Source organism: Indicator indicator, chromosome 12 (assembly GCF_027791375.1).
Source record: "Indicator indicator isolate 239-I01 chromosome 12, UM_Iind_1.1, whole genome shotgun sequence".
In the NCBI taxonomy this organism is placed as follows: domain Eukaryota; kingdom Metazoa; phylum Chordata; class Aves; order Piciformes; family Indicatoridae; genus Indicator; species Indicator indicator.
The window spans coordinates 19,717,562-20,005,919 of NC_072021.1; the positions used below are offsets into that span (position 1 = coordinate 19,717,562).

General features: G+C 40.5%; 2 protein-coding genes across 2 annotated transcripts; both read right to left on the minus strand.

Annotated features, from left to right (window-relative positions):
- Positions 1 to 7,888: 7,888 nt before the first annotated feature.
- On the minus strand, positions 7,889 to 8,689 carry LOC128970198 (leucine-rich repeat and IQ domain-containing protein 4-like). The gene has a single exon (XM_054385293.1). The coding sequence runs from the start codon at positions 8,687 to 8,689 to the stop codon at positions 7,889 to 7,891; it is 801 nt and encodes a 266-aa protein (XP_054241268.1).
- Positions 8,690 to 15,267: 6,578 nt separating this feature from the next.
- Positions 15,268 to 201,636, minus strand: COL22A1 (collagen type XXII alpha 1 chain). Its single transcript, XM_054385294.1, has 63 exons — positions 201,546 to 201,636; positions 197,178 to 197,744; positions 163,981 to 164,055; positions 148,109 to 148,220; positions 140,655 to 140,778; positions 138,326 to 138,601; positions 137,208 to 137,288; positions 136,490 to 136,603; positions 135,912 to 135,956; positions 131,337 to 131,390; positions 130,502 to 130,537; positions 111,283 to 111,336; positions 109,999 to 110,052; positions 105,065 to 105,118; positions 102,278 to 102,322; positions 97,721 to 97,774; positions 95,871 to 95,924; positions 94,130 to 94,165; positions 91,346 to 91,375; positions 90,447 to 90,500; positions 89,402 to 89,455; positions 81,472 to 81,525; positions 72,925 to 72,969; positions 72,511 to 72,564; positions 71,461 to 71,514; positions 69,983 to 70,036; positions 69,155 to 69,190; positions 68,084 to 68,146; positions 66,899 to 66,952; positions 65,792 to 65,833; positions 63,995 to 64,027; positions 60,134 to 60,187; positions 59,583 to 59,636; positions 58,482 to 58,535; positions 56,496 to 56,549; positions 54,811 to 54,864; positions 53,742 to 53,846; positions 53,200 to 53,244; positions 51,048 to 51,125; positions 48,179 to 48,214; positions 47,269 to 47,322; positions 40,828 to 40,872; positions 40,369 to 40,416; positions 38,765 to 38,878; positions 38,528 to 38,581; positions 36,481 to 36,534; positions 35,601 to 35,654; positions 34,045 to 34,098; positions 32,661 to 32,714; positions 31,855 to 31,908; positions 30,704 to 30,757; positions 30,128 to 30,172; positions 29,114 to 29,167; positions 28,037 to 28,090; positions 26,044 to 26,097; positions 23,413 to 23,484; positions 21,648 to 21,683; positions 21,335 to 21,379; positions 20,856 to 21,035; positions 18,518 to 18,584; positions 17,007 to 17,189; positions 16,370 to 16,447; positions 15,268 to 15,455 (listed from the first exon to the last, which is right to left on the minus strand). Exons 1-63 carry the CDS (start codon positions 201,634 to 201,636, stop codon positions 15,268 to 15,270), a joined length of 4,782 nt encoding a protein of 1,593 aa, XP_054241269.1.
- Positions 201,637 to 288,358: the final 86,722 nt, after the last annotated feature.

A 288,358-nucleotide genomic window follows, 5' to 3' on the forward strand; every position in this document is an offset into this window, starting at 1 on the left:
GCTTTACATCTGAAAAGGAAACTGCAAATAGTAACTAGACACAAAACGATGCTGATATTGCTGTGTGGATGTTTAGAAGCAGCTGAAGTGCAACAGTATTTTGTGTGTGAAAACTATGCAGAAGTGATCAGTCTAGCAGATATTGAGCCTATGCAAGCTAACTTTTTTTCCCCCTATTCTCTCTAGGAATGCACAGATCCAAGGCAAAGGGCCAGCCCCCTAAGAGACAGCAGTACTCAGAACAAAAAAGAATCTTCCTTTCATACAGATCAAAGGAAGATGTCTGGGCTGATCTGAAACACCCTTCTTACAAGTGTAAAGGTGCAGATATCCTCTGGTTGACATAGCTGCCCAGGGAACACACACAGAGACTCACTGTGAGCTACCGATGCTAATTATATATGTATATATATATATATAAAAATATATATATTATATATATATATATAATTATAATATGCAGGATCAAAACTGTCAGTTTCCTGCTGCCTTCCTAGAAATTGCATGGTGTTCAGGCCTATTCTGAATCTAAGAAATAGGATTAAGGGCATCTATTTGAAAATAGGACTCAGAAAGAAAAGTCAAGCATTCTTCCTAGCTGTAAAAGACAGGACCAGAATAGGTTAGGCACCTTGAGACTGGTGTAATTTCTCCCATCTGGTGACTGCCTTTTCCCTGGACTGTGACTGGGCTGAAGCCCTCTGCACAGCAAGAAAGGAAATAGGAGTTAATGCTTTCCCACAAGTTTCTGAGCTGCATTTCCCAGACTGCAAGAGGAGCTGCAGCTCTCTGCTACCACCATGGGACCACCCAGAGCACATTGGGACTTGCTCTGACATGGTACAGACTCTCCTGAATCCTTCCAGCCTGGATGAGCTTGTGCTCTAATGAGCTCTGCTGGAATCCTCATCCTGACCAGCTCTGAATCTTTCTGCTAAGGCTTGAAGCAGCAAGTGGCTGTTGCATTAAAGATAGCTGCTTCACACAGCACTAAGCCTGTGCAAGGCCAAAAACTCGTGGCAGCTGTAAGGATAAATATAGTCTAAGCAAAAAGATTTTTTTTTTTTTATGTCAATTATTTATTTATTGAGGGAGAGAGATGGGAAATGGTCTTTACTTGCCTTCAAGCCTTGCAAAAATCCTGGAACAAATGCACATTTCATAAGCACCTGGAAGATAAGTCACAGCAGCAGCTGTTTCATGTAGCAGCAAGGACAAGTAGCCCATATGGATTTGTCAAGAATAAATTGTGTTCAACTGACCTAATCTCTACTTGCAGCAATGTAACAGATTTTAAGAATAAAGGAAAAGTAGCTGTCACAAATCTTACCATGACTAAGGTTTTCAACATGGCTGTGTGTGACATTCTCATAAGCAAGACACAGCAGCATGGTCTAGCTGAGACAATGATCGATTGGGTGCAAAGCTGGTTTGGTAACATATCAGAAAGGTTATCAGTGGTGTTTTGTCAGACTAAAAGGATATAGAAAGTAGAGTTCAGCCAGGTCTGTTTTGGATCCAGTCCTGGCATGTGTTTGCATTAGGATTAGATGATAGAAAATGGTATGGTTACTAAATTTTTAGATGCCATAAAGCTTAGAGGCATTGTAAGCACAGGAGAACAGGATTTGAATTCAGAATAATTTTGAAGAATTGTATAACCTGTTTGGGGTGGAAGAAGAAAAGCTGAAACTCAGCAGGGACGAGTGCAAGGTTACAAACTTCAACTTATACAAATACACCAATACCAAAATTTGCCAATAGCAGCTCTGCAGCAAAGTGTGGTATCACAGCAGATGACAAGCTAGATTGCTGGTGAAAAAATGAGAAATTGCTAACATAAAATAGTGAACAAACAGGGTTCTAAACTTCAAGATGTGCAGTAGTCCCTTCCTTTGGCACTAGAAACATTTCAGATACCACACTGTGTTCAGTTTTGAATGTGACTACTAAGATGTGTAGCAATAGTCCAGAGAAGAGACTTACCAGAGAATTTATCAGAAGTGTAGAAAACACATCCAGAGAAGAAAATACAGGCTCGGTGCTTGTTTAACTGTAATAAGTCTCATATGAATCTCTCCAATGAGTTTTGTGTACACAAAAGGCTTGTTACAAACAAAAATATAATAATCTGTTTTCTAAGCTTCCAGGGAATTGAACAACAACAACAAAAGCTTGCATCACAGGAAGAAGTTTCAGTTTCAACTTTTCAGCAGCAAGACTTGCAAAGTACTGGAAAGATTTCTTTTCAGACATAACTTTGTGCTAATGGCTTGACCCCAACTGAACCAATACGTTTGATGTGAGAGTCACTGCATGCTGCTGAGTGCAAGTCCTCATAAAGTTCATGCACCAAGTAACTGCATGTGGGATTACCTGGGGAGGCTCAGCAGCCATAAGCTCCAGGCAGGCTCTGTCAGGCACGTGTCTGGCAAAACTCAGTGAGACTCAGGGTGGGCTATTTCATCTGGGTTTTGCTCATGCCATCAGTCTCTTCCTCTTCTGCTATTTTCTTGCTGCCTGAACTTTTCCAGGAAAGTTTTCTTCCATGACAGTGAGAATGGCAACACATTTTGTATTTTCCCAAAGTTGCAGAAAAGTAAAAAAGCTGCTTGCAGACCACAGATCTTTACAACCATAAGAAATCCATGGCGTGGATGTAGGATTTATTTAAGCATCATTTACTACCTGTATCTTGGTTCATGGGCAGAACACTCTGGAGAGTTAAAAACCTTTCTTTGTATGCCTTAGAGTGATCTTCATTAGATATGCTACTTAGGTTTTCATTACCATTTGATGTGCTGAACGATATGGGACTTGCTCATGATGGATTGCTTTGTTTCTCCTCTGGTACTGTCACTCAGGTGTAGAGAAACATGTTCTGTTGAATCTGGTGCCTCTGACAGTGACTGATCTTATGCAATCAATTCAAATTAAACATATTAATCCTATGGATTCATGTTAGATATGAGCCTCTTGCACTGGCTTGTTGCATCACCAGAACATTGTAATTTCTACAGTTGGACTGTCAAATCCTGAGACGAGGCTACAGAGCACAGAGGAGACAGAAAGGCAGGTGGCACTGGGGTCCATCCAGCTAGCAGGAATAGTTGTGTCTCTCAGTGATGATGGCTTTTTGGATGTATACCCTCCTGGACCAGGAAACTTGGATAAAACCTCTGCATGTTCACCAGCTCTCCTTTCAGGTATGAAATATGTTTGCATTGTATGCAGGACCTGCAGCCTCTTTTGTTTGCTGGGGATCTGAAAAGTTGTATTTCCTTTGATGTCTGCCACTATGCTAATATGTATTTCATTGAAAATATGTATTTCATTGAAAATATGTATTTCATTCATCAACCACAAGACTTTTCAAAGACTTGGAAAACTGGTTGATGTTAAACTCCACTTAAAGTGAATTTAGGACTAGTTAGCCAGAAAAGCTACTTATGACTCCAAAAGACATGAGGAAAACAGCAACTGTCACCACATTTTTGTTTTGACAAATCAGAGACTCCACCACTGAACATCAGAAGAGCCTTCTGATCAGTGCTCCAGGGCTGGTGACCTTCAGTTCTTTAAACATTGCTCATAGCCATTGAAAACTGAAAAGCTGAAGTTCATGTAGGGGTACATTAAGGATAAGTAAGTACATGCTGGGATGTAAACTTAGTAGCCATAGATTGTAGCCATACACTTTGAAGACAGAGGGAGTCTTTGTAACTTTCACTTTTCATAAAACAAGGTGGAGTGTTGTACCTTTGGGAGAGCTTCACAGATTTTAGGTGGTGGAGAATCCTCAGGTGAACTCTTCAGCATTAAAAATATGCAGCTTATCTGTAGTCAGAACTTGTCTGGCTTGAGCTACCAGCCTGTGAAGTGTTATGCATTTGTATGTTAAAATTAAAAAGCCCTCTGCCCTGATATGTATTATCCTCCTGAATTCCTACTTGGAGATTTTTTCACTCACTGCTTTTACATTTCATTACCGTTCTGCTACGACAGTTCAAAGTTTTCAAATGAAAGTCCTATGCAATTCCAGGGGACAATGCTCTTCTCCCATGCCAATCTACTTGCAGCACAAACAGAAGGGGTGAAGGGAGATGTATGCACAGCTCCCATCGATTCTGAATGTCGGCTTTAGCAATTCCCCCCTCTTCCCTCTCACTCCTCGAGTGTGGATTATATCTAGGTCTTTTCACCAGGGGCCTGTATCCTAGCAGTTTGCCATTCTCTGATACCAAGGCTTGAAGTTTTAATGAGCATAGGCAAAGGAGGGTGCTTAGCAACAATACAGATAGTACAACAAATACAGGATAAGCATTTTGAGATTAGATTTTAATGCCATCTTAATGACAACAGTTATTGCTCTGTGTCGCTATGCCACTAACACAGATGCCAGAATACTGCAGCACATATGCACCATCGTGGTTGCCACTTTGGGAACTGGGATTTTGGAAGCAATCAGGATAAAGGGAGAGGAAGAGGTGACAGACAGCATGGTGTCAGGACATAATTTCTTGTAGCTGAATAACATTCTATCTGCTTAAGCTGTTTGATGGTATGGTCAAAGTGCATTATTTTCTCATAATTTCTGTTGATCCTGAAAGGCTGGAGAATTACAGCAAGGGTATTTGCATTATTTAGCAAAGATTACATTTTCTTGCAGGCTTTAACCCCCTTTCATTTCCATTCACTCCCAAGAATGACAGGTATATTAACAGGTACAATCAGGCTTCAGAAGTTATGTTCTTGTGTTTGAGAGAGGACTAGTTAAACTAAGCCTGTGAAACCTGATGATGAAAACTAAAAGGGACAGCTGTGAGATGCTCTAAACTCCTAAGACAAGCTGAAGTCAGCTTGTCTTTTGGGAATCAGCAGCCAAGAAGCAGAAGGAAAAGGTAGCCAGAATTGGAAACGGACAGGTGAAAAAACCCTACTCTCCTATGTAGAAGAAAACCAGCAAGATAGGATCTGAAGAGTTTGACATAGGACATGAGAAATTGTCCCTCTTACCACTTGCCTAAGATGATGCTCTGGAAGCATTCTGTGTGTTAGACACAACCCTCATATAAAGATCACAGTTACTGGAACTTCATTCCCTCACATGTTCCAAAATAGGGGAATAATCTTGCCTTTGCTTGTGCCCCACTGCTAGTATTGCCTTCTTATGTTCTACTCCAGACAAGGTTTAGAAAAGCAGGATGACTGCACATACTGAATGGGTGGGAGGAGCAAGGGAATAAGAGACCTGGGTTGAGTCCAGAAAATGGATCAATGGCAGAAACAGGAAGAAGCCTCCAGCCCTTTTAACGTCTCCACCTTGACACACCCACCCTCTGTCTGACCTAGCACCAGCTTCAGTTTATTATCATGCTGCAAATCTCCTCTGAAGAACAACCAAGTGCAAAGCAGTTCATTGTCCTGCTCCTTCATCTCTGACTCTCCATACTGCCACAGAAAGAGCCAAGTGAGCAAGGCACCATAGTCCCTCTATTTATTTCTTTCCAGTGTCACACAACACGGAAATAACCAGCTGCAGGAAAACCAGACAAACTGGTGTGACATTGCATGCCTGTTATTGCCATGCATTGAATGATCAGTGTATGATACACTACTTCTATACTGAGTCTGGTTACTGCACCACCAAAAAGTGACAGTTGGTTTGGAAGCTTTACAAAGGTCAGTGTCATAGCAGTGCGAAAATCAGTTTGTGCTAAGAATAGCTGGAGTTGTGCTTTTGTCACCTAGTACAATTTCAGCATAGATTCAGATCTCCTATTTTCTTGTGATTTTTGCTATGAGGAGAAAAATGACTGAACTTAACGGTCCATGTCTTAAGTGTCTCGAACCCCTTCACCCTTTCTCTGTAAACCACAGAAGAACACGTTCAGCTCCCAGCATGTCTAACTCAACCCTTCTTTCCAGGAAAGACAAAAAGCTGCAGCTTTCTATGTGGTCCAAAGAGAAATGAGAAAGGAGACAGGGCAAAGAAAAGCATTTGTACGGGAATGAGAAAATAATGAAACATGAAGATAATGTTAGAGGGAGTATCCACAGAGAAAACACTTACAAAGACCAAAGCTAAGGAGAGGTGGGAGGAAAATTCTGATTAGAAGCTAAGGGGAAGAGAGAGCTAAATGAAACAGAATCTCAGCAAATTTCCATAATGTAACACTGATGAAGCCTTTTATGATTATAGACAGGAATTCTCAGAGATGTTCCCTTGCAAGAAGATTGCATACTCATATTTTAATATCTCTGAACATGTTCCCAGCCTTCGTAGAAGTGGAAACTTTTTTTGCTAGTGCTGCATGCTCTAAATCATAGAATCATAGAATGGTCCAGGCCAGAAGGGATCTACAAAGGTCACCTAGTCCGACCTCCCCGCAGTCAGCAGGGACATCCCCAACTAGATCAGGCTGCCCGGGGCCTCGTCAAGCCTCATCTTGATTATCTCCAGGGAAGGGCCCTCAACCACCTCCCTGGCCAACCTGTTCCAGTGTTCCACTACCCTCATAGTGAAGAACTTCTTCCTGATATCCAATCTAAATCTGCTCTTCTCCAGCTTAAAGCCATTGCCCCTCCTCATGCCAGTGCAGGCCTTTGTAAACAGTCTCCCTCCATCCTTCCTGTAGCCCCTTTCAGGTACTGGAAGACTGCTATTAGGTTTCCCTGGAGTCTCCTCTTCTCCAGGCTGAACACCCCCAGCTCCCTCAGCCTGTCCTCGTAGCAGAGGTGCTCCAACCCCCTGATCATTCTCATGGCACTCCTCTGGACCCTCTCCATCAGGTCCATGTCCTTCCTGTATTGAGGGCTCCAGACCTGTACACAGTACTCCATGTGAAGTTTCACCAGAGCAGAGTAAAGTGGCAGAATGACCTCTCTGGATCTGCTGGTAATGCTTCTTTTATGCGACCCAGGATGTGATTGGCCTTCTGGGCTGCAAGCACACACTGCCTGCTTATGTCCAGCTTCTCATCCATCAGCACCCCCAAATCCTTTTCCACAGGTTCCCAAATCCGTTTCCACACATTCTAACACCTCATCCCCCAGTCTGTATTGATAGCGAGGATTGTTCCAGCCCAGGTGCAGAATATGGACTACCCCTGTACATCATCAAGTTCCATAGATCAGTATCACTGAGATCTGCTCTGGAGTAACTGACACACCAGCTCCAGAACCATGCTGCCTCCAGAGTGTGACAGCCTGCATTGAAACTGTTCTTCAGGAGAAGCAGTGTCAGAAATATGCTATGTCCTGCCAAAGCAATGGAGACATCGCTTGCATGATACCTTGTGGGACTTGGGCACAGGTTGATTCTTATCCTGAGCCAGATGGAAGCCAGAGCTGATTCAACCTGTGTGCTGGATGTAAATCACCGTGGAAACTAACGAGAATCTGGGCTACCTGAAGCAAAGCCAAATCCACAAGTTTGTATGACCTTAAATGCTTCCAGAAATCTCAGTCTGCAACTACTTTAAGTCCAAACTCCATCACTGTCCCAGTGTACAAACAAACAGCATGGATAATTGCTATTCATGTACCACCAATTGTTTAACTGACTGTATCCTCTCAGGCTAGCTATTGCTCATTTTCTCATACAGTGTTTGACTGCAGCATTTCCTGAGACAGATCTATGCAACTATAAATAACAAAAAAGGTTATATGTGTCCTGAAAGCATTTTTGAAAGGTATACACCACCATTCAATACTAGTGGCAAAAAAGGGACTGCCAGAGAAATCACCTTGCAGCAGAAAGGAAGCTTTTGAGCTCCAGAGTCATTTTCACCAGACTTTTCCATCTGAAACACATTTTACTTATGCAGTTGCTTTTGTACAGAATGAATCCATCTCAGGCATGTTGTGAGGACTGACGCCAGTTGTATCACTCCATCTGAGTCCTATGTAATGACAAGAAATAGTCTCTGATCTCTTCAGGGCCTCTGCTGCACACATCAGGGGGAGGACTTTCCAGTGGATTCCCATCAAAGTTGCACGAACAGTAATTGCATCCCCAGTCCAGGTTCACCAGCTCTCCAAATCTTGCTGGAAGGGACTGGAGGCGGTTGTTTCCCAACCAAAGCGTGTGCAGGTTCCTTAAACGGCAGATATCCTCAGGCAAACTCTCCAGTGAGTTGAAGAGCAGTAGCAGGGTTTCCAGTTTCTCTAGATGCCGAATGCTGGAAGGGATTGTGCCTATCTTGTTGTCACTCACATCCAGAAAGAGGAGGCTCTTCAGCTGACAGAGGGGTGCAGGCAGCTCGGTGAGGCTGTTGTTGGCTAGGTGGAGGCTATGCAGCCTTTGTAGTGCCCCCATTTCTGGGGGCAGTGAGCTCAGGCTGTTGTTGCTCAGAGTAAGCCTTTCCAAGTGACTCAAAGTGCCAATTTCAGCAGGGATTTTCTTCAAGTTGTTGGAGTCCACATAGAGGCAGGTTAGGTTCCTGAGGCGGCTGATCTCTTGGGGCAGAAGGTCCATCTGGTACCTCAGGCAGCTCTCTCTTTCTGGGCTCATCTCCAGGGCCTGCAGTTGGTCCAAACCAAAGACCTGTGTGGGGAGAGATGCCAGCTCTTTGCCTGAGATTTTGAGTTTCTTCTTCCCTTCATATTTTGGATCGTGCTCTGTAAGGTACCTCCAGAGTGGGTCAGGGCCTGTGGAGGCACATCCAAAAGAGGTGGCTGCATCCATTGCCCAACAAGAACTACAGCTGGTTGAACCCAAGACGATCACTGATGACTTGTTGCATGTTCCACAGGTAACCTCTAAGGTTTTTGGTGCATCAAGTCCCTCTGTCAGCTTTCCTTTCTGCCAGACACGTTACCAACACACATGCAGACTGTTTGGGTTGCTCAGGTACATCCCTTTGAGTAAACACTTGACATTCTCACTTGACTGGGTGTTTCCTTTCTGCTCTGCAGTATATACAAAACCAAGCTCCTGAGCTCCTGTCTCTTGTAGTTACAGATAGGGAGCTGGTGGAAAATTGCTGTCAGTGTTCAGAAAGTGAAACAGCAGCACTGTGCCCATGCTTTATCAGTTTGGTTCAACTCTTTTTGCAGCTCTCTCTTTCCAGAAGCACCAAGGGTCCTGTTGACTGAGGAATTCATAATGGTCAGTCCCAAGGGATTTCACTGTAAGAAGCAAGGCTGGGCAGATAAAGCAGGTAGTAAGCAGGGCAAGATAAAGCACGTGGTAAATGGAACAAGAAGAAAGGCTCATGGCTGGTGGCTTGCAAGCTGGGAACCATGAACACCTCCTGTCTTCAGGTCAGTTTGTGCTTTTAACATTCAGCAAGCACAATAAGGAATATTTTGAAATCTGGAAGCCCTTCTCACTTCTGCTGAGTATACAAACCCTTGCACCACAAAGATTTTGTCTTTCTTGTGCTGCGCTTGCTCTGACACATTTAAAAGCAATTTTTTATCCCTTACTGGCACAGTTTTTGTAGGAGGCATGTAAAATGCCAGGCTTGTCCCAAGCCATCCAGCACAGCATGTGATATACAGAGCAGGGTATTTTCCTGGAAGGAGAAAATTGTTGGTTTGAAGCCACAGGCTGAGAAAGCCCAACTCTTTTACTTCATCCTCTAATCCTCAAGGCTTTCTGCTAAAACATGCTTAAGGCAATCGTTTCAAATGTTTTTCAGGGAATGAGGTCTCTCCATCATCTTGCAGTCTATTCAAAGTAGAAGACAATGTGTTAGAGTTATGGTCTAAAGAGGTTTACCAGGTCAGATCTAATGAAAGGGTAGCATGTCAGCTTTGCTTTCCCATCCTGCTCAGTTCTGATGTCTTCAGCCCAGGATGCTTCTGGGTTTGCTGAAGCCTGTGTCACAGAACCAGGGCAGTGCATGGCTGGGAGATCTCTATACAGATAATGCTGACAAGAAGGTTTCAGGATCATTGTTCAACCTTCTGAATTTAAGGCTCTGTTGCTTTTTAATTATCTTCATCCTGAAATGCAGATTTTTCAGAGCTGTTATGTACCAGCTCTTACCCTTGACTTGAATTTAGAGTGCAAATACCATAGCCCTATTGAAATGGAGCCCTGAATTTCCTCCAGAGTAATTTTCAGCATTTGCAAGAGAAAACTGTAACACTTGCCCATTATCCAGAAGTGGTTTATGGCTGCTTTGGCTCCTGGGATGGTGGTGGCTGGAGGTAGACCTGCTGGGCTTCCTGACAATGGCTGCTGAGTATGCAACAGCATGAGCAGATCTCAGGGGTGGTTATCCCTGTTCTTTAGAGCCACCAATGATGTCAATGAGATCCAGAGGCTGGTAATGTCAATGGGATCCAGGTTCAGTCAGAAAGGGTGGACAATTAACATGAGAAAGACTCAGAAGAACTTCAGAAAATCTATTAAATGTTCATAAGAAAGAATGGGTAACATAACTTGGAAATATATGAACATCAGAGATGAATACAGCAATAAGGGGAAAGTTGCTTACCAGAAATTACAAACCTCACAATTAACCATAAAAATAAGACTCAAAATAAGACTTGGATAAAAGCCATCCCTCATATTACCAAGGGGAAAAATGTGTTTCTAAGAACACATTGTCAAATACATCTGTCCTGTGAAATAAACTGAGTCACTGTGTCTGCTGCCTGCTGCTTAAACTTGCTTATCTCTTCCAATCAAAACCTGAGTCTTTCAGACAGCTTGTCATTCAGAGCTAAAGCTGTGGTCAGAAAAAGGGTTTTGTGATGTTGGGTATTGGTCTCTTGTGGAACTTTCTCACACCTAGAGTTTGACCCTGGTTTTAATTCTACCAAGGTGGCAGGTTCCTTTCTGCTCCATCCTGTAGGACACCCCTCTTCCTGATGGTGATAACCTGTTTAATGCCCCTCTGTCACACTGTTCTCTTATACTTTCTGCATAAGGTTCATGACCCAAAATGTAAAATAACAAGAAAATTCCCAGATTTTCAACAAATGATCCCCCTAGAGACCCAGCAGGATAGTCTCATTCTCAGTTCAAATTCCCAAAAGAATATTGCCAGCATCAATATTCTTGGGTCAAGCTATGCAGGGTATTCAGAAGTTTGCCCTTCCAGTGAAATCTGCTTTGTAAAGCAACTCTGAAAACCAGTTTCCTGTTCATCACATCTTTATGCTTTTCTAATCAGTTTTTCCCATTTCATGAGTCAAACAGCAAAAAAATGTTTTGTATCTTCCAGGTTTAACCCAGATTAATGAAGATAAGCAGACTTTCTTTTCTTAACTCCATTTCACCACTTACAAAAGGTGGTGAAAGGAAAGTCCAGATTCTGAAGGACCCTTTTTTGCCTTAAGGATCTCAGACAGGTGCTGAACCTTGGACACAGGAGGCAGCTGGGTGGTTGATGCAGAGACTGTTCCCCCAGCAGTGCTGGCTTTGCAAAAGCGGATTCCTTGTGGTCTCTGATTGATGCTTATCCCTATGAAGGGCTACTGATCAAGGCCAGAGCCTGCCTTCACCTCCAGGCTGTCTTTGTACTTCTGCTCTTCCTCCCCATGCCATGGAGCAGCAACTTTAACTTTCATCAGTACTGGACTCCAGCTCACAGAGGATGCAGACTGTGGTAGTGGATAATTTTTTTCAGTCTGTGTAGATACTGCTGAGTTAGCCCAGGCATTTTACCCCATTTGAGGAGATATAGAATATCCCCTATGGTCATTCACTGAAGATCTAGAAAGACTCATCTATGTCTCACATAATTTTTTCAAAAATTGCCTGGAATGTAAAAGATGTGCTCATCTCCCACTCAGTTTTGAGGTCAGAGCAGAGCTTGGGCCTTGCTGTGGCACTTTTATTGTTTCCCTATAAATAAACAAACAAACAAGCAAACAAATAAATAAATACGTCTGCTTTAGCCCTGAACAGTGCAGTCTTGCTTTGATTACACACCTCCAAATAAACACATAGAACCAGAGCTCAGTTTAATTATCCCATATTAACAAGAAGTGGGAAAAGGATAGCTCAGGAAATAGCAACAAAAAGCTGTACTGAGAAGAGTCACACACAAGTGGCAAAGAAAATAAATAATACATACCCTACTACAGCTTCTAAGAAGCAGCTAATTCAAAACTGTTTGGAAAACAAGTATAAATTGTTAAATAATTTAACACACAAAAATATTTTCTCTGAATGATTGTGTTGGTTTGATTTGGTTTTTAATTTATTTGATAAGTAAAACTTTTAATGGAATGATGGCCTGTTTGCTATAACTGCAATAATTCACACACTTGATTTAAAAACAAATAACACAGCCCACGGTGATGCCATCAAACCCCTGTGTCATTAGCACCTTTTTAATATGTAAATAATACATTGTCTGTCTCTCTAAATCAATTTTAACAGCATGCCCTCTCTTACCACAGCCAAAAATAATCCAACAAAAATATCTGCATATTCCCAGGTTTAAACCTCACTCAATGAACAGACTTTACGATGGTGTACCAAACACTTTGTTGCAGAGACAAGAACGCTGAGATACAAAAGCTATAGCCCTCCCTTATTCAAGAGCAGGTAGAGGAGAGATCACAAGCACTATCCACTATCTGCCACCAACAGCCTTAGTGGACACCCTGCAGGATGCTGGACAGACAATACGCATCTGCTTGTCACCTTCCAGCACGTACTGTCACCTGCTGTGGCACAGAGGCATCTGCATTTTTTTGGAGAGCAGTTTCTGACCATGGCCAGGGCTATACTTGTAGGTTTACTGTCTGCCCAGATGGCAGATCTAATTTGGAACGTAATCTCAGGTCACCTTTCTAAAGATTGCAAATATCCATAAACAGACTGAAGCAAAAACCCTTGCAGCTTTTGGTATCTGAGCTTGCAGGGCAGAAATCCTGCAAATAGACCTTCCTTTCTTATACTTTTTATTGCAGGTGATTTTTTAGGCATGTTCACACAGAGCTTGCTTCTCTAAGATGTGGCTGCTATAGAAGCCTCACTTTGATGGCTGTACCTACAGAAACTGGGTGGCTATAAACCCAGGTTTCGATCTGGGTCCGCAGCATGTGTCTCGTGCTACTCTAATGACAGATTATGCCTGGTAAATGCCATTTAACTAGCTGGAGAGAAAATGAAATTTTAGAAAAAGCAGGGAAATGGCACCTACTGAATTCAGGGCACAGTCTGGGGTGTCTCCAGGAACAGACTAAACAGACAACCACATGCCAAGGAATATGCTGGAGCAAAGGGAATCGGGTTGCATCCCCTTTTCTGGGTGGAGGAGTTGCAGAGCTGTAGCCTGTGCCTAATCCATGCAGCTCTTCTAATTGTTATTGAAGATATAGAGGTGTCCCTCATCTTCCTAACAGAGCGTCTTGACAATGGCTCCAATGCCATCACATTTATCCAAAACAATGTCTAGTGCCACGTTGAGAGATATTTCCTGAGTAGGAACCCTATTCTGCCTCATTACTGGAGGGATGAAATCTCAGTATGGGCTAGGAAAAATGATGCTATTGAATACAAAGTGAGCAACATGTTTGCTTAATACTGAAATACAGCAGGCTGACCAAAATGCAGGACATATACCACTGAGAGTTATTTAAAAGCAGTAAGCTTTTTGCTTCATGATCTTTTCACTTTGATTGGTCTTTCTATGGCAAGAGACACAGTAAAATCAAATCAAAGAGTTTATTTGCATAGGAAGTAGCAAAAATAGCACTACTGACAGCTACGCAATAAAGACTGTTTAACCTTGGCACGTGAACGTTTTTCAGTAAAGCAGAGGCAAATTTTATCTGCTACTGGGTGAGAAAAAGACTCCAAGGCTAGTAAATGGTTATTCATGTCCTGTAGCCTCAGGGTCTGCTTCTGGAGTGGTTATAGACAGCTGTGGCTTCTGCATGGCTCAGCCAGCTTGGAAACACCATGCCATATGGTGAACTTGCCAGCAGGGCAGGGTGCCTCTTTTCTGACTCCAGAAGACCTGATGAGATTTCTGAACACATTCAGCACTTGGTGCCTGTATCAGGTTCATTATTCCAATCTCTCAGTAAAAAAAATGTTTTCTGCAGAAGAGCTTTGAAAATGCAGGTTCTTTGCTGGCACCTATTGCAAAGGTCTTTTCAGACTCCATCCCCTCTTTAATTTTGTATTCTTAGGTTGATTTTGGCAATTAGCTGATAAAGAAAAAGGGCCAGTGTCTAACTTTTTTGCTTTCACCCTCAAATGCAGTTTCTTCCAGGTTTCTGAACACTTCTTTGCTCTGATTCTTGTATCAGAGATCAACTTCCTCCTAGACTAGTGTGAAACTTCTCACTTACCCTCTAACACATTACCTTGTCCAGATACTCTCATAGTGAACCATCCAAAATGGTGAAGCTGGGTCACACTTAGCTTTCTGAGATTTTGAGTATCAGGAGACCTTCTTACTGCTCTGGCTGATTTTTGGATGAAGCAGTGGTAGAGAGTTGTGTGTGCACTGACAATGAACAGGGGATTTGGCATCCCTGAGCTCACAGAGAACAGGATCAAAGGTTTTTGCATAGGCATCTCCCTGACAGAAGGAAGATAAAGTTCCATCTGGTAGAACCAAACCTTCTGAGTACTGAAATTCTTGAACAGGGAGCAGTGAGGAGGTTTAGATTATCTCTGTAGTCTCTTCAGGTCTTACTGTGATGTCAACTGGTCCCATAAAAAGTAGTTCCCATGGGATACAGATTCACTTATGGGTAGGATTTTAAATTTAATAAGGATCTTCTGGAAAATACACACTGGCCACTGGCTGTTCATGACTGTTTGTCCCTTGTGAGTTGAGTGTACTGAAGACCTCTCTTCCAGCTTTGGCATGGCTTTACTGTCTTCCCCTCCACGTGGATGGCAGATAGCACCAACAATCCTGTGACCAGCCTGTGTCACGCAGTTAATGCCTCGGACTGCAGGATTTAATTTCCATTTCAAGGGTGAGGAATAAAGCTTTGAAAAGAATTAACCAGAAAGCAGACAAAAATTTTGGCATCGGAATGGTTTTGCGTAAACAGCTACAAAATGCATTGATATTATACACTCTCCAAAAGAGGAAAAAAAACACTTATTTTTAATATTTTAATATGCCCTGATGTTAGAGAAAACAAAAACAAATTCACATATCACATCAAAGATCATAATAATAATTCATAAAAATAATCTGACCGACCGGCAGCATCTGTTGGCTTTAGAAGGCCTCCCATGAAAGAAACACAGTTGAAGACATCTGAGAGCTCTTGGCAGATGTGATGAATTCAAGTTTCAATGACAAGTCTGGGGATACTCCCTGCATGCTAGGGCCCTTTGACATTGGCAGGTCTGGCAGCCAGGCTTGCATAGTAAGCACACTGAGTGGGGTCACACTGTCCATTGACTCCTGGAGGTCCCTGTGGACCAGTGAGACCAGGCACACCAGCTTCACCTTGAGGGCCAGGTGGTCCTGGCATCCCATCTTTGGCATAGCCAGGCTCTCCTGGGAGGCCTAAAATAAAAACAAATTTCCCTCAGTGAGTGATATTCCCCAGGGTGCAGTACTCAGCTGCGTAACATCACAGGAGATGACTTTGCTGCCAAACTAGTATGCAGACATCAGCTTCCACAGATTTGCATCTAACTAGCATGTATCTACAAGGATGTGACAAGTGTGTGTCCTCTGAAAGACAGACTTCCATCCCCTATGGCATCCTTAGGCTGCACAACTCTGCTAGGTCTGTTCTTCCTCTAGCACTATTAATGAGCCAATTAATGACATATAATCCTCACAGAGGGAAGCTTGAGGCAAGAGACAGCTTTGGGAGATAACTCATTTGTACAGAGTATAGTGTGTCCATTGTTACTTTAAGGCAATGCAGGGCCAGCATGCCACATGCAGACAGTGGAGTTGTGACGGCTTTCCATAGTTTCCTTTCTCAACAAAGCAGAGAGAAGGCAAAACTGATCAATGGCTCCTAATTTCAAATTGGAAACAAAATGTATTTGCTGCTGCTTTGTCAGCAAAGGTAAAGCACAACCTGCATGCCTGTGGCACAGATGTTGGATAAGACCTTTCGTAACATCTGAAGCTGCTTGGATCTCTGGGTTCATTTTGGTCATAACAAGATTCTGGCAAGGACACAGATAGGATGTTTCACAGTGTATTTAGTAATTAAAGCTGCACTTTGGACTCGTCCCAAAGGTCAGTTAACCTAGCTGAGATGGATCATTATACCTGTCAATCAGGCTGAGAAAACAAAGGTGCCCAGATATAATGCCAGTGATATATCTCTTTCCTTTGGGACATTTTCTACAGGACTTTTCTATGCCATGTTTATGTTCTCCTGCACACTTATCTAATATGCCAGAGACCTGTGTCACTTCTGAGCGATGTGTTTCGTGTGGTGTTCTGAATACACACACCTGGAATTCCCGGAGGACCTATTTCCCCTCGCTGGCCAATGCCAGTGTCTCCTTTCTCACCCTTTGCTCCTCTTTCTCCTGTAGAAAGGGAAAGAAAAGTAATGAACCGATGAGCTTGATCTATAGAACTAAAGAAGACTCCCACAGGTCTTCCCTCTATGCTGAAACAAATATATTTGATAAAAATAGTTCTTAATTGTGGTCAGTCCTCTGAGATGCAACATCAAGTGGGAATGAAGACTCACCCCACTCCAATTCTGGCCAGAGGTAGAACAAACCAGCCATTTACTGTGAGGGTGATGGAGCACTGGAACAGGGTGCCCAGTGAGGTGTGGAGTTTCCTTCTCTGGAGACTTTCAAAACCTGCCTGGATGCATTTCTGTGCAGCTTGCCCTGGACAACTCTGATTTGGCAGGGGGGGGCTGGACTCAATCTCTGAAGGTCCTTTCCAACCCCTAACATTCTGTTATTCTGTGTATTGCTGGTCACATTCACCACGTCTGGGTCAACAGACTGTGTGCTTCTAACACATGCATTTTGAGGACCATTTAGGTGCCACTAACAGAAGAGGTGAATGCCAAAGTGTGGTAGATACATCCCTTTATAAGACTGCCTAAACACACCAAGTTTCAATTACCTTTGGGACCAATTGGTCCAGGTGGCCCTTCAGACCCAGTTTGTCCAGGCTGTCCAGGCTCCCCTGGAGGGCCAATTCTTCCTGGGAGTCCTTCTTTCCCAGGAGGACCAGGAGGACCTGGTCTTCCATGGGATGCTTTTACATGTGCAGGCTGTATCTGAGCAAGGAGATAGGCTAACTTTGCTGTGAAGAGAGGGAAATGATTTGTTAGACTACAAGGTCAGTGGTCCAGGAGATGAAGAGCTAGAACTCAGAGTGGCCCAGTAAAGTTTATGTATTGTCACAGATCAATTTTTCAGGGCACACGTTTATTCTCACACAATCCTTCCTCATAATGGTGCCTCCTTGACCCTTTCTAAATTATTTAAACCTCATTTCTCAGTATCTTTAAACTTCTCCTAAATGTCCTTCTTAATCCCAAACAGTTTTCATTCTCCTTGTCTACCAAGCATCTGAAATATTCCTTCCTTTAGCTGTGCAGCTGGCAGGTTTCTGTCTTTACTGCTCTGAAAAGAAAAGCCTATTTCTACTGCTTCTGCTACACAGAGTAGGAAGCTTTCTTTCCTTGTTCTGAGTTGTTACACATGCAGAGTTAAAGCTAATGTACCCATCTCTGGCTGTGAAGTCAGAAATTCTAACTAAGGCAGCTCCCATTCTCCCATTTCCAAGCAAGCACATTGCTTGCCACTTCCATATTAAGACCCTGAACAGCCTGGAGAGCTCTCAAGGCATACTCAGCATTACAAAAAACATCCTACAGAATAGAGGAAGAAGGGTTTTCTATCTTCTCTTCATTGATTCAAAGTCTTGAATACTTTTAGATTGGTGTGGAATTTGAAGTCTCAGAGAGTGTAAATAAAATCCTTCAAATAAATCACTCAAGCTACAATCTTTAGCATGGAGGGAAATGCCTGCAGCTATGTGTCAGCTGCTCCAAGAGTTATATGAGAAGCACTATAGCTCTACATTTCACTGTAGAAGAGGTCAGTAGCAGTCTGCAATTTATGAACTTTGGAGAGACACAGCAGCTTGCATCACTCCACTCCCTTTTCTCATACTGATGAATGTCAACTGTCACAGCCAGAAATCAGGAATATTTCTCCTCCAGTTGGGACCTCAGAAGAAAGTTTACATCCTATTCTGATTACTTTCCTTTCCAGGGCCCCAAATTAATCAGGCTGAATTTTTATCTTCTCTTGTCCCGCCATCTCAGCCCAGGAATGAGTCTGCAGCAAAGCTGTTTTGGTAGCAAAAAGCCATAAAGTGCTTAGCACAGGCAATGGCCTTGGGTTGAAGAAGGAAGAAAAACTCTGTGCTATTGCTGGGAACATCAAATTTGGGTAACTGGAAAGCCTGCTAAGCACATTTCATTTTACACATTCCTCTTTCCAGGCAGACTTGTTGCAACATATCCTCCCATAAGCAGGTTAGGTTGGGGTACTCTCACAGCTGTGAGAGTATCTTTCATACTCTCAGATAAAACTTCTGGCTTCCCACAGCTGATTACTTACCATCTAGCTGCTTGGCTAACTCCTCTTGGATGAGCCTTCTCAAAGTCTCTAGAGATGGGGGTTCCCCCTAGAGAGTGATAATCACAGCAATAACAAGACATAATAAGCACAGGCAGGAGATGTGCAAATTAAACCCTTCACAAAAGGTTTAGTGGGTTGCATTTCATTACCCACAGCATACTCAGGGCTGCAGGGACTACCTGAGAGAAGAATGTAAAGGGACTCAAAACATCTACAGTTCCCAACCTGCTGGCAAGCCAAGTAGAGAGTTTGGTCAGTGAGCATAGCTGGGACACCATTCCTGTCTCCTTCATAGAGAAAATCTCCCTTCCATACACTCATAGGAGAAGTAGTAGAAATTGAATCTGGAGATATTCTCTGCCCTACTAGATGACAGTGTAAAGCCTACCACCTTCTTCAGCACTGCAAGTTTCCTTACAAACAGAAGCATGCATGCCCCCAGGGTAGTTAAGGTGAGGATCTAGACTTGCTGTAAACATTCACACTGGTGTCATCTGACAACAATCTTTATCTGCAGAAACAGAAGCCAATTTACAGGTAAGACACTTCTTCTTCCAAAGGCATATAGGGTTCTGCCTGATTTCACACTGATGAAGGAAAACAGGAGATGTAGCTCTGCCTGCCCTTGGTCAGCCTAAGCCAGCCTCCAAGGGACAGTATCTTTCATCCCCACTCTCAGTTCTTATGTGCAACTTGCTATTGAACAGTTGTAATAGCTACCAGACTCAAAGCTTGTAAACAGCAATTCTGATGATGCAACAGAAGAATTATGAAGAAATTTCTTGTAGGTGAAGGCAGAGGTAGGTTGTGGTCTTCCAAGAAAATAAACCCCCTAGTTTTCAGGTAACCAGACTTTTGTCTCTGGATAAACTCAAAATAAAAATGGAGAATCACTAAGTCATAGAATCACTTCTGTTGGAAAAGGCCTTTAAGATCATTAAGTGCAACTATTATCCAACTCTACCAAGTCTGGTGCTAAACCATGTAGTCATATTTAAAAAAATAAACCACTTTGAATAAGCAAGATCAAATATTTGCCTTTGTAAATCATAAAGTGAGATAATTCACTTGAAAAATATTTTTGATTTTTGGGTTAAAATTATTATTTTAATTTCTGCCTGTTTTGAAAATATTTCTAGTGGGCCTAAAGACTGCATTCTTTTGTGTATATTTGCATGAAAATGTTGCTTTTCCCTCTCACCTATATTTTTAACATAGAAAGATGCAGTCTGTGTCTTTTGTGTTTATAAAAACCTCATGAGGTATTCTGCATCCAAAATTACTCTTCATTAAAAAAAATGTAGATTTTATGAAATAGCTGAGAGACATTTCAATTTTAACCAATAACATTGCTGATAAGTACAGTTAGTCTGTTTGCTACCTTCTTCCCCACACAAATTTTTCATAAGAAAAAGATGTGGTGACAGAAAAAAATTTCTCATTAAGCACTAACCATTTGTGATGGCTCTTAGTGAATATCACAGTAATTGAACATGATTGTGGAACATACATTGAAGGCTTACAAGTTATCTTTTGAAGTTATAGCTCTATTAGTTGCATTAATTCCCCAGAATCATCACTGGATTTATTCAGATCTCTGTGTTGCTGAGGCACACAAAGAAATGTTCTATTCTAAAATTTATCCAGTCTTTACATCAGAGATTATTTCAGTGCTTATTCCTCTCTAAGGTAATCTTGAATTCATCCTTAGGATGAGCATAGTAGCTTCACTAGTGGTGGTAGCTTTTCTCCTTGCACTATGTACATTCTTATTCTCAGGCACTCTCAGCAAGATTGTTTTCAGTTATAAAAAAAAAAAAATAGAGAGAGAGAGAATATTAAACAAAAATAGGATTTCATGAATTCTGATGAGCTGACTCTAGGATTTCCAGGAATAGAGCAGTGACCTTTCCACAGCTCAGCATAACAACCAGCAGCAGAGGAAGGCATAAGATCTCTGTGTGAAATGCTACTCACTGACATCCTTTTACAAAGAAGCTTTTTCCGACTCCAGACCCATGGCAATAGTCACATGACTTGATCTACTCTTTTAGGGCTATAAGATGTCAGGGACTGGTGGCCTGGCTGTGTGTCTGGGTTGCTCATCTCTCCTGAAGCTCAGACACCCTCAGAACACTTCCCTGAGATGTGCTACAGCTCTCCTTTTCGTGTGTGAAGAGATAAAAGCACTGCCTCCCCATTATAACACAGACTTGATCTGCTTCCTATCAACTTACTGTAATCTTAGGTACTTTTCTGATGACACATTGTGGCAGTAAAATTACTGTACAAAGATTGCCTTCTCTGGCAATCTTACCCTTGGTCCTGGAAATCCTGGCTGTCCTGGAGGACCAGGAGGTCCAACTTGCCCAGTGTCTCCTGGGGGTCCATGGGGACCCATGAGTCCTGGATGTCCTTTATGACCAGGTATCCCAGGATCACCTGGACGGCCCTTTTCTCCTTGAGGGCCTTTTTCACCTTTGATGCCAGGCTCTCCCTAGAAGAAAAAAATGGTATCACCATCACAAAATAAGAGGCAAACTTCTCATTTTCAAGCACAGTTAAACAAGAACAGCTGAGCTGGCAAAGTCACTGAATACAACATCTGCTGTACTACAAAAGATCCACAAATTACTGATGGAGAATGATTAAAGAGAGGGCTGGGAGGGTGGGAAGCATGGCAGACCCCTACATGCCACACTTCGCCCTCCAATGACCCCTTCCTCCAGCCCCTAACTCAAAATAGCCTCCTATCTTTCAGTTTAATGAAATAGCCAGTAATATTCTGCAACATACCCTCTCTCCTTTGGACCCAATTTCTCCTGGTTTTCCTGGTGCACCCTGCAACAAAATAAGGGTGAGCATTAAAGAGCTGTCCACAATAAAACTAAATAATAAAGCACAAAACCTTGTAATGATTCTTATGTCCTAAGGGAAATATTTTTCCCTGTCAGTCCCACAGACTCCTGAGAGCTCCCTGTTTGGTCTTAAGTATCAACAACTCAAGGAAAAAAAAAAAAAAAGTCAATTTGTTCCAACCCTTGATGTTGTTTGGGTTTTTTCCCCAAGACACCAGCCCTACTTTGGAACAACTGGGAATTTAACTTACCTCTTTTCCGGGAGGACCTTTCTCTCCTGGTTCTCCCTGAGAGATACAGAGAATGGGTTTAGAACTGTGCTGCAAGTAGTTAGAAGAAACACCCTACCTAATAAGCACGGGTCTTGCTTTGCATTTAGAGCTGATGTTTTTAGCTACACAGCAGAGGAACTGGATGATTTATCCTTACCCCACTGCTATAGGTCATTCCTGGAAAGACACATCCTACTATTCAGAGAGCACTTTTTAGTGAGGCTGCACATGGTATGAATGATTTCTAAGAAACCATCAGAGAGCAGGACAGATGTTTCATTGAAAGTCTGTTCCTGCTTTCAATACATTTTATTGGTTTTTCTTACAAAGCTTTGTACACTTTACTCAGGCCAGTTTAGCTTTAGCACTGTCAATGTTAAACCCACAGTGGTCTAAAAATGTAAGTAGAAGTACCAGCTGAAATAACGACTACAGAAACAGTGATAACCCAAGTTTGAGCCTGAAAGCTTGTCTATATGTCAGAACTATATTAAACAACCACAGTTTGAATAAGCACCCTGTTAGGACTTTTTTTTGTTGTTTGTATGCTACATGCATGATGCAATAATTTGGCAATAAAATTTAGTACACTGAAAGAAACGTCTCCACAGTTGTGAAGGGCAGTGATAAAGCAAAATAAGCATTAAAATAGGTAATGCTAAAATTCTCTCCACTTTCCCACATCATGAATGGAAAGATTCATCTTAACAATCAGTCCATTAGCAATCCACATGATCATATATCTGTAATGTGTGCATGCAGGTGATATCTTCATTATAACCTGGAAACACAAATAACATCTTCAGCGGTGCTAATTTATGTAACACAATGTGGTTAATGTTACAGTAATATAAATAATAACAGGATGTGTGAGCACATCAGCTCCAAATCAGGCAGATTCAGATTTGCTGAAGTATTCTTTAGGGCCACTTCAGTTTTAAATGGGCACTATGATTGTTAATTTAAATTTTCCAGATAAATATTTTTCCTCTTTTCACCACGAAACTTCCTTTGCAATCATTGAAAAAAATAAAATAAAAAAGAAGAAAGAAAAAAATAATCCTGTGGAAGATTCAGCTCAGCTACATTCACATGAAAACCTTTTGAACCTCATTTTAAGTCACAACTGAGCTAGAAACAAAAATATTTATCTCACATTCACCTTTTACATCCTTCCTGTGGAACACAACATATTTCACTTGCCTTGGAATGGCTAAAGACATTGGATTTCAAGGCTGTGATATTTTCATGTGTATAGGCATCATTTTAGATCACTTTGGGAGATCTATGAATGCTTTAATTGCAGTGTACCTACCTCTGTTGCTGGTAACAAAGGAGTTTTCTTTGGAACAGCATACATCAGAAATACCTGTATTACTGTAGGCACTTAAAATTTCACTCTTGAGCCCTCCTGGGGTTCAAACAGAGATATAGTCTGAGAACTTAAATATCCCATAGCCATATTAAGAAGGCAATTGAACCAGTCCAATTAATGCACACATTATCAGAGCTGACTGACAGGTACCAGCTCAGTAAATGACATTATGAAAACTGGTATTTTCACTTTCCTTGGGAAGTAAAAATATATAGCTTCTGGACCTGTCCAATCTCTTGTTTATGTTTTTTTACATAATTAAAGATGACCACCTTTAATTAAAGATGACCACCTTCAATTCCATCTTCACCAGTCTAACATTTAAATGCAGGTAATTAGTGGGTCTAATCCATCCCCAGACATACTTACAGGTGGTCCTCGGGGTCCTGTGAAGCCAGGGAGTCCTGGGCTGCCATTTTCTCCTTTATTTCCTTTAGGACCCTTAGGACAGAAACGAGACAGACACTAGCAGCCCTTTCTCCAATATCTCTTTTCCAGAGCATGCATTCATAGATACATTGGAACTGGGCAATTTCAATGTAGTAGCAGGACTCCCAAAACTGACAAGGAAAGGAAGAACGAAGTCATTTAGAAAAGCAGATTGCACACATCATGCTTGCATTATTAATAAGCTATGAGGGGTCCCTGTGCAAAGATGAAAAGGAAGTGACAATTATGGAAGTGACAGAAGGAACGTTCAGTGGCTATTCTGGTGGGGAACAGGTGTTGCAGAGTAGAAATGCTGTGATGGGCAGTGACAGGGAAACAGAGCAGGTGGTCATACTGCTCAAATACGAGAATGTGATCAACAGACAGCTACTGAATTGCTCTTTTGCCTTTACTTCCAGGTTCAATTTAAAAAGTGTCTGACTTTTACTTATCTTTTATGATGTTCTGTCAAAACATCCCTTTTTCTTACAGAGCAGGGCAGATTAAAAGGCAGTTCATGACACAGAGCCAATTCACGTACAGTCCTGATTTTTTTTTTTTTTTACTCTTACTTTAACCTTTTCTTTCACAACTTTGCCCCCTACCTTCTAATTAAGAACATAGCCCTTTATCTTCTTACAGTAAAACTTATCTTGTGTAAAGTAAGCATCGATGAACCTGACAGGCACAAAGCACATTGCTTTCCGGTATGCATCAGCCCTGGAGATTTCGGGGGTGGGCTGCAGTGCCATGTGCAGGCTTCAGCAAGAGCACTGTGACCTGGGATGGGCACTGTTGAACAGCAGAAGGATGCAAAAGGAGAAAGCTCCTGACAGGTTTTAGCTTGAGATTACAAGTCAGCAATGATGAAGGTGGAAAACCCTGATTACCATGATAATCTTTCTCATTTACTTCCCCCCCCCGCCCCAGAATAGAAATATAATATATTGGCTTGTCACACCACATTGTGAAGGTAATGTGTGCATCTCCAGAAAAGCTTGGAAATAAATGGATTTGTCCACAGCTCACGGAAATATTTCCCATAATAACCTTTATGAAAGGGAGAAGACTCGTTTTAATGATAGAGAAGGATCACAGATCACAGGGTGTGATAAGGATACTGATGAGATGACTGTCTTTTCTGCTGACCAATATTGTCTCACTGTTTCCTCTTCTTCATCCATTTGACTTTACCATTTTTTAACCTCTTATGTTATTTTTGGACTGTACATCCGCTGGAGCAGATATTGCTGCAGTTCTGTGTTTGTGCAGGAAGCTGCCTGGTGAGAACCTGGGCCATGAGCTGACTGTCTAGGTAATGTGGTAACAGGATGATGACCTAAAAAACAATGCCTGTTTAGCATTCAGAGGGCAATCCAAAACCACAGTGCCCTGATGAAGATGCAGAAAGGCAAAAAAGCAGTAACAGGAACTGGGAACAGGGGTCAGGGTGATGAAAAGAAGAAATTAAGTTTGAAAAGGCAAAAACAGGGATTCACGGGGTAAGAAGCAGTGGCAGTGGTCCCAGGAAGGTAGGAAGTTGTTTGAATGAGGAAAAAGCGGTGGCACTAATTCTTAGCTGCAGAAAGGCTGTGAGACTGCACCAGCCCTGTAATCTGTGAGTGTTCACCCTCCTGTGCAGAAAGGTGTGGCCTGATTCACTGAGACCACTTCAGATGAGACATTCCTGCAGCAAAGCAATATGTGCTTCAGGTACAAGTCTGCGGCAAGGCTAAGGCTGCTTTATGGCATTGCAAGGACCACAAAGGGGGCAGTCCTGCTGCAGTTTGTCAGATTCTCAGGCTATTCCTTTTTTCATTTGAGTCTGGCAGCCCAACAAGCTGCAATGCCTAGGTGGAAAAACAGAGGGGAGACCCCTGCATTGCCATAGATGCTGCTGAACACAAAGATACATTTGCATGGATTTGCTGAATCCTGAACAAATTTCAATAGCAGAACAGAATTAAAAAAAAAAAAAAAAAAAAAAACACCACCAAAAAAACCAAACCAGAAACAAACAACTCACTGTCCTCCTTATGGCTCTTCATTACTATATTGTTCTTCCACACAGGATGGCCCCAGGGGGCTTTCATTCTGCTTCCTGATCTTGGTTTAGTGCCCACTGTCTGTTCATTCCCCAAGTGCCTAGGGAGGATTTTTCTGCTGCTGCTATTTCTCAGCGTCAGTTTGCCAAGTCCCCGAGGCCCCCTCCTGTCTTGTGACAATTCTCTGCTGGCTGCACAGTCTCTGCTTGGCAAAATTAAGTCTACTGGTGAAGATGAGGCATGGCAATCTTTTTTTCCATACTAGGTAATAAATAATTTCTTTTTTCTGTGAACACTTAACTTCTGCTTGGAAAAATGATGATCCAGCTAGCAGCTCAATTCCAGGCACATAGCTAAACCTGCTCCAATGTTGTGACCAGCCAGTGATTTTCGTATCACTGATCTTCATAGGTGGCCACTTCAGAGACTATAAGCAGCTACACAGAATCCACTCCATCTATATTTTGCTAGCCACCTCTCCTTGACATAAATGTTTGCTGCATGAGTTTTCCTTTATGGTACTTACTGGGCTACCTGCTGGACCAGGTTCTCCTGCAGATCCAGGTAATCCATTCTTGCCCTATGTCAAAAGGAAAAACACTAGCGGAGTAATACATACCATAATTAAAAATATCTGCCTACTCCTATGCTAGCAGGGATTTCTTTAGCATTGTCCAACCTCCTCTCTTGGTAGACTACAGAGTAAGGATCTCTTATTTTCAGATGACCCCACAATTTCTGCATCCCTGGTTGCATGGCTGACCATATCTTAAGGCAAAAAGTGAGAGATGTGGACCCGAGTTCCCTGGCTTGAAGAGGATTTAAGCAACACTCATTCTCTTCCTCCATTTCTTCACCCTTATCCCCATCACATGCAGCATTTTTTTTGTATGTGTGGAGCCATTTACTATGGCAGATCCAAGTTGCTGGTGTTCAGACAACATTTTGGCACTTTTTGGCAAGTCTCTGGTTATGTAAGGTGCTCTCTGCTCAACGTAAGGTGCTGACAGAAATTTCCAGATCCCCTTCCTGTGTTAGAAAAATCCCTCTCTCCAGTGAGTGAGGTATGTCCTGAAAATTCCTGAGTACCATACTCTTCTCAGGGGAGGAATCAGGGTCCAGAGGCCAGGCATCTATTTCTTCTTTTGTGGAATGCACAGAAACACCTATTCTAAAGCCCTGACACATTTGATACCTGCTTGACACCAGGCAACTCAGACTGAGCCAAATCGTCCTTTAAAAGGACCTGTTTCTCACCATTCCTTATCAAAGTAGCTGGGCTGGCCATCTACACAGATAAAACTTCAGTGAGATGAAATTCCAGACCTTGCTTATCTCTCCCAATTTGCCCTGCAAGAGATGTTTTTCCCTGCACTGGAGTTGACCATAAAGACCAGAAGTATTCAAAATCACACCTCACACTCCTTACTAGAGAAGAAACAAAGCAGAGGAAGAACAAGAGAAACCAAAACTTTGCCCTCCAACACACAAACACCCGAGTATCTCTTCTCCAAAGAAGAACATGGCCGGGAGTTCTGATAATTTCTGTATCCTCAAGTGTTTTTATTCTTTGCTGGTGTTGGGCAGGGACATGACACATTGGTGAGTGATGCCAGCAGTAGAGGAAAAAAAGAGATAAATTACAAGGTAGATACAGGAACTTTCTGTATGTTCCTCCAGCCTAATTTAAACCCCTATCCTCCCAGCTCAGAGAGACCTGCAGTTCCAGTTCCTGGCATTGCTGCCTGAATCAGCCTTTCGCTGATTATGGAACATGTTGTAGAATCTGTTTCACTAGCAGGTCTTCCAAGGAGGGAAAGAAATCACTCATTGCAACAAATTAAAGATTTACCTAGATTCATCAACAGACACCTGCATTCAAATTTGGAAGGGATGGATTTTTAAGAGAACTGAAAAAAACACGGAATTATTAAAAGTAATTTCTCAGACATCCCAAGTGACACTTCCCTAAATGTCAACTAAATTGCCATTTCTCCATTGAAGTCGAAATAAAACTCTACAGGTGTTCAATTAAACAAACCTTTTCCTAAAATTATGTGCTTTAAAAAAAACTTAAAAAAATACAGAGAGCATGGCAAAAATGAATAGTGTCACAACTGGACCCCACTTATCTTAAACTGCGTACCACTTATCTCAAAATGGGCAGCTGCAATTAGTGTCTCCCTTTGAAAACCAATGCTATATGAGAAGTGAACGAGATGCCAGAGGCAGGATTGGAATATGAGTGTTTCTGACACTGTCACCCTGGCAGAACTCAGTTTAGCAGCTCTTCTTCCCACCAAGTCTGTAACCATCACTGCACTGCAGTACTGTTAAGTCTGTCAGTTTCAAGCAAGATCATTCTGATTTGTCTTTCTCAAAGCAGGCAAAGCGATTTAATCAAACATCACCTGAATCTTGCTTAAGACTCTTCTTCCAAACCAAAGTTCTGGACTGCAGGACATTCTCACTACACACATTGTATCTCCAGAAATGGCTTGTCAGGACAGAAAACTCACCGGCTGCCCTCGGAGTCCTTGAGGGCCCTGTGGTCCTATGGGACCAGTTTCACCCTGAAACAAAGAAAAGTATTCTGGTGTGAGGCAAAGATCTGACATAAAGGCAAGCATACAGGCATTTAAAAACATTTCTAGTAAATGCTGTTCATGAATGAGAAATTAAAGTGTGATTATCCCCATTCAGTTACGTATGAAGAAGACCACCCTTTTGAATTTTAAACATCTTTTGCTAAATGCAGCTTGATTGCAGACAAAATCATTATTATCAGGTTATCTCAGAGCTAGATTTCTATAGGACAGAGATTCTCCAGTATTTCTCAAGAACAGACTACTTCATTCTCTTTTGAGGGAGACTCAGGTCCTTCTACTTTCTTTGAGGGGCTCTGCCAGGTCAGTTTTCCATTTTACTTTGTAGGGTATCATTTACGGCACAACAGCTTTCCAGTGATATGGGGGAGTGCAAATGAGAAACCGCTCCCCAAGTCCCATGACAATGGCACATCAGCCTCTTGGTGTATTGCTCAGCAGCTGCTGCTGATCTCACGTCAGCTGCACTCTCCCAGAACTGTGTTATGTGCCTGAGTTTGTTAGTAATCATGACAGAGGATCTGTTGGTACCATATCTCTTTTCTCTGAGAAGCAGTGTGTTATTCCACAGGTCTTTCACAGATTTCAGTGGATCTATGCACAGAGCAAGGCAAAGTTTTTGCAGAAGCAGCATGACAGAACCTGTCACAGTGGAACCTGCAGAATGAAGCACTGCTTGAAGAAGGGTGGCAGAAAGCAGTTCATGGCTACACAGCACAGCCTGGGATTCAAATAATGCAGCTTTCTCTGCTTTTCCAAAGATACAACTGACATTTAAGTGTCAGCAGCTGAACAGTGACAAAGGCCCTTCAATTCTTTGTTACCTTAATGATCTTTGCACAAATCATTCCCTGTGCACTGCTGCAGTAATTCACCATTTATTGCAGTTTCTGCAGCTGTTTCAGGTCAGGGTTGCTGTGAATTAAAATCTTCATTTTAATCTCCTTCAGGGAGAAGTAGATTGGTTTCTACTCAAAATGGTACACTTACATCCTTCCCTTGTGGGCCCTCACGACCAGCAGGACCTGTCGCACCTGGCTCTCCCTGCAATTCAGCAAAATGGAAAGAGATAGCAGCACAAGGTCAAAGACAGTTCAGTGACACCACTATAAGTGGTATGGGGTTTCAACAATATTGGACTGAGCTCAGTGAAAACTTTCTTAAAGCCAGCAAGAGCCTCGTTCATCATACATGACATGCACCTTATAAAAATACCTCAGAAGCACCTTCTGTAACTGATACACAAGGTAGGGTACTGCTTCCCAGCAGAATATTTACTAATACTGCTAATGCAGTCACTGAAAACCATCAACCGCTTTATGATGCAGAAACTGCTGCAATGAGGGAGAGATGAGGAACCTCAGCATCAGGTTTTTAAGCTAAGCTCCTGCAAGCAGAGCATTTTATTTCCCTGTAAAAAGCCAGAATTAGGCAGAAAGACATTCTTTTTTCTATTCTGCTTGCTACATCAAGATGCTTTTTGTAGTGTATTGCTCAGAACAGAGAGAAGACCAACTTTTCATGAAAGATTTTGGGGTTTATTATCCACAGAAAATTAAGTCAAAAGGCTAGAGACATTTCTATTCTCGTTTCTCTAAGTTTTATTCCTGAACATATTTTGCACTTCTTCATGAGTTTTTGGAGGAGAGCTGATACTTGTCCAAGTGCAGTAGGGTTCCTCACCTTGTATGTCAGCATTTGTACCACAGGAATGTTGTATGGAGGCACCGTTCAAATTTCCTCACAAAGGTCTGTCTCAAAGGGAGCATCTGAGGACACAGCTCTACCAGCTGCCTCACCTTACATAGAATCAGAACTTCAGCAGAGGGAACGAAGGCAGATTCTGCAATTTTACGCCATGGGTGTGGGCCATGAAATTGTAGTTGAAAACAGACGTGTTAAAACACAGACCTGTCATCACTTTTACCTAGTGCTTCAGAAGGGTCAACTCCAATTCACACATTCTTTCTCCAACGGATCATGTATGAGGCACAGGTTACTTACCCGGGGACCTGGTGGACCTGTGTCTCCTCTCTGTCCTTTGAAACCCTACAAAAGAGAACAAAATCGATAATTATCCATTACCCTGATGTATAAAACACCAAGAAAACTCTACCTTCCCCAATTCTGCCTAAGATTTCTGACAACTGAGCAGCATGGAGCTGCATATCCCACAGAGTTATTAGGAAGGGTCATGTCAGAGGAAGAGATTTTCATGGCTCCTTAAACTATTAGGTCAAGAATGTAGTGCGTGTATTGCTGGTGTGATCTGACAATAGATTAACCCTGAATTTTGTTGTTTCTCTTCTTACAGAGGACATGTCAGAGAACATAAGGGCTACAGCCACGACTATGCCTTCTGGTAAAAAGGGTATTGTGAGGCTATGTGCTTTAACTTCTAGGTAAGAGACCTACTCTTCCCTAAGTGTGAAGGATTTGGAAATGCCTATGACTATTCTAAGCCAGGTCAGCTCTTCAGTTCCACGTTTCAATCACTAAAGCATCTCATCTGCCCAACAGAAAATTCTCAGCTACAGGACAGAAGGGTGACTGAATTGAACCCTTCAGAGCAGCACCTACCGGTAAGCCTCTGGGACCCTCCCGGCCTGGGAGCCCTGGTTCTCCAGGCTTTCCCTATGGGAAACAATGATGTTGATATTAGTGAGAGTCTCAGGTCCATCTCTCTGCTGTTGAAAACTTTCCACTCTTCTCCCTTAGCTGTAACAACACTGAGAACTGTGTTTCCCAGAGTTTCTCCACTAAGTTGGAGTCTGAGCTGAAGTCTGAGCATGCAAGGAGGACAATATTAACAGACATTCCTATATATACCCCTGGCTGCACTCTCATGAACCCAGCCTTTGAGTTTCAAAGGCAGCTTACATCTCTGGGCTGGTGTCCCTTTACAATGTTTTAACACAGAAGGGATAATGCACAGAACTGCACCTGTACGTAGTCAACACATACAAAATCAGCATTTGAACACAGAAACCAGGTGTTTTGATGCAAGCACACAACTATCTGCAGCTGCTGTGACAACTGCTTCATATACCAGTTGTCCTTATGACTACGAACTTGGCTCTTCCCATAACCACTAAGTAACCACTAAGTCTCATTTGACAAATCAAAGAAAGAGGCTAACAGTGCCAGATAATGGAAGCACATTCTTCATATGACAGACACAGTTGCATGGAATAGCATTCACTGCATAATTTATTAACATTTCATTTTGAGTGACAATTTCATGGCTCAGCTTTTTTCCCCTCAGCAAATGCAACTGTAGACTAAGTAGAGAAAATTAATTATAAAACCTTTAATCCTGGAAAATAAATTGCCACAGAGCAATCTAGAAAAGATACGTGCTCTTTAAAGGTACCTGCTCTAAAGTTTTTATGCTCCATAATCTTCTACCTAAAAAATGGATCACTAGGTTTAATGTTACAACACAACCTTCTTTCTTCTGCAATATTTACAGTAGCTGTAAAAGTGGAGTCACTACGTTTTAGTGTATTTATGGTAGCTGTAAAAGTTAAAGAACCCAGTTTCACTTTGAGATTGCTAGTGTGTGACTCTTATATATTGCTCATGACAATACAGTCCTTCTGCTGTTAAAAAAAAGGATGTGCAAACAGGCTCTCTGCTCCCCCTAAGGAGTCCATAGATAGGCAGCTCCAAAACCACTAAGGTGATTCAGGCTCTAACTGTCTGAGTGACACAGCGTTAAATTACATTACCGGTTCCCCAAGAGATCCTGGTTTGCCATCTTTGCCATCATTCCCAGCAACGCCCTGGAAATGAAATGCAAAACAGGGTGAAAGGGAGGAGTCAATATAGGCGATTGGTGTGGTTTTCATCAGTGTGATTTTCACAGCGACAACACTGATTCATCATAGCATATTCAATTTTACCTAACCCTTCAAAAATGACTCTGTTTCTGTAAGTCAGCCATAAACCTCTCCTTGCCACACTACTGTAACAGCACAAACTGCTTCCCTCCCCAGTGCGGCAAGTCTAAGAGGTTTCCTCCACTTGTGAGCACTTCAACAATCGTAAAACAGAATTCTGAAAACAGCTGTTAGAAATCATTACAATGTCATTATCTTCATTCAGCTAGGCTATTTTACACCAGAAATAGCTCTGGTCCTATCCCTATGATAAATTTAGAAAGATAAAAAAAAATTAAAGTTGTACTAAAACACTTTTGCAGAAGAGTCTATGCCCACGAATCACTTGACTTTGACTCAGTGCATCTGGATTCAGATAAAGACAGTATTCCAGTCTATGAATGTTTGAGCCCTTACTCTGGAGCTATTGGTTGATTTTTGTACAGATAAGGAACAGACTTGATTCAATTAACTTTAAAGTGAACAAATACAACATTCACACTGTCCTAGACCAAGGACAGAGCATTGACCTAACAGATATCATTACAGATCATGCATAGCTTTCAAAGAACAAAAAAATGTCAGCTCTTTGTTTTACACATATATGTGTTTATGAACAGTTTAACATATTGAATTAGGAGCTGAATTGCACTCACTGGAAGTCCAGGTAACCCTGGTGGGCCTTGTGGACCTGGAGGACCATCTTTGCCCTGGAAAGAAAGCAGAAACTCTGAGGGTCAAACAAGCTCCTCAAATGCTTCTGTCAGATGAAGATTAATCAAATGTAGAGTTTGACAAGGAACAACTATGAAAATGTGGTCTTGTTACTCATGTCACATAGTGCATGAGCTTTCCTTGAATTCCTTCTGGTTTAAACTGGAATGCTTTATTTTCACATAAAACTTCCAGTGTTAGTTACAAGTTATTACAGAGAAACCACTGAAATCACTGGTAATTTTTCTGAAGTTTAATTATATGTAATATTTAGTCATTAACTTTCTGCATAATGTATCCAGAGAGAAAGTAGAGGATGTGTATTTTATGCCTGACAAAAGAGTAGCTATGAGAAATGTCTTGCCGACAGTCCCAAGAAATTCCCCTACTCTACAGGAATGGACAATAGCATCCCAGGTCTTTAAGTGTTTCAACCTTAATCATGCATTTGTAAGGGAATTTCAGCCAGCTTTGTCTATGTAGTGTCTGGCTTCTCTGCTGAGAGTGTTCACTGATTTCATATCAGCCAACAGAGGAGCCACTGCTGTTCAGTTATGTCAGAATTCAGGTTGAAATGGGTCTGCAAAAGGCACCCTGCTCATTAGGAAACCCTGATCTAGAAACTAATCACAGAATTACATATCCTTAGACTGTTCCAGCTCAACAGTATGCATTATTCAGGGAAAGTTCACTTTTTCCTTTTCAAACTAAAGATACCATCAATCAGATTGCTTGTCTCTCCCAGGTTTTTCTGATGCATTACCATGGAGTAGCACCTGAACACCCTTCAGTAGTAGCAAACTTCTTCATGGACTTCTCAAAGGTTATATCTGTAGGTTTTCAGTGATGCCAGGGAATGGTCTCAGGTTTAGGCATCTGAGTAGTTTATGCTGTGACATCCTTTAAGTGTCTAGTTTCATCTTGACAATCTCCATGCACAGCTCAGGTGTTAGCCTGGGTCATGAAGCATCCTAAGAGATTTAGACATCCTGTTCTACAGACTAAGATATGTTAATAGCAAAGTACAATAGATAAGAGATACAAAAACTTCCTTAGAGCCCCTACAACAGACAAGAGGTACAAAAACCTCCTCAGAGTCGTGTGGACTGGATTATACTCTGGGTAATTTGGAATGTCATTAGGTGAGTTAATAAAACTGCACAGAATGATCTGTGGCTATCTGTGGAGATCCTACTTGCAGGTGTAGAGTTATTCAAGCTGAATATTCTGGGGAGCTTTCAAGGGACATGACAGGGATTCCAGATCAGCTATATTTCAGAGAGATAAATATAGGTGAAGCTGGTGGTGAAACGGGTTAGAGCTTACTGTATCTCCTGTGTTTCCTACTGGTCCTATTGGTCCTGGTGCCCCATCTGGTCCCTAAACAAAATAAAGCAGAGACAATATGAGTGACTAACACACTTAGTACATTTGTCCACATACCCCCTACCACAGCAGGCAGCAATTAAGATTTTTTCAGTCACTCAATTCAACATTCATTCTTTCATTTCTTTATTAATCAAAGAAAATGCAGTGCCAACCTCTGCATCCAATCAGCTTCCAAAACCAGAAATAGCCAGATATTTGACTTTGGTCCTGGCCCTTCCTTTTGAAAATAGGGGGAAAATCCAAAAAAGCCAATCTTGTGACAAAAATAACTCTGAAGAACAGAAATTATGGAAGGAGTTTGATGCACACTCCATGACCTGCAAACTTCTGGAGCTACAAGTCAATGCAGACAGAGAAAAAAAGTCAGCAAAAGTAGAAGAAAAAAAATCATCTAGGGGAACATCACATTTTGCTCTGCTTTGACAGGCTCAATTTTACTTTGCATATTTTGTTTGTGAGTCTCTTCAGGGGGTTTCACAGAATAGTGTAAAGACTTTTAATAAGGTTAGAGCAACATAAGGTTACCACAGATACAGTAAATGTGTTATTAGCTTCTCCTAAAATAATGCCAACAGGAGTGCAAATGATCCATAAAGCAGGTCCACAAGTTGTACCAGGGGCAAAGCATTCAGCATCCTTTAGGTACTGCTGCCATCCTAATGAAGAATTTTAATCTAATCCTCTTTCCTGATATCTTCTGTCATTTAGTCAGTGAAATGTAAACTCAGCTTTGAAGAGGCTGCTGATCCCCAGAGTAGACCAATGCTGCACACCCTCAGCACAGCAGAGCCAAACTGCACTGTAAGCAGCAATGTGAGTAGTGATGACTGTGAACAAAGAGAGGTGGTTTGGAAAGAAAAGTTCTTCACTCAGGAAAAATCCCAGTTCTTGAAGGGTGTAAACAATGATCTCAGAAGCTGGAGAGCCAAGTTATTTGAGCCCTGCTTCTGCACTGTCACCTTTTTTTAAATACAAAGAAGCATAATCATATTTACAGAGACAGAGCTAATGTAGAAGGGCACACACAAAATATCTTTTAATGCAAAAGTAACCCACAGGATACAAAAATTGGAGAAAATCCAGTCTCAAACCACTGTGTAAAACTGAGAAGTAAAATACTTTTAGATCTGCTGGTTCTAAACTGACAACTTATTCTACATGTGAGAAAACATTTATACAAATACTACTAAGCAGTTTCTGTAGAAGAGTTTTCTTCATCATTGTTTTGTATAAAGAGAAGAACTGAAGCTTTGCATCAGTTTATAGGGAGAGTTGAAGCAATCAGTGAAAAGTGGCCAGTGTATGAAATAGCAACTGTGTGTGTGTGGGAACATGCATGGGGAACTCTATGACACTCAGGGGCCCACTAGGAACCCACTGGAAAATGCAGATGCAATGCATAGATAGATGGGAATGATCCTTTCTTCCACAGGGAACTTGCAACAGCCTTTATAATGAAAATACAGCACCATCTTTGCCACAGAGGAACTTACAGGTGGACCGGGGTTTCCAGGAGCCCCTGAGAAGCCAGGCATTCCAGGGTGACCCTGTGGAACGAAAAGAGAGACTTTCTTTATGCATCATCCACATTTCTAGCTTTATAAAAGTTAACTGGTGATTGAATATTGTGAATTAACATGAAAATGAGACAATACACATGGAGCTGGTTATAACTCAATAAAGACACATGGCTTTTTAAAGCAAAACCTTGATTTTCAAAGCATACATTTCAGAAATAAACATAGTTAAAGTATATTTTTTCTAATGTGTGCTTCAGCCTATGATAATGGAATATGAGAAAGGATATTGTGGAACTGTATAAGGCAGGAGATCAGACAGAAAACCAGATTTCTTTAAAATATCCTACAAATCTCATTGAAAAGGTGCTGATTTGCACCTTAAACTATTGACTCAGCCCTTGGCAAAATTAACTATGACAGTTTGCTCTAATTTAGACCATTATCTTCTTTCAAGCGGCATCTCAGTCCCTCCTAAGAGGTCATCCTTGGATTCATCTTCTAGGACTAATAAAAACACTGGCTTTATCAACCCAAAGACATCTGACCTACTGAATCATATCTAGGCATTATCTGGGGAAATAAATGTGTTAGGTAATGTAGAGAACTGAATGCATCCTGTCTAGAGGTGAGGAAGTAGATCACACAGGAGGGTTTTCACTGGAGACAGGGATGGAAGCCTGTGGAGGACTGCTACAGTTCCACTTTTCAGCACAGCCCATTTAAAGTACATCAGCAATGAAGAATTTCCATCTTCCTCCTCTGCCTCTGAGAAGGGTATTCCTCTGCAGACAAAGTTGTTGATGAAGGAACAATCAGAGTGACTGCACTGTCGGAAAGCACGCTCTGTGTTTACCTGTTCACCTTTCTCTCCTACATCTCCCGTCATACCACGGTCTCCTTTAGCACCCTAATAATGAAGAAAAAAAAATAAAATTGGATGTCACATAGATTCAGTATTGTATCAGCTTTTTGACCTATTTCATAAAGCTCTTAGACATTCAACCATAAAACTCGTGAATTAAGACTGTGTTGATTGCCTTCCTCTTAAATTCTTCTCTAGACATTCACTGCCAAGCCTACAACCAGAAATACATTTGAAGAATGGCCCTTGGCAGGCTCAGCATAGACCTTTTTTTAATGTTGTAGTCTCAAGGATATGAAAAGGACTTAAGCATCCTCAGAAAGCAGGCAGGTTGATAGGAATGTCACTAAATCAGATCTTGGTAAGAGATCATGTAGCCTAACAAAGGTGTCCACACTATGAGCTAGTAATCTCTCTCTTCATCAGCAATAAAACCAACATTTCCAAGGTGCAGTCAGAAAATTCACTCAGAAAGTGCTCCTTTCTTTCTCTAATCCTGTCCTAGTGACACAAAACAGAGGCAGCTAACTCAAATGTACATGTTTTGGCTGTCAATGCTTAAAGTCAGTCTCATACAGTGAAAAATAATGACATGATGACATAAGGACAAGTGATGAACACTAATGAATTTCTGATCATGGAAAGAATATTCTGGTTTACTACATGAGAGGTAGGAGACAAGTTTTGGAGGGAGGGCTGCTATTTAATAAAGGAGGCCTAATTCATATTGCCAGAAGGCATGAAGCTGCTCATGATCAAAGATCTGCAGTTCTACTGATCTACGTCAGAATGGAACCTAATACTAGTTTGGATGTTGATTAGGACAATGTGCTACATCTTCAGAAGTGAAGATCTTTTACTTCAAGGTTCCTCCTAATGAATTTAGAAAGGAATCACAAAGAATGTGTTTGCACCTTCTTAAAAGTCTTCCAACATATTCTTAAAATATTTGCAAATTCTATGAATATGCCTTTTCACTGAATACACTTTAGACTGTTTATCAATTGATTTCATTTTATGCACATATACCATTTAAAATTGATCCTATTACTTCAGCTAAACATTCATTCCTGTTGCCCAAATCTCTGCAGATATGTCTCACATTTCTTGGCATTTTTGCCAGTTATTATCTTTATGGGTTATTAACTGATTTATGAATTTTATCCTGGATCAACCCTGCATTTACTTTTGAGACTCTACTGCCTTTGCCACCACACTTTTAAAACAGCAAGATACAAAATTAATTCATTAGCCTGTCCTACACTCTAAGTGAAAATAGCAAGATGTTAAAACTGCAGAAGGTGGTTTAGACAGTAGGTAAGTACTGCAGGGAAGTCTGAAGGAAATTGTGGTCCATTATGAAATGCCCTTATAGCTCACTCCATTGATTTCTTTTGATTTACTTCACGTTCGGCAGTTGTTAAGGTTTTGATTGTGACCAGGTACTGACATTGTGAGCACACTGATGACAGAATCCTTGATGGGAAAGGCTTGAAATACGGCATTATTGGAATCCTTCAGACATAGGAATTTTTATGTTAGTGTGTGTCCCTAGACTGCTAGGCACACAGCTGAAATGAGGAGTGATTCAGGAAACATTCAGTCTGTGGATAAACCCTAAATGGGAGATAGCATATATGGAGCCCACATTGCATCACCCTTAATTTAAGTGATTCAAACATATAGGTTTAAAGAGCAGAGGAACAGGCAGGGAGGCTACTGCTGAATCTTTCATTTCTTCCTCACCTGATTTGTATTGAAATTTAAGCTGAAGTCATTGTCATCAAGACACTAATGAATGTCGGCATTAAGAATCAGGCCTTTCATTAGTGTCTGTGTTATTTAAGGGAAACTGTGTATGTGGGGGAAGCTCCACATGTAGGGAGCATGTGGCACTTCAATGTCAGGACAAGGCTCATTCAACAGGCCAGCCTGACCCCCTTACACAGAAATGGATGCCACCAATATCCTGCTTCAGATAGTGTACTAACTAGACACAAATGAGTTTTCATTAGATAACTGAAGAAAACCAACCAACCTTTGGGCCATCTAGTCCAGGTGGGCCTGTAGGACCTCTGGGACCAGCATTCCCCTGCAATGCAGAAGCGGTAGAGGTAAACACTGGTTTAGTCCATTGACTTCACAGACATCTAGAAAAGATGCAGTAGTTTGCTGGCCAGAATAAAATAAAATAAAAATCAATTATCTAAATATGTTAGAAGAAAAACAAGATTATGCCACATCCAAGGTTATGTCACTTCCCCAGCTTTCTTACCATTTTCCCATCCTGACCATCTCTGCCTGGTGGCCCTCGAAGACCTTTATCACCTTTGAAACCTGGGATGCCTGGCAGTCCTGGTGGGCCAGGAGGACATTCACTGCACACATCCTAGATATGGTGAAATACATTAGCAATAGATTGAAGGCATTTAGCAGACCCTACAGTCACCCTTTATGAAAGCAGCAGTATAGTGCTAGTGTAGTACACAGGCCTTTGCAGTTTGAACTGGGTTACCGAATTTACAGAACTGAAATGTGGGTAGTGTGGAGCAGAGCAAAGGTCAGCAGCTGAGCTCACAAATGCTCCCATGGGGAGTTTCCCATTAGTTCTAGCTGGACAAGCCCTAACTTATCAACCAGGATGAAGAAACCAATGTAAAGCTCTTCCTAATGGGAGATTAGAGAGCCTCAAAGCAAGACTCCCAAGAACAACCTTGTTTTAAAGCTACAAGACTACAAGAACACTGTCTACACCAGTGTGAAAGAGCTGGGTTAAGGCTCAGAGAGAGGGCAGATTGCTAGGGAAAACCCTGGTGCAGCACAATGTCAGCAAGGGTGTTCTGCAAAAGAAACAGACAGGTCATCAGGCCAAGATTTATCTTACCTTGCTCCAACATCCAGATGTTGTTGATCCATTGTAAAACTGGGTTAAACTAAGTTCCTACATGCATATTTATCTACTTGTAATATAAGTGTTTGAGAAACATGCAGAACAAAGTCCTAATTTTAGCTGCGATTTCAAGGTGATGCTTTATGTATATTTGTACCAAGTGTGGAGTGAAAAAAATCAAAATGACATCCTGCACTTAACAATCAGTCTCTTGCTATTGTACTGATCAGAAATCCCAAAGAATTACATACATACTCAGCTCCAAAAGAAAGACAACTCTTCAGTGAGGGTATTTCACAGTAACAGTCTTAAAAGGGTCATTTTGTTAATGAAGTTGGTAATAAAAGCTAACCTTTTAGTTTATTTTAATCAATAAGAAAGGATTTCTTGCCATGTCCCAAAACTGCTTAAAAATCTCACAAGTCAACTCCAAGACAAATCCATAAAGATTTTGCAGTCAACACCTATTGAATACTTGACTTGTTTCCCAGAATACTCTCTACGTGGAGAGTAAAAGCTGCCTCTGGGGTTAATTACCTGCATCCTTTTAGATGCACTATGAAAACTGACTTTGCACCCACAGTTGAGAACTGCTCCAGCCACTGGTGATGGTATTAGGGAAAAATCAGACATTTTATTAAATTGATTTCCATTTTCTGGTTTAGATAATACAACTTGTCAATGTTTATTTCTCCTCAGGAATGCACATTCCAGAAAGAGCAGAAGTCTCACGTTTTCTAACAAACATATTATAAAGATCTGTGTAGGTCATTTCATTGACAGGGATGGTCAAAAGGCAATTGGATTTTGATCTCCATCATGTTTTCCAGTGGGCCCCTAACAGTGCAAGTAGAAGACCTGCAAGTTTCAACAGAGTGCTTAAAGGCACCTTTTGCACTTGTGGCTCGGACACTTTCCCGTTAGAGAGTGTTAGCCACATCTGAATCAAACATACAGATAAACTCTCACTGTCATCAAAGGCTGATTACCTTTACCAAGAGATTTATGTCCTCTGGAGAGAGCAGGGGTGGGGAACCCTGTGGAATGAAAAATCTGTTATCACAAACAAATTTAGAAAGCTTCAAGGTACAAGAAAATGCCCTGAATATGCTTATGGACTCTCATTGGTTTCCCTTGCCCTTCCTAGGACTCACTGGGCCAAAAGTACTCCCTGCCCTACATGATTCATGCACTTTATCACACTCCAGATGAGTTCTTGATAAGGGTACTGCACAGTGATGCTAGGAAAATGCCTTTTTGTATATATATGCTGGATACATACTTATTTTCATACTGTTCCAAACTCATTGCAAATGTTTTTATTACAACCCTTCAGTGGTTATTAGTGTTTTTCTAGTCACTCTGCTGGGAAGAGCAGCAGTGGAGGTGAGATACACAGGTGAAAACTGAGTTAAATAGAGGATGCAATATAGAATTTAATTACATACTGGTTTTCCAGGAGGTCCTCTTTCCCCTGGATTTCCAGGCAGGCCCTACAGATCAAGAGAAAGAAAATACAGTGAAATTATCATGCAGCAATCCCCAAGTTGCTTCCATACTTAGCTGACTGCTCTGGACTAGCACAGATTTACCTTTCTGACAGTGAGCACCACTACCCCTTGCATGTGACAAACAGCAAACTCCTTTAAATATCTCCAACTTTAACATCCTCTGAACCCCTCCTAAATGTCACTTATCTACCACGTGACCTTGTTAAATTCATTCGAGTCACACAAAGGCTGAAAGCGCATTAGCTTTTCATCTGCTCACAGGAAGCACTATGAACTGCAATAGCAAGAAGGATGAAGCTTTAAATCCCTGAAGATACCTCTAACATGCAAAATCAAGACCTTGTTTTGCACAAGCCCTTCAAACAGGTTCTTTGTCCTTGAAATAGTAATGAGCCTTTTTGTTTGTTTGCTTATGGAGGTGTATTTTTATCAGCTTTCCTGAAATGAAGGCATATAAAACACCAGTATCCTCAGAATTTAATATTCAGGAAGTCATGGTTTAGAAAAGGGATACTGCCCCTACTGCCAGGCAGCATCTCTTGCCTGTCACTAACAAATAATCATTTTATTTAAAAATCAACCAAACAAAACAAAACTCCAACCAAACAAACAAAAAAAACCCACCACCAACAGAAACAACAACAAACCCAACCCACAAGCAAAACAAAACTAATGATTATTTCTAAATCTCTGCAGAAAGTAATGTTCACATGGGAAAATGCATTTTCAGAACAGGACAGCTGGTCACTGCCCGGATGGTGACAGAAATTTGCACTGCAAGCATCCTTACAGAGGTGTTTCAAGCTGGACTGGATGAGACTTTGCCAAACCATTCTCTGATAAACTCCTGTAATCCAGCTGGGCTGTCAGCCTGTGTCATCACTCAGGCATATGCATGTTCTAACCATCTTAAGTACTTTTAAGAACATACAACATTTCTAACTATATTACCTACATACATAAATTTGCCCTACATGACCATGCTTGCATCTGCAGGAACAGTTTCTACTGACCATTTAAAAGCATCTTGTCTATTTTCAGTTTCGTTTATTCTCCAAGCAGGATCCACCTGGAGATGGTGCCAGAGTCCCCACCCAGAATGTTAATCAACACATAAGATACAAGTAGTGGCTTTCAGTTGGCCTAGGCTCAACAGAGGTTACCTAGGGGACTCTCTGAAACCACCCAATATTTCCATCTGGAAAGCTCCTTTTAAAATTGTTCAAATGCTTTGCCAAGAAGGGCATTAGGCGTTCTGTCAATCACCTTGTCTCAGGCTGGTATGTTGTCTCCAATCAGTTAATTGTATTATTTATGCAGACAACCAGATGGGAGTTAGGGGTGAATGACTTCAGTGTGCTGTGTGCACACAGGCAAAGTTGTGATATCCTGCTACACCATAGTTACAGCAAACTTGAATTTCATCCTTGTATCACACTTACAATTTAAATCTTGTACCTCTTGCTGGAGAGAAAACTAGGTAAATATACAAATCATTCTTTTCCTATGTTTACATTAAACATTTCTGGGTGAACAACCCTTCAGTTATCTTGACTTCCTAACACATGAATATTAAACACAAACTGAAATGGAGATAAAGTTGAACTGAACGAGTACTGAAGTCCAGAGATGGAAGTTTGTTTCCCAAAGAACCAAACTTTCTGCACGTGAGAAGCAAGAAAAGATAAGGTGTGAAGAAGATTCCTAGCTCATATTTCCCCACAAATGTCTTTCTGGGGAATATTAAGTAAATATTATAACCATCTGTAGTTTTGCTTCTTCCACAGAGCAGCAGTGTAAAAGTAGAAGATTGTATGATGCTCCCAAAGTCCCTTCTGTTTCACAGATGCTAATTGTAAGGTCACGCTTTTGGCATCCTTTCCCCAGTGGTTCTCAATCACTTCTGTAAGTGGGAAGAGGCTTGCCTAAATTATACAGATTTTATATTCCCAGACCTACTTTGTTCAGTCAGACTCACACAGCACTTTCTTTAAGGAGTGTGATGTAAAGCAAAGACTTGAGACATGAGAACCATTCTGGATCAAAAAGCAACACAGCAAAGACAATTCAGAATTGTCTTTCAAGCTAACTAGAAACAAACAATTTCTACCATAGGGCATGCTGACAGCGTGTTTCTTAGGGATCTGAAACAAGACATGATGCCAGTGGTGGAATCTGAACATTTAAAGATTTATTTAAAGGAGAACATAGGAAAATAATTCTTAGTTATGAGAAAAGACACACAAGAAGCAAGTGGCTAAAACTGAAGTACTAGAAAAGTTTTAAACATGGCTGTGATATTCACATTGTGTCAGACTGCCTTGAGATATAAAAGGCTAGACCTATTTTTTTTGAATGCTGTTTTTTATGTGGAGCTTGGAACCCTGTCCAAATAAACCAAGATGTGCAAATGTGCAAATAAACCAAGATAAGAAATTAAGCTATGTGCCACAGCATTCCCAGGAAAAGTCAAACAGTTGAAAGGGACAAGACTGCAAAAAAGATAATGCCCTTTGAAGAATGTCCTTCTGAGCTGAAATGAACAAACCACATGTAGGATGAAGGCATTTCAGCACATTGCATTATCAGAGGACAGGCAACTGGAAGCAGAGTTCAAAGCAGAGGAAAGTTCTCAGTGAAAGTTCTAGGCAGGGCTCTGAAAAAGGCACACATTGATTCTAATAAGTGGCTACAGATATATAAATCTTAGTCACAAACCATTGACCAAGTCTGGGACAAAGAGTGTATTTAGAACAGTTAGGCTCCTCCCTGAGAGAAAGTCTAGAAAGAAAGAGAGTCCACTCTGAAGCTCATGACTCAATGGGATGGCCTCCTTCAGCCATGTATCACATCCATACCCCTTTACATGACACTAACAGTGGAGGAAACTGGAAAAAGGAAAGCTGGAAAATAAGAAAAAAACAAAACAAACAAACCAAACAAACCACAAAACAAAACAAAAACCAGAACCATAAACCCAAAAAACTTTACAGAGTCTGCCCCAAAACTGTGTGGCACTGCAAAGAAATGCTGCTGAAGTGATGCAAGAATATTGCTACTGGTTTGCAAAATCTGACACACAGGAATGCTTTCCAGCTGGAAACTGATGGAAGCTGTGCAAAAAGATGTGCTGAAAAATGGTGTTCAGGGAAAAAAATAAAAGAAAGTGTATAAGGAAACCAGTGTATAATAAAATAAAGTCCTTGAGAAAGGCTTACCATGGGGGAGTCATTCTATAAGGCTGAAAATTAAACTTGAAATGCAGTAACTTAAATAGGCTGTAATTCCCAGGAATAAAAAGCCAATAGGAGGTTTAATAAGTGTACTCTGGTTTGGGATGTGTGTACCCTAAAATAAGTACCCTAAAATAAGCACAAAGGAACCGTCCTTTTAACTGCAAGGGAAAATCAACCCCAGAACAGCAAACTCTGCTTTTCAGATCCGGTGGCAGTAATATATGCATTGACAAAGGTTTCTAATTATGAAAATAAATTCCAGGGAAGATGAACTTCCTGGTAACGCTGGACCTTGGTTATCATGAATAATTAACATAATTAATATGTGGTTAGTTCAATATTGATGTTAATTAACATTGTCATCATAAAAATACAGAAAGAGCCTATAATGGATGCCCTCACTGCTGTTAGTAGGATAAGAGAATTTCTCATTCAGATTGTTTTCTAATCTAAGGGAACTAAATAGGTGTGTTGAACAGAAACATTTTATCTATCCCCCTAGACACACTGAGGAGAGTAGATGTTTTCAAAAAATGAGTAGTGTAAGGGTATTTGACCAGAGAGTGTCTGGTTCTGTAGTGGTATCTGGTCAAGGATCTTTTTCAAAGCAAGAAGTGAAAACAAGGAGGAAACTGTAAATAAGAACATGTGGGGGCACAAACCTGCCCAACACATAAGGAGGGCAATGATGGGAACCAAACCTGGATGGTCACACTAACTGAAGAAGGCATTGGGAGTGTGAGAAAGTTTATTTTAGCAAAGCTGTCTGATCCAGGACCTTGTCAATTTGGAAACTACAGCAGGAAGGAAACAAGAAACAAAATATACCAAGACCTAGAACTAACAAGAAGCAAACCTTGCTCACACTAATAGATGGACTATCAAGAAACCACAGGGTGCACTTCCACAAAGATCAACCTGGACTTTGCAAGTAATAGGATTGTAAACCAGGGGAACCCTGAACTGGGAGTGGTGCAAAAATTGACAGAGCAGTGGAGATGCATAAGGAGATATGCAGGGAAGCAGAGAGTAACAAACAAGGGGATAAACAGGAAAGGGTATAAAAGGGGCCAGTTGTGCATAAACCAGAATCGGTCAGTGCACTTGTCTGGCTAACCCTGGTACCTGATCACCATGGTTTGTCCAATCATCTTATATCTTATTAAACCTTTTCTTAACCATCTTTCTGCACAATATGTATGTTGTAAGTGATCCTGTATGTAAGTGCTATGGCAGCCAGCACCTTGTTTGGGGCAGTCTGTGATCAGTCATGTCAGTGCCTGCTGTGTCCATATCTATATCTCTGGGATTCATGTACAGCTTTGTTAATGTGCAAACAGGGACACAGCAGCCACATCCCTGCACCTAGACAAAAAGCAAACAATCTATTCACCTATGAGAAATAATTCTGGCCAAATCTATTGTGAAAGACTCTTACACCTTCCCACATAGAACTGTAAATAGGATTTGCTGTATCAGGGAATACAACTTATATCAGACACTTGCAAGAATACCTGATGAGCGTCCAATTGGAAAAACTAATGCAGAAAATAACCTAATGTATGTAAATGTGATTTAAAAGAATTATTCAGTCTTGGAAAAAAAAAGATCATGGAATACATTTGCAAAGGCCACAGCAAAAACCAAGTCACTGAGAATAGTTAATAAGACTACTGCCACTGAATGGCTTGGGAATTACATGGCAAATTCATTTTAGCAATTCAAACTAGAGCTCTCCTAACTACTAGACATATTGTTTAAACAATATTCTTCAAAGAATACAGGAACAGTACATGGATATAGAAGAGTGCAAAAGCAGAACAAAAAAATCCTTTGTACTAGTCCTAAATGAAAGTGGAGACCAAGAAACTGCAAATGCATGATCTTGTCAAAACAGGCATCCATGTTTTGTACCAAGAAATGTTAGAATGTGCTGTGCAGTTAACATTTACATTTCCTGAATCACAGGTGGAGTTACTTAACAGGCAGTATACAGACAGCTCCTAAAAGACATATTGAGTGCAATTAAAACAGCATAATAGAGAATGTCTTTTATAGCTACCATAAGGAATGGTTCCTCTTAAGTAATTTTGTGTGGGGAAAGAAGTACAGAGTGTAGTACTGCCTCTGCAAAGATGACCAGTCAACACTGATCTGAGTAGAGACAGAAAAACAGTCAGAAAAGCTGGCTCTGGCACTCCCTTCATAATATATTTGTAATAAAATATTGTAACTGCTGTTTAAAACCTCTTGATCAAAAATCTTAAACATCTCAGAAAAACATCCCCTTTAAGCAATTTGATATACATTAATAAAGCCACAGTAAGGTTGAAAATCTCTTGCCTTGGACTTTGTGAAGACTGGTACCCATTTCAGTCATCACAATGTCATAAAGCAGCTGTTGAGATGGAGAGTTATAGAAGGCGATTGCCCCTTTCCCCACAGAATTCCCTCAAAAGGCACAAATTCAGGCCTTTCAAAAATATTCAGAGCCTCCTTACTGATGTTCCTCCAGGACTGGTTTCCACATCACAGAGCTGGCTGACTAGCAGAGAAAAAAAACCATGCCTTTTTTTGATTAAACACTGCGACAGAGACAGGCAGTGAGAAGGGTCAGCTTTCCAGCTGGGAGTCTGCCACCTTTCTCTCTATCCCTCAGCTCCATGACTCACCCACTGAGAAGGCAAGAGTGAGGCCAATGCACCAAGAGATTAAACTGTCATCCCTTATGCTCTGCAGCAGCAGCAAAATGAATTCACAAAGAGGGTTTTTTAATAACTGTGGCCCTGTTTTCACAGAAACATTACAAGTTACTTATCTCTGCATCTTCTAAGAAGTTCCTAGACAGCGTAACAATCATCCTTTTTCAGTGTGAGATGGCTCCCCAGCCTGTGCTGCCAAAGACCCTTCTCCACTGTTGTTTTTAAAAGGTAAAGTCCATCACTTTCCTTCAGGCTGTTCTCCATATCCTAACCCTTTTTCTATCTGAAATCCTGATCAAGAAATCCACTTCTGCAATAAACTCATTTGGACCACCCTAGTAACACTCATTGACTGCAGTTGAGTATCAGCACAATTTTGGGGGAAATTGGATTTGAACATTGGCAAATTTTGTGAGCACTTACAATTTTATTTTACTTACATCCTGGCCAGGAGGCCCCTGCGGTCCAGGGATACCAGGTACACCACGAGGACCCTGGTAGAGAAAAAACAAAGCCAAATAACAGTACTTATGAAGTGCTTCTTAGATGAAGAGAAATATAACTAGCAGTTAAACAACTGTGGGAGTGTTCAAGAACAAAACTCACATAGCAGTATCCCAGTAATTTCTGTGCCTCAAGGAACTTTGTGTTCGTCACTAAAGTCAAATCTAACATACCTTAATTGGAAAGGTAATAATGACTCTTTATAGGAGGCAAGTTTATGAAAAGGGATGGGTTTATGAATATGGCTGAGCACAGGACTACAGAGGAGAAAAGAAGGCCCAGCTCCTCAGTGCCAAGCTAGCACACTGCCTAGGACTGGAGGATGTGCTGGAAATTCATAGCAGTGTATATTGAGACCATGGGACACAGTTATTTTTTTCACACCAGTGGATTGCATCCTTGTGAAACTGCGTGCTAAAGAACTATGTTTGGTGAATACTGAAATGTAGAGTTTTCTGTACGACTTAAGTGAGAAAAATGCTCAAAAACATTTGTTTAAACCTCTAAGGCCTAGGCTATAGGCATAGCACTGTGCCTTGAAACACTTTGAATGAAATGGGATAAAAGAGTGACACATTCTTTCGTAATACTTTTGAGAGGTAAGATAAAGCTGGCCCCAGGTCATGAGTCTCTACCAACTCTTTCTCACAACTCAATGCAGCAGACAAGTAGCTGGTAATGTATAAGAGAAGTCCCATTTGGAGGGTCAGCCACACCGTGACCCTACCATTCTTGGGCAAAAAAAATTGATTAAACATGCCTTCATGAAATCACTGGTAGAAACACAATTAATATGGTTATCCCCTCCCCATAAGATTTGGGTGTAGTTAGAAAGACATACTGTACCAATGACCCTTTGTCTCCTGGGGGTCCCACAGGGCCCTGCAAAGACAAAAGACACAGCAGTCAAAACACTAAATTCACATCACCTCTTGGCTCATCAGAGTGGATTCCAAAGTGCCAAGATAACAAAAACTGAAAAAAAGAAGGGTGAGGAAAAGGTACAAGTGTGACAGGCGGCTCACACAGATGTTGTTGGAGTGTGCAATACCCACAGGAGGATGTTTAGAGGAAAGATCAGTGGAAGAGTAATGAAGAAATTGAGGTGGGTCACAGAGGAAAAAGTGGAGAAATAAAGAGAGGAAAAGGCACCAGAGAGGTCAGTTGTATGCTAACATAATGTTTGTCTGATCCCAGCACTTCATCAGCACAGTCATAGGATCATAGAACATGTCTCAAGTTGGAAGAGAACCTTTCTACTGGCTGGACACAGCACCCTCACATCTGTTGGGCTGGGACAGGGAAATTTCCCCATGAAGACCACTATATTCAGCTTAACAAAAAGAAAACCATCCTGAAGATGGTGTCTGTGTGCTACTTAAATGAGGTCAAATTAGGGATTCCAGTGAGTTTGTATATGCTATTCATTTGGCAATGTAATTTAAAAAGGTGAGGCCGAGTAGAGTGAGCCACTAGAAGACATCCACAGGAAAACCACAGAAGTGCTTCAGTACCAGTAGCAAGCATAGATGAGTCAACCTGTCATTCCAAACACACCCAAAACAAGACCTGACCTCACATCTCTGGGGCTATGTTTGAACAAATCAGCTCACACTAAGACTTCCATCCCCTTTGTTCCTATTTCAGGGACATAAAGTCACTAATCCTCATACAGTCTTCCATGCAAGATGCCTTGATGCTCTGTTCAAGCAAAGGCTAAAGGCAATTCTGAACCCATATGAACAGGGCAAGGCAGAGCAAGAAAAAAACCCTTCTACTTATGCAGCACACATGTCCATCAAGGAATTTCAGCAAAAGCATGTGAGTTCACCTCATTTCTCCAAGCAGTTCCCATTTCTGCTTCTGCTTCAGCTGGGGACATGCTCTGTTAATGCTCAATTTATAGCTTAGTGGTATGTAAGTAGTAACTCAGTACTTTAGCAAAGTAAAAAACAATAAATCCTTTTACGCAGGGAGCAAAGACCAAAAGAGGTTAGAGGCACAGGAGGAAACAAGGTGAGGGCTCTCAGCTCTGAAGTTGAAAATGTTATACACAAAATTCTTTTACACAGCTAGAAAGGGTACAGGCTGACACCTTTAATTCAGTGTGCAATATGCACTGAAGCAGCTCTGCTGACTTTATTCTGTTTTTTTACTGTGGGACTCAGTCTTTGTGAAAGCCTGATGGATCCCAGAGTCTTTGAACGGGAGCTGAGGATATGATGAATTTATGGTGGAGAAAACCATCATAATAGTTGTCAAAAAGAAAAAAGTATTTAGTGAAGCAGATGAAGTAAAAACAAATAAATCAGGAATAGTGTGGTATGTAAGTGGCTGTTCATCCTGACAGTGGTCAAACAATGACACAGAAAAAAGTAATCTTCTAGTATGAAACAAGTGATGCCTACATTTGGGATCAAACGACTACATTTGTGTTCATAGATATGCAGATGCTAAACCCCAGTGAAGAATAACTTTGTCATCTGGTGTACATCAGGAGGCAAAAGTGAACTCATCTACCCTTGTACTGAATCTAAAAATCAGTAATTAAAAAACTAGCCAGGGCTTAGCGACTTTCAAACAAGCCAGATATTAATTTGCTAATTTCATTTTAATTTTAATATCAATGCCTGAACATTAAGAAATGAAAGAACATCATAATAAATAACACCCAGCAAATCTCCAATCATTGGTAATCCAGGGATGACCGTGAAGGCCATGGCAAAGTCACAGCATAAAACATGACTGACCCAGTCTGTTTGGAGTGGTAAAAGCAAATATTAATTGAGCCTATACCTCAGAAAACTAGTTTTGGCAACCTGTATTACACAGCAATATGACTTATCGTTTCAAGGTGATTTCCTGTACTAATTAGAAAACCTGTATGTAGATAACCAAACTACAAAAACAAAGACTGAATGGTACAGCATCAGGGCAAGTACAGGGGTCATGAAAGAAGGCAAGGTCTCAGATGTCATCTAGCAATTACAGCTAGGAATAAAGTTTGCTTTGCCCCAGATATATTTTACTTGAAAATCAGTGCATATTAGAAGAACTCTGAGCAAAGTACTCCCAAATTCCCCTCCTCTCAAGAGGTGTTCTACATGACAAGCACTGGAACAATTGAACTCCACTGATAAGGAACACCCAAATTTTCCACAGCAGACTCCCAGCAGCCTCCTGATAGGAGGTGAGGGCAGAGCTGTGTGAGGCTCAGCTATTTCTGGGAAATTATGGGGATGATGGCTCTCTTGGAATGCAGCAATTTAAGGAATTCGATTTTCTATTTCCCTGTCAGGGTGCTGACTGTGACACCAATGTGAGCATGTTTGTCACACACAGGATGACAGCAAGGTTATGTCTGCCTAGCAGACCAGAGCTGCTAGCTCAGCACAGACCTCAACTCACATCCACAGCCAATGTGTCAAGATGACATGGAAAAGTCAGGAGTAACAGCCGGTGATATCAATCACTCCTATAGTACTGCTATGCCTTTCTCTTTCAAGTGAAACCAAATGCATCAAGAGCCCTCCCAGCAGACAGGTAAATATCTGAGCCATGAAGAGCAGCCTTTGGTTTAGTTAGCAGTTTGCATCTTCAGAGAGTAAAATGTCCCTCAGGCTCTTGGCACAGCTGAACACAGGCAATGCATCCCCCAGAAGGCAAGCGCTAAGTTTTTGCCCTGCTACAGGTTGCAGCAGAATCTACTACTTACAGGGGGTCCAGCCAGCCCAATTCCTGGCACACCTCTGTCTCCTGGCTGTCCAGGGAGGCCAGGAGCTCCTCTCTCACCCTGAAATAAAGGAAGAAATTAAAAGCTTTGTACATTATTGAGAGAATGTGCTGAATTGCAATCAGGTTTTACAGCAGAACATAACACTGATACATGCTGACCTGATTCCACCCACAGAGAAACAGTGTCACATTGGGACAGCACGGGGACATGGCACAGTTACTGTCACATCATGCCAAGAAAATTGCCCCTTTCCTTCACAGGAGCCCCAGCCCACCTCTGTGAGCACTCACACAATGCCACTGTGTGCTACATCACATAACTGAGTGGGAACACAGCCTCTGCAAATGTTTTAATTTGGTTTAGTGCACAGCATCCAATTGTTTGCAAGGTATTAGGCGCTCTTTTTGGCTTGAGGAAACACTGAGAACCGTAATGAACTTTTCTTTCTCTGTGTTTCTCTGGCAGATGGCTAAGCTGCAAACGTTGCTAAAAAAACAGATTATTTATCGAGGGAAGACAGAATTAGGAATGTTTGGTTACATCTTGATATTCTCCTTTCCTTCATTAACACAGGCATACCTACATAAATGTACAGATAACTGTTTGTAAAAAAATATTTCTACTACCCTCTCTAGAGGACTATATTACAGGTTTCTCCTTAAGAAAACAGGATTTTCAATGGTAAAACCTGCAGAATACAGGCAACTACTTGACACTGTTTAATGGGCATTGTAGACAGAAGGTTAAGAAAAAATTCATCTGAAGTACTCAAATTTAACACCTGTTTTCTTGTTATAGGGAGAAATCAAATAAGATTTTTTTATGGATTGCATTGCAGTTGTGAGATTTGGTCTCGTGTTGGCAGTAGACTTGCAACAATGAATCTTTTTATGTTATTTATTATTACACTACATAAAATGACAGGAAAAATGTTATCTGTGGATTCTGCACATCCAAAATTCAGCCTCTTAACTGAATTCAGCAATATCCTCTATTTTCCCCTTTCTTTCTTCTTAAACTAATCTTATATGACAAAAAACCAAATCTGCAAAGACAGTGAGAAAAAAATATATTCTGATTAGCTCAAACACTCCAGCAGATCCCTTACCTGTTATTTTATTCAAGAACATAATTTCAATGCAAAAAGTCCAACAGTGTTTTCCCAAGCACAATTAAGGCTCTTACCATCCTGTGTTGATATTGAATAGAATATTTCATGAGATTTCTTTTAGTGTTTCTTTCTGACTTTTATACTAATTCTCTGTTATTACATGTGTTCTGAACAGACTACAGTACATTTATGCAGAATGCAGGAAACCAAAAAGAAAACATTTCATAGTAGTGTTATTATTTAAAAATACAGCATCTAGGTGGATCTAGTCTCAAACTGCTATATTCCTACTTATATTATTTACAGAATCTGTTTCAACATCCTGTTCTTCTTAGAATCTAGATAAGGACACAGTCATTTTGAAGAGGAGAATTTCTAACACGTCTGATTGAAGATTTAAGCACAATCCAGATGCTCCCAGAAGTAAAGGTGGTTTGCTGCTTTATTTCTACCTTTATTTGCTGTGTACTTATAAGGAAGTAAACAATACTTTCAGCTGAAGAATTTAGTGTCATTAGCCTCATCAACTAGCAGATCTTTGCCTTAACTACAATATAGGAGTGCAAACTGGAACTATCTGGCCCCATTAAAAACCAATTAACATCCTCCTTGGAGAGAGATGAAGGAACTGAATGTTATAGAGGAGTGCTCTTTGAGGGGCTGACAGGTAGTCTCAAGAGTAGATCATCCTTTAGCTATGCAATATCTCTCCAGCTGTATGCATTAAAGGTCCTCAGTCACAGTTTCCTTGAAAAAGGATGCATTTAGTCCAAAGTCTCGGCTGAATTTAAAAAAGACTGGAATAAATGTTAAATGTGGAAAGTGAACACAGCTAATTTGTCTTAATACCTACATCTACAGACATACTGGAATAATAAAGAAAGGAACCTCTTAAAAGACCATAAATGCATTTTTGAGTGACACAAACTATTTTTCAATGAAAAACAGATCATGTTTTCACTATAACTATTTTTTTTCCAGTGACTGATAGAAGCAGTCCTCAATAAAGCCCATGCTCACCTTCTGTCCAAAGGGTCCTGGCAAGCCTGGTGGGCCTCTTTGCCCCTAAAGTTAAAACCAGGAAATAGTCACGATGCAGCCAAACAGGATCCTGGCCTTTGAGATAGTCAAGGCTGCAAGCATCCCCCCCCCCCACCCTCCTTGCCTCCCACCATCCTGAAAATATTTAATTGATGACATGTAGGCAAAAAAAAAATCAAACTATAACTAAAACCCAGCTATATTTGAATGCTTTTAGGGAACTTCCATCAGGCTCATAACTTCTGTAAAAGGACAGCAGTTACTCCTTGTGAAGGTCTCCATTTTCAATGGCCACTGTGGCACATGGAAGGGGGTTTAGTGCTGAGAAACACAACTTCAGTTCTCTCTGCTTTTTTGGATGAAGCACTGTGATCTGCAGAATTTTGCACAGCCAGGCCTTTCATGTCTTCAGGTAGATAGCCTGTGAGCACTTGTGACAATGCAGCCTAACCCCACCACAGATCCACCACTCTCCTCTTACACTGAAATACTCAAGTGCAAAGCTTGCCAGCAGTACTTACCTGTTCTCCATCTTTACCCTTGCCAGGCAAGCCTGGCTGTCCAGCAGGCCCTGGCTCACCAGCTGGTCCAGGTAAACCCACTTTTCCCTCTTTTCCAGGATCACCCTGTAAAAGACAATCCAGCAAAACTCTTAGCATACTAAATTCAATTCCTGTCTCAGGTATTTCATTGCAACTGATAGATACTATTTTTTTCCTAGACTTCGCGTCCAATTTTCTCTTGGTATCATAGCAAACTCTCTTTTACAAGAAGTCCTTTCCTTCAGTGACCTCAAGGGATTTGTAATTTTCCTTAAGGAAAGTAAAAGGAGACTTCAAAAACATTTTGAGGATGAGATATATGATAGAGCCCTTGGCTTATACATGACCCTGAGATAGATCTCAGTTATCTGGAAGATTATTTGATTGAAGGGCCTGGGATTCATCCCCTTTTAAACTTCAGACAGAAGCATATATGGAGGCATGTTTCTGATTCATTGTTCCTACTCCAGCAAACGAAGATCAAGACTCCATGATGCTGGGCACTGTGCTGTGTATGGGCAAATTATAAACTCCTGACCTCACTGCCAAGCCATGAGATGGGACATAACAGTTAGGTGAGGCAGGCTAAAAGTAAGTGAAGATGCCCTGAAAACCTGAACTAATGGTCCAGTTACAGCAGCTTATCAGGAATGCAGAATTCTCAGTTTCCTAAATATGAAAGGCAGTTTTATTTCCAGCTTTGGATTTACAAGACAGGACTCCTGCACTTAAACCACCAAATCCCTCCTCTTGTCAGGTAATGAGGACAGATGATCACCATTGAAAAATGTGTAGCAGTGACTTCTCTGCATTCAATTGTATCTCAGTGGTTTTATTAAGGTGAATTGTAAAGCTCCAACAGCATGAAAACCTTTATGGCAAAAGAGGTCAGACAAGATGACCCAATGGGCCCATGTGTCTAACCACCCACCTATGAATCCATCTAACCATCAAACCTATGAAACGATTTTCCAGTTCAGAGTGCTTCTGTCCCAGGCTCCTTAAAACGTCTAAGAAGAAAAACAAATCCATGAAAGAACAAACTCACCTTTTCCCCCTTTTCTCCCGCCTTTCCTGGTAGTCCAGGGTTTCCAGGCACACCCTGGAGAGAAAAGAACTTGAAAGCTTAAAACTTTTTTTTAGCCAATATTTGATCCAAAAGCAAATGGATAGATCTGTGTGTTCAGTACAATCTGTCTCAAGGATTAGTGTCAGTTTCACATTTCACAGCACAGACAACCTGTAATCCACAGAACACCACAGAAGAGCCGTGGACCGAATGCTTAAAGGAGGAAGGGGTTTTCACTATAAAAAAAGAGCTGAGCAGCAAAAGCAGAAATTGAATTAAACCCACATTTGTGCATTCTCCTTCTACAAGTAACCAATTTTTTAATTCTATGAAATCTTCAGCAGTTGCTAATCCGTTACCAACAAATCCCCATCAGAACCTCTGTATCAGAGAAGCCAAAATTCTCAGAGTATTGCTTTTTATGGCTAATGTTCTCCAAAGCTATACACTTTACCTCTATTTTAGTTCTCAATCTTTTCATTTTACCTCTGTTTTAGTTCTCAATCTTTTTCACATCTTGGTAGATCTAAGAGGATTCCTTGTAAAAATAGAGATAATTTAGAACTCCAGAATAAAATACTGCAACTTTCTAATAATTTAGAACTCCAGATTAAAATACTGCAACTTTCTAACTCACCAAAACACATTATGGAGTGGTACTCCATTTTAAGATGTGAAATGATGTCTTGGCACCAGTAAAATTGGATTGACCTCCTCAAGGGATGAATGTGATAATTATTTTCCTTTGTACACCACTACAAATTAGTTACAACTATATTAGTTTTTAGAGTTAATATATTCATATTACTGCTACAGAAGTTTGCTTAAAGGAATATGAAATTGGAAAAGGTCTTCATTTTCAATATCATCTTTCAGTCTGATAACTGAGTCACTATATTAATACAATTAAATTTATCTTAACAATTAGTAAAAAGGCAATTTAAGATTTCTTGGATTGCCCAGGTGATAAATTCTGCCTTAAAAAGCCTTCTGTGCTAAACCACTGTGCCTGAATGCGTTAAACCATGGAGCTTAACTGCTGGTTTTCACAGACTCCAGTGTAAACCTAAAGAAACCTCATGTGATAGAAATAAAATTACAGTGGTGGAGCAGGGAGTTGAGTTGTTCCAAAGACTTTTTTTTTTTTTTTTTGCAAACATGAAAAGCTCTGTCATGCACAATTGGTGAACTTCTACTGAGGCAAGGAGAGGAGTATACCATATTGATTTTAAAGCTCTGATTGTAAGATCAAATACTTGAATGCATTCATAATAAGAATGGGAGTTTACCCTGCAATTTTTATATCAAGAAATCACATTTTCAAAATGAAATGAGAAATGAAAATGAGGCAAAGGAAACAAAACCAGAGAGGCAATAAACACCACAGTTTTTTCACATAAAGAGCTACATAAGAGCAAAAATAGCTTTTGACAATTTGGTAAGAAATGAAGCAGCTCCATGCTTCCCTCTTGATACAAATGCATAGGAGAATACGTTTTGTGGACACACCATCGCCAGGTGCCCCCAGATCATTCATTTCAGCTGGATGTAATAAAACACAACCTTTTCAACCTGATAGTAAACACTGTGGAAGGGAAAACTAAACTTATTAAATAAAGAAATCAGGCCACAGATGGGAAACAAATCCACTGGTGCATACATACCACATTTCCTGGCAAGCCTCTTGGACCTGGGGGCCCTGCTGGTCCAGTCACACCCTGTTTTAAGAAAATGAATTATGTGTGCATATGTAATTCACAACTTGTATCACCACAGGAACAAGATGTTCCAAGTGAGACTGGAGTTCATGTCAAAGTGTTGCACATGCACAAAAAAAAAAAAACCCCAAACAATACAGTTTTTGTGAACCACTTTGTAGTTTAAAGAAGAATGAAACAATACAAAACAGATGAAGACCTTAAAATTACCTTCCATTAAAATAGATCCAAAATCTAGCTGAGATATAGGAAGAAAACTTTGGGCTTAGAAACATCAAAAGAACAGAGGAAAGTATGTTGATTTATTATTAAACCAAAAATCTAGGTCAAGAAAATATGGGGGTTTTGACAATTCTTCCTTTCTCTTCTCTGGAAAATAAAACCTAAACTCACTAAATAGATGAACAGTACAAACCTTTCAGAGTGTTATAGATCTGAATAGCAGGTCTTTACTGTCTGCAAGTGAAAGCTTTTTAGGGTGAGAAAGCACACGTGTGTCCCCAAAAAGGCATAAAGGACATGAAAGGATGTATATTTGGGGATTTATGTCTTCATAGAGACGTATGTTTAGGATTACCAGGCTGTATTTAGATGTTTTCCTCTATACTTGACCACATCAGTTTGAAGCTTCTACTTCTGTACTCCCTTTTTACTTGGCACTGGCTGGGGTTCACCTGTCATCACATCTTTGCAAGGAAAAGGATTTATATTAGCATACCTAATCCATTTAGGGTAAGCCAGACAGACTATTTAAAAACATCTGCATTACCAAATGAAAATTATCTGACTTAGAGAAATCCCTGGTACTGGAAGGGTTTGGCAGACATATCTTGTAAAAGGACAATGCAAACAGCTGGGAGATGATGAAAATCTTCCACAGCACAGCTCTTCACAAACTGAATGTCTGTCTGTTCCCTTTGGCTCATTAAAAGAGAGTTAAAGGTTTTCTTATCCCTGTGTTATTTACAGTCACTGCTTCATGAGCCAATAGAAACACTTCAACAGTGGCAGTTTGTGAAAGGATGAAAAAAAAGATGCTTGCATATACTGCATGTTCTTTTTTCTTTTTTTTCTGTTTTGTGTCTTTTTTCTTCCTAAAAAGACTAAGGAACTCTTTAACCAAGAAAGAGAGCTGAAGACAGGCAGTTCAGAGTTTAGGGTCACTGCTAGAGACAACATCTAAGCACAAGCCCAAGAAGGAAAACCATGAGCACAAAGGTGGAAGAAGACATTTCAGTGCTCTAAAATGCTTGATTCGGATTTCCTGTTCCCTCCATCTCACAGACACAAACATCCGCTTTCTCAGTTGCTATTTCAAACAGTCCTTCCATCTTCCTTCTCTGCTTGCAAAGGAAGCTCATGGCCTTTTATTCATCTGCAAATGGCTTATATGGTTTCAAAATAATAAAACAGGACTTGAATCCCTTGCTATTCTTTAGTACAGTCAGACAGTAACAGCACTCCCTACAACACATGCCTCAAAAAGCAGTATGTGATGATTCCTCTGGTGATGAGCCTGTATTGAAGAAAGCAGAACTGACTAAAAAGCCTAAAACCAACCGTGATCAAAAAATAATTCAGGCTGCTGCTGAGAAGTGAGCTCCCTGCAGCAGCTGGCTGCCTGGGCTTGGTTGATATGATAGTGCAGTAACAAGCTCTGCCGGCACCTCATCCAGAAAAGAGGGCATTTTGTTAGAGAGGGAGAGACTTGGCCAACAAAAGATTCACAATTTAAAGCTGGGCTGATTGAGGCATTGATCTGTTTGGTGCAGCTGTGCTTGTTTGCCTACAAGCAGTGACTCTACCAGCTGCAGCTTGGTTGTGCCCTGTCCCCAAGCAGTCTGGGACTACACATCTATGGGGTGTTGACTTCAGTATCCCTAAATGTATGTTACTGACAGGAAAAAGGTTGCAAGGGAAGCAGTTACTCACAGTCCCTCCAGGGGCTCCAGCTTCTCCTCGGGCTCCTTTCTGCCCCTTTGTGCCCTGTGGGGAAAGAAGAGAAATACTGTCTGATTAAAGATGGGATGGGACTGCCTGCCAGACAAAAAGACTTCTCAAGGTGCCCAAACATGCACTAAGTCAAGGGTTTTTGTTAATCAGTTCACAGAGGAATTTAATGGATGAGGCTCCCACTTCTCTGTGCATTGAGAAAACGAAATACAAAAATAAAACCTTGAGGCATAACAAGAATTACTAATGACTGATCAGCTCAAAGGCTGTTTCTCAGCTGAAACTCACAGGCATTCATCTGGATGAAACTTTTTCGACCCTCAGGGCTACTAGCTACTCTATTTCCAGCTCAGCTGCAATGGTCTCCCTGCACAGAGAATGTTTCACCTGTAGTTCTCAAATACAAACTGCTGCTCTCTAGATCACAGTCCAGAGGTTTTGTCCCAGTCCTACACACCATGAAGCGCTTTCTTACAGATTCTGGCAGGACAGAGTCTGCTCAGTGACCATTTACCAGACATTAACACCAGCAGGTAAAAGCTGCATGGTGTTACTGTGTTTTCCATAATGCTAAGACTGCTCTACATGTTCAAGCTGTTATGTGCAATTAATAGCTGATATATATCTTGGGCACAATAGAGATGATGGCAGAAGATAAGTGAGACTCTAATATTAATTTCACATAAGCCATAGCGCATTCATGGTCAGATAGGCTGGGGTTAAATCTGAATGCACTGCAGCATTTTGGCAACATACTCTGGTAACTTTTCTGTGAGACCTGTGGTTTGATGACACCAATACGAGATGCCCTCTTGAAGTATCCTGAAGTTGCAAGGAGTCTCTCAGACAATACTAATCATGCTACAGAGATGTCATATTTCTGTTTTGATTTTCCTCATGTTCTACTGATGCTCAGTATAAGTAAATACCTTTGCAGAAGTCCTTGAACTTACAGAAATCAGGGAGGAGAAATTTGCCATTGGCTTATAAGGGAAGAATTATTTACAGTGATACTGTAAATAATTGAAGGCACTTCTCTCTAGCCATGTCAAAGATTTCTGCAATGCTGGGCCCTCTTACCTGTTCTCCTGCAGGTCCTGGGACACCTTGTCCACCTGGGACCCCAGGTAATCCCTGTAAAAACAGAGGGAGAGATGAAGGAGCTGAAGGAAACTGCTTCTTTCTTCTCCTGAGCAGGAGATGTGCTTTCTACAGAGGCTGTGACTGCACAGGACTCTGTCTCTCCTGGAGGCTCCATGCTGAACGAGAACAGTACAGAATACAAATGGAGTAGCCAAATGCTCAGATTAGCTAGGTCACAATCACTTCAAAAGCTGGTAATAAATACTATAGAATCTTATTGTCAACCAAGCTCTGTCTAGCAAACCCCACAGCCCTCTTTTCAGCAAATAAGGCCCAGAGCTATAAATTAGATGCTTAAATTCATGTGATCATTTAGCTTCCTCTACAGTCAGTACAAAGCTAAGCACCACTGTGGCACTTTCTGCTGAGAGGAGCATTGCAGCTATGGATGGAGCATGCTACACCCACTCCTTCCAAAACAGGCAGCTCTCATGTCCTCTCTGTGTTAAAGTTGAAAAACAAATTAAGAAACACGTGGCTGTGCTTACAGGTTCTCCGCTCGTTCCTTGATCTCCTTTCTCCCCTTTTGGTCCAGGTTCACCCTGATATAAAACAATAAGGCAAAGAGAGAGATTAAAAGCTATTTCCATGGCTGGAAGTCACAGTAGTCCTGTTTGGTAAGAGAGCTTTTTCAATCAGTTATCCATTTGTGGCATAGAGTAGCTTCTTTAAGGGACTTTGAGATCAATGAATCAAAACTGATACTACACATTAAGACTTGTCTAGACTTATTGGAATTTTATAAAATACAATAAGTACAAAAATGTTCAATTAAAAAAAAAAAAAAAAGAGTTTTCCCTCATAGAGAACCATAGTTAAAGAATTTACCATTCCAAAAGATGATCAGTTCAGCTCCAATGCACTAAAAGGCCAGATGATATGACCAACAGCAAAATCACTAGCTTCTTATAGGACCACAGACCTAATGTTATGGTACATTGGCAGAAATTATCCCACATACAGACAGTTCTCTGTTCCACCTATAAGACAGAGGCGTTCAGAGTCTAACCTTGAGCACTTCCTGAGATGAGTCCTACACAGCTTTTCACGCTCTCTAATTCTGTTAACATCTCCATACATTCATGCAGCTTCCACTCCCTCCTGCAATGTCAGTGCACTATTTCATGCCATCACTTTCTAACAGGATTAAATTATCCCTGTTCTTTCTCCTTTTGCCAAACTGAAGATGCTTTCAGACAGGAGTTCATCAGCTTTGTTCTGAATTCCAGAACAATAATCAATAAGTCCATATTTCTGCTTTTTATAAATTGAAAAGGAACAGCACACAATTATGGAACCATCTGGAATAAATAGGCACTACATGAATTCCCACATTTGTATATTTATATGAACATATGTATTCAGGCAACAGCAATCATTATTTATTCATTATTTATCATGTAAAGTGTTTCAATTATGCAATCAAGGAAGAGTAAGAATATCAGTGATTTAAGCTGCACACATACACAAGAAATAGTGATCAGACAAAATGCAGAGCCCAAGACAAATCAGTTTGAGTTTTATTCACATCAACAATTTGCCAATCATTTCTGCAACACCTGAGAATTCAAACTCCATTTGCAAATGATTCTCTAACAGACAAAATAAATGCAACTTATGTCTGTATTTATTATGCATTATGAATAAGTATTATCATCTGTGATAACAGGAGGGATTCTATTCCACATGTAGCATCCTGTTCAATCAGCTTTTAATCAGGCAGTCCCTGGTGCCATCTGGTGGCCTTGGGATTATAGAATCATAGAATCTTTTAGGCTGGAAAAGACCATTAAGACCATTGATTTCAACCCTTAACCTAGCACTGCCAAGTTCACCACTGAACCACGTCCCTAATTATCACATCTACATACTTTTTAAATACCTTCAGGGATGGTCACTCAACCACTGCCCGGGGCAGCCTGCTCCAATGCTTAATAATGTTTCTGGTGAAGAATTTTTTCCAAATATCCAATTTAAACCTCCCTTGGCACAACTTGAGGTTGTTTTCTCTTGTCCTGTCACTTATACCTTGGGACACCACCACCCACTTCACTACATCCTCTAACGTCTCCCCTGAGCCTTCTTTTCTGCAGACTAAACAATTCCTGTTCCCTCAGCCTCTCCTCACAAGCCTTGTTCTCCAGATCCTTTGCTGGCTTCCTTGTCCCTCTTTAGACACTCCATCACCTCAGTATCTTTTCTTGTAGTGAAAGGTCCAAACCAGAACACAATATTCAAGGTGTGGCCTCATCAGTGACTTCCTGCTGGGACTACCTAAAGTAGTTCAAGCAAAGCGTCCTACGCAACAAATCTGTACGGTTGTGCCTGGAAGGTGTTTTCCATATTGGCATTTCAAGCTCTGAAATCCTCTTAAGAGAACAGAGCATCAAAGCACAGACACAGGGCAGTAAATTGGTAGGCAGGAGTGGTGTTACTGAGTGGGAATAAGGGCACATTATTGCCCAGCAAAACAAGACTGCAAAGGGAAGAAGTAACTCAGTGGATAAAGGGAGGAAATTCTTCTATACTATTCACCTTCCTCCTGCTTTTTCCTTGATAATTTGCTTGCAAAGTAATGTTAAATCAGCAAAATTCCAGTGTAATGTCCTTGCACAACCACAAACATGGGTAAAGGCAGCATTTCTTAACCCAGCCTGCCAGCAAACCTGACTGTGAGTTCTTCCAAATTTGCTGAATCCACAACTATCTGCCAAGACTGTTAACACTCTCTGACTGTGCTACACGTCGTGAAGACCTCTGCCCCTGGCAGCTGGACTTAATCCACCACCATCCACTTCTTCCCTACAGCTCAGTGAACAGAAATGATGAGGTGACAGTTGACAGCTGCTACCAGCCTGGGCCAGATCCGTGCTTACAGCTTCCTTGACCTGCCCTCAGCTGTATGCTCCTATAGTCTCAATTATCATGTTAATCATTTCTGTGTCACCTAAAGGAGAGCAAATGCAGCTGTGCCCAGCTGCAGTGGGAGACAGAAAACAAAGTGAGGAGCCACCTCATTTTTTTTACTGCTTTGATCTCTTTCCAGCCATAATGCCACAACTGTGATTCTCACACACACCATCTCCAATAAACAGTTCATGATTTTTCTGCACTACCCTAAATAAACCTGCAAAAGTTCCCTGCACCCCATGGATGAAACTAGCTCCTTCCCTCTTTCTGCAGCACAGACTGCACTCAGACCACACAACAGAGCTGCAGTGATGGGTAAATGGGATCTCAGACTCACTTGGTCAGAGATTTTTCTATTTCTGACAATTACTAAGGTGTGTTTTAAATTACATTGATTTTAACTAACAGTAAGTAAATAGAATAATGGTGCTGCTGCCTTCTATCTAGGCTGTTTCCTGTATCTGCCTGTGTAAGGTGGTCCCTGGTATACTTCATATACTCAACAGAAAACAAAAGGCAAGAGTTGTGTTTTGGAGAGTGTGACAACTTTCAGCACCTTGCTGGTCCTGAAGCTTCTATAAAATAACACGTGGCACTCTCTTAAGTCTTCTCACTGTCTTTTGACACCTTAATTAGTAAAGCTGTAGATTAATAACTATCCTTAGCTTTTCTTCCCAAAGCTAGCAACAGTACACACAGACCTGTGCTACAGTAAGCATCATCACATTTTTCTTGCACATGGAGAAATCCCCAGCAATGTAACCTGCTGACACACTTCAAATCTTTTGTTCTTTAATGTCTTGCAGCTCATTTACAAGAGCAATGCACTTAAAGCAAGAGTGCATTCCTCCTCTGATTGTAGACTACAAAGACCATATAAGATGTCATTGTTCTGTATATTTCCTTTATCAGCAAACTACAAGCCAAGTGAAAAGATTAGTCAAAGAAATCTTGTTTCTATTTCCAGTACTACCTCACATTCCTATTTCCCTTCCTCAGCCTCTGAAGAAACTGGCATATGCACATTATTTTCTAAGGGCACACTTACAGCCTACCTCTGTCAGTTACACCTGCTGTAAAGCCTCCTGGTCCTCACCAGCCTTATTCACATACCAGTGGTGTAATCCTATGTAATGCTAGATATTTCCCACTATGTGCTTCAAGCAAGAAATAAAACTTTGGGTTACACTTCATGTAAGAGGCTGGGACAGCATACAGCTCTTTGCCAGCAGTGGTTGGTTTAGATGCTGCTGTTACCAAGAAAGACAGCTGAGGACTTATCATGGCTGGTTACAATAGTGAAGTTACCTGAAACCAGACTCAAGCTGACTTCTTTACTGAAGCATTTAAATAACATGGAAAACAGTAAGGTTCTGTGTGTCTCATGAAATACAAGAGGCAATAAGCCAAAGGCCATGTTTACTAAAGATGTTACTTACAGGAATCCTAGGGTATGGGGTGAAGAAGGCTGTCTGGAAGAGAAACCAGTTAAAATAAGCATTGCATGTTTTCCTTGAAATGCAATAACTTACATATTCTCTGTGTCATGGCATATTACACATTCCATATATCCAACAGTGTGTTTATAAATGAGCAACTCGTTGTAACATCTGGCTGTTTTTGGAAAAAAGCCTACAAATATCAGACGTTCCCTAGAGTATTTGAAACATGAACATCATTACAAAAATATCCTGTATATCCCACTGCTACAAAAAGCCAAATAATCTCTAACGTCCTTAGAAAGTCTACTATTAGCAGTCTCTAGCTTACTCTTCCACTTGGTGCTATCTTCAGTATTATTAAATTTCTTAATTCCATGGCTGATCTTGGTATGTTCTTGCTCTGCTTTGTACCATGTCCAAGATATATGCATATCAACATGGTTATTTTAAGGATTACATAGTCATCTTAAAGGACTAGCCACAAAGTAAAAAAACAAAACAAAACAAAACCACAAAAAAAACCAGAATCCATTTTTTCAGGCAGTATCTAGCCATATTTTGCTGTTTGTAAGCTTTCTCCACTTTGACAAAGTCTAATTAGTTCTCAGTATTGTGACCACATCATTCCTGTGTGAGATATATGGAGTCTTCCTACATGATGTTATGAAGCATCCTTTGCCACAGACTAAAGAGGCCCAACCAATGGCACAGAACTATAACACCTCCTCCACTGCTGCATGAAGATCTGTAAGTACCTGATTCTCATCCACAGTCCTTGATTCAAATTCTCTCCATAATGTGACTGAGGCAGTTGCAACCAGTGGTGAGGAACAAAGCTAATAATTGGATATCTGCCCATTTTTCTGAGGAGCTGTGACCAGAATCAGCAATCCTGCTGTAAGCCCAGGCCTGTTTCTAGTGCTTACTGCAACCTGCTTACTCAGATTTTGCTGGAAGGAACTGTTAGGTTTATGTATTTACATTCAGTGGATGCTGGTTGCATTGCCTATGATGAACTCCACTGTAATTGTGCTCATGCTCCCCAAAGCAAGTTTACAGGCTTATTTTTAAAACAGTAAATGTTTTCTTGGCCTTTTCTTTTTTTTTAATTAGAAGAAATGGTACATGGTATGTCTGGTTTGCGTGTTGGCTCCAGTGCTGAACCCAGAATGAACTCTGGGGATGAGAGGGTCTTTCTAGGGCTACATCAGAGCAGGGCACTCACTATATGTGGTGGAGGTTTTGGGAGGCTACAGCATTGCTGAAGCTGAACCCTCTACCTTGTAAACTCTTCTCAATGAGGAGTGGAACCCTCTGTTCTTTCCTGGAAAAGGGTAAATCGGTTGCCAAGAAGACAAGATGTTGTTCACTGGTGTCTGTTTGGAGCCAGTCTTATCTTGAGACCTCAACTGGAAAAATCCAGCTTAACCTGGAGAATCTGAATAAACACGCTTCCTATTTCCACTGATGATCTTCTTCAGTAAGCACCCACAGCTTCTAAACAAGTCACAAATTCAAGTGCTACCACAAGGCAAGGGCATACAGGAATGCTGTTTGTAAAGAGAAAAAGGAGGGCACAACCTCCTCCAAAAATTAAAAGACCAAATACACCTTGATACCACTTCTGTAAAGCAAAGTGAGACAATCTCCAAGTAAATGCTTCTACAATTTCTGCAGAGAAGTAGGGATCTTGAAAAGCTTTGAAAGCTTTGTTTCTCATGAATTAGTGTGCAGGAAGTGAGTTGAAGTGAGTTGATGACTTAATTTTACAGGAAAGAATACAATGTTACTTACTGTTCCAGGTAAGCCTGGTGGTCCAGGGGAACCCATGTCACCCTAGAGAGAGGAGGAAAATATAACTAAGGATATAAAAAGATGCCCCAAAAAAATTCAACAGTATCAGCCAGAAGATGCAACATTACCAGATGAGATGTAACCCAATGACAACCTGTCAGCTCTGAGACACTGAAAATCCTATAGCACTTCTCTGATGGGTGGAATTTACCACATTGCTCTGGCTGGAATTTTTGCTGTCTTTTCTTTGTTGAATACAGGATTCCTACTTTGCTGTCTTTATCACATTATAACTTTATCATTGATCTGGCTTCACAAGTCAATGTATTTATGATTTTACCCCATCCTGTGTAGGAGTGATAAGGAGTTTAATTTGCATTTTAAGTTAAAGATGATCAAAATTCTTGATTGAAAAATAGGCTTAAGCAAAACTTCTTTTGTGGGTGGAAAAAAAATTTCTAACGTTCTTCATCAAAAATAAAGATTTTTAAATCCAGTTCTTGCCCTTTGTAGATTGGGAAAGTTACCAATAAACTGAGGGCTGATATATCCTAAGAAGAAGAATAAAGTAGTACCTAATTCCTCCTCATGGATATTGCCATGATAATGAGGGCAATTTTTTCACTATACAACCATAGGTATCTGCAAAGTCAGTGCTTCATGTTCACCTGCATGTTAGCAGTAGTTGAATGTAAATTTTGGTGGACATCACCTTTGTCTAGGTCTCTCATTTTCACTGAAGTTAATAATATTGTGATGGCAGAAGCCCAGACCATTCCTTAAATTATACTTCTAGCACATTACAGGCAGGCACAGAGAAGTTCTTTAGAATTTAATTTCAGCCTCATTTCCTATTATAAAGAAAGAAAAGTTACCTTGAATTAAAGAAACTGTCCTTGGATTTCATCAGCTGTGTACTGTTTACTGCATTACTCAATAAATATTTGTTTCTGTCCCACACAGTTTTCTCTGCTGCTTCTCAGTATGGCTTAGTTAACAGGCTTCTAATGTCTCTAATCATCCTCAGATATTCTCCCCTGTCACGTGTCACCCTTACCTCTCCCTTCTTTCTTTTCCAAGGAGGAGAATGCTCATTTCATGACTCACCTTTGCTCCTCTTTCACCTTTCAGTCCTGGGAAACCATCTTTTCCTTTTTCTCCCTAAAAGCAGGGAAATGAAAGGAGGAAATATGCATTGATTTGATTGCATCAGTCCCTCTAGAATGTTTTACATTTTCAGTTGATCTTACCTACCCTTCAAGATGTAATGCAAGTAATTGAAAAGGTAACATTTTAAAGATGGCTTCATAAAATTCACACTTCTACCAAAAGGCAATGAACAGCAATTAAGTTCATGGAAAGGAAAGCACGAATTCAAAATCAACATGAATGTAGAAGATCTTACTGCCTGATGCACTTATAAAAAACATATTTTTTGTATTTGCCCCAGAGAGGCTACAGAGCAGAATTTAAGACCCAAGGTGGACAGTCGTACTCCTGGTTCTGTTTGTGTTCAAGATTTCTGAACCATCCATTCACTGGTGCCTACCTCTGTATTTTGCCCAGGTCAGCTTGTCTTCCGAATGGGAAATGCTTAACAAGGATGATGTGAATACTCCTTGAAGTGCATATAGAAAATGTATTTATCCTGCTTCCAATTAGGAGCTCTCTGACCTATATTTCCATGATTGTATAGAGAGAATATATTCTACATCCTCTGCTCTACAACACATAGAAAACAGAAAACTGATCAGTAAGACGTCAGTTGATTTTTAGATACTTCTTGATCACCTTCAAGCATATGGTTAGTTTTCAGGAGTACAGGCCTCATTTGCATGGCTAGTTTTACTGTAAGGCCCCTGATCCAACTATTTTGCAGTATGTAGATACCTCTGCTGGTCTGGAGATAGCCAAGTGATGCAGTAGACACCAGGACTTGGATGAAAGTTAGGCCATCAGAAAATGATCCAACTATTTGGAGCCCTCTCCAGGCCTCAGTGACAAGAGAAATTTTTGGTCATGCAGTTTTGTTTTGTTTTGTTTTGTTTTGTTTAAGTGTTAAATCAAGCAGGTATTTCTGAAAGTAAAGCCTAAATACCACTGGACCTCCTCTACTGCTTCATGAGTCATAACCTTCTGCATTCAGGATAGGTGCTGTTAGTTAGCACTTCATGTCAATCACCTGTTCACCACAGCAATCACACCAAGAGAGGTCATCTAGGGACACTCAAGATAAGTTCTCCTAGTGCCAAATAGTCCCCAGAAATCAAGCTGTGGTTCACAGTAGCTCACCTGATCTCCTTTTTCTCCTCTCAGTCCAGGTAAACCCCGAAGACCAGGAAGACCTGCTTCACCCTGAAAGCAAGACAAAGAAGTGTGTGAAAGCTAGAAAGAAGCATCAAGAATAGGTTTTATTAATAACCTCATTACTCTCAAATACAATTACAATTGGCAAGGCAGAATGGTTGGTCAAATTCTTCTTTTACTCATGCCAGTTAAAAATACATCAAGTCTGCTCCTCAGCATAGGGTAATCTAGCCACAGAGCCCTTAGCCTGGGGAGGATGAAACCTTGATTTAGCTGTCTGTCTCTTTGCATGTCTGATAATAGACTGAGAAATGTTCACAATGACTGCAAATTATTTTTACTTGACAACTAGAGATACGTTACATATGGTCTATGCTGTAGGCCAGAACCTGCCCCAGTGTTTTCATGGAACTCATTATAGATGTAGTTTGCTGAGAGAGAATGAGATTAATTTGATTATCAAATAATTTTTTATTCTTGGAAAATCACTGCTTTAAACCAGCTAACTCCTGACCTGTGATCTCAACAGCTATGCATTTTAGGAAATGGGAGGACATTTCCCTGGTTCTTCACCGAGTGCAGTAGTTGTTTACTGACAGTCAAATCTCAATATATTGACTAAGATAACTGTGCAATGTCTCTAAGTTAGCTGTGGTTATTTCCTAGCAAGAATTTATAGCTTAGAAATGACAGAATTATACCTTGCAGCATGTAGTTACAAATAACTTCCTCATCTTCTAGAACCCACACCCTGGGTTAATGTGAGGTTTGAAGGAAAATAAGCACTTTTAAGCCACTCTACCTTCCTTTTCTTCCCTATCCACCAGGAAGGTGATTGAATTTTCCCTGATAGAATGAAAATTTTGATTTAGCACATTTTTGCTGTGCAATTCTTGCATTATTCTGTCTTGTCTACTCTTGTTGCATCTTCAATCACAGATACAAATGATTTGCATGGAACTCATTATTGGCAAATAGCTTTGTTCTTGCAAGTGGTCAAAATTTATATCACTCTGACAAGTAGGCCTTGCTGCCAAGACTATTTTTCCTGCTCACCTGCTCCCCAGGTTGGCCACGGCTCCCTGGTTCACCCTGGAAAAACAAAAGCCAAAGTTTAACAGTTGCAGTGACCTGACCCTTTTGTAAGAAAACTTAAAGAAAACTTTCTCATTAGTAAAGTATTTCCCCAATGGTTCTGGTCCTCAGATATACTTGGTGAAAGTTACTGGTAAACTGAGGGTTGATATATCCTAGGAAGAATAAAGTGGTACCCACCTCCTGACAGCTATTGCCACTATAATGAGGGCAATTTTTTCACTGTACAACCATAGGCATCTTCTCCAGTTTAAAACTATTGCCCTCTTGTCCTATTACTACAAACCCTTCTAAACAGTCCTTCCCCAGCCTTCCCGTAGGTCCCCTTCATACAGGCTTCCTGGAGCCTTCTCTTCTCCATGCTACACAGCCCAAATTTTTTAAGTCTCTTCACAGGAGAGGTGCTCCAGACCTCTGAACATTGTGAGGACCTCATCATTTTGTAAGAATTTCTCATCAGTAAAGTGTATTCCCCTATATTCCTGGCCCATGTTCTTCTAGCTGCTCATAAGGCACAGAAATTGCCTTTTTGATGGCTTAGGAACACAGACCACAGGGAGCCAATTCAAAGCCGTGGGCAGATGTCCTTAAACACATAGAGAGAGAGCATTTAAACTGTTTGGTATTTTGGAACATCATGAACTCTGACAGACAATGAGCCACATCTGCTCATCTTCTTATGCCTCCAATTTTAGAGGAATTTTTAATCTGACTTCAATATAAGACCTTCCAAAATTACACTCTGATTGACACAATGGCTATAGCAAACTATGAAATAAAATACCTTACCTTAGGGCCAGCTTTTCCAGGAAAACCTTCCTCACCCTTTTCCCCTTGTTCTCCCTGCAGTGAACAAAAGAAGTTATATACAAACTCCTCTGGTAGTGCAGCATGTTTGCAGGCAGCAGAAAGGAATATTTTGATTTGGTTCCTCAGTATCAGCCTGAGGATGTGAATGGAGACATTTCCTGGAATGTTTGTCCATTTTAGTGCTGTTTGCAATCATATCTCCATCATGATTCACCCTGATGGAATACTTCTGGAGTAATATAAAGTCAACCACTCTTAAAGATATCCATCCATAGAAAACTATTGGAAAAACCAACCTGTTATTCAGTTTCTTCAACTCTACATTATTTCAATTAAGAAAATGAAGTACTTGTAGGATTGGGACCTTGTCAACTGGGCTTTCAGATAAATATATTGAAACTGATTTTTCAGTGTGGGTGGTGTCATCATGGAAAGCAGAGAGAGAAGTGGAGTAAGAGCTAAATGTGCTACACTGCTGGGAAGTGCTATGCATAGGTACTACAAAGGGCTGTGGATAAGATCCAAAGATTTATTTAGCCTCAGAAATTGGTAATAGACTCCAAATTATGCACCTTTATTCATCAATAAATGGGAGCTGGGGATTCTGCTAAACCTGGGTTCATGCACTCAGTGCACTCAGCTGAGAGAGACAAGTAAAAATCTAGGATGTTATTGCAACAAGTAGGAATAATAATGCTCAAGTATCAGAGACAAGACAATGAAATCCAAGGTGGTAGATGGCTACGAGCTGCTGCACTTATCCTAATATAATGTCATCACCCCCAAAGCCTAGCTTAGCTTTCATAGACAAAATATGGCACATTTCTTTGATGCTTATCTGCACAGCAACAGCAAGTTAAACAGAGTGACTCCAACCTCTAAATCTGCAATCTCCCTTCTCTCACTGCAAAGACAGCAGAGAAGACATCTCTTGCCAAACTATCATGTGTAGAATTTTGCAAATGGGCCATGAGTAAGAAATAATGAAGAACTGTCTTTCTGCCACACAGATCTGCAGAAACTTTAGGGGTATGGTATCTCTTCTGCCTAGATTTTCAGGGAGGAATTGGAGGCTGTCACACTTCTTTGTTCTTCCTCTTTGTGCCTTGGACATGTATCTTGCCAGTCACTGGCTTTCCTGAGTGATAGTAGAAGTGTATCTGTTTGCAGTGCTTGGATGTGTTTGCCAAATAGGATGCAGTAACTGAAGACTGGAAGAGGATGTCTCATCACTACTTACATCATCTACTTACAAGCAGCTCCATCTCTACAATGACTCAGTCCAGTGCCATCACATCAGCTGAGTTGGCCCTGGAGCTTCAACAGTGGCTCAGTGGTGTGGGATTGGTGAGGTAGTGTTTGGCTCTGGAGATGTAACCCCCATTCCTGATTGTTAGGTCAACCAGATAAGTTGCCCAGGTAAGCAGCTTAATACCAGTGTACATGGTGTCACTTACCTTTTGACCTGGAAGCCCAGGAAGTCCATTTAACCCATCTTTGCCAGGCAATCCCTAAACAAGAGAAAATAGTAAGTTGCAAGTGCTCATTCTTTCAGTCATTAGCAGCCAGCTGAGCATAAGCACACTCGCTTCAGGTCACAAAAAGAAAAACCACCTCATGGTTTTACTTTTTCCTCACCAGGAATTAAAATACACCAAAGTTCTCACAATGTACATATCTGCTCAGCCCTCTTTCCAGTATCCTAGTTTTGGCAAATGACCACTGGATGTCAGTGTTGATACAGAGAAACAACAGTAAAGAGGTTGGGTTTTCAGGTGGGTCTGTTTTTGTTTAGTTGTGAGGTGGTTCTTTTTGCTTTGTTTTGTTTCTAATGCACTGTGGATTCTTAAATAACTTTTTAAACTACATTTTTACTTATTATTTCTGTAATTCTCTACTATCCATAGCTGCAAAGATTTTTTTTTCAGTCTATTTCTCCTTTTAAATATTGGTAATTTCATAGACTCCTAAAATTAAATCATACAATACAGGAGCAAGATAAGAATTATTTCCTGCAAAGTATTTAAAAGTGTCAGGAAAAATTTTCTTCCCTTTCCAAGTGTCAGTCAATCTCCAGACATTGCAGTCTGCAGGTGACACTTCTTAGCACTATATATTTCATAATTTATCTTTCTTTACTTAACAGCCAGCAGAAATTGCTATGCTCTGCTAACTCTGAGATTTCAGTTGTGAGTTCTTTGGTGATCTGATTCAGGAAACTTCAGGTTTGGAAGAACAATATCTTGCTAAATGTAAACTTTTGGAAGATATCCTACAAAGAAAACACCACAGTCCCAGTGGGTAAGAATAGTGGAACTGCCTCTGGGGTAATTCTTATTACAAAAGGCATCAGAGCCTAACATCTGTGTTAAAAGCAACAGTACTGGAGCCACATTAAAACCTTTGTGTGCAGACAACCTGAGGGAAATGAAACAAGAACTTGAGAATTAAAGCACATGAAGTCATGAAGAGCAAGGAGGCAAGGGAAGTAGTTCCTCAACACTTACAGCTGGTCCCGGTGGTCCAGTTTTACCAGCAACTCCAATCTCTCCAGGCAATCCCTGAAAAATGAAATCAGAACAAAAATGAATAAATCAGTATTCCTGTCCTTTGTGGCAACCTCACTGGAGGTTGCTGCTTTCGGTTTAATTGCAATTTGCCCTTCTGCAGCAGTCAGCTCTCTGCCAAGAGGAGGGGGCTGTAGACACTGATTAATGCCCAAGTAACACCAACATGGTTCCAACACTCAGCACAGAGAAGCTGTCCTCTAGGACCAGCTGTAGCTTTTTGGTGAGAAAACACAAGAAAAAACATACATTGCCAGAGACCCTGACTCAGTTGCCACTGACAAGTATGGCCTCCCCAGCTGTTCTTTCTTCTCCTTGTTATAAACCAAAAAAGCCCCAAGCTTGTTTTCTTACTGGTGCTCCAGGTGGTCCAGCAATGCCTGGGGGCCCTGGAGGTCCCTGTAAGAGAGGAAGTAAAACCAGTTTATTAGACTTTCTGATATTGGCTAAAAGTTTCAGGTCCTTCCCTGTTAGTTGAGGCCCCGTTCAAAATGGGCAAAACCACTGAGCTTTATTTCATTGACTTATATCAAAAATTGCAAGACGCCAAACTGAGCTCCAAGGGAACTAATGCTCACAAGCAGAACAGGACTTCCTGCTTACACCACTAATTACTGTTGCTACAAGATGAGCTCCATTCACTTCTGCACAAGAGAAAGTGGAGTTGAAGGTCATCAATTGCAGCATAAAACACAAAGCTTATCCAGTGGGACTCCTTGTAACATCCAGCTCAATTTAATCTTGGTTCATGTTGTTTCAAAGCAAACAGTTTACCTCTGCAGAAGATCTCTGAAGTAAGTAATAAATAGAATAGGTTTGGGGTTTGTGTTTTTTTTTTTTTTTCTTTTGGAGAGGACTAGAGGTAAAAATATGAATCTAAGAATATGGAGAAACAATGTACTGAATGAAGCTTTTTAAAACAGATGTGCCACCATTTCAGTGCCCTAAATGTACATTCATACTTGAACATATGTTCAACTGGAAATGTCTGAACAGTCCTTCCTCTTCTCCCTGCAACAACTATTTCTCTTAGGGAAAATATTGCCTCAATAGCCATCCGATTTTCAAAGGTATTTATTTTGTGTATTGAGCAAATTGTTACATTTGGCTCCCTATCTGATAAATTTGCTTCCATGCTCAAAAGATCTTAACAGGTTGCCTGCAATGCAGAGGTGTTTGTTACTTACACTGTAGACAAGATAGCAATTCTCCTGTGCTCACAATGAAGCAAGTTTTCATGTATTTTTTTGCTCAGGACTTAAGCAAACATGAAGATGGATGTGAGAAACGGTTCTGAGTTGAAATTTTACCCTAGCTGTCTCTTTCTGTCTTTCTAATACAATTATTTCATTCATTTTCAGTTTTCAGCACAGGGGGAGTTTGGTGTGCTTGTACTTAAAAACACAACAGAATACAGTGGTAAAATTCAGCCAGAAGGCAGCCTCTCACCAATAGATGGGGCAAGGTGACCACAAAAGGAATCTGCAGATGCGCTTGCCTCCCGTGATATGCTTTCATTGCACCTCTGAACAGACACAGTCATCCCACCAACAACATTAGCTTTTGCAGGGTGCCTCAAATGTGAGCACAACTGAAAAATCCTCATAAAGATGTGCTTTGGGATGTACTGATACTGCTGATGAAATTCCTGGGGAGCACTGTATCAGCTCCTGGGGATGCTGGTTCAGCAGCTATTGTAGGAGACTCCTACTGTTAAGGAGCTCTAGTCCCATCACGGAACATCTGGTCAAGACCATTTATCACTTAAATCACTTTGCCATTCAAATAAAAGAATCAACAGAACAAATCAGCCCAGCACAAGAAAAAAATGCCACACTGGGGACAACTGGAAGGGGTGACCCCAGACACCATGGACCTAGAAGCTCTGCATGGGCCTATTCTACCTCTACAAGGATAGCGTTGCTGAGAGACCCTGCAGAAAGTATGGGCTCCAAGAAGGGGCTTCCATGAAGTGTGAGTGGAGTATTGGGGAAGAAGACAAAAGTACCTTTAGAAAACCAACAAAATTCAGCAACAGAGGAGCCCATGCCTAAGTGCAGGAAAGAAAGCTCAAGGTTTATCTTTGAGATTTTCCTTGCCAAATCCATTGGTTCCTTCCCAACAGCCTAATTTTGTTCTCTCTCCCTCTGCCAATAATTGAACCACCTCCCCCCACCAAACACATATTCTCCATGGTTCTCCTGGAAGCTTCTACCGTGAGGTAAAAAGCTCCAGGCAGGACCCCTCCTCAGCCCCAGCATCCTGAAGTAGGATGCATGTTACATCACACAGTAGGCAGGTGGCAGTCTGCCCCCAAAACAAAGTCTCACTCAACCATCTGTCAGTAGCCAGCATAATCCCTGAAACATAAGGTGATACATCCTCCAGATCTCAACTATTTTTCATAATAACTCTTCATATTTTCACTATCCAACACAGTGTTTAACTATTGTCTTAAACTTCCCATATTCTGGATCTCAAAACATAATGCAACCATAGGTCTTGAAATGGAAGCACACTTGCACCAAATTGTCACCAATAATTCAGTTTCATTGCTCTACCTGACATCAATCATCTGGGACATCATGCCCAAGAATGGTTTACTCAAATAGCTTCACTAGATGTTGAATCAACAAATATTACACCCACTAATGGAAAGCTCTTCTGACAAAAGCCCCTCTCAAATGGACATAGACAAGACAGCTTTTCATAACGACCACCACTATCCCTGGCAGATGCACAATGTGCTGACCAGTCTGCTCCAACTGACTGCATACAGCAGCACATTTACTATTTTAGTGGATTTCCTGCTTTCTGTAGCCTGAGTACAGCAAGGGACTGGAATACAGAGAAGTAAAGTGGCACAATCAAGACAGTTGCAGAAATACATCATACTTATCCTTTATGGACCCCTCACTTTTGCTACTGTCCACAGCAAATCATTTCCACCCATGTATAAAGGTCTGTGTTTGCAGCCCTTTCCCTGACTTCTGTGTGTACTTCCAAGCAAGGGCTATTCTTTCTAAGCATTTAGAAAGGACCAAACTGACAATTTACTTGGGATTAAAAAAAAAATTACCATAAAACAGGGACAGCAGGACAGTAATACTTAACCTCAAAATATCACAGTTTTCTTTGCTTCCTTTTTATAACTGAATCCAGATTAAAGTATCTGATTCAAATGATCACCTTGTTCAGAGACCATTTGATGAATAGATTAGGGTCCCTGTCCCAAACCCAGACCCCACTATTGTTCCTTTAAAACTCTCATCTAGAAGTAAATAATCAGGTAGTGGGTTTTTTTCTGTCTGGTAACGACTTTGATGTATGCTTCCTACATGCTGAAGCAAAAACTGAAACAGAAAAAATTTAATTTTAAAACAGGACTTGACAAACACAGTTTGGAAAACAAATGCAAAACAAGGATCTTTTATCAAAATGTTCAAACCAAAACATTTTCAAATTGTTGCTTTGAAACAAAACGATTTCAATGTTCATTAAAATCTAAATAATGTGTAGAGTTGTATGTGTATCATGGGGTGAGATGTCTTCAACAACATCAGGGGTTGGAGGTGTGGATTCTTTCAAGTTTGTTTTTCATCCATCTCAATTTCTCAGACAACAATGCAGGGACAGTTCTCAAGAAGGAAATCTGACACTATATTGGAGGAACAGCTGTGCCGGTCTTCCAGGATCCAGTAAAGGATGCTCTCCTCTTCAGTGTGTACCTTGCTGAAAGACAGGCTGGAAAAGGGAGAGCTCTTAGTTTTTGTACTCCCTAAGGAAGCTCTGAGAAGGAACTAAAACCTTTGTCTGAGACTACATCAGTAGGCTGCTTGCCCCAAATCTCTTTTCCATGGAAGCAGGGAAGGCTATGTCTTAGAGGGAAGTGAGCAAATGCCATTCCAAGATGGAAATTGAAGTCTGATGGCTTTTCCAGGTGTGTGTCTCTGAAGGCAAAGCTTGCACAGACACATTTTCTGTATATTATTTCATGCCAATAACTGAATTCTCTTACAGTGTGAGAAAGGCCTAGATAAGCCCTTAACCCAGACTGTGGTCTGGATTTTTTAGGCAGGGTGCCAGCTTTGTGAATAAGAACCTCCGAGACACACAGGAACATCCTGTTTGATGCCACAATGACAGCGAAATACATAACTACAGGTGATGACAGACTTTTCCCCTCCAGTGTCTGTGCTTATCTCCATTTCAAAATCAATTACTCCCTGCAATTTCATCCCTCAGAAAGTCTCCACAGACCCTTCCTGTCAGCTTTGTTCTCTTTCACCTTTACTTCCACATCTCCCCATCAGAAGTGAAGCTGTTGCAGCCAGTTTTGTGGAACAGTCTATTTGTCTCTCTAGGTCCCTTGTTACTCCAGTTATCCATTTCTCTTTGCTGTATCTAAGTGGGTTGCGGGATCAGCTCCTCAAATACGTTTCTTTATTTGTCACCTCAGGCACTACAGTATTCACTACAACCACTGTGAATTATTTTCAGTAATGCTGCATTAGAGCGTCATTTATCTCTCCTTGATTAAATCCTACCTTACAAACCAAGACAAAGAGGATATAGAGAAAGGCTGTTGCTGATGACATTGAAAACCAAAAGCCTGAAGAGCCAATAGATCTGAGCATTTACCCAAGATGCATGCTCTATAGTCAGCTTCAGTGATAATATTCATAAGGGGATATAATATATGTAGATATATGATATATAGATGTAATATCTAGAGATATATGAATTATATAGATATAATTCATAAGGGGATGAAGTCTCTAGTTATTTTACCAGGTGGTATTGTGAGTACCAACATTATTTAAAAAAAAAAAAGTTTTCCTATCAAAAATTTTCTGAATTGTCTCTCCAGCTCTGTGAAATTACTGAATAAAGTTGTCTTTGTACAAAGCAGTCTCTCCAAGAGAGTTTCTTGCTTCCAGTGAAAGGCAGTACTTGTTTAATTTCATCAGTGTGTGTAAGATATGGACATTAACTCTTTTGTCTGCAGAGGAAGATTTATTTCCCTGTATTCACTTTCAGTTGGTTTACTGAGTCAGTGCAGCAAATGAGAAAAACAACAAAAAAGCCTCCCTGGTGGTCTTTCATTTCAGTACTATTAGTGATCTGCACAGGTGAAGACTTTTTTTTTCTTTATTTTTGTTAAAGGTACAGATCTTATTACAGATAGCTTAGAGCAATATCTTCCAATTTCAAGCAGCACTGGCATAGTTTGAATGCAAACTGTGCTTTGCAGCTGGGGCCTGTATCCTTTTTGTACATTTTCCTGTATTAACTTGCATTATAAAAAGGACGTTAAGGACACCATGAATTTCAGAGGATATAATTTATTTCCTGAATCACTTTAGAAAAGCTGGGATTGAGCTCATACCCTACAGACAAGTCTATACTAATTAAATCACTGCCAGTCATGTCCATAAATGTACAGCTTGTACTGGTCTTCCTTGCAGGTCTCAGTTAAACCATGAGGTTATCCAGGAAAAGGCAAACCTCAATAGCAGCCCCATGAGTGCAAGCATAAGGTAATCTGTTTTTGTTTACATCTCAGAGTTTTGGCTGTTTCAGAGGTGAACAGAATCTACCTGCTCAGCTTGGGGAATCTAGAGTGGCTCAGTGGACAATTTGTAGGTACCTGCTTCAGGAGAGCTTTGGCCTCACTGAAGATATCATAAAGAGGGGCTCAGAAGGCTGCATTCCCACCTTTGTGCTTACATTTGAAGCTGAATCTCAGCCCTGGAAATTCAGTGACACAGGGCTCACAGTGTCTGAGCCCTCAGTGCTGGGGCACCAGGTTCCCTCTTCTGAGCCTGTGAACACAGCCTGCATGGCTAACTTAGCATTCACTGCCTAACTGCAGGCCTTCTTCCTCTTCAGGATATCCCTCATGTCTAGAAAAGCATTTGCAAAGGTACCCCATTAGCTGCCTTCAGCCCTTTCTGTGAGCTCTTCCTATCAAGATGAGATGAGATAGGCAAAGTACACCAAGATCTTGGGCGACCATGCACAAATTCACAGTCTCATTATTTTCCATGCTTGGTACTCATCCTTCTATTTCAACTGAAAGTGCTTTACAGAAGTGCTCATTTTTCAGTCTGCATTTGAACAGCCTACTGCAATAGAAGTTTGCCTTATTACTAAAGTTTCTAGAAACTAAAATAGTATAAATAAATAGCAACAACATAAACAGATCATGGACTCAGAGGTCTCAGCCCTTGCTGCAGGAAAGTAATTAATATCTAGAGGGGAAATAATACCCAGAGTATCTACTCCATGGCTTAACAATGCTGCAAGATGCATCATTTTTAAAGGTCATGACCATAGCTCATTTAGAAGGAAAGAAAAAAAAATTAAAAATTGTTTGGATTTAAATTTAGTTTGAGTTGTTGTATGCATGTAGAAAGGGAAAACTAGGGAAAACTAGGGCTAACCTATTGTCACAAAATATTCCCAGGCTAGTTGAGAAGGTGCCTCCTAGCCGCTGCTTCGGGATTTGACGCTTAATTTAACTCTCAAATGTGATCACATGCAGTCAATGATCAGACCCTGCTCCAGAGTAGCCCTCAGATTGGTTCCCTAGCACAGCTGTCTGATCCTGTGGTTTCTCAGTTGGACTGAACATAACAGCAACTATTTGCTTGAGACAGCCCAACAATAACTTCAGATGGTCTTTTCTATGTCTTTCAGCAGTAATGTGCCTTCTACAGCTCCTATATCCACTCCTTCCTTTTGTTCTCATACAGCTGTTAATGAGGGGAATCAAAAGCATAATGACATGTTAAAGAGTAGAGGAAAGAGAGGTTTAGTGTCCTAATTTAGTTTATATAAGGCCAGCTCAAACCAGCTGGCCCTCCAGGCCATGGAGATAGCACAGAAGGAGGTGACACACACATTCATACATGACTTGGAAGAATATCCGTTTAACTACAGCATAAGGAAACCAATTTACTACTTGGGTATTTTTGGACATAGTCTGATTAAGAAAAAAAACCTGCTGATAAAGAGCTTAAAGACCCTAATGTCACAAAAAGTGCTGCTAAGATGAAAAGTAGTTTTGTCACAAACTGAATGTAAGCACTTTCTCCACTCAGAAATACAGAAAACTGCAGTAATAAGTCTAGAACAAAGTGCCACTGCAGGAATAGGAATACTATTTTTCTATTCTTACAGTTAGCTTGGAGGAACAGTCAATTTAAGCATCCCTCATTAGGGCTGGCATTATATACAGTTTTAATTAGCACAAAATTTGCCCACTTTATTTAGCCTAGGAAGAAAGGAAAATTACTTAATGCCATGTCAGCAGTTTTCTTAGATACATTTATAAAAATGGCTAACACATGAATAGATTATTTTTTACAAGTTGCAGGGAACTGAAGATGAGCAAGTGTGACATTGATTGGATGGCTAGTGTCAGAGATCTTTGAAACAATGCATAGAGAAAAATCTCTCCAAAGCAAGGAAAATCCTTCCCCCTTGGTTCAGAAGGCTCAAATGTACTTTTTAATGTTATCCCATGGGAAAAACAAATACGAAACCAACAAAACTTTTTCAAACCATTAGTAATACTGTTTTTACTCCTCTTGAAGGCTTGCAAACCAGATACCATACCAGAAAATGTCTTAAAAATATGTAAACCAGTATCAAGTGGTGTTTCACAGGGCAAGGTTCCCAGCTGGACACAAGGGCCCTCATCTCCACAGTGTTGCAAACCCTTGGATTGCCTCTCTGACATCCCGCACAGATATGTGAACAGATCATTAAAAATCACCTGCCACAGAAGCCATTTCTAGATCAGGCTTCATGGTTACAATGGCATTGTTTGCCAGAGGAAATAAATGACAAAATCAGCATCTGCTGTCTAGCAGTGCACCATTTATCACAATACATCACCAGCAGCTGTAGCAATGGAAACTCTTCATTCCTACCCAAATGTAACCCACTATCAAAACCAAACCCCAAACTCCAGTCTGTGCATTTATCATTGAAAAGAAAATGAATGGAATGCTCAGTTTTATACTGAAAGGTCAGCTCAAACTGAGGTGCCATCTTTCCTGGTTGAGGACATACTCACAGATTTTTTTTTTGTTGTTGTTATTGCAGGGGGTGACTCAGGTCAGATGAGTTTAGCTACAAAGTTAGCAAGAAACCACACTGGAAGCCAAGTGTCAGGCAGCATGAGTTGATCCAAGGTAGAATCAAATCTGTTCTGATGATGTTTGACACACGTGGTATTATTTTGTCCTCAAACTTACAGATGGTTCAATTTGGAGCAGTAACTTGCAAAAGCTTTAAAAACTAAGGAATTAAGGGGTCATTAACTTAAGACATCCTTCCTCATGGGGAGGATGAAAATTTAGTTTTAAGCCCCTGTCTCTACCTTCTTCAACAAGCCTCTATAACAAGCAGAAATGTATCAAAGCCACAAAAAGTTTTGTGCTCCAGTAAGTGTGTTTCTGAATAGCAAATACCTTTCAAACTGTCTTCCCTCAAGACTAAAGCATAGGAGGTCTACCTGCAATTGCCAGTTCACACAGCCAATAATTAGCTGAGACACTGTCCTAAATATTACAAAACACAAATCCTTGTTTTCCCTCTGGAATGATAGTGCTCTATGAACAAGCAACAGGAAGATGTCATGCAAAACACTTTCCTATGCCCCTGTTCGAAGACGCCGAAGAACTGTGGAAGCTAAAAGTAATGTCTGCCAGATAGGAAGGCTTCTCTTCATCAAAACAGAATAAACTGGTTTGACTCTTAAAGGAGAAGCACCAGCTTCAAAGATGGCACAGATGGGAACAAGGCCATGGCATGCTGTATTGCAATTCCAAGTCACCTGTTGCCACAAAATATGGTTTTCCATATTAAAATGAAGAAATCATCACTTACCTGAGGGCCAATCAGACCATTGATTCCTGGGAATCCTGGTTCTCCCTTTTTACCCTGTGTATTCAACAGAGGAACAAATATTAGACACTACAGCAAAGACCACTAGTGACTTTCCAAAGTCTTTCACTCCCAAACTGGCAAATCACTGTAATAAGGGTGCACAAAACACAAAGGCTACAAGTGAAGCCAGCAGACACCATTTGAATCTGAAAAACCAGTTGTCTTTGACTTCTGTGCCTCTGCAGCTTGCAATAATAGCCCCCAGAGATGAGGACTCGTCTCAAGAATCTCTTCATAGAATGTCTTAGATTGGAAGGCACCCTAGAGATCATCTGCTCCAATCTTTTTTGCCATGGGCAGGGCTGCCTCTCAACTAGACTTGATTACTCAAGGCTCTCAAAAGCCCAGAAGGCAGAGGAAAGATGTATTTTGCCTCCTGCAAGGAGTATAAATCAATTATGTTTCCATAATGATGGCCAGGCATGGTAATCTGCAGCAGTACTGAACAGTGCAAGAGAAGCCTATGTTTTCCTTGGACACAATGCTGAGAGATTTTGGTGCTTTTCAAACCACTGAAAAATCCTTTACAGACATAAAATAATACTGACAGAAAGGCTGATGCTGTCATTCCCCATTGTGAAGGGGACATTTTGGCCACTCAGAGGCTAGCCAAACTACAACAGATTTACTCCATAGCTTTGCAGCCTGTCTATGAAGTACAGAAATACTTGCTGGGAGAAATTATACGTATGAGAGCAAAGCTCAGAGAAATGTCACATCATGTAGCAATATGACAGAAAAACCCAGCAATTATGCTCTGTTACTTACAGGAAGAATCAGCTAAGAGTGTATCCTTCAACTATATGAAATATATCTTATTTGCCTTCATCAGCAGTTTGAGCAATAGCACAGTTAAAAGTGAATGTTTTTTTTAATTGGAAATGGATGTATTTACCTCACTGACAACTACATCTTCACTTTGGACTTAGTCTATGACATCTATCCCTTTTTTGTTTCTTTTTTGTTAATTTGCTCACATTTTGATGTCTGCATGGCTAAGCCTTGCTAAAAGGCAGTCAATATCATCTGAGCATTTCAAGCACCCACAAATATATATGTACACAACCACCCATCAAAAAGATCTCTAGCATACAGAAGAGAGAAAACCAAGGGAAAACATTGGCTTCACTGTGCCAGAGGAGAAATGTTGAAAAGTGTTATATAACCCAAGACTGTTTCTCATCTTGCTATCCAATAGCCAAAACATTAATATGTTTTCATAGCATTATGTTTTTGTCTGTGTTTTGCCCCAGGAACAGAGGTGGATTTGGTACCATGTACATAGAAATCTTCTTTAACTGAGAACAAATATGACTGCCAGCATGGGGGTTGGAACTAGATGATCCTTAGCGTCACTTCCAACCCAAACTATTCTATGAATCTATAAATAAATGCCAGCTATTTCCTCTCCAAGCTGGATGACATGACCTGTCCTTTTACCTCTACATTACTGAAGAAGCCAGAAGAAACCTGTCAGTGTTAATCAATGAGCTCCCTGAAGGCACCAGCCTTTTACAGTCTCTCCATGTATATGACAGTAAATTGTGAAGTGAAAGCTCTTCCTAGCTTGAGGAGGCAACTACCAGAAGGGTTGGCCAGCTATATTGGTGCTCATTCTTGCTGTTGTGAAAAAAAAAAAAAAAAAGAAAAAAAAAAAAGGACTATGGGGAATTCTGAACATTGAGTGAGATTGCACCCTGGGACTGGCTCCTTCCAGAAAGTCTACATCATTTGCTGGGCAAACTTCTTTTGCTCTCTATCCTGGAGTATTTCAACATCTGCCCTTGGAGATACCAATCACCTGTCTCCTTCCCTTGCACCCTGCAAGTCTAAGGTGATTCAAATCAAGGGCAGCTTGTACACAGAGAAATAAGTGTTGAAACAGTGTTGACTGCCCATTACAAGTTGCAACTGTCTAGAATAGGAACATATATGCAAGAACCTACTTAGGAGAAAGATGGGTCAAGAAGGGGAGAGTCAAATACATATATTTCTGTCCCACCAACAAATGCACGAAGATGAGCTCAGCAGCCCTCCAGAAATCTGATAGATTTGTCTTCTCTGTGACAGTTAACAGGGATAAACCTTTCACGTTAGCTGAAAAGTAAAATCCCTGAACAGAATTTGTTCTGTTCTAGCTCAGACTGGGACACATGTATTGGCAAGTACTCTTAACCCATCTCTTCTGGATGGAGGGTGTGTTCTGAATTCAGTAGTCCCCAGTTTTAGAAGAATCCTTTAGGCTCTAGTTGTAAAACAGGTAGGTAGCACTTACTGAGACTAATAGCCTTGTAATCTAGTTGTAAAGAGTCAAGAAAATGGCCTTAAGCTTTTTGTGTTGCTCTGACTTTGGGAATAAACATTCAGATTACGTGGACACATGAACCTGTACACCTGCTGAAACGTGGCAGCCGAACTAAGACGCAGGAGAAACCACTTTTTAACCTGCTGCTGGAGCTGCACTTGTTTCTCTCGACTGCAACCTAACAGACCGTGACAATGAACCTTGAAACTAGCTCACCAAGAAAATGGGTCTTGCAGTAAATTTTTTCTAAGTTACACTTTTCTATATTCAACTCACATTCTGTGTTTCACATAAATTATTTAGTGCATTAAATAACTTCAAAAAATTATTACTTACCTGCCTGACTCATGTACATTGGAGTCTTAACCATGGAGGATATTTATTAAAGGTTACTATTTGAAAAAAAATATTTCCCCTTTTTTTTTTTTCATAAGAGTGTTCTTAGTGTTTTGTTTGTTTTGGGTTTTTTTGTTGTTGTTGTTGAAGTTTTTTGTTTGTTTGTTCTGCTTGTTTGGGTTTTTTGAGGGGGTTGGGGTTTTTTTGTGGTTTTTTTTTTGGGGGGTGGTGATTTTGTTTTCACTGATTATGCTTTTAGCATGGGAAAATTTTGATAATGTAGATTTAGAAAGCCAGGCTGAAGCACAGAACATCAAACTCCAAATGGGCCCAGACAGCAACTACCTCATGCCTAGGTGGAAAGTACTGCTGTAGAAAATATGTTTTATCTTGGTTTCCCTCTGAAACTTTGATCACTTTAATGAAAGAGGTAAATTATTGAAATCCAAGTTATTTGGAGCATGCTTCAGAAAAACCTTGAGTATAGGCTGAATTACCCAAAGTTCTGCATGCTTTCCAGGAGCAAGTCATACATCTGCACATTTTGTGCCTATCAAGCTAAAAAGCAAGTTTGATTTTCAACAAATATTTCAGTAGATCAGATGTCAAAAAACTCAAAAGCAGAATTAAAGTATTTCAGTTATCTTCGTTTTCACAGAAGAAATTTGAGGATGGGAAGAGGGTAGAAAACCACAAACCCACACTAAAATTAAACCAGACTCTCAGAGTTCTACCTCTTTTTCAGGCAATTTTAGTAAAATCAGAGAGACAGTACTATCTGTCACTCAAAGGTCTTATAGGACAAATGAGAACAGCAAAGCTTCTTTCTTCCCACTGTATGCTCTCGATACGAGGGAATCATTGAGAAAATATAGGCTGTCCACATCCACAACAGTTAAATTTGGATTAGTAAATAAGGTCACAGTTCTGTATCATACTACATTGTATCTGTAGAAAAAGTAGTTACACAATAGGTGAAGACCTGATCTCTAGACCTTTCACCAGTTTCATTGCCCTTCTCTGGATATGCTCCAGTAACTCAATGTCCTTCTTGAAGTGAGAAGCCCAAAAATGAACAGTGTTTGAGGCGTGGCCTCACCAGTGCAGAGTACAGGGGCACAATAACTTCCCTAGTCCTGCTGGCCACACTATTGCTGACACAGGCCAGGATCCTCTTAGCCTTCTTGGCCACGTGGTCACACTACCAGCTCATATGCAGCAAGCCACCAACAAACACCCCCAGGTCCTTTTCCACCAGGCAGCTTTCTAGCTACTCTTCTTTAAGATTATAGCATCGCATGGTGTTGCTGTGACCCACATGCAGTACCCAGAACTTAGCCTTGTTGAATCTCATACTATTGGCCATAGACCATCAGTCCAGCCTGTCCAGATGCCTCCGTAGAGCCTTCCTACCCTCAAACAGATTAACACTCCCACCCAACGTGATGTCATCTACAACCTTACTGAGGGTGCACTCAATCCCCTCATCCAGATCACCGATAAAAGTATTCATAGATTCATAGAATGGTTTGGGTTGGAAGGGATCTTAAAAATCATCCAGTCCCAACGCCCCTGCCATGGACAGGGACACCTTCCACTAGAGCAGGTTGCTCAAGGCCTCATCCAACCTGGTCTTGAATACCTCCAGGGAGGGGGCATCCACAACCTCCCTGGGCAACATACTCCAGTGTATCACCACACTCATTGTAAAAACTTCTTTCTAACACCCTGTCTAAATCTGCCCTCCTAAGGTTCAGTCTATTCCCCCTTGTTCTATGACTACAAGCCATTGTAAAAAGTCCCTTCCCAGCTTTCTTGTAGGCCTCTTTCAGGTACTGGAATGCCACTATAAGGTGTCATTGGAATCTTCTTTTGTCCAGGCTGAACAGCCCCAACTCTAGCAGCCTGCCTGCACAGGGAGGTTCTCCAGTCCTCTGATCACTTTCATGGCCCTCCCCTGGACCTGCTCCAGCAGTTTGATGTGCTTCTTATGTTGGGGGCACCAGAACTGGATGCAGTACTCTGTGGGGGTCTCACAAGAGCACAGTAGAGGGGGAGAATCATTTGAAAGAGAACAGGCCCAAATACTGAGCCAGTACTGGTTTTTGGTCTTAAGCAATCTGCAATATTAAGGCCAGAAGAAGCTTTGAGCCTTCAGAAACTCACTTGGTCATTCAGTCACACTTGATTCACACATTAGCAGAAAACTCCTCAACTGCTCTAAAAACTGTGCACTCAAAGCAAGGCTGATGGAAAAATGTTTATGCAAATACAACAAATGTATTTAAACGAAAGATTAACCTTGCAGTAGCAAGGTTTTTTACTCTAACACAAATGGTGACTCTCTAAGGATTATACCTCTTTTCTGTCAACTGTACTATCCCATGGATTCTTTGATTCTTCAGCAATAACAGGATCAGCAGCTTCATGCCAAAAGAATATCATACTTCCTCTTTTCCTAGAAATCTTTCCAACATGTACAAGCCTATACCTGTCAGCCAAATGGCCACCAGCATATTTAGTGCAGTCCTCTGTGGAAACTACACATTGTGTAGTTGGCTTCTTCATTATATTTCTATCATCAGCCAACACTGCTTCTGCCTTTGTACAGGTCAGGATCCTTCCTTTCCTGTAGACTGTGTTACAAGACAAATTCCTCTATGAAATGGTTCCAAACACATCTTTAGTCCATTAGTAGTTTGTGCCAGCTGCATTACCGCTAAGTAAAGCACTGTAGGCTTCCAAAAACTTCAACAAATGGTCATATCTGCATCTTTGTGTCAGGGCAGGAACTCTGTACATGTGCAGATGTCATTTACATTGTGGTTGAAGACCATAATGCAAAACTAAGTTTGAATCATACTGCACAACTGTAACTGTTTTACATCAGCCCCTTTCCAGTATGCTACTTGAAAGGATCCTGTAGTCAGTCTTCTGCTGGAATCTGTCCCTTGCATTACAAAACATTACTGCAGAATATTTAAAAAGTACCTCAGGAACCAAATTTTTTAAGATACAGATTCAAAAATCTTGAGTCCCTACCCATATAAATCTGCAGAGGGATCAGGCAAACATATGGTTAGTGATTTTCCACTGTTTTACATCTCCTGCTAAAAAGCAGTCTCAAATCTGCCTCTAGCTGTGTCTGATTTTTCTGTCTTCACAACAGTGAAGAAGGGTACATCTATGCTAAATATAGTGATCCATTTGTAAAGAAGCACAGGAGCTTGTGTCCATGCAGTTAAACTCCCTTTCTCACAGAAGATGGCCCTCATGGATGCAGACACCCCACCCTTCCCACTTTTATGGGAGACATGGCATGACTCAAACTTGTGCTGAGGAACACAATGATAAACAAACTCATGCTGTCTATTTGGTTTTCTCACATACTGTATAAGCCATTCATTCATATCTCTATTGATGGGGGACACAGGAGTGAAGAGATGTTACGAGTGTCTTACAACAAGCCAGGGCCGGAGCCACAAATGAAACTCAGGCATCATGATCTTGTCCAGGTCCTCAATACTGGGCTATGCTGCTAGAGAGCCTTCTTACTCAATTGTGTGCAGAAGGGCTTGCTACAGCTCTGAGCTGTGCCTTCAGAGCCTGTCCCCAACCCACAACCAGTCATTTAAAACTAGACTTGAAGAAGTATTTGAAGAAATTTCTGCTCTTGGCATTTTAACTTCTAAGTCTATCTAGACAAACACCTGCTTTCTGCAGCCAAATTTACATAAGGTGGGAATCAATGCCTGGATTTATATTAGGGCTTTGTCAAGAACTGCACTCATGGTGAATCACTAATATCTGCTAATCTCTTCTCTCTCCCACATGTAGGTTATTCATGTAGATCCATCAATTCCAGGACTTTGATTCATCTCATGTATTCAGTCATTGAATAATGGCCTTTAATTAAAAAAAATATATCTACCCACCTAAGATGTCTGGTGACTAATAAAGGCCTTCAGGGGAAGTCTAACTAGCTAGACACAACAGAATCTAGGGAAACATTCAAAGACAGCATGGATCAAATGACATCTCTAATCAAATGATCATTAGCAGGAATGCTTTGTGTCCTATTGCAGATCCTGACAGATCACTGAACTTTACCCAGCTAATGTGCTCTATTAATCTTATGCAAGAAACAATCACGTTTCATAGCAGGCTTTAAAACCAGGACAATTCAGAAGTTGTCAACTCATAAGTAAAGCATAGCACAGTTATTTGCTAAAGTGATAAGGTGATATTTTCTAAAGACTGGACAAGTACAAAAAAAAGCAAGTAAATGCCCTTTTCACTATGGCATTAACACAAGATTGCATGCCCCATCTTCCCAAGGAGAAATCTCCTAAAAGTCATGCTTACAGCTTCATTAGTATCCTGCAATTCAATGGAAAATCTGTAAAGAACTTAAAGTATATGTTTCTTCCCTGCACTATCCTTTGCTCATAACCTTCCCATGCTCACCAGTAGCACTCTCACACCCACTCTTTTAACAGCACTGGTGTCAACTCAAATCCAAAGCAATACAGGGAACCCACACAATCTCCTGCATGGATTAAGCTATGATCAAGTGTCTGTGACTACTTAAAAAAGGAATCCATCAAACAGAGGTACTGGGACTGAAATTACTGCCTCTACAGAGGTTAAATAAGTATCTCACTTACACACTTACCTGTTTTCTAGTGAGATGCTCTTCATACAAATGGGCATTAGAAAGGCAAGGGAGGTTCAGAGCATGCAAGAAATAATTTCAGGACTTCTATGAAATTTATTTTTTTATCAGTACCTGAATATTTCAAGACTGAGTCAAAGCAAATGCAATATTTTTTCAACAAGTCAAAATTATCTACGTTGCTGGTGGAGTATGGTTCTGTTTGAGTAGAGACCAAACAGAACAGAAAACAGTAAGCATGGCAAATGCTTTTGCATTTCTTGGACTTCAAGGACAGCAGCACTTCTTTGAACTTTCAACCTGTCCTTATTACCAGTCACTCTACACACTCAAGAGTCATATCAAGAATTTCCTTGGGTCCCTCATCAACTGTACAGCAAGAGGTACGGAAAATTGCTGGAACATAAAGAAGGAGCAGAGGAAAGGATATAAGCCTCCAGAATTCTTAAAATAGTAGAAAAGTAGATGTAAAGTGGGCCAAAGTACCAAACCTTATCAAACAAAGGTGTCCCTAGCACCTTAAGACTCAATGTTAAATAAAACCAGCAACTCACCCTTTGACCTGGTAAACCAGGGGGTCCAGGCTTGCCTTCCAGACCAGTCTCTCCCTTTAAAAGTGAAAAGTTTTAGAAAGTTAACTAAGAAAAAATTAATAAACTATATAACCATTTCCTAGCTGTTTTGTACTACCATTACGGCATGGCTACCTAGACAACACTTACCTCATAATTATGTTGTCCTGTGAGCAGAAGAGAATAAAGAAAACAGGATAGAGAAAAGTGACAATGCCCTGATTAAACACAGAGCACACAACTATATTTGAATTACATAACTGAAACCAAATTTACCTAAGTAATGTATCTTCACAATGTCATCAATTTTACAAAACTCAATCACCAGTGAAAGACAACAAGCAATTGAAAAGTGAGGATATACAGAGTACTTGCAAATGAGGCAGCAGTGACAGTCTGAACTGAGACATCCTGCAGAGATGGGTTATAAAATATAACTAGAACAGGCTACAATTAAGTAAAAATTAAAAAAGCCTGACCTCTGAATTCTTGTAAAAATTGTGTTGAAGTACAAATAGACATACTCAGATCTTATTTTCATCCACAAAATATTTTAGCCAGGACCTTGGGGCATAAAGTCCACCCCTTTTACAGTAACCATCATCTGACCTTCATTATATGATAGCTTCCAAGCTACCAGTGAGTACCTCTTTTGAGATGTGTTGAATGCCCACACAGCTCTTTGAATCAGAGAGCCATAGAATTGTTTTGGTTGGAAAAAAAACATAAGATCATTGAGTCCAACCATAATCAGGACATTAGAAATAGAAAACCAATGAAGTTCTACATGACAACAGTCTTGAGGCAAAGTCTGCCTCTGCAATGACTGCTCATGTTCTGGGTGCCATCTCCCTATCTTCATAGTGGCCATGAACAGCAGGAGACCTCTCAGCAGCAAAGAAAACAGAAGGCTGGGAGCACTCTAAGATCTTAGTGTCTGAATAATGCATAAGAATTTGCATGTATGCCTTACACCAATGTGAGTTCCACTTTCTGGGAATTGCAAGCACAGAGAGAAACAACTTACTGGAGGTCCAGGAAGTCCAGGTTGGCCTTGTGGTCCTCTTGGCCCAGGCTCTCCCTACAGAAATGTTATTTTTTTAAAAAGAGTGTTACAATATCTGGATGAAAAATTATACGTCCACATTATCCATATTGGCCCTCTGTGCAGGACCTATACCACCCCTTTCCTCATAGATCCTGAAGAACCAGTGCAGAGACCAGCTGGTTTTCTCTTTAATCCTGCAGCTACTTGAATTATCAGTACTCATGAGACTGCACACAAACAGATCCACCCACACTCAGCAGGCATTTATCCATTACTGACTGTTTTTCAAAGGTACTCTATTGAAGTCATTGGGTTATCCTGGATATTCCAGTAAAACACTGTGGGTTGGGATTTGGGGGTGGAGAAAAGCAATTCTTGCAAAACCAGCTTCCACTGGCACTTCCTCTGAGACAGTACAGTTGTGAAGAGTTTTAAAGTGTCATTGATATGATGCATAACCTTATGCACCTACCAACACAAAATCAAAATTTATATATATAATATACGTAGGACTAAGCATCAGGTGTCTCTTCCCTATTTGAGTGCCCAGGTTCAGAAGCAAATTCAGCATAAAACTCAAATATAGTTTATCTTCCTTATTAACTCTTCCCTGAACTTGAAGAATTGCATAGATGACTTCAATTCATACATCTCATTCATGTTAGATTCACCACACCTGAAAAGGACAGTTCTTTTACCTTTCTTGTTTATATTCTCCACTGCAAATAGGAAAACATGCTCCTTGGTGGTCTGACAAGGCTTCTATCCACCTTGATTTTGAAGCATTAAAGCATTTAAAGCAAAATCTAATCTAACAGGCAATTGAACTACATAAAAGCACCCTTGCAATGGAAGAACAGATATTGGATCTATCTTACTTGCTCTCCTTTTAGGCCTTCAGTATGCACCTGAAATGAAAATACATAGTCATAAAGGAGAAAAAGAGGAAAGACAACACAAGAGGTGCCAGGGCTGTGATAGTCCCCCATAGTGTACTTTTCTCTCCTTGTCATTCCCTCGAGATGCACACTCACTGCTGCAGCTCCTCAAATCCTTCTGCAGCCTAGGGGATAATTTCTATTTAAACAGCTTGAACTGACATGAGATTTGCTTACTCAAGTACCTATGAAGTGATTGGTGTGGCTGTATAAACAGTGAGAACTTGATTCATTATCTCTTCGGTATAAATAAGTTAGTCAATTCCTCTCCTCTTGTCTTATTTTAAATTACAAAATCATATTGAATGAAGAAGGCACCATATAAATAGCAGGCTGACCTTCAATGTGTGCATGAGTCAGACCTTCCATCAGCTCCCTGATGCCAGCCATTGTGGCTGTGACTGACAGTTGTCAACCTTCTCAGCCTGTTCTACACCCACCTCCTGGAACTTTAGGTTCATTTTCAGGTTTCATACATATCTTTCAAAATCCCTTGGCAACTACTGTCACATCACTAATTTCACATTTAAGCAGAAAAGTAAAAGGCTCTTACCTAAACAGGCTTTTTTCAGAGCTCTCTCTTTCTCCCTCTGCTTTCTACCACATTTACCGTAACTAAATTGTCTTCTGCCTGTCTCATGAGGACCATTCTTGGTTATAGCACTCAGACTTCATTGGCACAGCAGTACAGTAATTGTTGCTGATCTCAGTGGCTATTTAATACATTCCACCAATAGTTCAAGGTTCAAGGTCTTTTTTTTTTTTCAGTTCTTTTTTTTAAAAAATAGTATTTTGTTTGTGTGCCAAGCTTTTGGTAGTTGAGGGTCTGCAGGGGTAGCTTCTATGAACAGCTGCTAGTAGCAATCCCTATGTCTGAAAAGCCAGTGCCAGCCAGCTCCAAGATGGACCTGCTGCTGCCCAAGGCCAAGCCAATCAGCAACAGTGATAGTGCCTCTGTGATAAATTATTTAAGCTGGGGAAAAACTCCCAGGCAACAGCAGCTGGGAGAGAGGAGTGAGAATGCGTGAGAGAAACAACTCTGCAGATATCAAGGTCAGTGAAGAAGTGGGAAGGAGGGGCTCTAAGGACCAGAGGACATGGTGAAGACTATGGTGAGGCAGGTTGTCCCTCAGAAACCTATGGAGGTTAACAGTGGAGCAAGTATACACCCTGGAGTCCATGGAGGACCCCACACTGGAGCAGGCGGTTGCACCCAAAGGAAGTCTGCAGGCTCGTGGCAGAACCTGTGGACATGTGGAGAGAGTAGCCCATGCTGGAGCAGGTTTGCTGACAGCAACTGTGAGCACATGAGGACCCACAGTGCAGCAGCCAGTTTCTGAAGGACAACACCCTGTGGAAGAAGCCCACCCCGGAACAGTTCATGAAAAGCTAAAGTCTATAGGAAGAACTCCCAGTGGAGAATTTCCTGGAGGACTGTTTCCCACAGGAGGAATTCCATGCTGGAGCAGGGGAAGAGTGTGAGGACCCATCCCGCTAAGTAGCAAGGATCAGCAGATAAAATGTATGATGAACTAAGCAAAACCCCCATTCCTCATCTCCCTGTGCTGTTGAGAGGGAGAAAGTAAAGAAAAGTGGGAGTAAAGTTGAGCCCAAGAAGAATAAAGGAGTAGGAGGAAGGTTTTTCAAGATTTGGTTTTATTTCTCATTACTCTACTCTGATTTTGATTGGCAATAAATTAAATTAATTTCCCTAAGTAGAGTCTGTTTTCCTTGTGATAGTAATTGCTAAGTGATCTCCTTGTCCTTAATCCACAAGCCTTTCATCATATTTTTCTCCCCTTGCTCTTTTGAGGAGGATAAGTGATAGAGTGGCTTTGGTGAGCATCTGGCATCCAGTCAGGGTCAACCCACCACAGAAAATTAAAGGGATATTCCCTAACTACTTTGTTACCAATGCCTGAAAAACTCAGTGCTAGACCTGTCCTCTGCGTACTTTGTGGTAAATTTTCTTTCTCCATTCACTTGGAGATGATCTCTTCAAACAGACCATACTAACTTCTGGACATCCTTATGTCTCTGCTAGTAATGCCTCTGGAGTTACTGAAAGCATTGCTGAAGGCAGAGTGATGTACAAAGGCATATGTAAATTTAGAAAAGATCAAACTCCCTCTCCTTGTTTTCTTGGTTTGCCGTTTTATCATTGCTTCCCTGACTTTGGCACATCAGCTCCTAGTTGTCTCATATTCCACCAGGACTTTTTCAGACATAATACAAGAAAATATCATTTGCCCTTGTCAGAAATTTCCTTTTCCTTTTCACCTCTTAACTCTCATATCCAGCCCACAAACAAAGGCACTCAGTAATTCAACTCTCTTCTGGACTTTCATTTGCTTTTATAACTTTCACAGGCTTTACTTTCCAAAGGCCACGAGACATCAACTCAACATCTGTCCTGCAAACCACACAGTCCTGTCACAGTATTGCTTTCTGTGATGCACCTGAGGCAATGCTTCCACAGTGCCTCTTCAAGTCCTGATCTTCACGTTTCAAAATCTCCTAAAATTTTGGCAGTGTATCTCCCTCTTGGAACCCATCACTTGCCTTCAAAAATCTTCACTGCCTCAAGCTTCACTTTTTTTGGAAAAAGTATTTAAGAATATCTCTCATTTGATTAAGTCCTCCCACCCCAAGCTTCCACCTTCTCTCCTCATGCAATAATGCCTACAGTGCTTGAGAAAGCTAAAAAAAGAAAAAAAATCTTACTGAAGATCCAGGCAGTCCTGGAAGTCCTGGTTCACCCTGCAGGGAAACATGAAAGAAACCAAAGAATGTAACACAGAACACAGCATAGCACGATACATAACACAAAACAAAAGCACAACACAAAAACCTCTACACATGTTTTCCAACTGCTGTTGTACATTGTTTTCAATACCATCTAGTAATGAATAGATATGAACATGCAATCCAAATTAACTCTTTTTCCTTTGTCCTGCAGTTGAACATGCATAGGAACTGGTTATGTTCTTACCATGATGTTGTACACTGATTTTAATGACGTTCAGTGACATAAAAATGAATGATGCACTGGATGCATCATAACATTAAATCTGAGGTTCAAAAAACTTATTGGTGTACACATAGCTAAACCTGACTGGTGCTCAGATCCCTATCAGAGTCTGTAGGATGGATATTTAGGGGCCAAAACGTGTTTGCTGGTTAATGACCAAAAAGCTGTTCAAGAGAAAGAGTGAGACATGATGCTGTTTTCTCCAAGTGATTTTACAGGGCAGACTCATACTGTAAGTGTTTGCAGAACACTGAGATGCTATGCCCTCTTTACATGATTTGTTGCTATCTAGGCTACCAGATTGTTCCAGTTTGCTCTAGCAATGTCCACCATTTACTATGTTTAAAGACTAAGGATCCAGAAGGTATATTCTTTACTATAGGCACAGACTAATGCAAAAATTATCATATGCCTTCCTTTCACATTCTATTTATTCATTACTCACCTAGGTCTCCATATGACCTTGCATATCTTTCATGTTCTTTCTTAAGACAAGTTTAATTACTACTTGTTATTTATTCTAAAGAAATAGAAACCATGCTAGAAAGACTGAAGAGAAGCACATCGGCTGCACTGAAAGCAATGGAGCAAGAAACTCAACCTCTTTTGGAAGCAGCAAATGCAGCTGCTTCAGAAATATGAAGTGTTATAAACTCAAGACTCTACTGCACATATGCTGGAGTACAGAGACCTTGTTGCTTACCACCTCTGTGAATGTGCTCTGCTTGTAGGTGTTTCTGAAACCTCACCTATAGCTATTGAATCTAAGTGTGAAAGTAATAGGATTTGCTTCTTATCTCTGCAGCCTTAGAAAAGGCCCACTGCTTTATCTGGGGGAGAAAAGGAGAAAATACAGAACTAGGAATGCCTTTCCTCTCATGCCAAGGAACTAGGCAGGAAGAGAGGAAATGCCAAAACCACATCACCTCTAGCAGACAGGGAAACACAAGGCTGCCTTAGGAACTCTAACAATTCTGAAAACAGTGAGGTCAGCATTTCTTCTGAGAATACTGAATAATTATTTTGGAGGTAAGATGGTTAGGCCCATTTGATTGACACTTTCTGAGTACATTTAACACCTCCTGGGTCAGAATATTGGCATCTACAAAATCATATTGCCACTTCTACCCATCTTTCTTAGGGGAGGAAGCTTTTCTGAGCCAAATTACTCTCTACTTCCTTTTACTTCCCCTATGAGCGTTAAACTGACAGCAGAGGAGCTATAACTGGATACTAATTAACACTCACTTATACACATTTCAGACTGAAGCACTGTCAGAGAAGTGAAATATTTTGATGCATATAAACTTCACTTATGCATAAATAAGATAATATTAACAGCCCAACAGCCCTGATATCTCCAGCATTGGGGGCCCAAAGAGGAATTACTAAATGTGTGTCCAGACTCCTCCCTTGCATCCCATTCCAACTCACCTTTTCTCCTTTGGTCCCAGTGACACCTGGAGGACCTGGGCTGCCAGCAGGGCCCTATAAACAGGTATAATAGAGAGAGAAAAAAAAAAAATCTTTGTTTTATGTATCACAGGTCATAAGTTACCATTCCCTTACAGTACAGAAGCTGGGTATCAGCAGCACAAACAGTCATATTCCCTTGTACAACGGTAGGAACTAATACAACACACAAGGTTGCTTTGGCTCTGCCATGTATAAAACCAGAGCATTAAGGATGAAGATGCCACAGAGCCACAATGAAAGCAATTCAATTTCATCTGGTCCAGAAGGATTGCAGTTCTGAGAGTACATCAGTGTCAAACACAAATTTTCAGATAAAATGCAGGCATGAAGATTTGCCCACTGTTAGGTTTCCAGATATGAAAAAGGAAAAGTGAAAAAACAGAAAATCTCAGCTTCTGTAATAGGATGTCACTTGGAAAAATTGTTCCTTAGAAGTAGCAAGCAATAAGCATCCACCTGTGCATCCCTCTGCAGATTCTCACTACATCTCATTTGCTTCAATTATAAACCAGTGAAAAACGTAATAGAGATAGTGAACATAGTTCATTGTGATTCCAGAGTCAAACTTACCACCAGAAAATATGCCCATCCTACAAAGACAGTGAGAAACACTAACGAGACCAATACTTTTTAGTATGAGGTAAACTGTGTCTGAGAAAGAGTGTAGAGGAAAACAAAAACAAACAAAGACAAAACAAAGCCCCCATGATTAAGCAGAACATTTAGTGCAATAATGGCTATCACTTCACAGAGAGGAAGATGCAGATTTGGCAGATTCAGACTGCTAATTACATTACACCTTGCTATCTAATTACAAATGGATGTGTCTGATATGCAAACAGAAGTACTTCCTAACAAAATCAAGTCGGTTTGCTGGCTGCTAGAAGAATGAGAGCAAGGAACTCAGGCAGCACATAGCTGCTGTGCATTTAGAGCACATACAGATTAGTCCCCAGCAGACACTTTGTCTGTGTGAGCAGCAGGATTTACCAGTTGAAGATGAACTAGCCTGAGGATTCAATGTGCAGCTCCTCCACCTCTGAAATAGCAAAAATGTGCCTCCAAATGATCCTTACCAGACCAGAAAAGAGCAAGAGCTAGTGAATGAGAGGCAGACATGGCAGCACAGAGGCTTTGAGCTCAGGAGCAGCAATGATTAGCTGCATGGCTTTTGATAAATCACTTATTAGCCTTTGTTTCCTACTCTTTCCTTTGCTATTTAGACTAGAAAATTCTTGGGAGTAATGAAGGATGCCTCTCATTAGGTATCATACCATTAGTAATGAAAACAGTCTTGTGGAATCTACAGAGAGTTTTAGACAAAGCATTATCTGTGCAATCACTAGAAATGTACCGATCTTTTAGACCATTTTCTGGTTTCCTCTTGTCTTAAAAATGTAAACAGTTCTAAGCCTTTATTGAAAACAAACCAAACACATTAAATCCAGTTCTCCCCCTTGCATATTGTGGAAAGGAAAAAAGAGTTTATAAAAATCAGGCTTAAAAAACTGAATTTTTGTATGTGCTTCCTTATGCCTTTAATGAAATTTAAGACAAACATCTGATCTATCATGTTTAAAGGACTGGCATTTCCCTTAAGTGTACATTGAATTACACTTTCATTCTAAGGCAAAACAAACAAACAAAAAACCTGTGCCAAAAACAATCCTTAAAATAAGAAGCACAAAATCTGCTGATGCAGCAGGGTCCTGCCATGACTCAGCAGCCACCCACGATGTCTCAACTTCAGAATCAGCTTCTACTTGTTCTGAAGAAAAGCCTACCATCATTGAGTATTTGCCACATACCTGTTTCCCCTCCACACCTGGTTTCCCAGGGAACCCATCGAGGCCTCGTTCTCCCTGGAGAAAGAAGAGAAAGAGAAGGAACCACTGTAATTCAAACCCATGGTACCTAAGTCACCATTCTGCAAGAAATGTCCATGTTATCCACTCCAGGAGGAAATAGAAACTCAAAGCAGTCTGACAGTGATAATGGCTGAAATCCACACATCTGCATAGCAAAGAGTTGCTGGGAGCAAGGAGGTGAATCAAGTGTAGGCAGGAGGAAACTTTTATCATCCCTAACTTTGCTAACTGTTGACTCTTGTCTATCTAGAAAATTTAGCACCAAATAGCTACGATGCGAGTTTAGAAATGAGAAGTGGCTGTGTGCCAGCTTTCCATGTAAATATCTTCCCTCTACATGAACCCACATCAGCAGGCAAACTGAACAAAGGGCACCAGGAGAATATCATATCAGAATAGCTTCTGCAAAAATAACAAATCCATAATCTAGCAATATTTACACAGTTAGGAAAAAATAATTTTTCACCTTTGCTTTCTGTAACCTATTGTAACAATTAATTTGTCCCTGTATGTCTACAGGTTTGGACAGTCCACAAGTCCACAGGCAGTCTATCCTACTACTTTATTTTCAACACCTGAAGATATGTTTTCCCTCCTGTATCTAAACCTGACTTTTTCTTGCTACAGTTTCAGACTAGTAAATCTTTCCCTAACCTCCATCAGGGAACAGACTGTTCCCTTCATCTTTACAATGGCATCTTATGTATTTGAAGAAAAAAGCCCTCTAACCAGACCTTTCAAACTTCTTTAGACTAAACAACCTCAATACTTCCAACTTTTCTTTGTAGATATATTTTTCAGACCTCTGATCATCTTTTGTTGCTCTCATTTTTGCATTATCCAATTTTTCCACATCTTTGCTGTAGCTAGGTGCCTGAAACTGGACACAGCTGAGATTAACTATGAGCAGAAAGATTATTTCACATTTTATAGAGTAGTCTTTACTCCAAACTCCCTTATGCAGGAGAGCTCCTTAATCAGTTGCTCCCAGTCTGTAGCAGTGTGCAATTTGTTGCCTTACACATATGAAGCATCTTGTAGCTGCCCCTTCTCAATGTCAGCTGCTGTTTTGAGGGATTATGTTTTCAAGATCAGTGTGAATTCTGACCTTCACATATTTCCACATTCAAGCTTAACATATTCTATATTTTATAATCTCTATCAAGGGATAGATATGATGACTAGATCAATGACATACTCCTGCTGAACTTCACTTCTTTCTTACAGACAGTGGCCCTCGTCCATTCCAGAGTAGTTTAAAATTCTTTGAAATAGAGACTTTCTCTTACTCTGTAAAATTCTTAAACCTCTGTAAAATGAAACACTGACTTTGCTTGGATTCTGCACACATAGCTGAATCTAAATTATTCACACACACATTGCCACTGTTAACATAAGCGTGCATGTAAAAACAAATTTGACCAGCACAAGAAATGAAAGAAAAATATTAATTTTCAGACATTTTAATTCTATCCCTCAGGATGCCTGTATGACCTCTGTTATTATCTGCAAACCCACACTTACAGCATGGGATTTAATTAGTTCCTTTTGAAAACTACATTGATTCAGCAAGTCAGAAATAGAGTTGCAAATCAATGTATTTTTTTTTTCCTTTTTCCTTTAGAAAGCCAGTAAGCCTTATAACAGCAACATTATTTCAAAATTCTGTATCCAAGGACTGAAATTAGAGAGACCTGTACCCTACAGAAAGCAGATAAAAGCCAGTGTTAGACACCCAGATCTATTTGCTTTCCGGGGGTGAGAGTTTCCACACTAATGGTTTCCTTTGCACCAATATCCTAGATTTCAGACTTTCAGTAAGCAACAGTCTGGTGGATTGCTGACACGATGTGCAATGTACTCTCAGGAGAATTTTTAACACCAATACACTACAGCAATGAGTACTTCACACATGCTGTTTCAGCTGCCAAAACAGAAGTGTCAGTGTTCTTACTGCTAGTAATGGGGGTTGGGAAAGGCAAATGTGGTATTTGTACAAATGTGTACAATAAAGCTGTTTGAAAACACTGCACATTACTGTGCTTTCTGTTGTTTCCTTAGAAAAATCTGACATTATAAATACTTTTTTCTCCCACATTCTTCTAAAAAAGGCTACCTACAGAAAGCTTTGCTTGTTGTTTTTTTTTTTTTTTTTCCAAAAGAACACAAAAATGTTTTCCTCTCAGGTTTTCATTTTAAGACTCTTTCCCTCTGCTGTGTTCTACTGGTGTTTCTGCTTTTAACCAGTGGAACAAAATGGTGACAAATTGTAAACAACTGAGAGAAAACTCAATTCCACAGAGCCTTTACCAGTTAGGAACTGTAATGGCTTGTTGGAAAGATGATTTCCCCAAGAGTCTGCAGGGCCCTGGGAAAGACTGAAGGAGAGCAAACCCACTGCCCAGAGGGACCCCAGCAACAGCAGACCAGTCATGCTTACACAAGGTCTTCTGCAATACAACACACAAGCAATGCCCCACATCATGTTAAACACCTAAATTAAGGTGTCAAGTATTGCATTTAGCTTATGTTGGCAGGGAAGTGCAGCATGCTTATCTCTGCAGAGACTCTCCTGGGGTCTACAACGAGTCCATAGGATGCAAAAGGACATGAGGTATCACTCAGATTGTGCAGTGGTTTTCCTGCAGTTCAGGCACGACCTACTGGATGTGGGAATCTCACTGTGGAAACCTCAATACTTGTGTCTGAGGTCCCAGGATGTAAGAATATAGCAGCAAGACATATTATGGGATACTTAGCCTTTTTGTGATACCAGGGGGCAGTGTCAACAGGCCAATATTCAGTGCATGCAGCAGTGCTCTCATCTGATGTAATAAACACTGCTCTTTCCTCAGGCACAAAGCAGCACAGGTTGCGTAGGTGTTAGTGTTCAAGTTACAGACTGAGGAGCAGACAAAACAATATTTGGCCCACTGCATTTACGCCCACTGTTTTCACAGCACTACTGACTGGGAGATGTTAAAGTAATGGCAGTGGGTGCTCTGAGGCCACCATTAAAGCCTGGAAAATGTCAAAGTACAATTGTTGTAGCAGAGATCTGTCTGCTTCATGAGGGGACAAAAAAAAAAAAGAAGAAAAAAGAGATAGCTCTAATTGTTCATATTCTTTTAATGGAGGAAAACTTAATTCATTTCTTCCTCACTTTAATATTCCTCTAGCTTAGTCTGCTGCCTGCCCACACACAGGTTCCTCTCCCATCATAGTGATGTCAGAAAGATAGATTTTCTTCCAGGAGCCAAATATTCCAGCAGATTAAACAAATTTGCCTCCAGAAAAGTAGCGGAGGCACTGGCTAGACACAATGCACTAAACCAGTCCTGCAAAGGGCTGAGGCAAAAGTGTAAGGAAGATAAAGTATAATTCAGCCTTTACCTCTAGCTGCAGCAGTGAGGATAGATAATGCAAAATGGACACTGGGAAGGGACCCCTTAATACATGGAAACGCAAAGCAAAGTATCTCACCCTAAGGGTTCATTGATCATCTTTCCCAGTAGGCAAAAGCATTGTATAAATCTTGGTTTCTTCTCCAGATGGAGATGGAGAGCAAGAAATAGGAACAGGGCCATTTGAGCAAGCTAATTAACTCCCTCCTTTGCACAAACACATACAGGCAGCTATCACTAAAGGCAGCCTGAACACAGGCAAAGCTGCTGGACCAACACCAACATATTCCTCTTTCAGGACCAGCTGGAGACATAAACCAGACAAGACATTGCTCAGGGCTGCAAGACAGGCCATGCTGCCTGTTTTGCCTGCACAGGTGACTTGGGTCCAGCTGAGCCTAGTGATGCCCCGTCTTCCACTGCTTGTCAGGGCAGGAGTGAGACAGTACCTGCTTCTCCTGACAGAGGCAGGAAAAGGAAATTTCGTAGGCATTTCTGGGAAGCCTTGAGTAATGCTTCATAGGTCTGCAGCAGAGTGTGGGCATATCTGAGGCGTCTCTGTATATGACAAGCTTATGCTTGCTTATTACAGGTACTTGGTCTCTTTAGTGAACCAGGGAGTTCTGTGGTGTGTAAAATGGCAGAGAAGTGGGAAGCAGCATCAGTTGCATGAAGCCTTTAACAGATAAACTGACTGGTGTTCATTAAAGATTGAGCTTATGGTAAAGGGAAATTGCAGAAACATAGAAATTGGAATAACGTGAGCAACTGCAGTGAGATGGGGGAAATGCTGCATGCAGACATGGTCAGCAGCAGTCAGTGGTCATTCACAACTCCCACATGATGTGGAAAATCTGCTACATCTTCTCAGAGGCAGCCCATCCCTCCTCTCCCTCTTCTGCCCCCAGCTACACATAGACAGGAAGTCCTTCAATCTATGCTTGTTAGACAGAATAAATTCACAAAGGCCTCCTGCACTCCCATGGAAGTCACTCCCAGGCAACATAGGGAGGTGCAATGCAGTGAGGAAACTCCATCATCAGGAGCAAAGGCAAAGAGCAGCCTGGCTTTTCCTAGCATGCAGCAGGAATACCTTGTCTCCTCGTATTCCCTTTTCTCCTCTTTCTCCTTGCAGACCCTAAAAAGAGAAAGAGATTATAAAGCTTAGTCCAAGCAGAGGAACAGTTTTCCAATTGTTCACCAAACATTGTGCATGATTGCACAACCTATTCAAGTGAACTTCAAGGACATTTTTGATGTTGCCAGTCCTCAAAGTTGGCCACAGACACGGTGTAAGCAGACTCACAGGGCAGGCATGACCTGTGGGCTCAAGAACGTTTGTAACATTATATTGCTCACAGATACATCACCCTTCTGCCAAGAGCAGTGTGGAGGGATAGAGAACTCACCCCAGCTGCAGATGGTCTGGAAAACAACCAGTGCTCTGCATTTTTCATGTTGCTTGTAAACACTGAGGACTTAGGTAGAGGACAATACTGTGGAAAAAACTATTACATAAGCTAGCAAGAATGCCCATTCCTGGTGGTTTTGAATGCAGTAGCTAGGCAGACAGCAGGGACCTCTGAGAACTGGCAAATGCTGGATAATCCCTGTCCTGGAGACCCAAGCACATTTTCGTGCTGTGATTCCAATGTCAGTGCTCATCCAGACTATGTAATTCATGTCCTCACAGGCACACCAGAACCGTTTGCTGAGGCTTAGTTTGATGAGACAGCAATATTAATACAGGCCATTGACTCAATAGGCAGGAACAGTTTCCACCTCCCTTGGCACAGGAAGCACCTTGTGTTTTACCTTTATTAGATCAACTAATGGCTACAGTCAGACAAAGACAGCCAATAACAACCTCTGTAAAACTGCCAAAACTTAAAATGCTTCTTATTCTCATAATACATTTGTATTTAAACTTCCATTTTCTTTACACTATACTGGAGGCTTACCTCCAAGCTTCTCAGAACCACATCTGGGTTTATTTGACCCATAGGATAATTTAGATTTTTGGTCATGGTTGACTGTAAGCAAACTGCACAGTCCTGTCCCCCTCTAACAATCCAGACTGAGCCTGCACAGCTTCCCACACTGCAGTGTAATAACACCACTATTTCCAAAAAGCAAAATGCATAAAGTTTAAAAATGTGACTCCTTTAATGCACTAATGAATACAGCACCCTTATGTAGACTGAGAAGAAGATTACTGCCTTGCTCCTCACCAAAGCTAAGTGTCAATCTTATGATAGAAAGGGATACGACCTTCAGAAACAGCGTGCCACATGTGAGTGCTTTCCTCCTCACATAAAAAAAAAAGAACTCAAGGAGCAACTTTGTCTGTTTATTTTGTTAATATTTCATGAGTCTGTCACTTGGGAAGGTAATGCCACCCCCCAAATTAATTTAATTGCCTTCAAGCCTAACACAATTCATCCTCAGATCATACAGGGAAACAGTGTGCACTTGGGCAAAGACAAAAGTGTCCAAACTCTTTCGAACACATAGGGCCTCTTTAGTGGGTTATAAGCACGTCCTCAGCTGGCACAGGGAAATCTTTTAGTGCATGGGCACAGCTGGTATGCCACTAAAATGCACCGATGTACAGTCAGGTCATTAAACCTCAGAAAATCCAATCAGTCTTTACAACATCAGCTTAAAGGCTGGCTCCATAATTACCAAGGTGAGACCACAAGATAGAGATGCTAACTTGACAGCATCTGATTTATTTTGGTCTTGCTCTTTGTTTATTCTGGACAGGTTTGTCCCCTGAGCCTTGACAGTTTTGAAAATTTGATCAGAAACTTGCTGAGAGGTGGGGTTTTTTGGGTAGTGTTATGATGAAGGTTTTCAGCACCATATAAACGGTGTATCAACAAGAATCAAAGAAATTACATTACAGTGAGGGCATCACAAAATCACCATCTGTTATCTTAGTAATCAAGTCATATCTACTGACATCTCTTTGCTGGCTACAGGCCAGTTTAAAGAAATCAGAAGAAACTCAATGAAATCAAGAAATTTTCAACATTTGGACACAGTGCTGGTAGGTGGTCAGTCACACCTATACAGAAAGAAAGAAAGAAAGAAAGAAAGAAAGAAAGAAAGAAAGAAAGAAAGAAAGAAAGAGAGAAAGAAAGAAAGAAAAGAAAGAAAGAAAGAAAGAAAGAAAGAAAGAAAGAAAGAAAGAAAGAAAGAAAGAAAGAAAGAAAGAAAGAAAGAAAGAAAGAAAGAAAGAAAGAAAGAAAGAAAGAAAGAAAGAAAGAAAGAAAGAAAGAAAGAAAGAAAGAAAGAAAGAAAGAAAGAAAGAAAGAAAGAAAGAAAGAAAGAAAGAAAGAAAGAAAGAAAGAAAGAAAGAAAGAAAGAAAGAAAGAAAGAAAGAAAGAAAGAAAGAAAGAAAGAAAGAAAGAAAGAAAGAAAGAAAGAAAGAAAGAAAGCAGGGAGGGAGGGAGGAAGGAAGGAAGGAAGGAAGGAAGGAAGGAAGGAAGGAAGGAAGGAAGGAAGGAAGGAAGGAAGGAAGGAAGGAAGGAAGGAAGGAAGGAAGGAAGGAAGGAAGGAAGGAAGGAAGGAAGGAAGGAAGGAAGGAAGGAAGGAAGGAAGGAAGGAAGGAAGGAAGGAAGGAAGGAAGGAAGGAAGGAAGGAAGGAAGGAAGGAAGGAAGGAAGGAAGGGAAGGAAGGAAGGAAGGGAAGGAAGGGAAGGAAGGAAGGGAAGGAAGGGAAGGAAGGAAGGGAAGGAAGGAAGGAAGGGAAGGAAGGGAAGGAAGGAAGGAAGGGAAGGAAGGAAGGAAGGGAAGGAAGATGGGTAGGCAGAACACACTAACAATGTAGAGAAAGTTTCATGAGTTTTAAAAATGTAACAAAAGCCACTACTTACCGGTGCACCTACATAGCCTTTAATTCCCGGAGGACCCTGTTTCCCCTCGGATCCCTGGCAAAGAATTGAAAAACTGTTTCACATGAAGGATGAAGACTATAAAACCAATTATTCAGAAACGTTAAGCTGCACTCCTGGGCTCACAGCAGGTTGGTAAGGCTTTCCAACTCAGCACTAGTATACAGAGCAGTGTCTGACTCTCCATCCACTTATCCAAAGTGAAATCACAACAGTTTTCCCTGTCCCCAGCACTCAGATACTATAACAATTTACTCTTCTACTTTCAGTCTTGCTCTGCAAACTGTCCCATGCAAGTTCTTCTCCAGGCTATTTCTGAAACTTTGGCAATTTCAGTCATTGCCTGCCTGTTGTGTACAGAGCTATGTCTTGGATCCTGAGCACAGTGTTGTTGAAACGAAGTAAAGGTATACTCTGGTCAAACACTGCAGGAAAGGCTATATACCAGCATAAATGAGCAACAGACTTCAAGTTATTATATATTTTGAAGAGCAAATTGAAAGAAACAGATCAGAACTATGTTCTCCAGTGTTTATTTTCAGCATAAGTGGGGAAAATGCAAGAGGATCAGGTACATTTCAGCAGTCCTTCATTTTGTTGCACACTCTTTTCCTGAAGAAGGTAAATTCAGATGAAGAGCACTAACACTGTGTGATTTTACACCCCTTATCATGCCTACAAATGGTCTGGATCCTCAACAGAACAGGCTCAGTCTTCAGAGCCATCCTATGAAGACAGTCTGGACCTGACAAGGTGACTATGAGAACAAGTTTGGCATCTTGCATAACCTATTTGATTACTCTATCTCACTTTTCTACACCCCTTCTGGTTAACTCTGGCACTGGGTAGTTGTAGTGCATAAAGCTTCAAAACAGGTCAAGATTTTTTTTAATCTTTTCTAAATTTCATATTACTAGATACTTTAAAAAAATAGAATTAAAAAATCATTGTGTTTGCAATGAATTACGAACAGAACTGAGGCTTCTTTGGACTAGTGGAAGTGCTCAGGATGTTGGTCCATTGGTCATGTCACACCACTGTTCACACTTGCCTTGGCCCAAGGGAGAATCTCATTTGGAGCAGTCATTAAGCACAGACCTGGCAAGCTGAATGGACTGTACTTGGCTAGTGTTTTGCCACCTATGTATTGCCAAAACTGTCCCCTCCCTCTGCCAGGGAGGACTTGACTTCTTAAAGTGGATGAAGTTGTGCCTTGAAGCTTGTGAGAAGTTTATCAACCCAGCTGTAAAAGTGGCTGGACCTATATGGAAGGAAACTATAAGAGCAAACTCAGAGGTTGTGAGTGAGATTCACAAAGAGGTCAACAAGAGCTGGGTTTAAGCACAAGTAAAGGTGGCTCTGGAATCTCTACAACATCAGGCACCTGAGGACCTCTGCAAGGTCAGGAAGCAGTGCAGGTCCTCTAATGGCAGAGGGAGAGCAGCAGGCATGCACTTAAACCTCTCCCTTCAGCCTACACAAAAATACAACTATCAAAGTACAGGCAAAGCCCCTATAGAAACAGGGGCCTGATAAAAGTTGTCCAAGTTATCCAAGTCCAACTCAGTACAGTTACATAAACCAGGGTTATAACACCCAGCAAAAGTTATAGCTAGAGAATCTGGGTTTGTCTGGATGAGAAGGTTTGCCAATTCCCCTCAAGGCTTGTGCTGAGATCATGTCTGGCAAACCAGAGAAGTGCAAGACCTTGGACAGCTAAAGGGGAAAAAAAAAAGTAGAAATTTTGTCAAAAATGTAACTATTACCTAATATTTTATATTTCAAAGGAATATTTTTTCCCCTGTCCCTCTGTTTTTTTCTATCAAGTGCAGATAACTGTCAGTTCAGATGGGAATGCTGTAGCTGTGTCAGTGCCATAGCAAAGACAGCCACGAAAAGTCTCCTTCACCTTTATTTAAGATACAGAAAAAGAAGAAGGAAAAGGTTGAGTATTTGCTGCAGGATTTTACAGGCTAAACATGCATGATCTCAAAAATTCAAGCTTTGTTTCACTGGTATAATATACAGTGAGATTCCTGACTGAGGGCCTTTTTCCTCTGAACCCACCTACTCTATTTAAATTAAACTGGTAGGTCCCACAAATTTATGTGGGAGCTTTCTCCACTGACCATTGGGGATGCTTCTTGCCATCTCAAACCACCATGGCATACTCTATAACCAGAAGCTCCAGCACTTATTAGGCACAACACTGACTTTGAGAGCTCTTCTTTTCTTCCACCAGCTCACAACCAGAATGATCACACATCCTTCTTGATAAGCAAGAAGTTTACCTACCAAGTTTTATGAAAAACAAAAACAAGCCAAACACCAAAACCCCCTACACATTTTTACAATCAAGATACTGACCTAGGAACAATCTCCCCTGGAGAGCAGCAAAAGCAGTAAAGCTGGAGAAGACATACTGAGGCCATTTCATTCCTGTAATCCATACATGCACTCTAATGAGCTCATCATCCATTACAGTACCTCTGTGGATTGAAGTCTTATTACCAGAAGTCTGCAGGACCCTTTTCTATGCTACTGGAAGCTTCACACATTTAATGAGGTCTGTAAAAGCTGCAAGGCACCTTCTTAAAAGAAAGTGTTCTAATTCCCACTGAGGCAAAAGGCTGGAAATCCCTCAGCCAAGCAGATAAAGAGGGGGATGAATTTCCTGCGATGGACATACAGTTGTTGAGTGAGCAAATACAAATAAAAATGGATTGAGCCAATGACTGCATCTCAACCCACCAGAGAAACTGCAAGGAGGCTCTCCATAAGTAGAGCCCTGAACCACTGCATTGATGCTGATGACTTTAAATGAAAGAATTGATCTGGCAAAAGACAAAATAATTAAAAATCATTACAACAGTAATTGGAGATGTGACCTTTCTGATTGCTCTACCTCTGCCTGTTTCTACACACCCCTTTCCACACCAGTAAGGTGGCTGGGCTTTATGCCAGGAGTAAAGGAGCATGGGTTCATGTTTTAGACTTTAAAGCTCTGTCAGCAAAATCAAGATTGTTTCTTGAAATAGCTCAGACCAGAATTCAGCTCAAGGACATTGTATATGGCCAGCATATCCACTGAAGTAAAAAGTGACTGTGAAAGCACACAACTGTTTTATATTTAGCCACCATGGCTGAGAGAAAAGGATTGGCCAAGCACTCCTCTTTCTTGGGAGCGCTGCCTAGTCAGTCACCTTTAGGTCCAGCCTCACCAGCACCTGCCCTGCCTAGTCCACAGTGCTAATCTTCTATTCCTCATTGCCTTATAACTTGGCTGAAATATGTAACTTTGCTCCCACTATGGCAGGAAATACAGAACTTTTTGCAGGATCAAGCCCTTCTGAAGGTATATGTAGATGACTCAGTTTAGTTTGACTTTAAATGCTTTGCAAAGCAAGATTGAAGAACTTTAAACTACAAGGCGCATCATACAGCCTACTGGTCTGTAATGCCACTATAGGAAGCATGCAGGACAGAAATAAAATATTTATTTATTTATATGATAGCAGAGACGAAGATGACAGGCATAAATCCAGTTCATTTCATCCATTCCCAAATCCCACTGAAGGGCAAAATGACATCCAGAGTGCCTCCACTCAGCTCAGTCTAGCCCTTCTTTACACCTGTCATTTATCCACTGCTGAACATGCATCCATGCAGCTTCCACAATCAATCCCTTTGTGTAAGCAGTAAGGCTCCTGCAGAGAACACTGGAATGGCTGCCAAGAGTTCTGCTAATCCACAAACACACCATTATTTCCCTTACTACTTTCCTGATGAGACTTTAGGAAATGATGAACATTTTCCTCTATGGAAAGAAAAAAAAAAAAAAAAAGAAGAACATTTCAGAGAAAGCACCTTTCCACAGCTGAGAAAGCCAGAAGGACATCTATAAATAAACTCCTTCCTAGTGTTCTCTCAGATGGAGCAAACTGACAATCAGCACTGCATGTAGAATGGTGTTCAGGTACTTAACTCCTATTTAAGGACAAAGGCATCAGTGAACTAATGAGAGGTTTAGATGACCAAATACAGCTCTTCTAGAAGGTCTTTGATTGTAGGAGCATAAGTAGATGAAATAAATTCGGGCAATTACTTTGTTGTCCTTGCAGCACCTTTTATAGACTGAGCTGAAATTGCTGAGCATAATGCCCCTAAAAAAAAAAAACAAACCACTTGCCAATCTAAAGCTCCATCTTTTCGTGTTATAGCAATAGGGTTGAAACCAGCTGATGCATAGTCCCTCAATAACCAGGAAACAAGGCAAGGAAAGCTGGGACTTTGAAAAGAGGGTAAAGGATTGCTCATTGAAAGGCTTAAAAATTTAGGCACATTTCTGAGGTTCAGCTAAGTCTCACCAGATCCTCATTTAGAAGCATATTGTTTGAAGCAAACCCAGTGATATAAACACTGGCTCACATTGTATGTCACTCAGCCACTGTCCACTGCTGCAAAACTGAAGCTCCCAAAACAGGCAGAAGCATCCAGGCTAGGATCAATCAAATTTTCCCTCCCCAGTCACAGGGTAGGGATAATTCTCACCAATGTCTTTGTGAGAGTTAGGAAAACTTACTGAAGACTTGAAGCAAGGCTTACATGGCTCCAAAACATCTTCCTTACACCTTCTCCCTCTATGCTATTGTTTGAGCAAAAAGTATTTCTTTCTTTTTGCATACCTTGCTTGACTGGTGATAACTCAGCACACTCATGATGAAAATGAGCATTCTGAGTTTCTTTAACCACCAGTGAGAATACTGAAAGTCATAAACAAAAAGTAATTCAGGCAATTAACAGATACAAAAAGTTAGTGGGGAAGTCAAAACAAACAAAACAAAACAAAAAAAACCCAACACCCACCAAAATACCCAAACCACAAACCTGTCCATATAAAGAAGTGGAAAGCTTACCTTTGGACCTGCTGGCCCAGGCAGTCCAAATGCTCCTGGCTGTCCTGGTTTACCCTGGAAATGACAGCAGTATCAGTGGTAAATGCAAATCACTTCTCTATAAAGGCTAGTATGGCTCAAAACAGTCACACATACAGCCTTAGAAATGGAAGCTCTATTCAGTATCTACAGTCCTGACTACCACTACCCAGAGATGTGAAAGTTTGTACTGTGCTTTCTTCATAAAAAAATGAAAGCAGAAAGAGACAATCCCAAAACTGAAGCAGCTATTCACTTGGTCTTCAAAACCACTCCTCAAGTAGCATGAATTGAGTTCCCTATGTTGTGAACAGCTTGCACCAACTACAATCTACAATCATAATTCCCTAGAGATAAAATAATGCATTTGATCTTGAATAGTCACCTTGAAGTGCAATAAACAATTCCTGTAAAAACTCTGCAAGTCCAAGTATGTCACTACCCAATCTGTCACTGCCATGTGTGACATGATGAAGTTGCTTAAGTTCTGGAAGATCTATTGGAAAATGTCACAGTTTTTTTCTGAAATGGGATGTGGCACAACATAGAAACAGGATGTAATAGGAAAAAAAGAGCTTTTCTGCTAGGTACCACTACTTTTGCATTTGCCTGACCTTCCAATAAGCCCTTTCCCTAAGTTCCTACAGTTGCTACCAAATGACTGCCACAAAGGGACAGTAAATGATGATAAAGGTTCAAAGTCTGGAAAACGTTTTGGTTTTATGCCTCAACTGTAGTCCTCTTTAAAGGCAATATTTAGTATGTTTCATCCTTCTTTGAGCTTACCTGGCTTCTCCTCTGCTTTTTGCAGTACACAAGAGGAGTTCAGATTCTTCTTCTGCGTGACATATCCATTTCTCTCACTCTGTCTGTTGTGCAAGCACAGGATAGTTCCCTGCACCCCGCCATGACTCTTTGCCAGACTTAAAACAAATAGCCAAGCTCTGCATCTGCAGCTATTAACCAACACAGCCGCAGCAGCGAGTCCCAAACCACAGGCTGCCATGACTGTCCCCTTTCCCATCTTGATGAATAATCACAGAGCTGCCTCAGGAGCTCTCAGGATGGCTAATCCATACGACACTTGCCATTGCTGCAAACATGCGATGCAGAGTGCTGGGGCTATTAACCTCCTGCCATTTATTTCCACTCTCCTAAAATGGCTGTACAAATCCCCAAGACATGTTCTACTCAATACAGATTGATTTCCACTGCCTGCCTTGCACTGAAAGGCAAGGATTACATGGGAGGAACAAAAAGGCTTACAGCTTCTCCTTTTGCTCCATCCTTCCCAGGGGGGCCAGGTGAGCCCAGGGAACCCTGTAGCAACAACAGAATTATCATCAGCAGAATATTAACACCCATTTCAAGTGCAAGGACATGAGTAACACCTTAAGGCAAGAATAAGGAGAATCATTTCAGCACAAACATTTATTATTTACAGTCTCTAGAGGAGCTGCTGCTGACATAATACACTATAGCCAACTGATGAGCTGTTAATGAGAAACTAAGCACTCTTGGCCACTTACCTCACTTAAGAATAGATTAATATAAAAGCTCTGCAGCTAATTAGACACGTAACAATTGAGTCATCTTAATATCATCTCCTCTCAGCTTGTCTATCATTTCATTGTCTCAAAAAATTGCTGTTTGGTGACTGAATACTACTTTCTCTTATTTTTTTTTCTTTTACTCCTTGGTTGTACAGCATCCATCCCAAAGCTCAGACGCCTCTAGGCACAGCTATAATGCACATAAGTAACAAGCTTAAAAGTAAACAGAAAAGAAGTATGCAAAACTCAAACAGTCCTCAGAAACTATCCTGGCAGCCAGGAAGAGAGTCTGAGAGCTGTGAACATGCAAAGCCACAGAAAACAAAGGAACAGAAAACTAGACACCACTTTTTTAATCTTCTTATGCATCAGGACAACTGGGACTAAATATGTTAAGCTTGGCAACACCACAGCTAACAGTGACTGCAACAGACAGAGAAAAGGCACTTTTGCTGCATGCAGCTGGCAATTTAAAGAACAAATGAAAAGAGAATAGACACACAATAGGAAAGCCAAATGTATATGGTAAGGAAGTGGCTCAGTGTTTTTATTTCCAGGCACTGCAGCAGTTTCTTTTCAAGTGCACTGTGAATAAAGGCTCAAATGAAAAACAGATACATGCATTGCAAACTGCTGCTCTGGGCTCTGATTAAGCTAATCTCTGGCTTGCTGTGCATCACTTGGAGGGGAAATTTGCCTTGCAGTCCCAAACATTTACCATTTTACAAAAGATGGAAAAAGTTTAAATTCCCTTCTGTAAATGTCATTTAAGGTGTGTCTGAAAAATGTGACTGAAGTAAATACAAGTTGATAGAGCAAGCTTGGAGCAGGGCAATTGTTTCCTTTTTTTTTTTTTTTTTAATAAGATGTTGACAAGCAGATAAAGACTATCTCAGTCCAGAAGTAACATTCAGTGCAATAAAGGGCTTAATAATCTTTGGCTTTCTGTGTGTCATACTGAAGAAACACTGGTGTTTCTGTATGTGGAACATTAGTACTGAGTTTCCATTATGTTTCACTCTTCTCTAATGTGTTTTGGAGTTTTACAAAGTTTAGACCAAGTCACGCTCTTGAGATTTGTCAAATGTGGCTGAGTATTGTCAACAGGTTTCAAGGTTTTAAGGTGAACCTTGCTGAAAAATAGTACAACAGCACAGACTCCTTTTTCTTAGTACTTTGTAAGCACCAACAATACAGAGGTAAAACAAAAGACTTAAAAGTGGCCTGTATTCATTAGCCTTCCACAATAGTTCAAATTTAACTCCTTAGTATCATTATAGAATTATAAATACATAATTATGACTCAGACTTACTTTTTCTCCTTTATCCCCTTTCAGTCCAGGAAAGCCAGGTGGACCTTCTTCACCCTAAAATACAAACAAACAAACAAACAAACCCACATCATACAAAATGCCATACAATTCTGTGGTATATTTGTTAATTTTAGAAGGCATAGTTACCATCTGTTGAGCATTGAGGTCAAGTTCTATGCCTTGCTGCAAAGATGTTCTCAGTTACCTGTAACTTGCCTATATTTGAACAGTTTCATTTTCAATCTTCCACTCAAGCGTCTTCCTCTTATTTTTTGTAAATAACATCCAGAACCAGTTTTTTTTTTTTTTTTCCAAGAACAAGATTAAAGAACTATTCTTGTCATATGGAAGTATTTGAAGCATAGAAACATTTCACTGAGAAACTCTCCTGTTGCCACATTTCAAGCTAGAGAGTCTCAAAATTTGCCACGGCCAACCTAGTGCCACACCAAATTTCCAATGGTATGGAATTTTTTTGAAAAACACAAATGTGGGAATTTTTTTCCCTTCTACCTGCTCACGGCAGGCCAAAATGTAAACTGGAAAGCCATTCCATACAGAACTTATCAATAAGGATTTCTCATAGTCAATAGCTTCACCAGAGATTCAGAGTAGGTTTCAGCCTACTGTGAGGAGAGCAGAATTATGCCTGCTGTCACAGCATACTTGGTCACTATCCAGCATCCTGCCTGTACCTGTCCTGCATGTTTATGCTCTGGCTGATAGCATCCAGGGTCCATCATTGCTGTATTTTACAAGAGGCGTTGGCATGAGTCCTTCAATGGTCTGCTACTAGTTCCTCTGCTACCTGACACAGTGGACACTCATTTGTTGGATGTAAAGCCATCAGCACTGCTGGAAAACTACATGCCATGGAGCAGAGCTAAGCAACTGATAGGTTTTTGTCCATCTGTTTTTGTTACAATCTAATAATACAAAATAATTTTGCTGAAAGAGCAAAATTGCCTGTATGTACACGTAGCCTACATATTTAGGTAAATTCAGGCCAAATTCTGCCACTTTCAGGATTTTGTGGTGTTTTTTTCCCTGCCTGAGTAGTCCAGCAGACTTTGGTGGATGTATTCCTAGGGCAAGGTTCCAACCAATGTCAGACAGCGTGACAAAATCCAGCCTTATTTATTTGTAAGTATATTTGGCACTTAGAAGTTAATAAAAGGCAGTATCTGGAAAGCATCCATAGTGTATATGCAAATTAAAGTCATTAGATACTTTTATAATCACATTCCTTGCTAACTGAACCTTCATGAAGCACTCGGTCTAAAATTTTCAGTGCAGCTAGTAGTAAGAATTAGATCTGCTGTATTTGAATGACTCCCTAATGAAACAGAAAAGTCATCAAATAACAAGGAAATCATTTGCTCTATGAGGTCAATAAAACTTGAAGGAACCACTGGTCCACGGCAAAGTGTGCAACATAGGTGAGGGACATTTATACCTTTTCTACACAAATTTAGGGAATATGGTTTCTTTTAGTCCCTCCCCCTATGAAGTAGCAACTCCTTGGCACAGCTTAACAAATTAGTCATAGCACCAGCCTGTAAGCTTGATGCACAGTACTCACAGCCATTTATGCTAGACAGGATCTCATGAGGTTTCAGATCCAGCCTCCCATTCAAAGTACCATCAACAGTGAATTCAGACCAAATTATTCAGAGTTTATCCATCTTGGTGTTGAAAACCTCCAACAACACAGTTACTTCTTTTACCACAGCATCTATTTACTCCCCTCAATCACTTCAGTTAGGTCAGCTGGGTTAGCAAAAGAGCTTATCTCTCTCTCCATCACTTGTGGATTGAGGTGGCTTTGCCAGTGCATCCACCCTAGGGAAAGTTGTAATTGGAGAATGATAAAATTAGCTTAAAAAAAATATTTTTTTTAAAAAATAATTTCACAGGGGTATGAAATAACATTGTGTAAGAAGAGTTCTTGCTGGAGAAGTTACGGCGCCAGCAGTTAAGCTCAAATGGAAAGCAGAAGATTTTCTTGGGTCCTTTCCTCTTCCCAGGTTCATGAGTGTTCTGCATTTTTCTTACCCACTGGAAACCCAGCCACGTTTGTTTAGTTTCATCTTCTGTGCTGCACAGCCAGTGTGCTGCACAGCCAGTGGCCTTTAATCAAACATTTGCAACAAAGTTATCAAGAGAATAAACACCTTCATTAGCTCGCTGTTGACAAAATATTTGTCAAGAGAACCTAGATTTGGCAAGCTGCCATCTGATCTAAAGCAGCCAGAGGACCTTTTTTTTTTTTTCAGTATGGATACGGAGTACAGACAGTCACATGAAAGCAGATACTGCCAAGCAAGACAGAGTGGGCAGTCAATGAAAGCACTGAAGTCATAGACCGACACAGACCTGACACAGAAATTACACAGTGCACATGAAGCTAAATATTTCAACAAATGCCAGTTTTTTAGCTTTCAGTAGTTGTTCTATGATTATTTACTTGAATTACATCAACCTCATTTGTTCCCTGCATTGATCACTCTGCTGAACACTGTGTGAATAAATACTAAAATGATAGTTACTACACTTCAAAGCTCTGTTTAAAATTGCAAGCAATATGTAAATACAATAAAGAAATAGCAGGAGCAGAGAGCACAGGCCAGTGAAGTAGCTGCCAACCGATCAGCAAGTGCACTGGGCTGAAGGATCCTGGCACTATAGTGGGAAACTGGGTAGGCTTCAGCAGCTGGCATGAAGCTGTGGTGAAGAAAAGCCCATTACACTCCTTCCACCAAGGCCAGACTAGGTTGTGACACCGAGAAGGGCAAAAATAATATTATATACCCACAGGCTGGCTGCAATCCCAGCCTCAGTACAATGAGATTTCGGTGGTGACACACTTATCTGTTTATGCCATGCATTTCTGCTGCCACCATCTACTTCACAGATAACTGAACTTTGAAGGCTGTCCCTTTCTGGAAAAATATCCGGACCAGAGCAGAAAGGTAACAAGGACCAAGATCTCCAAGGAACTAGGAAGAGGCAGCAAAGGTAGAAGAGACTATTGTTAAGGAAGGCAACAGAGTATAGTTTCTAAGGCAGCTTTTCTTAGGCTTATCCTATGTTTTCTGGAGTAGTTTTACACTGTAGGTGGGGTGACCTATTGCTTCCCTGGCCAGTAGATTTCTGTACAAAAACTTGAACTTGTAGGTTGTTGTGCCTGTGAGGAAGTTCAGTAATAAGTATGGCAGCTTGGGTTACAAAGTTCCTAAAATACCGAATACTGCAGTCTCTGAGGATGCAGCACTAGACAAATCACTCTGAAAACTCCATCCTTCATTCCTCAATAATGGATATAAATTATTCAAGCAAGTTAGGAAGGGTTTATGAGCCATATTAAACCAAAAGTGTTAAGCAGAATTCAGTAAAAAGTATAGATTTTTATTTGCTTGTGTTTACTTTTTAATAGAAGTGTTCAGAGCCAAAAAATGGACAGAGAGCAAGGCCTAAGAACTACTTCTGTTCTTTCTGGGGGGTCCCAAACCAGGGCTTACATAAACACATGGTTTATGCAGAACCAAGGTACATCATGAGAAATTCAGAGCACAGCCAACTCTCAGCTGCTGCAGAGGTGACAAAGAATAAAGATACACCCCTTGGCTTCAAGCCATTAAATATAGAGGGGTGATCTGGGGAAATATAGACACAACCAATCAGGTTCCTTCATTGCTTTGTGTGCATTAGCAGAGTTATTTCATTTCTACATTTGAGCAAGGATGTCTTCCTGGTATGTCACATGGTTTTGCTAGATCAAGCCAGCTCGATAGTGACCACTCCATGGCAATGAAGGTTGGCTCTTTTTTTTTTTTCCCTCCTTATAAAAAAAAAACAAAACACAACAAAACAAAAACAAAGAAAACCCCAAACAAAAAACACAAACAGAAAACCCACCACACCTTCAACTACATGCTCACCACCCCACCTGAACATTATGTATATGGTCTGTGACCAAATTATACCTACATCTCGTGTAGATCTTCGCATAGCTCAGTGAAGATAACTATGAAATTATAAAGCAGATAATCTTAATTGCTAGGTGATATGCTCCATTGAGTGGGAAGAACTAAAACAGATTTCACCATATCCAGTCTCATTGCAGAATTTCTCTGAGAAGAGACCTACAATGGAGAAGGGATCTGCAAACATATGGAAAGACACACAGACAGAATAATTCCATATTACCTGATCCTGGAGAGGCATCAGAAGCACACAAAGGAATAATCCCTAAGTGATGTTTTTAAGCAATCTACTCAAGTTCAACTGCTTTGCTTTCCTCCACTCATAGCTCCTCAAGCAGTTGCCAAGTTTACAAATATTTCTTCCAATCTGAGAACAGCTGTGGCCTATAATCACATATTTTGTTTCAAAGTCTGGGTTGTGGCCTATGTTAATGGAAATGAGAGCAAACTAAAGAAAATAATGTGGAAAAAAATCAGTCCAAAACATATAGTTAGATTCTCATTTGCTTGTCAAATACAAGTAAATCACTGGACTTTTCCTTCAGCTTACAGAGTAGGTGACAGAAGACAGATCATTCTAAGGTCAATTCCATATATTGGTCTAAATCCAACACAAAAGTGCCACTTCTCTAATCCTAAAATGAAATGAAAATTTCTAACCTTGTCACAAAACATTAATAAAGGTACCACTGGGAGACCTTCAAAAATCTGTCAGGTAGAACCCCATGAATCACACAGTCAGCATATTGACAGTTGCACAAACTGGGGGATCTGTATTCAAGGTAGGAGGCAAAATAGCAAGAGCTGCAAAGAAACAGAACAAAATGGGTAAGATGGAATGGAAACAGAAGCAAAACTGTACTGTGCAGTGTTACCGATTCACCATTAACACACCCCTCTCTCCTTCATTAATTAACTTCACAGCATCCCTGTGAAATGAGAAGGAAGTTATAACAACTGCAATATTGTTTTCCTCTCCTGAGGGTTATGAGTCAGAGATACAACTGAGCAGAAGACATATGGAAAGTCATGGAGCAGGGAACAAAGACAGAAACTCACTCTGGAATTCTTGTGTCTTAGGTCAGTGCCATAATCGTAAGTTTTCTTTCTCCCAGCTCACTGGCCTGCATTTAAACTTGGCAATCTGATATTCACAAAGAATAAACTAGAAGATCACAGGTAAGCAGCCTACTGCTGATTCATCATTACACACTAACCTGTTCACTGTTTGATGAGAAAAAGTGAAGAAGAAGAAGAAGAAGAAGAAGAATAAAAAATGTGTTGCAAGCTGAGTGTGGTCTACAGACCACATGTGAGAAGACTTCAAAGGCAACACGTGGTCTGGAAGGATGTAATATCTTTCTCTTCTAGGTTTTTCTATGCAGGAGTTACCAACTTGAGAAGGTTAAACTGAAAGACTTCACAACTTTGCTTCCAGCAGTGACACAAAACAAATATTAACCTGATAAATATTGTAATTTTTTGAGTTTGTTTTTTTTTTTTTTTTCAGAGTAGTGAGGCAAAGAGAAAGGTTTCATTAAAAGCTGGGGATGATCTGCAGATAACTGAGAGGCAGAATTGCAGTAGATATATGTCACCCAGCTCCATTTTCAAAAGCTGCTGACCTGAAAGGCAGCACAAATGACTTCCATTCTCCAATGCACAGATGTAGGATTCTATTATCTTAATGATGCTAAAACCTAGTATCTTAGCAAATATAACACCAAAACTGGCATTATCTTTTTCTTGCACAAGAAATAAGACATTTATTTCATCTTGGAGTTCAGTTCATTCTAAGAATTAAGAAAATCTCTACTGGGTCTGTATTATATTCTGATTTAGTAAATAGAAATGTCATGATACACAGGGGTCAATAGAAGTTGTAGGTTTGGCTAGTCTACCAGGAAACCCAGCCCGGTATGCAGACAGTTGGTGAAATCAGAGTTAAAGGCATTTTTTGTACTGCAAACCCATCAAAGATTTTATTTAATACATTGCATAGAAGTCAATTGTTCCCAAAAGGTATATTCTAAGGAGACCTTGACTTTCAAGGGTTTCTGAATCCTTGAACCTTATGATGAAGATCATGGACTGTATCATGAGACCACAAGGGTGCTTCTAACCTTTCATCATACGATCCTAGTCTTTTTTCCTGAGAGAGCAAGTGCCTAATTTTTCAGGGATACTAAGAAATATATTTCACCGAAGGAACCTGAACCCCCATCTTTTCATTGCATTGTGTATTCATTGCATTGTGTATTCATTGCTGTGTAGCAATTTAGCACATGGTCACTCATAAACCTGGCAACAGAGCATAGAACATACATCAGAACTTACCGATGTGGAAAACAGCTACACACTAATCAAGGTGGAGTTCAGAATAGCCTGGAAACATCCTAAAGAGTTCAAAGCTGTCACTGGCACCCAAGATCCTGTTCATGGGATTCATACCAGCTGTATCCCTACCACAACACTCCTTCACTCCCTGTATAAGTAATCGCTGAAAGACTGCCGTGGTCAGAGCCCACTGCTGGCTCAACTGTAATCACGTCAGCCCCAAGTGGAATACTTGAAGCAAGCATCTACCTCTGCAGCAAACAGAGCTCAGGAGAGTACAAAGAGCTTCTGTGTTAGAAATATTTTTGTTTAACAGCTAGAAGAGTTGATCAATCAGTTCCTGAAATATTCAAATCAAGAAACAGTCAAATGCTTGGCAGACCAATTTATGAGTGAACCTACTGAACAGGAGGTAGAAGATAAATGTAATCAGCTGGTACCACAATCCCACCACACAGAGGAGTAACCTGAGAAATAAATTAGATAGCAATGGGTTTGATTCCCAGAAACTGGACCAGTCATTCCTTAAATTTTAGTTTTGCTTGTTTGCATGGTTGGGGCAAGAAGATCCTAAATTAAAGATACATTTTTTTTTTTGACACTTTGAAATGTGAAAAATATAACAGCTCTGCTCTGAAAGTTTCCTTGTCTCAAAGTACAAGCTAATGCTCCTTGCTGGCATCTGCCATTGCTCAGGACCAAACAGCTTCCCTAGAGCTAGAGGCAAAGAGTTCACTGAAGTAGAAAAATGACACAGTCATATATCATGACATTGATTAATTTCTATCCTTATATTTATAAATAGCACACAGAAAATAATTCTGCTCTTGTAAATGATTTGTCACATACTGGTTGATATTTTGCTTTGCAAGAAAAATCTGTTAAATATTTTCACTCTGCTTCCAGGAAGTTCCTGATACTTCAGACCTCCATACATCCCTTAAAAATTTCAGTCACTCTGGGAAGAGCACATTCAGGGAGAGCAGTACTGTGGCACAATCCCTTGTCAATCTGCTCTTAATCATCTGCTGCTACTGGTATTCCACATTCACTCCTTAGTGTTTATTCTGATCCCTTACTGAAGTAGGTAGAAAGCTCTTCCTCAAAACTAACCACATTTAGTCCATGATTTCTTCTCTCCTTGCAAAGTCCTTTCATTTCAATCTCTCCTTGCTGGTTAAATTTGCAAAAAACACTGATCATTCTTCTCATTCCTACCTGCAATGAACAACATCTCTTCACATCTTTTCAAATATCATGCCCAAACCAGAGACAGCATTCTGTCTCAAGTCCTGACATTAGAACAGGATGCCCAGGGAGATGATTGAGTCACCAGCTATGGAGGGGTTTAAAGGTTCTTCAAATGTGGTGCTTGGGAATATGGTTTAGGGGTGAACTTTGTAGAGTACAGTTAATGGTTGGACTTGGTGTTCCCAAGGGTCTTTTCCAACCTGAATGATTCTGTGGTATCATCACATACTTATAACTTTCAGAGATATGCCTCTGTTGACTGCTAAACCGACCTGAGCCTGTCAATGAAGTCTTTGACAAAATTATAAATCATTTTGGTCCAATCAGGTATATTTCTAGCCCTTTCTCATCTCAGAGTGCATTATGAAGCTCATGATCATCCTTCTCATTTTACTTGAACACTGATGTACAAGAAGGAAAAAAGCTAATGCCGAGATCTCCTATGGAGACAGTGATAAAGAACCAGAAATACAAATTTGAGTCTATAGAGACCCAGACCCACTCAGAACAACGGATGAATCAGATTGTCAACCACCAACAGTCCACATGTTGTTTTCCAAGGAGAATAAACACCCGCAATGAAAAACTCCATGTTTTCCTTACCTGGCACTTGCTACTATGTAAATGTTCATAACCTAGCAGGGTCTTACAAACAAATCTGTCATCAGTCCGTCAAAATAAGAGACAACAGGCCTTGTGGATTTTGGGACACATAAAATCTCTAGGCAGTGCTTAAAAAAAAAAGGATGAGAGACCCAAAAGGGGAAATTAAAGATGTCCAGGGCTCTACTTGGGCAAGCAAGAAACATGGTGCTGCCATGGTCTCACATGCAATAACCTGCACCTTCAGAGAGCCCTTGAATAAGGCACCTGTACCTTCTCAGCCATGAACAAGGACTCTCAGACTGGCAACAGCTTTGATCAGTGTAAAGGGAAAATCTGACTGCTTAACTAGATAGACATGAGAACATGTAGCAAAGAGACAGGCAGGAAACATTTAAGATGTCTTTGATAGACCAACAGTAGCAATTTGTTCCATGTAATGCTTGAGCTCTCTGTGATTCATTATGGTATAAGATCCACTTCAGAGTGTATGCTTCAGACTGATAGAAAAGCTTTTTTACTTTCTACCTATCAGGCAGCTAATCCAGACCTATCTATTGCAATATAACTTTCAGCAGCATTCTGCATTTGAAAAATAGTTATCAATGACAGAATCAAGGCAATCTGGCTTTTCCTCCCCAGCTCTTCTATCAGAAGAAGCACAAAGTTGGCAAATCTTTCACACATGCTTCCTTTCCACACTGCCAGTGGATCTTGGCAGAAAAATCAGCTGAAGAAACAAGTGCTGGAGACATTGAAAACAACTGGTTGCCAGTAGATGTCATTATATACCAGCAATGCACCTGCCAGCCAGGGGCCAATGCTGCAAAGAAAGAAATGTTTTCTAAGTTTATGTAAGGAAAAAAACAATTAAAATACCAAGTTACTAGTATTTTTATATTTTTACTCTGCTGAGAATTAAGCTGTCACGATGCACAATTACTATGTGATCTGGCTTCGAGTTGTTTATTACCATCTGCAGCTGTTATTCTGGGGCACAGAAAAACCACAGAATTTATCTAAACCCCTCTAATTATTGTTAGGAAAACATACTCCATAAAACCACAGTTATTTAGCTATGCAGAATGTACTTTAAGTACAGTTAAGAAAACTCAAAAATACTCAACACGCAGACTGAAATTGCCATACACAAGAGGATTTGGAACATACTGGGAGTAAGTAAGGCAGATACTAAAAGGTGTACCTCACCTTTTCATCAGAAGATAAACAAAAGAAATCACAGATGCAAACAACTCCAGTGAGCTGTATGACAGCCTTATAAAGTGAATGAGGTTGTTATTATACAGATGTTTAACTGCTGGACTTAGAGGTTAAGGGCTGAGTGACCTTAACCAAATGAAATCAGTAGCTAAGAATGGTTCCTGAGAGAGATGGTTCCCAGCACAAAAAATAATAAGAAAAAATCCTGCAAATATTGCACTTTCACTTTTCATTACCAGTTCAATTTGAGCTATGCTCACATTATTCTGCAATAGAGTAAGAAGATCTGAATGCTAAAAAACCAAACCCTGAGGAGGTAATGTTTCCACAGCCACCATCTCCAAGGAACACCAATTATTGGGCAGTTGTTGATAATTTTTGGTGGTTTTTTTTTGGTTGGGTTTATTGTTGGGGTTTTTTTTTGGTTTTTGGGGTTTATTTTCAAATTTCAGACTCAACAGTATCTCTACACTTGAAGATATCTTCCCATCATTTCACTGCCAAGATGCGCTCACTGAAAGAGCACTGCCCACTGACCTGGATGCTGAAGCACAAAGGCTTCTGCTGCCAACTGCTTACTTATGCACTCACAGTTATCCTTCAACTCACCAGACCTGGATAAACTGGGTGGCATTTAAGAATTCTGGAAGTTGGTGTTTATGTCTGAACACCACAGCAGCCCAAACAAGGCTTGTAACTTCACTGAAATACCTTCCCTGTGCTGGGCTCAAGGTTTCAGCAAAAGCAAGGACTGGGCCAGCCTCTAGACAAATGACATATGTCTCTATGAACCCCTTTCCCTTCCCAAAGGGAAAAAGAAAGGGAATAGGGAAAAGAGACTTACAGGTTGGAAAAGAAAACTAAAACTGATTTAATGCAAATGATAACCAAAAAAAAAAAAAAATGTATACAGCCCAATACTGAACTCAGTCTCCCCGACGGCAATCACCCTCACCACTGATGCTGTGGGCAGGCACTGGGGAAGTCCCAGACTGGACTAAGATGCAGATGGGAGCTGGATTCTGGAACATGTGGATCAGGATTGAAGGCAGAACAGACTCCTCCTTGGACCAGCCATTCAAGAAGAAAGTTTGATCCTCGTAATCCCTCAGCTTTATAGTGAATATGATGCATATGGAATAGAATCCCTTGTTTGTCAGTTTAGGGTCACCTGTCCTGTCCATTCCTCCCCACAGATGTGACCTCTTAGGGTCTTGGGGTATGCAAGAGCAAGAGCCTTTCTGCATAACTATCCCTAACTGTAAGGATAAACATAAAGCGTTAGCATGTCTAGAAGCAGACACTGTCTGCAAAAACATTAACTGCAGCAAGTGCAGCTATTAGAACAGACTGAGCTGAAAAGCAAAATCACCAAACAGAAGTAGTTCTTTCCTAACTCAAATCAGGACATAAGGGCACACAAATTTCTCACAGCAATAATTAGTTTTATTTGGAAACTGCAGGAATAAGGACTAATTCTTGGCTTGTGAAAGCTCAGGTTCCACATTGTGAAAGCGCTCAGAGTACATCCTGCTTCTAGAAGTGCAAATGGTTGTACCTCCTTACTTGTATTGAAGCTGTTTCTAAGCTCTCAGCTTTGGCCCTTGCTTGAACTACACTGCAGCAGCCTGGCAATGTACCCTGCAAATCCTGATCCTGACTGTGCAGAATCACTTTCCTGTCTTAAGACGTTCTTCATCAACCACAAACTGGTGTGGTGCTAAGGGATAAACTCTGGCTGGTGAGGTGCCTGCTCTGCCAGTCATGGGATTGCTCCCAGCTCCAATTCCCTTCAGGATCAGCTGATCCTTGCTTTACCCCAACACTCAGAGATCCAACTCTCAAACATTATTATAGCTTTGTATGTCTAAAATACTACTACCAGCCTGAGCCTTACCTCCAACCATGTCACACAAACAACCCTTCTGGTCCCTCTAAAAATATCCAAGCAAAAGCTCTCCTTTGCCATCAAACCAGAATGCAACATCAGACTCCAGCTATCAGACTCCAGTTCTGCCTGCGGCACCTTTTGCAGTGATTTTCTTGTGCCCCAAGTCACTGGACGCTAGCCAGCCCCAAGCCAGAGGCACTGTGCTCATGCTAATTTGGCAAACCCTGCTGAGAGCACAGCAGAAGGGTGAAAAAGTCACCTGGCTTACAGGTCAGACCTTTCTTATACTGAGCTGCCTCAGGGCAAAGACAGAGAGTGCAGGGCTCTGTGTGGATGAACTGTATCTAGCAGGGTAGATTTCCATCATTTTTCCAAAAGCTCTAAAAATGACAGTAACGAATTCTGAAGCAAGTGAGGGAAGAGGAAGCAAAGCCTTTGCTTGAAGGATCTAGCAGGCAAGATATACAAAGCCTAAAGGGAAAGATGTTCTCCAGCTGCATTTTACAGGAACAAAAACTAGTTGCTTTGCCCAAGGTCAGCAAATCTGTTGGAGCCAACTTTTAAGCTTGGGTCTTCTGCAGCCTGGCCCAGAGCATTAACAGTCTGCCTACTTTTCTATGCTTGGCCTTGCAGTCACTGCATCTCTAATAAGCCAAGCCACGTCAGATGTTTTGTTCTTATTAGAAATCCTATAATAATCCTTTTTATCACATAGAATCATTATCATTAAAATAAAAAAATAATAATAATTAAAAATTGTTACGAGAATATAGACAATCTACTAAAGTTGTTTCTCATATCCACTGCTGCATGTGTGGTTACAAGCATGAAAGGAAACAGATCACAAAGGGAAAGCTCAGATACTCTTACAAACACATCAGTGAGTGAAGTCCCACTGTAAACCAGTAGTGGGTGCTCCTGGTCAGAGTCTTCTTCAACAGATTGGTTTCAATGAAGGTGTTAAGAATATTCCAGAGTTATACAAAAATCTAAGAAGAGCTATCAGTGGTCAGGCGAAAGGTTTAGCTAGCTCCTATCCCATCTGCAGTAGTGGCCTTATGGAAGACTTCATCGGTCTGTTGTCCTGTTATTACCAAACACAGTATGCAGACATACACCGATTTCCTGAAGCAGAGATGATGTCTTTGTACTGACTAGTGTTTCTCTCTAGGTGTCTCTCTTTAACTAACTTGTATGCACTATTTTAAACACACAAAATTTTAACCCCCAGAGCAAACTGCAAAGAGAAGCTCCAATACCTAATGTACAAAAAGCAGCTTTATTTTGTTCATCTTAAATTTGCCATCAACGGATTTGATTTGTTTCCTCTTAGCTTTTACAACAGAACAAACAGCAAAAACTAATTTCCTACTAATATCTCCATAGCAGTTGAAGTTTGACATATTTCATCACATCTTTTTCAAAGTCATTGCTTTTCCAAGCACTCGCAGAGCCTTCTCGTTACCATTGGCCTTAAGAATGCCAGGCTTAGGATGGTTATATAATGCTTTGTACTTTGCAAGACAAGGGCATAAGTTTTTGAAAGCCTCTAAGTTAAACTTTGTATGGAGGCATTAAAAGGGCAGGCTGGCTCATGATGTGGATGGCTGTGCCCCAGGAATGTAGACCTCATACTCTATAGAACCTTCCTTGTCAAATGTGATTTCCCTGGCTTTGATCAAGAGTCACTGAAACCCTGTCTTGCTTGCACCATTCTCAGAAATGCTCTACAGTTGTTTCTTCTGCTTTCATTCTTCTCCTGTACCTACTCCTATTGGGTCAATACGGTTTGAAGCTTCGAGTTATAATCCTTGCAGGACCAGGCCACCTGGTCTACAAGATACTCATTTGAATAACCTACAGGATAAAGCTGAAGCATTGCCTTTCAAGGTCATCATGCTACAGAATTATGTATTTGCTTGTGTATAATTATCGGTTCAACAACGTAAGTGCATGGGAACTGTGTGAATGAAGACACAGTAAAGAGACACAGATTTATGAGCAGAAATATGACAGACTACATCAGCTGCCATAGGAATTAAACATTCCAAAGGCTGAAAGATGACAGTCAGCAGGGGAAATTTAAGATCCAATACAGAGCAGTAATGGCTGAATCACACCTGACAAGGAAATCCACTTGAGAGCAGTTTACATGAGCACCTGTAGATGCATTATGTTATTTTCTCTTTTTATATACATGAACAATCACTTGTCTGCACATGCATGTTTCTGTACGTCAAAAGCATCATCTACCAGGCCAAGATATTTAGGCCTGGCAGAACATGCTGGGCCATTGTTTGAACTACCACAATGGTAGTTCAGTGAATGTCCTCATTTTCAAAGTCATACAGGACCTCATGTTGACGTGAATTAGGTTTTTAGCCACAGCTGATATTGTCTTTTGGTTTACCACTAATGATGTACTTGACATTTTATGTATTCTAATACAAGCATCATTTTGGCTTTAACTTAGTGATATAAGTGAGGTATAGGCCTGGAGAAACAAGGGCAGTGCCTCTGCTGCCCTTCTGGAAAAGCACAGGATTTGCCCTCTAACAAATGCCTCAGACCTCGCATAATTGCCCTACACATAATACTTGGCACCAGCATGATCTGGCAGGTGCTTGGCTCTAGCACAGTCTGGCAGGTGTTTGGCATTAGTACAGCTGGAGAGCAATCCTATAATAATGTTTTCAATCTTGTCATCTCAGTCATTTCAAAGGTGAGATAGCTTTATTAGATGAATGCTTAGGATGTGAGCCTTGTCCTTATGAACGAGCCCACAGCACATGCATAGCAATAATTGCACAGACTGCAGCTGTTTGAAGCCCAGTCTCTCTGATCCAGTTTCCTAGCACTGGTCCATACTCATAAAAATCAAGAAAACATAAAGCTGTCACCGCTAGAGTGGAAAGCAAGAATTCATGCCTGTGCAGGCACTGCAGTGCAGCAGGCAAACAGGCAAAACACTCTGCACAGGGTGGGTTCCTGAACTCAGGGAACCTCAGCGGAGCAGAGACACACACCAGGAGCCAACAGCTCATATCACAGCAGCTGTGGAGATCTGGGTAAGGCTAGGAAAAATAGTGTCCAAGCCCTGACACATATTAGAGAAGCCCTTGGAGAGCAATAGTAACCCTGAGTGCCATAACCAGAGCATACCAACACACCATGGTATGGCAGCAAGGACTTGGGAGTTGAGAGGTCCCAGTCAACTGGAAGCTGGAAAATGTTATCTGAGTTATCAAGAAGGCTAAGAATAAAGACCCTACTAATTACAGGCCTGTCAGTCTCACTTCAGTGACTGGAAAAATTATGGAGAAAATTATTCTGGAAGTTATTGAAAAACACTTGAAAGAAATTGGTGGTCACAGCCAGAACAGGTTCATGTGGTGAAATCCTGTTTAACTTAAGTTTCTTTTATGACAAGGTCATCCATCTAGTTGGCCAAGGAAAGCCAGTAGATGTGGTGGGGTATGAATTTTAGCAAATATTTTCATACTGTTTCTCACAGTATCCCTCTGGACAAAGTGTCCAGCACACAGCTAGACAATGCAGCGATATACTTGGTCATCAACTGGCTGATGGGCTCAAAAAGTTACAGTAAATAGGGTTACATCAGGCTGGTGGCCAGTCAGCAGTGGGGTTCTCTACAGCTCAGTTTTAGAGGCAGTGCTCTTCAATGTTTTTATAAATGATCTGGACTCAGCAATCAAAGGTACATTAAGTAATTTTGCTGACGATACTAAACTAGGATAAATGGTGGAGCCCCTCAAGGAGAGAGAAGACTTACAGAGAGATTTGGATAGATGAGACCTAGGCAATCACCAACCATATGCAATTTAACAAGAGGAAGTACAGGACCCTCTACCTGGAACAGGGAAATCCCAGTTACATACAAACCGGGGGATGAAAGGCTGGTGAGCAGGCCTGAAGAAACAGATCTAAGGGTTTGGTTTGATGGCAAGTTGAGTATGAGTCAACAGTGTGTCCCAGTAGCCAAAAGGGTCATCCATGTCCTGGGTGCATCAAGCATAGCATAGTGAGCTGAGGGAGACGATTGTCCCACGCTGCATAGCATTGGTACAGCTCTACCTCAAGTACTGTGTGCAGGTTTGGCTGCTTCAATATAAAAGGAGTTCAAACTATTAAAGGGTGTCCAGAAGAAGGTGACCAAGATGGTGAAAGGCCTCAAGGAAAAGACTTGCAAGGAGTGTCTGAGGTCAATTGAGTTGTTCAATATGAAGAGAAGGCCAAGGGAAGATCTTACTGCAGTCTACAACTTCCTCAAGAGGGAAAGCGCAGGAGGAAGTGTAGATCTCTGATGATCAGTGACAGTACATGAAGAAATGTAATGAAGCTGTGTCAAGAGTTGAGACTGGACATTAGGAAAAGGTTCTTCACTGAGAAGGTGGTTGGTAACCAAAACAGACTCCATAAGGAAGTAGAGATGACACAAAGCCATGGAGTACCTGGACAATGCTCTTAGACACATGGTTTATTTTTAGGTAGTCCTGCAATAAGCAGGGAGTGGGACTCAGTATTCCTTGTGGGTCTCTTCCAACTTGAGATATTCCATGATTCTTTAGCTACAGGCTCCCTATTTAATCAAGCTAGCAAGACACAGCTGATATGTCCCTGCTCTTCACCAGCAACAGTACTGGCACACAGCCATTGGGTGACATAAGGCACAAACATACCAGGTACCAAATACACTTCCTTCACAGAGGAGGATAAGCTGCCTCGGCTGGCAGGAGTACCAAACAAACAAAACAAACAAGCTGGCCAGGAACTCAGCTGTCTCCGTGCCTACACATTCATTTGGGCCAGGCAGTTTCATTTGGCTATTCCAGTCAAAGAAGTTCTGCATAATGTCGGGTCTTTGTTTTTTCCCCTTTCCAATTAAGAACTGTAGACCTATTTTTCTAGGCAGGACAATAATACAGACTGAGCAATGTTTTCCAATACTTTTCTGCAGAGATCAAAACATAAGAAAACAAGAACTTGCTTCAACTGCGGCACAACTCATATTATAAACATCATGTTTCCCACCAGACTGCTGACTCTCACCACCTGCCAAACATGAGCTAGTTTCTAAAGGCTGAATCCTGAGTCTCAAAGGCTAAATAGAAGCAGTCAGTGGGAGGACTGCAGAAGATGGATGTAGAAATGTGTGCTTTATAGGCCCCATGTCTCTAGTCTGGCTCAATAATATTTCCTGCTATGAGCAACCCTCATTTAGATTGTAGTTTCACATGATGCATTGCCATTATATACAATCAATATATCATAATCATAGAAACAAATGAGAAGATACAATGGCCATAAATGCAATGTTCTCAGTAGTACAACATTCCTCCTTTCAGACCACAAGCCAATATTATTTTAAATTCCCTGAGCAATCAGGTAGTCACAGACCCCCTGGAAAACAGCTCCACAGATTATTAATCTCTTTTTCAGTATGAACTATGAGTTCTTCCTTAGTACATCCATCTATCTCCTAGATACTCCTGTCAATCTTTTTCCTTTGTTCCCCACAACTTGAAATTTCATTTTGGCAATACAGAAAACACCTATAACCAGGTACAATAGGAAGCTACAGAAAGAGCGAGCTACTTTGCAGTCTAGGTGAGCACCCTGTTTGTTGTGTGGAATGGGAAGTTTGCAGACAGAACTGCCTGGAAATCAGTATCTTTTTTAATGCAAATTAGTCCAGACATGATACTTTTTTCCTTTATTTTTTCCTTTATTGTTGGTCAGCATTGACCATATTTTCCAAGACAGATAACCTAGCTGTTTTAAGTGGTGTTCTGTATTCTCTGTTTTAACCTCCAAGTCTTAATGTTCTGTCCTGCCCAATATTTGCAGTAAGAAAATGCTCTGGGTTTTGTCCTTCAGGTTATTAATGAAAATATCCAATGAAAAGAAACAGTGTGGCAGACTCCTCCTGCCTCAAATTTAATACTGTTGAAAATACAATAAACTCAAAATTGTACTTTCCCTTTGTTTTTCACCCTTCCAGCCAGTGGCTTTACTGCATTATCTGCTATGAACTCACTGCTGCTTACACAAAGCAAAGATTATTATTTCAATTTCATATCAATTTACATGGCCAATGCACAAATGAAACTCAACACAGAGGGGAAGAATGATGAACACTCAAAATTTTTTTTTTCCTGCAGAAGGAAGCATAACACAATAGAAAAGTTCCCTACAAAGATCCAACTGTATCTCATGTCCTGCATTTTATGAGCTACAAAAACAGCCCCTAAGATACAGAAAGCAATGGCAAGTCCCATTTACTTAGTCCAGTGAAGGATTAGATCTCACCTTTTCTCCTTTTTCTCCTCGGCCATAGGCTCTGCCCTAGAAATAAAAGAAAAGAGGGAAAAGGTACAATTGATAGCAAGGATGTGAAACACCACTATAAATACCTATTTTGTGTTTCCCTTGTTATATATCTGAGACATATCTATCTATTTGTCTATCCATATATATCACATATATAGTGACACACAAGTCACAGGACAGCTACTATAGGGAAAGTAATTTTATTTGGGCATAATTCCTTGATAATAATTCAGTGACAAATTGAAATAGAAAACCTATCCCAAATTCTCCTCCTACAGCCAGGAAAACAACTTATTTTCTATTCAGGACAGAGTCTGATATTACATTTCCAAAATCAAAGATGCCAACAACCCTTATTAGAATGAATTTTACATAGAGTTAAAATTTTTCTCGCCTAAAAACTCACTCTGGCATTTGCATTAATTGCAGCTGGGGAAAGCTGTATCTTGGTCATCTGGATGTAAAAGAGTTGAGAAAGATTTGCATCATCTTTTTATTGGTTGCCTGGTACAGTCACTATTAGATGTGCAGCTGTGCTATAATCAAGTACACCCAAATTACCTATTTTAATTGGAAGGCCAATACTAAGTCAATTATCAGCTGTATTCAGGGATGAAGCCACCTACTTCCCCTCTTCCAAAAAATGATGGTGGGTGTCAGAAAGATCAGCTTTCCCCTGGGATTAAGGCCCAGCACCAGGAACATATTTAACAAGGCACATTGACATTGTAAGCAAGTTCACATCCTAAAGGAGAAAATAACTACTTGCATTTCCACCTCCTTACATAAAAACAATACAGTGTTTCTTACTTACCGACTCTCCTTTTTCACCTCTGAGCCCAGGAAGGCCTTGAATGCCAATTTCTCCCTTGAAAAAGAAAGGGTATTAATACCATGGAATTAATTAATTCCTTTCTTGACAGGCATGGATATAAGAAATGAGATGAGATTGGACTCATTTGTGAAATTTGTCACATTTCTGTTTTTTATTTTGTGGTCACCTTTTCATTGCTTTCATTTTTTGGGAAGCAATGTAACAAGAATTTGACTGAGATTGTGCACACTTGGTCCCACCAATCTTGGCAAAGATTTCATCTCCTGCCGTAAGGATTAGGTGTACTTCACTGCATTTATACTAACTTGAATGTCCAGGTTCTCAGATGGATGTTATATTCTATTTTTCATATGAAAGTACTGCTAGAAGCCTTGTGTGGTACTTCAACTGTCCTTGCTTTCTATTAAGTGAGGAATGACTTGGAAATGTGCTTTATGTAAGACCTAGAAGCTGCACATATGAAATGTGGGGGAAAAAATCCTGTAAATATTGTCAAGATTTTAGAGTTATCTTTAAAAGAATTCAAATTTCATTGATTTAATTCACACTAAATTCACATTCCTCCCTTCCCTAGCAAGAGGGTGCAACATGCATAGAATCACTCTTCCTGATTGCTTCAAAAGAGGGAAGAAAACCCAGAAAAAAGACAGCTGAAAACATACAAATTATGATGGGTAAAGGGCTGAAAATGTAATAAGCAAATACATAGCGAGGAAAAGAGAAAAATGGTCCACAAAAATCCAAGAATTTTATTTTTTTTCTTCACTTGTCTCTTAAAAAGCATGGAATGAAAGGAAAAGAAAAATAATTGCATATTCAGCAGATACAGAGCTCAAAGTGGTGCCAAAACCACAACTGGAGAAAAAAATACCTGCAAATCATTTTCACACATTGCTCTGCAGTCACAAATCTGGAAGAAGGACCAACTGAGAATATACCCATTACTAAGATTAGTTTAATGCTGTGTATAATGTTGCCACCAGTTCCTTCAATTCCTATAGCGTCAGGAGCTGATGAAGAGCAGAAGGCTCTGCCCACCCAAAAGGTGTATACCAGGAATATGTTGTGCTGGGATCCTTTTCCATCACTAACAAATGCAGTATCCTCACCTATTTGTAACTCCTATTGCCTTTTGCTTGTAGGGAGTCCAGGCACTTTGGACTTCAAGTTAGGCATAGTTCCAAGCCAAAAAAGTCTCAAACATGGAGCAGGTCTCTACAGTACCGCAGCAGCAAATCATACAATTTTTTATTCAGTCATCCCTTTTAAGTCATTTAAAGTACAACAAAACTCCTTTTTAATTTAAAGGGGGAAAAATCCCACTAGAGCATGTCTAATACACTGGACTTCATAAATTTCCCAAAGGTGGGTAAGCAATGTCGTTGCTATGATAGGGACAGAAAAACCATGTCACAGAGAAATTATTTTCTCTAAACTCAGATCAATATAGAAGAGAGCACGAACCTCTTGACTGTCAGCCCAGTGTACCAACCAGCCAGCCTGGCTGCCTGCAAACATAGCATGCAGAATGAGTAGGGAAGGAAAATAAATTAGACTGGGCTGTCATTACCATCTAAAATTTATCAATAGGACCCAGCTTCAGGCATGTTAACCCCTTGTTCCAAACTTATTTCTTGTCTCACTCTTTCCTGGTATTATCCTCTATTGCTTCTCCTTCCAAAACATGTAGACTCTGTCCCCATGTATTACCTTCAGTTTGGCAGCATGGGTGACTGAGGCAGAGAAGTTAGCTCTGAGAGATTTTTTTCACCATTTTTAATAACTGCAAGCACTCCTGTTGTGCCCTACCTTGGAGAGGAACAGAAATTCATTATCTTCCATAAACTGGTTATACCCTTCACCTATTTCCACTGTTCAGATGGTATTGTAAGAAAAACCTGTCAGAACTGCCACCTCTAAAAGAAAGAATATGCTATGGGAGCTCAGGATAGCAGATTCTGAACAGCAGCCTCTCCATCTTCAACTAAGATAAATGACATTTAGTTTACTTAACAGACCCTCAAGTTGACCTTTTGAAAAAGGAAACAGAACCACATAGCCATTACTCTTTTGAACAGAGTGGAAAAGCCACCAACTACCACTCCTCTAGGGAAAACAAAACAAGACTAAAGTCAAAAACTGTCTTAGCTCAGAGAAGGAGCTTTAAGCCCTCCTGTACCTGCCAATCTCTCCAAAGATCCCTGTTTTGAAATAAAGGGAGGTGTTTTGGTTTTTAAACACTGACCCCTCACTCTATTGGTATCCCCTAGTGGGACTCATTTCTCAGGTGACTCCCACCAGCTGTGTGCTGTTTTTCCAACACAGCTGAACCAGTTGCTTTCCTGGGTTCTTATATGGCCACATAGTCTCTCACAGAACATTTCTCACTATCGGCCTGGAAATTTTTTTTGAGTAATGCTCAAATACCTGCAGCCTACATAAATATCCCTTGGACTCCAGTTTTTAAGGGATAGGTTTCAGTTTTGCAACTCATCACCTTATGAACACTTAAAACTCTATAATGCAAAAGTCACTCATTTTTTTGTGGGGTCTTAGTCTTTCCTTAATAAAGTACCAAATTGTAATATTGTTGAGATGCAAATAGCATTGACTTTGTTCCCCATGGTCAGCATTTAGCCTGGGTAGCTCAGAATGTCACAGAGAGAGCGAAAAGGGGAGAGATATTAGTTCCTAAACATAAAGCAGGGACTGTGACAATCTGGTCCTTGGCAATAGCAATGCATTAACTGCTTTCAAGGGTGATATACATTATTTAATCACATATTTGAAAGTCAGGAGCAAAATCTATTACTTGCCTTATTTAGCAGATAGCTTCTCAAGCTAAGTCATTTGTCTCAAATCATCACATTTGTATCACATTGTTGTCAGAGCCTGGATTTAAAAGCCATCATCCTCTTCCTGAGAATGTAACACAGTCCTAACTCAACTGTATACAAACCTTGGACTGCTACAGGCAGGGAAAAGTCACACACATCTGCAGAGCTCTCCAGCAGCCCACCTGCAGGACTGAGACAGCCACTTCAGGATCTGTTGCAGAAAACCTGCTGATGCTGTACTGGGATATGCACTATTTCATATTCAGCTGGTGCCTCCTGAACCCCAGCAGTGTGCCATGTAACACAGTACAGACATCCTCACAGGGGCATAGACCTTGTCAAAGCAGTGAGAGACAATATGACGTTGCTGCAGGACACTTTTATTATTGTCATCATCATCCTTCTGCAACCTCTTCACAACAGTCATGGCTTTGCCATTCTTCAAACCGCCCCTCATTATTTAAGCTGTCACAGATTAAAATAGAAAGTTGCTATTTATATATGTGTGGAAGCATAAGGAATCATGTTCTGCAGTTTCAGCCATGCTTCAGTTCTGAGCACTAATATATCCATGTTCTTTCATGCCAGCTGAAAACATACTCCAAAACACATCTCCGCATTATCCAAAGCTTCTCTCTGCAGATAGCAGACCAAGACTTGCCAAAAAACCCACAACACATTGCTGAGGATGTCTGACCTTCCAAGATCCAGAGATTTCTGCCTTTCCTTTCCTTCCCTTCCCTTTCCTTCCATTCCCTTCCCTTCCCTTTCCACAGTATCTCATAATAACTGAGTAAGTTTTGGTGAAGTTCAATTCTTTTATTCACCAAACAGGTAGAAATTCAGTGACAAATTTGCAAAAGTGATTCAGATGGATGCAGTTTTGAATACAAATTGTTCCCAAATATCTTTTTAATCACACAGATGGTGAAACTGGAAACCACCAAAGCCACCAACTTTCACCTCCTCAGAAATGTTGTGAACCCTATTTTTTTCCCAGTACAAGTGCTCCCTTTAAGTCAATTGTCTCAGAGGTCTATTTGTAACCAAGCACAGAAGGAAAATGTCTGTACCCTGAAAGCACACATGTGCATATCAAAGAGGCTTGTAGTATATGTAGGATAATATAGAGGCTGCACTGTGAAACTTAAAGCAGTCATCACAACCACTCTCCTACCCTGTCATCTAGGAAGAAGAGTACTGAGGGACATGGCCTATGTTTAACACCATGACTCAGCCAGCCTTGCTAAGGATAACAGATTATGGCTGACTCTTTACCTCAGCCTCACAAAATTTTGTAGAGTGTGACTGGGAGACTGCTCCCTAACCTATGGTATGTAGTACTGCTGAGCAAGGCACAGCACAGAACCAGCACATGGTTTTCCAGGTGACTTACTGTGAAAGATGTGTGCAATGTATTGAATAACATTAATTTGCAAAAATGCCAGCTAAGAAGTTACAGGAAAAGATTATGGAACACACTTTCTCCAACAGTGGCATAAAGCAGCAACACAGAAGCTCAAATGCAAGGCTAGGTCAAAGATACAAGATGGCTAGAGATTCTCACAGTCCCAGGCTCTTCCAGAATGACCTGAACTCACTCATACACCAAATTAACTCGTATTTCTCAAAATCTTCAACTGCTCAGCTAATTCTGAAACTGATTTATTGTTGATGTTGTTTTTATCAAGCAAATGAACTAATACATATTACTGACCTTTTGACCTTTAGGACCTCCAGGGCCCATCGGACCTCTGTCCCCCTAAGAGAAAAAAACACAATTAGTCCAACTGATCTTTTCATTATAAAACAAAACAAGAGGCCCAATCTTACAACAACTGGTAGCAACAGAAATTGTTTTCAGGTTTCAATGTAGAGCAGAGTGAAACTGACATGCTCTCAAGAGCAATGACAATGAACTGGCTTCTCAGAGGTCCCAGTCACAGTCAATATATACAAACACATTGCTTTTCAAAGCTGTGAGATTTTTACAATGTGGCTATCTTACCTCCAGGATCTCTTCCTTTTTTCATTTGAAGAGGGATGCACATGAGTGTACTGGCTAAGAACCACTACTTAGTTTTCAAGGTTGATACCATGACTGCCATTACTTCTACAGATATCCCACTTGTGAATAACACACGCCTAGCTTTTTCTGTGAAGTGCTTTTCACCTCTAGGTCTTAAAATGCTTCACAAAGACAATTCTTCTTGTAACTCACCTGCACTATGTCATAGACCTATTTCCAAATCTATCCAGCATGTCTCAAATGAACACAGCAATCTCAATACTCACCTTTTGTCCAGCAGGACAGGAACAGTTGAAAGTCTTGAGGTGGCCAACTTGCTCACTGCCAACAGTGGGCCTCACTTCCAAGGGAGGTGCTTCTGTCAGGACCGTGACCTGGCACTACACCCAAACACCCAAGATCATGATGAAACTTGATGCTAGAAAGCTTCCTCTTTCACCCCTTTAGAGAAACTGCATAGGTATTACTGGGTAACACACAGCTAAATGAATCCTAGTGAGGAACAAAATCCCACAAACACCATTCATTTGAGCAATGAGGGGAAATGTTGCAAAATTAATAAAGAATCTCTTTAATCTAGATTGAGGGGAGAGAATTGAAAGGAAAGTGGAAGTTTCTAACGACAGTTGAGCACAGGAAACTAAGCAGCAACTGGCACTGTGTTAGCACTCCCCAAATAAAAGCAGCAGGAAACATGTTGAATATTTCATGTTGTATTTCTGTTGTTCCATCATCACTTCAGGGTTTTGTTTCCCCTGACAGTTTGACAAGGAAAGAGCAACTAGGAAACTTCAATTCCTCATATTCATCCCTCTTCAGTAGTCCTCTCTGGCACTGCAACACTACCAATTATATAGTGAAGTTTCATTCACCATCATTAAAAAAATTATAATCCCACACTCCCATATATTCCCTCTTTTATGCAACAGATTTCAATGAAGAGTGTTCATGTGAAAATGAATAAATGACAAAAAAGAATCTTACTGGTCCAGAGGGAATGTCACAGCAGGTCTCCAGCTCAGCATGCCTAGAATCACAGTAAATAACCATCCGCTGAAGATCAAACTAGAAGATAAAGTGAGGCAATAGTTTTAGAGACAGTGAATTATTAAAGACTGAATGTCCTTTTTATTGGATACCAACAATGCAGACAAATAGAAACAAAAAAAACAGATGGGCCAAACTTCGTAGTGATTCTATGGATTCTGTGGTATTTATCTATCAATAATGGACCAATATTTCAGCATGCTCCAGGAGTGCTGAGCTAATGAGAACCTGCATATCCCTATTAAAATTGTGGTACAGATTTTCATGCAAATAAGGTCATATGCTAATCCCCATGTCCTGGCCAAATTTCTGTTTGAGAAGACATATTCTGACCACCGCTATCCTTCCTAGAATTTTATCTAGACATAAAGTGTGGTTTTTCTCATGTTGTGCCTTGCATCTTCTGAACATTTACCCCTGTATGAGAAATGCTATTAACATATTTAATATGTGTGTTCCATCCAGCTAAGAAAGATTATACAAGTCTCCAAGCAATTATGCATGAGTTATACCAGGTTAAGATTGCTACCAAATAATCAGGTCCAACCTGCAGGTCTCAACTTTGATTCAATTGGAGCAAGAGTTATTTAATATCAGGTATCATTTCTGATACCTGATCATCACAACTCTCTCGAGTTAATAAGTTTTCTGGTTTTCCCCATCTCTTCCTATCACAGGAAGAAACATTCATAATGCCAAGACCAAACAGCAAAAGACCTTTACATGTGTAGTTCAGTACCCAGTTTCATGGCAATTGTGGATGATTTTGTCTCTGATTTTAACAGTAGCACACTGCAGGATTAGACAGAAAGATTAAATGGATTTCTCATTTTTAATCCCTATTACAGAGACACTGACAGTCTCACAGAAAAAGACAGCACGTCTACACATGATGTGATGCAAATCTGTCATACCTATGTCACACAGGTAACATTTCAGTGATGCTGCTTTAGGAAAAGCAGTCAACTACAACGTAGACCCCAAACCCCCATTCATACACTGCAAACCCAATTCTGAACAATAACCCAGTTCAAACCTGCCCCCACAGTACTTACCTCAATGGGGACACTGTCATACAAGCGTTTGCCAATCACAGTCTTTCCTTGAATGTCAATATTTTCCCTGTCTTCAATAGGCAGCATCTGCACCAGTCTGCAGTCTATGTAAAGTGAGACAGCCTTTGACTGAATACTGAGGGCAATTTTGTGCCAGTTGCGGTCAAAAAGGTCACTGACACGGGCACTTCGGAAGACCACTCTCACGGCGTCCTTGGTGAGGCCAATGGCATTGTACTCTACAGCTTTGTTCTCTCCATCTAATCGAATTGAGACCTGCGAGCAGATAGAAATGATTCTGCAAAGAAAGAAAGTGCAAAGCCTTCTCCTTCCTCTTGCCTGCTTTCCATCACAACAGACACCCCAAAGTCAGCGAGGGTACAGCATGCGGTAAGAAGTCCAAGCAAAGAGCAGAGCACAGAATTTTGAGTGAGATATGCACAGGGAGCCTAAGTCTGTTCAGATGACTGCTTGGATGCAGATCCATGAGCTTCTAAAGACTTCTCTCGTGAGTACAATCCTTGACATGGTTTCAGTGCATGCCACTTTGAATTCTCCCAAGCAATGCTTGGGCATGATTGGGTGGTAACATAGCAGGGGCATCTTCCCGAAGGCAGACAGACAAAGCTGAACCTGTTTTGGTTTTCTCTATCCTGTGTACTACTTCACAACTTCCCAGCAGGCTATGGGCTCTTTAGTCCCATCACATGTCCTCAACTGTCCCCTGGGGCATGGACAAGTGCCATATTGCTTGGTAAGAAACCATTCTGCTGAACTGTAGCACTGCATACACTTTATTTCAGATGCTTTGAACAGCAAACTACAGCTACAGCCTCCACACACTGTGTTGCAGGCTATGGGGCACATAAAAGGAGGCTTTCGAAGACATTACACCATTATTTCTTTTAGAAATTAGTTTCTTTTACCAAAGTCAGGCAGTTACCAGCAAGTAGCATGGAACAGAGTAAAGCAAAAGCCGTAGGAACAAATGGTGTTGTTTTCAAGCTGCAGGGCTGGAAGGAGTTTGGCAACATCAGCACTGAGCTTTGTCTGATAAAAGCAGCCCAGGGCAGGCTGAATGCAGAGCTAACCCAACATCTCCAATACAACTGAGCACTGTGATGGCTGGAAACGCCAGCTCGGATCAGTGTTAGCTCAGAAGCTTCTGCAGTCTGTACACTATGCAGGTCTGCAATGTAGTGGCTTAACCACTAGCAACTTACATGAAACAGGGCTCATGAGGCTCCAAGGCACTTCTGGCACCAAAATTTAAGGCACTTTAGAATATAATACTGAGAGTCTTGAGTACTTTTTCCTGTCCACACCCAAGCAGTTCAAGTTTTCAGCTGCCTCAAATAAATGCTGAGCGATAGACACATTCTCACTCTGCAGGAATTAGGAGTGCATGTAGCACAGTACATGATGTTTTGTATAACACAGAGAAGTCGATAATAATTTTCATATAAACCTTTTGCCATTGTCTGAAATTCAGTTAATAAAGCCCTCAAACTGCACCTATTCTTCACTGAAAATTCTCCAAATCCTTTCAAATACCAGTCTCAAAGCAGCAATACTGCATCTCAAAGCAGCAATACTGCATTACACGGCTGTGTGCCTGTGCTGACAGCTCAGTTTAGAGTCATGAGCAATGCCGTCAGAGCTATGTTTGTACTAAGCAAAGAAACATAAGCCCATCCAAGCCTCTCCCTCTTTAAGCACAGAAGAACTACTAAACTATAGCATGCTAAGATCGTGCTCTATAGGAACAGATAGTTGTTTCTTACACATTTATGGTGTTTTTCTTCTGAGATCCTGAGAGTACTTGTCAACAATTTAGATCAAATTCTGCAGCAGTCAGGATTTGGGCTTGTAGAGTAGTAAAATCCACATTTTAAGTTGAGCATCTATAATGCGTTTATATGATATCTAGAAGTCTGTGGAAAAACTTGATATATCTCACTACACTGTAGTACAACTGTGTGCCAATCATTTTTCAAACAGGCAAAATATTTTCCCCTAAACAATACTACGTGAACAAAACAATCAAAACCCCCAAATTGTCTTCAGTAACAAGGGTGGTGCGTGTTTCTCCCCCTTTCCAACTAACACTACTATCTTCATGCTAACAACAATCAAGGCCTATGCAAGCCTTTCTTCAGGGTTTGAGTTAAAGGTAAAGGATTTTCAGCAAAATGAACTGAAAGACAGGTAAACAGATTTTTACTCATCCACAAGGAAAAATGATGAGTGGGAGGTTAAGGCAAGAAAACTGCTTCATGCAACAGAAGAGAAAGCAAGCTGCTCTTGCTGGCTGCAAATGGCCTCGTACCTGTGGTATGCCATACTTGTCAATAATCTGCCAAATGTACCAATCTTCTTTCCTGGAAGCCTTCCGGAATTTGAAGGTAGTTACAAAGGCATACTCATCAGGGAGACCTTGTGGAAATACATCCCTGGCAGGGGAAGGGGAAACAGAGTAATGCATTAGACTTAGCAGTAAAAAGTAGAACCTCTGAAACTCCCTGCATCTCCCAGCAATGCTTCCCAAAAATATTACATAGCTCCCACAAAATCTGCTCTATTTGGCAGCCTACCAAACCTACCAAGATGAACACGAACTTATGTCCTCCAGGGGGTTCTGTCCTTTAGAAGCCCTTTTTCATTTCAATGTCATAGCTCTCAAATTAATTATATAAATAGATAAAAACAGTGAAAATCTGCAGTCCAGTATGCACCATGTCAAACCAGTTACTTTTCACTTGATGCTTCATTTCATGCAATCTGTAAATCAGTTGGTTCTTCTTCAGATGCACTGAAGACATGTGACACACCTGAAACCCTGGATAAATGTACCAAGTTACATCAATAAATATTGTAATATTTGCTCCAAAACAGGCACTACTCTGCATGCCTGTCCAAGAAGATGTTCCTTGGTTGATGGCCTGGGAGAACAGAACCTTCTCAAATCAAACACTGCTAACACATTAGCATAAATTTACTCAGACTGACATCAAGATCCATGCATGAGTCTGAAGGAATCAAAACCAGCACTATTTGACTCAACCCCAACATAAGAACATACAGTAAGATGAGCAAGAAGGGCTGGACAGAACGTGTAACTAACCCAGCAGCATTATCTTTTTTGTGATTAGCCATTACTGGATGCCTAAGAGCAACAAGCAGAACAAACATATTCCCTCCTACCTCCAGATTTTTGGAATCCAGGGGTCAAATTCAGCTACATCTGCAATTTTTATATTAATAATTTTTAATGTATTTATCTTGTATGGACTTCTCCAGTTTCCCCTTGAGCTCAGGTAAATTTACTACATTCACAATGTCTTTTGCCAAGGAATCACACAGCTCTGCTACTCAATGTCTAATGAGTATCCTCTTCTTTAGGACCTAGCTCAGTTTTTATAAGGGACAACACAATGAATCTATTCTTCTTCTTTTTTTTTAATGCCATTCATGGTTTTGCAAACTTTGCTTATAATGCTTAGAGCCATCTTTTTTCCCAGCTGAAGAGTCCTAGTTAATGTCCTTGTTCCCCATGCCCAAACCAGCCTGTTCCTCTGATCATTCCTAAATAGACTCTTCCTAAATATCATGTCTTTCCTTCCAGACATCTGAGCAATCAGGCCTAAGCACCCCTTAGAAAACAAAACACAACAGCAGCAATTAATGAAGAACAAAATAATGAAGACAGATTCTCTTAAGGAATACTTGACATAGTCCACCACTATGCAGAAACTGACACAAAGGCACACAAAACTAGAGACTTTTAATGATATTTAAAGAAAAAAGAAATCTTCAACATTCCCAATTATTTTTTGGTTTTCTGCTGTTACAGCAAACGTTGAAAGCCAATCTTTCCTAATGCCAAAATATTCAGCCATCTTTTCATATATGCTTTGAATACCCTATCTTTTTAGCCAAGTTAAAAATCCAGAACACTGTGACTTCATCCACTACTGAGGCTTTTGCTGTATAAAATGCCCATGCAGGCTATACAGAGTTATAAGCTTGTCTTCCCACTGAGGACAAAAGCACCCTCTGAAGGCTTCCAACAACCAAGCTCCTACTTGCTCCTTTACTAAATCCTTCCCTTAGGAGAGCAGACAAGGCTGTCTCACTTCTTGGTACTAGCTATTTGCAAACTGGACCACCCTGGTTACTGACCACCCTACCTCACACCAGTACCCATCTCTCTCATGGCACACAAAGTAGTCAGACACTCCTTCCCTTCATGACAAAACAAGCATGTCAGTTGTCATTCTTGTGGCAGAGTTGCTATGGAGAATACAACTGGCACGACAAGGGCACTGAAAGCCACTAAGTCTACAGGATGTCTGGCAAGAGAGAGTCATGTCAGTCACATCAGCCCTCCCAAAAAGACTCCCTGCCAGGTATCCTTCACCACTGACCTGTCTCACTGCAAATTTCCTGCCAAAATGGTTTTGTACCCTTATTGTGTCCGAGTTTGTCAAAGAAGATGTGTGCCTCAGCTTTTAACATCACTGACAGCTTGGGCTGTTCTTCTCCACCCCTTCGAGAAAGTTCAGCAAGGTGGCAATGCTGATAGTTGAAAGGCCTTGCATACTGCTCTGTTCTCTTGAACAAAACCCATCAGTGTTTCTACATGAGAGTGCTGGCAGTGGGGGCATTTCCCTGTGGCTCAGCTTCTCAAACTTCTGTCATTTCAGCCTACGTACCTACTGTATTTACCTTCATTCACTTCTCACCACCTACCATCACCATCAAAACTGGGTTTAATGAGTTCTCTGTCCTGCCCTATAAGATTCTTATTGACATTCATGGCACAGACAGCCCTATTGAAGGATTCTCCTAGCTACAACCCATCACCAGCTCCAATGAAAAGCTAGCAGAGAAATGGTTCTTCATTTAATCCAGTGGTGTCACAATGTAGCAGAGTTACAGCTCTGTAGTATGTTTGCTACCATCACATCAGCAGCAGCAGGACACATGCATTCAGTGATGCCTTTCCCTAACAGTTTTCCAACTCTGTATATACTGGTGTACTCAGTTCCAAGTAAGAATTATGGGTAGTGGCTCTAAGTCTGGCATGACTGCTTTCTGAGCAGTAAGTTATCAGAGCATGTGGTTGAAATTAATCCCTCAAGATACTATGTTGAGTCTTGGGCCTGACAAACTACAATCAAATCTGGAATAGCCAACTTCTGGCTTTCATGCTAAGAGAGTCTTTCTGGATACCTCTGAGGTGGAAATAGGAATATTTCCCCGTGAGCTTAAATTCAGAAAGGGTTTTCAGATGCTTAAGGCCCACAGAAGTAACTGGGAGTCAGGTACCTAAATATACTACTGAGTCTGACTACATCTCATCACACAGAGACTGACAAATGGTCCATCAGGTAGATTCAAGCTGATAGAGAGCTAGAATGCACTACTACTTGTCACTCTCAACTGATTTTTAAAGGTGTCAAAGAACTGGCTGCAAGTTCCTGATAGAGAAAGGCTTCATGCCAAAAGCAAATCTAAAGACACTCTCATTACTCTAAAGATGATAAAAACTATTTTTGAAGTCATTGCTCCCTGTATCTTTTACAGAGATGCATTACTGCATAAATAATAAAATCTTCCTTTATGAGTTTTCATTTATTTTCTCACTAAAAAGTGATCTCCATCTAGAAGATCAGCTTTACTTAGGAATCCAAGGGCAGGAATTGCTGTCCTCAGAAATGTTTTATTTCCTTTTCACCCAAGGCTGAATTGAACTGATGATCCATATTATGGAGCTTTGCTGGATGTCTGGTTCCTACAGGGAGCACTCTGCCAGCTCCTTGGTCTATAATTCTGACAACAAGATAAACTGCAGAAGAGTCCTTTATAAAACTCCAAGACAAAAGAATCCCCCAGTGTTGCAGGTTAGTCCAGGAGTTAATTAACCCAGCTACATGGTCAGGTGAATCACAACTTCCACAAACAAATTATAATAATGAGGCAGAAGACTCTTTGGCCATTGCCCATTTTCAATACCCAGTCTCCTTCTTACATGATTTTGTTTGGCATAAGACCTACATCTGTGACAAACAGCATGAGACCCTACATCTATAATAATAACACAATGGAGCAAAATAAGATTATCAGTTCTCATTTCAGACTTTGAATGAAACAACAATTAATAGAATTTCTGGTGAGGAAGAGCATAACTAGTGTATTTGACCACTTTTGCAACAGTTAAAACTGTTAATACGAAATGTAACTCACAAATTTAGTCTGCAAAACAAGGTTGGAGAAAGCTAGTTAATTTCACAGATTCAGAGTCACAGGTTGCATTGGTTTGGAAGGGACCCTCAAAGGTCATCTTGTCCAACCTCCTTAAATCATAGAATCATAGAATCAAGAAGGTTGGAAGAGACCTCAAGGATCATCGAGTCCAACCTGTCACCCTACACCTCATGCCTATCTAAACCATGGCACCAAGTGCCACGTCCAATCCCCCCTTGAACACCTCCAGGGATGGTGACTCCACCACCTCCCTGGGCAGCCCATTCCAATGGCCAACCATTCTCTCTGTGAAGAACTTTCTCCTCACCTCCTAAACCTCCCCTGGCGCAGCTTGAGACTGTGTCCTCTTGTTCTGGTGTTGGTTACCTGGGAGAAGAGACCAACCCCCTCCTGGCTACAACCTCCCTTCAGGTAGTTGTAGACATGTGCCTCCCCTACCCAGATGCCTTCTCTCCTCCAAGCTGAAGAATCTCAGTTATCTCTGCTGTTCCTCATGTGAAACAGATGTTTGAGAAGAAGTAAGTAAAAAGAAAACATTCAACAGATTTTATATCTAGTGTAGGAAGTTTTGGTAGCTTTGTGTAGAATTTATTTCTCTGTGAAGCAAAACAAGAGTCCACAGAGAAAACCATGGTAGTGAACTGAAGTCAAAGTGATGTCAGGAGACAGAGTCCCCAGACAAACAAAATAGCTCAAAACAATCTAAGACTCAGAAACCGGGGAAGACAACAATGTAGCAATATGAAAAGTAAAAGGAGCACCACTAGAAGCTATAATAGGTATCAGGAAGTTCTGTGAGGTGGCAGCTGAGATAAGAACCAAGCCAGGCTAGAACCAGACCAGGCAAGAGAAAAACTGAGGGATGGAAATGACCAGGAGGAAGGCTCAGGGGTCAGGATTAGGAGAAACAGGTGGAGGACAGAGCAAGATACTGAGCCAAAAGTTTGGCATTAGCCAAGACAACAGTAATGAGAAACAATCTTGAGTACCCAAACCCAGAAATCTGGGGCACAGCTTCAGCCAGGAGTTCCACTGAGGAGCCATAAGCCAACAGTAGGACTGGGAGAAAAACAGATATATGGACCAGCCCTTAGCCAGCTAGAGAGTCCTGTAAGCCCCTCTGACCAGGACGTTGGCTGCAGCCGGGTTCCCAGCTGTGGTTGCTTGCTCACAGAGCCATAACAAGATGCCTCACCACAAATAGGAAGAAAGTTAATAATTCTAGTCTTCAGGCTGGAAGATGAATAGGCACATTTCCCAAACAGCTAGGATGGAACTTTGTACAAATAAAAGTGCTTAAAGAAAAGGATACAAATCCTTTAAGCAGATAATAAAGTGAATTACATACATTACCAGTTAATGATTTTTTTTATCTAATTATGAAATGTTGCTACCAGTGGCTAAGCATTGCTTGCGGTTATCTACAAGACAGGACAGATGTTTTTGTTTTGTTTATTCTTCCAGTGATCAGTTTTATGCAGTTTCAAAAGTTTTCATTTTCCTGACATTCAAAGATTAAAATGAACCAAATATGCAGACAACCCCCCAGGAGTTATGTCCATTTCAGTGCAGTTCCACCCACAGGAATATGGAATTTAAAATACAAAAGGCTGAAAATACAAAAGTCCTTCTTTCATTCCATATTTCAGTTAACCATTAAACAGGAAGTTTACCCATTTCAATCTACCAATTATGAATACTTGACTTCTAATTGTCCTGAGCAATAAAATATATTACTTATTTTAAAACCAACAGCAACAAATAAATGGGTTCAATCTGAGCAGACAGAAAGTCACCACAGCTAGTTGGTCTGCCTTCACTCCCTCAAGTCTTTCTGGGAAAACAACAGAAGAAACAACAACAAAGTCCTTCAATCCTTAATTTGAAAAAAAAAAAATCCAAATGGAAACTCTCTATAATCTGCACTTTTTGTTGTTAACAGATACCCACTGACTTTCAGTCTACCACTAGCACCAAAGAACCTTTCCTAAACTTAGATTCCCCAGAGATTCTTATGGAGAGAGATCACTTCAGTTGTTAACAGTTTATTTTACCTGACTACACTGCACTTGAATTTCTCACTATTAGACTTCACAGCGTTTTAGATTTTCATTCATTCCATTCCTAGTTACTGAACTATGGAAATCAGAACTGGGCATAGCATCCCACCAGTGGTGACTGAGTTGCCTGATATGGAGATAGTCAGCTCATACTTTATGACAGTTCTTGTTCATACACCCAAAGATTGCCCTAGTCCTATTCGTCACAGTATTGCCCGGAGCTCAGATTCAGTAGATGATCATTCAAACAATTTCTTAAGTGTGACCATTTCTATGTAGTTTGCTGGTAATGCTTTACAGTGATAAAGCATGCTACTACTGCCTGTTAAGAGCTGCAGCAGAGACTCTGCCAAAAGACTCTGCTGCGAGCTAAACAAAATAGGTTTATACCCCTCCCCACATACACTAGTTATATATCTACTACTTATCAAGACCAAGCTGTCTTTGGTTGTCTGGCCTTCTTCCAGATCATGAATTTTCTTACCCTGAGACTTGACAACATTTATGGAGTTTAGAGCAATAGGTTTTCCCTTCAGTATACCATATTTTTACTTTTTCTTTTTTTTTTTTTTTTTTTTTAAGATTGTGTGTTTATACAAAGAAGGAGAGGGAGGGGGAAAGGGCAAATCAATACAGGTTGGCTCCAGGACAGAAAAAAATATATGAAATAAAACAAATATAAGTCTGGGGACAATCTCAAAGATACAGTGAGCTAAGTAAAAGAGCTAAAGCAAAAAAAAAAAAAAATAACAATAGCAGTCCTCATCTATAAGAAGGAAAATACTTGCTATTGATTTTTTAAACTGAAGTTAACACCAGCACAGAGAAATTTACTGGAAAAGTGTTAATGATGACAATTGAATCTATGGCTCATGGTTACTCCATGAAATTATGCACTCATTCTTTTCAAGGCTAATGTTAGCAGAACTCAAGTACCAACCTGAAGAGAAAACAGTAGTCTGACAGACTACAATACAACTGGCAGCATCAGGTCATAAAAGGCTCCAAGAACTGAATCCATGTCAACACAGGATTAAAAATGTTTCATTCTTTTGTGAGGCCAAAACCCATATTAGCTAACTGATATCAACATCTACTAGGAACTTGTCTCTCTCATGTGATTAGCAAATATATATCTCAACAGGAGTGCTACCAAAAATTCCTTTTACAAGCTGTTTATTAAACCCCAGGTTCTTTTGTGAATTTCTTGATGCTGCTTCTCACAACCAATGAGGCACGCAGAAAACAGCTCATACTCTACCCAGATGGAGCCTGTAGGTAGTGTGGAGGCTGCCAACCACGTTGGATAAATTCTGTGCCTGTAGAACTGAGAGAGATGATCAAAGCAGGAATGTATGTGTAGATACTTCATAACTACTACAAAGTTAACCTGAAGGAATCAACGTAAAGCAAAGACTCAGATGAAAATACAGCGAAAAACCAGTGTACTCACTCAGTTTTCTGAACAACTGGGAAGCTTCCAAGTCGTACATAAGCACTCTGAATTCCATTTTCTTTCGTTCCAAAAATCTGTTTCACGCTGAACGAATCCATCAGGTCAAATCCTGTCCATCAAGGAAGTGTCAATATGAGACATTGATCAGACAGGGGGATGTGCCTTCAATAGTACTTATCTTAGCCCACAAAGACAACACTTCACAGATCGACCTTGTTCTTGCTGGGAAAAGCCAGAACAAAATTCTGGTATGGTCTAATCTGCTCAGTCAAAAAAAAACCAAAAACAAAACCCCACAACAACTCAAAACCAAACATAAATTCAGCCATAACAAGTCCTGTAGAGATTAGAGCAGGGTTTTCCAAAAATCAGTAGTTGTTGTTTGCATTGCACTGAAGTCTATTATAATTAGTTAAGCTCTATGAAGAAAAACACGCAGGTACAGACTCAAAAACTTATTTACAGAATCATAGAACCCTAGAATCATAGAGCGGTTTGCGTTGGTAGGAACTTTCAAAGATCATCTAGTCCAATCCCCCTGCCACAGGCAGGGATATCTTTTACTATACCAGGTTGCTCAAGGCCCCATCCAACCTGACTTTCAACATTTCAGGTGATGGGGCATCCACAGCTGCTCTGGGCAACAAGTTCCAGTGTCTCACCACCCTCAATGTACTTTTTCGCCCCCCTTATCACCAATCTCTCAGTTTAAAACTGTTCCCCCTTATCCTGTCACTACAGACCCTGGCAAAAACTCTCACTCCATCTTTCTTATAACCCCCTTTTATATATAGAAAGGTTACAATAAGATTTCCCTGAAGCCTCCCCTTCTCCAGGCTGAACATCCTGAACTCTCTCAGGCTGTCTTCACAGGAAAGATGTTCCAGCCCCATGACCGTTTCTGTGGCCTTCTCTGGACTCACTCTCCATGTCTCTGTTGAAAATCACCTGTCTGAGACACTCAACTGCGTACACTTTTGTGTCATTTTAATAGAAATATGACTAACAGCTGCTCCCAGAACCAAACACACTGTGGAGATGGAGGCAAAGACGCTGCAAAAGGCAGGTTGTGAGTGACTGAGGAGAGAATCTGTGCTTTATTTGGGCTATTTCAACCTTGTGTCCCTCTCACACAAGCACAGATACTGACTCCTCTGTGTGTCATTCCAACACACAAACCCAGTGATATTAGAACAGCTTCATGTGATGAATACATTTTGACCTATGTGAGTGCTTTTAACTTTGCTCAATTAGTGAGTTCCTAAAAGTTTTCTAGGACAAACATTTCCATGTGATGAAGTTAGACCCTAAGATACTCGGGTTTCTTAGTTTCCTCACGAGCCTTTCAGGATGAAAGCCATTTCAGGACTTGAAAACAGCTACAGCAGGAAACCATGCCCACCTAATGATGTTATTCTTCAAATTTATATGAATAAATAGCTGCAAAATACCTGCGTGGTCCTGTCCCAAGGCAAATCAAAATGTGACAGCAGACAACAAGCAGAACAAAAAGCTTCCATCATAGAGCTATTTCTGAAGTAATAGCTTTTTTTTTTTTTCCTGAGGAAATATAATCTTACTTGTTTTCAAAGACAGAAATGGTTGCCTGGTGCCAAGTTTAGGCCTTTTGTATTACACTAACTTTCTTATCTGTCAATAGCTTTTCTCTCCTGTCCACTCTATTTTCAGCTATTACTGGACACTCAGGTGGGCAAATGAGGCAGTTAAGATGCTCCAAGGGCTCATGGTCCCACCTCATAATCACCTTTACAACAACTCTAGTGATACCCTCTTCTGACATACTATAATCAGCCACAATTACAGCTATAAATCTTAGTAAATAGACCCTACCAGAACATGAGAGTTCCCTCCTGGCCATAACATAAAAACTAGTGTGACCTGTCCATAGAAGCCCTCTCATAACTCATTTAACCAAGCAGTACACATCCCTCATCTACACCAGCCACAGAAATGTAAGGAAGGCAGATGAGCATTGCTGGCAACAAGAAACTGCAATGACTGGGAAAGGAAATTGTTAGGAAACTGAAAGGCTGAAGTGCTGCCCAAGTGATGCTGTAATGTCCATTCACCAGGGTCCTCCTCAAATTGTGGAGTACTGTAAAGGTCTGTGCTCAAAATATGCAAATACAAGACTCAGATAAAAACTTCTTGCTAAGTTTCTCCATCATTAGCTCAGACTCAGACTTGTTCTCTTCTTTCTCTGACAACTCAAACTAGCATTCATATCATGGGCAACTGTGAAGCTGTGCACAATAGTATGTTTCTCCAATGGAAACAAGCTAAAGAGTCATATTTAATCAACCTCTTTTTATTTTTTTTTCCTCTAAGATTTCCTACATTTCCTATCAACATGCAGCGTAGAAAGCCTAGCCTAAATAACACCAGGAAACACATACAAGGTCATTAAAACCACTTTGCATGCAGAACTTGTTGTATGAAAATAAGTCACACTCACAACTTAGACTATCTCATTTGCATTCAGAATTGGAAAAGCACACAGGTAAATCATAATAGGATTTTTCATATTTGGGCCATGAATTGGCAAATTGCAAATTTCTTGATCTATTTTTGATTAAAGAGTGAATGAAGGTTGTTCTTTCTGAAATGCCATGTAAGTCTACAAGAAAACTAATCCTGGATGTGTCAGAGTCTACAGTCAAAACCAGCAAATGGTTTTGTTTTAATCAGACTATTAATTTACTCTGTGTCAAATTCAGATATTGCCCCCATTTTCCTTAGGGGGAGCTATGAAACAAAATAATTGATGTTCACAGAGCACTCCACATTGAGTTAATCTGCCTAAATATCAGCTCTCTATACAGGGTAGTAACAGTGACTCTCATTCAGTCAAGCACAGAGAGTCAAAAAAACCAGACACTTCTAGGGAAAGATTAATCTCATACTAAAACAGATGCCAAAAGTGGATATTTCTCTCCATCGACATCAAGAAAGCTTAGAATGCTGCAAGCTAAACCTCACCCAGTAAAGGTCTATAGCTGGTGAGCTAACCTTTACTTTTAGATACTCCATTGCCAACCAAAGCCCATTTAGATTATGGACACTCTGGTTGCTGAAGAATTTCAATAGCATTATAGAAAATGTGGCATCACGCTACTGAACAATGAAGAACTCTGCTGAGGATGAGCATTTCACCTGATTTTAGCTGTCTTAAAGGAAGGCAACTGATGTATGCAGATTGCTTCGTTTCCCTTGTGGGTCAGTGGAGAAATACAGAGAAACAACTCATCACATCTGTCTCAGGCTGAGTTTGGCACTACCTATCTCCTTCCACTCAGAAAAAAGAGAGCTTATACAAACTACAGTTTTCAGACTGCTGAAGTTGGGTGCAATGACTGAAGTAAAAGGGAAAAAAAAGCATTAATTAATCACAAATAACTCATATTTACATTGTCTAATTTGGCAACAGGATTGAATAAAGACTGATGATTTTTAAGTTTAGGCTAGCAATGTCTTAAATTTGCTAGTCACTCCTGCATTTGTCATTCCCTGCAAGATTCTCCTTAAACATACATCTTTTCATTTCAAAATAGGAGGACCAAAAATTGAACATAAAATAGTTTAATTTGAGCTGAGAAATTAGTCAAGGCAGATTGCTCAGGGGGGACTGGAAAAAAGACAGTTTGGGAAACTTCCAAATTTGTGCTTTAAAGTAACCTCTATGATTATTTCAGCTGAAGGACAAGAAAAATAACATATGGTATTTTAGTATTACTGTTGTTATTTTGCCTACTTCATGTGCCTGGAAGCACTTTAAATTATGTTCCTTTGATGACTTTAGGACTGGAACAGGGATTGTGAGGCAGACAGCCTCTAATTTAGTCTTGAACCACAATGTTAATGTAAAAAATATGCAATGCTGTAATCAGGAGGCTTGAACAGGATTTTTTCACCTGGCAGGGTATGGCTGCTAACAGTGCAGGCAAAACAACTTGCTTAGATCTTTCCTCAAATATCTCACTGGCCATTTTGTCTGTCATACAGCATCACTGGATGAGGTGACAACAAAAATATGGGCTCCATTGTTTTCTTCACTACCAAGGAGGGACCACTTTGTCAGTGACCCAGGGAAAAGCAGATCCTACACATAGCTTCCCAATCTCTCCATAAGTGAAATGGCAAAGAACATACCTGCCTAAACTAGAAAGGATAAACCTACTGTTACCTATTGCACCATGATCAAGCACAGGATGAAAGGGTGGGACTTTCCTGTTCTCAGCTGCTTTGATTAAAAATGTTTTTTTTTTTCTGGTGTACCAGGGCAGGTGTAGTTTCCCAGTTGACTTATAAACTATTTAATCAGTAATGCCATAAATATAGCGATTAATAAGATGAATAATGGTCTTTGATCATAAGCCTCATTATAGCTACTAAAACAATATGGGGCCACCGAAACCCTCTAACCTAGATGATTGCATCTCCTGAAAAGCAGCATACCCTAGTCCATTACCATTAAAATTAAAATGGTGACCTGAAAGAAAAGCTCAAATTCCTAAGAGCATACTTGGCTTGGAAAGCAATTTCTTATGCACTGCTCTGCTGATCAAATCAGCTGAATGTTCCTCTACTTGAGAGTAATAACTTCCTTACAGGAAGCAGCCTGTTTTCCCAGAATCAGAAAACAAACTTGAACCTGCCTGTTACAGGGAGAAGATGGCAACACTTGGCACTGGACAATTCCTACATCATCTAACTGTAATACACAACCATATTTTTCTTACAGGAAAGACATCCATTCATCACCCAACCACACCCAAAGGATGATCAAACAGCTCTGTACTTGTCCAGAATCCTATGACCTTTGTTTCAAAATAATTATTTCAAGACCAGACTAAAGTGGCTATGGTTGGTTGCCCTGAGTATGAGCTGGATTTCTGCCTGGCTCCATTAAGGATGTGATACAGATCCGATATGGACAGCATGGTGGCAGCTAATGTGCATGTTGAGACTTTCTTGTCTGTATTGTGTTCAGAGGCAACCACCCACCCCCTCAGAAATCAAAACAGGAGCCAAACCCAGAAAACTAGTGCAACAATGGAAAGTTTAAATAGTCAGAAAAAAAACAAGCAGTGTGCACGTTTTGAAAGTTTTCTCAAAGGAGGACAGAGCTATTAACAACAACTTTAACCTGAAGAAAAAAGCCTTCTGCTCTCCATTCCCAAGAAGCCCAAAATAACACTCACAAGGGGAATCACTGGGCTGCTTCTAATTGTGAAAGTTTCTGATAAGACAACAGCCTGGAGGGAAATTTGAAAGCAGATGAGAAAGAAATCAGGAAAGGCACTGGACATCAGAGCCTCAAGTGATGTGTGTGGAATATATTTGTTATGGAGATTTCTAGCCACAAGTACTAATATAAAAAACCCCAATCAAACAAACAAAAAAACCCCACAAAACCAAAACCAAAACAAAAAAAACACCAGCTTTTGCAGGAAATGATTCATAGTTTGTTCTTGCTTAAGCTCTCAGATGGAATATTAGCCTTCTCCATGTATTCATAGAGTATCACCAATAGCCAAGGTCAGGGAGGTTGTCATCAACTACTGGTTCTCTGAGACTACTGAAATAGCAACCTGTATTGCTTGTGATAAAACAGCATATGTTACTTCTACTGGAGGGAGGTCAATGGCAATAAACTTTATGGTAGACTAGAGCAGAGTATAAATTCCTAGGAAGAATAGCATCACTTGGGAGCCTTTCAGCAAACACAGGATCTTCTCCATTTTCTTGCCTAACATTTCTGCAGCCTTCAAAGTTAAGCTTTCCTGGATTGCCTGTGCTCACAAGGAAGATCCCATATGCTCACTAGATCCTGAGCATCTCTTTCAATTCCTCCAGTATAGTCTGCAAGAGCTCTCAAAAAAATAATTAAAAAGTCACTATTTGTTTTTGCTGAAGTGTTATAGGCAAGTGGCACCGAAATAAGAGGATTTTGCTAATTGCCATCACCATAGTATTATGCCCAAAACTACAACTGACTGCACTGAATTGTCTGCTAATATATACTTTAAGATACAGTTTCTCTGCTAATATACACTTTAAAAATAACAGGAAAAAAGTTACCATGTCATATTCTAAAGCTAAATAGTGTATCGAAACAGCTATGTCTGGCCATTAGTTATTTGAAGCTACAGTGTACATGATGGTTATTTTTCTTCAACTCCACCTAAACCTTTGGCATCCTTATCTTCCATGATATTCTAGACTGTAAACAGCTACTTCTGAACAGCCAAGGTGTGTCTCAGTTCAGAGCTGGGATGGGAGTAAAAGTGTCTGAATCCTGAATCCTACTACTATTCATCATGTGCTGTTGTTACTGTTATAATAGCTATCACCTGCTGTTTTTCTGGCATTCCTTTCTCCATAGGAAATGAAATGCTGTCAAGAGCTAACAGAATATCAGATTTTAGGGATATTTTTAAGAGGTCAATGAAGTCTCCAACTCCAAGGCTCTTCCACCACATTAGAATTACCCACATCCCTAGCAGTATATCACTGCTCAAACCATAGCAAGTTGGCAACAAGAAGGAACATTTAGGAGGGGACAGAGTGAATACTGATGCTATCATTTTTCAGTGTCCTGTCTTTCTGGGATGCTGGCAGGAGGCAGTCAGAAAGCCCTTATCCTCTTTTGATGACCAGCTGCTTGGGTTAGCCAGACGTCTATGATGACAACACGGGGGTCAATGTCAAAGTAGCCAGACACTGTATCTCACATTGTCCAAGCATCCCTGTAGGGCACACAGGTATCAATTCTTTGCTCATGGTATTCTTTACAACAGGTTAGGTCAGAACCTGCAGTTCAGGTACTGTTTAGGTCTGCCTGACTGTGAATGATTGTAAAGAGGGGTTTGACAGACAGTTCTTGGCTGGACTAATTTTTCTTCTAACTCTTTCTGGCTGCCAAAATAAGTGATTTCCAAAAGTGAATTCCAAATGGATAGGGATTCTCTATTCTTGCACTGTTTTATTTATCTGGTTCGCCCCTCCAGCAAAGCCAGAGGAGACAGCAGCTTGTTTTTTGCACGGATAATTCACCCCACATCCAGGACTCTCAGCTAAATAGCTTGATTCAGCATCATCAGTTAGCAGCAGTTATCTGACTTCAGTCCTGCATTAAGGACAGCACCTCTGGAGGAACAAAGCAGAGAGATTTACTGGCTGCCCTCATCTATGGAGTAGTGTGGTGACTAAAAGTGTTGCACAAGTCATTGAAAGAAATAACTTGCTATATTTCACAAGCAGCTTGCAAGGGGATTTTTAAATGATATAATTTTACAAAGCCTATAGACTAAAAGTTCTTAGGAGCAATTTTAGAGGTTCTCACTACTAACCAGTTCTCCTTTCTTACCACAGATGTAAAAGTTGGGATTTCAGTGGGACACAGGAAAGATAACACTTCAAGAAAGATAAAGGGGATACAAAACAGTAAGAAAATTAATCCAAAGACACAGTAAGAGAGAAAGAGAGAGAGAGAGGTCATAAGCACAAGCAAATAAATGAATGCAAGGTTATAACCACCCCACCTGGTGGAAAGGGCTCTTGTAATCCAACACCCAGCCTGTTGTAAAAACAGGAAATAAATACATGTCTACAGTGACTGCCTCTGAGGTAGCACCTTTCAACACCTGCTCTGATGTTAATAACATACCACTTGATGTGATGCATTATTCTGTTTATCTACATCAGTCCACTCTTACCTGTTAGCCTCTCAGGTTTTGGACAGTTGCAAGTGGCATATTGAATGACATTAAAAGCTGGTTTTGACACTGATCTTTTTGCCTCATTACTGAAGGCTTTTCTGTGTTGAAGTCATTCTCCATTTTCTCAGTGATGAACATTTGGCTTAGTGCCATGGGCCCTCTTTCAACTCCTTTCCTGCTCCAGTGATTTACAAGATTAAATAGAGGTTCATTATTCCTTTGATCTCCCTGTATGCCACATAGGCTTGCACCAGCTGAACTTAACCAGGACTACTTGTATTAGGTTCTGATTTTAATTAGTTCCTCTGTTTTGAAGCTATCTTTTGAGTTCCTCAGGCCCTAAGGTGCTCTGTGTTCCTCTAGAAAATCATAAAATGGCATAATTGCAAACTCATCACTTTGGATAGCAGTGGTGGGGGGAAGGACTCTACACATCTTTGAGTGAAGATTTTGCTGGTATCACCCAAGGGTACTCTGTGGCATAAATCTGAGAACAATGACAGTGGATAAGTGTGTATAAGACCAGAGTGTTAGGACTGATGAATTCAACATAACTAGCAATAATTCTTATTTCTTGCTTGTACAAGAAGCTAGTGTTATTTTTAGGATAAGAAAATGTATTTGAGGAAAAACACTTTACTGAGAAATAAAGGGCTAGATTCTCCTTGTAATGCTACTATCCAGGCTACAGGTAAACCTGCATCAAGATGTTATTCGTTAAAATAAAAATATTCCCATTAATTTTAGGTGCTGTAGTATGAAAGCAGGTAGAGACTGCTCTCTAAGAGATTGTGATGGTTTCTTTATGCCAGATGATCAGTACAAAATAGATTAGACCTATGGGTACACCAAAACCTGGCCACAGCTGTCATCAGGGACCATTCAAGTAAACTGATCTAACTCCAAGGGTTATGGAGACTGAATATGCAACTTCTTCCCATCATGTGTGGGAATAGTCAAAAAAAGCTTGCACTGACAAATAATATACAGGATTTTTTCTCCAGACCCCTCTTCTTCATCAATCTCTTTTCTGAAGTAGAATTAATCTAAAATATTTGGACCAAGAAATATCTAGAAATGCTAGATTTCTAGCTAAATTATTAGTCTTTTTAAAGCCACAAGACTGGTTGCTTCTTGGGCTATGTATAGTAAAATATTGAATTTATTTCCTTTTAATCAACCTCAAATGCACTGGAATAAGAAAAAAAATCTGGCTTGTTTAACTTCTGGGAGAAACCAATTACTATAATTTAAAAATAAACAAATACCTTAGGGATAAATATATCTATATTTTTTAATATGCAAGCAGATCTCAAATTTTCATGTGCACAGTCTTATGCATGAGTAACACTTCTAAAGTCTTCTATATTAATGCAAAAGTCAAAATTTGTCACTGTTGGATTCAAACCAGGGAGAGTCTTTCACAGGAAACAGTCAGCTGTTACCATTTTTCTGCAGTATCAGAGCCTAAAGTAATTTCAGCATTTGCTCTCCATGTTTCATGCCGTTAATGAACAGCTCAGCCAGGCTACCAGCTCCAACAAAGATCTGATGCCTATCATGACTCAGGTCATTCACAGTGCCCAAAGCCAAGTGAGATCCAGGATATTTGGTAATAGCTACATCTCTGACCACACTAGGGAAAAGATTCATTGAGAACAATCAATGAACTCCTCAACCATGCTCTGTTGGTGACAGCGCAGTTATGCATCCTCTGCAGGGTGCTTGTTTTCAGGCTTCTAGTCCAAACGCACACTTCGGTGGCAACCCTCTCCCTGTTAGGGGTGACTGTACACTTTCACCTCCTGATTCCAGTTTTCTTGGAGTTACTGGATATTAAAACATCCTTGAACATAGAGGAAAAATTTGGCAACCTCTGAAAAACTTTAAAGAACTTTTTACATACAATGATCCAGGCTCTAATGCTGAGATTAACTATTGCACAGTACATACACTCCTAGAAAGCAGAGCTAAAAGGGAATCGTAAGGTCACCTGCTATCAAGATATTTCACCTACCAGCCCAGAGAGTGAATCCACCCTACAGCAGAAGTCAAATCGTTTTCTCCAGCTCACAAGAGACTGAAATGGCTCTTGAGACTACCAATTACCTTCTTAATTTTCCATGGAGACACAGCAGCTATAACCAGATGCATGTATCTCAGGAACCTCATTTCGAATTCAGCTTTCCAAATCCTTGGAGAATGGAGAACATAGCACTCAAGGCAGAACTAAGTACTCTTTATGAGATTTTATATAGGGGGCTTCCTAGGGCAAGTGTAGGGAGGAGGAAGAAATGAGCTCTTAGCCCTAACCCCATTATATTCAGTTAGTGACAGGTCACTGCAAAATGTGACAGCAAAGTGACTGTGCCATGGCACAGTAAAGCTTCATCCTTCTGTCTCATCTTCCAAAAATATCATAGCTGCATCCAGTCCTACCTATACAGGTGTTAGACTGAGGATGGAGAAGAGAGTAGCTGGTGTCCACGTGAATATCCAGCTTCACCATCATTGTGTATATGCAGTCCTTGCTGGTGACCACTGTGTCTGTGCTTTTACTTTCAGAAGGCACTGATCTGTTACAAATCTCCGCAGCTATTCATGCATTTGTCACTTCCTCTCAGAAGCCTCCCAAGGAGACCATGGGAGGGACAATACAAACTGCCAAGTCTGCAAAAGGGGCAAAATGCCCATCACAGAAGCACCATAGAAAACACTTTGTCCCCAGGAAGACATCAGTCTAATGTCCTCATTCTGCAGGTACAACAGCCTGGGCACTCCAATTTCCTTCTCAACCGCAAGTTTTAGTGGGCAAACATAAATAGTCCCAGGGATATTGTAATTAGTCACTGGCATCTCTGGAATGAGAACCCTGTGCTGCAAACTGCAGGACATTGGAGACATTTGGACAGTTAAACACAGCCACTGCCATCATAATTGTAGGGTACTAGTTTTACAACCAGTGCCTCTATTGTAAGATGCCCAAATATTCTTTACAGAGCTACAGAAAAACACAGAGGTCACAAATACACTGGATTTTTGCTTATTTGCACATGGAAGTTTCTCATATGGGGAAGAGAGTTAGAAGTGGAGGTCAACCTGTGGTTCAGCCCACAGTGCAATTTCTTAGGTACAGTCTGTGCGACTACTTAGGAGTTACAGTTAGGGCTTTTATGTTCCTCCCTTGCCCCATTAACACCATCCAGTGCAGGATGTATAATGTGATGCAGTGGTTGGAAGGCTCTCTCCCCAGGGTTGACTTTTCTCAACACTTTACAGAAATCATTGCAGGTCTTTCTTTATTTCTGTAGCAGATTTCCTCTGAAAACAGCAGTCAGGATCTGCTGAGGGTTATCATCTCTGGTGGATACTGTTGAGGACTCAAGCTCAGCCTACATTTAATTCTAGGAATGCAGATTTCTGCAATCAAATTCCATGTCCTGCAGGTCTAGATTAAAATGCAAATAACTCAGATGTGAAGTTTTAAAACTTCAAGAAGTATAATTCATTTTTGATAACTTTCATGTGTTGCTTTGATGCAATATAATTGTTCATAAAAATACACAAGAAGCACATCTTCAGGGTGCAAAATGTTATCATTGTGTTTTCCTGCCTGGTTATGATTAATAGTAGGCTATGTTCCTTTGTTAAATGCTGATGGAACCAAAATGACGATTCAGCAATATAAAAGGTATTAAGTAGTACAACTAGAGTTTTGTTTTGAATACTTTAGGGCAGATGAGTTAAATCCTTTGCTGTCTTCATTTCTTGATTAAAAAAAAAAAAAAGAAAGAAAAAGAAAAAAGGTACCCATAAGGATGCTGCAAGAGATTTCTTGCTTTCTTTCAAAATTCCCTATGTGATTTCTAATGCATGCAGCAACATTTATATTCTGAATGTGTGTTATGAACTGTTAAGCAGATGCTGCTTCACTGCCAAAATTTGTATCTGTAGCAGAGTAAAGCTGCCCATATATTCTTCCCTCCTGCAATCCCATTTCACTGTGGCAGCCCTTATTGAATGCTACAGCTACTGATTTTTTTTATTTAAATGCTGTGACACCAGAGGGTCATAGAGTACAATCCTCTGCTATGAAAGAACTCATGACTATCGATCACTATTTGCCTCCATTACTACTACTTCTCCACTTGCTATAGTACTTCATATCTCTGACAGTTTGAAACTTTCTTCTGATGTATTGAATGTATCTCTTAAACAATTGACACCTACTTCTTATTATACCATTTGTCCTTTATCATGAGTGATTTCCCTATCTCCCTATAGATATTCTCTTGATCTATTTGCAGAAAGCAATAGTATCTCCACTTTCCACTGCAAGATTAACGAAGCTCAGTGTTTAAGTCTTCTGTTTGAAATAGAGTCTCTGGCTCCTGAACACACTAATACAGCTCCTTAAGGCTAAATCCATCTTTCCTGGGCTACAGAGGTTTGATCAGACTTTTCTAGATACGCTGTAACCAAAGCCCTGTCCACTCTTAGGAATTCTTCCCTATCTCTTCAAGTTGTAATTTACCTTGTCCACTGATGACCTCTGCCTTTTTACCCAGCAGTACAGCACCATGACTTATAAACCTCCACTGACTAAGAATCCTCAGTTCCAGAGTATGAGTTTATACCACAAAGTTCAGTTAATAGGTCTACACACCCCGTAACAGGCCTTTTAAACTACAGTCCTGAGTCAGTTGGAAAAACTCCTAGACTTTTTAGGTCAGCCAGTTCCTCCTTCAAAGATATTCTGATCCCAATCTATATAGGGGTAACTCACAGTGATTAGATCCAAAACTATACAGTGAGGAAGTCTACCACTGTCCTTTTCCTAGAAACTTCATCATTATCTCCCTGACAGACAGTTACTGCCTCACTTTATGTTTATTAATCTTGACCGTTTCACTTTAGCAGTGACTTCCAACACAGCACTGTATCAAATGCTTACAGAAGTCAAGACAAATGAGATTTTCTTAGTTCTCTTTGTCTAAAGAAATAAAACTAACCTGTCTCTTAAAAGAAAAATATCAATGTGGTCTGCTTGCTCTCCTCCAACTTATAATGTGGGGGGTTGATACTGGCACGAAGACGGATGGTTTTGAATAACAACAGCAGATTTAGACCTAACCCAAAACTAGATATTTATTTGATTATGCATGGAACTGTCCTCCCTACTCTCAGCCTTTGATTAAACAAATCCTAGGCATCTTCCACTTCTTTGTCACACTACCAGTTCTCTTAATCTCACAACGTGTGGTCTTCCATAGCTTGTATTATGATTTAACTTCTTTTTTTACTTCTACTAATACAGAGTGACTCAATTCACATTTACTTAACTGCAGACACAGACTTAAAGGTAGCAGGTGATGCCATAACTATATGCTGGCAGAGTATACTAGAAAGACCTGGAATTGGTGTTGTTCTTTCTGAAATAATTGTCTCTGCCATCTGATGGTGCATTTCACCCAATAAAAATAGAAGGGGGAAAAAAAAATCCTCAGAAGGATTTTTGCCCCTCTTACCTTCAGTTCTGATGTCTTGTCCCTGTCTGAGACAGAGAAGAGGCATTTAATCTGAGGAGCTTTTTTATACAGCCTTCCCTGTCACAAAAATTAGATGTACTGCAACTTCCACTCCCTGGGGCTGCACTTCGCATCCACCTAGAAACAAGTTTGTGCAAGATGTAGCTATGAAGTTCTGTGTTGGATCCTGTTGGACAAGGATCCATTTTGGTTGTCATTAAGCTTCCACACAGAGCACAAGACATAGGTGCTAACTTCAGATTCTTGACAGTAAAAGGACCTGGGTAGTAGTGGAACAGGGTCCACTTCAGTGCTGTCACTGGTGAATCCATAGAATTCCCAAAGCTGAATCACTCTCGTAAGTGTGAGGTAGCAAGAGGCAGGCTGTTCCTCAAAACTGAAATGCATCCCTCTTTGGGGCAGACTACAAAAGTCTTTCAGCAACAACTAGCAGGACAGCACATCCCTTGAGATGTGGAACAAGAGTATTAAGCCATCAGAAATTTTCCAGGTACTAGCTGGGAGAAGGCAATGATTTTCTGTTTGAACTGGCCCCAGGGGCAGTAAGAAAATGCTCTAGAGTATGTGTGGATTACATACGGAGTGGAAGAGCATGTGGTCCTATACTGAGCCATCGCCAGAAGCTCAATGACCTTTAAGAGGTCCATGATAGCCATTCCTTTTTTTTTTTTTCCAGAGAAGAAGCATACAAAGAAATAAATTAAAAGTCTTCTACACATCCTCTTGTTTTGGAGAGAGGCCAGTGATGAAACATTAATTAAATAGTGTAACAATCCTCTTATTACATCACTGCGTGGTACAGCGAGCATTTACACTTCACAGTGAACAGAAGTTCCTTAGGTCAGATAATGACAGCCCTATACTATCAGACTAACCGGGGGAACAGACGTGTTGCAATAACTGAAATTCTGTTTAGATATTAGGGAAGTAAAAATATTCAGTGTCATAGCAGCCATACTGGAACAGTTGCCCTGTGGACCTGTGAAAGGTCCATCTTTGGAGATTCCCTAACCCAACTGTACAAGGCCCTGAACACCCTGTTCTAACTTCAAAGTAACATTGAAGTAGGACTTTCTTTTAGTATAATGACTTCCACAGGACTCTTCCAGCCTGAGCTAGTCTACAAATCTAAGACAGTAAAGTCATGTTTAAGTTAAAACACTGGATATTGACTTACTTTCTAGGAGGGATGTGGGATTTCAAGAGAAAAATCAACATCTTTACAGAGGTGCATAATTAGATATGTATACATATATAAATATATATAAGCATATGTGCATCTACCACTCACTGCTCCAAACTTTTTCACAAGATCTGAAGTGACATTCTTGTCCTTTACACTGCTCAATGGAAGATATATTTTTGAAGCCAGATAAAAGCATAGAGTCTATTAATTAGAACTTAATTATAGTTCAGGTAAACACAAACTAGACATAGGCAGCCATTCACACCTCCATTCTTCTGAAAGGATCAGACAGAAGATGATCATCTGAGGAAGGCCACAATCCTACTGATTTTGAGCAGCAGCTTCCACTGCAAATAGGTTCATTCAGAAAGAGTAGGGCTATTTGCTGAATAGCTCTACTGTTTGCACAGCTAAGTGACAGGAGGACTGCCAGAAGAGGTTAATGTAAGACCTAGCAATAGATAGAAGTTAAAAATGGATGTTTGAGGATTATGAGTTTGTGTCTAACAACCAGAAAAGGTGTTACCCCCCTACATTATCACAGGCTTAGATATAATCATACTGCAGTCAAAATAATCTGCCTACAGACAACACAGTTGAAACTGATATTCTGTGCAGGCAGCTAAAATCCCAGAAGGAAAAAACTCAGAGTGAGTAGCAAAGCTGTCAAACATTGGCCACTTCTGCTCATAATCAAATTGCAGAAGAGTCTCTGGCCTCCCACTGCAGTTCTTGGGTCAGTCAAAGATATTCCCAGTCCATTTTTGATTGGCAGGTTTTCTCTGCCAACAGCTAAGTCTTGGAGCACTAGAAGAGAGAGACAGCACACATGTATATCTGACAGATTAAGTCCTTCAGCTGGATAGAAAGATATATCAGAATTCAGAGAAAGCAAAGACATCACCAGACAGGTTTTTCTTCTGATCTTTCACCAGCATTTCAGAAATGATGTTTCTTCTTGGGACTTTTTCTTTGGTTGATTGGTTGATTGGTTTTGTTTTGTTTTGTTTTCTTATATATGCATGTGTAAGAATTTCTTCAGTGGTAATTACCACTGTGCTTGGATGTCCCACAGCAATCACAGATCAGATAAATGGACATTAAAACTCAACAAACATGGATTGGTTAGGAAAAAAAGTAATCTCTAAGACTTATTGCATTTCTCTATCCACTACACTAAACTCCACTGTCATTTTAATTTGCTGCCATATCTAAAGAAAGTTCATGACTGATTTGCTGTTGACTGTCAACAGATAACTCTTTTCAGCCCCACAGTTTCTAATATACTTCTCCATCACTGGAAAGGTGTAATGAACCCAAACATAACACTAGAAATTTGCAGTTATATAATTTCATTTCACAGATGTACAGCAGAAAAGTGTGCCTCTTTACCTGGAATTTCATCAGTCTCCCTCTCAGTGTGTTTGAATCGATCTCCTTCCACGTGGACATTTGGGCACAGGACATCTGAAAAGCAAAAGAACCAGTACACAATTATCACAAGTAAGATCACCATTTGGAAGCTGTAGAACTAAGAAAGGGTTTGTCCAACGCACAAACATTGTCCCACAGCAATAAATCTGTTCTAAATTTCTGCATGTCCTAAATTCCCATCCTCTATCCCATCCCCTAACCACATGCTAGGCAAGAGATCCAGTAGACTTAGTCTAGTTTTGAGACACCTTTTGCTAACTGTCAGTCAAAAAAGAGTAGGTGACCCCTTCCCTCAGTTAGGACATCGCTCTGGGTTTTTCTCTTTCATCAGTCTGTCAATTTGCATAAAAGTCACAGAAACTTAAGAAAATAGAGAATATGATTCCCCTCTCAGATTGGATGGGAGGGGAGATCTGAAAGCCAGGCTGACACTAGGGTGCTGCTCAAAGTTTTCAGAAAGGTCAAGTCCTACACAGAAAAACCTCAAACCTGACATGCTAAGACAGGAAAGGGAATTCAGAGCACGCAATGATGAAGGTCTCATTACAGGCCAATGACAATGACAAAAAGTGAAGCCCACTCTCCTGTATCTCACTGTATTACATATGATTCTCCTGATAATACTTCTTCAGGACATGACAACTTATGTATCTGCTTCTTGAGTTTATTCCAGTAGAAAGCAGAGTTAACTATGACTTAAAAGTTGAAGAATATCCACCCCTGCTCACAGGTTTCAAAACAGTCATGAAAATACCCAGCCTTTGTCATTCATTTCTCATGCTCCCAATTAGTGTCAGCACAAGCACAGGTAAATGCTTTTCTGCAGTGAACTGTCTATTCATCCACTTCTTTTCTGCCATATCTTTGAAGTAACATTTATTTATGCTTTGTTTTCCCAGATCAATAGGTAATTGCAGACTTGTAAACAATGGGGACAGGTAGCTCAAGGATTCAGTTTAATGAGAATATAAAAATGAGTCTCTGACATTTTACCACTTGCACAGCTCCACATTTATGTCCTTTCTCTGATTTAAAGAACAACCAGGTGAGAACAGCCAAGTCCCATTGCTTCACTTGCCCAGCTGCACACATGATGATACATATATCCTCTGCAGTTGCAAGACTCATCTTGATCCATATGGTTTTTAGCATCATCTCCACCTGATGTCTAGTACATTATTCCTTCAGCATCATTAACTATTGTGCTTGTAAAAGAGCAGAGAGGGGTGGGGAGCCAGGAGCAGAAGGCAAGGCAACATGCTCACTAATGGAGGACAATCTCACAGGGTTCTCTGAACAATTTCTACAGCAGGTCTACCTTGAATTCTTCATGAAGCTACACCCAAAACCATGAGGAAAAAAACTACTTTCTGAGGACACTGTCAGCCTATATCTCTCCTGCTTCCTGACTCTCAATAAAAGATCCAATAAATGTTTTGTTAAGTCTAGCAATGAAAGCAGATAATTTTTCCTGCTTTATTACACTAATGAATTTACTTTCCAGATTATCAACTGCAGCTGAGGCACTCTCAGCTCAGTGAAAAGGAAAGGGGACTGTAAAAGCCATTGCCAGAAGCCCCAGCAGACAATGCAGCAATGAGAAGCAAACACATTCATCCACACCTTTGCTGCAGCAGTGGAGGAGACAAGAGACTGATTACTCATGCAGGTGTGTCTTAGCCAGGGCATTTCAGATTTTCTTTGGACCATCTTTAGGGGTTCTGTTTCAATATATAAAATTCAGGCTAGTTACATTTTCGGGGTTTGTTTCTTTTCACCATATCAGGAGCCAATGCTGACTGATGCATAGGGTCACCATGTAAATTTTAGCCCAAGTTCTCTTCTGCTGCCTGATGCATGCTGGTTTGAAAGCCAAGACATTTCTCTTAAACCTGCTTATGTCTTAACATTAGACATGTGAAACCATGTGGGAGTTTCCCCTCCCTCAGAGGTCTGTACAACTTCCCAACACAATAGGAAGGTTTCTCCTCTGCTAAGGAAACTTCAGAAGCTGAAAATCATAGAATTACAGAATCATTTTGGTTGGAAAAGAGCTGTAAGATCATAGAGTCTCACAGAGTCCAACCATTATCTAATTGTGCCAAATCTGGTGATAAACCACCTCCGTCAGCACCATATCTAAATGTTTTAAACCATTAAGACTTAGAAGATCCAAAGTTAGGCCACCTCTATTCTCCTTCAGAACTAAGCTATACAGACAAAAGATTTGTTTACATGTGTCAGGCACCCAATGTAGATGTGATAATAATCCTTTAAATTTTAGCTTTGCTAACAATGAATGTTCTTATGATTACAGACACTGTAGTGCAGTTAACAGCACTACCGAGTCCCAGTCTTGGAACTGGAAGATGTATGGCTATGCATTAAAATAACGAACATAAGAAATCAAAATCAGCAAGATTTCCCCAAATATAAGAATAAACAAATGGAAAGTATGACTAAAACCACAAAAATGTCACTCATATGTGCAGGACTCAAGAGATACATAGGGAAGAATACAGCACAGCAGTGTACTTCTTCATGCAACAGGAAGGTAATGTCTGACTTACAGATATATAAATTATCACTCCAATCTTTAATGACGTCACACATCCTCTACCAATTAGAAAGAACCATGGCTTCCTAGCCGGGAACTATAAGCTAGAGAAATGTTCCTGGATTTAGTTCTTGTTTTGGAAGGACAACTTTACAGCAAACTCTTGCACTTGGACCTGATGCAGAACTGTATCGCCACAAAAAAATAGAAATACCAATGTTAATATTAGTCTCTTCTTCCAGCTCTGTTGAATATCATATTACCTCTTAAAGAACTGTAGCCTCACTATGGCCTTTACTTTACAAATGTCCTGTGCTCTTTTCTGCTTCTTGCATATAAAGCACAAGCATAAATTGTTCACAAGGGGGGAAAAATAATTGCAATGCTCACTTTCCAGCTACAGAATAATTCACAGAGGCACAAAAGATTTTAGTGCTTTACCATCCACGATAGCAGCACATCTACTTGTGTTCAAAGGATGATGCACCAGGCTGACAGCACATTAATAGATCCCAACCAGCAAGCAGGTTTCATTGCTACATTTGGAAGTGCATTTGTAGGAAAGGAAAGACAATTGCTGTTCCTCTCCTGTTGAGCCTTTCTGTGAGATACCTGATATGGGTGAACATTCTAACATCAAAGAAGAATGTTTCTGGCTATTCTTTCTGCTATTGCCAAACAAATCTTTGAGCAAACACACACAGTTCTTAAAGGATTTGCATCAGTGAGCATCCACCACAAACAGCAGAAAGAGTAATAAAATCTGTAGGTATTTCTCTGCTAATTTGTAAACACTTACAGATTTTTAAAAAAGAGAAAATACAACTGACTGACCTGAGCTTTCAGCCTCTAGTCCTTGTTACATCCTCTCTGGCCATGTCATTCAAATCTATATGAACCTGCAGCTGCTTTTAAATACATGCTCTTTAAAACTAATTCCTTGTCCTTGACTTTATGTGATAGTCTCTCAATCCTTTTCTTTATCCACTATTTTTTTTCAGAAAAGATTTTGCATTTATGGTCATGTCGTTCATAGAAATTTTTGATAGCACCAGAACTGCTATATATCCCCTCTAAAGCTGCTCTAGAGATGATGACTTTCCACTGACACCTGCTACATGAGATCAGTCAGCTCTTAATCCATTGTAGCATGTGACTTTTTAATGTAAATGACATTCAATATTCAACAACAATGACTAAGAACAAATATATTATATCCAGGGAGTTACCATATCGACCAAACTGTAACTTTTCACAGAAAGAAATTAGTTTTGTTAGAGATGACCTCTTTCTCATAAAATTATAATTCTTGAATAGGGATACATAATAATTGTCATTCTGTAATACTTTATTGACTGGCTTCAACATAAGTGATTTTGTGTGTGTGTGGGTGGGTGAGAACAGGCAAACTCATCTATAGCCATATATATGAATCATTTTTTCATTTTTTTAATAGTGATACATTATCATAATTTCAAAGTTCCATAATTAGTGTTGTACTAGGAAGCTATATGTGCATATGTTGCAGACAACACCAAATGCGGTGTGGTTCACAAACTGAGAGAAGGAATGCAATACAGAGGGACCCAGGCAAGCTCAAGGATTGGGCACATATCAATCTCAGGAGGCCAAGTGCAAGGTCCTGCACCTGAGCTGGGGAAACCCCTGGTATCAATATAAACTGGAGAATAAAGAGATTGAGAGCAGACATACAGAGAAAGACAGACAGAAAGAAAGAGAAAGAAACAAAGAAAAAGAAAGAAAGAAAGAAAGAAAGAAAGAAAGAAAGAAAGAAAGAAAGAAAGAAAGAAAGAAAGAAAGAAAGAAAGAAAGAAAGAAAGAAAGAAAGAAAGAAAGAAAGAAAGAAAGAAAGAAAGAAAGAAAGAAAGAAAGAAAGAAAGAAAGAAAGAAAGAAAGAGAGAAAGAGAAAGAAAGAAAGAAAGAAAGAAAGAAAGAAAGAAAGAAAGAAAGAAAGAAAGAAAGAAAGAAAGAAAGAAAGAAAGAAAGAAAGAAAGAAAGAAAGAAAGAAAAGAAAGAAAGAAAGAAAGAAAGAAAGAAAGAAAGAAGAGAAAGAGAAGAAAGAAAGAAGAGAAAGAAAGAGAAAGAAAGAAGAAAGAAAGAAAGAAAGAAAGAAAGAAAAGAAAGAAAGAAAGAAAGAAAGAAAGAAAGAAAGAAAGAAAGAAAGAAAGAAAGAAAGAAAGAAAGAAAGAAAGAAAGAAAGAAAGAAAGAAAGAAAGAAAGAAAGAAAGAAAGAAAGAAAGAAAGAAAGAAAGAAAGAAAGAAAGAAAGAAAGAAAGAAAGAAAGAAAGAAAGAAAGAAAGAAAGAAAGAAAGAAAGAAAGAAAGAAAGAAAGAAAGAAAGAAAGAAAGAAAGAAAAGGCAAAGGGAAAAGAGGTAGTTTGACAGAAAGATTCATTGAAGGTCTATAAGCATGCAAACAGATAAATGATTTTGCACTGTAGTGGGCTATTAAATCTGCCAGCCGCTCTATTGAAACTGAAGCAAGACAGATTGAAATCGTAAGGCGCTTTTTCTTTTCTGACATTTCCTTTTTCCACACATGGACTGGTTTATATGAGGAGGACACAAGGCTCTTCCTCTGCTGAGAACTCCAGATCCAGCCTGTGCATACATCTGCCTCAGGGCTGAACAGTAACTCTGCCAGACCCAAAGGGCTGGTAATGCATGGGGTATCTTCACAGCCTGCATTGCTGCAGGAGCTCACACTGATGATTTGTGATGTTTCACCCTCACCCCACAAGTTTATGAATCTCCATTTCTATTTGTAATGTGGGAAAAGTGTAATTACTGGAAGAACTACCTTATCCATCAGTCTGCTCTGAGTAGCTGTTTCCTAAAACACCTTTTTTGAAGGCAATCCCTTCACTTCTAAAGTTTGGTAAAAGTCACGTCATGTCTGTTATAACAGTCACTAGCCAGGAACAGGGTAATCCTACTGCCTCTTAGGATTTTCTGATAAAATACCTTCCCTGTAAAGTGCTAAAATGCAAAAGCCAGTTGCCAGTGCTCCATCCTTTTGTCCTTAGGATTCTACTGAAATAGTTTCTTTATTTTCATTTCTATTCTTTAAAAAATAAATAAGCCCTCAGCTGCCAAGGGCTTCTCCAGGGACTTGTGTATAATGAATGCTGAACACGTGCAGCTGTCAAGTTACACAAGAATAAAGTAGGGAGGTGAGAATAAAAACACAGGAAGGTTAAAGCAAACTTTTTTTTTTTTTACCATGTTTCATTTTCCCAAACTGAGTATTTTATGATTCTGGAATCTCTGCAGCACCCAGTGCACTGCCAGACATTCAGCTACTCTGCATCTCCATCATTATTGCATTCCTGCAATAAAAGCATGATATTCCCAACATGATGTGACTTTTACCAAACTTTAGAAGTGAAGGGGTTGCCTTCAAAAAAGGTGTTTTAGCTACTCAGAGTAGCTACTCAGAGTAGACTCATGGAGAAGGTAGTTCTTCCAGTAATTATGCTTTTCCCACAGTACAAATAGAAATGGAGATTCATAACATAAGTTTTCTCAACCCCTGACAGTAATCTTTAGCACACCATAAATTCTATCCATAGATAAGGAAACAATCTCACAAATACAGCCCTCTTTAAAAGCTGTATCTCAAAATATTAGACCAGACTTCAAATTATTTGCAAGGAATAACTCTTCTTTAGACATTCCTGAGGATGAACTCTGAATCCTGTGTGCTTTTCAGAGCTAAACAATAAGAATCTCACAAGAAAAAAGAGATTTGGAAAATCTGTCAGGGACGGCTCTCATTTTTTTCTGTAGCTAATGTTACAAATATTTTCTACATTGAAACAAATTTTCCCATTGAAGTCTACATTTAAAGGGGAAGGGCCTAGCAAGAAATTTTTCTTCAAGTTATGAAGATTTCATAAAAGCAGTTTCTCAGAGGAGCTTATCTTTTTTTTGTTTTATGAAACACTGTACATGGACCATTGTCAAGACTTAGCACTTAGGGTTGGTTTTTTTCCTAACTCTTTTAAAAATACTTCTTATTTTAAAAGGATACATCCATGTGTCCATATTGACTAAATACTTCTTTCAAATGTTCATTGCCAGAAATTCTTCCACAGCAGATGAACCACTTGTCCTTGAAAACAAATTCATATGGAAAATAATGGCATATTTTTCAACTACAGTAGTGGTATTGACAGTGTAATTATACTGCAGTTGCTTCTGTACCAACATTATAATTTGTAGCAAGGTGTATGTAAAACACAGCATCACAGCAATCACGATTCCACCTTGCAGTTTAATGCCTTATGCAGTTTTCCTTTCTGAAATCACACTGCATCCTCACACCAAGAAGTTTCAAGTCCATCGGTTCCAGGAATATCACTCATTCGTGGCTGCTGCAATTAAGGTAGATTCTGCCTTTCCCCCTTCAGATAATGCCTACATTGATTCTGGATGAGGTTCCATATTTCCACACCAAGGCACTCTGTCACCATCAATGGTGGGCCTCATAAATGTTCATGATGAAATGGAAAGGAAGTTACAAACCCTCCCCATAACAGAGCTTACAGACTGAGAAAACAACAGCTCTGCCCTATCCTATTCCTCATATCCCAGGGCTGTCACATTTTTCCACCAAAACATTACTCTAAAAATGTACCAACACTGAGCTGAATTGCTCTTCAAACTCCTTTGGCTACTGAGTATGTCCCAAGTGACTGCAGTGGGAGTGCAGATAGATGCATTCGGAGGGCTCCCTCTGAATGTGTGGTTCTGTAAGCAATCACATATTTAGTGCCTGGCAGTAGACATTATATTCCACATGCAGGGAACACAAAACTACCAGGTTTTATACCCCAGAGGGCATTCATGCAACACACATTTAAGGTTCCAGGCAAGAGGACACCCTTCTTTGGCTCCTTCTACAGGAAAGGAGAAGCAAGGCTTCTTCAAAGAGCAATTCATAGTAGGAACCCAATTTAGGTGACCAGATTTACCCTTTAAAAGGCTACTCTTTTCCTCTTGGTTACGTGGGGAATGTAAGGACACATGGTTCCTAATTCAGACATCTATTAAAGGCACCACAGTCACATCCATCCAGTTCAAACAAGCTTGGTTGCATGAATCCCTGGGCACTGAGGCCAAGTCCATGTCTATGCTACCAAATAGTCTTAGCCTCCAAAACAAGGTGTCTGCTGACCATGAACACTTCCTGGCATGCTATATGTGCCCTTGTGGCCCCTAAAAATGTTCTGACAGTGTTAGCTTGCTTAGGCCAAAATGTGCCAGACCCCAGTGCAGATGAGTACATTACATTGTCCAGGAATGCTTCTGACCACATTTATGGTTCCTAGTTTAGCTACAGCCCATAAATATCACCCTTTGCTAGGAGCTCTGTAATAAAGATCAAAAGGAGCCTCTTGGGCAAAAATACTAAATTCATTTTATGGTCACAGGTTACCAATTTTTAAATGCATTCCATTCAAACAAGACAGTGGGAAAGGGTCTGACTGCACAGCCAAAAAGTGTTGTACCTTATTTAAGTAGGGACAGGGGAAATGCAGGGAGTTCTGGTAGTTGCAAAACATTTGAAGTCCTTCTAAAGGTGAAAAAAAAAAAAAAAAAAAGTTAAAAATCTTTTCATATACTATGCTTCCTGGCCTATCTTACCTTACCTAGGAACTGTTCACACAAATACAGGGAAGATGCCCAGTTTGGCAGCCCTATCTTCAGGTTGATCCCATACTTTAACCCTTATCCCACCTTCAGATGTCTTTTATAATTCCTTAGAGAAGCTCCTGAATCACAGTGTGAGTCCTTAGGATTCAGTGATAGCCTCACCCCCTCTAATGCACCCACACAAATATCAGCAACTGACTGGACAACAGCAGCAGACTTATATTGTCAAGAGGACTGATGTAATTAGCGCCATTTAAGTGAGCAGCATACAAAATTAATTTGCACATGCTCCCACAGGGAATAAATGTCACTATGGGAACTATGAATATAGCATCAAGCCTCAGCACTTCCAAGATAATTTGCTTGTGTCTGCCCCTAAACAAACAGACAGACTTTGTGCCAAGGAGCTTGTCAGCAAACAGCACAAGGTTTTGAGGAAAGCAATTAGCAGCCGCAGTGCTTCCCATTCAGGCTGCAAGCTGATTGCTGCTCTGGGGCACAAGTCCATCCCTCTCTCTGGTTCTTCCATCTTGAGAAAGAGGAGAAGCTTTGCAGTGCAACGTGCGCTTGATCCCAGTGAACCAAAGGGTTTCTCCCGAGTGGCCAGTCACCCCCTTAACAAAAAAAACTGCCATGAAAATATCTTCAGACTGATGACCTACAACATATTCAACAGGACAACAGTATGGAGTTGAGTTCACACCCTACAGAAGCCAGCAGCCATAATAACAAGGCCTTCCCCAGTGGCTCCTCTATGGGCATAAATGAACCATGTCACCCCTAACCCAGCGACTGGGCTTCCTGGGACGGTTTTAGCTGCATTTGCTGCCTGTACTTCATAGGCTGGAGAGTGGAGGGTGTTGCAAGAATGGGAAAGTTTCCTGCTTGCCCTTACATCTCTGACAAGGAACAAAGATTACAGTTGTACTACTCACCTGACTGTGGGAACACAAAGCTGCACCACCTACCAAACTGAAGATCCAAAAAGTGCATAAATAGACCAGCACATAATGCTTCTGTAAGGGTGTAGTTTGTGGATGGCAACAGAAGGCAGTCCAGGGAGACTGGCTAATCTGATGACCATCTCATGGATGTAGAACTGCCAATCATCCAAGAAATCTGTTGTTCTTTCTCTCCCTCTCACTCACTCTTTTCTATTCCTGGATCTTGCACTATTGGATATGGATCAAGAAAAGCTGAGCTGAATCATCTGTGCTTTATACGCCTTTAAAAGCTTGTAAGTATCATTACTACTTGTGCAAGTGTTGATTGTGGAAACAGGATGAAAAATATCTCCACTAACAGAAATTATTCTCTCTTACCCTTTTTCCTACACTACTAAACAAGTTAGATGGAAGCAAAAATTTGCCAGTAGCAAATTTCACAACGGGGAGATGGTAGCAACAGTAGCAAATAAATGCTAAATATCCAATAGCAATGGTTGTTTTTAGAATGGAGCTGAATGATATAAAATGCTGATGATCTAAGAGAGAAGGTGGTTTTGTTTCATTTGGCTTTTACAGTAGCAATTCTGTGATAGTCCTATAATTGAAACAACTGAGATTAAAAATAAACTCAGTGCGACGCTTCGGTAAATTGGCTCTCACTGAATAGGAATATTGCAATATTTCTGCTATAAAACCCCATCAATCTCACTTGCACTCAGCATTCATGAAAGACATTTCCTAAATGAGACCAACAGAGCAGTACAGCTACAGATCTGCCGAAGCCACCAGTTCCCACTGCCAGATGGAGGTACAAGCCAGTCTGTCCATTATCTTCCCATGTGCCACAACACAGTGACAAGAGAATAGATTCTCCTCATCTGTGCACTGTCAAAATGGTGAGGTGTTGAGCTAGAATTTGTAATTGATTTGTAAAAGCAAATCCTGTGAAAACTGAAAATATTCTTTTATTTGTTAAATTGCTCTGAAAACCATGGCTTCACTAAAATAGTAATAAGAAACCCAGGTATGGTGCTCTGTTACTTCATAAGTAGTTCCAAAAGTGAATTAATTTGAAGCAACTTGGTTCAAAGTTGGTGTCTTTTCAGCTGATCAATAAATACACACTAGTTGTACTCAAATAGCTTTCAAGAGAGAACTATATCTCAAGGAAATGTTTAAGAGGAACTTTGACTGGCATTACTCTTTTGGTGTAATTATACAACTGCAAATTGAACAGTATCATCTTCTACATGGGTATTTTGGGGGGTTATTCTAACAGTGGTTTTCAGGCTCGGCCCTGCAGGAGTATAATTATATCACACGAGAAAAGCAAGGAAATTTCTGTACAAATACAATCCTTGACTTTTCTTAGGAATCTTCTAAAGAACTGCAATATCACCTTTGAAAAATAGAGGGAGGTTTAAGGTATAGAAGTGACTTTAGTTTCCTCTTAGATGAAACCAGGAAAAACTGACATCCCGGAAGAAGAGCCTGGATGTAGCTCAGCAAACTCAGCAGTTTATCTGGTTGCAGTCCACATCCTTCCACTACCTGACTCTGACCTTTCATGGGCAAAACGCTGAACTGCCTACAGAGGCAGAAGGTAGCACTAGTCATGTGCAAAGACCCATCACCAACTAAAGAAACCAATGTGACATTTCATTGGTGGTAGAGCTCTTCAGAAGAGATTCTTTAAGAGCAAGCCGTCTCTCTGATAATATTCACAAGAATAAACTTTGGGGACACCAATGGAAACAGCATAGGGGTGAAGTGATTGATCATGTGAGAACAAGGGCTTGTCCCAGACCAGGTACCAGCACCAGCTGTTGGCTTTCAAAGTTTGGTAAACTCTCTGATTCTGCCTTCCAGTATGCTCCTGAGTCCAGCTGGAAAAAGATTTTATTCAAAATGACTAAAGGATGGCAGAATAAAGCCCAATACCTGCTTCCTTACATGCAAATTGGTTAAAAGGGTCATTGACACTAACATTTTGCATCTATACAGATGTAAAGACCTTTAAGGGACTATCTGGGTTTTAAGTTCTCAAACACTTTTAGAAAGCCAGGATGAAAGCACTGGGTTCATACGTGCCACCAGGGCCATTCTTTCTAAGGAGTTTTGTGTAAGATCTGGGCCCTTCACTTTTATGGGCACTTGCAGGAATTTATCCTCTGAAGTCTAAAAGGAGTTGAAAGAAAAGCAACCAAATTGGAAGTGGTTTTGAGGGCATCTGCCCCCTCCTTTTTCCACTACACACAAAAATATTACAACTGTAAGTGTTTGAGAGCTATAAGTGAAAGCTGGCACAACCTGAGTTCTGTTCCTTGAGCCAGGTGAATGAAGAGTTCAAATGCATTCTTCTTCCTTTCCCTCTCTACAGAGATCTCCCTGCTCAAAAATGTCAATCCCTCATTTTTAAAGAGAAAAAAAGAGGTTTGAAATGATATTTTAGACAAGTCTATGAGAAGATGAGAGGTAGAGAATCAACACAGAGTATAAAAAGGAAACCATTCAAGAAACAGAAAGTACACAAGTGCCAATCAGCAGCTACAGCCCTGCCACTTCTGGATACTGAGGTCTTCATCCCCACTAAGAGCCTGTTTATGCCAGAAAAGCTCCTGTTTATCAATTCCTGTGCCATATGTAGTGGGTTGAAAATTCCCCCCAACATTAAATTTGCCAGACCAGCCCAGCTGGAAGCAAATTAAACTGTATTACCAAGCAAAACTACAATCTGCAATGAAATGCAATGAATATGTACAAAATATACAGTATTTACAATATTTACAGGTATTTACAATTTATAAACAGCACAAGAACCCCCCTGGCCAAAAACCAGGGGAGCTAATAGTTTCTCCCTTCCTGATGCCCACCCCCCCTCCCCCACCCCCTTGGGCTCAAAGGGACAAGAGAAAAGAGCAGAGAGTTATTTTGTCAGACTTAGCCAAAACAATGCTGCCAGGGTCAGCAGAAGCACAAAGTATCTCCCAGAGCAAAGAAGCCAAAAGAGAGAAAGATTGTTTACCATACTAATTCTTATGGTAGGTATCACTCCAATGGGATCATTTAGAACTATCATTATTTTCCTTTTAACACCCAATAGTGATTTATTTACATTTTACCACTTTCTGGTCAAGATCTGTGGAAAATCTTAAAGGTACAGCCTCAAACTACCACACCATAAGACAGGACTGCCACACTGCAACACACCTGTGCCATCTTACTCATGTATTTGGAATCCAGCTGTGCTGTTCTTCTGCTAGTCTGCCAGCAATGCAACCCAAGCCTCCACACAGACATGCCAGGATGAGTTAATGCTGTAAAAGATTCAGCTACACAACCACGAAAGGAACACCACAGTGTGAAAGAATCAGTCACAGCATGAGAGAATCGGTCACAGCATGAGAGAATCAGTGCTGCCAGAGGACCTGCAAACTCAGCGTGGTTGTACCCATCTCCATGGTTCCTCTCTAGGGAGCTGAGCACATGGACTCCCTGACTGTTCTGTGGAGATTTTTAAAAATATATTAAGTAATTGGTATTTAGAACTCAGAATAGAACTTCTTCACTTTGGAAAAAAAAATCAAAATAAGACATTTTAATAACTTCTGTTTTCCAATCCCTCTCCATCATCAAAATCTTATCTAAACTGGCTTTTCCCAGAAGTTTCAGTCTTAATGAATTAGCATTTTCCCTATGACAGGCATTTAATTAAGATGTCCTAAATCAATTCTGAGAGGTTTCTTTTCCTACACAATGCAATGTCCTCAAGCCCATGCATCTAAGGGTATATGGTGCAGGAGGTAGATACTTTTTATCTGCTGCCAGTTAGGAAAGAAAGATTTGAAAATGGTGTTTAAATCAGAAATAGACTAAAACTTGCAGTCAAAAGTAAGGTATTCCAGCTCGAGAGCTTCCAATGAATCCTGAAGGACAGCTTCCAGAAATTGCTCATCCTGTTCAGTCTGAGAAGGAAAACGATTTCAGAAAAGCTCTTGTGGGCTCACGGAAGGACCCATTTACTGTCATCAAATGCCTCAGTAGCAGCTCAGCAGAAGTTGTCTGTAGTGAAACCCATCTCCAGAGGGTGTTCTTGAAGAGTCACTGCACATTTTAAAGCATTCATTCCTACAGGTTTGGTGTTTGTTGTTTTGGTTTGGTTTGTTCATTTTTAAATTTAATTTTCAAGGACCCCTGGAATCTGCATTTCAAATTTAGGTCAAGTAATAATTGTTTTCTTCCTTTTGGACTTTTTTTCTTTTTTTACTAAGTGATTCTGCCATTTGGTTCCACTCTGCTGAGAGCCCACATGAGTACTCCATCCAGCTCTGGAGTCCTCAGTACAAGAAAGGCACAAATCTATTGGAGCAGGTCCAGAGGAGGGCTGCAAAATGATCAGAGAGATGGGACACCTCTACTACGAGGAAAGGCTGAGACAGTTTGGGTTGTTCAGCTTGGCAAAGAGAAAGCCCCAGAGAAACTGTATTGCAGCCTTTCACTATGTAAGGGGGGTCTGTAAGAAAGCTGGGGAAAGTCTTTTTATCAGGGCCTGTTGTGATAGGACAAGGGATAACGGTTTTAAACTAAAAGAGGGGAGACTTAGACTAGGTAGAAGGAAGAAATGTTTTACAACGAAGGTGGTGAAACTCTGGAACAGACTACCCAGGGAGATGGTACAAGTCCCCTCCCTGGAAACACTTAAGGCAAGCTTGGATGACACTGAGCAACATGTCTTGTTAAAGATGTCCCTACTCATTGCAAGGTAGGCTGGACTAGGTCCCTTCCAACCCAAACCTTCTCTTTAGCAGTTATTCCCCACACTTTATACAGAGCTTGTTGGGCACAAAGCAAAATAAAACCAGGAAGGAGCAGAGACAGAGTTTGGCTGTATCTCTACACAGAAAGAAGGCACAGATAGAAGGGCTCATAAACACCAGGCAAAGGAGAGGGCAATCAGCTTTTTCTTTTTTTTTTTTTTTTTTTTAACAGGGGGCACTACAGAAAAGCACCCCGGCAGCAAGCTTCTAGTGTCCTCACTTGCCTATAAGATCCAGAAGTAACAGGGAAGGTGTGTGTGTGCATGCCACAGAAATGATAGTCAGCTATGCATCTAATGATCAGTCCAGAGCTGTTAATTGGTCTGGATCATAGCATCCATTCCTCACAGACTATGCAAAGATAGCATAGAAGATTTACTTACAAGGGAGGCTGCCTACTGAGTGAGGTTTGGCTTGCAAAGATACATTACTCATGTACAGGGACAATTGGAAAAGGAACTCATGTTGCCATAGGGATTGAAACACTTCGGGAAGCTATGAACTATCTTTTGCAGGCTGAGTTCCTCTCCTCTTAAAGAGAGACTTGAATCTTAAATGAATGTGGTGAAGGTTTCTGCATGTTTATCTGACCTGGCTTGCAGAGGCACAGCATTGAAGAGTGGCTATTTTATGTGCTGAGCTCAAGAAGAAACTGTTTCTGGACAAGGATTGCAGGAGAGTTAAGTTTTTGATTGCAGAAATGTATGAGGGTGCATACTGGGCTGGGACTTTATATGTGAAGAAAGGAAAAGTGGTGAAGTCTGATACAGGATTATGGCTAGACACATTAAAGCTTTTCATTAGCATTTTCTAATAAGATTATAAATATTCTGTATAATTGCCACTAGATAGAGTGGCCAAAAGCATAAAGTGGTAAAAAGTATAAGTTCATTATGAAAATACGCCGAATACATGAGAGGGAAATGCAAATAATGGAAAACAGAGCTAAGGAAGTTAATCCATGCCATTAAAAAAACCCTTCTAATAACTCCAAAACACACCTCACAAGTCCCACCATGGACCAATTGGCCCTTTGCCACTTCAGGGCAATGGAAATGAGATCCATCAGCTCAGCAAATACCGCCAGTGAACAAAAGCCTCACTGCCAGGATTTGTTGGCACCAGCACCATTCCCACGCATTGCCCCACATCCCCTCTGGAGAGAAGGACTGTATATGACATGTTTAGTCCAAGTGTCCCTGCCTGGCATCAGCACCCGGAGCTTTGTCCTCTTCCCCTTCCCATTTCCCCCTGGGTCTTTCGGAGGCCTGAGATGTCTGAACCATCCAGGGGGTTCCCTTGCACACTGAGCCGACCTCATTCTGCTCTGCCCCACTGAGCACAACTAATAACCACAGCTCGCCTCCTTTAATTGAGGCTCTGAATAACCAAGAGCAAGTACCAAACCCTCCAACAAAGCAAAGCTCCCCTCACTGCAGAGCACAGCTGCCACTCACCCAGGTCTGTGCTGGTGTTTCACAAAAGCTGCTCTATTTGCATGGAAAGCTGCTATCACAAAAGTAGCTATGAGCAAACAGAGGCCAGCATGAATTCCAGGGAAGTCCCCATGGCAGAGAGCATTGTCTAGCTTTCTGCACCCCACACTTGCTGAGAGCCAGCAGCTTGGCTAAATTATTTCATCCTGCAACAGCCTTTTCTAAACAGCTGTGGAAGCTCAGAGGAATGACAGACATGCTGGTGATGAAAATTACTGCAAACCAGAGGGTGTTTGTCAGCTCAGAATCCAAAACAGATCAGATTTTCTGCAGGCACTGGTAAGAAAAATACTAATTAGTGCTAAGTGTGGTGATAGGCCAGCTCTCTTGCTTAGTTACTCATTCATTAAAGTGAAATTAATCTGGATTTAGATCAATGTAAATGAGTGCAGAATGTAGCTGGGTGGTTGTATTTTGTGAACACTTGTCTGCTGCTGTTGCTGAGAGCAGAAAAACAAAGCTGAAAACACAACATAGGTCGCCACAAACTATAACCAAGGCCTGCTATGAAAAAGTGATGTGTCACATGAAAGCTGTTAGCCTCCCAAACTCAATCTGAGAATATGGAAATATTCAGGTGAACAGAAATTAGTCTAGATAAGGTTCACACAATTACTGGGAAGCAAGCAAAAGATGCAGAAAAGGCAGCACGCCTCAGGTTCCCCATGTGAAGAGGTCCCAATGACATCCTCAAAGAACAGCCTTGGCATGGTAAACAATGGGAAACCCTTATATATAATACATGACATTCTTGACTTTGGCCACAAGGTTCCAGAAGTTCTGTATTTTACTGGGCCCCTCATTCCAGCAACATCTGTCTTCACAGTTCACAGTACAAAAACCTAAACCCACATAGAAGGCATCATGAAGGATGTGATATGGAAAGGACTACTTACAAACCTGATAGCTGTGCCACTAAAGGAAAGACTATGACAGCAGTCAGGACTAGCTGGGGGAACCTCCACAAATACCCCATATCCAAATTCTTCCATACTCAAACATCCCATCTGCTTTACAAGTGCACACTTCTGTATTTCTGTACAAACCAAACTCATTCTTTGGCCAGCAGGGCAAGAAGGCAGAGTCAAACTTCTCTCCACTCCCATCCACCCAAAACCAGGATGTCACATTCCTGCTGGCTATTAAAGAAAGGTTCCTGGCCCGGGACAGTGCTATTCCCTGACCCATGTCTGGTCATTGTTCAGAAAGAGCTCGTTAGCTCAGAGCAAACCCATCTCATCAAGTATCCCCTAGGCTATGGTGGGACAGTGCCAGGTCCCAGGCCTGTACTATCAGAGGTGTAGTTTCCAAGGTCATATCTCTGTGTTGCATTTCTCCTTGCTCCATTATGTGTGCATGTTTAGAATCAGGTTTTCCATCACTACGCCTTATATCACAGTCATCCACAGAGAAGGATGACTTATTTAAAGTGGTCATTTAAATTCTAGAGCTCACTCTGAGCTATGTAGAACTAGTAGGGACGTGGTTGAGTTACTCCAGCACTGATTGCAATAGAGCACAAAGATGACAAGTACACATTAAGTCCTTATGTACCACTGCTAGCTACCACTGGTAACTTAACCTTCACCAGGATGCTGCCTTTAAGCTACTAGTGACACTTGTCCTGGCAGGCAGGAGGAGACACAGGCAGAATGCCTTCCAGATGACAGTGACTCCATCCTACAAAGGCCTACACAGGGGCACTTCTCTGTGCAGCACGTTTTATATGACATATGGGTGTTATACAACAAGAGGATTTTTATATAAGAAGTAAGAGGATGCAAAGCTAGACTTCATCCATCTTGGAACTTTTCTTTCCTAGGCGTCCACTACCCATCACATCATTAGCTTCACAGCAGAACTGTGTGAGGGATTTTCAGCTCTCACACTGTTACAATAATGATCCACCCCAAGGCCAGTTCCTCTCGAATCGTTGTGCCACTGCCTCTCTGGGAAGCAGACATGTCAAGGGGAGCGATACAGACTTGGCACTCCTGGTGGGAATGAGAGAGCTTGCTCTCTGCAGCAATCACCAGAATGAGCATAAGCACTTTCCCTGATAAGTGTTAGATATGTGGTGTTGTTTTCTGTGCCTAAAACTGACTCAGGATTAGTTACTGAAAAACATCTTGGCAGATTTCCAGGCCACTACACAAGAAAGTCACTCTATTGCCTTATGGACAAACAAAGTCTTCAATTTGTCTCTAATCATCTCCATTAGAGCACAGTTTGCCTTCTAATCAAAGGACATGTTTTCCATTTTTTCCTTCTTCTCATCTTCCACTATGTCAGGGGCATGATGCTGTGAACAAACCTATAAATACAGACACTTACAGATTCATATGTCTATTCCACCAGGGTCTAAAAGCTCAGAGTCTAAGAGAGTGATATTCTGGTAGCTTTTCTGCTAGGACAAGGCAAAAGGCAAATATATTAATGATCTCTAAACAAAGAGTGTTTTGCAGCCCTCTCTGCCAGATTCACAGATTTTACAGCTACAGAAAACTATGGCCACAATTAAGGCCTCTTGCACAGGACATCAGACATCTCATGTCCCACAGCAGTACCTGCTCCCTCAGAAATTAATCTCTCCTTTTTCAGAAGAAAATTCTGTTAAAGCCAGCTGAACAAGACCACATATCTTACAAAGGCATGAGCGTGCATTTTAAGAAGCTGGAGGAATGCACTCAAGCATCACCCTTGCTGATCTTCTTCCAGTGATTAATTACCCTCAGAGTTGGGGGGGAAAAAAAAAAAACAACCACCCTTATATACCCTTTGAGAAGTAACCTTTAGTTTCAACTTTTGTCTTGATGAAGGGATCCAGACAATCAGTGTGCCATACTATTTTTCAAATTCTTTATAGTCTGGCTTGTAGCACAAAGGTTATGGCACACTCAACAATTCCCACAAGCTCAGCAACTTTTAACATAGCTGATGGGCTCACTATTTTCATATTTCCATACTTCTCAACAGGCATGATGAACACTCTTGGTCATATCTCCTAATATGTTAGACCATAGGTGGATGGGGAATTTTGATCATTAGCAACACCAGTGTTCAATGTGGCATGAATTTTCTAAATTAGTGCGAGGTCATTTACAACTACAAATAAAAGAGTCATTTAAAACTAAGATTCATACTGAGCAAAGAGTGATACCCTAAATAGGCTGGCAGTCTTGTTGTAAGAGAGGCACGTTTTAAACTGCTTCCTTAGATTAGGATAGCTAAAAAGCCCACAATGTCCATTATTGTGATCAGAATATGTTACTGAGATCATGTTTCTCCAACTGTAATAAAAGTGAGAAGCTCCAGAAAGACTATACAATCCTTTGAGTAAACACTGAGAGCTTAAAGAGAGAATGGCACTATTATCTTTGGGCGGTGAAATTCTTCTGATTCACACCTGCTGCAACTACCAAGCAAGGATGAATTTGGAGCTATATATAGAAAACAGAGACACAAGAGCAGACTATAGGCACACCTTCTCTCTTGATTTGGAAGGAGTTCTGGGGAAGCAACAGCTAAGCACAGAACGGTGTACTTGACATGTTGAGCAAATACTGAGCAAGTCTAAGTGTTTATCATAAAGTATCTGACCAAACAAACACAAAGTTGCACATGTAAATTCATCTACTATTTGCATTAACTATTTTATACCTGTAGATAAACTGCTAAATGTAATTGGCTTTGAATTAATGTTGCCATAGTATACCTTATATGAATCACTTCCTGCACTAACCCATTTTAACTTAGCATCCAGGCTGATGTTTCATACAGAAAGTGACATGAAAAGTTCATCCCAAGAGTGGAAAAATGCCCAGACATAGGCTTCTCTTTACTGATTTCAGCTGCTTTTCCATAGGTCCTACAAACTCTAGGAGAATCATCCACACTGTATAGTTAAAAAAAAAACATCACAACCAAAAAACAAAAATCCAAAACCCCACAAAAATGCAGAAATTACTATACAATTGCAAATACATTGTAGATACACTGACATTCTCTACTTTCTTATCCAAAATTATATAATTAAATTACTACTGGTTTAATGAAAACTAATTCTGTACTCTACTGAACTTTAGGACACTCCACTCCTGCTGTGGGAACACAGATCCACCCACCATGAACAGCACATTTAGCTATCCCTGTGGTTTTCATTCCCCACAATTTATTTGCATTTACTGAAAGCAAGCATGTATAGACACATTTGAAAAATAGTGGATGCTATAAAAATAACTGAGTGCAAAAGAGGATGCTAATTTCAAGGAAGGATTGTGGAGGATGCTCAAGTTCATGGGAGATGTGGAGTGCCCCATCAGTGACCACCAGAAAGTGCTCAGATCCACAGTCATTTCACCAGCCAGCACTTTCCAGACAGTGATCTGATCAGTACTTCATCTCCTGATCAATTTGAAATCATCCAATCACAGGTAATGGCTCTGTGGGCAAAGTAGATGAAGGAAGGAGTGCCTTTAGTGTTGTCAGTCCCATTGCTTTCTGGTGACAGTAAGTTACTAGGAAGCTTATGTTATAATGAAGTTTGGCTGGTGGAAGGAAAACCACTTGCAAACCAACCTCTATGACTGTGAACTTATTGGCATGAACTTGTCTGCTCTTCTTGGCATTTCTCCCTCTTATTCCACCACAGCACAGAGTTATCAGTAGAAAACACTCTTCCTGAAAAGCTGTTTTTCTCCTGTATCTTTTGTGGTAAAGGGAAGGTAATAACTGAGAAACAAAACAAAAAGAAGATGAAAGGGGCAGCATTGCACAACTACAGTCTTGAGTGCTTCTGCACTATTCCTGGACTACACTAACGTAGCATCATCCTGGCACAACACTGGTGGTGCCTGTTTTTCAGTAGTAGAAGATACATGAGCAAAAACACCACTGAGAAACGTACAGAGCTAGGTCAGGTCCATCTTGAATGCTTGGACTGTGCTGAGCACACTAGGATCTTCCTAGTAGGGATATAACCCCTCACTCAAGTAATACCACTACATAAAGCCACCACTAAGGAACAATCTCTTATGAACAATTTCTACATTTGTTTCATGTTATCTTCCCTAGTAGCAGGACATCAGTATTTTTAAGACTGAAGAAACTGAATAAAATACCAGCCCCAACAAGTATCCTCTTTATGCTTGGGTGCACCAAACTTCTTATGGAAAGTCTTCAGTTTCCCATAAGAAGGGAACTGCTCCATCTGTAAGTCAAGGGGTTTTTTCCCAAGGTTTTTTTTCCCACTGTCTTATGTGAGCTTAAAAAAACCCCATGGGGTTCACTAGAAATAACTCAGAACTGATGGGTAAAAGCTGTACAAATTTCTGGCAAATCAGAACCTAATACTTTCTCAGATGTTATGCTATTAGTTCATTGAGAATAATGAGCAGTGAGATATTACTGAGCATTAGCAGAGATGAGTAAAACTACTCCATGATCCAGATGAGAGTCCCAAAATGAGACTTTCTGCTTTAGTTATAATCTCAACTATGATCATTAACATTAAAAGATCTAAAACAAATAAAACAACCTGCAGTAGGATCTGGAAAAAAATTTTTTGTGCCTGTGAGACCAAGAGATGGGTTTGAAAATTTCATCAAGGCATAACATTCATAATTTAGGAATATACCCATGAAATTCAAAGAAAGCTTAGACTTTTTCTTTATTACAGGCCCTCTGCTCTAAAGTAAATAAATATATCCACCTCCAAAGCCAAATCACCTGAAAGATACAATCAACTCAATAATAGCTTGTAGAGCTGAATGTGGTAGCAGGATGTAGCAACCCATCCACTAATTCCATTTGTTTAACGATCCTAGCCAGTATTCTTTTACCATCAGCAAGTACCAAGGGCAGTGTTTTTAACTAAATAGCAACACGTAAAAGGTTTCACAATGAAAAACAAGTTTTATAAACTCCTACTAACTGGGATAAACTGCTAATTATAGACTATACAAATCCAGCCATAAATTCCAGATATGTATCCAGTGTCTCACGGCATATAAAGGTGTGACCATGTAAATACTCAGCTGGTGATAAATGCAATATAAATGTAATACTAGTCCAAAGAAATTAATTCTTTAGGATATTATGATATCACTACTATATTATGATATCACTACAGAGTCAAATAACAGTTTATCAGGTAGGTAAATAAGATAAGCATCACCTGCTATGCCTGCTAATAGAAATAGTAACAGTTAGTGGAAATCATGTTGCATCTTTTAAGAACTTGTAGCTCTGCAAATTTTACACTAGTCCTTAAACAGCTTGGCTCAAAATCAATGTGCATGACTCACTATTCCAGCACAGAGCTCTGATAGCTTGGAGGATAACTAGCAGATCCCTCTCTAAGTATATTGATTTGTAACTAACACAGTAAATTTTCTAGGACATTTTGCCTTTTTTCATGAGATGTTACATACTCACAGTTCAAGTAAGCCTCACAGTTTATGTGTTACAGCTAAGATAATGACAACTTTCTTCTGGCTTTATACTGTTACCCTTTTCATTAAAGCAGTGAGCTCTGAATTAATAGGGCCACAAGTGTAGAAGCTGGTCATTTCTCTGGAAGGGGAGTCATGATTGCAAGCAAGCTGGATTAGGGCAAAAGCATTACGCACAGTTTGCACTCTAACAAGACTCTTGGGGCTGCTTGGTGCCAAAACATATAGGGAAATATAGAATGAGAAATTTAAAGAAATATACATACAAAGTTCTTAGTCTACATACTTAAGTGGCCCAAAAGCCACAGGAGAGTCCAGCAATTCTTTCACTGTTTTTTTTTTTTACCAAGTCTGACAAGGGGATTCTTCACTTGTCTGTTATAGGAGGACAATCAGTATGCACCAGTAACAAGAATGCAGTTAAGGTCTTTGACACAGTTCCCCTCGAAGTTGTGCAGATATGGATTTGGTGTGTGGACTGTTCAGTGGATAAGGAATTGGTTGGGTGGTCACATGCAGAGGATAATTGTCAACAGCTCAATGTACAGATGGAGATAAGTGGTGTCCCTCAGGATCCCATACCCCAGTATGATGCTTAGTATCTTCATCAGTGACATAGGCAATGGGATCAAGTGCACCCTCAGCAAATTTGCAGACACCAGTTGACATGTCTGAAGGAAGTGATGTCATCCAGAGGGACATAGACAAGCTCAATAAGTAGGTCTGTCTGAAATTCATGAGGTTCAACAAGGCCAAGTACAATGTCATACATGTGGGTCATGGTAGCTCCCAGTATCAATAGAGACTACTGGATGAAGGGATTGAGAATGGTCCTGTGGAGGAGGACTTGAAGGTACTGATGAATGAAAAGTTGGGTGTCAGTCAAAAATGTGCACTCACAGCCACCCAGAAGGCCAACTGTATCCTGGGTTGCATCAAAAGAATAGTGGGCAACATGTCAAGGGAGGTGATTCTAACACTTTGCTCTGCTTTGCTGAGACTCCACACGGAATAATGTATCCAGCTCTGGGGCACTCAGCACAAGGACACGAACTTGTTGGAGCAAGTCTAGAGAAGGGGTGCAAAAGTGATCATATGGATGGAACACCTATCCTATGAGGGAAAGCTGAGGGAGTTGGGGCTGTTCAGCCTAGAGAAGAGAAGGCTCCAGGGAGACCTTATTATGGCCTTTCAGTGTGTAAAAGAAGCCTGTAAGAAAGATGGGGACAGTCTTTTTAGCAGTGCCTCTTGTAACAGTATAAGGAGTGATGGTTTTAAACTAAAAGATGGGGCATCCACAGCTTCTCTGGGCAACCTTATTGTAAAAATATTGTTCCTTATATCTAGTCTAAATCTACCCTCTTTTAGGTAGTGTTAAAGGTCAGGTTGGATGGGGTTTTGAGCAGCTTGGTCTATTTAAAGATGTCCCTGATTTGGTTGGACTAGATGAGCTTTAAAGGTCCCTTCTAACCCAAACTATTGTATGATTCTATGGAATATGCATGACTGTCTGAGCTGTCATCCTTCTCATTTCGGTTGCAGAAGAATACAGTTTGCTTTGGGCTCTGATTCTGTTACAGTGAAAACTGGAAAGATCATTAGGAAGGCCTGTCTCGGGGTGCAACCTTCATGCTTCAATTAACAAAAAAAAAAAAAAAAGAAAGAAAGGAAAAAAAGTATTTGCAGCAAAGGTGTCTTTCAGTGACATTAATAAAAAAAACCCAAACTTGTCTCCTCCTCTGATACTCTTAGTTGTATTTCAGGCATTAGTTGTTTTTTAAAGCATTATCTCTTTGCTATAACCAGTCAATAGACTCACACAGCAGGTAGTATCACAATGCATTTTACTTCAAGGGCCAAAATAAGACAGAGGAAACCATCCTTCTGACAGGCCTAGTACCTTAGGGATGAAGTAAGTTTAGCAGTACAATGTTTGATCAAAAACATATGGCAATACCTGACAAAAGTTCTCTAAACAGACATTGTCTCCTGGTACTGCACATCAAGTAGCTGGATGAGAAATCCAACACACACTGAGCTTGCAACCAAACTGACCTGTTTATGCATCAGCAATGTAAAACCCAACAGACTGAGTTACTGGAAAAATGAACCGAATATTGAAGATTCCTAGAATGCAGTGGGGAAAGATTCAACTCTTTTCCTGTCCAAGTGAGGAATCTGGTGCAACCAAGTCATCTAAGCTCTCTCAAAAAGTTAATGAAAAGGGATAGGAAATTAGATGTTGAATCATGCCACCTGTCCTGGACAGTCGTCTTTGAAAAGGATGGATGAATCACTCTCTGTAAGTGTCTATTCCTTTCCACTGACTATCGAAAGAGCCTAGACAAATAACTTCCAGGCCACTGCAGTTAGATGATACAAATCCCACTAAAGATAGTTGAATATAAAGATACAATATTGTTTAATTCAATTTATACACCTCAGTTTTGATCCAATCCCTGTTTAAACTCAGAAACACCCTCAAGCTCTGAGAGTCCTTTACCAGAAAGCATTAGGACTATCAACTAAAATGCTGCTGCAACATCCTACTTGTGTCATATTAGTATTGCAGCCTCTCACACAGAAGTTATGTCTTCACTACAAAACTGAGAGGTTTTTATAGTAGATAACTAATACATGCTATCCATCCTGCTATAAAACCCTGGGGGAACAAAGCAAGTGATTTCTATTGCAGAGTTGCTAAACGAAGTCTTGCCTAGAGGTGCTGGATTGGGTTGATTGTGTGTAGTTACACTGCAGTAAAAATGTCCTGTATTTCATCTTCACTCAGGCTTTAATGTGTTAAGGCTTTTTATCTAACTCACTGTAAAACAAAAGACTGATGCTTTAGGCTGAAAGGACACAGCTTTATTTTCCAGAGTTTATATATATATATCTATCTATCTTATTCACATAAACATATACATATGTATTTTATATAAAAATTTCTTAGAGTACAAATCAAGTTGCAGCCAAACTGACACTAAATATTGACTATTAAGCTGTAAGGAAATTAATGGAGTTTTGAAACCTGACATCAGATGAGGTTGCTATTCAACACTTTAGGACAGAAGCAACAAAACCCACAGTATCCAATTGAGCTACCTTCCCTGAAAGATACTCCCCCTACTTCTGGTCAGTGTTAGCAGCAGTACTCACAGCTGGAGTGGAGCACATGGAGAGCATGTCAATGGAGAGCATGGCAAAAGGCATTTTATGCATAACTCTAAAATGTTCTCCATCATCTGTAACTACATTAATACAGCAGAACTTGTTACAATTTCTTATTTGCATTTTAAAGAGCCTAATTAGTACTTTATCAAAAAGCAGTTCTCCTAGGTGTTAAAAATGCTCTGCTGCTTTTGTTTCATATTATAAACAAGATTACTGATTTGAAAAGGGATTTGGTATTTGGATGTAACTCGTAGGGAACTTCATGCAATTCAAACACTAACCCTACAATTTACTAACAAAAATACCACATCAGCTAAAGCATGCTGCACTGTACCACTGGGGAAGAAATATTCTCAGCAGTCCAGTACACTACAATTCAATTTTACCTGTTGGCTCAGTTCATTTGGAAAAAAAAAATAAAAAAAGCTGAAATTCAGTGAGAGAAAGGATTAATAACCTTTACAAACTTCCACAGAAGAAAGGATGCACCATTTCATATTACTGAATGATGAAAAATGCAGTGGTTATATCATCTGAGTTTGAACTCCAGTAATAACTTGAATGTCTCTTTTGCAGAGAGTCCATGCAAAAGAGAGAGATCTACCTACAGCTTCAAAATAAGCTGTTAGAAATTTAAATGACAATCTTTGCTTTGGTCCTAAGCACAGGGATAAACATCACAGGCTTCTAAAGGCAGCTCAGCAAGACACAGAACTGTAAGTAATGGCTTCATCAAAAATCTTAAAAATAGATGGTTCTGCTCATTTTGTGTCAGCTGTTATTGTGACAGCTTATCTGGGTCTAAGATCAATTTAGTTCTTTTGGTTCACTTCTGCCTGTGAAATTGTTTCTAAAACCTGCAAAAGGACACAAATTTTTCAGTGAAACTATTTGATGCAAAAGCAGCCATTTACCCAGGCCAGAGTTTTTGTGCTAAACTTTTGCCCAAATGTCACAGGCATCCTGTGACCAGCAAAGGCTGTGTTCCTCCCACGAGACCAGGCAACCTCCATGGTACATTCAAGCTCCCTCATCACCTGGAAATTAGGACCTGCAGCTCTCACTGCAGTTACTCATCACAAGACTCACATCATCAAGAGACTATGTCTCTTAAATACACAAACACAGATATAAAAATAAAGCAAGCTAGCCCCAAGAGCCCAAGCTCACCATTCCTATAGGAGGTTTACAGAAACATTAATTTCTTTAGAAGATGCAGGGTTCAGGAAACCCATCAAGTTTCAGGAAAAGCTTTATATGCTGTAATGGGGCCTTTAATGCACTGCGTGGGATTTTGCATGCTCTGACTGACATTAACACTTCTCTATCATTTGTTTCAGGAGCAGAACAGGGACTAAATCTCTGTAGCACATTTCCAGTCTTGTCTTTCATTATCCAAAATAGAAGTACATCCTCAAACTGAGGGAGAGCGGAGGAAATCTTTAATTCACAGGTGCACCTAACCAGAGCAGGTGATGACTAGGTCCATTTGTAGCCTGTGCTGGATGATACCATTAGATTTTTATGAGAAAAGCAACCTAAAGCATTTAAAAATGCTTTGGGAGGGGAGGGGGAGAGGCTAGAAAATTAAGTAAGTGTTGTTCTTTCAGTTTGAGGTTAGCTTAGGTGCTGTTAATGAAGGAAAATAAAGGCCATAACTGCACAAGAGCTGCTGAGGTTTAAAACATTTTAGTTTTGTGAAGGACACATGGCAAAGGTTTTCTCCTCATTTGTTTGTTTTTCTTAGACAGAAAAGCCTGTAACTAAACCTGAAATCTCAAAGGTTTTTGTATACCTCACCCAAGTCTCCTGTTGAACATCTGCATTTTTATCAGTCCATCAGAAAGCAAATACTGAGATAAACAGTGTTGCCGCAAGGATGGGTCCTTTCTTTTACCTTGTCATTTGGATTCCACCTGAGCAGACAGAAAGCCTCTTTCTGATTGCAGCTGGATAAGTACTGGGCTCTACAGCCTAATTTTGACAGTGCTGAGCACCCACAGCTCATACAAAATCAATGAGGGCTGCAAGCAGTGTTGAAAAACAAACGACGAATAACTTTCAGTACATGACAATATGTTCCAGTTTTTTGCCTGTTCCTATTTCTGTCTCATTCCTACACTATTTAGAAATGGCTCCCATAGTCACCATATTTTTCTTCTTTTTGTTCTCTAAACAGCACATTACTTTTTCATAAGATGTAATTTTTCCTGCCACTGAGACCCGTACTTTTCCCGATTGTCTCAATGTTTCTTTCTAATGTCTGGGACTTACTTTTATTTGTCATGAGTCTAATCTTCTCTCTGCCTTTGCAATTAGTTTTACCGTACATCAAACATTGTTCACAGAGATTTGTTGTCTGAAATGCAAGAAAAACTCTTAGAAGCTAGGGGAGATGTTATCATTCAGCTTGATTCTCTGATTTTGGACAAGATGTCGGCAGTGCAGAGATTCGGTGCTTTATGTAAAATGATTGTCTGTGTCTTATGAAGGTACTTTTTGTATATAATTGTTAAAGAAAGAAACTAGAGATAAGAAAGGCAAGAGCCAAATATTCAATCAATCTGATTTTATAATACTTCTACCTTCCAAATCCCTTATTTAGAATCCTAGTGGTCTGTACAAAGCTGCAAGCTTGGAACAGAGTTCTTTTCTGAGATGCGGAACAGAGTTCTTTTCTCAGATGCACAACAGAGAAGTAGAAGTAAAATAATTTTCCGATATAGACTTATTTCTAAAGCTCTCTTGTTTGGATGGATCTTGGATTCATACCTCTGCTCCCTCAGCTAAAAGGAGAAATCAGGCCACAGCTGCAGCAAGGCTGAATTTGCTCCTCACCTAAAGGCAGTGTTAAAGATAACGCTTTTTCCGATGTACAAAGCAAGAAAAAAGAAATCGATAAATCATTTTCCAAAACTAATAACAGAGACAACATCTGTACTTGTGGAGTGTCCTGATTTGAGCTAAACCAGAACCAATTCTTTGTTAATAGAGAGCATCTGTCATTCATTTAGTGGCCAGCACAGCCTCAGCCCATGGCAGGCAGAGAAGCTACCCAGAGGCAGGATCACAGAAGTATCAAAGTGGTGCCTGGAGGCAATGATAGGTGGTCTGTATCTAAATGAAGGTGTTGGTCAGCTTGATCATCACACCTACCAATGACTCTCAGCAAGATTCTCCCACCCAGATGAAGAGTGCATCCAAGGAGAAAGAGCTCAGTGATCACAGCTACACTGCTGAACAATCAGAAGCTGTTAGTAAAGCAGCAAGAATTATGTATACTGAAAATTTCTTTAACGAAAATGGAACAGAATCATTAAGAGATTCATCTGTAGTGGGATATTTTTGTTTTAAAAATGGTTGTTTTATTCAAGGCAAGCAAGACGTGCTTGCGAGATGTGGAGTTTGAATGGGAAGAACCTGCCTAAAAATCTGCTTTGTGTGGACTTAAACCAGAGGGCAGCAGAACTCAGGCTCATGTTTACAGTAAGAGCACATGGAGGATTTTCCTCAGCTTTCTGAAGTTCTCAGATAATGTTCATCAAGCTGATATAAACCAGCACTGCAGCAAAGGAAGCAGTTCAGGTCTTCCTTCCTCTCTTAGTTATTTGCCCTTGCCTTGTGCCATTCCTGCTCTGGGATCACAAATGTCCACGTGGCTGTACGGTGAACTAAATCTGAGTAAAAATTACTCTGGGAAAGAACAAGAACATTCATTGTCTCCCTGCTGTAGTTCATGGTGGGGCCACATAAATGCTTATGCTGGCAGATGGGAGAAGGAAGTTTGGAAAAATAAGACTTTCTTTTTTAGCAGTGGGACTGTCTTTAACCAGTCATAAAATAGCACTGTTGCTAATCTCAGAATAAACCTATTCATTTCAGAGACTCAAGCAAAATAAGAAGTTAGTTTAGGTTGGAAAAGATCTTTAGGATCATTGAGTCCAACTGTTATCCTAATCCTGCCAAGCCCACCACTAAACTACATCCCTGGGCAGCCTGTCCTAATGCTTGGTAACCTTTTTAGTGAAGATATTTGTCTTAATATCCAGAGTAAACCTTCCGTGGTGCAACTTAAGGCCATTCCCTCTTGTCCTATCACTTGTTACATGGGAGAAGAGACTGCCATCTAACTCGCTACAACCTCCTTTTAGGCAGTTGCAGGGAGTGATAAGGTCTTCCCTGAGCCTCCTTTTATTTCCAGGCTAAACAATCCCAGTTCCCTCAGCCATTCCTCATAAGACTTGTTCTCTAGAGCCTTCAGCTTCATTGCCCGTCTTTGGACATGCAAAATTTAAATGATAGGGAGATTACTCAGTGGCAGAAAGAACTGTACTCATGATCTGGGAACTTTTATGTGATCTGTGGAGGAACTGAGGACCAAGCAGCAGCCATTGCACACTCCCTGAGCTCAAGGATTTCTGTCTGCCTGACATTAGCTCTGGAACTGCCTTGCTCTAAGTTAGTGATGACTGGCTGCAGCGGAAAAATGCATTTGAGAGTTTCAGATGTTTGATTCAAAAATAAAAAAAATACTGTAAGAGAAAAACTATATCATTACTGTTCTTCCTGGAGCCATAATCCAAGATACCAAGCTGTACTTCAATCCACCCAATGACAGAAGAAACAACTAAGTCATAACAACTAAGCTCATCAAATATTTTATCTCCTCCCAGACTATCATCCATGAAAAGTGGCCTTTTTTTTTTTTTTTCCTTCAAGCAAAAGATAAATCAGTTGGAAATTCCTTCTTAGGACTCCAATGCCTTCACAGTAAACTGCAGTTGGCCAGTAAAAGTGGTGATGGAAGGACGTGCAATCTGGTCATCTGTGATATGAGAGATTGCTAGAATCCAGAGATGTTACAGAGTTTGAGAAAGCCACTACTGCATCTGGGGAAGAAGAGCATCAAGAAGCAACAGGAGATATCAGAGGTGATATCAGCTGGGGCACTGCTTAACTGCAGCTTTCATAAAAGCAGCAGCTGTCTGCTGAACTTTTAACAGACTTCCCAAATCATCTGCAAAGTGACTAGATTTCTAAGCAACAGTGAAAACGTTAGTACCCGCACTTAGCCTGGACATACTCTTAAACAGCCAAATGTGGAATATTCCACTTGCGTCAGATTTGATATCTACATTAGCTAGAAGTTAGATTATCTCCTGATATTTCAGCACTTATGTCAGATATTACTATATTTGTAAATATTTTAGGAACATTCAGTCAAGATAAGTCAATTAGGATGCCTACCCTTTGCCACGGCCTCTTTGTGCATGAAATATTTTTAATATTGAAGGTCAAGAAGAAACAGCTACTTCTTCTTCTGTTAACATAATATGACTCTAAGCAAAGCTGACTTCAATAAAGACATCTCTGAAACTTTTAGACTGTTTTATTGAATAGTGTTCAAGGTGTTGCCTTCAAAGCTGGAAGCATGTTTGCTTTAGAAACAGAACAGTAGTAGCATAAGACATATTTTATGCACTGCATACACAACTCAGACTCAACAAAGACAGATGCAAATAAAAAATAATTGTAATAAATCATCTGAACACAACTGCTTTTAATATTTCATCACAGTCCTCACAATGACAAACTATTGGTACCAACAAGTCACTGAAACATTGCAGCCTCATTTCCTTGCCTTTGCAAAGCACTTGAGATTCATATGATGACATAGTCCTTTGGTCTTCCACACACTTGCTGAGGAGCTTCTCAAGTTCACAGAGAAGTCCAAACTGGTTGTAGAAAAAGCTGCAGTTTACTTGAAAGTCACTACTAGACATAGACCAATGTCAAGCACAGTACTCCTATGTACTTCCTCAGAAAACATCAGCTTGTGTTTCTCCTATTACTAGCTGCAGAAAAAACTACCCAAATCTTAGCAGAGACTGTACCTCTAAAGCCAAATTTATTTTCAAGTTGTGGTATCTGATTTTTGCAGTAGAGCAGAGGCTTAGTAGTCACACACACAGTAGAGCAGAGGCTTAGTAATTGCACATACACAACATGTGTGCATGTTATCCTAATGTGCCAAGTCACAGGCTCCCGCTTCATGGCGCCAGTCAAGACTGAGAATGTTTTTGCTCAGCTCTGCAAACTATCTTCTCACCTGCCTGGCTTAATGATAACAGAATAAACTCAGAATATCACAGATTCCAAAGTCAATACATCACTAATTACCTCTGAGCATGTGTGGGTGTTTTAGGTGACCATTGCAACATCTTGCCCTCTGAGGCTTAAAGGTGAAATGACAGCATTAAACACCAGTGCCGTCACTTTCAAGCCAGGTTGAAAACTTTGTACATGCACTACCTTATCAAATCCAGCTTTAAATTAAATCTGGGTTGAAATCAAAGCCATTAGCTCTCTGACAAGCATAAATCTACTATTCACCTAGCAGAAGCAGATGCTGGTATATTTTTAAATATTCCATAGCTGCCTATTTTTATTGCTACAACATGCCCGCAGAACCCTATTTAGGAAGCATGTAGCATCTCTGGAATTTTTAGTTAAATGTACTGATCCTGCTTTCTTGTGAAAGCATCACCCATTTTTGCCTGCTAGCTATAGTCCAGAATGTAATGGAGATATTTGTCAAAAATATCTCCCACTGACACAAGGTCCCACTGAGCAGACATGTTATTTTCCAGTTCTGCTATGCTTACTTCCACAAGATCAAATAAGAGCTAGAATGCTATTAATGCACTTAATGACACGTTCTTGCAATACATTCAGTCAAATATAGCAAGACAGAATGACTGAGTCTAGGACAGTGAGACCTGAGACAAGTGATTCTGAACAGCTGCTGGCATGAAATCCAGTATTTGCAACACTTCACTGTTTTGGTAGTACAAGATAGTGCAAGGACTGGAAGACTCATCACTGCTCAGTACAATAAAAAAACTTTCTACTATTTCTACTCTTTGATTCACATATAACCCAGAGGCTCACAAAGGATTATGTCTATTAAAACACAAGGCTTGGCTGTGGCAATGCACATTCTGTCTTAGGATATGCACAAACTAAAGAGCTGCTTGGCATGTGCCCTTGTCATGTCCTCCACCCACACGGTGGTTTCTATGTTCTTGTTTTATGCAGTGCTGTCATTAAACCCACAGAAACTACAACAGCTATTAAAACACATTCTAAATGTGTATAAGGCATAGCCCTTACAGTGAACTCCTTTCCTGTTCATACTGTGTTAACATAAAATTTAAAAGTGGCACCATCATGAGAAGTCACTGGGTCCTGTTCTCCACCAGTCCTCTCTCATCCCTCATACAGTTCCACTTCACATGTTGAGATAAGAAAAAAGTTCTCCAATCTCTGTGTTAGAACTTCTGCTGATGGAAAGACAAGACATTTAGGTGCTGGAGTGTCTCCAAATGTCAATTGTCAGTAACAGAACTTGTCAGTCTACAGACCTGCTTATTCTAACACCGCAATGTGTTACAGCATCATGCAGGGAGTCAGCTGCTGCCTTTTAATTTCAGACCTAGGAACCAGAGTAATGCCTTATGATTTTGACTCAAAAAACTCACAGTGACCACAACACATTAGGCAAAAATCAGCAAAACCAAGTAACTTTTAAGTAAAGGCATAAAAACACAAGTACCCTTTTGGTTGGTAAAGGATCATTCTCAGCAGCATCCAGAGCACAGTGCAATGCCAAAAAATAACAGGGGGAAATACAGTTCCTAGGCAAAATAAATTAAAACCTGGACATAAATAAGATGTCACCCTTCATTTTGAGTGGTCCAAAGTATTACAAAGTAATGAACTACATCAGAACCAAAAAGAATTCACATTCTGCTCTCTAGCTGAACACTAGAAGTTGACCCATTGTTAATACCATCTTGGGCAGAAGAATCCAGAAGTGATCACTTCATCAACCTCCAAGTAGTAAATGATTTCGTATAGAGTGCAAGAATGAAAAAAAAAAAAACCAAACCCAAATCACAGTTTCCCATACTTATATGCTAACCAAACCTACTAGAATTCCAATTTTGTAGAAGAAATGAGATCTCTACTTACTTTCACAGAGACGTCTTCTAAGCTTCCCTCGAATTTTATCAATGGCATTGTAATCAGACACATGAAACACATGAGCAGACTTGGGCTCTGAAGCAATTTCATCAAGTTCTTCTTTTAAGGCTTCACCAACACCCACAGCAAAGATCCTAATTCCAGCCTGATGGGCTGCAGTGGCTGGATCCAAGACATAATCCTGGCTTCTTCCATCAGTCAAAAGGATAGCCACTTTTTTAACAGTTTGATCGCTAAGTCTCCCACCAGCTTCTTTGGAAAAGCTGTAGGTGTTGATGTACCTGAGAGCATCTCCAGTGTTTGTATTACCCCCATAATACTTAATTTTTCGTGCAGCCTCTTTGATTTCCTCACGTGTTTTATACTTTCCCAGGTCGAACTCCGTTGTCGGACGATCACTGTATCGCACCACACCTACACGGGTTTTGTCTGGGCCAATCTCAAAAGTTTCCACCAAATTAGACACCCACTGTCGAACTTTCTCAAAATCTTCTTTTCCAACGCTGGAGGAGGCATCCAAGATAAAGACAAGGTCATAGTGAACGTTCTTGCAACCTGCAGGATTGCCAGAAAATATTGCTAAGGGAAGATGAAAGAAGAGTGCCAGACATACCAAATATTCCCTGGGCAAGGCTCCCTAGTGAGCAGTTTGGAGGAGGCAGCAAACCCTTTCCCTGTCCTACGGGGAAAGTATAGATTCTCAGCCTTTCTTTCTTGTGATTCACCTCATCTGTTTCAGAACATCTACAGACCAGCATACAATTCGCTTTGAAATGCAAACCCTTTCTCTCCCTGCACCATGAACTGCCTCTTCTGATCAATCTTTCACCTACTTCATCTGCATGCATATGAAGCTTTATTTTTTAAACTTCATTGCAGTGCCTTTGCTCAGGCAATGCTCTGAAATGACCTTGGCAGATCAAGAGGCCTGCCCTGACTGTGCCTATGCCAGTGCCAATTCCGATTGTGATAGTGAGGCTTTCATGTTCTCTCTTGCATTAATATTATGACCTATATATGCATAGCTAGAAGTAGGTTTTTTTGCTCAGCATATGTTGATGAAGCAAGTTTATAATAAGATTCTTTTGATTCTGAGTTGCTCTCCCATTTACTATTGACTAAAGGATGACTGAGTGAATTCTGTGATGGCTTCCTTGACAGCAAAGGGCAGCTGCTTCATAAGGGAAAAGTTCACTTATCCCCACAACCACCCTTCTGCTTCCAGTCATGATATTGGTAGTCTGAGGCTTGTGTAATCCAAAAAGCAAATGTATTTTAATTGCAGCTTGCTTGTCCTATGAAGTCAGACTGTCAGATGCCTGCCAAGAAAATAGACCTCACAGGAGATGTTTTCTATCCATTTCTGAATAGCTACAAGCAAGAAGGCAGCAGATTAAGTGTCCCACAGATGTCAAAGATTTATCAACATAATGGTCCAACTGGACTAAATGTATATATATGCATATGTTTATTTAATTCACTATTATAGGCCACAGTCCTTAACAAATAATGATTTTTAAAGATTAAAAGTTGCTCTACAAAATCAATTTGTCTATGGTCACAACCATCATTCATTGCTTATTCATTATTTCTTGTCTCACATAGTCTCACAAAATACTATTTCTTCTTTGAACCAAGGGTAAAAAGTTAATTTGACCTGTCAGGTGGAGAGCAAAGCACATACAACATGATACAAAAGCTGGTCCACACCAGTGCTTGTGCCCTTTTTTCTCCCAGAGTAACAGGGCTTGGAGTTGCTGTGGTTGAGGCCCCATCCCTGGAGACATTCAACATCAAACTTGATGGAGCCCTGGGCAACCCAATCTAATTGGCAATGCCCTGCTCACTGCAGGGAAGACGGACAAAATAGCCTTCGTAGGTCCGTCCTAACCTGAGGCACTCTGATTCAGTGATTCAGTGACATCACACATGGTTCATCCAGTCAAGCACTTGCTCGACAGCCAGCTCAGAGAACAGAAATATGAATCATGCTACTCAGAGTGGGGGAAATGATGCCATCGCCATATTTCCTCACTGAGTTCTAGCGTTTCAGCCTATAGAAAGGTCATGAAGTCTTCTACACCTAGATTTGACTTTCAGAAAGCACAAATTACCTCTGGTGTTTTTAATAATCCTGTGGCTATGCACTTCCTCTGAAGAGGACAAGAATCTCAGAACAGTCCACTACACTGGACAGTGTGGGTATGTCAGCCCCATGAAGAGGATTTGCCTTCAGATAAGAGTAAAGGCATTATAGGTAGCAATTCCAACACTGTAAGTCAGTGCTCATGATATTGCATAATGGCCATGAAAGAGGCTGACTATACACACAGTGTGTTGTAGGTAACAATGAAAAATGACCATCATCTAATACTGTGTTAACTTCTGCAGCACAGTACAGCCCAGGTGCTGCCATTCCTTCAATCTCTATGGGTACAACCTATGCACGTTCAATTAGGATCCCACTGGGAACAACCCAGCTACATGAGATCATATTGCAAATAATCTGTCCACATTGGGGTTCTGTTCTGTGATGGCATTTTGTCAGTGGAGGAATGCTTATCTCTAAACACAGAACACAGAAGGATCTGGATGGAAAAACTCTCCAAAAGGCAATCAGAGTGGAGAGACAACAGTATATATCATTTTATATCATGATGCAAGTTACATTACATCTCTGTAAATCACCTAGACTGTCAAGTGTATTTCTGCTTGATTTTTGCAAAATATAAATTATAGAATATATAACAGCAAAAGGTAAGCAACAAGTCTCCCTTTTCCCACCCTAAAAATGAATCATTATTATATTAATTTAGTCTGCCTGAAAGAATGTTAATTAAGTGAAACTAACTAGAGTATAAAAAGATTTGACTATAAACCCCATACAGTACAGACCTTCCTGTTGCTTATTTTAATGACTCCCAGCAGGTGAAATGACTGCAATTTAAAAACAAACAGAACAGACAGAATGAATCCTGTGTGTTCAATAGCAATGAGCTTTAAAAGGTTAAGGTTTAAAAAGTGATGCCTTTTCAAGCAGTGTTACATGGAAGAAAAAGATCCTGGTCTTTCAGGATCATTTTCTTAGAGTCAGTGATTCTTTATTTACAGACGTGATGGGAGTGTGATGAAATGCTGCCGAAAAGCTTTTAGTAAATATTAATCTCCATTTTTAGCACCATAATGTTCACTGCTGGACAAAACTGATTGTTTTCCAAGAATGCTATAATAATATTGTTTACTGCCAGGAACAGTTCATGTTATGGGAATACAGGGGATTATTCATAGAAAGTGAACTTTCAGTTTTGTAATTACAGGAATGCTCTCTGGAAGCATAATTCCAGGAGCTGTGTTCATCCACTCAGACAGTAAAGTGCTTTGCAACATCCCCCTTAAAAACGTTCACAAGCAAGCCCTAAGCCCAAAACTATTTAAAGTAATCACTGAATGAACATAAAAGTAGCACCACCATACTCTTCCTGTGACTGATCCACAGGCAGGGGGAAAAAAAAAAAAGAGAGAGATTTCACTTTGTTTTGTTACAAAGTACTTATTTCTGTTAAAGTTCACCCACAAAGCCTCACACAGATCACATAACAAAACTGTAAACCAGCTATTCCTTAGACTGAGATAAGGTCTAAGACAGCCTTTTCTTTCTTGGAAATTACACAGGCTTACAGAATACTGTCTTTCTTAGAAAAAGAGACAGAAAGCCTCCATTTCAAAGTACCTTTAGGCTTTTATATCAATAAAATGCATGTGTGTGCAACCATTTTCTGCACCTGAGATGTAGCATCACTCAGCCAGATAACTCTTCCTTCTACCCTCCAAAAAGCAACATGTCCTTGTCAAGGCTGCCTATAGGAACAGTCCTTCAGCTGCACGATCCTCTAATGCATTCAGCGGCACATGGGGGAGAGTGCTTGTCAGCACAGGCCAAAAGCCATGCCATGGACCATGGTAGCAACTAACAGTATGAACCCTGGCCCTGTTTAGCTCACTAGGAAAAGTCCTAGACAGGTCTAATCTGACTCCCGCTAAAGGCAACAGAAGAAGTGATCTCCATGCCAGTGCTGGGTAGATGAAGCAATGTCCAGAGTAAACTGTGTGCTGCTCCCCTTTCTGTGGGTAGTTGAGTTAACCTTTCTAAGCCTGCAGCAGAACAAGAGACCATACATAAATCACAACCTTGATCCCTGATCTGTTTTCATCCCTAAGGTCTATTTTAGGCCTTTTCAGCAATAAATGTTTTGGGTTTTGCAACTGTTTTCCTCCTCCTTTCCAACAATAGCTTCTCAGACACACAAAAGCCCCAACAGCTACTCAGCGCGAGGCACTAAGCTGAACAGTGCATACCTGCTCTTTGAGCCTCAATTCTCTCCCCGCTGAACGTGAACATGAGAAGAACCAAGAGATGGAGCACACAGCATCTTCCCGTAATGGACATATCCGTATCTCCTTTCTTGTATCAGTTTGTCTTTTCTCTGTGGTGAGAAACTTGCTAGAAATCCAATCTGTAGCCTGGAAAGGAAAATAAAGAGCAAGTGTTATCTCATAGAAACACAAACAGCAGTAATGATGCAAGTCATGGGAGCAATGTTTTGGAGAGTTGTCTCTTCTGTCATTTTACTTGAGTAGACACAAACCACTCAGACAAAGAGGCAGAAGTTCACCTACTTTTCAAAAGCTATATTCTTTCACTGTCTCTATTCAGTGTGCAGCAGCCTGAATGGAAACAGGAGAGAGATTACCAGATTATTATACTTTAATTGAGCCCACTGCCAACTACACAATCAACGCACTGGAGTGGAAACCATTCCTGACCTGGCCCTCCCATGCATTCATCATTAGTAAATACACAGCACAGAGCTGAGATAGAAACCACTGGAAATCACACACAACCAGTTGCCCCTTCACACATTGCTGCTTTCAGTTCCAGAGCTTCAGAAAGGAAGAATGGTAAAAATACACAGCCATTTGCATAAATGTACTTGTTGCTATCAGTCCTTCTCTACACTAGTAAACTCAGAGTTTCAAAACACATTTTGGAACTGCTTAGTCTAAAGGACTGCAAAAGCTCAGGTGGATGATCTTCAGTTTAAGGCCATTGGCCTGAGTTTACCTTGATTAAAGCCACTGAATTCAGCCAGGCAAAGTTTGGCTGAGTGTTTTACCACTAGACCAACTCATTTAAAAAATAAAATTAATTTTAAAAAATTACTTCTTCCCTTTGTTTTACTATTTTTTCTATTAGCTCATAACGTCACTGCAGCTCGCTCTACTGTGTACACACACACAGGAGAAAACAATTTCCACTCTGTAGCTCTTACTGCCTAAGGAATTATTTTAGAAAACTCAGCTCCTAAATCCATCTTTGGTTCTCATGCACACATTTCTTTGTCCATTTTCTGAGGGAATTTCTGCTTCCTCTGTCCTTTAACATGCACATCAGTTTCTCACTGTTGATAGCTGGGTAAAAGCATGAAGAAGATCGCTGCTGCAGGGTCCATTATGTATTCTAGGATATTTCTTTTCAAAGCAGTTGGGTTCTGTGGGAATCACAGGCAAAAAGAATGGTGGTGTCAGCATTTGTTCAAAAGCAGTCTTGATGAATCAAAAGTTGGACCTATCTCTATCATGTATCTCAGAAATAAAGTGCATGCCATGCTAGTTTAGGAAATTTTTAAAAAGGGAAAATCTTATGTAGATGTTGAGACACAGCAGTAAATCCTTATTCCCAGGAAAAAAATACAGCCTCTTACATTTTCAAAAGATCCTATCATATGCATACAAGCAATATATCTACAAAACCTGAACTCTGCAAAAAAACATAAAAGCATGAAAGAAAAAAAAAAAAACCACAAACCAAACCAAACAAACAAAACCCCCACATGCTTAGTCAAGTAGCATCCTTAAATCTAAAGGGCACAAGCAGGTGCTGTAGTTTACACCTCAGCCAGATGATGTCCCTACAAGACAGTGAGGGGCTCGGATTTGAGCAAGCTGGAAAAGGCTGCATGAAAATATCACTGTGCCCTACAGTACTTTTAGAATTTCCTTTCAAATAAATTACTGAAATACTGATCAGGCAGCCACTTGCAGAGGGATCAGGGCAAGGATTACTCAAAATATCTATGGGAGCCTTCATCCCCAGCCTCCTGTGTATTTTTTAGGAAACATTTTTTTCTGGCACTGGTGATGGAAGAGCAGGTTAGTGGTGGCGGCAAGAGATGGGAAACCAGATCTGCCATGCAGCATTCTGTGCTTCCACTGCTGAGTGCTCAAAACATCCTTTCTCTGTGTCTGGGCTTGCACGGCTGCTAAGTTTTATAAATACATTATTACAAACAGTCTTTGTCAGCTGCTAACCCACATGAGACCAGGATAAAAGGAGCAGAGCACCAGCTGGTGTCAGTCAGCAGAACGGCGGCAGGATGGATCAACACTGACTTGACACGCAGTGGATGTGGTGTTGTATGGAGCTTGGTGGATGTGGTTCACTTGGTACATGCATGACTTCTGTGCCAGCACATGACCAGGTCGGAGAGCTGCATCTCTAAGACATCACTCCTCTCCATTCTTTGCCAAAACATTTCAAAAACTCATTGTTTCATTATGCATGCCGGAAGGTGTCTCAGAACAGTCATTTAGGCTAAAAATAGTGGAAAAAAACCTCAAATTGAAGCAGAACATCTGCTTAAAATCTAAATTCATAACTTGTGGAGGCTTTAATATGCATTTGTGGTTCAATGTTATTCTTGCATTCAAGCCAAATACATAATTTTATCCATTTTTATAGCATGAAGAACTGAACCAAGTCTCTTAACTTGCAACTACTTTATGTAGTTTATGGATATATACTGGTGAGAGAAAAATTACCCTGTTCACATTAACAGAACTCATATCACAGCAAGAAATTCTTCAGGGGCATGAGAATAAAGGTTGATGATAAAGCCTTTTTACTAATGGGTTTGTCACTGTGAGACTGAGGCCATTTGAGCATCAGCTGATCAACATTTATTTCCCCTTTCAGGTGAAAAGGTCAAAAAGGAGACAGAAGTGAGACAGTTTAAGCATCAGAAGAAGAACAATAAATTCTGTTTTGTTGATCCTATTTTCAATTGGCCAATGTGGATTTTTTAATTACTATTATATGTAGTTCAGCCTGTCATGTAGGCAATGATTTTCCTGAAAGTACCCTACATTAATGTACATCCATTAAAAATACCTCATCTTTCCTTTTTATCTTACAAACATCTCTTTGGGATTCCCTTGTGACACATTTAGATGCATTAAGTGATATTGCAAACAGAACTAACATGTTCTATCATGTCCAAGTCTATTACCAAACTGAGGACTCTGTGCCTGAGGCCCCATTTTTAATAGTTTAATGGGAAAAAAAGAGGTGAATAATTCTGGCTACATATGAACATGATGAGGGAATGGCATCTAGGCTGAGAATTACACTACTAATGTTAAAGTGAATCCTCTACACTTAAAATACAGGGATAGTACTAAACTATTCATCCTGCCTCACAGCTGAAAACACAGTATGCAGAGGGTAGTCACAAGATCTATACAAACTTCAGCTTCTACATTCCTTTTTCAGGGGAGGTGGTATAGAGTTTTAGGTCAGTGAGCATCCATGGTAAGGCGTCTCTGCTTTCAAACAATAAATTGTCAATTTTGGAGAAATGTATGCTTATAAAAAGCAGCAGTAGAAAATATATATCTGAAGGAGAACTAGGTCTTGTCTTCAAAAATATTTTAATCATTTGTTCACTGTTGGGTTTCTGTGCGTCTTAAAGAATGATGCTTTGGTGTTTTCTATCCTGCTTTTTCTGTCTTTGTCCTGCCAGAGACTGATTCTGAAGGGACACACAGGAACTTTGTTCTCATCTTGCTTCTCAGATAATGCTGAGTACCGTTGTAATTCGTGGGAGAAAAAGGAAAAAGTTATATGAAAGAATGTTTGTTTAGAAATGGTATCTGAAAAAAAAAAAAGAAAAAAAAAGGAAAAGATGGGGCAGACATGAAGAATGTATCAGAGAAAAAAAAACTTCATGGCATTCCTAGGACAAGCAATTTAAGCACAAGCACTGGATATTCCCTATCTCAGCCTCTCCAGAGACTGTTCTGCCCTGGTTTGAGAGATGTAACCAAGAGGAAAAAAAATAAAATATAAAAAAATTGTTAAAGTGAGTTAGAGATGGAAAAACCCAGAACCTGTTCTGTGATCTCTTTCATCCTTCAGAGGAGTGATTCAGTCACAAATATTAATAAAACAAAACTAAACAAAATTGGAGTCAGTAGTAAGACGGGCATTTCAGGAGCGTGATTTAATAAAACTGCATCCACCTAATGTGAGCAAAAGTTCAAAGACACTACAGACACAGTGATTCAAGGCTGAAGTAAAAATCATGTCCCATTATGGACTTTAGTCTGCTCATTAACATATCTGAGCTTTTAAGTTTTACTAAGTTATACCAGTGAACTGTTCATCTTACTGTTAAATTCAAGGGGAGCTGATACTATTATTGTGCTTCATTTCATCCATTTGTCTGCTGCCACTGAACATCACCATGTGCCATATAAATGTCCTAAATATGCTGGCATTCATAATGTGATTTTAAATGTCTTTGGTATGCTCCTCTGAAGAAGAGGTTAGCCTGGGGTGAAAAAGACAGTGTCCAATTATACAGACTTTCACACACATACACAAAAAAAGAAAAACAAAAAACCCATCCCAGAACACTAATACATCTGACATCTTAGTAGAGTCAGCTTGTTGATCATGCCTCTTCCAGCTACTGAACTAAGCAATTTAATTATCTAAATTATTGCTGATATGAGCAGGAAGACAACCATATAAAAGAGAGATGGGATTTTCTTCCCCCTGATCAACCTATGCAGTCGTATATCTTTGTTCAATGCTTTTTAAAGAAATCATCCAATGGCATTTCTGGAAGATATGCATCTTCCCAGGCCTGATCCAAAGCCAATTGTAGTTAATGAAAAGAGGGCCATTGATTTCAGCAGGCATTATTTCAAAACCCATGTGAATAATAGAGCAGAAAATTCTCTGCTGACATCAGGGTTGTTCCTGAGCTACTTTGTTCAACTACAACTGATCCAAAGTCTGCTGAAATCAAGGAGGCGGCTGACAGCAGCTCCACAGTATATTGGATGGGGACATTTATGCACCCTGCCAGTAAACTGCTCTCCAGTGTCAGCTCTAATTGCCAGCAAGGCTGCAGGGGCTGAGGCATTCATTTCTTCCCTTCTTTTGCAATATCACATCTCAAGAACAGCTTCTACCCCAATCCCTAAAAAAATTATCAGACACAGAGAGACAGTTAGCAGGAAGGCTAGCCAAAGAGATCTGTCAACTTCACAGGAGACGAAATAGGGTGGTGGGAAAGAGCAGTAGACCATTCAAACCCATCAATTTTTTTGACTTAGCTGAACTGCATTACTGCACTGAAGTACTTGATGATAGAACCACTAGTGCCCATGAAAGATCAATATAGATGCAACTGGAAATAGGTTCAATTGTGCAAGAAATAAAGTCCATGCCAAAAAATTAGGAAGGCAAATATAAGAAATAGTGGTTTGCTATGTGACAGCTACCAGCCCGGGAGACAGGGAGAGACAGGAATTGAATGGGGAAAAATACCATACAGTGCAACACAACTAAGAGCCTTAGAGGGCCATAAAGCATACTCCAGGGGGGGAGTGGATTCACTCAGCATGGATATTTCCTAAATTCTCTGTGCTCCACTTTGCAGCCTTAGGAACATTAATGTAACCTCTGTGGTGTTGCATGTGTATGTGCAAGGAAACCTGAGAGGAGGTCAGAATTAGAATTCAGCCATCTCTGACTCTTTAACCTATGCTTGGAGCATGCATCCCTCAAACTGACTCCTTAGTAAATGCATCTACCACAGACACTTTAAAACAAGCTCTTACTGATTGCTTGCCAAATCACTGCAATTCTAAAATGCCCCAAGTGCTAGACGAGGACTTTGCAATGTATTTTTGCCTGCTGCAGCCACGCAGTGTCTACAGGCTAAAACCTTGATGCAATACCCCCAAGTATAACTTTTCAATGTCCAAAGGAGATAACTCCAGATTTGGATTGCAATCTTGTATATCAAGCATAGTTATCCTTCTACTTACTGGCTAAGAAAACCCAAAACTAACATGTGGTTAAAAGTCTCTATGATAGAATCTCCCAAATCATATGATCTGTGGCTAGAGTACCACCAAATCACCCCACCATTCTTCAGTTCATTTTGTTATCTCTCCTATAAACCAGCTGCACTCCTATGGTGGGACCAGTCTACATCTCAGCTCCCTGATGGGACAAGATAGAGCTGCACACTGTTCTGCAGTGCTGTGCTTAGGAGAACACACACCACAAAGTGATGTTTCAGACTTGGTAGATCTGTCCAAATGGCTAAAGCCACTCTTAAGGGCATTCCACTGAGCGCAACTGTGTCTTGGTCTCCTGATGTAAACTACAAGATACACTCCCTGCCTAGCATGGAAAAAGCATATTCTGAAGTGATGTTTGAGAAAGTTCCACCCAGCAATTCTTCCATACTGCACTATATGAACATAGGTTTTTTGACCAGTGGAGTGGTAACCTTGCCTCACTTCAGCTAACAAGGAGTTTGAATTGCAAAATACATTCTACATCTCAAACACCGGCTCTGCATAAAACAATATTCTGCAAGCAACTTACTTCACCTGAGTGAAATAATTATCAAGGAAAACATTCACAGGAAGTGTCTCAGGATGTATGTGAGGTCCAAGGGATTAGAAGAAAGAGCTGGTAAGGGGAAGCTTTGCCCATCTGACCTGGGAAAACAATACCTAGAAAGTTGAGTTTTCCCAAGAACCAGACACCAGTACCTGTAGGGCTTATAGCAATACCTGCTTTCCCCAGGACTGTTTTCTAGCTGGCAAAACTAGGAACAATATTTTGAATTTGAAATTGAAGCATTGGTTCGACAGTTCCAGATACAGTTTTCTTTATAGTAAAATAGCCTCTCGTTGCTGTCTTTTAAGTCAAGATTTTCCCCTCTAGTTTTTACTTAATTCCCTTTGGAAAGCACTATGGACCAGGGAATTAGGAACAGAACAGGACAGTTAACTTGCCATAATCTTATTTCAGAGCTCCTACCCCCAAAATATCCCTAAATGTATAATTTGAGTCATGTAGATTGCAAGTTATTTACACAACACTTCAGCACATATCATGACCCTGCAGTTGCTGATCCATTTCAGCACAAATGTAAATCAATCCTGTAGATATTAAAACAACGAAATGATTAGATACATAATAGTTTTATGAATGATGATGTACTTACTAGGGGGGAACACACACTTCAAACTACATGACTCAACAGCAGTTGCACAGCTCAGTCATCCAAATAATGACTCTATTGCACTCTCAGTTAGAAAACTTTGCCAATACTTCACTGCTTACTTCTTTTAAACTTAACTCTGAAATGTCTTTCATGTTGTCACTGAAGCAGGGTTTGGAGCTTACACATGTCCTAGAACTGGAAAGTCCACCGCCTGCTTGTAATAAAAGGCACACTGTATATTCAGATAAAATTATTCATTGGTCTTCATCAGAAAAAAAGCCCAATTCATACCTTTAAATTAAGAGACACTTATTAATGTCCACATTAATAAGAAGTGACATAAGGAAGACAAAGATCAAAAGGATGTCCACAGAGGAAGTAAACAGTTCAAACTGTAGAAATAGTTTGCTGTGGAGTGGAAAATCCTAAGATTTTTGCCCAGTACTACGTGCTCAGACTGTCTTTACTGCCGTGTGTGCAGAGCATGTTGAATTATTACAGGATCACAGATCACCAGTCTTTTGGCCTAAGCCCTATAACTTGTACAGGGAAAGTCCCACAAATCCCATTTCCTCTCAAGCAGAAGCGGAGCTGTTCCAGCTCACATTAAGTATTAGGAAGAAGCCTGTAACATTGAGCCCCTTGAGGCTATCCAATATGAGAGTGTTCTACTTCTACAGGGCCCATTTCCTGCTTTTTACATCTTCATGGAAGTTCTTCCAGCTCTTGGAATGAAACCTAATATTTTCTTTTTTAGTACAGTAGAGGATTATGTCAGTAAAAAGACCCATATGTCATGGCTTTATATAGTCAGCTAGCAGAGCTGGAGCAAGGAATCAGGTCGGGATAACAGACTAAATCCGTTCAGAAAATAGGCAACATACTTCCTAACAAAGAAGAGCCTGGTGAATGAATTTCCCGGAGCTCCTGCTGGGGCTAATGCAAGAATTTCTTTTATACTCCTTGTCCTATGCTTTATGATAATGGCCCAGAGAAGGATTGACAAAATTCCCACAAGCTCCAGAAATGAGTTCATACCAATTGCCTGTCACCCTCAGTGTCATTAACTAGCATATGCTACTTTGAAATGTAACATGCACTCATCTACCATGTCTCCACCACTTCTGCTGGACTGTCCAGATGACAGAAAATTTCGCAAGTACAGAAACTTCAATGCCTCCTACTCTTCTCCTACTCTATGGGTCAATTTTCTCCTCCACATGTTCCAACAATTTCATGGCCTTCTAATGTCATGAACGTTTGTTCAGAAACAAAAACTACATTCAAGTGATTCACTATTGCAAAGCATTTCCAATGTCTAATTTCCATGGTCTTGGTCTTGATCTTTGTGATGAAACCCAGAATGCTACTGTGGAGAACAGCAAACCTCAAAGTTCTGTGAAGAAAGACTACAAAAATAATAGATACCTGTTGTCATTTGGGGAAGTGCAGAGAGCAGGGTTGCATCCTAAGCCTTGCCCCTTTCTGCAGCTTTCCTTTTTCACTCAGCACTTGCAGAAGGCATTTTACCCTGTGCAGTATCCTCTGCCTGAAATCACCCAGGCTGACTACCTCCATGCTCTTATCTGCTGAGAACAAGCATTGCCACTTCCCTTTTAAAACAGATGAAATAAAAAAGGAGAGCTGAATAGATATAGGCAGCTTGCAAGCAATCTTTTTGCACCAGGTATTCTAGAAAAAGGCCATTCTTTGCCTCTCTTGCAGCAAGGCCCCAAAGCAGAAAGCAATTTGTGGTTAGTTAACATTGCAGCATGGTAAGCATTTTGGGAGCTGAGGTAAAAACACAAAATGGGACTGGAACCCACATCAGATTGTTGCTTTTATTTCTCATAATGGCGTAACCTAAATAATTTAAGGCTGAGGAAATTCTGGGAAGACCCAATAACAGAACTCTAAGGTTATGCATCTTAACTAGTTTAGGTGTCCGCAGAGTGAAGAGGTTCTATGGAGGATTTAAGACTGAAAATTTTGGGAGCAAGTGCCTCAAGTCTTTATTGGCTCCAACTTCAAATGCTTCTCCCTTCCATGAATGGTGCTGCAGCTAGAAGAGGACAACTACTCATCTTCTCCGACCATAGAGGACACCTGTAGATGTCCTCACCATCAACATAGCCTACTTTAAGACAATAAGAGAAGAAGCATGGCCTTAATGCAGCACCAGCTTTTAGTGGAGATAAGTTAGACAGCACATCCTTGATGTCTCAGCCATCTCTGTCCAGTTCTGTGGTGACCATCAACACGGGACTAACATGTAAGGGGAACTCACAGGAGTCAAGAAGAAGCAGAGTTTATTCAGTATCACAGAGATCCTGAGATAAAACACATTTCTCTTGGTTACTGAATGTCACATACAGGAAATCACTGCCTATGAACCATTCTGTGATCTTGCCACGATCCTGGCAGTGGGAGAGTACAGCAAAATTCTGCCTTGTCACTTCTCTTGACATTGCTGATTCCAGGGCTGTGAGTAAGACAGAACAGGAAGCTGATGAAGCAAGCACTTAAAAGAAGTGGTCTGAAAGCCGTAAATCAAAACAAGAAGAGAACTACAGCCAGAAAAAGCATGCAAACTTCCCCTGTTTTCTAATAGGAAGGATTCTCTTGATGATATTTAAAGGTCCCTTCCAATCCGAACCATTCTATGAATCACATGGATGAATCATGGAACAACATCAAACTCAGGTCTCCCAAACATTCTCATCTTTTTATATTTCAAAATTTTGTAATTAACTGCAGGAAGAAGTGTGATACCAAGCTGCCTCAAAAAGACTCAAAACTGTAAAACTTACTTGGTTTCCTTGTCTTATCTCTTCATATGTAACCTCCTGAATTTCTGCCTTAAAAGAAGAGATAGCTATCACGTAGGCAATAGTAGATACCAAGGATTTTATTTGATAGTGGGTGGGAGGGTATTTTCAAATGGATAAGGACTCAAAATGTTTCAGAGTTCCCATTACTTCTAAAACTGGTGACAGCCTGGAAGACTGAATTGTTATCTCAGAAACAGGGTATTGATCTTTAAGTATAGTCTTTCATAATTCTGTATCTGTGTGCTTTCTTCAGGTAAATGGCTAAGGGCTGTGTGATGACATCACATAAGCAGTATTTTCTTGAAAACAGAGACTACTGAAAATTAGAGAGCTAGAATCAGATAGAAGGACATACAATAGTTAGCAGGAAAATAAGAGCAAATGCAAAACTGGACACTTTGTTGGAGGAGAAAGAGTATAGAAAAAAATGTAGAAATGGAAGAGATACCCACTTAGCAGTGCTAAACCTTAAATCAAATTAAAACTCTGCATTTCTGGATTTTATATATGAATTTAAGATACTACCTCAAAGTAGGCTATTTCCTGAGACATTGCAGAGCTTTGTTTGGGATTTATCTCATTTAAGTTTTGACCACAGCTGTTTAACTAACCTTGTATGTAGTTTTATATTTGAGCTCCTCAGGATGGGTCCCCTTTAAAGTTCATGGAGAAAAAAAAATCCATAGTCAGATTGATTTTATCTGAGTAAAATAAATGAACTGCTCAAAAGAAGTGCTTATTTTCCCCAGGCACAATAAGAGGAGTCTAGATTTAGATATTGATATTTCAACAAATGTCTATCTGGTCAAGGTGACGTAAGAAAGTCAGCCCAAAGCAGCAACAGCTAACAGATGGTAATGGTAATAATAGGAAACTTCAGCAAGTTCAGAAGCAGAGGGTGAAAAGACTTGAGTATAAAGTTGTTGATTAAGGAGGAACAGAAGAGTCAGATCTAGATTGCTAAACAGATATCCCTTCCTGAATGACAAAATTATCTTACAAAAGCAGGTTTGGGTAGAAGGCCCAAAATGGAGCTAGGAAAAGCTTTTACACTAGTTAACCAAGAGAGAGCTTAGTAATGTTCTGTGCAGGATTTAGTCATTTCTGTGTTAATTATGATACATATGGGAACCAAAACTATGGAGCATTCATGGAGTCCTGGATGGACTGAAAGGTTAAACTTCAGTGTGCGTTTCTGTATCCACAAACTGCATTGGATGAAGTCAGCCCTGATTCAGTTAATGCTCTGCTTTCACTGACTCTGCAAGTAGGCTCAGGAACCTAGAGGCCTAAAGACAGTCTTCACCAGTAAAACAAAGGTTATAAAAAAGACACTGGCTTTTTCTACATTTTTTCTGTCACAAGATTTCCTGCCCCATTAAGCAGCAAGCAGGTACTTTGGGTTTTAATGCCAAGGAAAACAACAAAGTACTAACATATTGCCATGATGGGCAGAGATGCACATGAATTTATACCATATACAGATAAACAAATATTTCAAACACAGATGTCCTCTGAAGAGAAATTGTTTCAATTCTACCTGCTGTCAATTAAAGAAAAAAAAAAAACAACAAAAAATAAAACCCAAAACCAAACAACAACAAAAAAAACACAACAAAAACCCCAACAAACAAACAAAAACCCCACCAATGATGACAGGTGGTGGAGGCGGTGGTGGCCCCATCCCTGGAGATACTCAAAGTCAGGCTTGATGGGGGCTCTGAGGAACCTGATCTGGTTGGGGTTGTCTATGCTTAATGAAGGGGGATTGGACTAGATGACTTCTAGAGGTCCCTTCTAACCAGTGGATACTATGATTCTATGATGGGATAATAATTGTTTTGTTGGTTTTTCTCTGTCAACAAGATCAACAGTCTATTCTTTGTTAGGAAAAACAAACAAACAAGCAGTGTTCCAACTCTTGTTTTCTATGGCTACATATAAGATGTAATATAACATATTAAAGTTGTCCGTATTCATGTGGATGTACTCAGGGAACAACCCTTATTTAGAGATTACCACACATGAAAGGGACAATTATGTAAAGACTAGCCTTCTGGCCAACATGAATCCAAAATTATTCTTAATAATATCAATACCTAATCTACATTTTGTACAAAAGTTGCAGTACTTTTCCTGCACTAGAGAGCCATCAGTATTGATTTATGAGACAGAATATTCCCACATCAGAACCAGAAGGTTGTTCAAGTGCTCAGTTTACCACTGCCTGATGCACTTGATCTCTAGAATGAACGCATTTATCTTCTGTTTGCAGTGTCATATTTTAATCTGAAATTTTTCCCTGGCTTCTGTGGCCCAGAACGAGTTGCTACACTGGTGATTAATAATTTACAAATTTGAGTTTTTTTCCCTGCTAAGGTAAGGATGAAACCTAACAATGTTATTAGCTAGTCCTTAGCCTAAAACGAACTCCAAACTGACAAATTAAGAAATAAAATAATGTTCTAGCTCAGCTACATTACCAATGTTTCCTTTGTGCAATAAAGAGAAAAAAGAATTCTCTAGCAGTGGCAGCTTAAATGCTTTAGGAGAGAATCCAAACACAATATAATGCTGAATCCTCAGACTAAGAAAAACTATGCATTTGTATACAGATAAACAGGAAGTACCTCAAGAAGTTCCCCATGAAATCCTGATGGTAGCTATAGCAATTGCATTCACTGTATTATTACTACAAAAGTTTTTAAGGTTATTTTAGTACATTTTTCAGACATTATTTACGTATGTAACTTTCTGGCCTTTTGATGCAACCCTGCTCTCCATTCAGCTCCCACTTCCACTTTGCACGCATGGCATGTGAGTTGCTGGGGTGACTCCCAAATTCAGAGAAGGAATTTTCTCTCCAAAACTCATCAGGCTTAAAACTAATCTGCTGAACTGTGGCTTTCAGTTCCAGTGAAACATCATGCCAGCACAAACACTTGCATCTCTCAAGCAAATCAGACATGTGAAGAGAATTACACTTAGAGCAATAACTAACTCTTCTCTCTGGTGCTCCTATCAGCATGAAAAACAGCCTTGACTCAAGTCTGAGAAAGAAATACACTAACACTTCACATTTGTGCTCCCCTTTGAGAAGACAGAATTTTATTTCCCTCTAGGGTGTATGAAAGAGAAAAGATTGAAAGTGCAATGCAGGCCTTCAGTCTTGATGCAGACCTTCTGCTTCCAAAGCCTGTGGAAATAAGTTCGTCAGAGCATATTGCGAAGTATATCTGTTCTCATAAGCCTCATGTCTCTTCTCACTGACAATGGACTGCTTCTTGCTCTTCCATCCCACTGCACTTAGTTAGATGTATTGATTCATTTGTTCACGTGCAACAGCTTGTCTAACATGCCCATGACTTCACTAATTATGAAGACTTCACCACGAAAAATAAAAAATCTTTCTTCTAAAAGATTTACTTTAGGACCCTTTTTTATAAAAGCTAGTCCATTTTATAAAGCATTCAGTTGTGCCCACAGAATGCCACTGGGGAGCCATGTGACCAGTGTTTTCCTTAGGTTTGTATACTTCATAGGTATAGTCTCTGCAAAGTTAAAAGCGTTAAAAGACAAAAGAAAAACAACGTTAAAAGCTGTAACAGAGGCTTCAGCATTAAGAATTTTGATGTCCACCTTAAGCTAGAACAAAGAGCTGCAATTCAGTGTAACAGAAAGTCTAGTTCTCCTGTCATGTGTTGCTCTGATGTTATCACCAAAGTTATTCCACATTCCAGTACACTAAAGCATTATGATACCTGGAAAATATTCGCAAGTTATCATCTTGTTCCTAATAACATCCTCGGGGTAAAAAAAAGATTTCTTTGCCCCTTTCCAAAGTACAAGAGTGTCAGCTTTATGACTCCTATTACACCAGAAGGACTCAGTTTCACTGGCAACAATTCAAGAACAGAAAAGTCAGGACAATGAAATTACTTCAAAGGAACATGAGTTATTGGAAAAATCATGCAAGTGCAGGCTAAGTGTTCAGCCTTAACACATTTAAGTTTCATCAGATTCCAAATAGCAGGAATCTTTTTCTTTTTTTTTTTTTTTTTTTTTTTTTTTTTTTTTTTTTATTTTTGGTGGTGGCAAATCTCTGGTATCTGAGAGTCTGGCTCCATATTGAAGTATAGCTACAACTCTATTTATTAGTGCAAATCAAAAAGAAAAAATAACACAAAAACTAACAGAAAAACCCACCAAAACAAAACCAAAAAAACAAAGCTATCAAAAAAAAAAAAAAAAAAAGACCAAACCCCGGTAAAATTACACAAGTGCAAAGGAGGAGTAAAGACACACAGCCTCTGATGCTAAGACTGACCCCCACCTTTCTGTGGAGGACAAGCTTTCAAAATAAATATGTTACCAAAGCATTTCAATCCATTCAACAGTTACTCTAAGATGACTCTTCTACCTAATGAGAGACTACTTTTCAACCACAAGTTATAAATAGACACATTGCCTCTCCATAGTGTGACTCTCACAGCAAAGAGAACATTTCTAGGGAAAAAGATTTCATCAAGGGCTGGCTATATTATCCCATTTCTCATCTTAGTAAAAGAATGAAAGGAGGGAAAAGTATTTTTCCCACCACGTGGCTCTCAGCCACATTAAGACCTACCTTATTTCTGAGCTCTGTCCTGTGGCAGAGGACTGCCTCTCTTGCAGGCTACAACCCTGCAAGTAAACAGGCAGGGATGGGCAGGATGTGGGTAGAACTTGGGATCTACTCTACCCCTCCCAGGGACCAAAGTAGTCTCAAGCCACCACAAATGCAGAAGAGAAGGATGGTAACGAAGGGCTATCCCTGCTGTGGTGCCTCCCATGATTACTGCTTGGGCAACATCTATGTGAGGAAAACACACAGGCTCTGTTTAATATCTCCTTCATCTGCAATCAGGTAAACTAGTCTCTATGCTGGTCCCAGCTTCAGCAGTCATGTACTGGGGAATGCACCAGTATTTGCAGATACACATTTAATTCAGATTGCTTTCTGGCAATTGCTTGGAAAGGATATTGCCAGAAATGTTCCAGCTCACCTACGTTTGCTGGAGAGAGCAGGCTGAGTGCATTAGTTTTTCATAAATTATCACATACAATTTTTTTAAAATCTTTAAGCCACAATTTTAAACATATAAATTTTGACAATTATTGAAAATATTTCAAAAGTTATGTATTTCAAGTTCTGTAGTTGTAGCACTCCAAGTGTTCCCACTGCACTTAACCTATCAGTGAAATCCAATGTCAAAAATTATATTTTTAAAATATTACACCTTGAATTATATGATTCAGAAAAGACTACAGTCTTTGCTAGCTCTGCTGATTTTATAGCACAGCTTGCAAAAAGATCAACGATCAGACAATCCTTCTGGTATCTCAGCATACCTCTTAGCAGATTAAAGCACTACATATTTTTTTATTGGAATGACAGAATCTGTCCCTAAATAAAGACACCATGGTAGAAGCCTCAATAAATTGGGAGTCATTTTCCATTTAAGCTGTGTAACACCAAACACCGTGTGGAAATCTTAAATCACTACAGATAACTATGGGTTGTGACAGCCCTTCTTGGACTTTATGGATTTATTCCGAGAAAGTATTAAACCTAAGGGAAGGACTGTGTTCATTTCCCTATCTCCATTTCCCATTCTGTCCAGATATAATTTAAAATCTATCCCAAAGAACTGATTTTTACTGTCTACGAAAGCATCACTGTGGACAAGCCCAGAGGCTTTTCCCCAAACTCAGGTGATACAACAAAAGAACCTGGAGAAAGGGACATCAGTATCTTAAATGGAGAGCTGGGTATACAGCAATACCTGAGTAATCTCTGAGCATAAAGTAACTGACATCAGGGAGTAATGAGACCTAGTGTCATTTGTCTGTTGTTCCTGGTATTCTCACAAATCCCAAGCAATGTAGGAAGCTACATGGAACTTTTCATAAAGAAAGAGGAGTTAGACAATGAATAAACAACACAGGCAGATGGTAGAACAAATAGGGGTAGGTTGGATAAATGCATTCCCAAAAGCTCTTAGTCTGCTAAGTCTCCTGAACCACAACTGTGTGTATCCTTACATCGGATCTTGTTTCAGTGATGGTCCCTGTTACAGCACCTGGAGGAATTTTGCAGGGGAACAGCTCAAAGTCAGGCTATACCTTAAAAAGTTACCCATGATTTACCAATGGTAGCCTTTCTGGTTTCTCTATCCTGAGTGAGCCTTTTAAAGTCCTGAAATAATATGCTGCTTCATCTGATCTTGACTTCCTCATCATGCCTCAAGTCTTCCATTCAGGTATATTACCCAGTAAGTCTGTGTTTAAAACTGAATTAGAAACACTCTCTGAAGGGATTAGAAAAAGCTTATAACCAGGCTTTTCACCTGACACCTGGTCTTTCAAATTCCAGTTTTTCACAAAAGGGGTTTGGACACTGCAGGATTTAGTTTGCATAAGGTTACTGTGTCACAGCAGGAATTAAGCTCGATCCAACAGTCTAAGTCTTGCACCCAAGAGAAAGCCCTCCTGCTTCATGCATCTCTGCTGGGACAGGAGCAAAGGATGCCCTGTTTACCAGACATGATCCTTGTGCTGAAAGAGTTTACAATCTAATAGACAGGATTTCACAAATCCTGTCAGTACATAGCCATAAAAGATTCAAAGGGCTTAATAGCCTGCTCACATTTCCCCATTCTTACAGAGGGTATTAAAGGAGAAAACCTCTCCTATCAGCTTCACTGCCATCCAATACAGCATCATGTCACAGAACAGAGAAGGGATTAGCACTTATCATCCGATCAGGCAAACAAGTTAGCTAAACAAGAAGAGCTGGTAATGAGGCAAAAAAGCTGTATGCACAATGTCATGGACCCTCCCGTCTAGGCAGGGATCAAGAGTGCTCATAATATGCTTACTTAACTGAGAGATTTCATAGATAAAGGGCAACTTTTGCAGACAGCATAGGACTGACAATGGAAAAATCCATCCTCTGTGGAGATTCTTAATGGCAAATTAGAAAGTTCAAACATTATCCTATTTATAACAGGAGTAAGTGAAATGATCATTTACATAGGTGTCTGTTTCACAGAAAATTGTCACCATGTTCCAGTAATTATTTTGGCTGGCTGGTTTCAATGCAAGAGAGACACTGTCTTCCCATCAGTATTGTCTTAAATTTGCTACAGAGGGCAAATAAATCAGCCCAAGGCTAGTGTTCCCCAAAGCCAATGTAAACCTTCCTCTTTCATCTGTCCTGGAGAAGAGAAAGAAGAGCTTTTTTTAAGATAATGTGCAATCCAATAGTCTAAAACTTCCTATATTATCTGTACATGATGGAGTACTTAGCCAGATGGCATCACTGTAAAACTGCATATCTCCTGAAAGACCCTAAATCTGATACCTGGGATAAAATTGTCACATCACACTTCTACAATTATTCCAGACTCTTCTGCTCAACTAAAACATTTTTTTAAATCAATACAAAACTTCTCTGTAGTGCTAATCTGTGGAGAAAGAGATGTCTCTGCATGTTGGTCACCAGCCAACAAGCCCCATAATGTATCAGTGGGAAATGTAGTCCTGATAGTTAATTCTGCTGAGGCCTCTTGAAAACTATGAGGATTAATCTGACCAAATATAGAGATTTAAAGAGTAGTTGTCTATATCTGAGTGAACAACCTACCCACCTTTCATAACCCATAGAAAGAAACAGACACTTCTACAGAGTAATGCACTCCAAACTGAAAAAATTTCCTATTTTTCTTCACCGGCTCTAAAAGCTGTGAGGAGTGTCTGACTGAGTGGGGAAAGTCGCCAACAGATGTCTAAAACTTGATGAGGTGTCTTGTCATGACATGGTTGGGAAGGGGCCATCTCCAGACATATTCAGCCTCTCTGCTCAAGGCAGGCAGACTCAAGAGCAGCTAAACGCCACAAAAATTAGTGGCACAGCCATTGCCCTAGGGCTATGACCGTTCATGCCATGTGTGATGGCAGTTATTTAAGGGAATTCAGCCCATGATACGGTGAATCTTCAAGTCAGTGAAGAGAAGGACAAAGGCATACAGCTAAGGGAAGAAGTGACACTCGTTCACACAGAATTGTTCCTGCTTTTTTCTGGTGAGTTTGAATCCTGAAGACCTACAAAGCCGCCAGCAACTCCAAGTAGGGGAATAGGCTCCCCAGATATCAGCATACCTGCAAGCTCCCTCTGTGGCTTCCTTGACAGGCTAGGACTTGCTTTATGGGTTACTACCTTCAAAAATACTCTCTAGGAGAGAGATGGTGAGCAAAATCAGACATGGAAATGAGGAGAAACTGAAGTAAGAGCAAATAGTTTTAAACTGTTTATCATACCAGTGAAATCTGGCATAAGAGTCCTTTATCTGTTTTGCTGCATGCTGTTATCAGTCCTAGTCCAGAAACTGAAGGTGATTTCTCTTCATATACAACTCCAATGGTGTCCTGTAAAGCAACATTTCTTTGACTTCCCTGTGTTGCCACATCTAAAATTAGCAATTTAATTTTATTGCCCACTCATAACTGCCACATCCTTACTTGGGTCATGGCCTATAGTCTGGGAACAGCTGCTAAGGGAAGTAAAAAGGACACTAAGGGAAGAAAACACAGCAATAAAGGTATCTATTGAAAAGGAAAAAAATGTTGAAGGGAATAATAAAACATACAGAACAGTGAATTAAAAGAAGAGGTAACTACTTGAAAATATCCAAATAATTTGAGCAAAAGAAAAAAAATAAAGATAATGCACTCAGTAATAAACCTAAGGGATTGCAAAGAAAGAAGCTAAAATAAGCACACTTGTAAACTGCTTTTATTTCAGGAATCAATCATAAAAGTACTTATCCGTATAATTAAGAAAACCTCCCAGAAAACATAAAAACCACTCTTATAAATACTCTAGAGGTGGTACCATAATTAAACAGCAAAGCAGGACAGGGGAAATTGCTTTGGAACAGCTCAAGCACGAGGTGGCTTATGAAACGTCAGACTTGAGCAAAGGTTGTCAACCCATGTCCCTCCCTCTTTCTCCTTCCTTCCTTCCTTCCTTCCCTCCCTCCCTCCTTCCATCTCTCCATCTCTCTCTTCCTACCTTCCTGCATTTCTTCCTTCCTGCATTCCTTCCTTCTTTCCTGCATTCCTTCCTTATAATTTCATTAGGTATTTTCCTTACTCTGGAAAAAATTTCATCTCACTACTGAAACAGATAAAGGGTTGCAGGGATGTCCAGTACAAGAAGTGCCTTGAACAGGGTACCAGCTGTTTCACTTCTAAGAACTGCAGTGGTAATCAAGACAGTCAATGCAGATTATTTGTAGCCTTTATCTGCTGATGAAATTGGAATTACTGAAGTTCTGTCATAGAAGTGGTAATTAGTTTATACTAAATGTGGAGCCAACAGAAATCTCCCCAGCGTCTCCAGCTCTATACTTTCCAGCTCAAAGAAAATACTTGCAATTGATATGCAGAATAATTTTTCTTATGACAATCAATATAAATCTGATTTCTCTGGAAAGAAATACTTGGATGCTGCCAATAGGCAAATAAGTCAACATGGTTAAGCAAACAGCACTGCACTTGGGTAATAAGTAGGCAAATCATAACAAAATGTTGGCTAAACTTAAACAAAAGAGCATGAGTCCAAAAATATTTAAAATGGTCAATGGTTTAAGCTTCCCCTCAGGTGTGATGTGGAATATGGACAGTTTTGGCATCTCTTATTAAAATCAACTAAGAATCAATATTCAGGACGCAACAATAATCAAATGAAGTTGTTTAAATTTAACTCAGGGGATTCTACTATTTTGCAAAGAATCAAAGATTAATTTCTAAGGAACTGCAACAATGCAAAGTAAATAGATTCTGATAAATTTGGGGAAGGACAGCTTACATCTACTGCATAGTAGATAAGCTCTGTGATAGCAGCACTCCCTGAGCAAAGGAAATTTAAGCAACTGCATAATCAGGACTGACAGCACTTGCAAAATATGACCCATAACTCAATTTCATTCATTCCTAATGAACTGCCAAGGCTAACAGCTTGGAGAAAGCCTTGTGACATGCAACCAGACCAACTCCAGGACTTGGCACCTTTTTGGCCACCTCTGCAGCTACATCCACCCTAGTGTGGGATTTGTGACTCTTCAATGGGCTTTTAGGATGGGTTGCAGCACTATTTACGTAGCACAAGCGTTTGCAAGGGCTCACAGGCAGCTGCCCTCTCTTTATTTCTAATCTTCCTCTATACCGGAGAAGAAATGGGATGTCTTAAAAGAGTATTGATATTGTTTTACAGGAAAAAGCCTTATAAAAACAAAATACTTTCAGAAATACCAGGCTTTTGTTTATGACTGTACAGAAAGATATCAAGTATTTGCCTTGAAAACCTCGGTATAATGAAGAATGACAATCCAGCCTGCTTTTATTTTCCAAGAAAATAAAGGGTTTTTTAGAATCACAGAATCACAGAATGCATCAGGTTGGAAGGGATCCTCAAAGGCCATCTTGTCTAACTCCCCCAGAGTAAGCAGGGACATCCTTGACTAGATCAGGTTGCTCCAGGCTCCATCAGGTTTGAGTGTATCCAGAAATGCGGCCTCCTACACTTCTCTGGGCAACCTGTTCCAGTATTTCACTACCTTGTAAAGAACCTCCTCCTGAGAACCCTGCTCTAGTTTAAAACCACTGTCCCTCATCCTATCCTTACAAGCCCTTCTAAACAGTCCCTCCCCTAGCTATCTTGTAGGTCCCCCTCAGATACTGAAATGTTGCTATAAGGTCTCCCCAGAACCTTCTCTTCTCCAGGCTGAATAATCCCAGTTTTCTCAGCCTGTCTTTGCATGATAAGTGTTCCAGCCCTCTTAACACATTTGTGGCCCTCCTGTAGACCAGCTTCCAGGTCACTTCTACCAGCACAAGGAAACAAAACTATCTCACTACTTGCATCATCCATGATTTGAAATTAATTTTCCACTCACCAGTAGGAAGCAATGTATCTGTTGTGTATCAATAGTGTTTATTATAGAGGTGGGTTGTCTCTTTTTTCCCCACTCCAGATTAAATCCCAAACCTATACCACAAGTCCCTGACAGGTCATCTACCCACCCTCTGGCCATACTGCCAATCCTTGGTATCTCTCCTTCACAGGTGGAAGAACTGTCTGCACCAATTCAGTAACTTTAGCTAAAGGCTGAGCAGCACATCTGCCTGAGCAGCATCCTCTGTCCATGGGCCTGATTACAGTCAGTGGGCTTTTTAGCTGCAATGTTAAGGCAAAAATCCTTAATTTAACCTGTAATTTACCAATCCTTGATGTAATTTATATATCAAGACCATTGGGATGAACACATCCTCTCCCCTAAAAAAAACCCAAAACGTAGCAGAGGTTTTTAACAAAATTTGAAGTTAAGAATATAAAGTAAATGTCATGATTTATTACTTCACAAGATCTCATACTTGTTTGCCATGGAGAATGTAATTCTGAGCATGGCTTGAGCTGACCACTTTGAAGCTTAAGAGGTGTAAGTCTCCTAAAAGCACAAGAAGAGACCCTTGCAGAAGCTTCTCTCCTTTCAAAATACATAACCACTGCTTGCCTCTGATAATTGAACTGGAAGAGAGTTATCTCAGACAACCTTTGCTCATGCCAACTCCAGAAGGCTGATGTAACTTCCATTGAAGGGAACAACAAAACCTTCAGAAGCAACTGGAAAAAGCCATCAGAAAAACACCAAGTGAAATGAAATATGTGATGGAGGAAATTAACAGGATGAGATTGTGTCCAAACATGATTAGATATTTTCTAATACATTCCTTTTCCTTCTCTTTTCCCAACAACATTTGCTATAAGAGTTTAAATATATGTTCCAAATTCCTCAGTTAGAGCTCAGTGATTTCTGTAGATGTTACCTCCTCATTTCTTCATTCCCAACCCTTGTGTTTTCATGTTCCAAAACACTTTTTTAACAGTTTGTAGTGCCTAATACAAAGTGATTAGTATTCAATAAGGACCCAGCATTACTGTCTTTAGAGTCATTTGGCAAAAGAAAGGCTTGCAGCAGTGGGTGCTCTCAAAAGAGCTAGTTATAAAGGTAGAAATGCTCTGCCATATCTTCCTCACTAGGGAAAACAAAGTTGGAAAAGCTGGAAGAGGATATTTCACTGTCATGGGAAGCAATGCATAATTAAGGTTTATCTAAGAAATACTGGGGAATTTGTCATTGCTTGAACAGCTGAAGTAGCCCAGTATCACCTGTACTATTCAGATGTGGTGGTACAGACAAGATGCTGATATAATGCAGGGTTTTTTTTCTTGAAGGTTTTGCTCATCATTGTAAGAAATAGGAAGAGTTTAAGAATGTTTTTTAAAAGGGAGGAATTCCAGTCATCCAGCAGTGATTAATCAAAACAGGTTTTAGAAGAAAGTGTTGCGTATGACAAATTGAAATATCCTTTGAAGCCACGATAATTACCCCACAAATCTCAGAAAGGTATTTTAACAAGAAAGTTATCACCTGCTGCAAACAAAAGTGTTCTGTTTTTCCTATTATTTTTGGTATCATAATCTCCAGATTTAAAAGCTAGCTCTGGTATATAACAAAGATATTTGCCCTAAAACTGTATGAAATGCCAGCAGAAGTAAGACTTATGTGTACGCATAGGTGCAACAGACACACTCACCCACACATTGTCTGGGTCTCTCAGAAAAATCTTCCCACAGACCACAGAAACAAACTGATTCCTTCACCTAATTTTTCCTCTGTTAGGTCCCCATTAGGAACCTTGTTCTTCTACCATGCTACTATGAGTCATATTCATGAGTCATACTGATACTTCCCCCACAATAAGTCAACCATTAGATGTACTACTCCAAGCCTCTCCTCAGTCATGGCATTGGCCTCACTCAGATTTGGGAAGCAGTCACTCAAATATTAAAGCACTGATAAAACTATCAAGATTTGGCCTCAAATTGATCCAAATGGGTACCATATATGCTGTTCTGCAAGTCGGAAGACCTGGCTTCTTTCCTTCATTTCTCAATGAGTTGAGGATTGTCCTTCTGCAAGTTATCTGGAATAATTCTACACAAAACCAGATCACATTCAACAGTTGGAAGGCTGCTCACTGCTACGTTCTGAATCAGTCTTAACTTCGCTGAGACTGATTCACCAGAAAAGATCCCAAAATAGCACATCCACAGAATCACGGAATCACAGAATCAACAAGGTTGGAAAAGACCTCAAAACACTGAAGCTACACAGTGCATCTGCCACACATACTTAGGATGTTCTTTTGTACTAAAATTCCATAAACACTTCACTGATGCAAATTCTAATGTATATCTTCATATACTTGGTATGTCTTACTGGAAGTTACTTAGGAGCACCTTCTCAACTGTGGACAAAGAGCATAGTGTTTAAATATTCAGAACAGCAGCATCATGCTGAGAAATTTCTGTTGAAAACTACTAAACACTTACTCTTAAAACCGAAAAGATCTCACAGAGCTTTTGGAGTGGATCAAACCTTGAATTCAAACTTGGCTAGCCTATTTGAGAAACTGCCTCTACTATTTTATCAATTAGTATTTATTCTTTAGTATTTATAACAAACTCCCCCAAATCAGATGTCTAAAGAGCCGTTTGCAGGGAAAAAAAAAAAAAAAAAAAAAAGAGAGAGATTTGGGCATACATCTAGAGCAATCCTGGGAAGAAATCAAGCACACAGTTACCTAGATGGATTTTGCAGGTGCATCTTCCTGAGAACGATTCCATTAGTGTCCAAACTGTGCAGATGGGCTATGTTATTTTAAGGTCTTAATCAAAACACACGCAAACAGGCACAGCACTGCTTGCATACTAATGCCTGTGAAGTGTCAGCTGTGAAGAAGTCAGTACACTCTTTTTTTTTTTTTTTTTAAACACTAGCTATGTAAAAATACAGAAGTGAAAGAACTGCTGAATTATGCAGCTTATAGCAAGTCTGAGAGGCTACAGCTAGGAAGAGATGCACAGCGTATTTGTAATAAATGTGAACTGAAGAAAACTTTACCCTGTTAACAGCACAGCATTCCCACATACCAACAGATACCGAAGTGTCACACAGATGAAATACAAGAAGGTTTTAGGTCATCAAGATCCCAAGGTATATATAGTTTGGAGAACCAACTCTAAAGTCAGTAATTATAGTGTAATCTTGACATCTCTAAGCCTCCTATCAGATCAGAACTTTTTCAATGGCTTTCCTCAATAAGGGCATTACCCATATTCAGTCTCTGCTTTATCCCCTGCACTTTGCATCCTTTAATTACAACTCGAGAGCTGAAACAGACCCAGGTTCAGAGGACAGAACCACCTATCAGTCTGTGGGCTGAAAACTTGGTTGGCTAAAGTAAAAATAAACAAACCCAGATCAAAAACAATGTATCACAGTTCCTTTGGGATTATCTTTTAAAAATACAGATCCTGTTCCTGCATACCTGCATACTTAAAAAAAAAAATATTCTGAACTTGAGCTGTCTTCCAGTGCAAGGGAAAAAGGAAAAGAAATGGGCAAAGAAAAGGTTGGGTTCAGAGTCACAGCATCCCAGGTGTCAGGCTTGTCAACCCCGAAATATCATCTTACCTGCACAAACACAGCACTACCCAAAGTGGTAAGTGGTGCCCGGCTCCTGAGCTGCACTCAGCAGCAGCCGAGGTGTGCTCTCCAGAGCTCTCAGCCCCGGCAGGGACTGGGGTGGTGATTGGCATGCGGGGGCAGGAGCACACAGACAGACAAACCGACATACAGATAGACACACCCAGGCACACCCCCTCCCCGAGAACTCCACTCACAGGGACATGCTGGTGACAGAGAGGGGGTGGGCAAAACACAGCATCCTCTGACCGCCCACCCCCGGGCCGGCTGGGAAAACCAGAGGAAGGAAAGACAGAAGAAGGGAGGAAGAGAAAAAGAAGAGGAGAGGAAATTGAGAGGAATGAGAATGAAAGGAGGGAAAGAGAGAGGGAGAGAAGGAGGGAGGGAATGAGAGAAGGAGGGAGGGAAGAAAAGAGGGAGGGAAAGAGAGAGGGAGAGAAGGAGGGAGGGAGAGAAGGAAGGAAGGAAGGAAGGAAGGAAGGAAGGAAGGAAGGAAGGAAGGAAGGAAGGAAGGAAGGAAGGAAGGAAGGAAGGAAGGAAGGAAGGAAGGAAGGAAGGAAGGAAGGAAGGAAGGAAGGAAGGAAGGAAGGAAGGAAGGAAGGAAGGAAGGAAGGAAGGAAGGAAGGAAGGAAGGAAGGAAGGAAGGAAGGAAGGAAGGAAGGAAGGAAGGAAGGAAGGAAGGAAGGAAGGAAGGAAGGAAGGAAGGAAGGAAGGAAGGAAGGAAGGAAGGAAGGAAGGAAGGAAGGAAGGAAGGAAGGAAAGGAGGGAGGGAGCAAATGCAAAAGAAGAAAGAAAATAAGGGGGAGGAGAGATGGGGAGAAGGAAGGGACGATGAGTGAGAGGAAACGGAGAGAACCGCGCACCACGGGCAGCGGCCGGCGAGGCGGGCAGGGCGGCAGCGGGACCTGGCGGCGGGCGGGCGGGATCAGAAGCCGGCCTGGGTCGGGCGCCGAGGAGGGAAGAGGGGCCGGGTCGTGACTGTCGCGGGGTTTAAGGAGCGAGGGGAGGAGAAGGGGTTGGGCGGGGATGGCTGCGAGCCTCGTCGCCGGCCGGGAGCAGGGGGGTCGCGCCCGAGGTTGGGAACGGGAGAGTGTGTAAGGATAGGGTTGAAAGACGAGGGGCCTGAGGGGCCCGGGGCTGAGATGTGGGAACCGAGGGAGAAGTTTGAGGGAAGGCGGCTGGAGGTGCCGAGCCAAGGGGCATGTTGGGTGCCCTGAGGCCCCTGCCGTCCAAGAGGTGGGGCAGAGAAATGCACCCTCAGTGAGGGAGACGTGTCCCCAGGCAGCGTGGGAAGGAAATGTCCTTTTAACAGGTGGCCTCTGCTTTTGCCTTCTCCCTGAGCTCAGGATCTAAATAAAAAGCCCTCGGCTGGGATATTTTTGCTTGAATTTCAAGTCTGACTTGTGTGCAGGATACAGTAGTCTTTCACCTCTCCCTCCAGACACATCATGTTGTCTCCTCACTGTACATCAGAATTCTAAATTACAGACTGTAGCTTCTCCCCATTAAGAAGTGTTTTGATAGCTGTTCCCTGCTGTGTCACCAGGGATGGATGTCCATCAGTGGGCTATGAGGCTCACAGAGTAGCCCTGTCTGCCCCAAGCCTGTGGTCAAGCAAACTCGGTTATTAAAGCTGTTGCTTCTTTTTACACTGCACCAAGGTGATAAACAGAAAGGAAATTGTACCTCTTTGCAGATATTTTGTTTTCAGTGGTTTTGGGAAAAACATACACTGCTTTAAGAATATGTAGATGGTGATTCAGGATGATGTCTTGTAAAGATTTCCTCTGGGAACAGCACTGAAGCAGCAGCTGAGAGGGCTATGACAACCACTGGTGCATGGATACCTAACTTAATTTCCTCACATTCTGTAGTTATTTCTGGTTTGATTGTGAGTCTTTGAATTCCATTTTCAGCCTGAGGTTGGGAATATTAGAGATGGCTGTACCACATCAGGAAGAAGGTCTGTGTAGCTTGATACCTTATCCTCAGGAATAGATGCCTCAGCAGATATGTAACAAAACAGTGATCACTTCACAGTGCTTCCCCAGAATAGCTTCTCAATCTGTGATTGTGGCATGGGGATTTCCTCACAAAAACATGGTGTGTGGCTTGAACAACTCACAGTCCTTTCTTCTTCAGTAAATTTGACCAGACGCATTTGAATCCATAGAAGTATTACTTCCAAATGTTTTGTGGCAACATATTCCACACTAGTTCACTCCCAGGAATTAGGCAGTCTGCAAATCACAGTGCCTTCCAAGCCTGAAATTGCTGATTTGATCACATATAACCGTGTCACCATAACCAGCCGCCAGTTTTTTCTTCAGTAACTTTGCTGCAGTTGTGCAGTGATTTTTCTTCTGAACGGTTAACCGTGTTTCAGGGTTCTGGCAGGTTTCTTTCACAATTTCCTGAAAATTTTGGTTCTGGAAAGGCTCAGATCAGTAGCTGTGTTCACAACTCATAAATTCCTAGGAAACAAGGAATTATATCAGTGGGGAATACTCCTGTGCCTTTTGTATTTTTAAATATATTCTCTTGTGCACATTAGGTGTTATAGTCTCAAATAATTTACATTTTAAGGTATGAAGTAGACGCAAATAGTCTCTCTCAATAAAAAAACTAAAGTTTCTCTACCGCAGAGATGTGAGGGTTTTTTTCTTTCCTGCAGTGTAGAATTTTCTATACCATTACCTATTAAAAGTAACAAAAGAAAAATACTAAATTCTGCAGTAGAATATATGTGTTCTCTCATGTTGCATTATGTATTGTGTGCTCTTCTCACATTATTGTGCTGTATGTCATGTTTTAGTTTGTTACACGTTTTATATAATATATGTAGCATGAGACTGTGCTGGTTTATGTTACTTTGTCATTGTTAGTGAATTACAGGATTTGTAATTCTCAGATCCTGACTCATAAATAATTTCTGTTTGATTGAGCACTGAATGTAGCAATTCTTCCAGTGCTGAAACTTAAAAAGTCATGAATTATGGAATCTTCACTGTTTAATGCAAAGACTTGTAAAGTTAATCTAACAACAAATAAAACTTCTACTAATCCTACAGGCTTTTTGGTATAAAACCTAGAAGTCTGAAGATAAACAGCAATAAAAATTAAAAATAAAAAAAAAAAACACCCAACCCTCACTGTCATGACCAAACACTCAAAATTTGCTTTTCAGACTTTAGAAAGATTATTCTTTATTTGACTAATTGAGCCATCTATAATTAATTCTTGTACCAATAACCCCAGCTACGTCTATATCCATTTAATCCAAAAGAGTCTGAAGGACAATGATAATTTACATTATAATTTAATTTTATTATGCTGTGTTTCTCATTTCCTGAGATATCTAAGAGTCATAACGGTCTACCTGTCTAATGCACTGTTTCTGTTTATCCGTCTTCACAGTCAGCAGCTTCTGACTCTTCATTCACAAATCATCTTTATAAAAAATGTAACCTTTAATTTGATGAGGTAGAGATAATGTATCTCAACCATCCTACAAGTGCAATATTTAGTAAGACCCCATTTGTTTTCTCCATGTAATTTGGGACAGAAAACACTATACTAGAGAAAAAAAGACTTTATTTATGATAACCCAACCTTTTAAAACTACTTTTTTTTTTTTTAAATATAACTATTTGATTTATTACATGGCTCCCTCCACAATAATCTGCAAAAGCAATGCAAAAGCCAAATACATAATTTAATTCTAGATAGTTGTAGAAATACCAGAGGGCCAGGTATTATATCATTTACATAGGCCTGATTTAATTATTGCAAATTAAGACTATTAGTAGATTTAGTAGCTTCTGTAAATCAGATAGCTCATCATAGGTGATGGTATAGTTCTGTAATTAAGTGCTGTTTCTTCTCTACAGCTATGGGCAATAAAATTCTGTGGTGTTGAGTTCTGGAGCAAGGTAACAAATCGCATTATGCTTAGAATCAGGAGGTTTTGAATGATATCGATACAATGGAAGGGGATCTGAATATGTCTATGACTCAGTGTCTCAAGTAGTCAATGAATTGCAAAATGGAGTTTGTCAGATGGACCAGAATCATTTAGATCAGAAAAGACTTTTAGGATCAAGTAGAATCACAAATTTAACACTGCCATGTCCACTGCTAAACCAATGTCCCTAACTGCCCCATCTACATGTCTTTTAAATCCCTCAGGGATGGAAACTAAACTACTACTCTAGGAAGCCTGTTCTAATACTTCATAATCATTTTGGTGAAGAAATTTTTCCTAATATGCAATCTAAATCTCCCCTGGCACAACTTGAGGCCATTTCTACTCATCCTATAACTTGTTACTTGGGAGAAGAGACCCAGAAGAAGAAAAGAGAGATGTGATTATGACTCTAGAATTAATGGTAACAATGTAGATATAAAATATCACAATCTATATTTTGAATGAAATAATTAACCAGCTTCATACCCTTGTGGTCATTCATGACCTTGGAACAATACTTTTAAGAAAATAAATTTATTCTGATACCATAGTCAGCACTGTGACCCTTATTTTTACTAAAATATGCTTTACAAGCAGTTGATCTGAAGTTGTTAGTTCTGCTTATGCTGGCCCATATATCCTGCAACATCTCCACGTCAGTAAAACTTTTTCATATTTTGGACATCCTTGCTTAATTCTAGAATCATGCATGAAGATTTTGCAACTGAACTCACCAGCAGAGACTGTGAGTGGTACTGTGGGTGTAAAACCTTTCACAATATCTCATTTGAGATAAGGCAACATCTCAAAGGAGCTGGGCATCCAAAGTAAGTGCTAAGCATGCATTTTCTTTTTGCACTATATTAGCCTGGCTTCTAATATGTTTCATGTTTGGAGGCTGATGTTGTTTATCCTAGCAGCTATAGATTCCCATGCTTACAACACCCAAGTGTCTTTCTCTGTGAAGCTGTTTTGAAAGCCCAGAAATATTTCTATAACAATTTTCTCTATATATTTTCAATGCAAAATAACATTCTCAATGCAGAAATAACTTTCCAATATGAATAATTTAATATTTTGGTACCTTTTGGGTCTATAAGTCATAGTTTGTACCCCACTGGGTGGCACAAATCTCATTTTAACCATAGAGAAAGTCTTTCTCCTATGACTTCCAGAAAACAAAGTTCTGTATATTTTTATATACAGGAGACAAAAATAATGACCCAGAGTGAATGTGGCTTATTCATGGCCTCAAGCCAAGACAAACATAGAAGGATATTTTAAAGGAGTAAGTTTGAGAGATGAAGATGATATTCTCATACAGGATAACTTATTTTAAATTCCAATAGCATAATGCTTTTTCTGGGTCTGAAATATTAATAATTAGTCTGGCAAGAAAGGTTAGAGGATATTGAGCTGGTGAAGTGGTCAAGGGAAATAATACCTGAATTTACTGCATGAGTATTCATAACTTATGTATAGTGCATTTACAAGACAAAGTTGGGGTTTTTTCCCCCTTTTTTTTTCTTCCCATTAGACTTCAAATACAGAGAAAGATTGGTGTCAGATAAATCTTCGAAGATTATTCCATGCATATAACACAGCACACAGCTAGGTGATCCAGACTGTTACTGGATGGAAGGGGCTGCAAATGGGGTCTTCAGACATAATGTGGAATATGAACAGATGGAAAATCTGGGTGGAGAAAGAACTGTGAGATTTCTGAAGAAATGCAAAAGAAGCTTGAATTTCACCAAACTTATGTCAGGCTGCTTAGGGAAGGATGATAGTGTGACTTACTAGAGTGGCAAGCCAGACTGTGGGATAATGGATGTGTTTTAGGAATTACAAGAACATAAGAACTGTACTGAATTAGACCAAAGCTTCACTTAGCCACTAATCTTGACTCCACTAATAGGCAATGAGACATGCCTAGAGAAAAACAGGGCAGATCTACAGCAAAGCTTTCCCATAATAATTACCCTTGTTCCAGTAATTCATAGTTGAATTTGTTCCTAGATGAGAGGGTGGTATCCAACAACTTTTAGTGGATTTCTCCCTCATGAAATATACAATTCCTTTTTTGAACCCGTATAAACTTATCCTACAGAAAGTTTCAAAACTTTACCACATTCTGAAGCCTGCTCCTTCTATGTATTTAGCATCTTTGTTTGATTTTATTTGATGATCTTTAGTAACTTTATCAGATGTAATCATTTCTTGTTCAAAATCTCCATACAATCCACGATTTAATACCCTCTGTCATATTCCTCTTCAGTCTTCTTTTCCTGCAGGATGAAGAGCTGTAGCTCATTTGTTTGCTCTTCCTGTGTAAACCTTCTCAAACATCTATCTCTGCCAGTCCTCTCTGTGCCTTTTCAAAATCAAGTCTATCCACATAAAGATAGAGAATTGTTTGGAAAGCAGCAAGGACCAGAGACAGTACTCCTGACTTGTTCATACCACGATTTGTATGGTCACTTAATGCTTGTTGCTTTGCTCTCTAATAAAATTTCCTCCTGAGTATAACATGCTCTTTTCTTCAACTGCTACTGAGCATTTCAAAGACCTACTTAATATATTCCTAAGACGTTGTTCCAACAATTGGGTCAAAACTTACCAGTCTGTTTATGCATTTGATACTGGTTTCCTATGAACATCCTTTTATATTTACCTAGAAAGAATTTCATCTGATGTTTTACTTGCCACTCTTTCTGTCACTCTGTGCAGTTGGTTTATCTCTATTTTACCATTAATGATTTAACATTATTAGAGTTTTGTTTCCTAGTTATTCAAGTCTCTTTCTAGAGTAGGGTCTCGCATCAACTGCAGTGAGAAGCCAAGGGTGACCTCGGACTACTGTGAATCTGTGCACTGTGCTACACACTGTAGGAAGCTGTAAGTAGGGTAAAAGTCTACCACTTGCAGTGGAAAAAAGTGTACAAGACTGGCAGCAGTTTCCAAGTTTTACTCATTGAATGTAGTTGCTTTTTGTGAAGTGACATATATTTGAAATGGAATCTTGTAAAATTTCCAATGTCATTCACTGTTCAGGGAAAGCTTTGCATCTTCCCAAAAACATTAAACATCTTTTCTCTGAAACAGGCTGAAAAAGGAGAGGTGCTGTTCAAAGCAAAATACCAGTTCAGCAAGTGAATTATGAGGTGGTGTTCTTCTGGCTGGTCTAATAAGCTGTACTACATCTCCTTCATCCTCCCAATATGTCAGCATATTGGGCTTTCTGTTCTCAGAAAAAAGTCTCCTATGGCAATGACCCCTCTTTATAGAAGTAATTTTGATATAGGGCTTATGCTGACTTAATCTTGGTGACACTTCCAGGCTAAATGAATTATCATCCTCAACATTGTTTGGTTCTACTTACAGAGCCTTGTACCTATTCTGCAAGGGCACCTGGAAAGGTCGGGGAGTTGTGGAGGAGATGCACCTGCTCATGTCAGGCAGGAATTTGTCACCATTGCCCCCTGTCCTGTAAGTCACCATGCTCTGCTGGGTGGGAAGAAGATAGGGAATCCCCCGTATCATGTGTCCTGTCTGCCTGACAGGTCTGTCCCAGGGATGGTAGCGTTCAGTTGTCTATCTCCCTCTCACAATCCCTGATACTCCTCAACTTCCCCACTCGCCCCTGGAGCCCTGTCACTAAGCACAGGACTTGCTCTCCCTGGGTGCATGTTCCACAGGAGCTCTTTCTGCTGCCACCCAGTACTGCCCTAGGAGCAGGGCACATCCCGTGTCCTGTGCTGAGTGGCTGCTTGTATCCATCAGAGCTCTGTCTGGCAAATTCATCTGTTGCAGTAGGTACAGCATTTAGAGAGGACAGGTCCTTCTGCTGGATGGATACAATTGCTCCCTGGTCAAGCTGTCAGGCTTACAGCACCCTACCTGTACACCCTTCCCTGTGAACTGGAGCTCCTCACTTTGGTGACAGGTCTCCTCAGCCTCTGTAGCCCAAGCTGCTGGCTCTTGGCAAGTGTCTCAACTCCCCAAGGTTTCCATGGTTCAGTAAACCCACTCGTGCACTCCACTGGAACATTCTCTTGCCTATTTTGCTTGCACCAGAGCTGCTCATCTTGGCTTCCTTTAAAGCAGCTTTTGCACTCTAGAAGCCTATACACCAAGAAGTGCAGAATACCTGGGAAAGTGTGCTTTCTCACACTGAGGCATCTGTTCTTTCCTCACATTGGTAGATTTAGTCTTCTTACAGTTTGCTTAGAACTTTGAACGTATTGCCCACATTGTTCCCAAGAAGACCCAGGCTTAAGTGCATGAGGTGTTTCTTAGTCTTTTCCTATGGTAGCCATGAAGTTTCTCAAGGAATGATTGGTACATCTCCTGGTATGTTCACTGGAGGACTTGTCATGTTCAGATACATCTTAGCTCAATCTGTATTAAGTAAAGCAGCTGAGATTGACTTTATATAGAGCAGCCTCAAGATGTCAAGGTAAACTTGGGGACTCAGGTTGAGGAATCATCTTTCAAGGTGCAAATAATGATAAACAGTGTGAAAAAATAGAGGACATTAGTCTGAGAATAAATAAGTTCATACTTAACTGACCCAGATGTATTTCTTCAAAGATTATTTCCTGTTCTTTTATACTATCTTCCATTGTCTTTATGCCCAAAACAGCACTGGGTGGTCCTCCTGCCCATTACTACTTCCCATAATATGACTTTCCTTTTCTGCGGTAGAAATCTGCTGCTTGCTGCAGGAAATCTACATCTGGGACTTCAGTAAATCAGACATAACACACACCCTAAGGAGTCCATGCAAAGTGAATGCAATTAGTTATGTTAGGGGCACAATCCTGTTGAAAGTCAATAGGAAACAAAATATACAGTGAGACGAGCCCAGGAAATTCTGGAGGAGGATAAATAGCCAGACTACAGGAAAAGAAGACAGCAGTGGTTTTCTGGATTGGCCATTAGCGGTTTGTCCTGTTAGAAAGATGTGTGAGATTTATTCAGTCATCCTAAGAAACAAAGATGTAGAAATAATAAAGGAAAGAAAAACTCAGCATCAACATAAGGTTAAAAGCATCAAAAAATATTTTCTGATGAAAATTACCTCTTTTCTTTCTAGAATTCCCAATATTTTTAATGTGAAAATTTTAATTTTCAGGATTTTTGCAAAAAGCTTATGACACAGCAAAACTTTGTGAATATATTTTTTTTTTTTAGATTCCTCACAAAACACATTTTTATCAAGTCCTATTAGCTTCCATATGCACAAAATAAATGTCTGACCTTCAGGTATGGGTTTGCCAGGACTCTCAGTTATGACATGCTTGAAGGATGGCACTGTACTTGGGCAAGGCCAGACCCTTTTCTGGTACTGACAAATGTGGTAAGCATCAGACACATCACTCATGATCATTAAGTACAGCTAAGAAATGGGACAGCAGATTTGACTTTTACCACCTCCTTGCCTTCCCAAATGCCAGAGCAGTTAAAGAACTGCTCTTGTTTCATCAGATGAGGCATTCATCTCTGGTCTTTTCAGCTTGTTATGTTTCTTTTACTCAGATAACTGTTATGTGGGTCTAATGAAGAGCACCACCACAGAAGATTCTTCATGGCCTTCTTAAGGCTTTTGCACTAGTGATGAAAAGAATGGGGCCAAAACCTGGCTCAGTAATTTTAGGGAAGTGTTCAAGACGTTTTTAAAGATGTCTCCCTGTAGGATCTAACTTCTGGTCTCAAAGGCAGCCTGAGACCTTCCCCTGCTTCTGTCAATGCTGAGTGCCCCTCTCCTAAACTGAAAATTCTTGTTAGGTCTTGAAGGTTGTGATGACTACAATATATCACTCCCATCACAAACTAAACAAAGTATCAGCATTGAGCCTGGGTATATTCTCTCCAGCATAGTCTTAGAAGGACTCTGAACTGACATTTAAGAACTCAAAGGAGTGATATGCGGTGTGTCACGAAGCTTCTTTCCATGAGTGTCACCAACAAGCATACACAGAATTCATGGTACATAAATATGCATGTTGTCAGGACACTGAAACATGGGTTTTAAACATCTTGAACCTTCCGTATGTTCACTTTCTGTTTCTGTATATTTTATCAGCCACCAGAAATTCCTACACATAAACGAATGGCTAAAATACATGCAACTCAGGGAATAAAAACTTCTGCTCAGCTCCACTAAAAGTTACAGTTTTAAGCCACTGGTGAGACAACCTGTGATTTAACTGGACCATGATTTGAGGCCTTGGGCAGCAAGGCTGCACAGAGAGGCATTTGATGGCTTGTCTGAACAGCAAACCTGGCTTACACAGATAAGGGAAAATGTGAACATTTACCTCTGTAGGTGATTTATTTCTAAACTAATTGCTCTATAGAGTCACAGTTCCTCTAGAATTATATCTGTAGTCAATCCCATATCAGTGTTTCCTGGCCTTCACAGCTGACTCACAGTTTTGGAAGCTGCCTGGGGAGACAGTATCACTGAAATACGCACAGTGCTCTCAGGCAGCTCTTCTGGTTCAAGAAATGGCTTTAACCTGCTCACACGGCATTTAATCCTCAAACAGCTCTTACAGTCTTCAACAGGAGGAAGACTGTGCTATACAGAAGTGCCTCATGGACTGTGCTTGCATGTAGGCCAGGAAATGAACCTGACAACTTAGACCATCCCAGTGGAAGCCTGCCTAACTTGGGTAATGATAAGAAATTATTATTTTCTTAATACTTGACAGCTCTTAAAATTATAAAGTTTTCCCTAAATGTTTTTTTTGCTATGAATTAATGTACAGGTTGCCTCTACAGAATGAACTGGGGAAAATTAGTCATTATTTCTTTAGAACAAAGAAATTATCTGATTGGAGGGTTGAGCAGTGGTGTTGGGTTCCTCCTCAGCACCCTGTTTTCTGGTCTAAACAAGACATATTGTTTCATTCTCTCAGAAGCTTTTGCCAGCCTTGTTACTTTTTGTTCATACCTATCTATTTAGTCTGTCAGTAACTTCAAATACTTGCTCATTCATAAATAAACATGAATAAAGAGAAATAATTTAATCTCATCTCTTTTTTCCACTGTCATGGAATTAGCTGTATATTTACTAAAATTCACTCTCTTCCGTAATCCAAGTCAGTAACTGTGGACTTAGTACAGGCTCGACATCTCCACTCAACCTGGGGGAGTGGAGCGATTTCCCAATCTGTCATCCACACACCTTTTGCCCATAGTATATATCTGAAAATATCACATCAGGCCTTACCAGAAGCCAAAGAAAGTCATGAAGTACCATTATGTCATTTCCTTTATATCTACTGATCCATTACTTCTTAAGGAAGGTGAGTAAATTGATGTGATGAGATGTGACAGATTGCTGGAACCAACATTTTAACAGTCTGAGAACCTGAACAAGCTTCATGAATGAGGATTATACCATGCTTTTAAAAGGGGCCATAAACTATCAGACATAAAAGCATTAACATTCTCTCTCACAGAATTAAAACGTTTCCCATGCCCACAGCATCTCACAGTGATTGCCTATGAAGTTATTGGTAACTTCTTTAAATATCAGCTACGACAACTGTCAGACAGAAAATACTGCCCTGGGTGACCTATGGGGCTGTTTGTTCCTGTAGTGCAGATGGGATGTGAAAGAATATCACAGAATTGTCAGAATTGGAAGGATCGTTGAAGTACTTCTCAATGTTTGTTTTTTTTTTTTTTTTTTTCAAAGTATTTTTATGGATTGGTTCACATTCCAAATATAAATTCCTGTGCAGTTACTTGGAATACAGGCAGATACATTTAATCCCTTCACCTCTGCACCTGGAGAGGGCATTACAGTAGCAAAAGAGAAAGGCATATGTAGAATTGACAGCAGCCATATGGCAAAACAGGTGCTCTCATTTGCAGACTGAAAGATGCTTATCCAGTACTTTTAAACACTAGCTTTTTACAACACTCAGTGCTGTGTTCTCTTTCAGGCCCCACAAGAATTAAGTGGCTAAACTGGACAGCTTTCAGAGAGTGAGATGTATGCTCAGACAGCAGGAAAACATGATCTAAGGAAACAGAACGGAAATTGAGGGTGGACATGACAGAAATCCTGAAGTATGTAGAATGTTGCTGAAAAGAGAGAGGTAGTGGATTTTTCTACATAGCTATCTGGGTTAGGTCAACAAGCCATGGACTTCAGTTGTCTTTAGAGAGACAAAGACAGCTTGTCAGAGAAAAAAAAAAAAACACCACAGTATTCAAAAGGCTATACTGAAATAGGCTTTCTTGGAAAGTCTGGGGGTTTGGATTAGTTGTGGGTGTTTTAAGAATTTGAAAAGCACTACTGAGACAGATGTGTATAGGGCAGGAACACGGACTAGGTGAGTCTCTGGAAGTCCCTTAAGCCCTGCTACAGTATTCACCCCACAGAGTTGTGGCTCTCTGGTCATAACCTCATCCCTTTGCTGAATGCAGTGGCAAACAGCAAAGTTCCTGTCATCTTAGCTATTGCAGACAAGCAGTGACGGCACCAGTATGTCATTTCTGGATAAACTTCCATGTATGTCATTCATGATACTTTAGCTCAGGGCCCTTTTCCCCCATTTTGCTTCAAGAGTTGGAAAGAATTGGGATTTACTTACTTTTGCATGGGATAAGACTGAAAGCTGAAAGATTTCAGGGCACATTTCTGTCAGAAGCAATCTGAGTCCAGCATGTCCCAGTTTCTGAAGATCTCCTTTGTTTCTGTTGAACATACTCACTTTAATTCACGGATCTGAATGTTCAACAACTACAAGACCATCTCACCTAACCATTTTTGTTTCATCTTTCACTCTCCCCCTCAAACAAATCAAATCCGTTTGCTTAAATACATTTAGCCTTTTCTCTTTGGTTCCAGGGAAGGGGAATGACACTTACTTTAGCATGATCCATCCAGAATAAGTGTTAAATACATTGGAGTACCAGTTCTTAAAAAGGAGATTTGAACCACACACAGTTCAGTGGCTTTTCTTTAGAGGATAGTAAAACTTTTCATGTCAGCCATTTAGTTTGCTTTGTCATATTTGTCTTCCTTGAACTGCATAGGATTGTTTTTATTTCGAGTTTCATTAGCAGATCCAAAGTGGAAAGAGAGTTGCTGCATCAATCAATAGCCAAAGAAAATAAATCTCAGCTCTTCCCTGCAAATATGTTGCTGCAGGATATGCTTTCCTTCAGAGAGTTTTATTCACGACAGAAGCCAGCCATCTGCTGGATTTCTACTGCTATAACCGTTTCCAGGACTGCAGGACAGAGCTGCTTGCTGATGTTAAAAAAAAAATCCAAATTTTCCTTCAAGCTTTATGAAGAATAAGCAGGTGGAGGAACTATGCAGAGATCTTGTAAAAGTAGGCCATTAGACAGATATTAAGGTCTAATAAAAGTGAAAATCTCCATCATGAGGAGGAACAGAGCACAGGACTTGAAAGCACAGATTCACCATCTATCTACATGGTGAAAACCTAAGCAATGAAAACCAGAGCACTGAACCAGTTGCTCCTCAGACCTTCAGAGGAAAAGGACTAGAACACTGTCATGGCATGGAACGCACCAAGAGGACAGAAAGCCATGCCACCTGAACAGTTCATTGCCTACAGGAGTACAGGACTTACAATGGCAAGTGCATTTTGGGACTGTGTAACATTTAGGATGGAAATACTTAAGAGGGCTATGGAAATATGCAAAATGTATTATGGGATGTTTAAAGGAATCAAAGGTGGGTAAAGAGAGGGACTGAGGTGAACTGAGGAGGAACAAGAGCAGGGAAATAAAGGGGAAAGCATCTGGATGTGTGTTGCCATGTTACTGGTAAGCATATTTCTGTCTCTGGACATACAGTGTTTGATCACTACAGCCTGTCCTGTACCCTCATTCAGGGTACCTCAAGGGTAACTGAAGGAGGAAGAAGGAGGCAGGTGGAATGAACTGGGCATTACGTTCAGCTAGGAAGCCAGGGCTGCATTTTTATTCTTTTCCTGATTGGATCTGAAGCTGCTGATTCCAAGCTTGTCTTTATTACTTGCCATGATGGCTGGGTGAAGCAGGGATTAAGTTATCCCCCCTTTGAATGCTCTGCTCTTTTCTCTATAGTAACAGTGTAGGAAGTCATATCTCAGAAGCAAAAGGCCGAATATACTGTTTCAAGACAAAGGCTGGCTAGATTTCATATTTCTGGCTGGGACAGAGTTAATTTTCTTCCTAGTAGTTGGTACGGTGCTGTATTTTGGATTTAGTATGAGAAATAAGGATAACACACTGATGTTTTAGTTGTTGCTAAGTAGTGCTTATCCTAAGATGAGGATTTTTCAGTTCCTCATGCTCTGCCAGTGAATAAGTGCACTAGAAGCTGGGAGGGAGCATGGCCAGAGCAGCTGACCCAAGCTATCCAAAAATATATTCCATGCCATAGGATGTCATGCTTAGTATATAAACTGGAGGCAGTTGACCAAGAGGAGCTAATCTCTGCTCGAGCACTGACTAGGCATTAGTCAGTGAGTGGTGAGCAACTGCATTGTGCATCACTTGTTTTCCCTGGGATTTTTTACACTCTATTTCTTATCTTTTCGTTATGATTATTGCTATTAATATTAGTATCGCTTATTACTACTATAATATTTTATTTCATTTATCAAACTGTTCTTAACCCTCAAGTTTTGCTTTTTCTTGATTCTCTTTCCCATCCTACTAGGAGGGACAGAGGAATGAGAGAGTGGCTCCTTGGTGCTTAGTTTCCAGCTAGAGTTAAACCACTAGAGTACAGAGGTGTATCCTGTTAGCTAATGGGGCTGAAATAATAATGACTTTCTTAATAGTCTCTGTCAGGAATCTGGTGCAGCACTGCTTAGAAATGACAGCTTGATGATAGGACAAACTGGTTGATTTACCAAGTGAATTACCACTGGAAGTGCACCCAGACCTCAGACTGTGATTTTTAACAACGCAGAAGTTTACTTCCCGCCCACACAACCCTGGCTTGCTTACATTTTCATTACCTTTCTCTGACAGATCTCTAAAATGAGAAAATGATGAACAGTGGAAATGTGGGGATGGAAACCATTAATTGAACTAATGAAAAAGGATGCTCACCTTCAAGGGGAAAAATTAAAAAATCTTCCACACTTCTGTTCCTAATACAGCAATTTCAGGTTGCTGGGACTAAGAGGTTATTAAAGATGACTTTATATTCTGCTCTCTGTGGATACAAAGATTGCTCTGCTGGTTGGGTGACTAGACCAAGGGCAATCACTGGATTTACCATCAACAGAGGAGTTGCAGCTCCTCTCTCCGTGCATTTAGCTTGGCACTGACATGGCCCCTGCATTGTTTCATAGATGGCAAAATAGTCTCATAGCTGAAAACTGGACTCTGGAAAAACAGTAAATCCAGAGCATCATCCCTTTAATCCACTTGAGCATCTTGCGACAGCTCTGGGGTGCTGTGAGTGCATGGAGTGTCTGTGGCCAGATATCAGGAGGGGGCCTGTGAGGAGAGGCCAGGACTGCCCCATGTCAGACAGCTGGTCCCAGCTGGCTCCAGTGGCCCCACCATAGGACACAGCTGAGCCCTTCGGCCAAGGTGGGTGCACTCTGCTCTGAAAACCTGAGTGGTGCTTTCAGAAGGTGCTTCTTGCTGCTTTCTGTGCCTTATTGGGCCAGAAACACCCAAAAGGCTTTTCAAAGCTTCTGTTCCTATTTCCATCAGGTATTACCAAGAGAAGTATGAGGAAGAAAAATGTTTTGTCTCTCTAATAGCTCACCATTTGGGTTTGCTTCTAGGTTTACCTAGAGGCTGCACACATCCTTTATCTTAACTGAACCAATTTCAACTTCCATATAAATTTCTGTGAGCCTGTGTACTCAAGGAACAAAGTTAAAAGTACTCTCTGCTAATGATTTTCCAGCACTACTCCTTTTATTGACGTTCTTGCTGCAATTGCCTGAAAGCACATCACCCCCAGGGCCTCAGTGAATATTCAGAGAAAACAATTATGTTTAAAATAATGTCTCTCACAAACTCAAAATTAAGGCAACCTGTTGGTACAAATGGCCTGAGAGCATTAGCACATCGATCCCAAAGGCAAGCATGGTGCGAGCTCATTTCTGAAGTTTTAAATCTGTTTTCCAAGATTTTAAATGTGCCCAACTTGCACAAGCAGGAAAAATCAAAGCCAGCACTGACCCTCTTCCAGCCGCACACTCACAACTACAAATCCTGGTTCAGAATAACAGTATTTTCTTTACTGCTGCTAATTTCTGAGCTCTTCTAGAAAGAACTGTGCTGCTGTTTAAACTCTAAATCAGTCAACACCAGTGCCTCTAGTGTGGGATTACTGCTCCCTGTGATTGACACCAGAGAAGTCCATGGCAAGATTCTAATGCAATCTGATTCATTATTGATGGACCTGAATCATGCTTCTCATGAACTGCATGAACTGCTGGGTGGAGGTTTTGATTATGATTTTTAAAACGTCCAGTCTTCACAATTTGAAGAGACAGGGAAAAGTTTACAGCAAGCACAGATTAGAGTCAAGGTAAGGATAGTCTCTGGAGACCTTCTTGGTTCCATACTTCTGGTTCTTACATTTCTCTTCCTCTAGTCTGTTGATGACTGCATTGTCATTTCCAATAACTGTCCAGAAAATCCACATGGAATTCACTGACAACGTAAAGGGCAATTGCAAAGGGAATCTAACAATAAGTAATACCCAAGACAAAAACTCTTAGTCTGCTGCTCTAATTCTTCGCTTCTAAAAGCTTTCCTGAATCTCTTTTCTGTTATTTTGCCTTCAGTCCAAGACTGAGTTTTCCTGCTGTAGGCTTAAAAGAGAAAAGAGCTGCAAGCAAACACCCAGTCAGTGTCTCCAGGGACATTTCTGCACATTGTAGGGGACAGTCAAGACATTTGGCTACTTTGTAGTGTTCCTCTGTGTTTCAAATCATGAGTGGGATCCGGTCCTTTTTGCACTTTCAATGAGCCACTGTGTCTGGCCCTATAGGTCTATGAATCAATCAAGAATTTGCCATTTTTTCCTCACCCTGGGAAGAGTTCTCTGCTGTGCTGTGAGGCTTGTAAAACTCTCTGAGAGTGGAAGGTGTTATTTATGAAATATGCACGACTCCTAAATTAGATAATTGTGCCACTAGTCTGCAGCTTTTGCTTGTGACTCCTATTTGCAAAGGATCTCAATATTCCACTTGCTGTATGCTTATTGTGTCCACCCACTATCTCTTTATTTGGGCTAAAAAAATTCTTGGAAACCATCTTTGTGTCCTGCTTTTCTACAGCATAGGACAAAGGGATGGAGATTGCTTTTGCAGTAAAGAAAATAAGTTACCTTCTGAGTTCCTGAGTTGCAAAAGCATTGGAGGTAAAAATAGAAAAGTGGAATATACAATCAAAGGGATTTTCTCTTAGAACCACCTACTGGACAAATACATGGATATGAATCCTTAAAACACTATTTATTCCGGTATGAAATTTCCTGCTTTGGCAGGGAGTTGGACTAGATGATCTCTCGAGGTCCCTTCCAGCCCCTAACATTCTGTGATTCTATGATTCTGTGAAATTTATTTACACAAGAAAGGATATTCCTCATTATCTAGTTGCTAGATTTTTTCCCTCGATATTTGAGAATGCTTTTACAGGTCAATTAGATCTCAGCTCCACTAATTACATCATCCCAAGTTCAAACACATTATCGAGTAAGATTTGTTCTGATGTCAGTCTGAAGACAAAGCAGCTGGATTGACTTCAGAGCACAATGCTGTATATATAGCATGTAAATGAGAGCAAAGCTTGGTTCCCCTCCATGATACCCACCTTGATGTGACAAGAGAGTTCTCTGGCAAAAATTCCTCTTTCCCCCTAATCTTGGCTCTTCAATGAGGTACTTCTGAAATCAGCTTCCTCTAGTATTTCCAGTATCCTTCCAGTATCTGAAGGGGGCCTACAAGAAAGCTGGGGAGGGACTTTTTAGGCTATCAGGTAGTGATAGGACTAGGGGGAATGGAATGAAGCTGGAAGTGGGGAGATTCAGGCTGGACGTGAGGAGGAAGTTCTTCCCCATGAGAGTGGTGAGAGCCTGGAATGGCTTGTCCAGGGAGGTGGTTGGGGCCCATCCCTGGAGGTGTTTAAGGCCAGGCTGGATGAGGCTCTGGCCAGCCTGATCTAGTGTGAGGTGTCCCTGCCCATGGCAGGGGGGTTGGAACTATATGATCCTTGTGGTCCCTTCCAACCCTGACTGATTCTATGATTCTATGATTCTATGATTTTATGTATGCACAAGACTGCTTTTTCATTACTCTGTACACTGACAAGCATTAGATAACATCAAGTCACAACTATTTTACTGGGGAAGACAGTTTTGGGAGCATCCTACTCTTAATAGTTTGTATTGGTACAAGAGTTCCCCTGATGTTCCCACATTGATACAATTTTCCATTATGGAAAACTTCTGACTACCATCACATTTCAGATGGAATAGATGTAAAACCATAACAGAGCAGAAGGATGCACAGATTCAGAATGGACAGTGAGCAATAGTATTCCCTAGACATTTCTAAATCAAAGCCACTATTATTTTTCGGTATTTTTCAGGTATTTGTATCCTGTCACAGCACCCACTGTGTTTCTTAGCACTTTGATGTGGTAGTTTATTGCCTTTGGAGTATAGTTTTGACACACTTTAACGTGACAGAAGTGCAGTCAGTCACCAGAATTAATGTGTTCTTCACTGTCCTTGCCTCTTTCATGCTGACACAAGCACTGCTGAAGCCATTCTGTAAATCAAGACTGGGACAGATCCCAGCTGAAAACTCATCTTTTGGAGAAATCTGCTATGTTTAATTCCCTGTTCCAGATGACTGTGCTGCTGTTCAAGAAGCAGTGCCAGTGTAAGAGTGTGCTGGGAAGGTCTATGCAGTTCAAAGAGCCATCCCAGCATGAATTTATATTTGGACAGCCACCTGAGTTAAAATGCTACACCTAATACCTACATGAGTTTCTCAAAATTCATCTTCCTGTAGATTTTTGTATATATCTTTCTTTTTTCAGTTCTTCTTCTTTAAGAACCTTGAATAAACTACAGCTCAAACTTTTTCCCTGTCAAATGGAAGGTGAGTTTTCCAGAATTCAGATTAGTCTTCTGACACTTTCCCAATAAGTGAGCATGCTTTTTGAATAATGGAACATAGAGCATGAAATTCTATGTAAAGGTGGACACTGTATCCTGGAGACACCATTTCAGCAATGGTCTTGCTAATGCTGGCAACTGAAAATTCTTTTAGTCCCTTCCCATAATCAAAGGTCTCCTGGTCCTCATCCAACCATTTACCACTGTAGCTACGGGACAAAGTTTGGGCCTCTAAGTTCTTTTCAATTTCACTGTTTTATATTTTTAAACCAATGCTTTATCATTTGTTCCTGGGAACAAGATTTAATGCATTTAGTTGCATTAAAAGAGCTAAGTAAAGGAGTAGAACAAAAAGAAGTTATACATGTAGCAATCTTCCTCCAGTTCCAGACAACTGAAGGTTGTTCATCCTAGTTGAGTTGCTACTGTATTTCCAAGGCAGAAGTATCAACCAGGTGGGCTCTAACACCCATGTGAGGAACCTTCTTACATCATAGCTTGAGGAAGGACAACAGCTTCTCAGGTGAGCCAGCCCAAACACAAAAACTCATCTGTTCTTTCATGCCATCCCTCTTCTATTATAAGTACTGGGACTAAATTGAGGCTGTACATGCTTGATTTATTTTCTGTTTTACAATAATGATCATCTTTAAAAATAAACAGATTTAAAAAGTGTAAGACAGAGCTGCTTGAGACAAGACAATGAAAATACAAGGATTAGCTGTTCCTCCACTTACCAAGAAATTGGGAAAGAACAAACAGAAGTAGGTCTAAAGAAATCAAGAAAAGTCATCTATTAGATGCTTCCTTCTGAAGGATTCAGTTATTATCTTGACACTATCTGTAAGACAATGAAGAAGAATCAGTGCAATGTGAAGAGTTACTTTAATAGTACATTTTTACATTACATGACTTGGCTAGCAGCCCTTCAAGTGGACAACTGAAAAGGTAGAGCATACAATATAAGAAAATAGAGATTGAAGAACATTACAGATAATCTGGCCTCTGTTGTGCCTGAATGATTAACTCATCTGAAATCATCCCTGGCAGGTGTTTGTCTAATATATTATTTACAATCTGAATGACAGAGATTCCCATCTCTGTAAATAGTGTTCTTCAGTGTTTATTGTCCTTAAAAGTATTTCTCATTTTCTTATTTAAATGTCTCTTGCTAAAGCTTAAGCTAAATACTTTTTTGTTTTGCCAGCTATATATATGAAGAACATTTTAGTCTTGTCTTGCTGAAATAAACTTGCCACAGTTGAAAGTGAGAGGGTCTGTATTCTCAAGAGCATATGATGTTGTTTATTTTTGTCTTGCCCCAGACACAGTATTTTCTAAGGTTTATGTTTGTCTCTTGGTCCCTTCACACAGTCTACATCCAGATTTTTTCTACACAGTCCACATGTGGCTTGAAAGTTATACTCCATGCTCGACTCAGGACTGTAGCTGTTGCCTTTGTAGCGTTGAGCAGAGTAGGAGGATGTTTGTCCTATAACCCATTTGTTTGAACATTTCAGAAATAACAGAGGTGTGCACTAATATTAACTTGAGTTTGCTTTGTGGTCTAATGTATCTGACATTCTCATGAACACTTTTATCTAAGTGGTCATTTTAAAACATTTTGCCAGGTAGCTGTTGTGTCTAAATCTCCTATGCATTACATAGTGTGTGAAATTCAGTCTTCATCCACCTGGATGATGTCTCCCAAGGCCATTCTTCGAGTAGACTGCCTCCTCACAAAGGAGGCTTCATCCATTTCCCCTTGCTTTGCTCCTCGTTCCTTCTGCTTTTTGGCCACATTTTCAATGAGCTTACTTGCATCACTGAGGGTTTTTTGTGTTCGTTGACCTGCAGATTTCTGCTTTCCTTCCCCCACACTTGGATCCATGACCTTTAAGGGTTTGGCTTTCCCATGGTCTTCCTGCTGCTCTTTTATGTGCCTTAATTTGAATCGGCGCTGAGAAACATTCTGGCAAGGGTCAGAGATGCTGTCAGGTCTGTTAGCTTCATCATACATGTCAGATACCTGGAGAGTGGGGATTAATGGCTTATGGAATGTCTTTGGAGCATCTTCAACACCAGGTTGTTTAGTCACCTTAGAAGTTGCCTCTGGGGGCAAAATAATTTGAATTTCTCCCAGAGGTTTGCTGCTTTTAGGGACTAAGGAATCATCTTTATTCTCCAGAGCTGCCATTTCACTCAGTCTCATCTTTTCAACCTCCCCCTGAACCAGATTCTTTACCCTTTTCACATGGGGTTCATTGCTGGTTGAGTTGATAACTGTGAGCTTCTGAGCAGCCATTTGGGTTTCTCTCTGGATGCTCATAATCTTTTGGAGCTGGGCTTCTTTTACTTCCACAGGGATCTCCAGAGGGGCTAACTTCACAGGCCTCTTCACAGTGATGTTTTCTGTGCTGCAGAACTCATTTGCGCGATGCAGGCTGGGAGACAAAGCTCCCTCTTTTTTCGCTTTTTCTGGCCATAGTTTTTTCTCTCCCTGGGATAGCCTTTTCTCTGAAATCCTTGGAGAAGGAGGCTGGAAACCAAGGTTTCTATGTTCACTTCCTGTCTTCCCTGCTGCCAAGATGTGAATGGGCTTTTTCTCAGGCTGCAGGTTCACAATGGTGACTTCACTGATAGTGCAGTTGTACTTGGGCTTTTCTTCAGCCATTGAGACACCCTTAAAGAAAGCAAATGGATGCAAGAATCACTATCATGCATTGTATTAGTCATCACTGTTAGGTTTTTATATGATGTTTGAGAGTCTGACAAGAGTGCAAGCTTGGTGTCCCTTAAAGCGTACTCTTCATAACCATAAATCCTAGGCACTGTGCTCCGTATTTGGATGTACCCCAGGCTAATCTAAAATAAGGGACAAATTTAGTCTCTGTGTCTGGAAACTAAATAACCCTGACAACTGAGGAATCAGGGCTTGTCTTCTCCCTAGCTGTCACTGGTGCATCTCAAACAGCATTACCATTCTTTCTCCCACTCTCTCCCAAATATTGAGTGCCCTTTCTAAACAGTGAACAGCGAGTGGGAATTTTAAGAACCTGATCTTAGTATAATTGTAAATAAAAAATTATATGTGCCTTGTCCCTTTTGTTTCTTGCTGTGTTCCAAGAAAACACTTAAGGCTGCCTACAGCTCTCTAAATGAGAAGTGAAATAAAAGAAACATAAATAAACTTTTGTCCTAAAATGCAGACACATAAAGTGATGAAACAGAACAAAACTCTCATTCAAAGTGAGGTATGGGAATGGAAAGAAAGAAAAGGTAAACAACAAAGTACCTAGACATTATCATTTTTAAAAAAGATCTTGTTTGAAAAGCCTTTTAGTTGCCTTTAAAAATGAGTATAGAACAACCTGCCTAGACAATGCCTCTTTCTAGCTATGGCTATTATGTGTTTTCATGCTAGTTTTAGATAAGAGTGATTAGATGATTAAATCATTCACTGCTGAACTCATCTGAGGAACATTCAGCCAAGTTAAGAAGACCTGGAGAAATTTTACACACCACCTAAATCCGATTGGAGTCCTAATGTTAACGCACTTAAAACCCATCCAAGGCTAATCTGCAAGATAAACTGCATCCTCTGTTACCCTGCACACATTACTCAGTACCTTCTCAAAATGTCCATCTGCTATGTATATACTCCTGCTTAAAATTTAATTAAGTAATTGGCTCAATTTTGTGTAGGTAATTGCTCTGTGCCCAAAATTCCCTTTGCAGTCAATGAGAGACCCATACAAAGAATGACTGCTTCAAGCTCTCAGGATCAAAGTATTATGATAGTGGTGTTATCAAAGGGACCACCAGTCTTTATTTAGAAACCACAACCTTCATGTAATTTAAATACTTTCCTTCCTGGCCTCAGCTTGCTGATCCTTCTGATATAAACTGCACAGTAATGGAAGAAGCAAAATCAGAACAATCACAGTACATTACTACTATTTTACTGAATCTGTTGCATGCAGTGTGGCCCAGTGACAGAGTAGCATGGAGTGGCCTCAGATCTAGGAACTTGGTGTACCCTGTAAATGGGAATATGATGACCCTCTGCTTAAGCTATCTTAGTGCCCAGAATGGATGGTCCTGAAAGAGAGATGCTTCTATTATTTTACTTCATTTTGATTTCAGAAGCCTGCTCATTGCAGCATAATAAACACTTGGTTTGCAGGCAGAAAGTGAGATTTGCAATAGAATCTTAGGGAAATCAGATGCCATTTTGAAACCTTCTTCACTAGCTTGGCAACTAGGTTGAGAGAAGAGACTGAGCAGAGGTTCCTTTCTGTCTTGGTCCATAGCTTCTGTTGTTCTTTCTACAACTGATTAAACAGGGCATATCTGAAGCAGCTTCAGAGGCCCTGAAATTTTCTGTTGGTGTGTACCTGGCAAAATAAGGAAGCAAAATGGGACAAGAGTATAGGATTTGCTTAGATCTCCTGACAGCCAGCTGGACTTTAACCAGAAAGTCAATCTGTCAGCAAACAAAGCAGCAGGTTTCTGTGCTATACAAAGCTCTGCAGGTCTTGCGATCCAAACCATTATTTTATGCAAGTCACTTCTCTGTACTGCTCAGAAACACTTCCCTATTACAATTGTATCATGAACATACCCACCAGGAGGCAACACTGGAATTATAATATACATGATTATAGATACATAATGTTTGAAGGGAATTCATTAAAAGCTTCCTTTTAAAATCCCTATTTTCTAAGTCACACTTGTGAAGTTTCCTCTCCTTGTTCATTGAAGCCAAATTTATAGTACATTATATAAGAAAAAAATAAAACAATCTAATGAACCAAACAAAACCCTCTCTAAATCTCAAGCTCTTCCTACATGAGGAAAAGCTTTAATCTCATTGCTACAGGATAATCTGTAGTGGTAAGCAGATGTTGCACAACTCAGATGCTTTTCTTTCCCGTCATCACATGTCTCAGCTGATTGCTGTGGTTCAAAGGAGAGGACAGAAATACCTAAGAAAGGAAGCTCACAGATAAAATCCTCCATCTTATCTGGTTGAAAGCTTTTCTCCAGAGTGGAGTTTTCTGAGTTCAATTCCAAAATAAATACCAAGCCTTCAGTATGCCTTAATTCTCCATGTGATGCCTGAAGCTTTGCTACTGAAAAGCCCTGTGGCACGTGAAGATCCATTACACATGCTGTCATTCGACAGGGGAGAGAAGGTTTCAGTTTAAATTTCTAGGAGTGAATGGCATTGCATCCACGGCAGATTCTGCATACACTGTAAATAGCTCAGATCATTGTGAATGGATGGCAGCAAACAGAGCCAGCACCTGAACAGCTCCCAGAAAAACCTTAACTATCCATCCTTGCAGTACTCTGCCAGCTGGCATAAAGATCACACCTGCAACATCAGGGACTTAGATCATCATTTGATGTACCAGAAAAATTTTACAACCCAATATTGTCTGTAGGCCAGTGGATCTTAAGAGGTCAGATGATACCTTAGGCTGGTAAAGATAAAACATAACAGTGTCTGCAATCAGCATTACTGAAGAGAGTGCTAACATCACACCTAGCTGTCTTTGATCCCAAAACAACCAGGTATTAAGGTGGAAGGAGTTGAGAGACTTCACAGAAGTTCCTACTGCGTCTCCTCAGTGCAGGATCCAGAGATCATGTGCCATTCTGCCACAGCTCCCTTCCCATTGAACTACTTGGAATCTTAAAATAATGATGATAGCAAGAAGAGTTTCAAAACACAACAAAAGTAAGCCAAGTGAGTGGTCTAAAAAACAGACTAGTATCAGGAAACTCACTTCCAATCCCTACAAGCTCCTCATGTGATGGCAGGGAAGATTCTTGTTCCTCTGTGATGATGCTTTCTACCTGTAAATTTGTACTGATGCCCTCTCCTAACCCCTAGGAAGGTTTTGGGTATAAGTATGTTAGACAGTATTAAGCTGCTTAGCACTCAGCACTGAGTTGTGTTAGTTCTCAAAATAGGGTCAATTCCAGATAGTGCAATTTTCTGACACAAAGTGCTCTAGAGAAGGTAACATCAGTTAAATAATCAAAACCTGAGAAAACCTATAATCACTTGAAAATTATGCTAAGCATGTATATAACATTTTTCTCAACAGTGCTCTGCCAATTTCTTCATATTGTGTAGGATTTTAAAGACCTTAGTACAAATTTTGGTTTGTGTAGGACTTGTTTTTATATTGAAGGGGTTTATTTTGCAAGTGAGAGAACATTTTGTATGTGACGTTATCATTAATCTAAAGGAATGTTTAGTGAAAACACTTAAAAATTGTTCATAAATTTTGGGGGATCTTAAGTGGATTTACACTATTTGCTACAATTTGGCACACTCTCATTCCTAATGCCATCATTGCTTTAGTAGCTCCTACATGAATTCATGAAGAGACCAGTCTGAGTCCTAGGAAAGCTGCAGCAGACATGCCCTTGCAGACAGCTAATTTGCAAACCATGGAGTCTCCAGACTTCCCTCATGACTTCCAAACTTTACTGAACAACCTAAGTCTTGGGAAGCTTCTTGTAGGGATTTGTGATATTGCAGGAAAGAAGAGGAGGTGCAGAACTCCAGTGCTGGACCTAATTGACACTGTGATGACAAGAAAGTCATGCAAGCTAACTTTTCCAGCTTCCGCATCTAAACAGGGACATTGTTCTTTATTTAGACCAAGACAAAGACTTGTAAAAAGTGAGCAACTAATATTAGATTTCTAAACCCAGATTTAAGATATAAATAAATGACCTGGTTTTCAACAGTAGCACTGGCTTTGCACATTCTTAAATTCAGCCAACTTACTTAAGTATCTTAATCATAATTCAAGATTGTATCTTCAGCTTCAAAAATCTTAGCTTCAGCTGTGAAAATAAGGACAATTATTTTCCTAAATCCTGATCACCTTCAAATCCTAGCCATTTCAACAATGTCTGAGAAGTAAAGGTCTGCATCTGCAGTTGGACCCATGCTGACTGGGGTATCTATGTGTGTATGATATTACATAAGTAGCCTAAATCTTATTGCTGTGAATGGAGTGAAACAGAAATTAAAAATGCAATATCCCTTGCTAACTACCAACTTCTGTTTATGTTATGTGCCAACATAGGAGCATGAGCAGAACTTGCAGACACAAAGAGAGTGAGCTCTTCTCTTGCCAGTTTTGCTTAGAGCTTGGTACTGTAAAATCCAGAGAGAAGGAGCTGTCTGCTGCAATGGAAGCTCCTGTCTAGGAATTAATTTGGTACCCTGCACTATCCCGCTGATAAGAGGCCAGCACCTTGAAGGCAATGAGAGCAACTCTGCAATCATTCGATCTGCCTGCTCTCTGGACACCACTCATCCATTGCACTCAGAAATACTCGAGAGAAAAACACCTTTTCTCCCTCTCCCCTGCAACATTTCATTCAGAACAAAAGAATGAGCATGCCTGTCTTCTGAAAAGGAAGTGTCAGCAGTGCCATTATCTTCACTTAAAACATAGAGGATTCTTAGAACAGAGATCCTCAAGCCCCCACATCCCATCTCTCCACCGCATGGTGGGGTCATCACTCTTCCCAGAATTGTTCCTCTTTGGTTTGTTAGACCAGTTAGGCCAGAAGTGAAAAACTGGCGTGATTATGAACATTGACAGCAAGGGCACATTTGGAGGTGCCCTTTGAAAAAGATAGTTTAATACAAAAAGGCTTCAGTACTAAAATCTTCCTGAATGTCCAGCTAAAAGGCTAAAAGCCCCTATCCTTTCCCCTTGCTGCAATGTTTGTGAGTCCAGAGCTCCAGCAGAAGGGGTTGAAATTGCTTCTAGTCCAGGTGTGCCTCCTGCTTTAGTTAGGGCATATTACCAACAGGTTGCTTCAGGCGTAGTCTCTTCAGACCAGAGGAATCCCTATAGTAGGAAAGGCTTTTAGAGGGCATTTATGAGCTGTTTGATGGCTGTGCTCAGCTATGGTCTCTTCAGCTGTTAGAGTCTAGTCTGAGCTGGATGTCTAGGACACCCTCAATAGGAACAAAGAGTGACCAGGTCACACTTTCTGAAAATAGGTACTTCATACAGTACCTCAGATAGTGAGGTGACTCATCTTCCAGAAGATCCTATCCCACTTTGTGGCTCAAGTAAAGGAGGGAAACTCATTCTAGGGAGCTAGCAGGGGACTGCAGCCTGAGAAGGAGACTCCTGTTAATGGCTGGGACGAACTCTGAATTTGTTCTGCCCTTTGTGATGATTTTCTTATCCAATTTTTTGTGCTTATTACTCACCTCGTACTATCAAGTTTTTCAAATATTCATATTAAACTGTAGGCAGCATATAGTGATATGCCAGTACTGATGTTGAAGTAGAATTACCTGCTAGTCCTGTTAATCTACTGATGATTTGACAGTAGGAGTAGGACAAATAGAGCTCCTTTGTTAAAAAAAATATTAAATATGACCTGAAAGTCCACAGTGTTCTAGTTCCCTGAAAACTTACCACTTTGTTGAATGCTGTAGCATTTAAGCCCAGAGAATAGTCAATGACAGCCCATCCTCAGATCGACTAATGACATGGATGTTGAAAGACTGTTATGTCACTTCTTTTATCCTCAGGCCCATTATCTGACTCGTCTCCCTTTCACGCTTCAAATAGAAGCTGCTTTATAGAGCAGTGCAGTGGGCAAGCAGGGGAGGTAGGGATTGGTACTACATTTTCTATAGGCTTGCTCCACAGCCATACACAAGTCTATGCCTTGCAATCAAAATTGGCCTTTAGATATTTTGAAAAAATTTGGAGTCTATTAAATCTACTACACTGCTTAAGAAAGTCACTATAACCTATTCCAACCTAAATTTGCCTCTAGCAAATTTAGCTAGGGCTTAAGCAGGACACTGTTTGGCTTATTCCATTCTACCCAGTGTTCCTAAAGTTGCGCAGTGTTATTCAGCTCCTGTGCTCTGCTCTGGGAAGGGCTACATTTCAATGACATGTGGATCTCTGCACCATTTGGAGACCGCTGTAGGACCTTCCAGATGGTAGGCAGAATACATTAATCTATGTCATGAAAATTTAATTCATATGAAGGTAATAAATTGTTTATGTATAAAATAGGCAGGACTAATACATTAGCATTCAGGGCTGAATCACACCAGGATACAGGCACACACAGTTCACAGCGAACTCAGCTTTTTGGCTGTTATAACAAGAATCAATTGAATAGAATTATTAAGTGCAGATAGTCTGTGTTTGGATAGAATATGCTAACATACAAGCTACTGCACTGCTAAAACAACCCACCCATCTCCATAGTAATTTTAACTCACTCATAAGAAACCAGCCATGATTTAAAAGAGAAAAAGAATAATAGAGAGAGTATGTAACAGCATGGGCTTGCTGCTACATTTGCATTGACGTCAGAGCAAACAAGATTAAATGAAGGCAAGCACAGCTACAGAAATGTGACCTTAAACACAGCCCCAGAGTTGCAGATATTGCCAAAATCTTAACTGTAACTCCACCTGGTTTGCTGACGTAGCCCCAGAGAGCCTTCAAGAAGCAGCCAAAGATCCCTGTGGCATCTGGCATAGTGAGAGCTTTGTTCACTTTTGAGCAATGGGCATGTTGCCACAGAAAGGAATCGGGATGGGACAGGAAGGATCCAGCTGGCACGGTCCTCCAGAAGGAACCATCAAGGCTGGCAGAATTTGCAGCAGCTTCTTAGCTGCTGTAAGCTCTGATGTGGCTGCTTTGGCCTCTGCTTAGTCCAGGGTTAGTGAAAAGATGAAAAAATACTTGATCTCATTTTCCCAGTCACTCACTCTCCTCCTTTTAGCCAGGTGTAACCTTGACACTTTTGAGATCTAGTCTTGGAAAGCCCAAGCCACACAGAAAACCAGGCTGCTGGGAATAATGGTTAATGACACTTTCAAAGGCTAAGAACAATTGGAGCTAAAACCCTGTTACCATAGGAGCAAAGCCCATTTAAGTCTACCCATTCAAATAAAGCATGATTATATGGTGACATTGCCAAAATCTATGCCACTGCTCACTGAACAAAAATTAACAAAAAATAAAGATCCACAACTAAGAAAACTTATTATCTGGCAGAGAAACTCCCTTCCAAACAAACCAAGCTGATACAGCCCAGTCTTCTCAGACAGTGTGATTTAGAAGGAACAAACATGTTTCTTTGGAATTAAAGGATGGAATTATCTGCTGTGCATCACTTAAACCTTTCAAAACCAGGCTGAATTGGGGTGTAACTGATTTCATGATTTCACCAAGTCTCACTACTCTGACCATTATTTCACTTTATATTTACTGTAAAACAGATTCCACTTTGGATCTCTGGGGTAAAGCACCTTTCTAAAAATTCAAATGAGATCAACCAGAATAGCAATTTCAGGTTAATTCCCCTATTTGGAGAAGATAATCCAAATACAAAAATACCTCTTTCTTCATGTCTTTGTAGAGAGGAGTTCTGGAATGGTTAAAGCATATTGGGAGAGTTTTGACAGATAAATTACACTTTGATACCTTCTCCAATCAATTTGTCCTAGCTGAAAAAAACTGGAGATAGTTTATATGTGAACTACTGAGAATTACATTCTTATCCTGTTTCCTCCTTGTGACATCTCTGCCTAACTACAGGCAGATGGGAAATTTGGGGTTTCTTGCAGATTAAAGTCCATAATATAACCAGGCAGGTTCCTTGTGGGGGATGAGGGGAAAATACAATAATAAAACTTAGCCAAATAACCAAATTACACTCAAGATTCCAACCAGAAGCTCCTGTTACAGTACCATGCCAAGCAGTGTGCTATTAGGAGCTAAAACCCCTTTTTGTCACTGTGGCATAGAGTTCATGGGGGTTTACTGCCTTTCTGGTCTTGTTTCAGGCTCAGGAACTTTTGAGTCTTTTGGATCATGTTTCATGATCCCGATCCCAGAATGAAGAAAGGTAGTTTTTTGATTTTATTTTTATCTATGCAGCTTTATAGGTGCAAATACGTATGAAGAGATATTTGATTGTGATGCTGGTGCAGTAAAAAAAAAATCACATCTCTAATCAGACTGCACCAAGCAATTTCCCCCCACCCTTAGGAACCCAGGCAAATAAGCTATGATGCTACCCAGCTTATTACAAAAATGTTGTCAAAGACTTGAGAGATCCTTCACTGCATTTCCTCTGCCCTCTCTTTGACATGTGGAACACAAATGCTGGTGTTGCATTAACTGTAGCAGCTCCTGGTTTGAAATCTTGTAGTAATTCCCTCATCCAGAATTTGATGTTCTCAGCCACATGGATCACTGATGTGTGTCTTGGAGGTAATGTGTAGTGAATGTTCATATAGCAGTTGTTTTCATTTCTTCTGAACCATGGATGAGATCCTAGCACTTGTGACTTGTGCTTTTGAGCATTTTGTAGCCCATCAGTCAAGAGAGGATTTTTTGATTCAGCACTTAGCAGCTGGCTTTACTTAATCTGGAAATGCAAATAGATACTTTGTTTTTACTCTTAATTTTGTGCTCAACTCTTGGACAAAAGACAACTGATTTTTAAAAAGACAAAAGTTCATTGCAACTACAGCACTGACTCCATAATTTGTCTCTTGATTTACAAGGAACCGTATTACCATATACAGTTACTTGAAGAAGGAGCAGCTAGTCTACCAAGCCTGCGAGCCTCTGAATTTTTATGTGTCATTCCCAGTGATCCTGACAACGAGTAGTACATTCTTACTTGCAGATGCCCCCATCAGTCCAAGTGTGCACATGGGAGGGAGATCCAATCATTTCAGCATAGACTGAATTCAGTCCAGCCAGCTCCCTAGGAATTTTTATTACTTTACTCACCTCCCTCTATTTTATTTATTTTTCTCTTACTTATTCCCATTGCTTTCACTTAGGAGTTAGGAAGGAAAGGAAAATAACTTTTCTCCTGAGAGTTTAACACACTTCACTGCAAAGAACAAAGAAAGCCTTGAAAAACAGCAGTTTTCTGGCACAGTGCCAGGACTAAGGCAGCTTTGCTCTTCACCAGGTAAGCTGCTCTCCCTTGAATTCACAAGGACCTCTTCTCCTGCTCCCTGAGCAGATGGGCATGGAGGCAATTCCAACGCTTCTGTAGAGCAGTCTAAAGCTAGAGTTTTAGACACAGCCTTCTCTAGTATAGTCCATGACACCAATCAAGTTCATTATATATTATCCATGTGTTCTGGAGACTCTTCTAACAAATTACTATTGTTCTGTCCTTAGGACCTGTGGCAGGTTAGGCTGGGTGCCCCCTGCCACTGCTACATGAGATACACCTCTGGTGTCCTGGGTGCCCACCCAATAGCGGTGGACACAGGAAACGGCGTATTTCTACCCATAAATCCTGCGCCCTATAAATCCATCTGCAAAGTCATTCTCTTCCTCTTTCTTCCCTCTCTGCTCCCGTGGGAGATGGTCTCTCTTATCGGGTAACGGTGGGGGAGTATCTCACAGCCTCTTAGGCCTGTCTAGGCCTAATGCCAGGAGGAGAATGGAGAGGGGGCAGTCTCAGACCTGGCCAGCCTGAGACTTGCCTAGCAGTGGGAGGGGGAAGAAAGAGCCCTGAGGGTTTGCGTAGACCCTCAGGTGGGAGGAGGGAAAGATTGGGAAGCCTCTGGGTACTATGTAAGGGACTCTGTATGCTTTAGGATGTTCTTTACCACTATGCTTTGTAGTTTTTCTGTAGTTTCACCAATCGCTTTTCCATTTAAACTTTCCATCACTCTCCAATCCATTTGTGTGAGTGTCATTCTTTTGTCCCTTTCAGGGCAAGAGATGTTCTGGCTGGCCTCAAACCAGCACAGGACCATAGCACTGCTCTCAGAAATTCAGCTCTTAGTGGGAATCTTTTTGTTCACCTTGGTGGGCATCAGAACTAAACCAACAAAGTGTCATCACAAGCTGGATGTGTATTCTGCAACACAGAGGTACACTCTGGACAATCCCTCCAGATCCTGGAAGACAATGATCCTTCACCTTTCACAATCAGTGATGATACTGCCTTCGGTTTTAACATAGACAGAATAAAGATGAGGGCTTTTCCAAATTCACCAGGACAATTCTACAAATTGCATGTAGGCTTCATTCAGTTTTATGTGTGGCTAAAGAAAAACGAAGTCTTTCACCCATATCCCTCTTCAGTATTATGTATGCCCCTTAGCTGAGGCTCCAGTTTAAACATCTACACTACTAGCAGGTTGCTACCTACATTCAAACAGTCCCATCAAGCTTACTTACAAGCGCAGAGGGGTGAGTATGAAACATATACTCTATCTAAACTCCATTCAAGGCCTCATATTCAAGTGTCTGTAGAGTCTTGCCTCCTCCTTCTGGAAAAAACATGGAGTTTTGCTTGTTGACTAGAATTGTGTGCTCATTAGTTTCAGTGGGGTAAGCCTCTTGGTTCTGTTGAAATTCTCTCTGTCCATGCCAATAGTTTTATGCTCAATACAAAGAAGTCACCAGTAACAGCACTATTTCCCAAAGACCTCAGACTACCCACATGCTTGTTCTTGGACCTTCTGTCCATCTCCTCAGAAATGTGGCTTCCCTTGTTCTGTTTCACCACAACTTTGGTTCCTGGTACCTGCAATTGACTTGTGAAGGAGGCGATTTCTCCCTATAAGACTTGAAACAATTTTTGGTTGTGTTTTCTCTGATCATACAGTGCACCTTAGCCCACAGATTGGTGTGTCTTGACACACACACTCATCTTCTGTGTGCCCATATTACTCAGTCAAATCCAGTAGCCTATGGTCTTATCTTGTCAGAGTGCTTTGAAAGGCAAATGCTATCAGAGCATAATAGTCAGGGATGTTAAAGCTATTAGTACACTTTCTTAACAGGTCAGAGGACAGAAAAGGAGCTCTCTATTCATCTTCAGACACATTTTCTTTCTTTTCTTTCTCATATTCTCGAATAATAACTAAACATCAGCTCCTCCAGATGGCTTTAGTTGCTATTAACATATCCAGTAAGTAACACAGAAATTTAGCTGAAAGGCTATTGGCTGTGGATGAGCAGTGGTTGCTCATTCCCCATCTCTAAGAACATCTTTAGAAGACGGGGTCCACGTCCAACAGAGTCGTGTGCTGGCTCTCCTTCCTGACAATTTTGTTTCTGATGAAAATTGGCAGAGTCATGGAGAAACCTGGAGTGAGTCAGGAAGGCACATCATACCTGTAAAAATGTGGCTTTACTGAAACAAGAGGGTGTTTTTTTTTTTTTTTCTAACATTATCCTCTGATTGAGTAGCAGAAAGGAGAGTTCTGCTCTCTTTCTCCTACATGGCTCTGCACTATATCCTGGTTGGGTTCCTCACCTAAGAAACTGTATGTCTTAATGAAATTGAGAGTTTTTCCCATAGCTACAGTCATTAATTAAGCACTGGTTAGGATTACTTTCCTTCCCAGGAAGGGTTGGAATAAGGGTGAAGAAATTAAAGGGAGTCAGACAAGGTCATTAGCAGCATTCAGTATGATCTTCAGTCATTTCAGAGCAATGAACTACAGCTTGTGTACTGGAGATGTGTATAGATGCTATACTAAAAGCATTGTCATTGATGCTCAGCTGTGGTAGCAGCAATGTAATTGATGTTGCACAGTATGACTGTCACAGTCAGTCTACTCTGGACTTATCTAAATTGTCACATGGCGCCACACACCTGCAAATGCACCAAGCACCCCACATCTCAGAAGTGCAAGTTTCATTCCACAGCATAGTCCTGAAGGGTTTCATTACCCTCATGAGCTATGGAAGGTCTGTGTACTTCAGGTAGAGAACATGCCCTATGTACTGTGTAACACACAGATTCAGTCTCAGCATTGTACCTCAGGCCTCTCACAGTTTTTTGTTTGCTCTTCCAGTTTTATAGCACCAATGTGCTACAAAAGCAGCACGACCAGCATCATTGAAATCAAAACAGAAATGCCAGCTCTTTCCCAATTTCTCCAACAGGCATCTGAAGTGCTTTCCTCATTTGGAAAACTACCTAGTAGGACCCCAAGCCTACAAAATGCCTTGCATCTAACATTTTTCTTGTGGGATTTATTCCTTTAGCTGCCTTTTCATATTGTAGAAATAAGAGCAGCATTCTCATCTGCTACCCATTAATTTCTTTGTTCAGTTCTTGGATCTTGAAGATCTCTTTAAGGAAATTAGTCAAATCAGGCTTAAAATTCTCCTGAAACCTTTCTCCAGTAGTGAAAAGCTGATGGTGGTTGCTATTAGTATCTTGGCTTTAGAATTACTTATGTGCCTGGATAAGCCAGTCTATTTTAGTAGCAGCAGTTTTCTAATCTATCAGAAGACACTGGGGATTTCCACAGAAAAAAGCTAGAAAAATGGTTTACTTACAGAAGAATTCTAAGAAATGTAGTTAGAAAAGATAGATTATATAGATTATACCAAGTGATGTTTTAAAGAAAAATGGCAAAGGCTGAACAACCATAGTCTGTAATGGGAGATTGCCCCTGCAAGTGAAGATATTTGTAGACCCTAGACATTCAGTTTCTATCTGTGTGAAATTATCACCCTGCTAGCAATGACTAGAAAAATTGAGATTGTAAGCTTATCTGGCATCTTTTGCCTAGCATTAGTTTCAATTTTTAGGTGCTCCAAAGCTCACTGGTTCCTATTTTCACCCCTGTTAAATATCCTGAAATAGATGTCTTCTAGAAAATTCTTCTGGTTTAGCCATTTTTTTAAACAGATGCATCCACTAGGAGGGATTTTCAGCCAGTTTTTGCTGTATGGTTTGTTGTTTCTAATCTCTCCATTGCCATTATTATGGCAATCAAGTGCCTGTGCAATGCCCCAACTAGAAAATGTCTTTTTTATTTGATTAGCTCCCAAGTTCATTCTTATTACTTATTAATAAACTCATTCCACCCATAGTCTGCATTGATCCCTCTTCTCAGCAGCAGCTCCTGCTCTGTTTTCAGCTTTCTCAATGTAAGTTTTCAAAGGTAAAAATTTCCAGCCATTTCTCTAAGCAAGACTCCTGCACAATCAATAGGAAGTCCATCGCCTCCACACTTACCAGCCGGCCAGGCAGTTCTTGCTTTGCTCGTTGTGTTATCATTCCCGAGAAGTGCCTCCTCCTCCTCCTGATGAGATCTATTTACTCTGCAGTATTTGAGCTACTATGACAGGGTATGAAGAGACCAGGTGCCTTGCCTACTCAGGAGTACTGAAAGGCTTAGAAATCCTACACAGAGATAAGAAGTGGGAGATTAGGGTCAGCACTGCTGCAGTCTCACTGAAGAGATTCTATATGCCAGAAAAAGCAAATGTGAACATCTTGTATTATTCTTGCTTCTTTCTATCTTTCTTTAAGTACTTTCTTTAAGTATTCTATCTTTCTTTAAATACCAATCTGTGCAAAATCTTCCTCCTCCACCTGTCTTTAGTCCATCATGCACCTTTTTCATCCTTTCATCCGTTTTGTTCTCTTCTGTACCCTGCTTGTCTATCACACTCCTGTGGTCAGGCTGATGTCTTGAAAGCTCCCAGCCCCATTATGGTGGGCAACCTAGATACCACTGAATAACAGTCCTGCAAATATTTACAATTTACATACACAATGCAGGGAGAACATAGAGGCAGCAGAGGGGAAGTGTGAGCAGGGGAACCTCCTCACAACAGGAGGTTAATTGCAGCCATTTAGGCAGCCCAGCTGATGTTGCCTTCCTTGGCTGTTATGGACTGTGCATTTGGGCTCAGCTACTTCCTTCCCAACAAAGTATTTTGCTTTGATTTCTTTTAGCCTGATTGACCTGTCTGGCTCTATTCACCCTTGGGAAACACAGTTGTGGGCCAGCCCTACCTGTAATGAGGAAGTGATGATCTTGAAGGCTCCCCGGGCTTCACCCTCTCAAAAGGACTATAATGACTCCCCGCATGCATTCTGTAACTTTCCTAAGCAGGACAGATCCTTCCAGACACCGATGACTGATGACTAGAAAACTTCAGCAGATCCAGTGCCACTTTAAAAAGAGGAATAAAACCAGGAAAGATCACTTTTCATGGCTCTTAACATGATGATGTTAGTTAAGCACAGCACTATGGGAGCTGGTTGTTTAAATAAATAGTTAGCTCTCTGCTACAGGACTTTCTATTTACTGTGCCAGGATCCTTTCCACAGATAACACAGTCCATAAGACAAATCCTTCAACCCTTGTGAAAATAAGCTATTGATTTATTTTTTTTTCATTTACAAGTCTGCCCTTTTTTGTTCCTGGTGTGTTTTCTGTTGTTTGTCTCAAGTCAACTGAGTTGCACCAAAGTGAACAGACAAGAAATATGTGCTTACAGTTTGGCAGGGAATTGCCATGGCTGGGAATTTTCATTACCAAAAAGAAAGATGGAATGCCTGAGTAATTATTTTAATTAGTTGGATTTTTTTCTAAGGAGAGCAGCTCAGGGGGTGAAGTAAATAAATCAATATTATATATTTATGTTTACAATCCTCCTAAATCAGAGCTTGGAATGGACTTTCCGGATTGGGAGTCAAACAAAAATTGATACATGTGAGTATATCACCAAGCTCTTTTGGAAACCCAGCTTGTGTACATTATCATTAATCTTTTTTAAAACAAGTAATCAGAAAGATCTGAAAATTATTCTCTAGACAGCAGTCAACATCTCTGAGGCAGGGTTCTGAAAGATCTACCTGACTCCCCTCAGCTGTTTCAAGAACGTCAGCAGTAGATGGTAAGTACACTCTCTCACACTCTTACAGGCACACACAGAGCAATAATAGTCCAGCTGTGTTTAAGGCTCTCCTGCCAATGCTCTGTCCTGTCTTTTTACCTGCCTTTGAAACCAAAATATTCAGAAATTGTTTCAGGCACAAGTGAGTATAGCTCTCAAAATATTATAGGGGGGAAGGAGTGGAGGGGAAAGCTTTTGCAAGACAATTTAAAAAGAAAAAGGATTTATGGTTTTCAAAAGAAAAAAAAATTACACAATCTTGTTCTAAATTGTGTGTGAATAATACAAGGAAGGGCAAAAGCCAAATTGCACTGAAGACTGAAGTACAATGGAGACGGGGGGGTAATCAGCTAATGGGATGCTTTCATATAATAAAGCAAATTATGCATAAATTTTGGAGGCACCTTCAGATCTCATTGTCTTCATACAACATCCTTGATGTAAGCAGAGGCACATCAGAGCAGACCTCTGCTGTTTTCTATCTTCCATTTGTACCACTGTAGACATGAGGGCCAAAACCAATCAGAGTTCTCTATTCTCATGAAAATGAGAAATAATTTCAACTGCATCTCTTGCATGCTACATATTAAATTACAATTAAGTTGCTGTCTGTAGAAAAGAAGGCTAGGTGACTTCTTGCACCTATATACAACATTTATGTAAATAATTATTTTGTATATAACAATTTTCAAGTCCAGGACATCTGTTTATGCAGAGTTTGTCTTCACTAACTGCTTGAGCAAGCTTCCTCAATTAGCTCAAGGGGCTAATTCTGTTCCATTTTTAAAGTTTTGTTCCTGCCCAAATGTTGCTGCAGCCAGAAGTTGGGAAATTTGGAAGCAGATCTGAAGAAGAAAAATGGAGCCAAGTCCATTCTCCTCTGCTGATGTTCACACTTTTATGGTAGGTAATAAATAAGACAAGAAAGTAGACAGAAATATCAACAGTATGTCTCCACAGGTAAATTTTTTGCTGGCTAGACTACATGTGATATATCCCCATTCTCCAGAACTGACAGATCAGATTCAATCTCCATAGTCTTTCTACAGACCACTACTTAGTCACAAGTCTCGTATGTGAAGCCAAGTAAACTGGAAAAGCAGGAACCAGAATGTTAACTGGTGTATGGTGGACTTCTAAGCTGCCAAGCTCGAAATCTTGCTGTGGGCAAGATACTTTTCAGGTAGTTTCAATTCATGTGCATTTTATAAGCCAAAGTATGTGGTGTAAGTTTTAGCTTACAAAATGTACATGAATTGAAGCTATCAGAAAACTTAAACTTGGTTTCCCAAACATCTAAGGTTCCTGGTGTTTGTCTCCAGTTCATATGATGGAAAGGCTAGAATTTTAAGAAGTAATTTCCTAAGAGAGTTAAAATCACACAAAAAAATAAATTAAACCAAACTGGTGATCTGGAAGCTTTCCTAGAATAGAGATTAAAATACCCAGAATCACAAAATTGCTGACATTGGGCAGGTTCTCTAGAGATCATCTCCTCCAATCTCCCTGATCCAAGCAGGGTCATGTAGAGCAGGTTGCTCTGGGCTGTGTCCATGCCCCTGCACCATCCGACTCACAGCACAGCTCACAGGTCCAGGTCATTGGTTAGGCTGATGTGCAATTTGGCCCCAGGAATCCTTCCATCCCTTGTTTTGCACGTTTTCCAGCGATGGCCCTGCTAATATTTAGTTTTATAATACATTCCTGCATGGATACAGTGTACGGAACCAGCATCATCCCTGCAAGCCTTCACTCATCCTTTGGTATGGGGCATGACTTTACTGTTTCCTGCTGTGTAAGAACTAACTGAGATCCAGCAAAGCCAAGAGCTTTCTGACACAATGCCACCCTGGTTTTCCTCTGTTGTGCTGTGACTTCTTTTTGTTTAATATTGCAGTTTGGTAACATTGCTCTGGATAACTTCCTTCTTGCCCTAAAAGAATACTGTCATTTGCACTCTTAAAGCCTGGAGGACTCTCTGATGTCTGGTACAATTTATATGATATACTCAGGAGATGGCCTGATGTCCCTAGATTGTCATACCACTACAGTGCTGCTTACAACTGGTATAGTCATGTCTCATTTTAGATATGACAGTCTCTTTTTCAATGGGCTTATAGGACCACATTGCATCCTGTGTTTTGATAAAGCAAAAGGCTGTAAAAATTTGTCCTTCTGTTTGCCATGTTATTGAGTTGTCTTTTGAAACTACTGCCTGATGATAGTTACCCTTAATGTTAATATTAAGGTTATCATTATTCAAGCTAAGTATAAGAGTTATCTTCTTATTAATTAAAACTGCTAGGAAGCACAATGATACGGCTCACTTGTTCAAACTTGATCCTTTTTTTCTGCAATTTACCAATTTAAGGTGCCCACAGTGGTGTTTGGTGACACATTAGAGTGCAGCTGAATCCTCATCCCATGCATTTGAGTATTCTAGAAAGGTTTACACTGAGCGTACTCACAAGTATCCATCCTCTTTCAAATTTCATGCACCTACAAAAGGACTCTGGGACTTTACAAGCTGACACTAAAACACATACTCCTCCTAATTCCTTATTGCTGAGTCTGCAAAGAGCAGTTAAATAATATTGATACTTTAGTTATGAGTGTGCTTGAAGATTTATAACAATAACCATGTTATGACCTCTAGATACCTTGCTCTTTCTTATTACTACCTTAAGCATGTTTTGTGTGATGTCACTTATCTATTTCTTTAATCTTATGTGGAGAGTTGGGCTATCTGGACATCTACAAGATACATGTCCATCTGTCTGACCTTTGGTCAGATCTCAAACTGTAGCTGCTCATCAACTAGCAAAAAGTGCATTTGTTCTTGTTAATTGTACTGCAGTCCTGACAACCAGACATCCGTCGTCTTCATTAATATCCTTCTATTCCACTAGAAGGGCTGAACTGGCCTCCAACTGACCTGTAGGGGACAGCTTTTCTGTGTGCATCTCAAAAGACCCAAGAAATACATATTGCAGCTGTTTCCTTCCTAACTCTCTTGGCATCTCAAGCAAGGCTGCTTTATGCTTCTAGAGCTTTACATCAATGTGATTGTGTTTGTCCCCCATTTTCTCCTTTTCCTAACTGTAGCTTAAATTGATTTTTGCCTATCCTTCTCATGAGAGTTACATTCTTGACCAGTCTACTTTTTCTCTCCTCTGTTTCCTTTAGCCTGAGCCTTCGTATTCATTTCTCACTACTTGCTGTAACGTTGTTTAGACAAAAGATCCCTGACCAACTCATATCTGTTACCGCAACTTTTACAGGAGTTTTCTGCATAGGTTTCCAGGTGGTCTTGGTCTGAGTAGACCACTGATTGATCCAGCCATAGTCAAGTAGAAATGGATTTTACCATCTCCATAACTTTTCCCCTCCTGCCCCTGCCCTTTGCTTTTCTAATTCCATTTTGTAATTTTCTGCTGTCTCAGGAGATGTATAAAACTCCCTTCCCAAACTTCCATGCTTTCTGTACAGAGAAATAATGTCTATCCATCTTTGAAATTGAAATGACAGATTAAAATCACTGTCCATTCCCATTGGACTAATACAGAACTGATAGTTCCACACAGAATATTATCCAATCTGACCACAAAGGACAAAAGCAGTAGCTGCTTTACCACTTTCCCTGGGAGGCTCTGCCACATCCTGATTGTAAGGAGTTTGTGCTGATAATCAGAATCATTTTGCAGTTTTAAATTCAGCAGCCTGTTACTCTGAGTTACTTTTCATTGTATGGCCCTTAATCAATTCATCATTATTGTTGTTGTCGTTTACATTACTGAAGTAGGTAGTAGAAACTCTTGGCTCTCGTATAATGTTTGCTGGTGTATATGTGTGTAATAAAAGTCTCCCTTGAATTCCCTATAAACTTCCTTGAAGAGTTTCTAATCTCTTTATGAATTATTATAAGAGGTTGATGAAAACACTGAGGACTTACAAGACGAGGTGGGGGTGTACAAAATTCATCTAATAAACCAGTCTCAAAACCAGGCAATCTGTCTTTGTGAAGCCTGATGTATATTACTTGATTACTTGAAAATATTTAAAAGCTTATTCAGGGCCATTACTGCTGTCCTTTTGTGTTTATACATAGACGGCCTCTGCCCCAAGAAGTTAAAGTCTAAGTAACAGGATTATCAAAGATACACAGACAGATGTGCTTGTCTCAAGCACTACTTTTCTAGATGATACCCTTCCGTCTTTCTGAAACAAATTAATCACTCTTCAAATACCTTAATGGGCAATTCAGTCTGGAGTCTAATAGTGTGATCCACATTGAAGCTCTGGGTTTTGAGTTATAACAATGTAGTATTAGGGAAACAGGGACGCAAGATCCACATTTCTGTCTGTCTTGCCAGTATCAGTGGAGTCCATTACACGCAAACCCACTCTGCTTGTATGTTGTTTTACCAGTCTAAGCTCTTAATTGAGCCATCCTTAGATTTCTATGGATCAACCCCTACCCTCTCTGTCCTCCCCAAACTGCAGCCCAAAAACTTCCTGAGAGTCTGCAAGTTCCTATTTTGTCTGCTTGTATAAGTCCATCAGGAACTCGGATCCTGCAAAATTGCCTTTTAGCTGCCTGTGGCTATGTACATCTGCCATAACAAAAGCAACGTCTCCAGCACAAAACACTATTTATTCATTCCTGTAAGGTAGGAAGCTTTTAGAACAAAGTATAAAAAAACACACTCAGGATAAATGCATGGGTATTAAGTGCATCTTCATAAATTTGCATCCTTTCATCCTTTAGAGTTAGAAACATCTCATTCTGTACCCGCATCTTTGTCTCCCTGCCCTTCTGTGAGACATGCAGACTGTCAGCCTTTCACTAACTCACATTAGCCTCACTTACCCAAACTCCTCCCTTCCTTTCAAGTACTGCTAAAATTTTAGGCTCCTTTTGATTTTTGTGTCATTTTTAGCTTCAGAAGGGTACCACTTTCTAGCTGAATGGAGCCATCTCAATTGTGGATAATTTCTCCCTGTAATTCATGGCCAGCTGTTGCTAATGTAACTCCTAAGCTATGTACCTGAACTACTTTATCTATGTGAAGGCTTTATCTTTCTTGCTTGGTACAGTGCCCTTTTGCTTCAACCTGACTGGAGGAAAGTGAAAAAAAAAATAACTATGATTAGATTATCAACTTAATTGAAATTAATGGTGCCCAGAAATGTCAGCATATGTTAAATAATATTAGATGTGTCCATCCGGTGGGGGACTGATGAAATAGGCTGTACATCAGGAATTACCAATAGCAACCAGTACATGATAAGATATTATCTTTAAGATTTCACGAAGGTAAAGTTCCAGCAGAATAAACAAATAAGCAAACAGTACTATTAAACAAAATAAGTCCATTCCAGATGAGTTAGCATGACTTTGTTGCTTAGAAAGAAATTACATCGAACCATAAAAGAGTTGATACATAAACACCTAATAGGAAATGAAAGTGATAAGAAACAGCCAGCACTGCTTTGTCAAAAATAGGTTGCTTTCATGCAGTTGAAGAGACGACAACTTATCTAGTTAGTAAGGGGAAACGAACTGTTGACATTTCCCACAACTGTGCTCCACCATCATTGTGAAAGTTGCAGTTTCTCCTGCTTCTCACACTGCAGAAATGTTGTTCTGTGTTTTCAAGCAATCTCCTCTGAGCAGACAGTGAATTTTTAATGTAGTTTAAATTTTAATGATTTTTTTTCATTTGAAATTTGTAGCCTAATATGCCAGTTTATTGCAGTTCTGAGTTAGTGTAAGGGTGATTAAAGTACCAATGCTGCATCCTAAGATCTACCTGTTTACCCTTTCAGTATTGCCAGGGGAATGAATGCAGCCTCAGCACCATAAACAACCCTCTGGAATAGATGCATTTCTTGGAAGGAGAGCATTGCCTTGTGTACAAGCAAAAAACATACATATTTCTTGACAGGAGAACATCCAGAGGCAACCCAAACCATACTCAGAACTCGTGTGTGGACAATGGAGCTGAGCCCTAGGTAGTCTGCAGAGAGCCAGTCAATGCAGTTGACAGAGCAGAGAGCAGCAAAGAGGGGAACTCCATTGCCCATGGAGTTCATACATTTGTACCACTTAGGTGATGCCCCTGTAATCCTCTGTAATCTGTAAACTACTGTTACTGGTTCCCTGGCAGGGTAATCAAGGGCATCTCAAATGGAGGCAGACTTTGGGGGAGAAACATGTTCTGTGTCTCCACCATTTAAATGCGGCCTTGGAGACCTAACTCACCTCCACTGGCCCATAGAGCTCCTTTGTCAACAGAGTTAGTGGCCCCTGGCAACCAACACACCTCAGCCTATATCAGACAACGAGGCTCAGCTCAGTTGTCCACACTTAGGTGACTAATGTGGTTGAAATTTGTTAGAGGGCTTCCAGACTGAGTTGAGAAACATGATACAGAGTCTAATGAAAATGCATGCCTTCTGTGATTGGTGTCCAGAGGTGAGGTGGGATTCCCTGGGCAGCTCCAGCAGTACCACATGGTTTTCCTTAGATGCTTGAACCTTGCCATACATCTGGAGAGGCTAAAGTGAACCACCCTTGACGTGAAGAAGCCAGAGCATCCTATACCAAAACAGATTTTAACATGCATTTGTACACAAACCATTTGACACTGCTGCAACAAGGCATTCATGGACTTCTTATACACCATCATTTACTTAAGACCCCAGAGGGAACTTTCACTGAACCTGGCAAGGAGGAGACTTCAGCAAGAGCCCTGGGTCTGTTTCTCAGCATAGCTCTGCAGTAGGTAGGTCGATAAATTGGAGGGAGTCCAAAGAAGAGCAACATGAGTGATACAGGTGCTAAAAATCATGACTGATGAAGAAATAATGAAAATATTTGGCCTGTGGGTATATGGATGTGCATTAATCACCTTCAGGTGTCTAAAAGGTTGTTAGAAAGAGAATTCTAATCTATTGCTCTCTGTGTCCAGGAAGAGAAAAACAAAACAAAATCCCAAACAAACAAAAATCCCAAGTGTCTTAGGTTTTCTGTAATAGGTTAGCTAAAAGGAAAGGGAAAAGAGACAACAAACCTTCTAACAGGAAGGGTAGTGGAGCTCTTACACAGATTGCCTCAGAAGGCAGTAGATTACAAGCTAAAAAGCTTCTAAGATGTTATAGAAACTTCTGCTAGTGGTGGCCAATATTTATTGAATCCTTCTGCAGTGTGGAAGGATGAATTCTTCTTATCCTTCTAGTCCTACATTTTGTTGCTCTTATAAATGTAAGTCATGCCTAGAATCCAATCATTTAACTTTGTTGAATTAAACAAAGGGGAACACAGAACTGAAAGATGAAATGGTGATTATCCTGTGCTTCATCCAAACTAAGAAAATCTTGCTTCCAGTTTAATGATCTTTCATACAAACTCTATCATTTTTACTACTATTTAATGAACTCTTGATAGTACTGATGAGACCAATATTTCTACAAAGCCATCCAATAAATCCTCCCAGTGAAGCTGCCTTTTGGTCTGGATCTTTTCTACAGCATAGACAGGAGGATCAACATCCCTGATGACATCCCTGAGATGTTAATATCAGGAAAACGAATGGACAGCAGAAGAAAGAGGAAAGAACAGAAAGTGGAACTGGATAAAAAAGACATGGAATTGGAAGGGGAAGTGATGTGGAGGTTCAGAGTATGCAATGCAATGCAAAAGGTAAGAAGAAGAAACATCCTGGGTGGAGAGAAATCAGAGAGAAAGGAAAGAAAGCTGCATAACAAGCAGGTTAGTGATGTTGCATTAGCACAATTCAGTGTATTTCCCTTGACTGAGGAGTAAAATGAGAAGTTCAGCACTTTTTTTCATTCACGAAGGCAAATAGGCATAATGTACCCAGCCATTCACTGCTTTTTTGATCAAGACAAAGTCTGAAGATGAAATGTTATTGCTGTCTCAATAAGAGAGATACGAGAGTGAGAAAGAGCATGGCAGGATTAACCATCAGATGAAGGAAGGAAGGCAGAGGGATACCTAGGAGGCACTAGAGCCCTCATGACTTCCAGGCCTGAGAGGTGCCTGAACTTACTCTAAGTCCCATGTGGATCTCCCTGAAGCAGGGACCAGCCTGACTGCCCACACTATACGGCTCAGCACACTGAGCTCGCATGCTCGTAGCCACAGAAGTTCCTCATGGAACTGATGAGAAGAGAGACTTATGTCTGTCAGACTGAAATGATTTGTCTAAACCTAGTGACTTGTATTTCAGCAAGCACTGTCTTTCTCCAGGGCTAGCTCAGTTGCAGGGCTTTCCATTCCCACACAATTTTCAGAAATCCATCCATATTCCAAGCAAACACAATTCCTGAAAACACCGCCTGTGTGTTGCTGCCTGGCGCAAAGCAGCAGCCGAAAGGCAGATTGAAAAGGTGGCTGACAGAAAGTGGTCTTCTTGGACACACAAGCATCACAGTAGGCTGCTATCTTCACTATATTCACCGAAGTGCAGCATGGTTTGCAACTCTCACACAAGCTGAGTTTAAAACAAAAAAATTTTAAAAGGGAAAAGTACGACTATTCAACTTGATCTTCAGAGATGGAGACACAAAGAGGGAGCTGTAGTCACAGGCATCCTCCTCTATAAAACAGTCTTGAGAGCAGAGAATCAGCATGTGAAAAATTCAGTGTCTTTATTAGGAACTATGCACAAACACAATTTTTTTCATTCTCAAACATTATCCTGTCATGTGTGTATACTGATCTCCCACTCATCGCAGTATTTCTGTATCAGGCATATGGATAGTACCAGATCATTCTCAATGACTCAATATTTACGTGCAAAATGTCATGAACATCTGAGTGTTTTACACCTGGAATGCTATATTTGGCAGCACCAAGTGACTCAGTTTTGCTAGCAATGTTAGCAACGGTGAGAAAAATAAATGGCAGTTTTAATTATATTTTGTAGATATTTTACAGCACAAGTTTTTATTTTGGCAAATAAAGACAAATAGAGCCTAAATATTGTACATTCGTTGCTCCCACTGCTTTAAGATGGAAGGGAAAGGACACTGTACATTGCTGTTCCCATGTCTATTTGCTCTCTTATTTGCAGAGATGGCAGGGGAGTAACTCAAGTCAGATACTGTGAACCAGTACAACAGACAGCACTCCTGTACAGTAGTGACAGGAGCAGGGATCTGCTGGAGTCAGGTGATGTTGCAGAGGTGTATTATAATAGAGATTCCACTGTATGCAAAGAGGATTCAACACCTGCACCTGTTAATTTTTGCCTTCCAGTCCTCATAGCTTGGGAGCCAGTCTCTGGGCCACAGAACCACTGTTCCTCCTGCACATACCAGCCCTGCTGACACAGCAAAGAGATAGGAAGGTTGCAGGTAGAGAACACCTAGGGTCAAGCTCCTACACAGTATGAAAATTTGTGGTTTTTCTGCTCCGACAGGGGAGATGGTCCCAAACCTGTTCAATGGCAACAAAGACACAACAGCTGCAGGAAAAAAAAAATGTGTGCTCGTTCTAACAGAAGAGCTCACAATTTTGCTCTCCTTCATTGCTAAATATACTGAGTACTATGAAAAAAGAGCCATCACATGTGTTGGAGACTATCCATAAGGGACATTACTTTAAATGCTTTCTTTATTGTTGCAGCAAAGAAGTCATTAGGTACCACTGCAGAGCTCAAGGGATACCACCTCCTCTCCTGAAGTTATGATTTGTGAGCTAATGCTCTTTCTAATTGAAATGGTTAGTGACTAATGAAAAAATAAAGGCTGCAGCCAAGCTTGGCTGCAACGTATAATTGGGAAGTTCATCAATACACATTTTCCTGTGACACTCAAGGATATTTCCCATAAGGAGGTAGGAATCAGGCTGTGACACATGAAGGCATGAAGCAGATATCCTTACCCCATTTACTCTGAACACTCACCACTGCAGTGTCCCTGGACACTCCAGAAACTATAACTCATATTTTAAAGTGTGAACCTGAAGTAAACATTTAATTATCCTCCTAAAGCCCCTCCTTTTAGCTTCAGTGAAGATGTGCTTTAAGATCAATTATAACAGATGCCAGTTCTGTTTGGAGATGTGGATATACATGTACATTTGCTTTTTAACTGTGGATGGGGGGGAAAGTAGGTCTACTTATACAGAGTACTCCTTTGCAGCTACATATGAAATAGGAGGCAGTTGATTTTAACAATATTCAACAAACACTATGTTAAAGGACTAAATACATAAATAAAAATACCTTTTCACTGTTTAACTGAAACTGGGGGAAGGAGCACACATGAATGGCAAAGCAACTAATTTACTCCCATCTGTCTGAGTCAAAGCCCCAGCTGTATCCTATGTGTCATTCACCTGACTTTGTGTTGCAAGGAAGGTTTTTGCTAAACCCAGTTTTTAGCTGACAGATTTCTAGAACTGGGTTAAGTAAATTTCTTGAGCTAGATTAAGTAAATTTTTTGACTTAACACTCCCCTTCTCAGACACATCACGTTTAGTGTACTCCTGCACATGAGCTGCTTTTCACACTCCCCTGTGCCCAGAAGTCCTAGAAACAAGCTTGGATTCTTCTGAATGCCACAGCTGAAGGTGCGAGCACAAGGGAGACCTTCCTGACAAAAGCTAGGCAGCTCTTCACTCCAATAATTTTCAGGTCCTTGGATGCTGCAGTGGCAGAGGGGCAGTGTCCAGGTATCCAGAAGCCAGGATGTTTCAGTGTAAGCATACACCAATATAAAAGCCACCATAGCAATGAGGGTTCTGAGTTCAGGTTGCTGGTGTCACCAAGTGCTCATGCTGAAGTAATCTTGCTTTTCCATACCCTTAAATAGGAGGAGTGCATCAGTCAAATCAGGGATAGGAAAATATAAAATTCATCGCTGTAAATATCTCCAGAGCAGAACAGCTTGTGAAAAGCTAGGAGATGTCCATGTAGAAGGTGCTCTTATAGGAATACAAGGTATTATTAAAAAGGTCTAGTTGGTTAGATGTGGGGATTTAGGACACCAAATTCAGTTCTTCCTTTCTCTGCTCAAATTATTGTTAACATCTCTCTGGATTTGACCAGAAATGGCTTCTGAGTTGTAAATCTTCTGAAAAATTAACTGCTTCTCCTGTTATAGAGTGATTTATACAAGGGTTAGTTCCTCTGACTCGTCTTTTATGGTGATTAAAGAAGAAAGTCATGAACAATAAGTCTAGGATTAAGATTTAAATATCACTGCCTGGGAACAGAAAATATCAAAAGATGTCTGAATGGATCTATGTGAATATTGAAGTGTGATTCTAATGAAGATGAGGCAGTGGCAGCCAGGCAGTGGTTAGGACATGATATGGGGTGGGAATACAGTGGAGACCAGAGGGTAGCATGTGCCAGGTAGCTTAAAACGAGGCTGAAGAAAGCTTGAGCTGCATTATCTGTTTCTGTAAGTATATCTAAAAAGAAAGAGATGAGGTTTCATTTGAACTAGAATTTTTTTTTTTCAGTCACTCAAGACTAGTAACTTCAGTTCATCTTTGATGAGATGTTTAATCAGCAGCAAAACCACCTGAGAACATACATAGAGAGGTTTCCCCACTGTTTAGGCAAAACTGTCTTGCAGTCTTGCAGCCTTACAGATTGCAGGAGCTATTACTAAGCACCTGATTAGGAGCAGCAGGACAGGTCCTGAAGTCCATAATTTGTCAAAAATCCACAAGATGTCACTTCAGTGTATTTGCTTGTACCTGGTCCCTGGATGGAGACTTCTGAGTTCGTTAGAGTCCAGAGCATCCCTAAATCTAATCACAGCAAATCCTCCACCTATGCTTTCACAATGAATTTAATTCACAAGGAGTAATTTCTCAAGTGGAGGAATCAGCCTGTCTTACAAGTCTAGGAGGGTATTTACCCAGGATTCCCTCTGTCCTCAACAGAAAGAGATGGGATTCAGAGCTTAGGATGAGGCTAATTGCTTGAGGTCCCTGTGCTTTGCAACCGAATTCTCACTTGGAAGTTCACTTAGTAAAGGTTTTAGATGGCCCTTGAGCTTAACGGAAAAATGTGATTACCCTTTCATGCAAATTCCACCTATGGAGGCTAAAGGGAACCTCATTACATTTCAAATCTGTAACCATGTAATACTTGGTAGTCACATTTCAAGCTTTTGGAAGGAAAACTGAGATGGAGTTGGTCAAGTTATGGGTTTTTTTGGAAAAGTGATGGGAGAGAGGTGTTTACTGTGTAGCACAGCCTAATGCGTAAGAACTAACCTGTTACCATCATTCGACATTGTCAGAGCCTGTCCAGGGCCCTGCCAAATCCTCAGGGGCCAGCTCTGTCAAACTGCATGTGCTGAAGGCTCTTCCTTTCCCATCTAGCACAGTGTCTCAGCAGCACCTGCAGACTGCAGTGCCACTTGCCCTAAACCCCCTGGGAGAGGGTCTCTATAATTTTTGCAAATCCTGTCTGGCACAGAGGTGTCCTGGACTGTGACTGCGGTTATCACTTGCTGTAGTAGTTCAGATAATTCCTTGTGATGATTTAAACAACATGAGGCATCAGAAGAGTGGTTAGGTTTTGCAAAAGTCCATATGGACAAGGCCCATAGTACACAGGTTGTCCTCTTTATCTTGGAATGGAGGTCACTCTCACTTTCTCACACAGAGGGGACCTTCTCAGCCTTGCTGCTCTGCCCTGTGCTGGAGGTGCTGCTCATAAGAAGCTTTCTAATGGATTAGGATGCAGTTTTTCACTGGTGAATGCATCTTTTCCTGGACACCTGACTTTCAGGGAGTTCTTATAAACAATGCCACCACGGTCCTATCATTTGGTATTTTCAAAAATCAAAGCATTGGTTCTTCAGAGAGGTCTTTATTAGCCAGAGCTAAAATATCGTGTTGCAGTGAAGGATGGCAAATTAATTGCATTAATATTTGCAAAGTGCCTGGAAAATTTGAACGTCTCTGTAAGTTCAATTGAATGAATATTTATTATGACCTAGAAGAAGAGATAAATGCCACTGCAGACCAGGGCATTACACATTCTCACTTCTTCTTCACTGTCAAATGCCATAGTCCTTTGGGCAGTGAATACCCAAGTGGATGTGCACACACTGATCATTTTGCTGATGGTGCTAATCACTGGTGATTTTCCTTTTGTACCAAGTGGGATGGTTCAAATGGAAGGACAGAAAGGAGAAACAGGGAATGGTTTTGTGTTGTTATTTGCTGGGTTTTGTCAGTGTGTTTAACACATGAAGTCAACGTGAGCCTTTGATGTAGCAAACAATTGCAGGACAGCTGAATTTTGTACAGAAGGTGGTGTAATCACTAGTACAGGTACTTTAGGACTGCAAGAAGAAGCCTGAACTGAGAAAGCCATAGAGGAAACATCTCCACAAATGTTGGGCAAAGACCTGCAGAAGGGGAGGGTAGGACTCAAGGAGGATGGGCAAAACTGAGAGCAATCTGAAGGTGGTGACAGATATGTTTGACAGTGGAGGAGGCAACAACCAGAATGAGTGCAGGTCCTTGGGGAGGAGTGAGAGCTGCGAGTACACACAGACCAAGGCAAAAAAGTCCTACCCTTTATTCAGATGCTAGCTTGCTGCAAAGCCCTTAGCAGGAGAAGGACATACGATCAGCCTTCCATTTCACCTCTGCAGACATTGTTTTTCCCATCTGCAACATGACAGAAATTAATATTCCCCCAAGGCTGGGGAAGCAATTGCAGGATGATGCTGCAGGAATGCAAAGTGGGTTGCTACAAACAAAGTGCATGTGTTTGTTTTGTTAGTGACATAATTTCCCAGGGCAAGGCAGAGGAGAGGGGTCTGCATGAGACAGGATACAGACATCATTTTACACCAGACCAAGGCTGCTGCCACGTTGTTCTGATTGCTGACCCCCAAGACATTGTGCCAAATGCCCAGGGGCACAAGGGTTTTGCACTTTCCTTGCCTTTCCCCAGAAATGTCCCTCTTCAGGAGCCCTCTACTTCCCAGGGATGCTCCACCTGCCCTGGCTGCTGCAGGATGAACAGAGCTTAAGAAGAGGCATGTTGGAGAGATCATAAATTGGAGTGAGGAGTCAGAAAATTTGTCTTCATTGCTAGGAAATTGTTTCACTGACTCCATAAAACATAGTTTGAAGAGCTATAGGAATGACCCTCTGCACTCAAGGGTGACATCAAAGGTTTTATGCATCAGATACTTCTTTTAGCCCATAGCAGACCCCTGTGATGTCCAAAGGGAATAACAATTCAGGTAATTTTAATATTGTGTTTTAACTATGGGACTATCAAAGCAACTGGGACAGTTCAGAGACGCACTGCACTCTAGGGAAAGGTTCCTCAATAGAGTCTTTCCACAAACTTCCAGTATCTTCTCTATAAGAGGTCACAGCATCTCTCCTCTTGAGCTTCAGTGCTTCCAGAATTTTTTGGGCTGGGGAATCCTATGGCTTCTTGAGTGTTCCTCCCCTTCCTCCTCTCATCTGTGCACAGGATGCCTTGTCACCAGACCAAGGCGCTATAGGAAGAAACCTCTGACAAGCACCCAGCCTCTCGTCATCCTCAAGTGCTTTCTGACAGAACTGAGAAGCTACACTTATTTAGATTCATGTCATTAAGGACAGCTCTAGGTGCCTTTTCCATCTGTTAGAAACAGACCTGATGGAGCAGAGCAGCCTCTGCAGTGGGGAAGTGCTCAATCAGCAGCACTTGGGGGATATGGGGACATGGGGAGGGAGAGGAAGCAGAAGAAAACTCATCTTACCAAAAGGTAAAACTGAATCGATAACCTTCCCTCTCCACTCCTAATCGATACTTCCCTCCCAAAAGACATCACCTGACATTATTTAGTTTCTTTTTGAAGCTTTTCAGTGAATTCTCAGCTTCTGCCTGACTTTTAACGGGAATTACAGTGGTTTTCAGACTCAAGGGGCTTCGCTCTGTGGCAGAGAGCTGGCTCTAGAAGACAAGCTAATTCCCAACAGCACCTGTTGAAAGAACATGTCGGCAGCTGTTACGCTCTTCTTCAGCAAGCAACTGAGCCATGCCTTTGCTCCTGCCAAAAGGCTACATGGAGATTTATAGCAGGGCTCAGATAAATGGAGACGAGTGGTTTTATTATCTATCTGAAGCCATGCAAATGCAGAGCATGGGTTACGAGGTGAGGGAGAAAGGCCTCATTCAGTAAGACAGAAAAGTCAATTCAGTCAGTAAATAAAATGTTGGCACTTTCCCCTGTAGATACATAGAAGGGGGGGGGGAGGACTATTTCCACCTGTGCACACGATTTCCAGAACTGACAATAAAAGACTCCAGGGAAATGTAATCACAGAAGCATGTTTAATGAGCAGAAGTCTCACCAGAAACAAAGGTCTTTCATTAATAAGTGATGGGAAATGGCAAGACATAGTTTAACCCTTGGAGCCCCTCTGATTACGGTTAAAATTTCTGTCGAAGTTAGTGAGGCTCACATTAAACAAACAAACAAACAAAAACAAAAAAAAAGGAAAAAATACATTAAAAGGAAAAATAGAAAACTAAAACAGTCAGAATCTGAGGAATCAGAGAATCCATGAAAAAAAAAAAATCTGCAAATTGCTTTCATTACAGATTAAGAGCTGGCAGGTATGACTTATGCTTTCTCAAAGATTCAATTTGCCCATGCAGGAAGGCCTGGGAACTGAAAAGACTCACAACCTTTGGTTGTTTGTCCAACACAAAACAAGTTTTCCCAGGACCCACTGGAGGAAGAATGCCATCAAGATGGCCAATGTTTCCTTTGAAATTCATGAGAAGATTCTTTTATGGCTTGAGGCTGAGAGCCCAAGAAGAGGATTACTTTTCAAAACCAGAATATGGAGAAGAAAAAAACCTGAAAGTATATTCCTAGAAGCAAAACTTGTACATGTTACCCAGTGACTTCAATAGGACCAGTCACACGAGTAGTCAGTACTCACATGCATAGATGTAAACCCCTGCCTGGATAAAAAACAAGTTGAATATAGCATTTATTAGGGTGAAGAAACTGAGGTTAGCTTAATCTAAATTAATTTTGTATCTAGTTAAAGGGCAACAATACATCTCTTCTGGTTGGCAATTTCACAAAAAGTCATCAGCAGGGTAGTAGTTTAAGAGATTCATATAATAATATCTTAAGACGTAAATAAAATGTTTAAGGATTTTAATGGAAATTAAGGCACAGCCAGGGACATGAATGAAGTCTCTTGACTCTTTTTGACTTCAGGGAGCTGCTAATGCCCAGCACCCAGACCTTGGTGTGTGACAGGATCACACCCTCCAAAGGCAAAAGCCAATAAATAAATTACCAGCTGGGTAGACACACTAGTGATTAACTCATATCAATGTAGTTAGTAATGAAACTATTAGCAAAAAATGCTCAGAATCTCTTAATCTGACACTTTTTGAAGGGAATCCTTGGAGCCAGGCATGAAATTGCTTTGTGAATTCGGAGGATTTCGCTCATAGATAATAAAGCTGAAATCATGTCTAATCCTTCCCTCCTTCTTAAGGCAGGAATGGTACATTTAAGCCTTTCCCACTAAAAGCTTAGTGATGGAGCATCTTCATCTTTCCCACTTCTTTATTATTCTTTTTCCTGATCTATATTTCCTTTGTTATCTACTTCTTGCCCTATACACCCTGGGTGCAGAGAGTTTTACCTTCATTACACTCTGCAGCAGGAATCACTTCTATTTTCAGATCCCTGGGGTTGAGAAACCCCAGATCCACACATCTTCCTTTTTGCCATTTTCCCAAGAGAAAAAAGTCATTTAGAGGAGTCTGGGCATTTGTATACAAAATTTCTTTTCACAGTCAGTGGTAAATGAAGAGCAGTAGGAATGGATTGGTCTGTATCTTTATGACATGATTCTAGTCTCTACTCTGACTCCACTGACCTCCCTAAGATTTGACCACAGAGCCACACCTGTGGTTCTTCACTCATTTGATGTCCTGCTATCCTGTCCTCACACACCAGTGTAATCTTGCCTGTTCACTATGGACTCAGATCTGGGGAACTTCCAGTACAACAGAGCTGCTGCTCCCCATGTTTGCTGCTATTGCATCTGGCCTAGCTCAACCTTTAAGGCAAATGTCAGAAATAAGGTTGGGCAGATTTGGGTTTGGCTCAGCAATTGCCTGCTGGGCACTATCTGAACTCCAGTATTTGATCACTTAGCAACAAGAAGCAAACAGATATTACCGGTACACAATCAAACCTGGTTTAACCATTTGCAATGAATTGCTAACAAAAGCAATCTGCTGACAGAATGAAACTCTACTCATCACTAATTGCATTTCTCACAAGCATTGTGGAATGTTCAGCTAAAAAGATGCTTGCATTATTCCGGCTTTTCCTCCATTCTGTTTTATTTGACCTATTTTCTCTTTCTTTTTCCCTCCCTTTGCATGCATCTACTAGAAGATTTTAATCTATACAGGCGATACTGAAAATCCTCAGCTGCAAAGAAAGATTTAAATAAAACCCAATGTTTTGAAATACCTCAAAGCTTCTGAGCTAGTAGTCTATATTTTACAAGCTAGTCATGTCCCTGTAAGCAAATTTACAACCATACATGCCTGCCTGCTTTTCTGCTGAGATTAATAAAAAAAAAAAGCACCCAAGGAGGAGTGGAAATTCTAGCAACAAGAGATCCTTTGCATTGATTTGTGTAGGCTTACCAAAGGACTGGTATTTTTAATTACTCTTCCCTAGGCTGACCTGATTCATTATGCTCTGAAAAAAAGCACATGATGTCATCAAAAATTCTTCAGAGGCAAGAGAACAAACAACATTTACTAACACATGTAATTTTTACAAACCCTGAGGACCCAAAGTACTGTCCAACAGTCTGCTTCAGTGTAGATACCTCTAGACCATTCACAGGCTCCCTTGTGCAGCACCATGCCAGTGCTTGTCCCATTCCACTCTGGTGTACCAGAAGGTGCTAACATTGGACGGGGGAGGTCAACTGGACTCCCTGAGCTGTTGGACCAAGCCCATTCCCAGTGCCTGGGGACAAGCACTGGTGCATGTTGCTCAGATTCTTGTTACTACAGCAATACCTAAAGTCCCCACAAAAGAACAAAGATTCAGTCATCTAGATATTATATGGACACATGGAAAAAGAGGAACTCCATCTCAAACAGGTGAAAAGAGAACAGTTAGTGTCTGAGCTTCATTACAGGGAACTAACATATAGCCCAGAGCAACAGAGAGAACTTGGAACTGTTGCTGCTATAAACCTGCCCTTTCAAGTGTGTTTCCGTTCCTTATCACGTCTACTATGTGACTGAGTATGTTTCCTCCACTTCTCTGGCCTGAAGCCCACACCAGCTGCTATGAAAGTTGCTGCTATGGAGAGAAGGGCAGTGGTTCTCCTCCATGTCACATACTTTTCTTTGATGATAACCATAGAATGACAAGAGAGGGACAGAGCCCAAACACCATCAGATTGTTGCTGACTCCCCTTTGGTTGTTGGATCTATACTCTCCAATCTGACAGCGTGGAGCAGAGACTTCTAACTGCAGGAAGCATCAATCTGCATGATTTATCACCTTGAGGCTAGCACTGGTGCAGCCATCCTCCACAATAGGGCTAATGGCTATGCAAAGGAGATAATGTCACCAGGGAATTAATTTACTTGTATGAATTATTGGTATAGAGAGACTCCTACACTGCCGAGGACCTGAGATGAGAACCAGAAGCATAATGACAGCTCCTCTCTTGTTCCCCAAGGGTGCCATGTCTGCATGCCCAGCACTCACACTGCTGTTTCTGCAATGAAAGCACAACCCTGGACTGTCATTTGCCAGCAGCTGTCTTATATGGATATGCTTGGCTTGATCACTTGTACAGTCAACCTAAGAATAGCTTCCTCTCTAACATCTGATTTCTCTTAAAGGATAAAAATAAAATGATCGGAGCCTGGATATAAAAGAGCAAACTGCTGAACACTGCACTGCATGCATCTATGTTTAATGAAGGAAAAATTCACTTTACAAGGGGCACAAGTTATTTGTGTCAACCATATTTGGCCTCGAGATCAGTATCTAAGTTGCCACTTCTTGGTCTGACAGCTAAATGACTTTTCACATTACAGAGCACTTCAGTACTCTGATCATCCTAGGAGTTCAGCTTTTATCATGACCCCATTTGTCTTGCAGCCCATGACTACTTTAACTCTCCAGACAATTCCCAATGTCTGTGATGTGTGCCATCACAGCCAGGATCATGCTCAGCCTGCTTCTTGCAGGCAAGCACAGAGCTCTGGGCCAGTGTGGTGCCATGTCCTTGACCCTGGTGACAAATAGATATTGGCTGGTGTCAAGTGTATCTTGAGACTCCTGAGATCATATCAGATAGCTTAAGATGCTTTGATGAGATATACAAAGGTCATGATGTTTCTCTTCAAGAGCAGTGTGGACAGTCCAGTTTAGGCTTCCAAGTCTGTGTCCCTTCACTGCCAGTGGAGACAAGTAGTGACAATACTTCGCCCAGATGACTGGAATATAGGCTATAAATATCACTCTGGATTCAATAAGCATTTCTCTCATATTGAATCCTCACAGGACACAGTGCCATGTATAAAATAGATTATTTTTTTTCCCTTTTCAGAAACAAACAAAAAATCCTCAAAATAAAACATGATCAGCATTTTGCACAGGATAATCCAGCTGAAGGATTCACTAACCAAGAGAAAATGCTGGAATCAAAATAACTTTATTGTTTTGTCTTTTGCCACACACAATAGACCTGTCTCTGCTGTGCCAGATCACCTGTCACCCTAATAAGATGTTTTTCATGATTCAAAAATAGCATAGAGTGTGCTGAAGCCAGATACAAATTAGCATGTGTACTGATAAACATGATTAAAGCCAAACCTTCAACCAATTGCTAGGGGATGCAGCACAAAAATATGAATGTTCAGGGCAGGGGATGGATATCAGTGCCAGACTCCTGATAAAACCTGGTCCTGCAATGTATTCTATGACAGAAATTACATCAGAAGTGGATGAGAACCCTAAAGGACAACCAGCAATGCAAGGCAGTGATGTAAGACAGCCCAACATCAATTGAAGCTACAATCCTATGAGACAGATTCGGAAATGTATTTGTCCTCAAACTATAGCAGTGGGAAGCATCATACTTTGAGATCTGATGCTCAAGACTTGTTGTCAGCAGGAAGAGGTCCTCACACCTCTGATACCTTGTAATCAAGGCAATCAAGCCACTTTTGCCCCATCAAGCCACACCTCAGGAAAAATCTTCTACGCATTTGCCACCCTTGATCAGAATCAATAAGACTGTTGAGGGTGGAGAGAAGGGAATTCTAATTATCTCCACTCCATGCCCAAGACACTAAGCCATCAGTGAGTGATTTCACCAGTGTCACATGAGGTGTGTGTGCATCAACACTGGGACCTGGCTGCACTTCTGAGTCCCAGTCTGATGTCCTTAAAAAGGGTCTGGTTGCCCCCCCTTAAAACATTATTTGACAGCTGAACTGGGCTTGATTTTAGTTTGTAATTCCTCCCCCATTCTTTATCTTTCTCTATTCTTAATTACATTTGATTTTTCTTCAGAAGAGAATTCTTTTCTATGGTCATATTTTTATGGGCATTTTAATGAGTCACTTGGCATGACATTAATCACTGAAGACTTAAAGTGTCTTCAATTTGTATTTTTCTTCCTCTTGAATGCCAGCAACTCATTTTTGTTTACAGTGAAATGCTAGGAAAAAAAAATCCTTCAGCCTATTTTCCTCAGTGCTAATTGGGGGTTTGTTACTGCTTCATTTGCTTACAATTGAATCAAACAAAACCCTCCCATCTCCTTTTCATGGTGCTGCTAATTGAATCGAGTGGGTTATAATGATATTACTGTATGTACATAAATGAACATTCTTTAAATAAATAAATGAACATAAAAATATTCCTGTAAGCACAGAGACTAAGTAGTTGACTGTATACTTTCCAGGAGCAGATTTTATTGCTATTCTCAAATGAAAATGCATAGCTCACTTCTGCACTCAGACTAACACAGAAATCAACCAAAGACAGTACTGTTAGAATGGTCCAAAGACAGAATTTTCCAGAGAGCCAAGGAGAGTGGAGTGTCTATTTGCAAGGGAATTCTGTTAGCATTTTGGTGCATAATTTGCATGAATCCTAGGGAACAATGCAGACATCAGTGCCTGCTGGATGCAGCACTGCAGTTGACATTACAGGTGGCTGCTCTGGACAGTTACAGAAGGGTCCAGAGCCTTTAGCTCACCACTTCAACACTTTCCATTTGTTATAAACTCAAGGTTTGTTTGTGAAAAGTTACCATTTAACCAGCCAACATTACCCAAAAAAATTCCCCATTTGTTGCATCTGATGATCATTTGTGGAGAGTGTTTTATACGTATCTTATCAATGTAGCCCCAAAAAAGCATCTTGCTTCTTCATCTACATCAAGATTAAACTTTGATGCTGATGTCCCAGGATCTGCTTTAGATTGTTGTTTGGGTTGGCTTGGGTTAGGGTTTTTTTGTTTGCTTTTGGTTTGGCTTGGTGGTTTTGGGAGGCTTTATTTCTTTTGATCTGTAAGTTTTTTCTTTCAGCTTATGTGTTTTTCCAAATTCATTCTACTCTTGATCAGATTAGATTATACAGATACTTTAGATCAGGTATCTGATAAATAGATCACCCCCTTATGAGTGAGAAATTGTGCCCATGTTCTGCTTTTTATTTTGTATAACACTTCCTAGAGTAAACTGTTTTTAACCATAAGTGCACTTCAGCTATTTCACAGACAGTCAGTGCCAAAGTCTGCACACATATCATCTCCTTTTCACTCCCAAGGACTCCAAGAATGGTAATACTTGAATTATACAACTGTGCACATTAAACTGAAGAGGAAGCAGACACCTGAAGAAAAGTCAAGGGAGAAAATAATTATGAATGGGTTGGAGAAAATTAATTATATATGTTTATTTTCTGTTTCTTACTGTAAGAGAATTTAAAACACTGACTGAAGAAACAAGTGAAGCCACATTTTCAGAAAGCTCATAACTACAGTGCCACCATATTGCCACAGGACATAACAGTAACCAAAAGTGGAAAACTGTCCATAGGGAGTTTAAACACATTTACAAAAGATACATCAATCTGCCAAGCACAATGGTCTTGATCAAGTCTTTGACTCACTCAGGTAATTGACTGCTAGACAGTAGGAGGAAAAGACTCCCTTGTTACTGGCTATGTTTGAAAAATCCTTTCTCTGAACTTACTTGGGGCCATCAACCCTTTGCTGTGGTGGTTCTAAGGTGCATTCTCATGTAGTCTTTATCCCTAAATACAATAGAAGAAAGACATTCTCTTGAAGTTTATTTAAATGCAGAGGTTCTAGATTAATAGCTATTTAATGCTGGACTCATCAGACCTAGAGTGTGGCTTTTGTTTTTTATTTATTTTTTAACAGATTTGTCAAAATGCACCTTGAATATAAATAGAAAAAAAAAACATGTTAAATTACAAGAGGATTAGCTTCATTGAGCCTGTTTGCAATTTACTATGGAACTGCTGGCTGAGCAAACCTATTGGTAAGACTTTGCATTTCGCAGGAACAGTGATCTATAGAAGATGCAGTACAGAACATCATTGAATTTTTATGTACATACCTGTAGCTGCATAACAAATCATGACTTATGACATGAGTGTGCTTATGTACAGTGGTTAATAGTCACTCATGTCAATTTTAATAACATGCTGCACAGAAAGATGCTGCGTGAGTATTTTTTAAAATAGAATATGTTTAACCCAAGGTTCATATATCAATCCCCTGGAAGCTTGACACTAACTTCTTACTAGCTCCTTTGCCTTGGGTGCATACACAAATTGTTGTTTTGTTATTGTAATGCTGCTCATCATAAGTGCAGTACTGCAGGCATTAAGACTTTTTTATATCTGCACTGAAACATTTTTTTAAAAGCAATTATGCACATCTATATTTCAGAGCAGCTGTAAGAAGAAAAGCAGTTATGCCACAGGATAAAAGCTGGCACATCCTTTTGCCCTGGTTTCACCCTGTCTAACAGTAGGCACCCAAATACCTCTGCTTAAGGAGCAACTGTGCTGAAATCCCTCTGTTAGGTTACCACTAAACCACATTGCTAAAGACCACATCTACACATCTTTTGAGTACCTCCAGGCATGGTGACTCCACCACTTGCCTGGGCAGCCTCTTCCAATGCTTTACAACCCTTTTTGTGAATAACCTTTTCCTGATATCTAACCTTAATCTTCCCTGGTAGAAAATTTTTGCAATGAGCAGACATGACTGAAAAACTGTAGGCAGAACAAAGAAAAAGAAAAAAAATTCTGTAAGTGGAAAAAATCTCCTGCAAAGGCCATGGGAACATTGCTTGTGGTAAAGGGCATAGCAAGGTATATTGACTGGGAACATGTCAATGAAGTTCACATTGGAAATATAATGCAAGGTCCAGTGGTTCCATTAAGTATTTCGAGTAGTTAACTAGCTTACTGCACTGTATTAAATTAATGCTATGCCTTTTTGACATTATGCTTTGGGTTCAGCCATGTGTTACGAGGATGACATGAGAGAACCACTGAGTAAGGGTCTGTGTGATCATAACAGCATCTTTTCTGGCCTTAAATGCAATTCATTCAGTTTAATGGCAAACCTCCTCATTACTTTTGCAAGGCTAATACTTCATGCTGAGAGTTTTTTTATCTGACCAGTCAGGAGCTTTGACCAAAGCATCTTGTCTCCAGTGCAAATCAAGACTGAACATAGCTATGACTGAGTGCTCAAGGGCAAAAAAAAAAAACAACCCCAACTTGTAATTGAACAAACAACACTTATGACCAGGACAGATCCATCTCAGGTGCTGAGACCTCTATTGCTTTGTGCTTCTGTTCACCAAAGCATTGTGTTTATTCCTAAACCTGACAAATTAGTTTTGTTAGTGATACATAACATGGTACATAGGTAGCAAAACCTTTACATTGCTCCTGCCTACTCTCATGGTAGTGTTTCACCCAGCAGACAAAAAAAAAAAAAATGCACAAAACCCTTTTGTTATGCACTTTTCTTCAAGTGATGTGAAATGGTAGTTGCACAAGGCCAGAGCACAGAACTGGTGGAACAGGTGCTACTGTCAGGAGGTCTTGGGCACCAGCTGAGCAACTCTTATGCTGTATCAAAGAAAGGATGCTCTCATTTATTTTCATTTCCTTTCACTGAAGATAAATGGCTTGATTTCTCAAAGGTGTCAAGTCTCCCCAGCTCCCACTGACATCAGTTGGATCCACAACTATGTCTTACTTATGGACCTGGGACTTCACTTTTCCAAGCTACAAAACTAACTTCAAGCAACAGAATACACAGACTATTCCCTTATTCTCTCTCCAACTGAAAATACTAGGCTATAACCTCTCAGTGAGTTCCTTTCTGGCCCATAACTGATGAAAAATTAACCTGGGTATTAATCACTCCAGCCTCACAGTTAGAGAGATCATCATAAACCCTCTTGGAATATTTGTTCCCTGGACTATGCAGCTCCCAGATATTAAGTCAACCTCTTGCTAAATCTCTGGCCTGACCAGAGGACCTGGGCCCAATTATAAACATTTGGTGTGACCTGGATTAAATCAGAGTGAACAGACATGTCATGTCAGCTAACTTGATTTTTACCTCAAAATGACTGCATAAAAACACACTGTTTATTCAGACACTGTGTTCTGCTTGGAGCCATTGCAGGTGGCTGGTACTATGAAGTGCCAGCAACTGCCAAGCACCTCTTCTGTTTTTTTGTTGTAATTCATAGCAGAAATCAAAATCCACAGCCTTGCTAGTTCCTAGGTACCAGACACCTGCACACAGACTTGATTTATGGCTCCTAAGTCTTTTGGGTTCAGGTGGAAATACCTCCCAAATGTCCCGCACCAAGGTTCTAGGAACCTAATTCCACGTGGTGTTAGGCAAGAACCCATGTCTGATGTTTCAGTGCCAGGCCCACATGTACCCAAGGACAATATTGCACCAGTATTAAGGTCACAAATAGCCTCCACGAATTCTGTTCTTCACTTCCCTCCAAGGTCACCTGCCTTGGCCTTTTCTTCTTCAATCCCAACAAACTGAAATCTCTGCTGGCATCCAAGATGAGAATCTGATATGTGTTCCTTCAAATTTGGTGAGGACAGAAGCATTTCTTTTTTCATTTTGATAGTGTTCTAAGTGACAAGGTTAGCTTCTGACTGTGGTGAATTAAAAAAACCCTTCTGACTAATATGTCTAATCATGTGTTTGCCGCCTATGACCACATCAGACTGCTGCCCAGTAGCTCAGCCTCACTATCCTGAGCCTTTTTCCCCTCAAAAGGCACTCCAACTATCTGATTACTTCATTTCTTGCTTCTATCTCTCACTTTTTCTC

What these genes read in the sequence shown, in the direction of transcription:
- LOC128970198 (XM_054385293.1), bottom strand. Translation starts at nt 8,689, where the DNA reads ATGGATGCAGCCACCTCTTTTGGATGTGCCTCCACAGGCCCTGACCCA.
- COL22A1 (XM_054385294.1), bottom strand. Translation starts at nt 201,636, where the DNA reads ATGTCCATTACGGGAAGATGCTGTGTGCTCCATCTCTTGGTTCTTCTC. An exon ending in GAGGCTTGCCAGGAAATGTG is followed by an intron (nt 54,865 to 56,495) that starts GTATGTATGCAC and finishes TTTTCTCTCCAG; the next exon opens with GGTGTGCCTGGAAACCCTGG. An exon ending in CAGGACCCTTTGGACAGAAG is followed by an intron (nt 51,126 to 53,199) that starts GTGAGCATGGGC and finishes CCTTTATTTCAG; the next exon opens with GGTGAGAGAGGAGCTCCTGG.